The sequence below is a fragment of the Muscardinus avellanarius genome (genome assembly GCF_963383645.1).
Source record: "Muscardinus avellanarius genome assembly, chromosome: 6".
Classification (NCBI taxonomy): Eukaryota; Metazoa; Chordata; class Mammalia; order Rodentia; family Gliridae; genus Muscardinus; species Muscardinus avellanarius.
The window spans coordinates 119,079,687-119,368,044 of record NC_137791.1 but is presented as its reverse complement, the minus strand read 5'-3'; the positions used below and the strand labels follow the sequence as shown (position 1 = coordinate 119,368,044).

Below are 288,358 nucleotides of genomic sequence, written 5' to 3'. Positions count from 1 at the left end.
TAAATGAACAAATGCAAGTTATGGGACCAGTCCAACGTGGACTCCCCCTTCTCTCAACTATTCCAAAATTCTGGCCAATTATAGTGATTGATATAAAAGATTGCTTTTTCTCTATACCATTAAATCCTCTAGATACCCCACGTTTTGCTTTTACTGTGCCATCCCTAAACCAAGAGCAAATTGACCAGAGATATGAGTGGAGAGTGCTCCCCCAGGGTATGGCGAATAGCCCCACTCTTTGTCAACTATATGTGGATGCTGCCTTACAACCTGTTAGGGATAAATTCCCTCCATTGCGTTGTCTCCATTATATGGATGATATCCTATTAGCCTGTGAAAATGAAAAGGTACTGGATGAAGCGTATTGTGTGCTTGTTAAAGCCCTTGAGGAAAAGGGTTTAGTTATAGCATCTGAAAAGGTTCAAAAGGGCACCGTCACCCATTTTTTGGGAAATATTCTTTATCCCAATTTTGTCACGCCTCAAAAGGTCACCATTCGTACAGACCAGTTACACACTTTAAATGATTTTCAAAAGTTATTAGGAGATATTAATTGGATACGTCCTGCTTTAGGAATCCCAAATTTTATGCTAAAACCTTTATATGATATCCTCAAAGGAGATTCTTCCTTAACCTCTCCTAGAATGCTGACTGCTGAAGCCCGGGAAGCCTTAAGTTTGGTAGAACAAGCTTTAACTAAGGCTTCCCTTAAGCGCATTTCACCGAGGGATTCTATTTGGGCATGCATACTGGCTACTGAGCTCCAACCCACTGGGGTCTTATGGCAACAAGGACCTCTATTATGGATTCATCCTAAACTATCTCCTCAAAAGGTTATTGAGTATTATCCCTCTATGGTGGCAAAGGTTGCTGTTCTTGCCATACAGCAATGTATTCAACATTTTGGCCAAACCCCTAATAAGCTTATTGTTCCCTATAGTAAACACCAAATATTAATTTTACAAACCTCCCTGGATGATTGGGCTATATTACGATGTATGTTTAATGGAGAGATAGATAATCACTTACCTAAAGATCCTATATTACATTTTGCAACTCAACATCCTATTATCTTTCCAACCATAACCAGAACACCTATACCCTTCGCTATCAATATTTTTACTGATGGATCAAAATCTGGCCTTGGAGCTTTTATGATAGAAGGACAAAAACCCATAGTTGTTCAATATCAGCATATATCACCTCAGCTAGTTGAACTAAATATTATATTAGAAGTGTTTGAGAGATATGATTCTTCCTTTAATTTGTTATCGGACTCCTCCTATGCTGTAGAGATGATAAAGTCCCTTGAATGTGCGGGGCAAATATCAACACATACGCCCATCCACTACTTGGCATCTAAAATTCAACATTTAATTTTGATGAGGAAAAATCCCTTTTATGTACAACATATTAGGGCACATACAGGCTTACCAGGGCCTGTTGCCCAAGGTAATGATTATGTAGATAAGCTTACGAAGATGCCCATGATTTTCTCTCTCACCCCACTTCAACGGGCACAAGATTTTCATCGCCAGTTTCATGTAAATGCTAAAACTTTACAGATTAAATTTAAAATTCCTCGTTGTCAAGCCCGTGACATCATCAAGGCCTGTGGTACTTGTGCACCCTTTATCCCCTCTTCTAATGTTGGTGTTTGCCCACGTGGGTTGCTCCCCTTACATTTATGGCAAATGGATGTGACCCATATACCTGAATTTGGCTCTGTTAAGTATGTACATGTTTCTGTTGATACTGTTTCTGGAATTATATATGCTTCTACTCACACAGGGGAAAAAGCTCGTGACGTTATCGCTCATTGTCTTGAAGCTTGGGCAGCATGGAATGTGCCAAAAGAAATAAAAACTGATAATGGTCCGGCTTATACCTCACAAAAATTTCAGTCTTTCTGTAAACAGATGGGCGTAACATTAAAACATGGCCTTCCATATAATCCTCAAGGACAGGGCATTGTTGAATGCGCCCATCGCACAATAAAAGAATGTCTAATAAAACAAAAAGGGGGAATAGGTGAGAATCTGAAACCAAGGCAGCGATTATCTTTGGCACTTTTTACTTTAAATTTTTTAAATTTAGATATTAATGGCAAATCGGCCGCAGATCGCCATTTTTGTCCTTCTAGTATTCCCCATGATATGGTAAAATGGAAAGATGTCCTCACCGGAAAATGGAAGGGACCTGATCCGGTACTCACATGGGCCAGAGGCTCTGTTTGTGTTTTCCCACAGGACGGAACCGATCCGATTTGGATCCCAGAGAGACTGACTCGTCAAATAATATCGCAAGATGGCGCCTCAGGGATGGATACACCTGATCACCATGCTGATCTGGACAAAACCAGTATGGAGTGAGCAACAATGGGGCAACTGGAGCTGGAAGTTTGATAAACTCACCGAACAATTACGTGCTGAAATCATCAAGGTCAACACCACCCGAATCGACCGAACAATTACGTGCTGAAATCATCAAGGTCAACACCACCCGAATCGACCCCAAAGTGGCCCAAACGCTGGCGTCCCGGATCCAGAAGGCAGCATTCCATCTAAAAGAATGGGCCGGGTTGGGAGCATTGGGATTTTGTTTTGTTTTCCTGTGCATTCTATGTCTCTGTTGCCTGAGACGTTTATTTCTGCAGAGGGCCAAGGATCAGATGCTCCTAGCTCAGGCTTTCATGGCGGTTGAAGCAGGACAATCGCCTACTGTTTGGCTAGCCGCAATGGAAAAATCATAAAGCAGAATGTCAGCAAGGACTGCACTTGGGACCCCGGGAGGGTGCATCCCAAGGAGGATATGCTCAGCTGCATACGGGTTACCACTGTATTGCTCGCCCGTCCCTGCAAAAAAGGTGGTGGCAAATAATTGCATAAACTATAGCAGGGGTTGAGTCCTCTATCCTCTTCTGCTTAAAAACAAAAAGGGGGAACTGTGAAGAGCCCCACCCATTGCCTGCTAGCTCGAAGACCTAAAAATAGCGCCGAGCGGAAGCTCTGTGAGGCCCATTAAGCAGTAAACAACTTTCAGGAAGTCCGGTAACCGGAGCATGGGGCGCACGGGAACACAACATACCACTGTTTGTAACAAATGAGCTAATTTTGCATGGAGCGAGTGATCTGAGTGCTGATTGGCTGCTTGGGATATATAAGCGGGGAGCGGGGAGCGGAGAGGAAGAGTATGTAAGAGCCTGGGATAATAAAGAGTCCGAAGAAGATCGTCTCCGGTGTCGTGCTTGAAAGCGACAATCTATCTCATGATCCTACTTAGATCCTGACTCAAATGTAATAAAAAGTAATTAACAAGTCCTGACCCCATATTTTATTAAATCCACACATTACTGTCAAAATTTTTAGGTGGGGAATAATAGAGTGGCTTAAAAAAATGAATTCTTTGCTTTGGAGGTACATATTGAGATGTGAGCTTCACCCAGAAATAATGTCTGAGATTTGCTTTAAAGTACTTGAGGGGAGGAGGGGAGGCTAGGTGGACGGGGTAAACTAAGCAGCCCTTGGTAAGCACCAAGTTGAGTGATGAGTGATGGTTACCAGGTATCATCAAATTTTTTGGTATGTGTTTGAAAATTCCTGTGATTAAAAAGGTTTTGCTTTAGTTTCTTTTTCAAGCTCGGTTTTAGGGCAACGTCTGTATTCATCAGCATTCTTGCAGCCTTAATCTAAAGAATGACCACATTAACTTGGAGGAAAGAAGACTAATTTTCTTATAGCTTTGGGCTCAGTCCATGCAAGGCTGGGCCCTCGGGACAGCGGGAGGGAGGGAGAGCACAGGAATGCCAGAAGCAAGAGAAAGCAGAGGGAGAGGATGACCTATATATAACCCCCAAGGCTGCACCCCACCCCCAGGGACCACCTCCCCCAGCCACACCCCAACAGGCTCCTGGGTACCACCCAGGTAAATCCATCGCAATGGGTTTACCCACCTCTGAGATTACAACCCTCAGGACTCAATTACATCAGCCCCCAACACCTATTTATAAGCTCTTCAAAGGGGTCAACCTATATCCAACCATAACAACATCTGATACACTCAAGTTCCTCCTTAAAGGAGGAACTAAGAAGTCACTGATAAGGTTAAATAGCCATTATCTATTTCCTGAGACATCAATATTTTAACAGGAGGGGGAAAAAAACTAAACAAATCAAAAATGAATCCAATAGTGGTACATAGTCAGAAGCCAATGGGAGAAGAGGGGGCCAACTCCCAAGAAGGTCATGAGGCCAAGAGCTCGGAATAGAGTTCCAGTCCCAATTTTCTCTTCTTTTTCTCCTTACTCCTCTTTTTTGAAAGTAGTTTCAATTTTCCTTTTTCAAATGTGGACAAATAAGTTTAATAAACATCAGACTAATGAACACAGTTACCTTTTATAAAGGCTATTTCTAGTGCTATTTTGGTAAAGATCGTTTTAGTTGTAGTTAACTACCATGAAATAGCTGCTATCAGACTCCTTGCTTCTTACTTCACATACATAATTTCATTTGATGTTTATTTTCATCCTGTGAAGTTGTCTTCCCTTCCTTGTATGGATGAGTCACAAAGTAATGTGTGGAGGGTGGTTCAGCCATTCAGAGGGGATCTCATCAGGGTTGAGATCTGATCTCTGTGTTGTCAGTATATGTCTTGAAGGAAGCTCTTCCTGTAACTGGAGGATTTCCTTCTTTCATTGACCGTGGATAATTTTTGAAAGGTGTACTAAATCATTATGTTAAGCCATATATAAAACCAGTAATTAATATTTTACATCATTTATAAAAAATGATCCAGACTAAGCAAAATTGTGATCCGTGAGGGTCAACAAATGAAGTATCTGTCAAACTAAGGAGCTTCGCCGCCATGGACTGCTGTGGTTGGGACAGTGCTGAGGGGAAGTGCTCTGAGGTTTGGCAGGTTTGTCCACAGTAAGGGAAAAGAGGAGAAAGTGAGATGAATAGAAAGGTTGGCAGGGGAAAGTGGGCCACAGGGGTGGCAGATTTCATCTTCTGGGAAGCAGACAAGGAGGCAAAGAGAACAGAAGGTTTATTGGGGAGCAACACCTGTCAAAGAAAAGGGTGGAGCAGGCCAGGGCAGGGGCGTCAGCCCTTGATGCAGACTTGACTGTCAAACATCCTGAGGGGGTCCCAAGTAGACTGCATGTTAGAGGACATCACCCTGGTGGCCCCTGGATCTGGCCTTGCTCTGAAATTGGCTGGGGAGCCTGTCTTTAGCTCAGAGACAGCCTGAGCTCCCTCCCCTTGGAGGAGCTGACAGCAGGGAGCCTGTCAGCTGGGCCGCTCCTTGCAGCTGGGGAGGCAGTCTTTCCTTGCAGGAAGACCTGAGCAGTACCTCTTTGTGCCTGCCACCTCAAGCAAAAAATCCTGGAGTTCTCATCTAAGAGATGGAAAATTACTGACGAGTTTCAATCAGACATGAGATTTTACGGTTATATAAATATTTAATAATGCCTACTGAATCATTCATTTAACAAATACTCAAATATGTGTCATGTGGCAGGAGCAGCTTAGGTGTTTGGGATACATGAGTGGAGCTTCCAGTCTAGCAGAGGGGAAGAGACAAACAAGATGACAGAGGAAATATGCAGATTCCACAGTGTGCGGGACCTGTGTTCCTCAGTGTGCTCCATGGACCAATAGGATGGCTATCACCTAGGGATTTGCTAGAAATGCTGGTCCCACCCCAAACCTACTGAATTCTCATCCACATTAAAACAAAAACTCCAGGTGATTCTTAGGAACACTAAAACTGAGTCCTCACCCTCTATTTTAAGACAATTTTTAGACAATGTCAAGGTGGGAGAGACAGCTACAGCATTAAAAAGAGTAATTATCACAGAAAAGAGACTTAAATAAAAACCATGGAGAAAGTGAGTTAGCCAAGCATCTGCCCTGAGATGTCCCGGGCACAGGCAGAGGGAACAGCTGAAGCCAGGCTGCTGGGCAAGCTGTGCCTGGAGCGGGGACCAGGGGGATGGCCAGGGTGGCTGGGCAGGAGAGGCAAGGATGGATGTAGGGAAAGATGAGTCAGGAGGATGAAGGGGATGGGGTACCATGCAAATGTAACAGGGCCTTGAGGACAGCAATGACTGTGGCTTGTATTTAGTACAGAGCACAACTGTAAGCTTGAGCAAGTGACGTGGTCTATCTGAAAGGCTATTGTGCCAAGAAAAGACTGTAATGGAGTCCTCAGCAGAAGCACAGATTTCTCTTTGGGAAAGAGTAGAAAGGAGGTGCTATAATAATACAAACAAGAAACAATGGTAGTTCAGGTCTGGTTGGTGACAGGTAGAGGATTCCTGGGGAATTTTTTATGGAAGACACATGACTTCTAGATTAGATGTTGGATATCAAAAAATAGAGGATAACTTTCAGGTGTTTTGGCCTCCACCACGATAGAAAGAAGTGTGAACACCTCAAGGAATCCTTTTTGACAGAACTATTAGACATACAAGAGATGGTGGTTAGGCAGCTGTACAAGACTGTGGAGTGCAGGAAAAAGGATATAGTGATATAAATTTAAGAGCTATGATCAGTCATTCTACAGTTATATGAGAATGCAGCTAAATACATTGAACAACTGCAGTTTGTAGGTCTACTGACTACACCAAAAACTGGTCAGATAATGCAATCCCCATGGAGTTCTTGTGACAGGAACTTGTTCTGTACATCTCTCCTGCATCAGGATCTGAAGTTTCAGGTGGCTAAAACAGTTAATACACTTTTATATAAACACACACACACACACACACACACACACACACACACACATATATGTATATATACATATATATTTGTATGTATTTGTATGTGTATACATATATATGTAGGTATGTGTGTGTGTATGTGTGTATATATACAAATATATATATTTGAATGTATGGGTGTATGTGCGTGTATATATAAATATTTGGGCACTGAACTTACACACTTTGCCTACTAGCTATAGCTTCAAACCTTGACAGGGACTTCCCAAGCTGCCCAATGGCAGGCCTCTGCTTTAGCCTCCTGGAGTAACTGGGTTTACAGGCCTGTGATACCATGCCCAGTGTTGATGCATTTTAAGTGTTACTGTTTTTATTTCTTAAATGAATGCAAAAAAACAAAGAAAAACTCACAAATAAAAATAGGAAAGCCCCCCAAAATAAAATACTTAGGAATAAACTTAACCAAGGAGGTAAAAGACCTCTACAAAGAAAATAACAAAACATTGAAAAAAGAAATCAAAGAAGATCTTAGAAGATGGAAAGATCTTCCATGTTCATGGATAGGCAGAATAAATATCATCAAAATGAACATACTTCCAAAAGTGATCTACAGATTCAATGCAATACCCATTATATTACCAAGATCATTCCTCACAGAAATAGAAAACTTAGTCCTTAAATTCATTTGGAACAACAAAAGAACCAGAATAGCCAAAGTAGTTCTCAGCAACAAAAACCATGCAGGAGGAATCCTAATACCTGACTTTAAAATAGCTATGAAGCCATTGTGATAAAAACAGCATGATACTGGCACAAAAGCAGATATATAGACCAATGGAGCAGAATAGAAGACTCAGAAACAAGTCCTCACACTTACAGCCAATTAATTTTTGACAAAGGGGCCAAAAACATATGCTGGAAAATAAGATAGCCTGTTCAACAAATGGTGTTGGCAAAACTGGTTAACCATATGCAGAAAAATGGAAATTAATCCCACTTTCTCACCCCGCACAAGAGCCAATTCAAGATGGATCAAAGACTTGGAAATTAGACCAGAGACCTTGAGGCTCCTTGAAGAGGGCATAGGTCCAACACTGCAATACACAGGCACAGATAAAAACTTTTTCAACAAGACTCCAAAGGCACAAAAACTAAAAGGCAAATCAATACATGGGATTGCATGAAACTGAAGAGCTTCTGTACAGCAAAGGGAACTGTCAAGAACCTCAACCGAGAGCCAACAGAATGGGAGAAGATTTTTGCCACCTACTCCTCCGATAGAGGACTGATACCTAGAATACACAGATAACTCAAGAAACTCAGCACTAAGAAAGCAATCCAATCAAAAATGGGTAAGTGAATTAAATAGACACTTCACAAAAGAAGAAATTCAAATGGCCAATAAATGCATGAAAAGATGCTCAACATCACTGGCAATCAGAGAGATGGAAATCAAAACTACCCTGAGATTTCACCTAACTCCAACTAGAATGGCCATCATTCAAAACACAAACAACAACAAATGCTGGTAAGGATGTGGAGAAGTGGGAACTCCAAAACATTGTTGGTGGAATTGCAAATTAGTGCAACCACTTTGGAAAACAGTATGGAGAATCCTCAGAAGAATGCCAAACTTACCATTTGATTCAGCAATACCACTTCTGGGTATCTACCCAAAAGAACGGAAACCAAACTACCAAACTAATGCATGCATATCTATGTTCATAGCTGCACAATTCACCATTGCCAAACTATGGAACCAGCCAAGATGTCCATCAACAGATGAATGAATTACACAACTGTGGGATATGTACACTATGGAATTTTACTCAGCGATAAAGAACACCATAATTACATCATTGACAGGAAAATGGATGGAACTGGAGGACGTTATGCTAAGAGAGATTAATCAGTCGCAAAAATAAGAAATCAGATGCTTTCCCTAATAGGCGAAAGCTAAGGAGAAATGGGTAATAGGAACAACTCTAGATGAAGGAGATTCTATAGATGGGCAAGTAAGGCAACCTGAGGGGAAGGGAGGGGGAAGAGGAAAACTCTCTAAAGCACATGATGTACTTAAACAAACATATCAAATTCAATCACTAACCCAAGCATAGGAAGGAGGGAGGGGAAGGGAATGGGGGAGGAATCGGGTAATGGCTAATTGGGTGATGTGTGCATGTATATCTCCACCATCTTTTATCCCATTAAGATGTATGACTACAGTGCACCAATAAAAAATTAAAATAAATAAAAAAATAGGAAAGCCCTATTAAAGGTAAAAAGATGGTCATCTAAAATCAGCTATAAATATTTACCAGAGAATAGATAAATTCATTGATGACTCCCTTCAGAAGAAATTCTATAGAATTATCATAGATTCCCAAGCTTATTGGCTTACCACACCCTTTGAGAGAAAAAATTACGCCGTCTCCTATGTCCTTCAGCATCCTGGGCATTTCCACGGCCCCTTATTTTTATTCACTGCACCCGAGGGTACTACTCACTCCCTGATCATCCCAGCATGCCCTCTGGTGCAACTGCCAACTTTGGGAATCTATGAACTAGATGATAAAGAATACTTGGGTTTGGGTGGTATGTGCATGTAATGCCTCCACCATCTTGTACTCTATTAAGATGTATGACTATAATGCACCAATAAAAATTTAAATAAAAAATTTAAAAATGAATATATTTTAAAACTAGTACTACTTAGCACAGTACTTTTATGTAGTGTCATAGCAGTTACCAATAGCATTGCTCCGGGCACTGGATTCATCACTTTGCATATGTGATTACCTCAGTCAATCCTATGAGGTCGTATCTACTTGCCCAGTTGAGACTGAGATTCAGAGAGGTTACACATGTGCCAGGGCGGAGATAAAACTCCACACCAAAGGCAGCCATCTGCATAGTTTAGAAAGCACAAGTTAAAATGAAATCTGGAGACAGAAGTGAGCTAACCTATTTTCAAGTGTAGTGTCTCTTTTAGAAAAGATTAAATACTGTTAAGTATCCAACTTTATAGTCACTAAACACTATGTAAAATGGTTGTCAGAAAGGTCCCACTGTGGTGTGTGTGTGTGTGTGTGTGTGTTTTACTGGTATTGAACTCAGAAGCATTCTACCTCTCATCTCTGATATACAACTCTAGCCCTATTTTTTATTCTTTATTTTTGAAACAGGGCCTCAGTAAGTTGTGGAGGACCTAAGTAGATGAGGCTGGCTGAGAAACTGCAAACTGCAATCCTCCTGTCTCAGCCTCCCAAGTACAAGAATTACAAGCATGTACCACTATGAGTGGCTCTTTTTAAAAAAATAAATAAATAAATAACTTAGCCCATCATAACTCATGATTCTCATTGTAGGTTTGACTTTTCTTCCTCATTTCCAGGCAGGTTTATACTGATAGTTAAATTGAAAAAAGGGCAAGTAATTGTTAGTTATTTGTATTTTCAGATTTTATCTGTAGTAATGACTAGGTAGAATAATATAAAGCACTGTCAAAGATGTATTAAAAATGTATCTCATAATAAATTATATAATCTGTCTTTATTTTTAAACAGCCTACACCAAAAATAATTTGGGGAACATTTTTTCCCCCTTTTGATAAGACATAGCAGTTAACAGGCTGTTATCAGCTTCATCTTCTCATGGCGACAATCCCCAGTTATACAGTTAAACACAGCCCTTTTCCACATTCCCTAACAGCTCTTGTTGACACTGCTTGATCAAAACAGTACAAACATTTCCAGATTTTCTGGAGGCCTTACTTGAACTGTAAAGTAGTACATAGGAAATCACAAAGTCAGTCATAGCCTTAAATTCGTCATCCTACACTGCAAATCCCATAATGCCCAAAATGCAAGTGAAAAGTAAGGCACAGGACGTGGAGGGTAAGTTGGAGCTGTGTGCTACGCTCAGCCCCAGAGACAGAGCAACACAGGGTGACAGATAGGAAATAACTGTTTTTTAAACCATTAACAGCATATTCAACTCATTCTTATCAAATTAGCCAGAGGTTATGAAACTTCTAAAATGACCGTGCTTTTATGTACCCAAAACTGTTTTGTTGTTGATGTTTTACAAAATAAAGTCGCTTCTGAATGTAAAACGTAACAAAACCATCTGAGAGCTTGGTAGGAAGGAGTCCTGCAGACTGTGGGAAAAGCAAGCACAACTTCTGTATGCACCAGATGTATGTGCAATCCAAAAATAATTTTTCGTGAGTATAATATAAATGAAATTCATCAGATTTTTGTTGATGTTTTTGGGTATTTACCTCTACGAAAGAAACACAAGAATTTAACTCAGGATGAGCCACTAGTTCCACATTAAATTGACATTACTAGTTTTTTTAAAAAAATTACCTTTGTTTAAATTTTACTAAAATCTATGGAAGCCATAGGCATAATAAAAAAATAAAAGCATATTCTGTAGCTCAGGCCTCAGTGACAGTTCTTATTATGGGGTGGTTAAAAAAATAGAACCACAGCAGAATTATGTGCTAGGTCAAACTATTAGAAAAAAATTAATTTATATTTAAATTTACCCTTCTGTACATCAAGTGCCTATTGGCTGAAGAGAACTGTATTCAATAATTCATATTCTATAGCTTAATTCAACTAATATAAAAAGCTAAATAGAAAGATTTATAGCTGAACACTGGGTTCCTAAGGCTGGTATCACATATCATTTCCCGACAGAGTGAGAATTCATCAGCAGAGGACCTTAGAGCCAAATTGAGAGCTTGATTTAAAACACCTCTCGCTGCTGTGTAAGTAACACGTGGTGCAGTGACCAAGAGAATATTCTGTAATATTCAATTATCTTTCTAGGCAGACTACTACTGACCAATGACTTTAAAAACCAAACTCCAAACTTTTAATCTAATGCCTTATTAAGTTAGCGAGGTCATCTTAGGTCAGGATTAGAAATGTACCTTCCACTGCTCCCTGACACAGTTCAAGAATAACAAAAAACAATTTCAAGGATTACCAGCCTGTATTAGCCATTCCTTTATTTTCTTTTTCCAGTCCTGGGCACGGAACCCAGAGGCACCGTACCTTCGAGCTACACCCCCAGCCCTTTATTTTAGCGTTTTTATTTTTGAAACAGGGTCTCACTGAGTTGTGAAGGGCCTCGCTAAGTAGCTGAGGCTGCCTGCAAACCCCGATCCTCCGTCTCCACCTCCCGAACGCTGGGATTACAAGCGTGCGCCACCACGCCTGGCTGAGCCATTTCTGATAAATAGCCTTACGTACATACTTTTTACACTTGGATGTGAAAATGGGAGGGTTAGGGAAAATGACACTGAAATGGGGATAAAAGCGCATCTGAATATACAGAGGCTACAAGATCCTTTTGAAAACCGAATTCTATGACCTTAGGGTCAAAATGAAGCCAGGGGGCACAGAGCTAGAGTTTTCAAACTATCAAAGAAAGAAAGGGTTAATAATAAAAGCCGCAGCTGATTTTATGCATCAGGAGCAAAATGTTATAACATATCTATCATTCACATGTGGGTTCATGTAATTTATCTTCAATTAGAATTATTATCTATTCAGCAGCTGAAGCCCGAGAACTGCTGATACACTGCAGATGAGGAAACATTTGCTGGTCTCCCGACTCTGGCCTTTCTTAAGCTAAATGATGATCACACAATATACATCACTTGTTCTAAAAAACAATTTTGGCTTACATGTAGAGCAAGCTGCACGTCCAGCATTTACATCTGCAACACCATTCCCGTCCCTTCTTACACTCCAGGGGCTCGGTTGCACCTCTTTGGCTTTACTGATTTTCTACTTCAGTCCCAAATTCACACTTTTAAATCCAGGATTTACTCCTCTGAAATTAGTTATTGTAGCTAGCTAGCTTAATAACGTTTAAATGTCTGAACTCCAAAGACACAATACCCTTAAAAATAACTTTTATGATATTTATATAAAGTACTTTATCTTAACCCAGACTTGACTTCCAAGGTCATTAAACTTATGGCTGAAGCATTCTAACTTACATATTAAAGGGAGTGGCCTCAGTCTGAGCTCATGCTGGCCGAGAACCCAAGATACCCAAGTGTCATCAACAAACCAGAAAACCCCTTGCTCACACACAGCTCGCACTGCCAAATACTTAAGTCAACACAGACAGCATTTGCTATTGCAGTGTTTGAAATTATGTTCAAGGGGATGCTATGTATTTCACTTAACAAAATGGGAATACGTTCATCTTTACTAAGAGTTCTTCCTCTTAGAGCTTTTCATATACCATAGAGGTTTGCAAAGGCATTTCCAAAAATTATTTATCAATAGAACCTTTTCCCCATAAGCATCTTTTATATTGAAGGCTCTGAAGAGCAGATTTTGGGAAACATTGCTTTGACATGAGAGTGCACGCACAGGCTGCACCAACTCCTCAGAACATGAGATATTGTCTACTTCTTAAAGTTAACAACACTGTTAAACCAGTAAACATGGAGTTTTAGACTCAAAAAGTGAGCATATGAAGGAGGGGGGGAGAGAAAGAGCGAGACACCTACCAAAATTAGGTTAAAAAATACCCAGTAGCCAACCTTAATGGTGACTATGCATAACACCTGAGCACACTCACAGATATACAAAGGCTGTTTAAAGCAAAAACTCTAAGTAGGATAAAGTTCTCACTTGTCTGAATAGAAAAAAATGTATAAGTGCTGTATAAAACAATTTATAATGACATGCTTAGAACTCATGGCCCTAGTTTTCACCTAAGAGTCTCTTGTACTATAGTTGATGACACAATACTTTTATCACTTAAGAGTCTCTGTGCAGTACAGCTGATGCCTTCCTAGAGCTATCTTCTTCGAAGTACAGTTATGCATTGTTTAACAAGAGGGGCGCAGTCTGAGAGCTGCATCATTAGGGAAGCCATGTGTGAACATCAAAGCATGTCGCTGCACCAACCCAGATGGCTGCCATGTCACCAGGTGATATAGTCTTATGAGACCACTATCTCACATGCAGTCCATCACTGGCAGAAATGTTACGCAGCACATGCCTGCACCTCTGCACAGCTAATGCTGCTATAGAAAACTTCTCTTTACCTAAGGAGCGCATTCATTTCAGAGCAGTGCTTCTCAACCTCGGCACTACTGACATTTTGGTTTGTAGAATTATGTTATAAAAATGTATGCACTGTAGGATGTTGAACAGCACCCCTGGTCTCTCTCCATAAAATGTCAATACTATCCCACCAGTTATGACAACCAAAAATGGCCCTAGATGTTGTTAGATATAAGCAAATCATCCCTAGTTAAGAACCGCTCTCCCAACTCCATTCTGGGGATTGAACCCAAGGAAGTTCTACGGCTGAGCTACATCCCCGGACCTTTTTTTTTTTTTTTGAAACAAGGTGTCACTAAACTGCCTAGACTGGCCTCAAACTTGAAATCCTCTTGCCTTAGCCTCCTGAGTACCTGGGTTTACAGGTATGTGCTATGGCACCTAGCTTCAACTGCTCTTAAGTCTTAATCAAAGTTTATACCTTGACTCTCACCTTAGGGAATGGCCCTTTCAAAGGCATAGTGAGAAACCCAAGGTAATACACTGTCATTAGCAGCACTAGAGATCTTTCCAAATTCTGTGTGATCAGAAACACAAATAATTTGTGAAAGCTGGGCAACGATTAAAAAGAACTCTATTTCAAAGAGAATTAGAGGTAAATTTATAGTCATTTTTAGTAAGAATTATCTGAACTATTACTTTTAATTGGCTAATAGGTTAACAATTAAAAATATGATTAATGTAGACTTTAACTTGTTAAGGATCACAAGACTTAAGGCAGTCTAAGAATAAAAGATAACAATCATCAAGGTCTAACTAAGACCACAGCCTATTCCTTGTGTGAAAATTCTCTATAAAATTCTCAATTCAAAAATCTCAAATCTTTGCTGGGCGTGGTGGCGCACGCTTGTAATCCCAGTGCTTGGGAGGCTGAGACATGAGGATCGCACAGGTTCAAAGCCAGCCTCAGCTACTTAGTGAGGCTCTCAGCAACTCAGTGAGATCCTGTTTCCACATAAAGTATAGGTCTAGGAGTATAACCTGGAGGTAGAAAAACCCCTGGATTCCACCCCCAGTACCACACACACACACACACACACACACACACACACACACACACACACACTAAACTGCTTGTTTGTATTGTCACTTCATCATTTCCTGTGAATTATCAAAAAGAAATGCTTCAAATGTCATGAAGAAGTATCCTGGTGTGAATCAAGAAGTATATTATCTAGTTTAAAAGTCATTCCTCCAATATCCACATCTTCAGTTTAGTCAGCTCCAGATACATCACTTTCTTTGTTTTCTTTTCTTACTGTCTTTAAACACTTGTCAAGTCTCTTTATGAACAAGTCCACATCCTGTGCCTTCATTCCAATGGCTGCTGCAGCATTGAGGTAAGCACAAGGGTAATTATTTGTATGGGACATAAAGCCTCTGAAAGTATAGCCACTCACAGTCTGTACACACCCAGGAGGCACAACTCTGAAAGAGAGAAGATTTATCAGCTTAGTATGTCTGATGATGTGAACAGGATGTCACACACAAAAAAGACAAAGATACCTGTCTTACCAAGGAATTCATTTACTTATGAAGAGATTTAAAACCAGCCAAAAAATATAGCCTATATAAACCACTTGTGTCAGCCTTAACATGAAATCATACAAATATACTACTATTTTACATTACAAAGTCCTACCTGGAGATTAACATTTACTTATATAAATGAGCAACAAGCTCTAGGAATCTCAAATACCTTTACATCCTCCTCAAAGTAGTAAAGAGAAAATTTGTTTCTGTGCCAAATCTAGAATCTAATTTTACATCTATACACTTAGAAGTCAATTCACTGTAACTGTCACGTGTCACCTCAAATAATCAAACTAGAATTCCAACTATCTGATCAGTGCTAAGCAGTGGAGGGCGTATGCTAAGATGGTGGCCAGCAAGCCACAGTATTCAGCAATGGCACATGTAGTTTTTGAGCTTGATCTCACTGGCATACTTAGATATATGCAGATATGCAGATTTACTTTTACTTTTTCAAAAGAAGTAAAAAAAAAATCAACTTAAATACAAAAACGGTGCTAAAAGACAGGTCAAGAAAATAATTTTGGAAGTGTCAAAACTATACTGTACACAGATACAGTGCAACAAGGTAAAATTAATCTAAGATTTTTTTTCTTTTAAAAAACGTCCTTTGATGTGAAATTTCTATACTCTGGAAGTCAGAGAAAACTTCTTTAATAGATATACATGAAGAAACAAATTTATTTATTTATTTATTTATTTATTTGTTTGTTTGTTTGTTTTTGGTGGTACTGAGGGTGGAACCCAGGGGCTTTTCTACCTCTGGGCTATACTCCCAGACCTCTTTTATACTTTATTTGGAAACAGGGTCTCAGTAAGTTGCTGAGAGCCTCACTAAGTAGCCAAGAATGGCTTCAAACCTGCGCGATCCTCCTGTCTCAGCCTCCCAAGCACGCGCCACCATGCCTGGCTCCAAGAAATGAATATAGAGCACAGTGCTTCCTTTCAAGTCATTTTCTTCAGACTTCATAAAATATATAATGTAAAATGAGAATTATTTTCATGTCATGTATACATAAGAGGAAAAAATAAGATTCTGAGGCAGTACTCAGGCAAGGATTACATAACTTTTCAGGAAACAGGCATTTCCTTAGCAACATTTCCACTTGAATTTAGTAATAAACACAACTTATATGGCATCATAGAAGATCATGTAAAAAAGAAGGTAAAGACAAAAATTTGGCAGAGAGGTAATAATACTCTGTTTCTTCATTTCAATTAAAACAAACAAGATTCATATATTTTGGGAATTATTTCAAGCATAGAAAGTCCACAGATTTTCTACCTCATCTTCTTTGACTCCATAATAAATTTTCAGGTATAGCTAGCATATACTCAGGAGACTATGACAGAGGAAAGGTACTTAAATTATTACAGTTAACTTTGAAAAGCCAAATAGACCTTAAGTCATTTTAATCACACTTACCTGGCTCCAGAAACCTGTCGAGTAAAAAGCATTGAGCCAAGTTGTGTTACAGCTTTGTCATGGTGTTCATCTAGTGCTTTAAGTGTCACAGCTAATAAAGAAAAAAGTATTTTAATAATCTTCAGTTTACCACCACAAAAAAACCATACCCCCCAAAACAAAAAAAAGATGAAATTACTTTTTATGCATTGTCAAGAGGCACAATATAATTTTAATGTAGTTAATAAATTATAGCGGGGATTTATTTGCTTATCAGAAAAACATATTTTATGTAAATTAACATGTCCATAATCAGGAACAGAAATTTTATTATTGCCTTTCCAGAAAGTGAATTTCTCCAACTAAATACATGGAACAATTTCATGATGAGTATGGGTGCTTATTCAAATTCAGTAACATTCTAAGAACCTATAAATTGAGAATGTGGGATACAATTCAGTACATACATAAGACTATAAGTTGGGACTTCTGGGAAGATGGTGACTGAGAAAAGCGGGGCTTAAGAGCCCCGCTAACAACCAATCTCCATTACCAAAAAATCAGCGCCTTTCATAGCCAGAAAACACCATCACCAGAGAAACAAAAAAATCACCAGGCTCCAGAGAGAAAGCGGACTGAGAACACAGCTCAGAGCCACAGAGGAGATACACCGGCCTCACGCCCAAGGACGCGGCAGCAGCATCATACTGCCGGCGGCAGCGGCGAATTCACCGGACGGCTACAGCAAGCCGAGGTGAGCCGCTGCGGAATAGCCAGGCGGGATCTTTTGGCGCAAGAGGCATCTAAAGCTCCCAGTGGCTGAGCTCAGCACACGCTGCAGGGACTCAGAGTGGAACTCAAAACCAGAGAAGAAAAAATACGCCAGCCTCACGGGCGAGGGCGTGGCAGTGGCGCCATATTGCCACCGGCGGCAGCAGCAGTGAATTCACCAAGTCCAGTACAGCTACATCTGCGTACTCAAGAACAGTGAGTCAAATTGCGGGCCACAGAGGAGAAATCCCAGTACTGTACTCCCTGGGACTTGACCCAGCGGGGGAGGGGCGGTGGCAGAGATATCACACCATAGGAGAACGTGCAACCTGGCACCCCCCATAGTCTAAAGCAGCCTCTATTGACTCCCTGGGTCGGAGACTCTGTGATACAACCCAGTAAAGGAGTAGTGGGGTCAGAGATACTACAGACTCGAGATCCAGAGCACCTTAAGTGAAGTCATAGTGACCCAAGGGAAGAACCCAGAGAAGGCACAAACTTCCGAAATCATGGGAAAGAGGAATAACACTGGAGCAATGAATGCCCACAACCCCACAACATCAGAACCCGATAAAACAGAAAATCAGAGATTTCTAGAAGATCAAATCAGGAAAATAACTGTAGAAATAATAGAGGTGCTTCGAAAAGAATTCAGAGAGAGCCAAAAAGAGATAAAGGATGCAATTAATGAAGTAAAGGCCTCAATTCAAAGCATGAACAACCGATTAGAACACATGGAGAACAGAATCTCGCCCTTAGAAGATGATCATTTAAAAAATGAACGCATAGTTTCTAATCTAGGAAAAAATATCCGACAGCAGGAATCTGATATTGAAGAAATATGGGCCCATTTTAAGAGAGCTAACCTAAGAATAATCAGAATAGAGGAGGGAAAAGAAAGTGAAACCAAAGGGATCAACAATCTCTTCAAGGAAGTAATAGCAGAAAATTTTCCAAACCTAGAGCAAGAGGTTGATACACAGGTCCAGGAAACTTACAGAACTCCCTTTAGACAGGATCAGAGAAAAGGATCCCCATGCCACATAATTGTCAAAATGACCAATGTGGAAGCCAAGCAGAGAATCTTAAAGGCAACAAAAACAAAGGGCCAAGTGACATTCAGAGGCAAACCAATTAGAATCACGCCAGACTTCCCAAACCAAGTCATGAGAGCCAGAAGGGCTTGGAGTAACATATTCCAAACTCTGAAAGAAAACAACTTCCAGCCAAAAATTTCCTACCCAGCAAAACTTTCTATCAAATTAGATGGAGAAATAAGAAGCTTCCATGACAAACAGAAACTGAAGGAATTTATGTCTTCAAAACCAGCGCTAGAGAAAATACTCAAAGAGATTAACTACAAAGAAGAAATAGGTAACACATACCAGAACCAGAGAAACAAGATTTTCCATCCAACAGACAACTAAGATTGGTTATCTGTGGAGATTCATTATTTATGTTAGTCTTATACCTATCTCTAAATTTTATTGTTTGCCTTTATTGTTGTTAATTTTTAGGAAGTCTAGTTGGAATATTAATATACCTTCAGATATAGCATTTGGAAATATTTTATCCCATTCTATTAGTAACTTTTAACTCTGTTTACATTGTCTTTGGATATATAATATGTTTTTATTTTTTAGGGAGTTTGTATACTCTTCTGTTGCCTGTGCCATTGAAATCATATCCAAGAAATCACTGCCAATTTCAATGTTGTGAGGTTTTATGACCCAGATTTTCTTCTAAAAGTTTATAATCTTAAGATTTATATTTAGTTCTTTTATCTATTTTGAGTTAATATTTGTATATGGGATTAGGTAAGGGTCCAATTTTATTCTTTTCCATGTAATTATTATGTTTCAACAATATTTAGTTAAAAGATTATTATTTCCACCACCAAATGTTTGTGGAAACCTTGTCAAAAATAACTTGACAATATAGGAAAGAATTTAGCTCTAGGCTTTTATTTAACTCCAATGGTTTATATATCTGCCTTTAGAACAGTACTACACTGTTTCAATTATTGTAGCTTTATATGGTTTGAAATCAGAAAATATATATCTTCTAGCTTTGTTCTTTTTCAAGATCGTTTTGGGTATCTAGAGTCCATATTTCCATATTAGGATAGATTTTTTTTCTGAAAAATAAATATATAAATATATGATAGTTTCACCTAAAAAATAGAAAAATAAATAAATATTCTCTGGTAAGAAAGAAAGCAAAAAGAAATATTGAAATGTTATCTTTAAGTCATCAAAAGCTTGGTATCAGACAAATGAAACTGTTATGTGAAATTATCATTTTTAATTTTGGATAAATTGCTATAATACTAGATGTCAACCACTAAGCCAAGTATGGGAAGGAGGGATGGGGAGAGAATGGGGTGGGGATCGGGTGGGGGCTGACTGGGCGATGTGTGCATGTATGTCTACAAAAGTTTGTATCCCACTATGATGTATGAATACAGTGCACCAATAAAAAAAAAAAAAGACTATAAGTCAATTGGTGCATATGGGAATTGAAATGAACATCTGAGATTATGTGGGTAAACGATTCCACACATAGCACCATTACCATACAATTTACTAAAGACTGACTTTTCATGCTAGGCACTTTACAAACATAATCTCCATCAGTCTTTTAAATAATTTTTCATGTGCGGGATAATAATCTCTTCTTTAGAGAAAGGGAAAAGGATGTTAGAGGCTAGCACATGGCGGATCTGATATTCGAACTACCAAAGCCCTCTTCTGTACTCTAGGGAGGGACTGAGGTGGTGCTGCATCAGAGCCCACATGGCTCCCGTCACAGAAGCCTACTCCTGAAAGGGCTTCAGTTATAAATTATTCACTTTGCTTACTTTTCTCAGATATATGAGAAATATTAAACATATTACACTATATATATTTACAAAATAAAAGAGGTAATTGTAAGCTTTAAGTTAGTTACCATTTTTGGTAGCCCCTGGACTACGTGACAAAAATACAAGGTCCTTATACAAACAAATGAAATTATAATAAACACAAATTTCTCTAACATACAAAGAAAATAAGCAAAAATAACAAGTATGTAATAAAAGCTTTAATTCCTGATGTGTTTGGTGTTACTAAAGGAAGAAACTTTTATTTTATTTTGCAGTGTTGGAAATCAAACCCACAGTCTTTCACATGCTAGACAAGTGCTTTTACCACTGAGCTCCACCCTCAGCCCTGGAGAAAGTTTTAATTACTTACTTAGCATTCTTACTAGTGACCAAGGTATTCTGATTAGAAACAAGACTTCAATGACTACTTTTGCATATTCATCAAAATATTTAATATTGATTGTGATTCTTTCAATGGATAGGTTTGATCTTAAAAATACACTAAAGCATTTCTATAGGCTAATTTTTTTCAATTTAGAAATTAATACTGCAGCAAATTTAGAAATACCAGTGTAATAACAAAAATTCTTTCTATAAACAGCAACTTCCTCCTAGGGACAGATAAGAATTGTTGATTTTTTGGTTTTTTTTTTTTTTGGTTAGGCAAAATCTTACCTAACGATATGGGATTGTGAGGTGTCTGCAATAGTCTTTCATTGTAGGATTCTGACAACTTCTTTAGTTGAGTAGACAAGTATAAAAACATATCCTGCAATTACAAAAGGTCACATTTAAAACAATACTGCAACTTGTCAGATTTAATAATACAAAGTCTGGGTGGTGCGAAGTCTGTGCTGTTAAAGGACTCTCACCAGGCACCTTCAAAAACCATAGGAGTTGGGTAAAGGTAGAAAATCACCTGTGCCTGCCTCAGGGCTTTGATATGTCCATCCCAGATCCCTCAGAAGCCCAACCCCAGCGCCATTAACTCCTCCCCTGACACAGCAGTAGACTAGATTCTCTGCCTGCTCATCTGCCCTTCTACAATCATTCTACACAGTGCCAGGACGGTCTTTCAATTGCATGCACTAGATCACGTCCCTCTCCTGATGACCTTCTGCAACCATTTAAAATGGTGTTCTTCAACTTAACAGTCCCACACCATGTAACCCGGCCACCACACCCAGCCTAAGGACTGTCATCCCTGCTCACTACCCACCGGCCACAACAGCCTCCTTTCCAGCCACTGTGGCATCTGAACCCTCATACCTGTTTTCCCACATCACTAAGTAGCCCTCTTGCCACATTCTAAAGAGACCTTCTTTTGTTGCTTCTCTGGATCCCAGGGTAGCTTTGTCATATATAAAACACGTAGATGACTAATTCCATCTTCTTCTTGTGGTACTGGAGATTGAATCCAGGGGCATTCTACCTTCAAGTTACACGTCTAGCCCTTTATTAATTTTTATTTTGAAACAGGGTCTCATTATGCTACATTGCTGAGGCTGTCCTTGAACTCTGATCTTCCTGTCTCAGCCTCCCAAGTACCAGGATTATAGGCATGGGCCACCATGCTCAGCTTGACTTCATTTTTTGATTAGGTAAAAATTTAAAAAAAAATTCCTTCCAGTTTTATGAATTTTAATGAGTCTATTAATGATCACAAACATTTTTACCCTTATCAATACAGAATATATTTCATTTTTGCACCTAAAAATTTTAAGCCAATGATCATTTTTAAACTTTAGGATATTTTATAAGTTTAATTCTCAGCATGCTGGAATTATGAAACATTAGATCAGTAAGAAAACTGGTTCTTTTTATATTCTTGGTTCTTTTTATATTCAAACCGTTAACATCTACAATTATCAAACTTAATGAAGCTATCAGTAAATGATTACTGTTATATGACATAAAATCTTCTATTTCATCATTTTTAAAACTGTAGAGAAATATTTGAGGCAAATGTCATTGTGTTCAGAAATAAAAGAGTATCATTACAAACTTTGTTTTTCTTAGACATATAAAGGTTTCCTGGCTCCTCCTCAACCCAATATTCCAACACCCCTTCAGAAGACAAAACATAAAATAATTTAATGGAAATAATAAATCAACAGTTTTTAAAGTAATTAGAATAATTCATAATCCTTTAGCACAGCACCAGCATTGATAAAGGGTAGAATTCCTGGGTTTCACTTACATATTTAACTACCATAAAGTACTGAGATTACTAATTTAAACACTCTGTATTTTTTTTTATTAAAGCAGCCAGATATATTATTTACTGAAGTCTGAAGTCTTAACCTGTATCTGTCTATCTAATTCTCCCTCACTCTCAAATTCATCAGCTTCTCATTAGCAGAAACAAATCTGTAGCCAGGAAATGCCTTTTACAAACTCCTGTTTCCCTCTAACAACAAAACCACCTCTAATCTTTATTTATCCTTAAACACATATGAATGATGTTCTCTCCAATTTATATATTTCAGTAGTGAAAACCAATTTAAATTATCATCCTAGTTGGCTACCACATTAAACACCAATGTAGTCACATTTGTAGAGTAAGAGGAATGTAATGGGTACTTAATCTGTACTTAATTGAGTTAGCTATTTCTAAAAAAATAGAAAATGTTTCCTTGGTAATATCCCTAGAGGGTACTTTCAAACTTACTGATGCAAACAGGGCTTCTAAAAACCTGAATTTTCCCAATGTTCATTATCTAATATGCTAATAAATTAATTTAATCAGTCTAATCAATTGCTTGTTTATGCCACTAGAATTCAGTTTTAACTGTCACTAATATTAGGAAAGAAATATTTGGAATACAACAATAATAGTAAAGTAACTAAATCATACATATTACTAGTAAGGGAGTAATCAGATTAAAAAGAAAAATAGTTTTAAATCAAGTTCACATTGTGTGTGTGTGGGGGGGGGGGGGTACTGAGGACTGAACCCAGGGGCATTCCACCTTAGAGCCATAGCCCCAGTCCTATTTTTTTAATTTTTATTCTGAAACAGGGTCTCACTAGGTTGATGAGAGTCTCACTACTTGCTGAGGATCCTCCTGTCTCAGCCTCCCAAGTACTGGTATTACAGGCATGCATCACTACGTATGGCTCAAATTCACATTCAACGGCAAATATTTATAGCATCTCTACTCTATGTAAAGGGTTATGACAGGTAAAGCAATAAGCAAAGATTTAAATATCTTAAAGTATAATATACCTAATTCTATAATACTCCATGTATTAAGGACCCAAATGCTCTCCTATTAATATCACTACATTTAAAAATATCTTTTAGGAGGCTGTACTACTATCATATACTAATACTTAGCTAAGCAGTTTTTTCCTGATATATTAAAAGTACTACAGAACCTGCACTATTTTTTGCTACCATTAAATCTATAACTGACATTTATTATAAAATACTTCTGTAAAGGAAAAAATTTATAAGCAACTCAAGCAAATGTATATAGAAAGATCTTACTTAAAAGAAATGAAATATTATTGATTTTCTATGTCCTTTGTGCTGCATTTAACTTAATCTTAAAAGACTTTCACTAGAGACAAACTGAACTGTATACCTGAATGCTAATGTCAGCTATATTTCTAGAACAAAAACACAAAATTTTATACCAGAAAAGCATTAATGGAAAAAAAGTTGAATTATATTTGGCATTATCCTTCATATGGCTTTTTGTGACCTGATTTGTAGTCATGAACCCAACATCTAGACTTTCCATCCACAGAATCCAAAGATGTGCATAAGTACTAATATGTGTATGTGTGTGTGTATGTATGTATGTATGTATATATGTGTGTGTGTGTATATATATATATATATATATATATATATATATATATATTGTGTGTGTGTGTGTGTGTGTGCACGCGCGCGCGCGCGCGCAGTACTATAGATTGAACCCAGGGGCATTCTACCTCTGAGCTATACCACCCAGCACTATTTTTTTTATTATTCTTTAATTTGAAATAGGGTCTCACTAAATTGTGGAGGGCCTCACTAAGTACCTGAGATTAGCCACAAACCTGTGTCTCAGCCTCCCAAGCACTGGGATTATAATCACGTGCCACCATGCCCAGCTCATAAGCACTAAATTTTAAAGAAAGGGGTCTTATGTAATCATGTATTTTGAAGCATACTGCTTCATGTTACAAGATGAAATATTTCGATATGTCTCAAAAGGTGAGTAATTAACCAAAAGAGAAACATAACAAGTAGTCTAATGTCTCATGGATAACATGAACATATGAATGGATGACACTGTTGGAACATATGCACGCACACTAAGTGGGCTACACTGGTGGACCAGGACTATGGCCAGTGCCCAGGACCCAGGCACAGTCAGCAGGCCTTGCCTCAGAAGCAAAAATACTGTGCTCAAGCTACTGAGGCCCCAAATCCAGATCTAGAATCTGATGTTTCCAGGAGATTCAATCAACTATCTCTACTTTTAGGGCTACAAATCTACTGACGTTTCTAAGTTTTGCTCTGTTCCGAGACACTGAAGTTATGTGTCTGGTGTTCTTTTAGAACTTGGTTTGTCCTCCAAGCTTTGGCCACAAATTCTAGCTGCTGGAGCAGCTGCTGCCATTTCTCTTCTGCTCTTGTCCAATTCAGCAGATAGTTGCAACAATAAATGATTACCTGCCTGCTCTGTTCAGCAAAGCACTCTTCTAAAAGGAAAACTAAGCAGAGTAATGGTCTTCTCCGAAAGCAAAACACAAGTGAGTATAAACTTCTAAGACTGATCTTTCTTTTTGCATAGAAAAGCTCAAAGAAACAGTCTCTTATAGTTTAACCTCTTTTTTTAAAGGCCTCTTTCGTTAAACTCGTGGTCATTCATCTCTCTCCTCTGTGAAGCAGATGTGCAGATGGGGAAGGGGCTAAGGGCAAAGAGGCTCGATTCACACACAAAGTCCCACTCTCTCTGATCCTTTCACCTTCAGAAAGCAAGGCTTGGGAAGGAGTGGCTTCAAGCTGAGTTCTTGTCTGTGTCTACTGTGAAAAAGATAAAGCCTTTTCTGAAGCGATATAGTGAGATGAAATAACCTCTAAAAATATCGTTGTGGTGAATAAGGGCACAGAATAAAAAGAAACCCGAAGTTTTCCTTTAACACTCCTTTTTTTAGTTCGCATAACACCAATAATATAAAAAGGAGCTCTCGGTGATGGTATATAAATAGCTCTGGCTGGAGCAAAATAGCTTTGCCTCAGCTTCTCCAGAGCTGAACCAATAAACTATCACGATTAAATTTTCACAGTTCAAAAGCAAGTCCATTTAAACAAAAAAGGCTTTACTTCTGCTACAAATCCAATAAAAAAAACAATATTTATGCTACATATATGCAATTATGGTTTATGGAGGACATCCACATTTTTCAACAGAAAGAGCTGCCTACTGAATGAAGTTGTTAAAAAGCAAAGTTTTATTTACTAACATACAACGAAGGTTCTCAAAGGAGTATTTTAATACCCTGAAAATTACTCCTATACATATTCTCTAAGTAAATTCTATACAAAGAATTTTAAATAAAACCCATTAGTATACCACAGAGCCCGTGGGTTTTACACGCCTCCACTGGATGGAGTGGAAGGTCACAAGCTCAGCCTCCATCTCAGAGCTCAACACCCTGCTCCCAGTGATTGTACACTCCCTGAGCTGGACAAGTGACTGCACAGAGGGAGAACAGCATGAGAGCGCACGAAGGCTTGAGTACACGCAGACCTGCAGTTCTGCTTCTTACACGTGGCCAGTCGTTGGGCAAGTACTTAACTTCTCTGGGCAAATTTCATCTGTAAAATGGGGATAAATCCCTACTCATAAACTTGCTCTATCACATGAAATAATAAATATAATTAACCTAGCACAGTTCCTAGCATACAGCAGACATTAATAAAAATGTTAGTTCCACACCCATCTATTTTTACCATAGCCTAAGCAAGTTCTCAAGATAAAAACAAAAACTGTGGCAGAGGCTGTAGCTCAGTGATAGAGCACATGCTGAAAACGCCTGAGGACCTGGGTTCAGTCCCCAGCACCAAAAGAGACCAATAGTACCTGCAGGACTCTTACAAACACATGTTAATACACTGTGACTATGCCATTCTTGCCCTGTCCTCTGTTCCACTCTCAAACACATATCAAGATAAAAGGAAAAACAAAGTCCCGGAAGTTACAGAGGCTGGTTATCTCCTCGACTTCTCAGAGGGAGCCATCCAACCCATGAGTATCACTAGAACATAAAATGTCTCCCATACAACGTTTACTCAATGAACAAGTGCCCAGTGTAAAGCAGAGCAGCGATGCCTGCTGGATCCATTCACGAGCGGAGCGACACAGTCCTGCAGGTTATCCTCAAAGCAGAAGCACTGTCACTCATGCTAAGCAAAATGCACACAAGCATGGGCATTTGAAATTACCTATATCTAGCTAAAAATTTTAAGGTCAATTTCTAAGTGTCAAAAGACAGAAGGACTAAGAAACAACAAAGTCTTAAGAGTCCCAAAAGATGACAGAACATCCCTAACATCAACCATTCCAGTCCTGAGATAGGAAAAGTAGGGAAGAACTACCCCAGAGGTACACGAGTTATACACCAGGTAAGCACTACCTTATCTCCTTTCCACAGGTTTTCAACTTTATCCATTAGAAATGTTCTGGAAGAATACAGAATTTATAATGCAAGTTGATATTAAACTGTTTGTTTTCTGACTAATTTTCCAGAAAGATAGTTTTTTGTTTGTTTGTTTGTTTTATTTTGTTTTGTTTTGTTTGGTAGTACTGGGGGTGGAACCCAGAGGCTTTCTACCTCTGGGCTACCCAGACCCATTTTATATTTTATTTGGAAACAGGGTCTCACTAAGTTGCTGAGAGCCTCACTAAGTAGCTGAGGCTGGCTTCGAACCCGTGCGATCCTCCTGTCTCAGCCTCCCAAGCGCGGGGATTACAAGCATGCGCCACCACACCCGGCCCTGAAAGATAGTTACTTTGTATAAAACAAAAGATGACTAAGCAACATTTGACCCAGGGGTTCCAAATACCTGTTTTCAGTTCATTTAACAAACATTTGGTGAGCATGTACTATGTATCAAGCAAAGAATGCTGAACAGAGGGACACACATGGAAACTTCAAGGGGCAATACTTATCTACCAGATTACCCAGACTACTTGATGGATAATCAAGATACCCATTTCGTTTCAGACACCTAATGGTAATTTTTTAGAAGTATACACTAAAACTATCAGTTTAATGTGTTAATTAACTACATATGTGTTAAGTTTAACTACAAAATCACCAAAGACATACTAATTCATTATAGCAAATATTTTATACTATAAAATATTATTTAGTTTCAGTTGAAGAAAAGAAATACTAAATAGCATTTATACTTGGAATTATAAAAATAATGGCATGTAAAAATCTTTATAAAGCTTCTATACGTATAATTAAAAAATAGAAGTTAAAAAACAACAAATCATATTTCAATTTTCTATTTGGGCTTCTTATATAGTCCTCAAATGCCATAAACTATTATCTACACAAGTATCAAATGCTATGACATCTCATGTCTCCTGTCCAAGTTTCTTTTATTCATACAAGTGACCTGTGTTTGTCCTAATATGGTCTCAAACTTGTGCATGCATCAAACTCCTCAGGGAAAGTTGTTAAAAATGCAGTTGTCAGAGTCGTACTTCAGACCTACTGACTGAATCTACACAAAAAGAAAGCTAATTTTGTGAAGTGACCCAAACATAACTCTCCAATGACTGCACAAAAGTTTGCTCTCTAGACAGTTTAAAAGCCCTCTCAGAGTTCTAGTTATCCTGGCCATCGATGTTAGCTTATGAACGCAGCAGGCATATCAATTAATGAGTGCACAAGTCACTTTGCAGTGCAGATGTCACTTTTTCAGAGTGTTTCTCCAGAGATGAACTGGGTGCCCCAGACCTAGGTTTCATGGTGGACGCTTTCATATACTCTGATTTTCTTTTCAAACATTTCATCAACTTTGTAATTGCTTATTTACTTTTTATTTTAAGACAGGGTCTAAGTCATCTAACCTGGCCTCAAACTTGTTATCCTCCTGTGTCCATCTCCTGAGCTGCTAGGATTACTGGTGTGTGCCACCACACCCAGCTACATTTGCTTATTTAATACCCAGACTTCACCTAAACTATAATTTCGATTGTAGTATAAATTGTGTCGGTTTTGCTTGTAAATTTAGCCTTAAGGCATATGCATAAATGTTTGTTTGAACAAGTGAATAAGCAGGACCAGTATTGCAAAAGAAATATGAGATCAGATTATAAACGATCACGGCAGGCTAAGGAGTTTGGACTTTTGCCTTGTAGATAACAGAAGCCCAAAGCAGAATAACTTGAAGAAAGTTCTATTTTTAGAATACTGATCTGGCACTGGCCTACAATATATATGACAAATTAAAGTCAATATGGCAAACTTAGGTAGACTACAACTGGGAATCAGGAGAAGAGTTATAAATCGTAACCACCCAGGCATAAGGGCCTAAGCTAGGGCGTGGTGGCAGCAGAAATGGACAAGACATGAAACTCAAGCGAGATTACAAAGGACTTAAGGATACCAAAGGAATCAAAAGTATCAGTGTTAGGGAATCTAGCTTAAAAGAGAATTTATTGGTTTGTCATACAGCTCAGTCTATAAGTAGTTATGAGATCTAACATCTCAAATGACACAGTCTGCTTTCCCTCTTATGTTTCGTCGTCTCAAGAAGTCTCCTTTAAGGTGGCCAGAAAAGTGGAAGCTGACAGTCACCAGGTTCTTTCCTTCTGAGTTGCTATACACAAAGCAAGAAGCCATTTATCAAGTGTGTATCAAACCTACTGGGAGGACTTTACTTCCACATGCCCATCAATGAAGCCGGCTAGCTACATGACATGCCCTCCTCTGAAAGAGGAGGAAGGAACATTGTGATTGACAGATTCGCTAGGACTACCTGGGTCAGTGGGGGCAGTTCCCCAATGACACCAAGTCTGTACAAGCAAATCATATATATCCTCTCTAAAATATAACAACCTTTTCAGCCAGAGTAGCTAAATTTATTCATTGTTTTTCCTCCCTTTAGGTATTTGTAAACCTGAGTCTTCACACACACAAACACACACACACAAACACACACACACACACACATCTACATATCTGCACAGCAATCAAATTGGACTATTTCTCTGTATAAGAAAGAGGCAGTACAGTCTGAAGGTTAAAGACAGAAGATAAGAGACCAAACTGCCTATATTGAAATCCAATTCTACAATGTACCTCATTCATGTTACTTCTCTGACCCTCAAATTTCCTGTGGTAATAGAGATGAGAAAAATTTACCTCATAGGGATGTTGTGAGGATTAAATAAATACATGAAACTATGCACAGAATACTTGTGAGATAGTAAGTGCTCAGTATTAGGTGTCAGTGTCTCAGAGATACACACATGTACAAGCACACATAGGTACTTATGTAGACCATACAAACCTGGCACTGAAAGGCTACACTAAAACTGATTTTACATAAACAATTTCTAACCAGTGGTCAATCTTACCCTACCTGATGTATTGGGGCACTGGCTAAGTTAATCGCTCCCTCCTTGAAATACTTCCTTGGCTTGGCTTCCAGGACTCCATGCTCTTAGTTTCCTTCCTATTTAACTGGTAGCTCCTCCTCAATCTTCCTTGCTAGTCCTTCTCTCTTTCCAGACTTTGCTAATTTAGAGTGCCCCAGTGCTAAGTCCTTGTGCTTTTTAATGTCTAGACTCTTTCTCTTTATCTTTCTCTCTCTCTTTTTACGGTACTGGGGATGGAACCCAGGGGCACTGTACCTCCGAGCTCCACCCCCAGCCCTAGTTTTTAGTCTTTCTTTTTATTTTTGAAACAGGGTCTCACTGAGTTGCGAAGGGCCTCGCCAAGTAGCTGAGGATGTCTGCGAACCTCGATCCTCGTCTCCGCCTCCCAAATGCTGGGATTACAAGCGTGCGCCACCATGACTGGCATCAGACTCATTCTCTTTCAATTTCATCTAGTTTCTGGTCAACTAAATACCAAATCTTTATCTTTGTATCTTAGTATTAGTCTCATATATCCACTATTTGCTTGATATCTTCCTTTTGAGGTTAAGAGATATTCCAAATTCAATTTCACCTATAATGGAAATCCTCATCTTCCCCTAAAATTCATTGGTTTTCCCATCAAATTTAATAGCTCTTCCATCCTTCCAATTAGCCAGGTCAAAAACCTCAGCATTATTCTTTCCTCTCTCCTTCTCTTACACAACACACGCAACAGGAACTCCTTTTGACTCAACATTCAAAACAAGCCTATGATCTAACCACTTCTCAGCACTTTCACTGCCACCATCTAACTGAGGCAAAAATTATCTCAACTAACTCAAAAACCTCCAAAGATGTGCCCCTTGCTACCCCCAATTTATTCCTAAAACAACAACCAGAATGAGCCTTTAAAATACGTGAGAGCATGTTACTTGACTCAAAACCCTTCAGTGGTTCCTCATTTTGCTCAGACTATGAGGCAAAAACCTTATTATGGCTTAGAAGGCCCTACATGATCGACCCCACCCCATCGCATCCTAACCTCCATTCCCACAACTCCCTGCTCACCAGCCACGCCTCACAGTAGGCTATGCCTACACTAGGCCCTGGCCCGAGTACTCTCCACCATCACATGAACGTTCCCTCAAACTTCTTCAGGTCCATTCAAATGTCACCCTCACCACTCTGCTTACAAATCCATTCCCACCACCACCACCACATGGTTTCCAATCCCCTTTACTCTCTTTTTTCTTATTTTTGTAGTAATTTTCCCCTTCAAGCCTTATAATTTGTTAATATGTTTGTTTATTGCTGGTCTCCCCATCTGTGGTATATGCTCCACAAGGTTTACTGAGGTCTGGTTTATTGTAGTAAAATTTCAGATGTCCACTTCTATGAGTTTTGACAACTATATACAACCATCAAACCACTTCCATTACCAAGATATAAGACATGTCATCACCCTTAAGAGCCCTCCTCTCATTCCTGGCTTTTGGTAACCAATGATCTTTGTTGTTTCTGTACTTTTTGTCTTTTCCAGGACCACATATAAATGAAACCACACAAAATGTAGCCTTTTGAGTATGGCCTCTTTCTTTTATCACAATGTATTTGATAATTATTTTATTGCATATATTTGTTTATCCACTCATTATATATAATGAATATTTGGGTGTTTCCGGGTTTGTACAACTATGAACCAAATCACTACACACATTCATATATAGATTTTTTTATACAAACGTACACTTTCATTCCTCTTGAATAAATATTTAGAAATAGGATGGGTCGCATAAATTATATATATATATATATATATATATATATATATTTTTTTTTTTTTTTGGTGGTACTGGGGTTCGTGGAAACCCTTCTACCTCCGGGCTACACTCCCAGACCCATTTTATATTTTTTTATTTAGAAACAGGGTCTCCTAAGCCAGCAAGGCTGACTTCGAACCTGCGTGATCCTCCTGTCTCCACCTCCCAAGCACGGAGATTACAAGCGTGTGTCACCACGCCCGGCTGGGTCACTTATATTTTAAGTTTATGTTCAACTTCGTAAGAAATTATAACTTTGTTTTCCAAAGTTGCTGTACTATTTTGCATTCTTACCAGCTTGAGTTTAACCTGCTTGAGCTTTGTCAGCATTTATTATTTTCAGATTTATTTGAACTTAGCCATTCTAGCAAGCATGTACTGATATCTCATTGTGGTTTTAACTTGCATTTTCCTAATGACTTCTGAGTATCTTTTCCTTTACTATGTAATTCCTAAGAAATGTCCTCACAGTGAAAAGTAAACAATTACTTGATTACTTGTCTATGGACTGTATCAGTGTGAGAAGACTGGAAGAAACAGGGCACAAAAATTTTAAACTTCTATTATGTATTCATCTTAAAGCTATTAGAAGATCTATGAGATCGTGTGTGTGTGTGTGTGTGTGTGTGTGTGTGTGTGTGTGTGTGTGTGTATTTTACTTATTTATTTATTTACTTATTTATTTTACAGGTCTGGGGGTGGAATCCAGGGGCATTCGACCTCCAAGATACACCCCCTGCCCTATTTTTTATTCTTTATTTTGAAGCCGGGTCTCACTGAGTTGCAGAGGGCCTCACTAAGTAGCTGAGGCTGTCCGCGAACCGCAATCCTCTGGTCTCAGCCTCCTGAATGCTGGGATTATAAGGATGCGCCACCACACCCAGCTTGTGTGCGTGTATTTTAGACTATGTAAAGTACTAGTCTGTTTTTGTGTGTGGTAATGGGGATTGAACAACCAGGGGTGTTCTACCTCCAATCTATACCCTCAGCCCTTTTTATTTTTTGTTTTGAAACAGTCTCATTAGGTTACTCAGAGTCTCTCACTAAGTTGCTGAAGTTAGTTTTGAACCTGCAATCCTCCCCTCTCAGCCTCTCAAGTACTGGGATTAAAGGAATGCACTACCTTGCCTGGCTTGTAAAATACTATTATAAATTTATGGGAATACAATTGCTAGTAAGTGCTAGAAAGTTATATAGACACCAAAACTATATCAGGGGTCTGTGGTTTTCCCAGGTAGGAGGTGAATATAACATCTTCATCCGACCTTCCCTGACAACACTGTCTGTCCACAGTTTTGGAGTTGTCCTTAAATAAGCTGGTTTTCAGTGCTGGAGACAAAGACCAGTTGTGAAGCATTAATGTCACTTTCTGTAGCCAATATAACCAATGAGTTCATTATACCAATAATGAGAATAGGAAAAAAATCTTAGTATAAGAAGCCAGCCAACTTCTGACCTCATGCTTCCTCCTATGATTGACATCTCAAACCTAAACAAGTCTTAAGGCTTCCAAAAACTAAAAAGAAAACTCTATTTCTCTCTCAAGAGTTTCTTTTTTTTTTCCTTTTCTGAGGTACTGAGGATTGAACTCAGGGGAATTCTACCGCTGAGCTATAACCCCATCCCTATTTTTATTTTGAAGCAGGGTCTCATTAGGTTGATAAGAATCTCACTACTTGCTGAGACTGTCCTCAACCCTGTAATCCTCTTGTCTCCGCCTCCCAAGTACTAGGATTATAGGTGTGAGCCACTGCATCTAGCAAGAGCCTCTATCTTTAAGCTATAAATTAAATTAACTTTACTGAATAAGACCCCCCATACAAGTTTCTAAAATAATAAGATAATAAAAGTAAGAATCACCTGCCAAAGATATTCCTTAGAACACCTGGATAGACATGATGACTGAAAATCACCTATACTGATTCTAGATGTAGGTAAATCCCCTAAGATGTACATGCACTCCCAATGTGATAAACCAATAAGCAGAAACAGCAATGATTTGGAGCACTACTGTAGTCAACACTTTTTGTATCTGTATAACATTATGGCATTTATTAGCAATTGTCCCTTAGATTTATAATAGTGCTCTACCAAGTTTAAGACATATACATATATGTATATAGATATGTAGATATATGAAATCTTACAGATCCTCTAGTCGCCTTATGAATACACAACAAGTTTAAAAACTCTGTGCCCTATTTTACTCCAACATCTTCCTCCCGCTAATTCATGTAAATGGAAATCTTACCCTTCTCTCTATTAACAGCCTCTTATAGCCATTTGATCCAAGTGATAGCAAAGTAATAAGGATATCTAAAGAAGGAGAAGCTGAAGCTCTTCCTGAAATGAAAATGGACAAGTTACTTTAAGGATGATATGCAGAAATCTCTGGAAATTCTTACTCATTGTAGCAACCAATATACGAATGCATTTTTGCTTGTTATACATGTTTTCTTAAGAACAACTTATTTATTTACCTGGATACATCTTGCTGATTTCCTGTACGAAGGCATCATCAAAGCCAGCAATTATAGCACCACCTACTGGAACCATAAAATTTTTGTCCAAGCTTTGAACGAAAGCATCTATTCTACCAACATGAGCCCCCTACAATAAATAACATGTAATATTATATATTAGTTTCTAAGAGGACAGACAACAACTACTATTAAAAAATAAGCATAACAAAAATTGTTAGGTTTGTTAGGTGAAGCTACCTTACTTATCTTGATTTAACTATTTCACAACACATACATATATTTAAGGCATCATACATTACTTCGTAAACATAAACAATTATACCTTAATTTTAAAAATACCATTAAACCAATGCATGGAAATAAAACATAGATCAAAGATCTTTACTGTCTGTAATAGTGCCACTAAAATATATTTAAGTGTTTAGCCAAGTTGTGTGTGTGTATGTGTGTGTATGGGGGTATATATGTGGGTACGTGTGTGTGTTGCTGGTGATCAAACCCATAGCCTCAAGCATGCTAGGCAAATGCTTTATCACTAAGCTACGTCCCCAACCCCCTGAACCATGTTTTTAAATGGTGTTCTCTTAAAGTGTAATAGCATTTTATTATAGTTTACAACTGCTTTCACACATTAATCATTCAATCTTTACAACCTTGTGAAGCAGGCAAGTTTTTTCATTAGCTCAGGTGAGAATTTTACTGAAACACAGCTTTACATCTTAAAACTGGGTAAGGGGCCTGGGCAAACCTGTAATCCCAATATTTGGGAGACTGAGACAGGAGGATCACAGGCCCAAGACCAGCCTAAGCAGCACAGGGAGGCTCTCGGCAACCTAGCAAGACGCTATTTCAAAAAACAAAATTTAAAAAGAGCTGGAGGTATAGCTCAGAGGTAGCATGCCCCCAGGTTCAGTCCCTACTACCAAAACAAAAAACAAAAAAACTGGGTAAGAGAGAATGGATCCCTCCCATGCTTCTTATGTGAATCCTTTACTTCACAATAAATGCCTACACTGGGTCCTACAATTATTAAGCAGTTTAAACAGTCTCTGTGAATTCAAGAGTGGCCACTATAATCTAATGGAGTATAACCACCCAAGCTGCCCAATAGTTAGTTAGCATTTAAGTGCCTCTCGTTGATGCTTGGACAATTTAATACCTTTATGACCACTTTAAGCAACAAGCTCTGCTTCTACTACTGCTCAGAAAACAAAAAAGAAGAGCACAATTTTATTTTTAACATCAACTAATGGAAACTTTATTTGTATACTCTTGGCAATTCCAAAAGCAATGTTTCTATATAACTCAGACTCCCTAATATTATAATCTTAGATGATCTCATTCCACTGCAAATGATTTTCAAATGAAACTCTAATATCCTGGTGAAAATTGAATACTTCCCTACTGGAAATGTAAAACTAAGTTCTGGTCCCCATCCAACATAGTCTTTGACCTTCTGTTTAATGTGTTTCAATTTTCTCCTCTTAAAAATAGAGATACTATCTAAATTTCAACTAAGATCATTTTTTTCTCTATCTGTACCCACAGATTTTCAATCTGTGTTCACAATCTACATTCCCATTAATATTATAACACATTTGACCTTCATTTTCACACTTTCTCTCCATCCCCATATCTCAGGGAGAATGGAAGGCGCAGATAGCTGGCCTAATCTAAGAGCGCAGACCAGGCAACAGGTGGAGACAGCAGAGGCAGGGAAGGGGGCAGACGGCTCAGAGGTCATCAGGGGACTGCCTGGGCCTTCCCTTCCCAGTTACTCCTTAATTCCCTAATAAACTACAATCAAAGGAAAACAGAGCGAGGCAGGTATGACTCAGAGAATAAATAACTGAAAAACACGGCAAGCAGCAGCATGTAAAAATGAAGCGCACAATCAGAGATGCCGTTTTATTAACATTCAAGTACCGTCCAAGGCTTCTCGAGAGAAACAGGAACGTCAACCGGGAGCAGGGATTCTCAGAAAGGGATCAGTGCAGCAGACTTTGCTAGATCCCTTTCATCACTAAAGCACAGAATTCAAAAGGCAGCACTCTTGGTGGCAAGCAAAAAAGCAGGCCAGACCCAACCTCAGGAATGGAACAGTGACCTCATTCCCCCATTAACATCACAGGTTCTCCAGTCAGGAGAGGAAACAACACCAGGAGGACAGGATTGCTAAGGTGGAACAGGAAACCCAGGAGCCGGGTCTGAAGTACAGGGCAGCCATGAGTCAGCGTATGCAGACACGAGAACACCTATCCATGGCACACACTGTTTTAGGTTCTGGGGATGACAGCAGTTAATAAAACAAACAATGTTCACATTATAATCACTTCCAGAACCTATGGAGTGCTTACTGGGTGTCAAGCACTGTCCTAAGCACTTTACATTCAAATTGCATTGAAATCTCACAATACCTACATGAGGTAGATGCTACTATGACACCTATTTCACAGATGGCAAAATTAAGGCACAACTGAATTACAGTGATATGCCCAAGATCAGCTGGAATTCAAATCCAGGCAGTTAGAACGCCTTACTGCAGGATACCCAAGCAATCAATGACACAGTACGGGCTAGAAGCTAGATGAAAAGGCCATGTTCAAAAGATGAAATATTATTCCTATGACACTTGCTCTCTTCCAGTTACTCAGGCCAAAGGCCTGGAGCCCCTTAACTCTCATTTTCTCGTATCCTACACAGAATTCACTCTTTCACATCAGTTAGGTCTCTGGTCGAAGGTCACTCTTTGAAGCCGCTCTCCCGCAGATTAGACACTGTCAGATTAGACACTCCTCCCTCCCAAATACAGGAGCAGTTATCAAGACCTGCTTCCTAAATGAGAATGCCCCATGAGGTAAGGATTCTGATGTATTCGCAACTGCACCTCCAGCACATACCCTAAGGCCTGGACCACCAGTGGAAACCCAGTGAACAGTTGCTGGATTAACTGACGATTAGATCTGTGAATAAGTAGCAATTACATTTATTTCTCTCAGTTCCTGTGTGTTGGGGGGAGGTACTAGGGATTCAACCCAGGGGCATTTTACCTCTGAGCTACATCCCCAGCCCTTTGTTGTTGTTGTTTTGTTTTGAAAGGGGTATGCTGCTGAGGCTGGTCTTCAACCTGTGATCCTCCTGTCCTCCCAAGTACTGAGATTACAGACATGTGCCACTAGGCCGGACCCCTCAAATTCTCAGTAACTAAAGCTGCTGCTTCCCACACTTCTGGAGCTTTACAATACAGTCTAAAGAATGGATTCTATATGTATATTATTATAATTCTGCTACATTCCTCTCTATTAATCTGTCTTACTTTCACATTCTATAAGTCTCCCAAATTGGTCATTTAGTAAATATAAACAGACATATACTTCTTGAGACTGCAAGTACATACGAGAATAGTCTATCTGCTCATAATTAAGCCATTCTGAGGCACCTCCCAAAAGAAAAACTTTAACATTTTAGGTATAGCTCTTTCTTCACTGCTTGCTTAATTATTGCAATATTATTTTCTCAAGAAAAGACTTGCAGTTTTAGTGCTTTGTTTTTTAAAAGAAAATGTGGGGCTCTGGAGTCACACTGAGCTAGATGGGCTATTTTGCAGCTATGGGACTTTGAACAAGTCACTTAACCCCACTGAGTTTGTTTCTTCATGTAGAGAGTGGAAACAATAGAAAGTACACCTTAAATTGTTGGGATTAAGTTAAAAAAATCTTAAAAGCCTAGCAATATGCCTAATACATATGGTGGGTACTCAGCAAATGGTATGCATTACCAGTAAGAACTACTGAGATAAATTAAAGCTAACTTTAATTATTTAGAATGTCATGAAACAACAACCAGCACTCAAGATCCATGTATTTATTTGGTTTAAACAAATAGTGTCACAACCTTTTCTCATGAAAGCAAATTTGGGGGAAATAGAATGTCTATGCAATACTCTTTTTTTAAAAAAAAAATTGCCAATTTCAGAAGGTAATATACCTACAACAAAACAATATCTGCATTTTAAAAATTCACCCATCTTATAGTTTTAGTTTCTGGCTAAATTTTCAGTAAAATACGTCATGCATGCAAAAAGGTGTTAACAAACAGGGCATTATGATTTTCAACTCTAAGGGCACTTTTCACATGATAGTCTAGAGCTCAATTCCTTTTAGACTTAATCTCTTCAAGTATGCCAACAAATTTTCTAGTATTCAAAAATATGTTGTAAGTACCAAAACACTGAGCACTTGAACATTAAGTAAATAACATCAGAGTAAATGTTAAGAAACACTGAAATGATTATGAAGACACCACAGGTATGTGAAGAGTATAGAAAGGTAACACAGTGATTATAACCCTAAAAAAGTAACACATATATATATAAAAAGAGGAAAATGTGGATATACAAATTATTAAAGGCACTTGTTAGGGTAACACACTCAAACGACCTACTCCTTCCTCACTTTTCTAGACTTGTAGTGATGCTACTGTATCTGAATTTCAAAACAAATGAGATTACTAAAACTTGAGGAGGAGCAAAGGGGAAGGAAAAAAAATGTTTCTCAAGATTTCTAGCTACAAGTCACTCCACCTCTGGACTCAGGTTACCAAAACTAATCCACGTCCACATTGGTTAAGCCACTTGAGTTGAGTTTCTATTAGTTGTGGTCAATGACATCCTGATACAAACTCTGAGTAGAGATTAAACTAGCAATATTAACCACATTAATATTGGAGATGAAACTATTACATGCAAAACACTAAAAAAAAAATTACTAGGCTTTAGTGTATTCACCATGTTGGAGAAGGTCATGGATAATTTGTGAATAATTTATGTATACATAACAGAAGTCACATTTACCAAAACTAAATATGTGTATTAATGTAATTATGCATACAGATTATATAACCCTTATCATATACAGATAAAAAAGCATGTTTAACTATTCACTCTTTTAGTAACTGGTTTTTGAATAGCAATTATGTACTAAGCACTGTCCTTACAGGGCATAAGAGTAAACAAAACAAAATTCTAACCCTAAAGAAACTTAATTCTAATTACTATCAATAACTAGATAGTGAATCAGTTGGTGATTGAGTGCTATGGAGGAAAAATAGCATGGGGTCATCGGTTTTAAGAAGCATCATTATTTTACATATCTCTAGGTTAAAAAAAACTACTGACAATTAACATTGTAAGACATCACTGATCATAAGGCACTGCAATTTCAGAGATCTCATAATGTGGAAAACTATGCACCTTGAAATCAATGAATATGGTAAAACTGGAAAACAGATAGAAAACATTAGCTCATAAAATATTGTTATTTTAGACAGGGCATCTGAGGAAGCCTCACTGACCTCAACAAAGTTTGGGAGGAAGTCAGGCAATGCTCTAGAAGAGCAGCCCAGAAACAGGAATGCCCAAAACCTGGAGTAGCCTCGCCTGTGGCACACGAAAAGGCAGCATGGACGGCTGGAGCAGAGCTGATGAGAAGGAACTCATGGCCTGACCACACACAGCCCTGTAGGCCAAAGATCTGACTCTTTTTTGGAGTGGCGTGGGAAACAGGCATATTTTCAAAATTAGAACCTAAAACACGTGACCAGGATCTAGCTACTGCTTGTATTAAAAACAAAAAAATGGGCCGGGCATGGTGGCGCAAGCTTGTAATCCCCGCGCTTGGGAGGCAAAGACAGGAGGATCGCTCAGGCTCGAAGCCAGCTGTGCTGGCTTAAGAGACCTTGTTTCCAAATAAAAATTTTAAAAAGTATAAAAATAGGTCTGGGTGTATAGCCCAGAGGTAGAAGGGTTTCCAGGAACCCCAGTACCACCAAAAAAACAAAAACAAAAACAATGCAGGGTACCATGGCACACACCTGTCATCTCAGCTACTCAGAGGCTGAGGGAGGATCACATGCTTTAGGCCACCCTCACTAACCGGTTATCTTAAAATTAAAAATTTTAAAAAGGGCTGGTGATGTAGATCAGTGGTAAAGCCCCCTAGATTCAATCCCCAGTACCACAAAACACACACACACAAACACACACACACACACACACACACACACACACACACACCTCTGCCAACTCCATAGTTATATGCTAGAATGTTTATAAATTATTTCCAATCTAAGATAATAAGGTTAAATGCTTCCTGACATATATTTATCAATACAGTTGTTTGTTTGGGGTTTTTTGCAGGTCTGGGGGTGGAACCCAGGGGCATTCGACCTCCTAGCTAAACCCCCTGCCCTATTTTTTATTCTTTATTTTAAAACCGGGTCTAAGTTACAGAGGGCCTCACTAGGTAGCTGAGGCTGTCCGCAAACCACGATCCTCCGGTCTCAGCTTCCCGGATGCCAATACAGTTTTTTAAATACTATAATCTAATATATTAGAAAAATAAGGATCCTAGTAGAGAAATATTCTCAGAAAGTTCAGAATCTCTATTTAAATATTTCTAGGTTGATTCTTGACAACTAAAGCTGATGTCCAATTCCCACCATTCTACCAAAGAACAATGACTTTTGCTGAGAGAATACTGAATACAAGTTTCTAATGCTCACTGAAGTAGAGCGCTAGATAATTGTTTTTACTATATTAGGTGTTGAGAAAAGGTAATAATCCCATAATATGTTACAATCTACTTTCTGACATATCTTTTTAAACTCTCTTACCTGCTGAATGAGGTGCATGCACTTTGAAGACTGTACTCCGTAAGCATTGTTGACTATATGTGGAATGTCATAATTAGCACAAATCACAGCCAGTTCTTCTAATCTATAAACATGAATATTAAGCAGAAAGACATACACTGTGTCTTATAAATCACAATGTGGAAAGTTTTCCTGTTTTAATTTAAACAGTCAACCTTCCTGTACACGGGGAGGTGAGAGAATACGATGGATGAACTGACATTTCTTCTGCACTATCTTAGCATAAAATACAATAGCTTGGAAATTCATAGCAAGCACTTTCTTATAAAAATCTAAAAAAGCTTTTAAATTAAATTAAATTACCAACAAATAAGAAAAATGTATTTATAAAAATGTATGTAGACAGTAACTTTTAAATTTTTCCTACTGACAAAGAGAGGTTATTTAAAATGACCCCTCAGAAGGCTAGGCTCTTTTAAATGCTTTGGCTTGATCATCATGCTGAAAGTATCATATGCAAAATAATTAGCATATCCAAAAATCTTAAGAAATCTCAAACTAAACATCCCATAAAATAAAAATGCATTTTAAAATGGACTTTAATGTGTTAAAATATAGAACATTAAAATATTTCAGTACCAAAATAAGTGACATTTTCCAACAACTTGGATACTATATAATCTTAAATAGCTGGCTTTAAATCTTCTTACTTTTTCATTTTACACCTCTCAAATTAAGACAATTTCAGAATCTAGTTTTATGAAAAGGTAATAAATCTCAAAACATAATAAACAGAGGTTCCTTCATAAAACCAAATACTACTTATGAATAAGGTCATCTGTAATAGACTGTCTTCACATTCTCACTCTGAAACTAAAACTAATTCTTATGGTTTAATAAAATTAATTTTGAGGAGGTTTTCTTTCACAATATAAAAGAAATTGAAAGCAAAGCATTTTTATAATGAAAAGTTCTTTCCAAAAGGATGCATTTCAAATGTACATTATGGTTTTATTACCAAACTATGCATGGTACAATTTTTCTTTTTTCAGTAGACGTGCTTAAATTATAATAGAAATAAGATTATTGTATTCCTCTGTCAGAAGTTTTCAATTTATTTCCTTAAAGTCCCATGAATTAAAAACTCATCCATTTTCATGAGTTTCACAAATCAATACAGAAATTCCTTTGTTATTTAATCTGATGATGTTTTTAACAAAATCTCAGATACACACATTTTCTTTACAAGATAAAAGGTACTTTCATATGTGTGTGATCTAGTGAAAGCATTCCTATTTAATAAAGAACTTACTTAAATAACATACCATAATAATGAAGTTCCATTTTTAAAAAATCACTTGTGAGTAGTCTTAAATAATGTGAAATAATCAGTTAGGATGTATATAAAAAGTATTCAATAAAAGGCAAGGGGAAGCATAAAAATACTTCCCATGTGAATCACACTGTATTCTGACTTAGAAGCTCATTTAAGGTGTTTGTCAGAAGAAATGATATCTTTCTTTTAACATTTCTTTTAAGTAGATTTCCAGTTAACTAATAAAAACAAAATATATGTTCTATCCATTAAAGTTAATATTTTAAAGGAATTACGCTATGCTTAATATAAAAGAATCAAAATGTAGGTTTCAAATGTAATAAAATCAAAAATTCAAACATATTACTAACTGGGCATCACGATTTTACTAAACATCCCTCTTACAGAAACATTATTATACAGTACTACCAAAAAGCAGCAAATAAGAACTGTGTTGACTGATAAAAACATTTATGATTTTTTTCCTAACAGTATATGTAAAACACTTAATACTATGTCAGACATACTGTAAACATTGAAAAGCCATAGTCAAAACAAAAACAGAACTCTCCCCAAGATAAATAATTCAACTAATACAAATATCTATCTAGGGGTTTTGGACATGTGATTTATGTTTATTTTTAACTTTTTAAATTATATGTGGCTCATACTGACAATGGCATACATTCAGACTGTGTTCAGTGCCCTCTCCCCCACTTCCCCTTTCCCCCTGTGATCTAAGTTTATCACATTAAAATTTTTCCAGATATCAAAACTACTGAAGAATAGAAGACATGTTTATTTAAAATTTCAATATAAATTTTAAATAATTGGTAAGTAAATAATTAATCACTAAAGTATATGCAATATAATCTTAAGACAGAATTCACAGGTTCATGAATGTAACAAATTAAATTTTCAAAAGCACAGGGTTTTTTGTTTTTTTGTTTGTTGTTGTTTTGCGGTACTGGGAGTGTAATCCAGGGGCATTCTACCTCCAATCTATAACCCCAGCCCTATACTTTGTAATTTATTTTGAAACAGGGTTTCACTAAATTACAGAGGGGCCTCACTTAGTAGCTGAGGCTGCCCTTAAACCTGAGATCCTCCTGTCTCAGCCTCCCAAATATTGGGATTATTAGAGTGTGCCAATATGCCCAGATCAAAAGCAGTTTTCAAATTGTCTCTTAAAACCTGTCCATAATAAAAGCTAACATACACTCATCATTCTAAATAACGTAATTCTATGAAAACCAAGGTATAATCTGATGCAAAAGAGTCCAAAGTCAATTTAGTTCTTACAAATTAGCACTTCTGTTCAAAATCTTAAAATGAAAAATAGCTTCTGTCAAAAACAAAAATCGCCGGGCGTGCACGCTTGTAATCCCCGCACTGGGGAGGCAGAGACAGGAGAATTGCACAGGTTCGAAGCCAGCCGCGCATGCTGGCTTAGGAGACCCTGTTTCCAAATATAAAATGTAAAAATAGGTCTGGGAGTGTAGCCCGGAGGTAGAAGGGCTTCCAGGAACCCCAGTACCACCAAAAAAAAAAAAAAAAAAAAAAAAAATCTGTATTAATAGACTAAAGCACTATTACATTTTCAGAATAAAAAACTTGTGGCTAACCTTTAGAAAACTATTTGATTTTTTTTGTCTTTTGATTTCATTTTCTTAAATATTTATATTATCCTCAACTAGAAGACAAGTGCTATTAACACCTAGCATACATCTGAGTTAAGCTTCAAATTAAAAGAAATTCTAAGGAAAGTAAATAATACTAAAACTTTCTATTTAAAATCTGTTAATACTCGTACTTCAAAACTAACTGTAAGGTCAAAGAAAAAAAGATAGAAATAAAGACAACTGAATAAAGCATTTAGCTTAGAAAAGAAAGTTCAATTCTTTTTCTAAACAATGGGAAAAAAAAAGATGCTAGGGATGCTAGGAGATTGGGAGCGGGACAAAGAGCAAGAAAACAGGCAGGGGATGGTGGTACAAGCCTATAACCCCACCTACTCCAAAGGCCATGCTGTTCAAGGGCAGCATGGGAAACCTAGCAAGATCCTGTCTCAAAATAAAATAAAGAGGGCTGAGATGTAGCTCAGTGGTAAGAGTGCTTGCCTAACATGCTCAAGGCCCTGAATGAGATCTCTTGCACTGAAGAAAAAGTAAAAAGGGAGGAAGGCAAGAAAACATTTGCTCTGCAATCTATTCAGGTGATACAGGGATCTCCACTCCATACTAGCTGTTTTTATTTTCCCAAGCCATTATGCTATTCCCCTACCAGGTCGATCCATCGTGTTAGGACTGTCCACTCACTATTTACTACCAAATGTTATGTAAGCGTATTTGAGAACTAGTATACAGCATTTTATTTAAAAGACTGATGATCACCTAAAGGCCAGTATCCACAAACCATTTACCTATCAGGCACCCTTGGAGCAAAACAGGACGTAGTAGAGTGAACACAGAGAATGTTATCGGGCCCAAGTTCCTGGACTTTAGCCTCCACTGCTTTCAGGTCTGTGCGCAGCTCATCGCCTTCCAAAACGTTTTCTATCACCACGGGCTCAAAACCTAACCAGCAATCAGAAATCTACATGTCAGTGTGAGCTAAAATAAAGGACGATCCTGGCACTCCAGGAAGCAGGGCTATTCCACACAGAACGCTAAATATTTATTTTGATTGATGAGCCTTCCTCTGGTAAGAGAGACCCAGCTCAATATTCCCATTAGTCAAAGGCAGGACAAAATAATGTGAGGGACAACTAGCTAATTAGGACTACAAATCTCTTTAACACTTTGATATGACAAGAAAGAATAATTCTGGAAAGTAAGGGAGACAAATGTTAAATAGATATCTATACAAGTAATAACACAAGACATTGATAACAGAAAGGATCAGTAGTCCAGTTCAATTCCAACCCACAGAAAAGTCTGCACATTCTCTGGCAATATTTCAGTTTTACTTTAGAATTCATTTTATTTCAGAGATGGACATGAATAATAATGTAATCCAAGTACTGAAACAAATCACAATCACCAATGTTTTACATCTAAAGAAACTGTAATTTATTTCAGTAGGCTGAGGATCACTGGACCATCTCGTAGCTCACCAGAGCCCTCTGAAATTTAAATGTAAAAATTTCTTTAAATTTCCAATGGAAATAGAATTAACCAGCCATAATTAAAGATCCTCTCACAAATAATTACTTAACTTTTAATGGTAATTTTCTTAGGTAGGGGGTACTAGGGTTGAACCTAAGGGCATTCTACCTACAAACTACACCTCCAGCCCTATTTATCTATTTTATTTTATTTTATTTTGAAACAGGGTCTCCCTCAATTAATGAGTGTAACTGCTGAGGCTGTCCTCAAACTTGAGATCCTCCTATCTCAGCCTCCCAAGTGCTGGTATTATATGTATGCTACCCTACACCCAGCAAAGATAAATATTTAAGTATCCATAAACTTAAAAGTTGTATAAAGTTATACACTAAATTTTATGTTAAGTACACTTGATCAATTTTAAAAAAGAAATACAAAACAATTTGGGGGGTACAAGGAACTGAACCCAGAAGCACTCTACCTCCAAGCTGTACCCCCTATCCCTTCTTAATTTTTTGTTTTGAAACAGTATCTTACTAGTTTGCTTAGAGTCTTCCTACGTTTCTGGGGCTGGTCTTGAATGTGTGATCCTTCTGTCTCAGCCTCCCAAGTACTGAGATTATAGGCATGTACCACCATGCCCAGCTCAGATTTGACTTTTATTTATCTCTATACAAAATTTTTGAATTTTTTATTGAGATATATAAAACACTACATGTGCCACTTTTTTTTCTTACCTGCAGTGATCATGGATTTAAAACAGGACTTCTGGTCTATTCGTGGCCATATGATGTACTTTGCCTTTGGTCTTTTGTGTCGTAATGTTAAGAAACACAAAGTTAGACTCATTCCAGTTGCCATAGGAACTACAAAGCAACTGGACACTGTACGGACACCTACAAATAAGAAGACAAAAATTAGTTATCTCATGAAAAACATAGCATCCATGTTGAGAAATGGGATTTTCTCCTTTTTAATATACTTATATTGGTACAATGTAATTATACATCACAGTGAGGTTCAAAGTCATACAAAAATATACCCATATATTAGTGGTGCTGGAGGTGATACCTTCACATGTGGACATGGCGCTATTTGAACTGCTTCCTTCATCAAGCCTCTTTCTTCCCTTCCCCTGCTCTTTCCCCCACCCCCTACACACTTCGACTGCTCTCTAGCCTCATATAGCTGACTTCCACATATGAGAGAAAACATAATGATTCTTAACTTCCTGAGGCTGGCTGATCTTACTATATTCTCTAGTTCCATCCATTTTCCTTCAACTTAGAAAATTTTGTTCTTTATGGGTGAGTAAAATCTATTGTGTGTATAGACCATGTTTTCTTTATCTATTATTTGTCTGTTGACTGACACCTAGGTTGGTTCCATAACTTGGCTACTGTTAATTGTGCTGCTATAAGCATGTATATGCATGTTATCACTATTCTTTTTTTTTTGTAATGTGCTTTAATTGGTGCATTAGAGTCTCACATCATAATGTAAATCATGTTGACAATGACATAACACACTATAGTATTCCAATTTCAATTCCTTGTAAAGATACCAAGGAGCAGTATACCTGAGTCATTCAGTGTTCTAGTCCTAGTCTTTTGAGGAATTTCCATACTGATGTCCATATAAGTTGTGCTAATTTTCATTCCCACTAACAGTGTATAAGAGTTCCTATTTCTATTTCCCCACATCCTTACCAGCATTTATCATTGTTTGTATCCTTTTTTTTTTGGCGGTACTGGGGATGGAACCCTTCTACCTCCAGGCTACACTCCCAGACCTATTTTATATTTTATTTGGAAACATGGCCTCTTAAGCCAGCGAGGCTGGCTTCTAACCTGTGCAATGTTCCTGCCTCCGCCTCCCAAGCACAAGGATTACAAGCGTGCGCCATCATGCCCAGTTCATTGTTTGTATTCTTGATGACTGCCATCCTAACTGGAGTTAGATGAAACTTATTACAGTTTTGATTTACATTTCCCTGATAGCTAATGATATTCAATATGTTTCCATATATTTATTGGCCATTTGCATTTCTTCTTTTAAGAAGTGTCAATTCAGTTCATTTGCCAATTGTTGATTGAGGACATTTTTTTAGTGTTAAGTTTTTTAACTTTTTTGTATATTCTAGATATTAGTATATTTCTTTTGTGAAAAGGTAAGAATTGTAACCTGAATGTTTCTTTTTCTGCACTCATTCTCAGGAAGATCAATGTCAAATTTATCCTTTAGGGTATGGCTCTGATTTTCTTATTCTGTAACACTTTTTAAAAAAATTTATTATCTTTTATAATGCCTTTTATATGTGTAGCCTTTTAAAAACCAGTCCTGTTCTTTCTGGAAAGTGGCATTTATAAAAGAAATTAGGCAAAAGTGTGTTGTCTGGTCACCAAATGACTTAGATTGGTATGGTACATACCAGCCAACTTTATGATGTCCAGGACCAAAGAATTGGTAATTTTGTTCAAAAGACTAGAGCCTGCAGCTTTGGGTTGCACAGCAGAAATATCACCTGACCGTCCAATTCCATGAATGAACCTAAGGAAAAAATGGGCCAAAGACAACAAATACATCCAGTGTTCTAAGTGAGCCAATATGTAAGTATTCAAATACAATCACCAGACGCAATATTTGGCTGTAGTATATGGATTTCATAGACTATTAATAATGTGAAAATATCCTGAAGCAACTTTATCAATTATGCTGTAGCAGCCAGTCTCCAAAGATGGCCACCATCAATTCCTTTTCTACTGATGCCCACATCAAGAGATACAGTCTAATTTTTCTCCCAAAGCTAGGTGAGCCTTCGTGACTTGCCTGGCCAGGAAGGATTTAGTAGCAGTGACTGTCTAGCACCTCGAAGCTAGGGTATAAGTAGCCCTAAAGTTCCCACCAGGCCTCCTGAAGCACTTACTCTTAACGTACTTAATTTCAAAATCCAGCTGACCTGCTGGAAGGAGCCCAAGCTGTAAAGAAGACCCACACTGAGTGGGTCTTCTTGAATAAAGTGCCCACTTAAGCCTTCAGATGGCTACACTCTCAGCCAGCATCTAACCACATCTGCACCAGAGACTTGAAACAGCACTTACCCTGCTAACTGTTCTGTGAGCACACAGAACTATGAGAAATAATAACAAATGACTGTTTAAGTCATTAAGTTCTGCGGTGGTTTTTTAGGCAACAATAGTAAATTAAAATATAGGCATCACTAAATTCTTTTTCTTCCCTTTTCCCCTAATCAGAGTAGTGGATTAAGTTCCAATGGGGATGAGCTGATGTTTCAAAAATCACCCAAATCTAAAAGAAATATATGCATCCAGAAAATTAGTGTTAATCCACTCACTTTAAATTAGATAGTGTTATACACTATTTAAAGATAGTGGGGTGTGTGTGTGTGTGTGTGTGTGTGTGTGTGTGTGTGTTACTAGGGATTGAACTAAGAGGCATTCTACCACTGAGCTAGACACCCAGCCCTTTTTATTTTTTATTTTGAAACAAAGTCTTGCTAAGCAACTACACACTGGCCTGGAACCCGCAATCCTCCTACCTAGACCACCCAAGTACTGGAATTACAGGTATATGACTCCATGTCTGACACCATTAAATACTTTTTATATTTTGCGGTACTGGAGATTGAACTCAGGAGCATTCTACCTCCAAGCTACACCCCCAGCCCTATTTTTTATTCTTTATTTTGAACAATTGCAGAGAGCTTCACTAAGTAGCTGAGGCTGGCTGTTGAACCCATGATCCTCCTGACTTAGCCTCCCAAGTACTGGTATTATAAGAAGCACCACCATGTCCAGCTTAAACACTTTTTAAAATAAAAAGTCCTTTTGTAATCTGAAATAATTATGGTCATATAGATTAGAAATTCTGTATAATGAATTACAGAATAGTCGTGTTGCACTTCATTACTATCAAAACTTCATGAACAAGCCAGGCATGGTGGCACACACTTGTAATCCCAGTACTTGGGAGGCTGAGACAGGAGGATTGAGGTTGATGGACAGCGCCAGCTATTTAGTGAGGCCTTCTGCAACTTACTGAGACCTTGTTTGAAAATAAAGAATAAAAAACAGGGCAGGGGGTGTAGCTTGAGGATAGAATACCCCTGGGTTCCATTCCCAGTACTGCAAGGGGAAAAAAATCCATGAACAAAATTTTATTGTACATCTTATTGTTTCAGGTCATTGATAAATGTGAAATCTTCATCCAGTTTGTTTATTTACTCATTGTTCTAGAGACTGAACTCAGGGGCATTCTACTCTCAGCCAAACCCCCAGCTCTCTTTTTGTTTTGAAGCAGGGTTTCTCTAGTTTGCTGAGAGTCTCACAATGTTGCTGAAGCCATCCTCAAACCTACAGTCCTCCTGTCTCAGCCTTCCAAGTACTGAGATTGCATGTGTGCGCCACTATGCCTGGCTTCATCCAGTTTATACATTTATTATCCTTACTTCTAACTGCCACCATTTTGATTAAAATAAAAACATATAGTGTCTAGAAAAATTTTATCATGATTTAAAATCATGGAAGACAAGAGCTTTTAAGAGTTTATATAATATCTTACAGGATGGTTGGAAGACAGAAATAAATGATCATATTTAGAATCACTATCAATAGTTATCAGAACTGATGAAAACGCTTCCTGAAATAATAAAAAAGTGACTTAATAATTTACTACACCTTTCCCTATACCTACTGCAACAAAGAGGTACTTATAAAATGGGATTCAGCTTAGATACAGATGAACAATGTTTTAAAGTTCTAAAAATTATCCTTCAACAAAACCTGGAATGTTAGACAAGAAATACGAAAAACTATATGCAACCCTAATGTATTTTAAACTCATACAACCAAATAGGTTGTTAAACATTCTTATCAGAATATATAGCTTAAAGCCTGGAACGATGGCTCATGCTTGTAATCCCAGTACTCGGGAAGCTGAGACAAGAGAATTGCAGTTTGTGGACACCCTCAGCTACTTAGTGAAGCAGTTCCCTATTTAGTGAGACCCTGTTTCAAAATAAAGAATTAAAAAAAAAAAAAATAGGGCTTAGGGTGTAGGTTGGAGGTAGACTGCCCTTGAGTTCAATCCCAGGTATAGCGTATGGAAAAAAAAAAAAAAAAGCATACAAATCTTGAGCTGTTAACCACACAGAACCAGACAAGCTAACCATCACATATTAAAACTTCTACTTGCCGGGCATGGTGGCACACGCTTCTATTACCCACGCTTGGGAGGTGGAGACAGAAGGATCACGCCAGTTCAAAGCCAGCTGCCCTGGCTTAAGAGACCGTTTCCAAATAAAAAGTATAAAATAGGTCTGGGAATGTAGCCCGAAAGTAGAAGGGTTTCCAGGAACCCCAGTACCACCAAGAAAAAAAAAAAAAAACAACTTCTACTCAATTGTATTTGAAAAGCATCTGCTCAGATAATTTGATTCATCTCCCTGTTGAATTCAGTTTCCATGCCAATCTGAATAAGAAATGGTTTCTAAATAAGACAATTTACAATTTAATAAGATGAATACTACTTGGTGTGGTGGCAACATGCCTGTAATCCTGGTACTTGGGAGGCTAACAGGAGGACAGCAGGTTCAAAGCCATCCTCAGCAACTTAGCTGAGACCCTATTTCAAAATAAGAAATAAAAATGTCTGGGGTTGTAGCCCAGAAGCAGAATGTCCATGGGTTCAACCCCCATCTAATTAAAAAAAATACCTGTAATGACGACGAGCAACTATCGCAGATATCACTCTGCCTTCTCTTTCTCCCACACCACAATTGCCCAAGAAATTGTTGCTATCCATGATCGCAAGTTCATGTAAAAAGAGTTCAAGTGTACTTTCATCCCAGCCATCCTCTGGACACTTGCCCTTTAAAAAAAAACAAAACAAAACATAATTATATCCAAGAAATCCGCCTTTCTCTAAACGATGTAAACTCTACAACAATGTACCTAAAACCTTTTTAATGTATATTTTGCCATGCTCCTTGCTTTCTAAAATTGAAACACAAGTGCAGCACTATGAAGAAACCTCAAATTGGCAAAACATTCGTGTTGTACTTGATTACATCTGCAAATTGCTAGATGTGATGATAAAGGCACGCCCTGAGGTTTACTTGAAATTTTTCAATATCTAAATTAACTTAAGCCGACTGTGGTGGCGAAGGCTTGTGATCCCAGTACTTGGGAGGCTGAGACAGGAGGATCACGCAAGTTCAAAGCCAGCCTCAGCTACTTAAGTGAGGCTCTCAGCAACTTAAGACTCTGTTTGCACATAAAATATAAAATAGGTCTGGGAGTGTCGCCCAGAGGTAGAAAGCTACTGGGTTCCATCCCCAGTATCACAAAAAAAATAATAATAATTAACTTAGAGTAAATAAAAACCAATGCACTGTTTTCTCAACGCAGCTTCTTCACACCAGGGTGTTATTACTTGAGGTTGTCAAAACTTTAATGAAATTAAAATTCAGCAATACTAACTGGCAAGAACGAGCCCCGAGAAATTCCGCGGAAACACCGGGGCTCGAGTTAGCGGACTATGCCTTATAAACATCACGTGTTCCCTGAATCCCAGTGAGCCCAAAAGGCGGACTTTGCCCTTTTCCAAACAAACAAACCAAAAGAAGTAAACTAATCGGGGCTTGGGCTCGCTTCGTTAGGAAAACGGAGACACGGGGACTTAAGCCCACCACGCACACCCCAGGCACCGCGCGCGGCGGGCGACAGATCGGGCCGCGTCCACCCTCGAGCGTCGGCCGCGCGGGAGCCTCAGGAACCGGGGCGCGGCTGCGGGAGGGGACCGACAGCTCGGTACCTTCTCCAGAAGCAGCCGAATGAGGTGCTCGTGCGAGCGGCGGGCCTCGCTGCCCTGTCGCACGTAAGCCGGCGACACCAACCGCTCGCCCGCCGCGAAGCTCTCGCGGTTCATGACAGCTCCTGCAGCCCGCCCGGACACGCGACGAAACCACAATGCAACTCGCCGCCTGGACGGTACGGAAGGGCCCCGGGACAAAAACAAACGCAAACCACCAGGTTCCGCCTCCGCACATGCGCAAAGCACTCCCGCTGAGACGCCGGGGAGAACGCAGAGGATTTGAGCATGCGCGCGGGAGTCCGCGCCTTCGACCTGCTTCAAGGGGCGGGGCAGTAGTGAAGTTAGCTCCGCCTCGCTGCTGCTGATTGGCCTGGTTAAACCCCAGCGTTCCAGAGACCTAGGAAGACTAGGACTTCAGGAAAGGACTTTGCATCTGTATAGCAGGACTGAGGAGGCCTAAGGGGGTGATGGGAGGAGGGAAGAGGGAAATTCCCTAATGTACATGATGTACATTCAGAAACATCAAAGTCAATCATAAGCTCAACATGAGGAGGGAGAGGGAGGAAATGGGGTGGGAAGTGGGGAAGGGCTAAATGAGTGATATGTAGGCATATATGCCTCTACCATCTTGTACTCCATTAAGATGAATGACTACAATGCACCAATAAATTTTTTAAAAAAGGACTGAGAAGACTCCAGTGCAATATTATAGGCTTATTAAGAAAGAAAATGCCCCGAGTTGGTTGTGTTCCGATCCTGTTGTTTGATTGTGATTTGTGCAGAATTTGTGCTTCAGCCCTAAGCAGACTGTCAGAATTCAGAACCTACCATCCTTACCTTCATATATTTCAACGTTTACTACTGTCTCACAACCTCATATAAAATAGCAGTGCCCCACTCCTTTGCACTACAGGATTTTTAGACATAAACTTTTTCAGATACCACCTGACATGACAGATGCTTGTTTATACACCCACTCATGAATATAAAGTGTAAATGTAAACCTTTTTTGTTTGTTTTGCTGCAGTAAACCCCCCCCCAAGCATCTAAAACAATGATTGGGATATAGCAGGAGCCAAAAATTAAAAAATACATTGAATTAATTACTTTGGTTTTTGGACAACCTAGCGATAAGTACTGAAGACAGAAAAATAAAAAGTCAGGACTCCTGCCTTCAATTTGCTTGCAGTCTTCTCCCTAGTTCCTGGCACTGCCCTCACCCAGTGCTATGCTAGAACCCATTTGCATGGTTTCACACTTGATTACAAGACCTGATTTTTGTTGTTGTTGTTGTTGTTGTTGTTGTTGTTTTGTTTTCTGGTACTGGGGATAGAACCCAGGGGCTTTCTACCTCTGGGCTATATCCCCAAACTTATTTTTTTATATATTTTATTTGGAAACAGGGTCTCACCTAAGTTGTTGAGAGCCTCACTAAGTAGCTGAGGCTGGCTTTAAACTTGCACAATCCTCCTGTCTCAGTCTCCTAAGCACTGGGATTACAAGCATGTGCACCACACCTGGCTTAAAACTGATGCTTTTTGCAGTGGTCAGTAATTTCATGAGCTTGTTTTAAAATTTAGCTGCTTTTTAAATTATATAGGTTTACATTTAATGACATTAAAATCACAAGTAATAAATACTCAAAACTCATTACTTCCTAGTTATTTTACTATCATCTATCCTCTTTAGGTTATTTCATTTATCATAACTACTATGGTCGAAATAGAATGGCATATTTCTGCATATCTCTTTCTAATTCAGCTCTTTTTTAATAACATTATCCCGGTAGCTTGAAATTAGCCATGGTAAGCCAACCATGGTGGCGCATGCTTGTAATCCCAGTACTTGGGAGGCTGAGATAGGAGGATCACAGGTTTGAAGCCAGCCTCAGCAACTTAGACTCTCAGCAACTTAGAAAACCCTGCTTTCAAATACAAAATAAAATAGGACTGAAAATGTTGCTCAGAGATAGAATGTCCCTGGGTTCAATCCCCAGCACCACAAAAAAAATTTTTTTTAAAGGAAGAAAAAAGAAAATTAACCATGGTGACAATATTTACCCCATGGAAATCTGCAAACACTACAAATCACAATGCACAACATAAGGAGTACTTTTAGTTCTAGAGGATTATATTAATTATATTGTATGGTTAGTCCCTGTTATGGTTTGAATATAAAACTTCCCCCAGAAAAGTTCATGTGTTGGCTGTGCAGCAAGGTTTAGGAGTGAAATAATTGAATCATTGGGGTCTGATCTCATCAGTGGATGAGTCGATTTAATGGATTATTAATTTGAATAGATTTACTGGGTGGTAACTATAGGCAGATGAGGTGTGGCTGCAGAAGGCAGTTCATGGGGATGTGGCCTTGTTTCTGGTCCCTTCCTCTCTTTCTGCTTTCTGGCTATCATAAGCTGAGCAACTTTCCTCCTCTATATCCTGACACCATGGTTTTTCTGTCTTGGAGCCATCGACCATGGACTGGACCTTTGAAACTGTAAGCCAAAATATACCTTTTCTCCCTAAGTTTATATTGTCCAGTATTGTGGTCACCATCATGTAAAGCAAAGTAATAAAGCTCCTGACATTAAATAGAAACAGTGAGGAAATCTGGTTGTACTGTTTGTTTGTTTGTTTGTTTGTTTGTTTGTTGTTGTTTTTATGGTACCAAGAATTGAACCCAACAGTGTTCTACCTCTGAGCTACACCACCAGCCCTAATTTATTTTTTGCTTTAAAACAAGGTCTCGCTAAGTTGCTGAGGGCCTTCCTAAGTTGCTGAGTCTAGTCTTCAGCCTTCCATCCTCCTGTTTCAGCCTCCCAGGTACTGGTGTACAGGTGTGCACTGCCATGCTCAGCCTGGTTGTACCCTTGACTCAGATCATCTCTGGAACTCCCCAAATAGTTTCTTGGAACCATCAGATGGCTTCAAATGGGAATTGCATTTTTCTATTAAACTATTCATCATGGTATGGGCAAAGTGGCTACTCTCTAAAATCAACATTAGTTGAGAAACTTAAAAAAGACAGTCAGGGTTATTTTTATGGAATGAGTTACCTATCAACAACAACCCTGGAAACCTATAAAAATAGGATATGGCCCGGAACCAAAGGCTCAATATCCTTTTCAGCTCTTTAAAATTTATTTCTGTTTTTTAAATATATTCCCATTGGTGTATTGCAGTCTCACATCAGAATGTAGTTCAGAATGATAGGGACACCATGTCAAACTGATTTTTAAACATGCATTTTAGTTACTATGCGTCTATTTTCAGCATGATCTGCAGCACTTCCTTGGCAAAGAGCTGTATCCCTTAGAGTCTTTAAAAGTTACTTTATGTTTCCAACCTTAGGCAAAATTACTTTTATATCAAGTGAGCAAGAAAAACCCTTTGTGTGAACACTGTAGGACATTGCCCTTTAACTCATTTATAGAAGAATCTGTGATATTTACCAGAAACTACACTGTCTGTACCACCCACAATCTTCTGGAGAATTTAAAAGAATGAATGGTGTCCTTAAAAATAGGTTAGCAATGCTTTGAGAAAGCCTTGAGCTTCCTTGATGATAGGTACTCCCACTTCCACTAGCCTTCGCAGCCATGTGGTCCATTCTCATAGAGATACAGACGTTATTCCCCTATGAATTGTTAACTGGAAGGCCTATACATCCAAATTTCACCTCTGATAACAGACTCTGTTCTACTGTACATTGACATGTCAAAATATTACAAGGGATTTATGTACTTTACCCCGTCATGTCACCAAGATCACTATGCTGTGGTTCCCACATCTTCCTACACAGTCTCTTTGTCATCTTCAACAAGAACATTTCATCTATAGTAAGAGCTAGGAAGGAGCCTTATCTGGTATTATTAAAAACAAATACAACAGTGAACATCCAGGAAGTCAGTCAGGGCTCACATTTTGCAACTAAGGAAGCAATTCAGAATTCTATATGACTGAAAAGTTAATCCAGCAAGGTTCAAACTGAGAATTCTGAGAGGTCCTTCAGAAACAGCCAATCTTCTGAAGTTGTCAGCTGATCCAAGACCTTCAGAACAAGCTAATGACCTCAAATAGCAGACAGCTTTCCCCCAAGACATTACACCAAGACCCTTGTCTGATCTTGTTGTTTTAATCTACTTGTTTATAATCATTCTTCTTCTCATTTTATACAGGTCCCTAGCTTTTGTCCTGCCATAATGGCCTCTTTTCCTTTTATCCTCATATAATTGTTAGGTCAGAACATGTTTATTCTAATGCCATTCTTGTTATCCCAAACAATAACCACTTCTCTCAATCTCACTGACTGCTGGATGTGCCATCCATCACCAGACCCCCATGATAAAAATCTCTGAGCAATTCCAATCTCATTAAACAAGACCTCAGGGAATTGCAACCAATGGTGTTTCCGCTTGCAATTACATGGACAAATGATCTTAAATGAATCAACCTGTAACTTTGCTAGTGCCCCTCTCTCCTTGAAAAAGAACCAATTATTATAGCATCGATCGGGCCCTGGGTATTTCTAAATTTAAATTCAATGACCTAAATAGGATGATGATCCAAAGACTTGCCACCTGGAAGAGACTAATTGTAATCCAAATATGTATCCCAGCAAATGGAAAGCTTTGTTTTCCACCTTGGGTCATAAGCAACTCTTTTTTTTTCTGTATCTGGAGATGTCTCTAGTATATACAACTTTTAGCCTGGACACCTAATCCTTTCAGCCTCAGACTAACTCCTCATGCACTTTAGGAATCTCGATCATGCATAAACTTCCAAACCAAGAACTACTGATTCTTTGTTTATGCAGGTAAGAATGATACAAAGAGAAAAGACACTTATAATTAACTCAAGCAAGAGTTGTCCGTGATGCCTACCCACACTAGGTGGAGTATAGATCGGCTGTGGTCTGTTCTCTTAAGCAGTGATGGACAATCACATTTCTCTTTGTTTCTTCTTGGGCAGTAACAGTGACATCTGTGCCATCACTACAATGTCTTCCTGTGGCAACATCAATGAAGAAGTCAAGGTATAAACGGTGGTATGTAACTTTCAGGAGAAAGCCAATTATCTATCTTAAGTTGATCCTCGTGGCCTGTGAGATTTGTTCCCTGGGCCTCGATTTGGCACTTGGGTTCCTGGTTCTAAAGCATCTTTAAAAACTATTACTTGTTCTTGTCTTGTCGTGATTGTAAAGATGTTGGTCCTTTGTATTCCGTCTGGATTCTTAAATTCTAATAGAGCCCAGGGCCTCATGGATACTAAGCAAGCACTCCACAACTCAGTTATACCCCATCCCTTAGAGTCTGTGTAGCCATTCTCTCATCAGATTATGGCTATGATGATTAAAAACAACATAAATGTCAAAGAGATGCCAAAATAAAATGGACTATGGAAGCAACTGAATAATCCCTAGGAGATGAGGATTTGGTTCCCAGCCTTCTCTATATTGGTCAACCTCTTACAAGTAAGAGAATGGCCAAAAAATGGAACTGCATATTCAAGACTAGAAATTGGGGAAGCAGAGCTGGGCGTGGTGGCACACGCTTGTAATCCCAGCATTTGGGAGGCTGAGACAGGAGGATCGCGGTTCATGGCCAGCCTCAGCAACTTAGTGAGGCTATTTGCAACTCAGTGAGACCCTGTTTCAAAATAAAGAATAAAAATAGGACTGGGGGTGTAGCTCGAAGATAGAAAATTTTAAAAAAAGGAATTTGGGGAAGTAGAAATTTTCTTAGTCTATTCAGAGCTGTTATAATAATATGCAATGAAACGAGTGGCTTATAAACAAAAGAAATTTATCTCTCATCATTCTGGAGGCCAGCAAGGCCACGATCAAGGTACTGGCAGGCTCAGATTCAGTGTCTAAGGCCTGCTTTCTGGTTCCCAGGTAGATGGCCCTCTTCTCTCTTTGTCCTAAGATGGTGGAAAGGGTGATAGATCTCTAGGGGTCTTTTCACAAAAGAACTAATCTCATTCATCTGGTCCCAGAACCTGGGCATCTCCTAAAGGCCTCATCCCTGATACCATGAGCTCATCATGATACCATGAGGGGTAAGATTTTAATCATTATTAATGTTATTTTGGTGGGGAAAGGACACAAACATTGAGTTAATAGCAGAAAACAGAGGGTTAGCACAACCAATAGGGTACTCTGTGAAAAGACTAAGAGAGAGATAGGAAGGGCAGTCTGGTCCCAGAAAACAGGGAAGTCACAACATGGAAATATAAAGGAATGTGGATTTAGCAGAAAAAGAGCAGAGTAGGAGAAAGCACCATATTTTCAGTAGGAATTTTGAGGCAAAGCACTGGGTACTTCAGAGGAAATCCCATCCTTCACTCCCAATTAAATACTTAGCAGAGTATATTTTTGTTAATTCACTTGTGGGGTTAAATTTATTTGGAGGGTGCCTTCAGGCACAAAATACTGCTTTAAGAATGGGTGTAGAGTGGGGGGAGTCTCAAAAGCATCTGTCTCCCCATTGATTTATAGATGCCAGATAACACTGAGCCTCTGTGATCTACCCCAAGGAGGTTCATCCTACCTCCCAGCAACCCTATGAAATAAGTACTATTATCTTTATTCCCATTTTACAAAACTGAAGAAGCCACTCCTCCTGGAAGTAAGCTTCAACATTAGCCAAGAGGAATAATTGCAGTTTGGACCAAGCTGTCTGGCTGTGGGGACTGTGTTCTTATCCATCTCAATACTGTCAGAGCCCAGAGCCATTTCACAGTCCAGCCTTTAGGCAGGGAACTCTGCACCCTCGGGGTTCTATCCACTGGAGTGTGCGGACGGAATAATAAGAATATAGCCAGAAGGGAGAGAAGGTAGGTTGCCAAGAGCTGTATGACAAAGTCATAAAGCCCATTAGCCTCCCGTGGCCAGGGAAGCCCCTCTGGCAAATTGGTGCCCAGATTCTGTGATGCTGAGCCCCAACATCACCTCAAAAACAGGCAGCATCAGCTACACCTCCGCTTCCCTGCAGCTCACATCCATCTTGTCACATCTCACCCCCACTCTTTCCTGCCACCTCTCCTACCACCTGGTTCCAGCTGGGACCACAGCAGTGGCCTCTCTGCCTCATAATCCTCTCGTCCAGTCCCCTCAGTCATAATCCTCTCGTCCCCGTCTAGTCCTCACTTTGGCACGAGCATTACCCCTAGGGGTGCATCACACTTTACCTGGCAGGAATTCTTCAACCATCTCCCATCACACCAAACATACAAACCCAGTTCTCTATCCTGACCTATTATGTCTGGACCCATTGACTGAGGACTATCCTTCCTTGGCCCAGTAGATTCTACCCCACTGGCTTCCTTTCAGACCCTAAGATACACCCAGCTTTCTTTTCCCACCTTAGAATTTTCCACCATCTGTGCCTCTTGCCCTCTCTGTTCTTCACTTACTCATTCTGCACGACTGCTTTCTACGTTCACTCTAGGACACATGTCACCTCCTCTGAGAAACCTTCCCTGACCACCTTAAGTAAGAACCTGGCTTTGAGGCATTGATTGCTCAAAGACAAAAGTTCTACCTGTTCATTCACCCACTATTCTGAGTACTTATCACAGTGACTGATAAGGATTCCCAAATATTCCTGAATAAATAAATGGCATAAATGGGTCCCAAAGGTTGCTTATCACTTGGTGGTTGCTGAATGAACTGAGGTGTAGGGAGAAGAGAGTGAGCAGGGACCAGGGACAAACAGGGATATTTCAGGTAGGCGTGATGGTGCACACTTGTTATCCCAGTACTTGAGAAGCTAACACAGGATGATCAGGAGGATCAGTTTCACAACCAGCTTCAGCAACATTCAGTGAGCCCCTCTGCAAGTTAGTGAGATCATGTTCCAAAATAAAAAAATAAAATGGGGCTGGGGGTGTAGCTCAGAGGTAGAATACCCCTAAATCCAATCCCTAGAACTACCAAAAAAATTTTTTTGAGATGTTTTCCGATGGCAAATGCAAATAGACAAATAATGACCATACTGCTTTATCATTCCGTTCACACGTGTTTTAAAATGTTTGGGGTAGGGGAACTGACAGCTCTCCTAAGAGGCTTGACAGGATCCGGCTGCTGTCAAACTCATTAACGAGGCCTCTTAAGCAATTTAAAGCAAAACAGCTTCCACACCAAAGCCAAGCTTCAAAGAGCAGTAGGAAAGCAGAGACAGGGAGTACCAGAATTATCAGCTAGGTTGCTGGGAGAAATCTCCTGTGATTAGAAAAAGAGAAAGGAATGCAGTAATTACACTTTGCGCAGACTAAGAGAATTCAAGAAGCAGGGTGGGTCCTGCCTTCATCTTTATTTCTGATGGAGAGAGATGAAATAAAAGTAGACATGGATGGAGCAGAGGCCATTTAAGACCTTCCCTGGGATGAATAAAGCGATTCTCTCCAGAGGGAAGAGAGGTAGGTAGAGAAACTTCCTCTTAGCACTAAAACTGCAGAGGTGGTTAAAATTACCTGTACTGGCAGGAGGAAGAGAGAAGCCACAGGAGATCCGTCAGGAGCATGTGAACAGGCCTGGAGCCTGGAGCTTGCTGACACTTGAAACAGAGTGAGGAAGACTTTCAGCTCCTGGGACTCCGGCAAATGTAGGTGATGAGACAGAGATGAAGAGCACAGGTGGGTGGTTCCAGGACTGCTGGGGAGTGGGACTCTGCCATGAGGCAGATGGAGTTCAGAGCCTGGCTCCCTTTCTTTTCATGAAAGTTTGTACAAATTACCCAATCCCGCCAGACTCCAGATCACTCTTCTTGAAGGGGGAACAGTGTGGATAATGAGGGGAGAGAATGACCAAGATCACAGGTGCCACAACTCTTTGTGGCCTGGTTAGGGAGTACGCAGCTTGATATTGCATGTGTGGAGAGTATAGACTGGCTTCCACAACCTTCTCACCAGGAGCCAGAAAACAACAAACTACATTCTCCAAGCTCTCTTCCCATTAGCATTCTAGAAGCAAATTAAATTTGGCCAATTAGATTGTACAGTCAGCCTTCCAGGTAGGTTCCTCATCTGTAGAGGAGGTCCACGGTTGGTTTACCAACTGTGAGCCGGATATATTCAGAAAAGTAATTGTTTCTGTGCTGAATATGCACAGACTTTTTTTCTTGTCATCATTCCCTAAACAATACAATAGCTGTTTACCTAGAATGTATAATGTATTAGGCATTATAAGTTATTAATCATTATAAGAGATGATGTAAAGTATATAGAGGATGTATATAGATTATATGCAAATACTCCATTATATAAAAGGGACTTGAGCATGTAGGGATGTCGGTAGCTGCAAAAATCCTGGGACCAATCTCCTGTAAATACCAAGGAACAATGTCCTCACCTGAGATTTGAGAGGTGGGTCCAGTGAAGGGTGGTTTCCTCCATCCCTCAACCTCTTGTCACTGATGCTTTTTGACCTTCAGTGTCCAGTCTGCAGCCTGCTGAGTGTCCAGAGGCAGGGCACAGTGACAGGGTGGCTTCCCAATACAAAGAACACTGTTTCAGCAGTGGATTCTTGAAATCAGTGGCCCTGGGTAGCCTCCACAGTGTTAGCTCCTCTGACAGTTGGTTCTCCAGTATTCTAGAAGTCATTTCTAAAAATTCAGTCTAGAGCCCATACCCTAAGATCTTCTGGTGATTTTTTAAAAAATACTTCATCACCTTCATTCATGTTCAAAGTTAAAACTGCAAGAGTCATTTCTGTTTCCTGCACTCAATCCCAACTCTTCCACCAAGTGTTTTCATTGGCTTTCCTTCACAGTCTTACCTGTGGAGCGTATTTTTTTTATAAGTGAAAAAATAATTTTTCTCTTTATAAAATGCATCTTTTGCTGCACCTGATTATGTTACTATTTTTCTTGAGTTACTGACACCGTCAGAAAAACCTACCAACCACTCCATCCATAGGTAACTAAGCCTGAGATATCACCATCCCCTGGGACCAATGGCCCAAACTACAACTTTAATGCTGGCAGGGGAATAGCAGAGTCAACAGAGCAGATGCCATTATCTCAAGCCAATAAAATGAAGCCCATTATTGATGTGCTTACAGAATATTAAAGATGGAGAGTTCAGGAAAAAGAATTTATCCAGCATCATCTAAGAGACACAGAGCACTAATGACTTAAGGTAAGTCTCCTGTTGGCTTGGCAGAGTCAGCCTTTTAATTGAGAGTGACTCACTGTCCCTCATCGGTGACTACATTTCTTAAAAATAGCAGCTCCCTGTGTGATGGGTTCAGATCCAGGAAGTAAACTCTGAAACCTTCTCACCTTAACTCAGTTTACTCGCACTGGCGTAGGTGTCTCTTCTCTATTTCTCCAGACACCAATAATGAGCATCCTAACATCTTCTGATGCTGGTTACAATGACTCAGTTCAACAGAGAGTGATGGTCTCTAAGAGAATCGAGAATAACTTGTGAACCTATAGCTCTAAGTCCTAAATTTGAAGTTGAGATTACAAATTCATTAACCCTAAGATCTTCCACCCTCAAAGCCTGACATGCACAGTTCCAATTAGTGGGCATACACACATGTCTCTTGATCAGTTCTTAATTATGGGCATATAGCTTATTTATGAGCATTTATTTTTATTTATTTCGGAGACTAGTTGAAAAGGCCAGCCTCTTGACTTCAAGAGATGGGAGTTCATATTCTGTCTCTGGGCTTCTTGGCTTTGTGATTTCAGACAAGTAACTTGTCTGAAGCTTTCTGTGCCTCGGGCTTCTGTCTTATAAAAAGGAGTCATTAAGAATACCTAGGATATAGGCCAGGTATGGTGGCACATGCTTGTAATCCCAGCATTTGGGAGACTGAGACAGGAGGATCGCGGTTCGAGGACAGCCTCAGCTACTTAGTGAGGCCCTTTGCAACTCAGTGAGACCCTGTTTAAAATAAATAATAAAAAATAGGGTTGGGGGTATAACTCCAAGGTAGAATGTCCCTGGGTTCCACCCTCAGTACTGCAAAAAAAAAAAAAAAGCCAGATATGATGGTACGTACCTATAATCTCAGTACTTGGGAAGCAGAGACAGGAGGATCACAGGTTCACAGCTAGCCTCAGGAGCTTAACAAAATCCTGTTTCAAAATAAAAAATAAAAAGGGCTGGGTGTGTAGCTCAAAGGTAGAAAACTCCTGGGTTCCATCCCCAGTGCAAGAAAAACCAAAAACCTTTATGATGTTGAGATTTCTTCCTCCTATTCTGATTCTCTGCAGTGCTTTTAGCATAAATGGGTGTTGAATTTTGTCAAATGCTTTCTCAGCATCTATTGAAATGATTGTGTGATTTTTCTCTTTGGTTCAGCTTATGTGATGAATTACATGGATTGATTTTCATATGTTGAACGAGTCTTGCATCCCTGAGATGAACCCTACTTGGTCATGGTGTAAGATTTTCTTGATATGGCTTTGAATGGGTGTTGCTAGCATTTTGTTTAGCAGTTTTACATCTAACCTCATCAACAATACAGGCCTGTAGTTTTCTTTCCTTGAGCTATCTTTATTTGGTTTCAGTGTAATGTGATGTTGGCTTCATAGAATGTATTTGGGAAAGACCCAGTTTTTTCTAATTCACAAAATGGACTGAAAAGTATTGGGATTAGCTCTTCTATGACGGTTTTATAAAATTCACTTGGGAATTTATCTGGTCCTGGGCTTTTATTTGATAGTAGACTAGATGAGAGGGAAAAACTAAAGATGAGCAATTAAAGTGACCTAAATGAGAGGGATGGCAGGGGGGAAGAGGGAAATTCCCTAATGTATATGATGTACATTCACAAATATATCAAAGTTAATCACTAAGCCAAACATGAGAAGGAGGGAAGGGGGAGGGAATTGGGAAAGGGCTAAATGAGTGATGTATGCATGTATGCCTCTACCATCTTGTACCCCATTAAGATATAAGACTACAATGTACCAATAAAAAATAAAAAATAAACAAAACCCAAAACAAGAATACCTAGTCATTAAGAATACTTTGGCCAGGCATGGTGGCACACGCTTGTAATCCCAGCTCTTGGGAGGCTGAGACAGGAGGATCGCACAGGTTTGAAGCCAGCCTCAGCTACTTAGTGAGGCTCTCAGAAACTTAGTGAGACCCTGTTTCCAAATAAAGTATAAAATAGGTCTGGGAGTATAGCCCGGAGGTAGAAAAGCCCCTGGGTTCCACCCTCAGTACCACCAAAAAAAAAAAAAAAGAATACTTTGTATGGAACTCAAAATACATAAAGTCACCAGTATAAATAAATAATATCAATTGATACATACTGTGTGTTACAAGAATGAAAAAAATGAGCAAAGCCCTTTAGAAGTATCTGCTATAGCACAGGGGGAAGCAAGCTGTTCTTAAGTAAGGATAATAGCCTGAATGGCTTGGTTCATGTGACTAAAGACCTCATTCAACTTAAATATCAAGCTTAAGAAGGAGCTAGTACTTGAAAGTAGACTAGGGCTCCTTCCAAAGATAAGCAGAAAGAAAGTTCCAGGAAGGAGGAAGTGAAAGAACAACCTTGTGAGATAAAAACAAGCCTGGGAGGCTTTTCTGGAATAGGCCTTACAGGCCAACTTGAACTTGAATAGTCTTGTTTCAAGAACAACCTCAAGGGCTTCCCTTTCCCAGCATCCACACTCAGGCCGATCTGTTCCAACCCCGGACTCGGTCATGCCACTGGCTGTGACCAATAGGATGGAACGTAGCAAATTTGATTCAGGGAGAATTGTACAAACAGCTGGCACTTTGGAGCTGATCCCAGTGTTGTATCTGGAACCTTTCTGCCACCAAGGTAAGAGGCCTGCTCTAACTAGTTGGGTGATAGAAACCTGTGATTCGGTCACCTGCAGCGTCCCAGTCTAGAGCTTGCCCTGCCAGAGGCACAACAATCCAGCTCCCCACAGCTAGTTCTGAGTGCACAGGTGAGCCCTGTTGCAATGACCAAAATTGCCCCTCGGAGCCCAGTCCAGAACTGTAACCAAAATAAATGGTGATTGTTGGAAGCCACCACATGTTATAGTGGTTTGTTAAAGAATCAAAAGCCTGCTGATAATGGGGAGCCGTTGAACGGTAGGCACAGGTGAGCCACACGAACAAGTCTGAGATGCTATCCAGATGGATGTGTATTTAGGAAATTCAAGATGCATCATGAGTTAACCAAAACAGTTATTAGCATGAATTTCTTTCAAAATAAATAAATTGGCAACTGATTATTGAAAGCCATAGGTATTAATTCACAATGCCATAGAGTCTTGCCACTCAAGATGTTGTCCACAGACATCATCCACCAGATCATCTGGAGCTTATTATAAATATGGAAGTTGGGCTCCATTTTACCTGGGTCTAAGGAGCCTCAGAAGAATTTCAACAACATCCCCAGGTATTTTGTTGACACTATTATAGCTTGAACAGCATCACCCCATCCTAAAACTGCAAGCTGAGTCCACATCAGTCGCTCACCTCACCCCCCGATCTGATCAGATTTCCTTATTTCTTTAGATGCTTTACTATGCCTTCCTTTCCACTTGCTTCCTAGCTGGGCTTTATAAACAAACAAAAAGCCACCTTTGTCCTATTATCAAAAAAGTGTGTGCATGCGTGTGTGTGTGTGTGTGTGTGTGTGTGTGTGTGTGTCTTAGGAAGTAGGATCCAACAAATAAAAATGTTTGGCCTATGCAGGTTTTGAACCAATTAAGAAAGAAGGATAGATAGAGGTCAAGATAGCATCTTTATCACTAATGAAGTCTAACAGACATTGCCAATGGCTTCCTCTGCAGCATCCACAATGAGCCACACAAAGCTGTTTCTTCCCTTCCTACTGGCAGGTAGCTGCCTTCCCCAAAGAGAGAGAAGACAAAAGGCCCAGCTGAGGTGAGGGATAGGAGCAAGAGAGGGACTTGGGGGAACAGGAAGAGTTGCTGCTCTCAGAGCGGAGACGCCATGATAGAAAAAGGCCTGGGCGTGGAGGTCATGGGGGTGGGCGTTCTATAAAATGTGGCCGTCATGGTTGTTTATATTTCTTAAGAGCCAACTTGTTTAGAAATGCTTTGTAATGTTGTCTAATGAATGGTGTCATCTTCACTTAAAATGGAAAAAAATATATATCGTGGGCACAATGGTGTATGCCTGTAGTCTCAGTACTTGGGAGGCTGAAACAGGGGGATCACAGGTTTGTAGCCAGCAACTTAGTGAGGACCTCCAGAACTTAGTGAGACCCTGTTTAATAATAAAATGGGGTTGGGGGTAGAAGTAGAATGTCCCTGCATTCAATCGCCAGTTCCACTATATATATATATATATATATATATATATATATATATATATATACATACATACATACATACATACTAATTTCTCTCTCTTATATATATACTCCATATGATGTATTTGCCATGTGATGCCTTGTCCTGCTTCCAACTGTGCAATGAATATGAATCCCCATCAGCAAGAAGAAAGTCCCAAGACCTCCAAAATAATAAGCTAAAACAAACCTCTTTCCTTTTTAAAGTATCCAGTCTCCGTTATTCTGTTACAACAACAGAAACTGGACTAAGCCCAAAACAGAGAACATGCTTGAAAGGCTTTTATTCATTTTTAATTTTTTGGCAGGTTTAGGGATTGAACCCAAGCCATCATGCATGCCAGGCAAGCACTCTGCCAAGAAGCTCTCGCCCCAGCCCTTGAAAGTTTATGAACAAAAATAGTAACAACAATAACAACAACAAAAACAAAAAATGCTTGCCAGACATAACATCTTCCTTGGACTCTTCTGTGAGTAAAAATAATAAATTTCCACTATGTTTCAGCCAGTGTACAAATATTTCTCCTGTGGCACACAATGGATATTGCTGAAAACCACACACTCAGCAAAATTATACATTTAAAAAGAATGCTTTTAGGAATTTTAGGATTATAGTTAGACCACTAAAAATTTATGCAACTTTATAACTTGAGCACTAACAAAAACTGTAATTGGTATCTTGAGAGATAACTTGGACAGTCCAGGCGGGAAGCTCAGCATAGTTGGAAGTTGCCTCAAGGCTATTAAAACACTATTAAAAATGATTGTGTGAAATTGTAGATGCAGAATAGTCACTGCTAGGTCCAGGGATGGGGGTGGTAGGGAACGGGCATGGCTAATGGACCAGTTCTGCTGCTTAGTTATGGTGGTTATACACATGGGATAAAACTACACACACACACACACACACACACACACACACACACACACACACTGCATGTAAAACATAAATAAGCTCTGTGGATTTTCCAATGACCCTTGTTGATTTCTTGACTTGGATTTTGTACTATACTTGTGCCAGAGGTTACTATCAAAGAAACTGGTTGCTGGATATATAAGACCCCTTTATACATTTTTTTTTTTGCAATTTCTGCACACTGATAATGATTTCAAAATCATGAGTTAAAAAAAACATAGTTGAGCAGAAGTGTCTGCAGTGGTAGAAACAATACAGATGGAAATGGATCTCTGAACTAGGGGAACTGCATCTCAGCAGCCAGAGGAGGAAGTCAGGCCTACCCCGAGCAGGCCAGGCGTCCACCTGTCCAGGAAGGATGCTCCAGGAGATGCCCTTATTTCTATTTTCTCAGTGGAAAGCAGAAAGGGTTCTGTCCTATGCACTAGCCAAACAGACGCTTTTCCCTTTCTGTTAAAGGTCATAAACATTTCTATTCCCACTAATCAAACTCCTCATCTTTCAAAGTATATCAACATTATGAATTTGGTTTGTTTTCTTTGTCATTCAAGAAGGGATTACTTAATTACAAATTGGTTACAAGTCGGCTTGTTTATTCCACATATAAGTCATCACATATTTTAGGGACACAGGTTTCTCTGGGAAGAAAACCTGTGGGTCCTGTGAATGTGCGTCCCCTTTGTGGAAATGTTTAGGTGTTTTTCTGGGAAAGGACTTCTGCAGGTTGTGGATGTCCCTGTGGGTAAATGAAGACACAAGTTTATCAAAGTAGGTGTTGTCTGCAAAAGCCCTCAATTGAGAAGTCTTAGCCATCATTGTACAGGAATCACAAGGGGGAATTTGTTTAAAAGGAAGATTACGGGGTGTAGGGTGTGGCTTCAAGATATAACTCTTGCCTAACACACGGGAGACCAAGGCTCAACCCCAGCACCCCCATCCACCAACAGACACACACACAGAGCAAATTATCTGATCTACTTCACAGTTTCTGAACCCCTGGGTCTGGGATGAGGACAAGGTATAGCAATCTATGATATAATATGTGCCCAGGCCGAAGCTGCCCTTCTGAAAACCACTCCTTGAAAAGCACACACTTCAATCCTCAATGAGAAGAAGGCTGGCTACTCGCCTTTAAGTATTTCGCTGATTTCCTGCTGAAATCGTGCAATTTGGCTGAATGAACAGTGAGCTGTGGAAGAGAGGAGAAGAGCGATGCTTCAGAGACATGCTGAGCAATCTGAAAAGCAAGTTAAAGCACCGTGACATTGCTCCCAAGCGCTGGGGACTGACAGCAGCTGCCGCGTGTGCTGGTACCAGTGCCACCTTTGAATACAAAGAACGGTGGGTATTTTGACTTATTTCAGCAGGGATAAAATGTAAGGAGGAAAAATATTCCCCTGACGAGCTTCCTCCTCTGAAGCATCAGAGTAGAATCATAATGCCATCCACTCACCTATCAGATTTCCAATCACCAGCTTATCACAAAAGAAATCACTGACATCATCTGCCCGTAGGCAAATAGCACACTTCTTGAAATTCCCTGAATGTTGAAGAGTGTACTTTTGAAAAATGCATTCCAAGTTCTTTACAGCTTAGACACACTTCCTCCTTGGGATGTTAGGAGAAGCCCAGTTGAAGAATTGGTAAACACAGGGCAAAAAGCTGGTTGGCAGATGATAAAGACATCAAAGAAAATTCTATGTCCATGTGACACAGCGCTGCATTTAGATTTTTTTTTTTTTTGAGATTGAGCTCAGGGGCAGTCTACCTCTGAGCTAGACCCCAATCCTATTTTATTTTTTATTTTGAAATAGTGTCTCATTAAATTGCTGAGGGTTTCTCTAAGTTGCTGAGACCAGCCTCAAACCTCCGATCCTCCTGTCTCAGTCCCCCAAGTACTAGAATCACAGGCATGCCATTTTGCCTGGATACGTTTGAGTTTTTTATTTTCTTCTTTTTTTTAATCAACACATCAAAGGCCTTTTGTATTTAGGGACATGAAAATATCAAATAATGTTGAAGTCAGGGCAAATATGTCTATCTTCTCAAATATATTGCCCTTGGAGAAAGAATATATTAGATATTAAACCAAGAAATACTGAGACAGTACTTGAGATGGAGCCAAAGGTTTGAAGCCAGCCTCAGCAACCTAGCAGGGCCCTCAGCAACCTCAGAGAGACCTGTATTGAAACAAAAAATAAAGGGTTGGAAGTGTAGCTTGGAGGTAGAACCATGCCTGGTTTTAATTTCTAGTACAGAAGAAGAAAAAGAAGGAGACGATAAACTGTACTTGATTTCAGACAAAAAGCTGAGAAGCAACTGTATTTGAATTATAACATGTGGCCTAGGTTTTGACAAACACTGTCCTAAATATTCATTGAAGAACATCTTTCTTCTTATACTCTTGCAGACACTGAGGACTCCCTGGCCAATTTTTAGAATTTGGATTTGGAGTTTTCTTGGATTCTCAAGGACCATAGGTCATTGTTTTTGTTTATTCAATATCTACTATACCATCTGACATGTAAAAGATACTCAGTGGGTCTTTTTTTTTTTTTTTGGTACTGAAGATTGAACATAGGGGCATTCTATCACTGAACTAGCCCTTTTTATTTTCTATTTTGAAACAGGGTCTCACTAAGTTTCTGAGAGTCTTAATAAATTACTGAGGCTGGCTTTGAACCTGCGACCCTCCTCTCCTGGCTTCCTAAGTGCTAGAATTACAGGTGTGCACCCAGCCGAAGGGTCTCCTCCAGAATGCGTGAACCAAGGAGAATAACGAATGAGGAAAGGAGGGAAACAAAGGGATGTTTCCAGGTCCTTTCCTTCTTTTTGGTTTGAAATTTCAAGTACCTAATAATTTGTTACGATCCAGAGAGTTAACCAAGCAAGATGAGCAGGTGTGGAACTTTTATAGACCACAGAAAACAGCAGAGGGTAAGAGTCAACAGCATTGCCCCAAAAGCTAGAAATCTTTAACAGAAAGATCAAGTACCAAAGTAGGCACTGGATCCAAGAGAACTCAAGTTTACTTAAATAACAACACCGGGAACTACTGCACCAGGCTCTCTATTTGAATTATTCCATTTAAACCAGTAATCACGGTCCTGTGAATGCAACAATCCTGTGAAAGGGAATTATCATGTGAGGGACTGTGCTCATCCTGGCATCCCCAGCCACTACCAAGTATCAGATGCCCAAATAATACTGTTTCAAGAAATAAAGGAATGACTGGGTGAATCTTCACCTTTTCAGGTGAAGAAACCAAGGGTCAGAGAGAAAGGAAGCACGTTTGAATTGCTGCTTTACAGTTTCAAATGTGTGAACAGGTACCACCTACTCGGGGTTATCATCTGTGCCCTGCCTGTTAGTCTGCATTCAGTGCTTTCTCCAGGCTGTGCCAGCTGTGAATCTTAGCAACCAGCCGGTGGCGGCTCCATTGAATACTAATATTAAATGCTCACCGGGCTGGGGCGCCTTCCAAATTGAGCTAGTAAGACTGCTTTCATGCATTTTGAAATAGTCATTTATAATTAAGGTGATATAATCATGCAACCTGGAATTCCATCCCAATGGCTTGCTTGCTTATTTATTTATTTATTTATTTATTGTGTTGCTGGGGATTAAACACAGAGGCATTCCACCTCTGAGATACACACCTCCAGCCATATTTATTTATTTTTCCCAGTTTGGAAACCAGGTCTCCCTAGGCTGCTGAGAGCCTTGCGATAATGCCGAGGCTGGTTTTGAACCAGCAATTTTCCTGTCCCAGCCTCCCAAGTCTTGCATTTACAGACGTGTATCACCACACCTGTCTCCCAATGGCTTTTACACATGTATTTCACAGGAATATTTACTGCGGTTGAGTTGTAGCCTTCCCTTTAAAAATATATGCACAGGCTAGAACCTGTGAATGTGACTTTATTTGGAAAAAGAATCTTTGCATGTATAATTGAGTATCTCAAGATGAGATTCTTCAGGATTCACCAGATAAGTACCAAATTCAAGTCCAAGTGTTGCTCTGAGAGCAGAAGAGAAGTTCCTGAGAAGAGGGGACCAGAGACTGGAGTGCCGCAGCCACAGGCCAAAAGATGCCTGAAGCCACCAGACACCAGAAGAGGTTAGAAAGGGTTCTGGAGCTCACAGCTTGCCAAGGCTTCTCCTATGGACTTCTGGGTTCCAAAACCGTGAAACAATGCAGGTTTTTCTTTGTTTTGGCAGTACTGGGGGTTGAACCTAGGGGCTTTCTACCTCTTAACTACACCCCCAGCCCTATTTTTATTTTTTTTATTTGGAAATAGACCTTCACTAACTTGCAGAGGGCCTCACTAAGTTGCTGAGGCTGGTCGTACCTGTGATCCTCCTGTCTCAGCCTCCCCAGGCACTGGGATTACAAGTATGTACCACCATTCCTGGCTTCAGTTTTGTTTTTTAAGGTTAGCCATGATATTTGTTATAGCAGCTGGAGGAAACAGATACACAGTCGAGATAAGTCAAACTGAGTCAAAGCAAGGAAGATTATTTAATAAAATCATGAAATTTCAGTCAAGTACTCAACCAAGATGTTCAACCTACTAAACTAGAGATCTTCTATGCATATATCCTTTGAACATGAATGTTCATGTCATTTGAGAGATTGATACCGAAGACTTGTATTTTGATTTCCCCAAGAATTACAAACCTCATCTTTTTCCTAAGAAAGAGATGCCACCCCTATACATCATTCAAGAACAATGAGGCATTCAATTATCCGGGACAGTTTTTCTCTTTTTTTAATTAATTAATTTATTTTTTATTGGTGCATTATATTCATCTATCATATTGGAGTAAAAAACTTGTGTGTACAGACATGCACACATCACTGATTTAACCCCTACCCAATTCCCACCCCATTCCCTCCCCTTCCCTCCCTCCCTTGCTTGGCTTAGTGGTTGACTTCGATATATTTAAGTACATTGGGTGTTTTAGAGATTTTCCTCTTCCCCCCTCCTTTCTCCTCCTTTAGGTTGTCTTGTTTCCTCCTCCATAGGATTTTCTTTTTCATCTAGAGTTTCTCTCACATATTAGGGAAGCATCTGATTTCTTATTTTTTGTGACTGACTAATCTCACTTAGCATAATGTCCTCCAGTTTTTCTTAAAGTGCAATATTAAAGCAAAGCAGAGATTACATAGAAATAAATGCCCATTGCAGTCATCCCTGAATAAGCCCTCTTATTTATTATGACCTTGCTTAGGCACTCTTTCAAATCCAATGGGCAAACACTGTGCATCTCACAGGTGCCGAGCATTCTGTTAGGTGCTGAGCAAAAATGAAATAGATGTAGTTCTTGGTTTGGTAGAGACCATCGTAGACGACTGAGAGAGACCAGCAGGAATGAGAAGTGGTGCCTGTGCTGGGGGTGCAAGCACAGATGTGGTGAAAACACAAGTAGGAGCGCCCATCGCGTGGGGCACAGGCAGACGGGATGAGGGGCAGAACTTGAAAGCTCAGTTAGCAGGATTAGGGCTCCGACACACTGCAGGGTGAACAGCTGGTGAGAATGCAGAGGGCAGGGAACTGGCCAGAGGATAAGCATGTCTGAATTGGATTGGAGAACAATGTTGAGGAAATCTGGAGAAGCAAATAGGCTATGCCAGCAAAGGGCCTTGGTCAAAGGTTGAAGTTCATCCTTAAAACAACAAAGGAGCCAGGCACGCTGGTACATGCCTGTAATCCCAGCATTTAGGAGGCTGAGACCGGACTGCAGACTCAAGGCCAGCCTCAGGAACTTAGACCCTTAGCAACTTAGTGAAATCCTGCTTCAGCAGCAGCAGCATTATCATCATAATGACAATAATAAATAGGACTGGGGCTAGAACTCAGAGGTAGAGTGCCCCTGGTTTCAATCCCCAGTACCACGAAACAAACAAATAAAACAACAGAGGGAGCTATTAAAGGACATTATATCAGTTACCAGGTGACAGAACCTGGTTGTTCTTTGGGAAGGTGAATCTGCTAGTGTGTGACCCTGGAGCAGAATGGGGCAGGAAGGGCAGGGGCATAGCTCAGTGGTAGAGCACTTGCCCGGCATGTGCAAAGCCTGGGTCCTATCTTCTATAATTGCAAAAGGAGGCAGGCCAGAGCAGTCAGGTGTGAACCATCGCAGTAGAGCACAGGGGAATTGACAGGTGTGAGGCTGTTGCAGCCATTCATGTAAACCGTAGGAAATGAGACATCAACAACAGGGTGGAGACCAGGAGAAAGTCTGGAGAGGGTATTATGGGGATCATTCTTTAGACTGGATACCAGTAGCCGGGGCAAGAAAAGCAGGACTCAAGAATTACTCTCACCAGTTTGTGGACTCCTGAAAGATTAAGTATGGTCTTTTTATTTCAGTCCAGCCTCCTGAACAAAATAAGTCCTCAATTTATTAGCAGTTCAATCAAACTTCCCAGGTTTCTATTAGAAACTGAGGTTCCAGGTACTTTCCACAGTGCTCACGGAATACCCTTCACTTTCAAGTCCATAAAGCTGCTATGAGAGATAATTTACGGCTCTCAGAAGGGCCTCCTGTTTTTGTTCGTCTGCCCATTTAGTGGCTCCTTACTGGATTAATGGCCTGGTGCATGAATCACTATGACGATCCTGCAGAATTGAGTGCTGACCAGAGGGTTAAGCTTTCTACCACCTCCGATGCTGCCCTGAGCCCCAGGCAAAGGTCAGCCACGGTTGAGGTCCCCCATCCCACCTACCCGCCCCAGGTCTCTTTCAGGCATCTACCACATGCATATTTATACCATTGTGCAGAAGGGCCGCCACTAGAGTCTCTCTTGCTGCAACCGCCAAAGAAATTCCTGCAGCTCTACTGAATGAAGGCTTTTTAAATCACTTTTTGACTGAGAGAACTCAACAAATGAAGCAGCGTGCCGTGGAGTGGATATAACTGAAGAACAGACTCACCTCGCGGAACCAAGGTGCCTTGATAGATAGCCCTGTATGCCAGGAGGAGAGGGACGCAGGGGACCCAGGCGTAGGAGCCATGGTGGAGCAGCGGGGACTGTGAGAGCAGAGTCGGCCACGAGGGAGTGATGACTCGGGCCTAAAGAGACAGAAAATAACTCACAGAGAAGACTTGGATTGGGTCTGATGACAGGATCTAGCAGGCATTCTGGAGAATGGACTGTTGTATTTGTAGGTATATAATTCATCCTGTGGGTCATACATGGCATGATAGTTAGCATCCCTGAACCTTGTCCGCCACGAGCCAGGAGGGCTGAAATGCCATCCTCCCTACCGGCAGCCAACACACACACTTTCAAATACTCCCTGGAAGACTGTACTTCCCTGGGTGTGAACCACTGATGGACAGAAGAGGGGAATTGAGAGCCCAGGGTGTCAAGGGAAGAACTTGAGGCTCATTTGGGACACTGATGGAACATCACGATGGAGGCACAGGCACTAGCAAATGGGTTTCCAACAGCTAAAACTAAGGCTTATTGCTAAGTGCTACTCACAACACATTCAAGATGCTGAAAGACCATGTTAAATATTAATGCCAGGCCCAATTAAGAAGTCAAAGGCATCCAGGCATGAAGGTGCAGGCTTGTAATCCCAATGCTTGAGAGGCTAAGACAGGGTCTGTGACCAGTGCACTGTAACTCAGCAAGACCCTGTTTCAAATTTTTAAAAAAGGGCTGGGAGTATAGCTCAGTGGTAGAATGCCTCTGGGTTTAATCCTCAGTATGTCTGCCTGCCTGCCTGCCTACTTGTCTGTATCTGTCTGTCTATATCTGTCTGTCTGTTTCTCTCTCTTTCATACACACACACACACACACACACACACACACACACACACACACACCCAATCAAAAATGTGGCTTGGGACATGGGCTTTAAGCTTGGGCCTATATTAGAATTTTGGCTTTACCCATCACTTTCAATTTTCTTGAGCAATTTACTACCATTTTTCTCATCCAGCCTTATCTTCAGAATGAAGACCATACTTCCTCTAAGAACTGGTAGAATGTACGTAAAGTGCCAACTTTATAGTGGTACTCAAAGTGTTGTTAAGAGACTCTGTATTAATATTAATGGAGGATCTTATGCAGGAATGGAACCATAAGAAAAATGGGCAGGAGGGCTATTTGTTGAGCATTCAAGGGACCCACAAAAATCTAGGATAATCTCAGTTGATCTGCGTTGTTTAGTACCTACTATGTGTTAATGCTATTAACTTGTTTAACTCAACATCTACTTGAAGGCAGTTTTCAAACACTTTGCAGTTGGTAAATGAGATCAGAGAAGTTAAATAAGTTGTTTAGTGTAGATAAAATTATCCAATCCCTTCTTCACATTACTCACAAACAGTAATTTTAAATGAATCATACATGCAAACATAAAAGGTAAAACTATTGAAAATAAGATGAGGATACCACCTTTAGGACCCTGAGCTAAATCAAGGACTTAGAACAAACCAAAGCACTAACTTTTAGAAAGTCAATGCAACAAAATTGAGAACTTCTACTCATCCAATAATACTTTCTAAAAAATGGATTTTGTATTAGGACACAAAAAGCATTAACTGTAAAAGACCTAATAAACTTGACTTCATCAATATTCTACACTTTGAAAGACATAATTAAGAAAATAAAAAGGCAAGTCACGGTCTAGAAAAATATAATTCCCAACACATATATCTAACACAGTACTTATATCCAAAATATGTCAAGACCTCCTAAATGTCAATAATAAAATGACAAGAAAGTCAGTCAAAAATGTGAACAAAAAAACCTGAACAGACACTTCACGAAAGAAGACATACATTTTAAATGGTTCATCTTCTAAGTCTTCAGAAAAATGCAAATTAAAACAACATTGCAATGTCCTTTCCACACGCACTGAAAGAGCTAAAATTAAAAGGCTGTTAGCCGGGCGTGGTGGCGCACGCTTGTAATCCCCGCGCTTGGGAGGCTGAGACAGGAGGATCGCACAGGTTCGAAGCCAGCCTCAGCTACTTAGTGAGGCTCTCAGCAACTTAGTGAGACCCTGTTTCCAAATAAAATAGAAAATAGGTCTGGGAGTATAGCCCGGAGGTAGAAAGCCTCTGGGTTCCACTCTCAGTACCACCAAAATAAATAAATAAATAAATAAAAGGCTGTTAACAAAGACACGAGTGAGAATGTGGGGCAAATGGAACGTCGCACGTTGCTTTCATACTTTCATACGTCGCTGAGTTCAAATGAGGCCCGAGTGTAAAATACAACACTTTGGAAAACCTTGTGGTAAATTCATGGAATAGAATACCACTCGGCCATTTAAAAGATGATCTAGCGACACATGCAAAAAAATGGACATGAATCTCACTTCACAGTGTTGAGGTCAAGAAACCAAAGTCTAAAGAATTTATGCTGCCGGGCGTGGTGGCGCACCCTTGTAATCCCCGCGCTTGGAAGGTGGAGACGGGAGGATCGCGCAGGTTCGGAGCCAGGCTTGCTGGCTTAAGAGACCCTGTTTCCAAATAAAAATATATAAAATAGGTCTGGGAGTGTAGCCTGGAGTTAGAAGAGCTTCCAGTACCACCAAAAAAATTTTATGCTGTATTATTTCATTTATACGAAGTCTAAAAACAAATACATGGCAATAGGAATCAGAACACGTGTCTCATCTCAGGGAAGAAAGAAGGGGAAGCGGGGAGCTTCCTGGGGTGACCGCAATGTTCTGTGTTGTATTCGTGTCTGGGTAAGGTGGGTATATAGAATTGTAAAAACCTGGTGAGGAACACACTCAGAATCTTTGGATTTACCATATGCGAATTTAGTCCACTAGTAGAGATAAAGTGGGGTAGGTTTTGAAAACCCTCACAGGGTTCTGATTTCTTCTCTGGTCTCATCTAGTGGTCATGAGACGCAGACGCAGTAAAGAAAGTTCTACCTTAAATCTGGAGAATGACTAGTAAATACTCGAGGCCGCTTTGCCTGGCCCTTTCAAGAATTAGGGAGTGTGAGCCAAGCACACATTTGTAAATCCTGTTACTTGGGAGGCTGAGACTGGAGGATCACATGTTCGCAGCCAGCCTCAGCAACTTAGCACGTTCCCGCACAACTTAGTAAAATATTGTTTCAAAATAAAAAATAAAGATAGGGCTGGGGGTGTAGCTTAGAGGTAGAATGCCCCTGGGTTCAATTCCTAGGATCACACACAAAAAAATAAACAAAGCCATCCAAACTTCCCCTTTAAAGGCCTGAGGCAGAGCCGGGTGTGGTGGTGCACACCTGTAAACCCAATTTTGGGGAGGCTAAGACAGGAAGATCACTGCTCAAGGTCAGCCTAGTACCACGAAAAGGAAAAGAAAAAGAAAAAAAAAATAACTATAAAGTATTATTTAAGTAACAAATGGCATTCCACACAACTAAGGATGATGGACACCTGCACACAATATGTGTTGGCATTTACTGTGGCATCACAAGGGCCACATGATTTCACCGATCATGGGAATAAGTACACATTTTTGGAGAAGCATCAACATCTCTTTTTAAAGTCAAGTTCTTTAAGAAGTCTCTGCCAAAGTCGACCATTCAACCCGTGGGGCTGCAGAAGGGAGCTTTATCCATCACTCTAGGACACGTGGCTTTTCACTGAGATCAAACAGTGCTTGTACTTTTGCTCATTTTCTCCATTTTTTTTCATATGTGTATAGAAAAAGTGAGGCTGGGCATGGTGGTGCACATCTGCATTTGGGGGCTGAGACAGGAGGATTGCAGGTTCAAGAACAGCTTCAGCAACCACACCAAGACTCTCAGCAACCAAGTGGGGCCATGTTACCCTCCCCCCAAAAAAGCAGCTGGCTAGGGCTGTAGCTTGGAGGTTGAATGCCCCTGGGTTCAATTCCTAGGATCACACACAAAAAAATAAACAAATAAAAAGAAAGGATGGAAGGAAGGAAGGTAGGTATTGAACATCAGGGGTGTTCTACCTCCAGCCCTTTCTGTTTTTCATTTTGAAAGTCTTGCTAGGTTGCTAAGGTTCTCACTAAATTGGTGAGGCTGGTCTCTAACCTGGTATCCTTCTGTCTTAGGCTCCCATGTGCTGGGATTACGGGCATGCACCACTAATCCCTGGCTAGAAGCAGCAAATCCTCCTGCAGGTTTAAAGAGGTTTTGTTTGTTTGTTTGTTTGTTTGTTTGTTTTTTGGTGGTACTGAGGTTCCTGGAAGCCCTTCTACCTCCGGGCTACACTCCCAGTACCTATTTTTATACTTTTTATATTTGGAAACAGGGTTTCTTAAACCAGCGTGGCTGGCTTTGAACCTGCACAATCCTCCTGTTTCTGCCTCCCAAGCACGGGAATTACAAGGGTGCACCACCATGCCCGGCTCTCCTGAAGGTTTAATATATGGAATTATTATGACTATTATTCTATAACTAATTAAAAATTCAACATTGAAGAAAGTAATTTTTTGTGGGACTGGGGATGGAACCCAGGGGCATTTTACCTCTTAGCTATACCCCCCACCCCCCCTTTTTTTTATTCTTTGTTTTGAAACAGGGTCTCACTGAGTTGCAAAGAGCCTCACTAAGTAGCTGAGGCTGTCTGTAAACCACAATCCTCCAGTCTCAGCCTCCCAAATGCTGGGATTACAGGCGTGCTCCACCATGCCCAGCTCATACTGGATTTTTATAAGTGGGCCTACCTGATATGGAGTATCTTGTGATGGACTTAATATAAATTTTGAGATGTGTCCATGCTGGTATCTATATTAACACTGTCTTTCTTTTTATTGCTGAGTGGTTTCCATGGTATGGAGGTACTATTCTGTGTTTATTTGTTCGATAGTTATGGTTATTTGGACCAGTTGGGGCTGTAATGACTCATGAGGCCATGAACATTCATGTGCTTGTTTTTGCTCAAACATATGTTTTCATTTCCCTTGGGTAAATACTTGGGAGTAGAATTTCTGGATTAGAAGGTACTGAATCTATAAGGTAATGCCATACTGTTGGCCAGGTCGTGTACCATTTTGCATGCCCATCAGCAACATATGAGAGTTCCATTTATACCATATCCTTTCCAGAACTGAGTAGTGTCAGTTTTTATGACTTTATTTATTCTACTGTGTAGTGGTATCTCATTGTAACTTTTAATTGACATTTATGATGACTTATAAGGTTGGGCATCTCTTTATGAATTAATGAAAAATTGCAATCAAATATTCACCAAATGAAGTGCCAAAATGCAGCCCTTGGAAACAAGATTTGTAAACAGAGACACTTGAAATTTATCCTTTTATAGGCACAGGAGGTACTGAACAAATTAAACAATGAACCCTGAAACAGTATACATTATTAATGCTACAATTCTATAATTGCATTCTAGAATATCTCAACTTATTCATCTCAGGATGAATCATTTGCTGAAGTACCTATTTTTAATTGGATAAATTTATGTTCTGTGCTAGAATGAAATGAAATCTGGGAGGCCTATAATTATGTGAGATCGTAAATAGAGACAACTTATTTGATGAGGTTTTGCTTATGACATACTTGTGGAAGAAAGGTATTCTGAATGAAGGCAAAAAAAAGACAGGGCCTGTGAAAATGTTTGGGTTGAAATAATTACATATTTCCACATGCAAAAGCTTAAAATTATGAATATCCTTGCACTAGTTTCCTACGGCTATCATAACAAAGTATCACAGATTGGATGGCTTTAACCACAGGAATGTATTTCTCACAGTTGTGGATGCTAAAAGTTCAAAGTCAGGGTATCAGCAGTTCTGGTTCCCTCCGAAGCCACTCCTTGGTGTTGATGGCCAAGTTCTCCTTGTGTACTCACATGGACTTCTTCCATGTGAGGGCATCCAAACTTCCCCTTTAAAGGCCTGAGGCAGAGCCGGGTGTGGTGGTGCACACCTGTAAACCCAATTTTTGGGAGGCTAAGACAGGAAGATCACTGCTCAAGGTCAGCCTCAGCAACTCAGGCGACCCTCAGCAACATAGCAAGATTCTGTTTCCAAATACAAAATTAAAAGGGCTGGGGTGTAGCACAGGGGTAGAATGCCCTTGGGTTCAAGTCCTAGTACCAGAAAAAAAAAATCATCAGTCAGAACCAACTAGAGGCTCTGCTAGTGGCTAATGGCTTCTTCTTAACTTAAATTCTTTGTGTGTGTGTGTGTGTGTGTGTGTGTGTGTGAGAGAGAGACGGGTCCAGCCCGTCAGTGGTGGGGCTAGACAGGAAAATGAGTGCCGACAGCTGGAACAGAAACACACCAGTCGGGAGTCGAGTCAAGCAGGATCTCGTTTATTTTTCTCAGGCAACCCAATTTAAAGCAAAAAACCGCAAGGGGGATTTCCAACAGGAAACTATTCTAACCTGTCAAGCTAAAGTTCACTCTTGCATGTGTAAAGTACATAACTTGCAGCCAATCATTATCCAATGCACGAGGGGTTCATGAGCACGGAAGCATTATTTGAGCCAATAAGACTCAGCATTACCAACTGCTAGCGGGAGCAAGGAGAGTAGTTGTGCCCTCCATATCCACTCGGCGCTACATGTTGCAGATTCATTCATTGGAAGTTCAGGCGGTTGTGCAGACCTGCCCTCGACGCTACATGTAGCTGATTCATCAGAAGTTCTGTCAGGTGGTTGTGCAGATGTCAATGTGCTTGGCACTACATGTAGCTAATTTATCGGAAGTTCTGTCAGGCAGTTTGAGCAGACCCCAACGTGTGTGTGTGTGTGTGTGTGTGTGTGTGTGTGTGTGTGTGCATGCGCACACACACGTGCACAGTGCTGGGGATTGAACTCAGGGGCATCCTATCTCTGAACCACACCCCTGCCTGTTTTTTTATTCTTTTTTTTATGTATGTGTGTGGGCGGGGTCTGGGTATGGACACCAGGGGCATCGACCTCTGAACTATACGCCTGTCTGATTTTTTATTCTTTATTTTGAAGCAGGGTCTCATTAAGTTGCGGAGGGCCTCACTAAATAGTTGAGACTGGCCGTGAACCCGGATCCTCCTGTCTCAGCCTCCCAAGTGCTGGGATTACCAGCGTGCACCACCACGCCCAGCTTAAACTCTTCTTTAAAGGCCCTATCTCCACATAGTCACATTGTGAATCGCTGAGGGTCAGGGCTTCAACAACATGGGAAGTGGAGATGAGACAGTTCAGCTCGTACCAATCCTCCTCTTCGCAGAGCACTTCATGGAATCCCCTCAGCTTCCACAGAATGCAGGGAGATGAAGTGGAGCAGGCAGTAAAAACGCTCAGCCCGCTGGAGCGTCCTCCTGCTGCCGGTGGTCACGTGTGCGTCTCCTCCACCTGCCAGGCTCCGAAGTCCACGAACTCAGACCAATAACAGCCACCTGTCCTCTCACAGTGGCATTAAAAAAAATAGCCTTTTTCCAGTTTCTAAAAGTAATACATGCTTGTTGCAGGGGAATAAAACCAAATACCAGTGAAGTACATTAAAAAAAATTAATATCATTTCCAAAAAAACACCACTCAGTGACAGCCATTGTTACCACACTGGATATATATCCATCAGAATGTTTTTCTTTTTTATTTATTTATTTTTTTATTTAAACAATTTTTATTGAACATAAATAGTATACATTTACACTATATTTGATGCCCTCCCCCCCGCCCCCGTTTTCCTTTCCCCCCTCCCACCAATGGCTGTCCAGGTTAACCATGACTTATTCATAATTTTACACATGTTCAGGTGTAGACCCTCATTAATCAAGACCGACCTTCCTCCTCTCCTATCTTACCATCCAAACTTAGCTAGTATTTCCCCTTCAATAACTGGAGTCCCACTGGTATTCTTTGTGTTTCCTAGTTTGGGCATATTAGACGAAACATATGTATCTTCTTCTTTTGTGCTTGGCTGATCTCACTTAACATAATGTTCTCCAGGGCTTTCCATCTCCTTGCAAATGACATAATTTTGTTCTTCTTTATGGCTGAATAGAATTCCATTGTGTGTATTTCCCACAGTTTTGCTATCCATTCATCTGTTGATGGTGATCTGGGTTGGTTCCATATTTTGGCTATTACATATTGTGCTGCTATGAACATAGGTATGCATATGTTGCTGTATTTCTCTGAATTCAACTCCTTTGGAAAGATACCCAGGAGTGGTATAGCTGGATCATATGGTGGATCTATTCCCACCTTTCTTAGGAATCTCCACACAGATCTCCATAGTGGTTGAACTAGTTTGCATTCCCACCAACAGTGTAAAAGAGTTCCTCTTTCCCCACATCCTCGCCAGCATTTGTTGTTGTTTGATTTCTTTATGCTTGCCATTCTGACTGGGGTTAGATGGAATCTCAGTGTAGTTTTGATTTGCATCTCCCTGATGGCCAATGATGAAGAACATCTTTTCATGTATCTATTAGCCCTTTGTATCTCTTCTTTTGTGAAGTGTCTATTTAGTTCATTTGCCCATTTCTTGATTGGGTTGTTTGTTTTGCCAGTGTAGAGTCTTTTGAGCTCTTTGTATACTCTGGATATTAGCCCCCTATCAGAATGGTGGCTGGTAAAGATCCTTTCCCATTCCATCAGAATGTTTTTCTATGCAAATACTTTTAATATAAACAATATAAATCATTATACACACTATTGTTCAGTCTTTTAAATTGTATATATTTAATAACAACAACATGTTGTTTTTTATATTCATAACGAGGTGATTGGTCAAATAAATTAATATATCCATCCCCTAATATATTTAGCTCTTTTTCTTATCTAATATTTTATGAAAAATTTTCCCTTTCTGCCTGAGCCAGCCAGCAAAAGTATGGGTTCCGAAGAGAGGCATGAGGATGAAGAATTCAACTCTTAAGAATTTGATTCCAAGAGTTTTTTAATTCTAATGTGGGGGGGGGGGGCGCCAGCCTACTATCTCTACTAGCCGACTCCTGCTCCTGGGTCAGTATTCTCTATTGGGCCGACCCCCACTCCTGGGTCAATATTTCTACTGGTCAACTATGGGTTTATTTCTCTAGAGGTATTTGTACAGTTATAGGTCAATCAATATCCTCGTGCTATCACCACTGTAATACAATAGAGACCAATCCAAAGCACACACATTACAGGTAGGTTAATCAATACCCTCGTGCCATCACCACCTGATCTTCTCCCAGACCTTTTACTTTGAACTTTCCATGACCCCAAACCTTGTTGACTCTGGGCGAAGGACAGTCATCTGAGTCAGAAATATTCTTTTATGGGAAAACCTTAATGGCTTCCCACACCTTTCAAAGAATAGATTGTCTTAGTATGTTTTGTGTTGCTATAATAAATTGCTTGAGTCTGGGTAATTTCTAAAGCAAAGAGGTTTGTTTCTTTACAGTCCTGGAGGACTAGGAGCATGGCTCCAGCATTTTCTTGGCTCTGATGATAGTCTTGTGGTGAATGGCATAATGCAGTAGAAACACATGGAAGAAGAGGAATTCGGAGAAGGTTCCAGGCTCACTTGGAACAACCTATTCTTTCAGAAATTAATCCAGCACCATGAGACAACATTACTCCATTCATGACTTAACCTACTTCTATGAGGAAACAGCTCTTAAGATTCTACCACCTTAACACTGCCTGAGACTACATGAACCTTTGAGGACAACCCACGTCCAAAACACAACATAGATCTATTAGGACGTATTAAGATTCAGGCTGGCCATCTTCACACCTCCCATAAGGCCCAGTTTTACTTAGATTCATTGGCATTTGGTTGAGAGTTCACCATCAAAAACATACAAAGACCACTCAGTTCTACGCAGAGTCCAGGTATTAGCCCATCGTTTCTAACCCTCTACCTATAGGTGGGATGCATAGATTGCCAAACAGCACCGAGGCCCAGGTCAGGGAAGCTCTCTCAGCGAATTGGGAAGAGACTCAGGGATGGTCTTTCCAAGACCATCTGATTGATTTCCAAGAAAATCTGATTGATTTTTCTTTAAGCTGAAATTGTGAACCTGGGTCACCCCAAGTCAGCATGTTCTTCTCTCACTTAGGATACTGAAGGGCGTCTCTCTTCCCTGAGTTCTCAGATAAGTAGAAGCAACTCAGCACAGCCTCCAACAAACAAGAATTGTTGATAAAGAATTTGCAAATATTACACATTCTACTCTGTTGCTTTAAGTGAATGGCTTATCTTCTGGGAATTGGGCCCAGAGTTGAGTAAACATACATACATACATACATACATACATACACATATACATATATATGTTTGCCCTAGTCTGTTCATTCTTTCTATCTTCAAGGAAAGGAACATGTAAGTAAAAGTGTCATGAGCCCAGCAATCTAAAGTCCTTCTAAACACAAGTTAGGTATTGTTTAAAAAAAAAAAAAGAGCTAGGTACAATAGATATTTTAGGTTGTTTCAAACTTTCCTATATAACACTTTAATGAATATCATATATGATATTTATAAATGATATATAAATATTATATTTTGCCTTAATATATTTCATTATAATATATCCTCAGAGGTGGAATTTATGGGTAAAAGGGTGTGTAAATTTAAAGTAATGGCAACCAAGCCAGATATGGTAGCAGCACATGCCTATTATCCCACTCTTTGGGAGGCTGAGATAGAAGGATTGCCAGTACTAGGCCAGCCTGAGCAATTTGGCAAAACCATCAGCAACTTATCAAGACCCTGTTTCAAAACAGAAAATTTTAAAAGGCCAAGGGAAGAGCTTAGAGGTAGAATGATCCTGGCTTCAATCTCCAGTACCAAAAATGAATAAATAAATATTGGTAACTATTTGTAATCCCCCTTCCAGAAATATTGCATCAATTTCTATAATTTCAATTATCTTGATTATATAACATTCCTAGGAGTACAATTGAGGGGTCATTTGGTAAGCATAAGTGTAACTTCTAGAGTAACTTTCAGACCATTTTCCAGAGCAGCTGAACAGTTTATAGCCCATCAACATTGCATTAAGTTTCCAATTTCTTTGCATACTGATCATGGAACCCAGGGGCATTCAACCTCCAAGCTACAACCCCTGCCCTATTTTTTATTTGGAAACAGGGTCTCACTAAGTTGCGGAAGGTCTCACTAAGTAGCTAAGGCTGTACGCAAACCACAATCCTCCGGTCTCAGCCTCCCGAATGCTGGGATTACAAACCTGCGCCACCACACCCGGTTTATTATTCATCTTTTAAAATATAACTGTGCTAGATGGTGTGGTGTGACATGTGATTTTGATTGATCTTTCTCTGATGCCTAATGATGTTAAATATTTTTCTTGCACTTATTGGTTATTCTAATATCTACTTTCAAGGAATTTCTATTAAAATCCTTTGCCCACTTTATGGGCTAGTCATCCTTTTATTGTTATGTTATAAAAGTTCTTAGTGTGCTTTGGATACTAGTCCCCTATTAGATTTGTAAATTGAAAACAGTTTTTCAATCTCCAGGTTTTTGTTTTGTCTTTACCTTTTTTTTTTTTTTTTTTTGCAGTATTGGAGATGGAACCGAAGGGCATTTTACCTATGAGCTACACCCCTAGCCCTATTTTTAATTCTTTATTTTGAAATAGGGTCTCAGTGAGTTTCAGAGGGCCTTACTAAGTTGCTGAGGCTGTCCATGAACCGTGATCCTCCTGTCTCAGCCTCCCAAATGTTGGGATTACAAGGGTGCACCACCATGCCCAGAGTCTTTACCTTTTTGATGGTGTGCTTTGAGGTTTTAAGCTTTAGTTTGGATGGGGACTCCTTAATCCACTTTTTTTTAGTAACTATACTTCAGGTGTCATAGCTAAGAAACTATTTCCTAATTCAAAGCCACAGATTTACACCTGTGTTTTTTTCTGAGAGTCTTACAGTTTAATCCTTGTATTTAGGCCTTCCATCCATTGTGAGTTACTTTTTTATATGGTTTGAAGGAGGGGGTTCAAATTCACTTATTTGTGTGTGAACATCTAGTTGTCCAGCATTATTTATTGAAAGACTAATTTTTCCCACACTAAATAGTTTTTAGCATCTATGTCAAAAGGTGCTAAAGTAATTAACTATAAAGCTTGGCATGGTGGAACACACTTGTAATCTTAGTACTTGGGAGGCTGAGACAGGAGGATCACAGGTTTTCAGACAGCCTCAGCTACTTATTGAGGTCCTCCGCAACTTAGCAAGACCCTGTTTTAAAACAAAGAATAAAAAATAGGGCTGGGGGTAGAGCTCACAGGTAGAATGCCCCTGGGTTCCATTCCCAGTACCACAAAAAAAAGTAACTAACTCTAAATTGGTTTATTTCTAAGTTATCAATTCAATTCTCTTATACTAACCTAAATTCAATTCTCATGCCAGCGTTCCATATCTTTTGTGTGTGTGGTACAGGGGATTAAACCCAGACGCATTGAACTCAGTACTATCCCCAGTGGTACTGAGGACTGAACCTTCAAGCTCCACCCCAGCCTGATTTAATTTTTTATTTTGGTCTCATTAGGTTGATGGGAATCTCACTATTTGCTGAGGCTACCCTCCAACTTGTGATCCTTCTGCCTCAGCCTCCCAAATATTGGGATCACAAGCATATACTACCATACCCAGCAACCATGTCTTAATTGCTATAGTTTTGTAGTCATTTTTTAAGTTAAAAAGGATAAGTCTTTTAAATTTTTTGAAAAGGAGCAGTTGTTCTGGGTTCCTTGAATTTCCTTATTAATTTTCTTAGCAGTAATTTGAAGAGTCTTCTAGACTAGTAGTAGCCCTTTATCTATGAACACATTATTATTTCCCTTGTATGATGCTATTGCCTTCTATTCCATTGTCTTAAGCTTGCTTAGCTTCATCCTGTTACTCTCTCACTGTTTGGCTGCAGCAGCTCAGCATAAACCTGTTAGTCATTCAGTCCCCGCAGCGCCGACGTGAAACTCTATGTGAGTTATGGTGTTTGTTAGCCTCTTCTTATGTAAATGTGTGAAAGATTTGCAAATGGCCAGAACTTCTTTTTGACACTTATTTCAAGAAAAGATGGATTCTATGTACCTTTTCCTTCAATTTCGGTGGGCTCTGTGACTCCTTTCTTCTTTCTCTCCATCCTTCCTTCTTTTCTTTTTCTTCTTTTCTTTTCTTCTCATGTATGTGTTACTGTGGATTCAACTCAAAAGCATTCTACCTCTGAGCCACTCCCAGCCCTTTTTTTTTTTTAAATGTTTTCTTTTGAAACAGGGTCTCCCAGTCTCCATGCGTGACAGGTGACAGTAGACACAGGGTATTGCAAGCCAAGTCAGTTCACCTGAGCTTCTGTGTCCAGAGGTTTATTGGGGTCCATCAGAAAGGCACAACTGACTGAAGGATCGCCCATATCACTGAACTCGTGACACCACATGACCCACAACCCTTGCCCCAAGTCACATGGTGGGTCTTTGAGCCACTGCCGTAAGATGACTGGCCATGGCCAGCCGCCACCCTACCCAAAGACATTTCTATCAGGTGAGGTGTGACATGGAAGCTAAGGGCAAAGGCCAACCTTTTGGAGGCAAGACAAGCTTCTCTGCCACATAGCATATGTCAAAACACACACTGGCTTCTAGAGCTTGGACGCAGAAATGATACATGCTCCTGTGAACCTCACTATCATGTGCCATGAAGATGACGGAATCAAAATACTTAAAGTGATATACGTGGCTTCCTCACATTTCACTGTCTACAGCAAGTTATAAGGTCAAGTCTAACTTCAAAGGGAGGTGGCGAGGTACATAGCTATTAAGATAAAGGTGACTAGAAAGTCAGTCTATTGCATAAGTATTACATATGTTTTATGTCATTCAGTTCTCTCAAAAAATCCTCTTCATGATCCCTATTTTTTTATATAAAGAAATGGAAGTCGGGCGTGGTGGCGCATGCTTGTAATCCCATGACTTGGGAGGCTGAGACAGGAGGATTGCACAGGTTCGAAGCCAGCCTCAGCTACTTAGTGAGGCTCTCAGCAACTTAGTGAGAACCTGTTTCCAAATAGAGTCGAAAATATGTCTGGGAATGTAGCCCAAAGGTAGAAAGCTCCTGGGTTCCACCCCCAGCACCACAAAAATAAATGAATGAATAAATAAATAAATAAATAAATAAATAAATACAGAGCCACAGAAAGATTAAGTCACACAGCTTCTAAGGGTGGGGCCAAGATGCCGGAGTTCAAGCCCAGGGATACTAACATAAGCTCTTTAGGATTGCTCCAAATTTCTTCTTTCTGAGTGCAGACAATATTGGTGAGTGCATCTGTGGAGACCAAGACTAAGCTACGATGTGCTGGGAGTATGGTGGTAACCCAGGCTGATTATCATTTCTTAAATTTAACATACCTTATACATACATAGCTTATGAAGCTGGTTTTCCTACTTTCTTCTTGGACAAAGAATTTGTAATGGAAAGTGTGGGCTGGATTAAGGAGGCTTGCTCCCAAACACAATCCCCACCACCACCGCTCTCTTACCCCCGTTACCCCCAATGAGGATCAACCCTCAGCCCCCACTTCTTGAGGCTTTGGAAGAGCAAAAAGATGAGGGAAAAAGGAAGGCAGGGGATGAAGTGAACGTTACCAAAAGGAGCAACCGGACAACTCATTTGTCTCTTCTCTTTCCCTTAAAAATAGCTAAGGAGAAGTACAGCCTGGGCACCACCCGATCTGATGCCAGCTATAAATTATTTATCCACCTGTAAATCTACTCTCCAACTCTGTATTTCTGTGTGTATTTTTGCATCTGTATTTTCTGCTCTTTTTATTGAAACTATTGAAAAGGATACTTTTTTTTTCTACTGTGTTTACAAGAAAGACAAAATGCTGGCAGGCATCCTGTTACTAGTACGGGCTGGCCTGTCTGGGAATGAAGCCACTATAGAGGAATCATGCAAGACAGGAGACAGCAAACCAATCCTGTGACAACATCTGAGCTCCTGGATCCAGCCATGCCTGAGGTCAGTAGGATCTAGACTTCCTGGTTGTGTGAGTCATGGTTAAGAAGTTAATCTGAGTTTTTGTTTGTTTGTTTGTTTTTGTTTTTGTGGGTCTGGGGATGGAACCCAGGGGTATTTGACCTCCGAGCTACATCCCCTGCCCTATTCTTTATTCTTTATTTTGAAACCGGGTCTCACTGAGTTGCAAAGGGCATTACTAAGTAGCTGAGGCTGTCCGCGAACTGAGATCCTCCAATCTCAGTCTCCCGAATGCTGGGATTACAAGCGTGCACCACCACGCCTGGCTTTAATCTGAGTTTCTGATATTGAGATCCAAGTGTCTTATACACTCACATATTCTTCTCCTTTTTAAAGTTGCAATCCCAAAGAATCCATCAGACGCCCTATACAGGAAAGGGAGAAGGTGTGTATTAAGAAATTATTATCTTCCTGAGGAAGACAAATGAAGTTGATGAGGGATGGTACCAACTTTGTAGATACCAATTCCTAAAATTTTCACATCTTCTATCTACACCTGGAGACTGCACTTTTTAGAAAAGCATGAATAGCAACAGGAGTTGGCCACCAGCATGCACAGAAAGGCACCAGCCCACCAAGTCTCTTATCTCTCACCAGCAAGATTTAGTACTAGAAAACTGCAGTGAAGTCTCATATTCCTAAAATTCATTACAGCCATAAAACACACCACCATATTTTCATGAGCTATTAAAAACAAACAGTTAAAAATAAAGCCCATTTGGAACCCAGTATCCTTCACATGATCATATTTTTTCATATATTTGCAAAGCAACACAATTTGGTGAAAGGCAATACATCTTCCTATAACTGATTCTGATTTCCACATTCTCTTTTGCATCCAGAAATAATAAATGATGATGTCTCTGGCCATACAATTTATAAAGTGGATAGACTTCTATCACAACACGAAATGCATTCTCTCTTTTTTCCCCTCACTTTTCCCATCTGGTCTTTCCTTTAACCAATTCTGGATGAAATCTTCACGAACACCCAGGGTGATGGGAGTAAGAATAGAATAAAGGAAGGGTGTTAGCATCTATTTGTTACCTCTTAGGTATTATTATGGCATCGTTAAGTATCCTTTGGAAAAGCTCATGAATTAACTAGCTTAACCAGGCCCCGCTCCCAAACAAAATCCCCATCATTAACAGGAGAATGGACAAATAAACATTGGGATATTCATATCTTGGAATATGACTCGATATCAAAGGACAAACTATTAAAACTCATGACAGCATGGACAAATCAGACATAATTTTTGAACAAAAGGTCCCATAAATATAAGAATATATACTGCTTGATTCCTTTAAACAAAGTTTAAAACAGTAACAATAACAACAACGCACTCAGCCATGGCGATAGAAGTCAGCAGTTATCTCTAGGGAGAGGGAGGGATATGGATTGGGAAGGGACATAAGGGACTCTACTGGGGCGATGGAAATGTACTATCTCTTGATCTAAGTTGTGGTTATTTGGGTTCATATATGTAAACAAAAACAAAACATCAAGCTGCACACTTAAAAATATGAGCGCTTTACTGCATATAAGTCACACCTCAAGGCCAAAAAAAATCTTGTATGACATGTCCAGGAAACCAACTTTGACTCAGTGCTTATATACAGAAGGTAGAACCTTCAGTACCTCACAAAATAACATTCATTAAAAATCAGCGATAATATTAATTTAACCATTAAGTAGGGATTATCAACTCCATGCCACAAAAGCAAAATATGAGTCAGAGAGAGTAAGTGCCTATCCAAAACCAGGCTCGGTGGTGCATGCTTGTAATCCCAGAATTCGGGAGGCTGAGACCGGAGGATCATGGTTCATGGCCAGCCTCAGCTGCTTAGTGAGGTCCTTTGCAACTCAGTGAGACCCTGTTTCAAAATAATGAATAAAAAGGAAAGCTGGGGGTGTAGCTCGGAGGTAGAACGCCCCTGGGTTCCATCTCCAGTACCGAAAACAAAAAAAAGTCACAAGCAGCCACACTGGGATCTGTTTGAACCTCAATACAAGTTGAACCCTAAAGCCCAATCATTGGCATGACCCAGCAATGCTTTCCTACAGTGTGATCTAAAGAAATTGCCTAAATAGAACAGAAAGGGCTGGGTGTACAAAGGTAGTCATTGCAGATCTTATAAGAGTAAAAAACTGGAAACAACCTAATTATTCAACATCATATAATGAAGCAAATTCTAATATATGTATTAAATAGATTATGCCATCATTAACAATTGTGCTCTAGAAGATATGATAGAGTGCTTGGGGGTAGGGAAGCTAAGTTGAAACTGCATGTATTTTAAGAATACAACCAGGAAAGCCAGGTGTGGCAGTGCATACCTGTAATTCCAGAGACTCCTGAGGCTGAGGAAGGATGATTGCTAGTTTGAGTCTAGCCTGGGAAACTAGTAAAACCCTGTCTCAAAAATTAAAATGGTGTACCATCATTACAAGTGGTGGTACACACTTGTAACCCCAGCATTTTGGAGGCTGATACAGGAAAATTGTGGTTCATAAACAGTCTCAGCTACTTAGTGAGACCCTTTGCAACTCAGTGAGACCCTGTTTCAAAAAATAAAGAATAAAAAATAGGGCTTGGGGTGTAGCTCAGGGGTAGAATGACCCTGGGTTCCATACCCAGTGCCACAAAAGGAAAGTAAGAAGAAGAAAAATAAAAAGGGCTGGGGATGTAGCTTAGTGGGTGAGCACCTTTAGGTTCAATACCAATACCACAGGGGGAAAAACAACTCATTCATAAAAATGTCTGTCTCAAGAATGCGATTTAGCAAGTGGAAGGAAGGATCGGGGTAGGAAAGGAAGGTGGGAGAGGACAGGAACTTTCATTTTTCTCTTTATAGACTCTGTATTTGGTTTCTTTTACAATGAATATATACAAATATATGATAATATATGGTACATTTTTCAACTAACTCATTAAAACACCTGGAAGAAAAATTTTAAAATGTTGACAACTTAAAATGTTGCCTTTGGATAATAGCACTGGAGAGTTTACAAGTTTTCTTTTTTAAGAGATAGGGGTCTTGCTCTTGACAGAGGTGACCCCAGGCTGATCTGAAACTCCTGGGCGCCTCTGATCCTCCACCTCGGCCTGCCAAGTAGCTTGGACTACACATGCGCACCACCACACCTGGCTTAGGGGATTTTTATATGTCTTTTTTCCCCCAACTTTTCTATACTTTCTAAGATTCCTATGATGGACATATGTTTCTTTGCATCTGAATCTAAAAGTAAACTCATTTCAAGGAGAGGATGCGTTCAAAAGGACTCCGTAATCCATAAAACACTCAAATTTTGGAACAATGCTATCAAACCCTAAGACGCACTCAGTGCTGTCGAGGCGATTCTGCAGTGGTGTAGGGAGGAGCCTCTGTCCACCTGCCTGAGCACTTGGCTTTACCTTCCAGAAAGTAGGAGGAAGACCAGGTAGAGCACTGCCGCCCACTCAGGGCAGTGGCATGCTTATGAGTGTTCCTGGCAGCGAGTCAGGTGTTAGGCCGGAGAAACATTCCTTGGGGCTGTGCTTCTGTACCTGGCTACACTTGACAACCCCTGGAGACTTGTTGTAAAGCCCCACCCCAGAGGTAAAAAGTCAGTTGCTTCACATGAAGATCGGGCTTCCGGGTTAATGTGAATAAGCCGGAGAGTGGGGGCCTCACTGAGGGTGATGCTGAGAAAAAATTGTCCAGGTCGGCTGCAGGCATGAGTCCCAGAAATTCTCTGGGAAACTTGAACTCTAATCAAGAAATGCATTGTTCATTACATTGTTTTCCTCCACCCAATCTAAGTTGTTTTGTTGGTGGTGGTGGTGGTGTTTGCGGTACTGGTAATGGAACCCAAGGGCGTTCTACCTTTGAGCCACACCCCCAGCTCTATTTTTTATTCTTTATTTTGAAACAGGGTCTCACTGAGTTGCAAAGGGCCTCGCTAAGTAGCTAAGGCTGACCACAAACCGTGATCCTCCTTTCTCAGCCTCCCAAATGCTGGGATTACAAGCATGTGCCACCATGCCTGGCTAAATTGTTGGGTTGTATTTTTTTAAAGTAAGTATTTTAATTGTCAATTATATATTTGCAGTTTACAAATTATGCTTATCAGATAATGTCTTCTGACGATTTCACTCAATTAAAATAATGTATGCAAACTGCGAACAGGTGTAACAGCCTTGACACGTCTGGACAGTACCCAAAGCAGAAGGGACAGGAACCATTAGGATCATGGACCACATAATGATGTTGGGGTCAAAGGGACTGTGTGCATGATGACAGTCACAGAAGAGTATAATGGAGCTGGAAAATTCCTACTACATGGTGACACTATGGTCCTCATGTCCTGTATGACTCATGGCTTACTTGTTTGTGGTTGATGCCAGTAGAAGCAATTCCATGGCGCTGTCTGTCCAATAAAAACACAGGACATACAATTACATACAGTATATGATTCTTGATAATGATAATCAACAACTATGTTGCTGGTTTTGTATTTACTATCCTACACATTTTACCCTTATTTTTGACTGTACTCCTACTTATTAAAAGAGTCAGGCCGGGTTTCGTAGCATATACTTGTAATCCCAGTATTTGGGAGGCTGAGACAGGAGGATCACAAGTTCGAAGCCAGCCTCAACAACTTAGTTTGGCTCTCCACAGCTTAGTGAGAACTTGTTTCAAAATAAAAAGAATAAAATAGGGCTAGGGTGTAGTTTGGAGGTACAACGCCCCTGGGTTCCATCTCCAGTAACCAACCCCCAACTGCCCCACACACACAGTCAAACAGTCAGGAGTGGTGGGGCATATTTATATTCCCAGTAATGGGGAGGCTGAGAAAAGGAGAGTCACAGTTTCAAGGCCAGTGTGTGGTAACTTAGCGAGGCCTTGTTTCAAAATAAAAAACAAACAAAACAGGACTGGATATATACCTATATGGTTGAACATCCCTGGCTTCAATCCCCAATTATGTGCACACACATGAACACGTACACACACACACACACACACACACACACACACACACAGATAGCATGCTGTGTTCTGCCAGCAAAGCCTTACACATCTCAAGTTTACTCCGGCTCTTGATCCCTTGATTACATCACTTTCTCTTGTGGTTGATTTAGTCTGGCCTTGTTTGGTCATTGTGGCCTAGGAGCCATAAGCTATAGCATATGCATACCTTATAGCCTAGGTGAGCACCCGGCTCTACCATCTAGGTCACACAGTGATGAATTCCTGAAATTCCCTCACAGAACATTTCTTGGAAAATGTCCCCATCCTTAACTGACATTTTCCTTTGGAGGGAATTGTGGGGAAGAGTTCAGAGTTTCCCAAAAATCAAATCACCACAAATTTGAACCCAAATGTTCTTAAGTTCGACCACAATATGTTAGTATCAAGAAGTGAGTCAACAGCTGGGCGTGGTGGCGCACGCTTGTAATCCCCATGCTTGGGAGGCTGAGACAGGAGGATCGCACAGGTTCGAAGCCAGCCTCAGCTACTTAGTGAGGCTCTCAGCAACTTAGTGAGACCCTTTTTCCAAATAAATTATAAAATAGGGCTGGGGGTATAGCCTTGGAGGTAGAAAGCCTCTTGGCTCTACTCCCCAGTACCACACTAAAATAAAATAAAATAAAATAAAATAAAATAGAAGTGAGTCACCTCTGGGCATAGTGGCACATGACTGTATCCCTAGTACTTGGGAGGCTGAGACAGGAGGATTGCAGGTTCAAGGCCAGCCTTAGCAGCTTAGATCATGTTGCCAAATAAAAATAAGGTTCAGAGTGTAGTTTGGAGGTAGGATGGCCCTAAGTATAATCTCTAGCACCACAAGAAGAGGAGAAGGAGGAGGAGGAGGAGGAGGGGGAGGAGAAAGAGGAGGGAAAAGAGGAGGAGAAGGAGGAAAAGAAAGAGGAGGGAAAAGAGGAGGAGGAGAAGGAGGAACAGGAAGCGGAGCAAAAGGAGGAGGAGGAAGAGGAGGAAGAGGAGGAGGAGGAGAGGAGGAGGAAAAGGAAGAGGAGCAAAAGGAGGAGGAAGAGGAGGAGATGTTATTAATATCTTTAAGTCCCCAATGCCATGACAGCAAAAAATCAATGTAGCCTTGCCTGCCTTTTTTTTCTGCTGCAAGCCAGAGCTTCAAAAGCACTGGGGATGGTCTCTGTGCTACCTGTTGGGGCCTGGACACATAAGCAAGCATATACTAGATGAAACAACGAATGACCGTCTCCTACAAGATAACATTAACCCACTTTCCCGCAGGTAGCTCAGACTCCACAGGGAAGCTAAGGCAACTGAGATCCCAGAACTTGAAGGAGACAGAGCTGAAAGCGAGGGAACTCAGAGCTACTGACTTTGTGTGCCTATCCACTTTACGGCCCCACCAATGGCAGCTCTTAAAGACCCAGCAGTAAGGTCAGCACCTTAGAGATAATTTACGTGGCAACTCCTCTCTAGATATTATACACAGATATTATAATTTATGGCAACTCCTCTCTAGGTATTATACACAGATATTATCATAGGAGGGATATTGAATAGGAGTTGGCATCAGTGATTTGCTATCATAGTATTTTATTGAAGACAATTTATTTTTACCAAGAATTACTTCCAACCTCCTTAGTCTGACTAATGACAACCCTCTGAGTGATTTTTTTTAAAAAAAAATATTTTCCTTCCTGGAAAACTCATATAATAGAGTATGTGACAGATCACCATAGTTATACGTTTAGATCCACAATTACTAGACACAAATAAAAGATAGCTGGGGAGAAGATATCATGCATGCTTTTAATCAGAGAGGAAAAAAGACTTCTCTAATCAATGTCTCCCAAAACCATTATCCAAAGTCCTAAACTGAAGTTCAGATAATTGAAAAATGAAAACGATCCATCTACTTATGACAGGGAGATTGCAGTTTTACAAAAAAAAAAAAAGTTGAATGCACAGGTGGATGAAAAGGATGGGCATAACCATTTGGTAATTGGCTAAATAACAGCCATAGACAAATAGAAGAAATAAGTAAATTGAGAGCAGAAGACAGACTTGTCTTTCTTATTGCCAAGAGAACATAATGCATTTATTCAGGACTTTGATACTTAAATCACTAGTTTTATAGAATTGACAGTGGTTAGAGCATTGCAGTAATGTCTGTCCACCCACCCATCCATCCATCCATCCATCCATCCATCCATCCACCCATCTCGGTGTCTATTAGGTTTAATGGCATAAAACTGCCCATTATACGGTCATTTTTGACTTACAAAAAGGTATCTTCATGAAATCCAATACAAAATATTCAATTAATACTGATTAAACAGGTCACCATGCTCTATGTACCATGACAGTAAAATCTGAATAAAAAATATAACTCTCAGTGGGAAAAAATACACACCAACAACTGTTTATAAGAGGTAGGAATGTACAAAATGATATGGGATTGTAGTGACATATATCATAAAAAATTTATAGCAATTTATCAATAGGGATGTAATTGATGGGATTTTGTGTAATTATTAATTTAATTAATTTGCATTGTTTTTATAATTAAATATTTGGAAATGTACCATAAAGTTTGCAAAATTGATGGCTATTAATAAATATGTGTAAGATAGAGGATTTTTTTATACTAGAATGTTCTACCCCTGACCTACATCCCTGGCCACTTAAAATTATTTTGAGACAGGGTGTTCCTAAGTTACCCAGCCTGGCCTTGAACTTTCTATCTTCTTGCCTCATCCTCCCAAATAGCCAAAATTACAGGCATGCATCACATTACCTGGAAAGACAGAGGATTTTAAAGTTAAAATTAGTGAATCAACATAGGTAAAATTAAGTGAGAGCCAGACGCGCTGGTGTACACTTATAATCACAGGACTTGGGAGGCTGAGTCAGGAGGATCACAGGTTCGCAGCCAGCCTCAGTTACTTAATGAGGCCCTCCACAACTTAGTGAGACCCTGTTTCAAAATAAAGAATAAAAAATAGGGCTGGGGTGTATAGCTTGAAGGTAAGACGTCCCTAGGTTCAATCCCCAGTACCGTAAAAAAAAAAAGTGTGAGACTAAATATATAAACAGACAATGGCTAGACCGTATAAAAAAATAAAGCACTGGCCACCCACTGCAGCCAGCCTGTTATCTCTAGCAAACAGCCTAGGAAGCTAAACAATAACCCTTAGAGCAAAAGAGCCAGGACCGATGAATCCCTAACAGTTCCCTAGTCTTTGTCCTTGCTTCCAACTCAGCACCAACCAGCGAAAGCAAATTATACCCCCTCAACCCATCTCATTGGCTGCTGGGCTGCTAGTTGGCTGCCTCCCCTGGATCAAGGCTTCCCTTCCTCCACTGGGAAGCCTTTCCACCTCTTTGCCCACCTGCAGGTCCCCAATAGCACAAGTGACGATGGCTGCTTCCCGTGCTGAGGCAGCTGTGAGTGAATGACCTTTGTCTGTTCTCCACTGGTTGGTCTTTGTTTATTTCCACAGGAAAAAAAAAGAGAAATGGAGTCAGGAAGGATGAGCACAGAGAAGGCAAAACACTTTTATGAGAAATGAGGAGCATAGCAACTTCTTAAACCCCACCAGGGATTAGCTGGGTTCTGAGCCCCAGGAAGATGAAGATGAAGTTAATTCCTTTCTCTCTCTCTCTCTCTCTCTCTCTCTCTCTCTCTCTCTCTCTCTCTCTCTCTCTCTCTCTCTCTCTGTTGTATTTATCCATACCCTCTTCCAGTCCACTTTGCTCTCCGTCCCTTAAACTAAAAAAGAAAATCTGGAGCATCACATACCTCTGATTTGGTGAACTCAAGAGTTCACCAATCAGAATCAGGAAGTGGCAGGAGCCAGATTCCATCACCAGACTATCAACTCCATGAAGGCAGAGATCATGTCTGTTCAGCCCCGCACCCTGGGTGCAGTGGAGCTATTGAACACATGAGGCCTTCAACTCATCAGCAGCACATGATACCTGCAAGAATGTAACCCAGTGACTGGATCTTATTAAAAACCTGTCTTGTTTCCCTGAAGTTTTGAACCAGGATACAGTCAAGAGAAAACCAGTGGTCCAACACACCAAATCCAGACCAAATGGACCAGCCACGTAGGAGTCAAAGACTGGGTCACTGCTCTCTAATCTGTCCTGTGGTGTTCTGTGCTGAGTTAGATACAGCTGCCTTTCTAACTTCCATCTTTCTTTTGTGCTCACTGGATAGTAAACATGAATTGCTATTAATAATAATTTTCCACTGCACGTCCAGAGCAATCCATCCAGAGAAAATTGGAACTTCTTCTTTACTGAGGTCCAGTCTCATCAATTTGATGCTCATTTTATAGAAAGGCCATTGAGCAAAATTAATGTACCCAAACAAATAGAGTTTGTCCTTGTAACTGATTCAGAGTATGACAGGAAACAAAAGGGCTGCCTTAATGGCCTCCTCTGGGAAATTTATTTTCAGAACATTGAGTTATTTTCTTCTACTCTACTAGATTACATTAAATTTTTTTAAAAAAGAGAGAAAAATAAAACTTAGTTGTCTGTTTTCATAGAATAATTTTTTTGAGATACAGCTTTATTTAAAAACACTTGTCATTGTCCAAGTCGAATTATGCTATAACGTAGGGGTTATTTCACTTTTTCGCTACTTTCTGTTGTTTTTATTTTCTTCACACAACCCCCACCATGGGTTAGTCCCACTTTTTTTTTTTTTTTTGGTGGTATTGGGGTTCCTGGAAACCCTTCTCCCTCTGGGATACACTCTCAGACATATTTTATATTTTTCTTTGGAAACAGGGTCTCTCAAGCCAGCAAGGCTGGCTTCGAACCTGCACAATCCTCCTGTCTCTGCCTCCCAAGTGCAGGGATTACAAGTATGTGCCACCATGCCCGGCTAGTCCCACTTCTTAACATGAAAAAAAAAAAAATTGAGAATCACCATATGCCAGAATTGAAGCTCAAGTCTTAGACATACTACCATATTTTACCATATGATAATACTTTGAACTATTGCTATGGTTTAAATATGCCCTTCAAAAGTTCATGTGTTGGAAATTTTGTACCTAAATTCTCATGCTAATGATTTTTGAAAGTGGAGGCCATTGAAAGGTAATTCAGATTTGAATAGGTTGTGAGAATAGGGATTCCTATTTCTAAGAAGAGGAAGAGAGACCCAAGTTAGTGAGTTAGTGGGCTTGTCCTGTCTTACCGCATGATGACCTCCACCAGGCCATAATGCAGCAAGAAGGCCCTCACCACATGCCAGGCAGGACCTTGCTCTTGGACTTTCTAGTCTCCAGAACCATGAGCTAAATGAACCTCTATTCTTTATAAATTACCCAGTCTATGATACTGTTTCAGCAACAGAAAACAGACTAAGACAGTCTTTCCCCTGTGGAGAAAATATGTTCTATCCATGTGATCTGTCTGCCTTCTGCCCTTCCCTATCATGGGTCTCAAAATAGCCAGCTTGTGGCTAAGCCATGAAGGGCCAGCCATGCAAAGCTCCATCCAAACAGGAAACGTAGTAGAGAAAGAAGCCAATCAGAGTACCCTGGTCAGAAATTAGATACAGAAAATGTAAAGAGAGGACCAGTTGGGTGGCAGGAAGAGACGCTGAAAACGCAGAGAGAAGGTTTGAGCAAGCCCCTATCACAATGAAGCTGAATCCCCAAAATAGCTCAGGATGGCAGGCTCAGAGGTGAGTCATTGGTGGGCACTAACAGGAAAAGAAGAAGAAATGAGATAGAGCTGGGCAGGCGGGGGCAGGGAATTGGTGACCTTGTGCTGCTGGGGAGCAAGGAGAGAGCCTAGTTCCTGGTGAGGTTTCCTTGGTGCCAGTTCTTGCCATGAGAGCGTTCTATTATTCTGATCATCATTTATTATTATTATCATCATGGGCATAATTATAAACAAGAACTTAGAGGAACCTGAGTGTGCTTCTCTTTTTTTAATACAAAAAAGCTAACACACACACACACACACACACACACACACACACACTCACTCATTCTAAAAATAAACCTTACTACATTTATAGGCCCTAGCCCTTCCAGCACAAAGAGGAATAGGCAAGTGGACAGGGGTCCAAACTTCCAGGAAGAAGTTGTGTGTTGTGATCCAGTTCTATTACTAGTCGTGGTATACCATGGATAAAGTATTTATCATCTCTAATCCCACTACTTGAGTCATAAAAATGGAGCTGGACAAGACGCAATCATTGGGTAAATATTTACTGAGTGCCTACTATGTGACAAGCTAAGTGCTGGCTGATGGGGCGTAACAGTGAACTGAGCACAATTTGGGGGTCTTATGTTCTGGTTGGCAATACAGAGAGGTAAATAGGTTATTATGCTATTGTGTAATGGAAATTTATTTTGGAGGCAAAGACTCATTTAGAACCAAAGAGAAATAAATGCCTAATCTGGTTAGATAAGGAGACCCTCACAGAAGTCTTCCTGGAGGACTCTAGGACCTGGATGAGACTGGCTCACCTTATTGAGTGGTGGCATCCCCCGAGTGGATAAGGGAAGAGAAGAGTGCTCTATGTGATGGTTTGTGTTATGTGTCAACTTGGTTAGGTGACAGTGACCCATTATTTAACCAAATTCTAACCCATGTGATGCTGTGAAGATATCTGTAGATGTAGTTACCATCTACAATCATTTAACTTTAAATAAAGAAACTTGCTCTCAACAATGTGGATGGGTCTCATCCAACCAGCTGAAAGGCCAAAAGAGCAAAAAATGTGGTTTCTCAGGGAGAGAAATTCTGCCTCAAGACTGCAGCACCAACTCCTGCAAATTTTGGACTTGCTAGCTCCCATAATCACACGAGTCAGTTTCTTAAAATGAATCTCATATATCTTATTGGTTCTGTTTCTTTGGAGAACCTTGACTGATACCGTATGGGTGCAGGCATACAGCAAGTCTTGAAATAAAGAGAAAGCCAAAGGACTGGTTTAAACTAGTGAGGAGGGCAGTGCCCAGAGTCCACAGAGTCTTGTAAGCTTTAAATAAGTGTAAGGAAGTTCAGACTTTCTGAAGGTTTGAAATTTGAATCTACTGAAATAAAGCAACAATAGTCAGGTTAACAAAAGAAAAGGCATACAAGTGTATTAATGTGTCCATGTGCATGGGAGCCACACAAGATATGAAACCCAAACAAAAGACTCATGTGGTTGAGATATAAATGCCCTCTTTATGCCGGGTGTGGTGGCACACGCTTGTAATCCTAGCTTTTGGGAGGCTGAGACAGGAGGATCATGGTTCACAGACAGCCTCTGCTACTTAGCAAGGCCCTTTGCAACTCAGTGAGACTGTTTCAAATATAAAACAGACTAAAATAGGGCTAGGGCATGTAGCTCCGAGGTACAATGCCCCTGGGTTCCATCCCCAGTACCACAAAATTAGATAGATAGATAGATAGATAGATAGATAGATAGATAGATAGATACCCCCTTCACAGGGCAGAAGAAAGAGGAAGATAGTGGGAACTTTCATAGAGGGAATAAATGGTTTTTAGAAGTGATGGCTCGGGCAATAGTGTTAGTGTATAAAGAAAAAGAATTGGAGGATTCAAGAGATTCATCAATCAAAGAATGGAGGAATGGAGGTGGATAGATTAAGTCATTGGGAGAGTTCTGCACACGTTGACAATTACTTAATAGCTTATGGTGCCATTTGAAAGTTTCTTAACAAGCAAGAATGATTGTGAATGTACTGCTGATATCCTTGTGCACCTAATTCATTGCCCAACCATACCAACTCAGATCACAAGTTAAAAATAGCAGTGGCATATGAGGTGTTTTTTTTTTATTATATGCCAGAGTCCAAAAGTCTAATGTAGGGGCCAGAAACCACTGTGCTGCCACTCTTGTGTGTTTCCTCAGAGCCAAGAATAACAATTTCCACTTGCCAGATCTCCTTTGGACAAATTAAATTTCCCTCGATCCTGAGGCCAGCTCAACGAGAAAGCCCAGCAGAAAGGGAAACCTCCAGAAGGGAGTTGTCCAAGGCCATTTTAGCATAGCTGGGCATCTTTGTGGGTGGCCCGGACAGGACTGGAGGTGTGTCTGTCTAAGTTTGTAAGTTCCTTCCTCTTCTTAGCCTTCTTCCAGGTGAGCCTGTCACCTGTCTAGTGAGGAAGGGACTGTGCTGATGAAGAACAGAGCACATTCAAGGTATCCTGAAGAAGTAATGGAATGGGTTTGGCACATGGCTTGTTTCCCAGACAGATTTTTGGGGCAGGTTTTCAACAAAGAGCCTTTCTTGTCAGAAATGTGGACTCATAGTCTTTTCATTCATTCAGGGTAAGCTTGGTCACATACAGGAAGCGGTTTTCCTTGTCTCTCATGATTGTGACCACTTCTTAGGTTTTCTCTGTGGTTTCTTTTTACATGATAGTCACAGGTTCGAGCGAGGAAAGCTGTGTTGTTAGAGGCATTGAGGCTTTGTGGGGGATCGTCTAAGTTATCATGATGGGGTTTTATAAAAGGCTGAATAGCCACCTCCAAAAAATTCACATCTATTAGGAAGATGATCTTATTTAAAAACAGGGTCTTTTCAGATGTAATTAGTTATAATGACTGGATTGTAAGAAGAGAAGAGGACACACAGAGAGAAGGCTTTGACAAGAGGAGAGACTGAGCTGATGTGTCCAGCAGCCAAGACACACCATGGAGCCATCAGAAGCTTGAAGGAAGCAAGGACAATTGCTCTCCAGAGCTTCCGGGGGGAGTGTGGCCCTGTCAAAGCTGCCCAAACGTCTAGGCTCCGAGGCTGTAAGAAAATACATTCCTTTTGTTTTAAGCCACCCAGTTTATGGTTATTTGTTAGAGCAACCTCAGAAAATGAACCCCAGATTCCAGAGCTGAGCCTTGGGCCTTTCGGCAAGGCCCGATCTATTCACCAGATTTTTTGTTTTTTCTCTGTCTGGAGGGTAAGAATCTTGGGCTGTTTTCCATTTCTTTCAGCCCATTGCCACCGCTAAACCTCTTCTCACCCAAGACCGGCAATAGTGGTACATGGTTTTCCCAGCTCCCCATCCTCCTGCTGACAATATGATGGTCCTCTCTTATTTAACTGCTTAAGATATAAAAACCTAACTATTAAAGACAAACAGGCAATCACACAAACAAGAATCCTGGGGAAATATCAACGTGTATAAAACTTATTCCTATACTCTAGTTTCTGGATTTATCTAGCGCTTGGGTATTTTGGTCTTATATAATTAAAACAAAACAAGCCGGGCATGGTGGCACATGCTTGTAATCCCAGCATTTGGGAGGCTGAGACCGGAGGATCGCAGTTCGCGGACTGCCTCAGCTACTTAGTGAGGCCCTCAGAAACTCAGTGAGACCCTGTTTCAAAATAAAGAAGAAAAAAATGGGCAGGGGATGTAGCTCCAAGGTCAAATGCCACTGGGTTCCATCCCCAGACCTGCAAAAAAAAAAAGAAAAGAAAAGAAAAAAGAAAATTAAAACAAAACAAAATGGTACACACCCATGGTCCCAGCACTAGGAAGGCTGAGGTAGCCCAGGAGTTCAAGACCATCCTGAGCAACATAATCAGACAGACAGACAGACAGAAAGATGAGGGAGGAAAGGAAAGAAGGAAGGAGAGAGAGAATTGAATTATCTACCTCTATATTTATAAAATTTTTAAACTTTTAACAAAAATAATGCAAATGCACAAACTGGGAGTACAAATGCATCATAATAATTGTGTGTATTTAGTTAATTAATATTTATTCATTTTTGTAGGGATGGCGTCTCATTCCAGTGTCCAGGCTGGTCTTGAATTCCTAGGCTCAAGAGATCCTCCTTACCTCAGCCTCCCAAGTAGCCGGTACCGCAGATGTGCCCCTCCAAGCCCAGTCTAAGTTCCTAAGTTTTAACCACTATCACAGGCTTGCACTGAATGAACCCATTCCCATGCCAGACCAGGATTTGAATCCCTGACAAAGTCCCTGATACACAGTAGATAACCAATACCCATCAATGAAAATCCTCCTTTTCAGCCTTGTGGTATTCTTTCACACGCTAGCATCATTCGCCAAAGGGCAGGCAGATGCTCTGTGTAGTGAGCAATGTGGAGAAAAGCCACACAACTTTTAAAATATTTTTCAAGAAAGGCGGCACCTGTAAGCAACTATGAAAATTAAAATGATTTGAAGTGAGGGTATTTACCCCTGTCCTATGGGGCTTGAGACCAAGAAATTTGGGTTTGAATTTCAACTCTTCTACTTCCTAGATATAGAAACATGGCTGAGTTATTTGGCTTCTCTGAATCTCACAGTCCTCACCTGTGAGATGAAGGTGATAAAACCTTTCAAGGCTGGTGTCTAGATGGAAGCGACAGGAGTGAAGTGTGGTGTGTTACGCAGTAGGTGCTGTGTATTGTGCTACGCAGTAGGTGCTCTCTATTGTATTACGCAGTAGATGTTGTGTATTGTGTTATGCAGTAGGTGCTGTGTATTGAGTACACTGAACACTTGCTTTGCTTCTCGGGCTCTGGGTTTTGGTTTATGCCAGGTAAGGGGTGTCTATGTGATCAGCCCTAAAACATCTCTAGGCATGAGTCTCTAATGAGCTTCCTTGGTAGACCACATTTTACAAGTGTTGCCCCAGCTCGTAGTTTAAGGAAACAGTTGTCCTATGTGAGTCTGAGGTAGGATAGGAGAAATAAAAGAATAGGTAGAAAAGAGACAAAGAGTGAAGGAAAAGGATATTGTAGCTTTAAATCTAAAATTCCATGATGGTTCTTATTTTTACTCCACAAGATCTGTTTTCTTTAGACAAACATTCCTAAAAGGTCATCACTTTTAATCCTAAAAGTCTATTTCCCCACAGGACCAAAAGTTTCTAAAAGGTTGAAAAACAAAGGATCCATAAGCTTTGGAGCACTATACATCTGGTTAATTACGTAGCTATGTCTTGCTGACCAGCGGAGTGTATTTTGAGACTGATAACGAATGTCTAGAGGAAATGTCTTTAAAGAACAATGACACTTGGTCAAGCCCAGACGCCATCCATCAATCAGCTGCTAGAAACCCAAGGACACTATGGAAAACCAGACTTCATCCCTGCTCTGCTCCTAACTACCCCTTCGTGGGAGTCTCCTATAGAAGAGTTCTCAAACCCCAAATGCGTCTCTCACTCTGGAGGTGGCCCACACTCTCTTGAACAAGTATTTCTTACTTTCCTAAATAAACCTTTATATCTCTGACGGGCACATGCTGAAATTCTTTTCTGTCATGGAAGCCAAGGACCCTGAAAATCCTGAGTTGCAGAATCAACCCCTCTCCCATGGCAACTCCACGGGGAGAAGTCTATTAGAAGTAAGCTCCAGGTTTCCTCAAGACTTGACCTTGGCGCCTTTTCCCTTTGCTGAGAATGCTGTGTGTGTGTCACAGATGTGAACATGGCTGTGTGCTGAGCACCATGAGTCTCCTGGTAACTCATCAAACCTGGGGGTTGGTCTGAGTGACTTCTAACACAGATGGTTTCATTGATATTTTAAAAGCAAATATCAATATTAACAAAGAAATTGTGAAGGTTGATGGTTTTCACTTAAAACTTATTTATAGAACTTCTTTAAATATAATTTTATTCATTGATTCATTTACTTATTAAACATTTGGCAAGCACATACTTCTTTCCGAATCCTAAGGAATCTCTGAAGTGCAGCAAGCAACCGAAGTGAAGGGTTCCATGAAAGACTGAGCCCTTTCCTTGAGGAGTCTGCAAAAACTCTGGGTGGTTAGTGCCAGAAATGAATGGACACCACAGTACAAGCATACTTTGTACTTTGCAGGTCTGTCCTGGGTCTTCCAATGGCTCTTTGTCCTGGGTCTTCCAATGGCTCCTGGGCTGTAATTAAAATAAACCTGAGTTCCCAACAAAGATTGAATCTGAAATATAGGCACTTGACAGTTTGAATTACAAAAAGGTACCATGAAATAGCAGCAGTATTTTTTTTCTTTTCTTTTTAGAGGAGTGTTCATTTAGGGGTGGTAGTGACATGACCTGGTGCGTTTAGGCCTATGTTGAAATGCTCAGAATCCATATATACTGTAGAATGAGACTGGGGGTGTACTGATAAGTTTCACATGAAAGAGAATGGGCTTCTAAGGGAGTACTCCATGGGAAGAAAGTAATGAAAGTAGTAGTGAGAATTACTAAAACCTTTGCGTGTAAAACTGAGATGCTGACACAGGGATATATATTTATTCTTATCTAATTTTATTTTGGGTGCTGATGATTGAACTCAAGGCTTCACACATGCTAGGCAAGTTGCTCTACCTCTGAACTACATCCCAGCCCAACACAAGGGCATATTTTCACATGTTCATGTGAACTGAAAAAGTATACTTTGGTTGATTACTTTGAAAATGAAGGCTGGCATTACTGATTAATTTATAAGTTAGGGTTTTTTTGATACATTTAATGAAATAAATTTGCAGTTTCAAGATTATTACAAAAATATACTTAAAGCTCATGGGAAAATAAAAGCATTTTAGCAAAGATGATTGTGTCAAAAAGGTCAATAGAAATGTTAATATTTATATTTTTAAACGTCAAGTTAAAAATAATGTGCCTTGAGATAAAAGAGTTATGGTATAATTAATAGTTATTTGAAGTCCTATTGTTTTGATAAGCCTTTAAAAATCCTTCTTGGTAGCTGGGCGTGGTGGCTCACGCTTGTAATCCCCATGCTTGGGAGGCTGAGACAGGAGCATCGCTGAGGCTGGCTTAAGAGACCCTGTTTCCAAATAAAATATAAAATAGGTCTTGGAGTGTAGCCCAGAGGTAGAAGGCCCCTGGGTTCTATCCCCAGTACCACCAAAAAAAAAAAATCCTTTTTGGTATATATTGCAGAAATCAAGAAAGTGAATAACTCAAAGAGGAATGAGGTATCTGATGATAGGTCATAAAATAATTTGGATGGTAAAGCATACATGTCAGAAAGAGGCAAAATATGTATTTGAGTGATTTTGCCTTTACAAAATATTTCCCATATCCATCTATTTATTTGGACAGTTTTTTTCAGTGTCTAAGCCTATAAAAAGTAAAACTACAAATAAAATTGAGGCTGAGTCCTGTCGCATCTAGATAAAAGTAATATTTCTCTTTCAACTCAGGAATCGAGAAAAATATAGTACTATTCATTTCACTAAAAGATTCATTAGCAATAAAATATGTAATTGGAGATTATATCAGACCCTCTTATGTATAAAAATTATAACCTTTGGAAAAAATATGAAAACATTGAGTTGAAGACACTGGAAAGCAACCAAAATAGGCAGGCAGAAATTGAAGGGATGGCTACTCTTCAAAGGACAGAAATAGAATGAGTGAGATTTATGTTCAAACACTTTGCCTAAGGGTACTTCCTAGTATTCCTGTACAAGGCAGCAGAACTCAGTAAAAAAGATACAGTCCTAATGGTTTAAGGAATTACAAGATAGAGTCTGGGGCTCTTGGAGTGGTAGGGGAGAGGAAGAGGGCCCCAAATCTGCCCATATACTCTGCCCAAACCTTTGCTTAACTTCTGAACCTCGGTGCATGCAGGAGGTGTCAAGGAGTCCAGCAAAAAGCAGCAGTTAGATTATTGAAAGAAATTATCAGAAATATTAGGTGGAATTTGATTCCAGTCAAGTCAACTATCTGCTATAACAAATCGATAACAAAATTTGGAGGCTCTAAGTCATCCATAATATCCACTATACAATAAAAAGTTAACAGCTATGTAAAGGAACAAGAAAGTTCGATCCATAGTCAAGAGAAAAAAGTGAGTAGAAAACTGACTTCAATATGACCCACATGTAAGAATTAGTAAAGACATTAAAAAGGCATTTTATATATGTACATACATATATATATATAAAATAAAAGAACTTATCATATATAAGAGAACTTAAGATATATGGTACTAATAAATCATCACCATATATAAAATAAAAAAGGATAGTATATATACTATATATTTATATGTAAAAACTATCTATAGTGTATATACTATATATTTTATATATTTATGTGTATGTAAATATATACTATATATTTATATATAGTATATATACTATAGTATATAGTATAAATATATACTATAGTATATATATAAATATTCACTATATATATAAAAACTTAAAACATTAGTCATAACAGATGAGCAGATGGAAAATCTCAGGAGAGAAATATAAACTTAAACTAAATGAAAATTTTCAAACTACAAAGTACAAGGTGAGTTTAACAGCTGATTAGAAAAAATCAAAAGAGTCAGTGAATTTAAAACAGATTTAAGAGAAATTATCTAATCTGAATATCAGAGATAAAACTGTTGAAAAAAGAAGTAAGTGGAGCCACACTGTTCTTTGGTACAAAAGTTAGGAGTCTAACATACACGTAATAAGAATCTCAGACGGGAAGAACATGGGTTAGACATTTTTTAAAGAAATAACTGAGGTTCCCCTAATTTTTATGGAAAACATAAATCTACAGATTCAAGAACCAGTGAAATCCAATCAATATTCAAACCAAAATGTCATCGTCAAAGTACTGAAAATCAAAGATAAAGAGAAACTCTTAAAAGGCAGCTAGAGAAAATTACTTGGTACAGTTTGGTTGGGTAGGTGAACAGATATGACTCAGAAACAGGGAAGACCACAGAACAATGGTGAAATTACTTTTTTTTTTTTTTTTTAATTTGCAGGTCTAGGAATGGAACCCAGGGGCATTCGACCTTGAGCTGCACCCCCTGCCCTATTTTTTATTCTTTATTTTGAAACCGGGTCTCACTGAGTTGCAGAGGGCCTCACTAGGTAGCTGAAGCTCTCCGTGGACTGCGATCCTCCAGTCTCAGCCTCCCGAATGCTGGGATTACAAGCGTGCGCAACCACACCTGGCTTAGAATGACATTTTTAGAGTTGAACTTAAATGTAAGGAGAGTAACATCAAGCTAATATTCTATGTCTAAAGAAACTAGTTATGAAAATGATGATAAAATAAAGATAATTTCAAGTAAATAAGAATTTACAATTTATCTCCAGCAGATCTGCATTATAAAAATTTTTTAAAGTTCTTCATAGAGAAGGGAAATACTAGATAGAAACTAAGATCTAGGGGAAGAAATGAACAGTAGAAATACGAAACGTGTGGGTAAGTGTGGCAAATAAATGGAAGTACATTTTTGTAAGGTTCTTATATTTTGTGTGAAATTGTACAATATAATGTCTCAATAATTGAGATGATCTAAAGATACATATTGTAACTCTAGCATAACCACTAAAAATGATATAAGGTGATACAGCAGAAAACCAGTGAAATTAAGATCAACTAATCAGAAACACTGGATTAAAACTAAAGAAAGCAGAAAAGAAGAAACAAATAGGTGGAGAAAGGATCGAATAGAACACAGCTTAGATCTAAATCCAGCAGCATCAGGCCGGTCGTGGTGGTCACGCTTGTAATCCCCGCGCTTGGGAGGCGGAGTCGCGCAGGTTCGAAGCCAGCTGCGCCAGCGTAAGAGACCCTGTTTCAAAAATATCAAAAATAGGTCTGGGAGTGTAGCCCGGAGGTAGAAGGGCTTCCAGGAACCCCAGTACCACAATAAATAAATAAATAAATAAATAAATAAATAAATAAATAAATAAAATCCAACTGCATCACTATTACTTGTAAAAGGACTAAAAATTCTATTTAAAAATAGAGATTGTCAGGCTGAATTAAAAAATCAAAACCCAACTACAAAGTATGTACAAGGGACACACACTTTCAGTATAAAAATACAAATAGATCAGTAGGTTATATTAATATCACATAAAATAGACTTCAAGACAAGAGAACTAATAGAGATAAGGAAAATAATTTATGATAATATCAAAAGGTCAAATAAGTATGAAGAAAAAAAATTTAAAGACATAAAAATTACTATGTATAAGCCGGGCGTGGTGGCGCACGCTTGTAATCCCTGCCGTTGGGAGGCTGAGACAGGAGGATCGCGCAGGTTCGAAGCCAGCCCCAGCTACTTGGTGAGACCCTGTTTCCAAAAAATATATAAAATAGGTCTGGGAGTATAGCCTGGAGGTAGGAAGCCCCTGGGTTCCACTCCCAGTATCACCCCCCCAAAAAAATTTATATATATATATATATATATATATATACACACACACACACACACACATACATACATACACTATGTATCTACCTAGTTACACAACCTCAAAATATGTAGAGCAACAACTCACCAAATTAAAAGAAAAGACAATCTACAGTAACAGAGACTGTAATAACCTCAGTAAGTAAGAGAACTAAACACACATGTTCATAAGGATACAGGTGACCTGAACAACATTATCAATACTTAAGTTGATATGCATGGAATCAATGTATAGTTATAAAACCACTCAACTGCAGAATATATATTTTTAAGTGCATATAGAGTATTCATCTAGGCATATACCATGTTAAGCTATGAAATAAGTCTCAGTGCATTTCACAAGACTGAAGTGTTGTAGGATCTTCTTTGTCTACAACAGATTTAAGTTATAAATAGCAATATATAGAAAAGCCCTTAAATACTTGGAGATTAACTCACCTGAAAGAAGTGTGTCAAAGAAGAAATTGTAAGAGAAATTATAAGAAATTAAAATTTTAAGCTCAATGAAAATAAAAGCACAAAAATAGTAGAATGCAACCAAAGCAATTCTTAGAGGGCAACTCGTAGCTTTATAAATACTATATAATACTATATAATATAAAATACTACATATATAATATATATATACACTATATAAATACTACTATATAAAGAGTAGAAAGGCCCTTAAGCCATAATAATCTTCCCAATCAATCGTCTTCTCTAAGCAACTAGAAAGCAAAAAAGGGAATTAAAACGCAAGTGAGGGACGAAAAGCATTAATCAATAAACTCGAAACACGAAAAACTAATGGAACCAAAAGATAGATGAAAAAAAAAGTTTAAATACTGATAAACTTCTAGAGAGATTGATCAGAGAATACAAAACTACAAAGAGTGGTAGAAACAAATATTAGCCATTACACTAAGTCCAGAGAATGTAGAGACTGGTAAACTCAGGGGAGAGAAGTCTACGAAGGTGGGCTGCGGGGTCCTTGGATGTAACCACCCTTGACCCTCCAGCCAGAGCCCCGGCGGGCAGGTGACTGCCGCGCCTGGCCACGCCTCCGCCCGCCCCGCCCCGGCCCTTCTGCGCAGGCGCGAGGCCGACCCCGCCAAGCCGGAGGGGCGTGGCCTGCCTGGGCGGGGCGGGGCCTGGGCGGGGCAGGAGCTGGTGAGGTGGCGTTGGAGAGCCCCGCCGCCTGGGTTTCCGCGATGCGGAGGCCGGCCCCGGGCACCTGGCCGCGCTGATCGGGGCACCTGGCCGCGCGGATCAGAGCTGGAGGCGCGGAGGGAGCCCATGGCGGAGTCCTGCGAGCCGGGCAGGCGGGCGTCCGCGGGCGGCGGGAGCCCGGAGGAGGAGGAGGACGAGGAGCGGGAGCCGCTGCTGCCGCGGGTGGCCTGGGCCCAGCAGCGCCGGGGCGCGCCGGGGGGCGCCGTGCGGCTGCAGGCGGCGGAGGACCCGGGCGCGGCCGCCCCGGGGCTGGCGGACGACGAGGAGCCGCTGCTCTCGGCCCGGGACGCGGACGCCCCCGGCAGCCCGCCCGCCGCCCGGGACCGGAGCTCAGGTGCGCCCGCCGTCCGCATCCCCCGCGGGCTCTCGGGTCCGCTCGGCCCGGGCTGGACGCCCCCCGAGGGCCACCCTGCCCGGCCGGGCACCCTGCCCGGGCCGCGCCTCTCCCAGTTGCAGTCAGCTGCTTCCCGGGGGACCAGGGGTTGTCCTGAGACCCGGACGCTGGTCAGTAGCTGAGATGTCATTCGATTCTTTAGGCTCCTTCACAGCGAGTCCAAACTGGCCTCAGGCACTGAAGGAAAACTTAACGCAGCGAGGTGACGTAAGTTGTTTGCTCAAGTTTGGACTGGAGTTCTGAGTTAAGAACTCGGAACTCTCCCGAAAGCCGCCCGAGTTGGGAGTGTGCAAGGTGGAAGCCCGCAGAGCGATGGGCTGCAAGGGTATCCGCTCGCCACCGGTTCACGTTTCAAAACGTTTTTTCTCTTTTTTTCTACTAAATGTTGTTATTGTGACGCCAGCCGAAGGGTTGAGGCGGTTCAGTTTCCTGCTCCTGCTGCTGCCTCTCTCGCCAGGTTTTTATTTCTTGAGTCGCTTTAATCAGTATGCGTTTGAAACATAAGCGTGCGCACCCCACCTTTTCACTAGTAAGTGAACTTGATTGCCTTTAAAAAAAAAAGGGTTTGTTGAAAGGACGTTGGAAGTTAGTCGAGTTCAGGCATGCTGTTTTAGGCCTGGGTAGTTGTGGATGAAGTGAATTTTTTTGGTGTGTGCAGAAAAGATAGGCCAATGTGGTGTAAATGTAGTAGACTAAGAGTTCCAGCTGGGGACTGGCTTGTGTGTGAAATACTGATGTTAACACCTGCTTGCTGGTGTCAGGATGGATTCAAAGAGATGCTGTGCACGCTATGCCTCAGAATCACTTCCTGTGACACTCTAAAGCCACCGAAATTGTAGTTTCTATTAGTACTGCTTACTTTGTCTCGATTGTTAGTTTTTTTGTCTGTTCTGCTACTAATATGCTAATGTTCTTTTAAGAAAGTTTAAAGAATGTTGGATAGAGCAAGTCACTCAAGTTCTAGTTGAACTTCTATTCAGATGTTAGTAAATATTCTAAAATAAACCAGGCCCGAAGGAAACAGTTTGCCCTATTGTGCAGGTTTACTAAATGTGTCTGTTATGAATGTCTGCTACCACTATAACGTTAGCTAGTGGATGCATTTTCAGTACAATACTTAATAGAGCAAACAAATGTGCAGTTGGAACCAGATCGCAAATAGACTTTTATTTATCTAGCTACCTTGGCAGTTTGGATATACACTACCTAGAATCTAGTCTGCAAAGTAGCTGGGAAGCTGGGCGTGGTGACGCACGCTTGTAATCCCCACCCTTGGGAGGCTGGGACAGGAGGATCGCGCAGGTTGAAGTCAGCCTCAGCTACTTAGTGAGGCTTTCAGCAACTTAGTGAGACCCTGTTTCCAAATAAAATATAAAAAAAGGTCTGGGAGTATAGCCCAGAGGTAGAAAGCATCTGGGTTCCACCCCCAGTGCCACAAAAAAAAAAAAAAAAAAAAGTAGCTGGGATCCATATGGTTAATTTGCCTTCATCTACCCCAAAGTTACCTTGTGTAACCAGATAAGTAAAACCTAAAGTCTTGAAAGTATATTCATCATGTGAAAGTGAGGTTCTTTTGGTAAATGATGCTTAGGCTAGAAAAACTGAAGTGACCATAAAGTATAGTGGTTAGAACACAAATGGATTATTAACGAGAAAACCTACCATAATGATATCTTATTTCTATCACAGCTTACAGTGTTAAGATCTTATTCACTCTTTGGACATTACATGAATTCTCACAACAGCACAACAAGTTAGTTTACTTGACTCTCTGCCTTGTTCTGAAAATTAGAAATGAATAAAACTATAAAGACTGGTAAGTCGTGGATCTTCAGAGGTTAGTGGTTTGCCTACTAACATCAGATATCTGGGAAGCAGTACTCCAGGCATGAGCCTAGTACTTTTTTTTTAATGTACTCTTTGTGTCTTATTTTTCTATTTTGCTGTAGATTCCTAAGTGTTGCGCGGGGATTACAAGCGTGGGCCACCAAGCCCGGCCATTCTTTTGTTTTTGAAACAACGTTTTGCTAGGTTGCTGCAAGTCTGGATAAGTTGCTATGGCTGGTCTCCAGCCTGAGGTCCTTGTCTCAGCCTCCCAAGTACTGGGATTACAGGTGGGTACTACTACACCTGGCTTAATTTGACTTAAAAATTTGTCTCTCTCTCTCTGTGTGTGTGTGTGTGTGTGTGTGTGTGTGTGTGGTACTGGAGATTGAACTCAGGGGTATTCTACCTCCAAGCTACATTCCCAGTCCTATTTTTTTTTTTTTTTTGAAACACGGCCTTGCTTGGTTGTTGAGAGTCTCACTACGTGCTGACGCTATCCTGGAACTTGTGATCCTCCTATCTAAGTCTCCCAAGTACTGAGATTACCACACCCAGCTTAAAATTTTAAGTTTAGTATTTTAATGAGTCCATTAAGTTCCTTTGGCCTTTACCATCTAGTTTCCATGAAACCACCTTTAATTCCAAAACAGTTTTGCCTTTGGATTTATATTAACATCGTTTATTATACTTGACCTTTGTTTATATAAACAGGAACTTTATGTACTTTAGTTAGTTGGACAATGTCATAAGTCTGTTATCTTTATTTTAACAAGGCATTTGACAAAGTCTAGACATAGTATAAACTGTAGTGTTGTTGGGCCAGTGTTAAACTAGAAGTAGTGACATTTCTTGTCTTAATGTTTTAATCGGTAAAATGGATAGTAATAAAAATCATAGAAATTAATACCTATGTAGAAAATGGTATGTACTGGGCATAGTTCTGTATATCTGATGTACATTAATTAATAACTAACCCTGTGAAGTGATTACTGTTTTCTATTCACATTTAATAAAGCACAGAGAGGTGAAATGATTTCTCCAAGATCCAATTAGTATAAATCATTTTTAAAATTTTATTGGTGCATTATATTTATACATCTTAATGCGGAAAAAAACTTGTATAGACATAAATGCACACTCACCCGGCCAGCCCCCACCAAGTCCCTACCCCACTCCCTCCCCATCCCTCCCTCTCATGCTTGGCTTAGTGGTTGACTACGATATAAATAAGTACATCCTGTGCTTGGAAGAGTTTCCTATTTCCCCGCTCCCATCCCCACAGTTATGTTGCCTTATTTGCTCCTCTATAGGATTTCCTTTTTAACCTGGAGTTACTCCTATGACCCATTTCACCTTAGCTTTCACATATTAGGGAAAGCATCCAATTTCTAACTTTTTGCGACTGACTGATCTCGCTTAGCAAAATGTCCTCCAGTTCAATCCATTTCTCTGTAGATGTTGCAATTGTGTGTGTGTGTGTGTGTGTGTGTGTGTGTGTGTGTGTTTAATGGCTGAGTAAAATTCCATTTTGTACATCATTTTGTACATTCCATTTTGATTTGCATCTCTCTGATTGCCAATGATGTTGAACATTTTTTCATGCATTTATTGGCCATTTGAATTTTCTTCTTTCATGAAGTGTCTATTTAGTTCACTTGTCCATTTTTTTTATCAGATTATTTGTTTTTTTAGTGTTGAATTTCTTGAGTTTTCTGTATATTCTAGATATTAGTCCTCTATCAGAGGAGTAGGTGGCAAAAATCTTCTCCCATTCTGTTGGCTCTTGATTGAGGTTCTTGACAGTTTCCTTTGCTGTACAGAAGCTCTTCAGTTTCATGCAATCCCACGTATTGATTTGCCTTTTAGTTTGTTGTGCCTTTGGGGTGTTGTTGAGAAACTGTTTATCTGTGCCTTTGTATTGCAGTGTTGGACCTATGCCCTCTTCAAGGAGCCTCAAGGTCTCTGGTCTAATTTCCAAGTCTTTGATCCATCTTGAATTGACTCTTATGCAGGGTGAGAGAGTGGGATTAATTTCCAGTTTTCTGCATATGGTTAACCAGTTTTGCCAACACCATTTGTTGAACAGACTATCTTTCTTCCAGTGTATGTTTTTGGCCCCTTTGTCAAAAATCAATTGGCTGTACGTGTATGGACTTGTTTCTGGGTCGTCTATTCTGCTCATTGGTCTATGTATCTGTTTTTGTGCCAGTACCATGCTGTTTTTATTTTTTTTTTTATTTTTTTATTTTTTTGTGGTACTGGTGTTCCTGGAAGCCCTTCTACCTCCAGGCTACACTCCCAGACCTATTCTATATTTTTATTTGGAAACAGGGTCTCTTAAGCCAGAGAGGCTGGCTTCGAACCTGTGCGATCCTCCTGTCTCCGCCTCCCAAGCACTGGGATTATAAACGTGCACCACCACTGCCAGCACCATGCTGTTTTTATTACAATGGCTTTGTAGTATAGTTTAAAGTCAGGTATTATGATTCCTCCTGCGTGGTTTTTGTTGCTGAGAACTACTTTGGCTATTCTAGGCTTTTTGTTGTTCCAAATAAATTTGAGGACTGATTTTTCTATGTCTGTGAGGAATGACCTTGGTAATTCAATGGGCATTGCGTTTAATCTGTAGATCACTTTTGGAAGGATGGCCATTTTAATATTTATTCTACCTATCCATGAACATGGAAGATCTTTACATTTGTAAGATCTTCTTCGATTTCTTTTTTCAATGGTTTATAATTTTCTTTGTAATAATTTTCTTTGTAGAGGTCTTTTACCTCCTTGGTTAAGTTTATTCCTAAGTATTTTATTTTTATGTGGGAAATCCTGAGTGGAAGTGTGTTCTGAATTTCCTTTTCAGTGGATTTATGGTTGGTGTACAGAAAAGCTTCTGATTTTTTGAGATTGATTTTGTATCCAGACACACTTTGCTGAATTTGTTGATCAGTTCTATAAGCTTTTTGGTTGAGTTTGTTGGGTTTTCTAAATATAGTATCATATCATCTGCAAATAGTAGAAGTTTGATTTCTTTATCTATTTGTACTCCTTTGATTTCCTTTTTTTTTTTTTTTTTTCCTTATTGCTCTGGGTGTAGAGTCTTTAGTACTATATTGAAGAGAAGTGGTGATAATGGACAACCTTGTCTTGTTCCTGGTTTTCAGGGGGAATTCTCAAAGTTTTCCCCCATTTAATATGATGTTGGCTGTGGGCTTATTGTAGATTGCCTTTATGATGTTGCGATATGTTTCTTCTATTCTAATTCTCTGCAGTGCTTTTGTTATAAACGGATGTTGGATTTTATCAAATGCTTTTTCAGCATCTATTGAAATGATCATGTGATTTTTGTCTTTGGTTCTGTTTGTGTGATTAATTACATGGATTGATTTTTGTATGTTGAACCAGCCTTGCATCCCTGGGATGAACCCTACCTGGTCATGATGTATGATTTTCTTTATGTGGTTTTGAATGCGTGTTGCTAGTATTTTGTTTAGCAGTTTTGCATCCAAAGTCATCAAAGATATAGGCCTGTAGTTCTTTTTCCTTGAACTGTCTTTATTTGGTTTTGGTATTAATGTGATGTTGGATTCACAGAACATATTTGGGAGAGTCCTGTTTTTTTATGTTTTTTTTTTTTTTTTTACAAAATAGATTGAGGAGTATTGCTATTAGCTCTTCTATAAAGGTGTTATAGAATTCACTTGGGAATCCATCTTGTCCTGGGCTTTTCTTTGATGGTAGGCTCTTTATTGCTGTTTTAATCTCTTTTATTGCTATTGGTTGGTTTAAATTTTCTATATCTTCTTGACTCAGTTTAGGAAGGTTGTATTTATCTAGAAAGTTGTCAATTTCCTCCAGATTTTTCATTTAGTTGGAGTATAGTTTTTCAAAGTAGTTTCTGATAATCCTCTGGATTTCTACACTGTCAGTAGTAATATCTCCTTTTTCATCTCTTCTCTTCATAATTTGGGTTGATTCTCTCTCTCTCTTTTTTTTTTGTTAGATTGGCTAGTGGTTTATCTATCTTATTAATTTTTTTGAGAAACCAGCTTTTGGTTTTGTTGATTTTTTGTATTTTTTTAATTCTCTACGTTAATTTCTGCTCTGATTTTAATAATTTCCTGTCTTCTACGGCTTTGGGGTTAGATTATTTCTGTTTTTCAAGGGCTTTGAGGTGTGTCATTATCTTATTTATTTGGTGATTTTCTGTTTTTCTTATGTGAGCACTCAGTGCTATAAATTTTCCTCTCAAATACTGCCTTCAAAGTGTCCCGGAGATTTTGATATGTTGTATCTTTATTTTTGTTTGTTTCTATAAATTTCTTGCTTTTACCTCTTACATCTTTTATGACCCATTCTTCATTCAGTAGTGTGGTGTTCAGTCTTTACATGTTTATGTGGTTTCTGTAGGTCTTCTTATAGTTGATTTCTAATTTCATTCCATTATGGTCTGAAAAGAGACAAGGAAGTATGTCACATTTTTTGAATTTGCTAGTGCTCACTTTGTGACCCAGGATGTGATCTATTTTGGAGAAGGTTCTATGAGCAGCTGAGAAAAATGTGAACTCTGCTGTAGTTGGATGAAATATGCTATGTGTGTCCAACAAGTCCATTTGATTAATAGTGTTCTTTAGTTCTGAGGCATCTTTACTGATCTTTTGTCTACAAGATTGGTCTAATGATGTGAGAGGGGTGTTGAAGTCTCCCAGTATTACTGTATTGGGATTTATGTGTGACTTAATCTCACAGGGAGTTTGTTTTATGAAAGTAGCTGCACCTATATTTGGGACATAAATGTTGATTACTATTATTTCCTTTTGCTGGATTGTTCCTTTTACCAGTAAAAAGTGACCTTCTTTGTCTCTTCTAATAAGCTTGGGCTTGAAGTCTAACTTGTCTAATATCATAGTTGCTACTCCTGCTTGTCTTTGAGTTCCGTTGGCATGGATTACTTTGCTTCAGTCCTTTGCCTTAAGTTTGTTACTATCTTTACTTGTAAGGTGTGTTTCTTGCAAGCAGCAGATAGATGGGTTCTGTTTTTTAATCCATTTTGCCACTTTATGTCTTTTTATTGGGAAGTTGAGGCCATTTACATTCAGTATGATTATTGAGAGTTGATTTTTAATTTTTAACATGTAAATATTTTATTTCAGTTTGAAATACTGTTTGTTCTTTTTTGCTTAGTTGTCTACTGGATGGAAATTCTTGTTTCTCTGGTTCTGGTGTGTATTACTAATTTCTTCTTTGCAGTTAATCTCTTTGAGTATTTTCTCTAGTGCTGGTTTTGAAGACATAAATTCCTTTTCATGTAAGCTTTTATTTCCCCATCTAATTTGAAAGATAGTTTTTCTGGGTAGGAAATTTTTGGCTGGAAGTTGTTTTCTTTCAGAGTTTGGAATATGTTACTCCAGGTCCTTCTGGCTTTCATGACTTGGTTTGGGAAGTCTGGAGTAATTCTAATTGGTTTGCCTCTAAATGTCATTTGACCTTTTGTTTTTGTTGACTTTAAGATTCTCTCTTTGGCTTCTACATTGGTCATTTTGGCTATTATGTTTCGTGGGAAACCTTTTCTCTGATCTTGTCTAAAGGGAGTGCTATAAGTTTTCTGAACCTGTGTATCAACCTCTTGCTCTATGTTTGGAAAATTTTCTGCTATTACTCCTTTGAAGAGATTTTTGATCCCTTTGGTCTCACCTTCTTTTCCCTCCTCTATGCCAATTATTTTTAGGTTAGCTCTCTTAAAATGGGCCCATATTTCTTTAATGTCCAATTCCTGTTGTCTAATTGTTTTTTCTAAGTTATAAACTATGCATTCCTTTTTGGAGTGATCATCTTCTAGGATCGAAATTCTATTCTACATGTGGTCTAATCAATTTTTCATAGTTTGAATTGATGCTTTTACTTCAATGATTACCTCCTTTATTTCTTTCAGAATCTCTCTAAATTATTTTCTAAAATCCTGTATTATTTCTACAATTATATTCCTGATTTGATCTTCTGGAGATCTCTGCATTTCTGTGTTATCAGGTTCTGTTATTGTGGGGTTGTGAGAGCTCATTGCTCTGTTGTTCCTCCTTCCCATGATTTCAGAAGTTTGTACCTGTTGTTTTTGGTGGATTTTTCTCAGTCTCTAGGTGTCAGCTGGTATATTCAAGGACAAGTTGTATTGTATTCAACAGTGAAGGTTGAGTAAGGAGAGAAGTGAAGGAGTAAATGGAAGAATAGGGTAAGGTCTCAGGGTTGAATATTATGAGTATATGAGTTTGGTAAGGTAGTATATACTAGAGATTAGAGATAGTACAAATGTAGTAGTATTTTAGTAACCAATGTAGAGTTTCTGGTATAGTGATATGAAGTGGATTTAATAGAAGACAAAGGAGCGAAAAAAGAAGAGAAAAGATAGAAAAGGAATAGAGAGGAGAGAGTAGGTATGTACAAGGGAAGAAGCTTGGGAGAGGATTTGGGAAAAGTGTTAAAACAAAAACAAAAAACCCCAACCCCCAAAAAAAACAGGTATACACTGTCATACCCAAAAAACAAACAAAAGAACCCAAACAATCCCAATAACAAATTAATGCAATTCTACAAATATGGCTATTCAGCAGTCTCTCTCTCTGTAGATACAGAGTGCCTCCGGTACCTTTCCCTCTGTGTGTCTGGTTCTCTGAGTCTTCTCATTCTATGCAGATGGTCAATATCAATGAGGCTGGATTTAATTTTGAGTGAAGGGCACGCTCCACACTTTCCACCGATTTGGAGTTTAGGTCTCTCCCTACCTCTGTTGGTAGTGTATGACTCTAAGACCAAATTCACTGTAGGAGTCTCTGTTCTCCACAGCCAGGGCTTGGCTAGTCTGACTTCTTCCTGTTCACCACAATTGGGATGTATGTGGTATTCCTAGAGATCCTACTCATTGGTTTAGTGTTAAGCCTAAGACTCCCCCCACACTTTCCACTGATCGGAGCCTGAGTCTTTCTGAGCTTCTGATATAATCAACAGCAGATCCCACTCCCACCTTCTCTGGGTTCTTCTCTGTATCACCATGACTTCACTTATTGTGCTCTGGATCTCTGGAGAGTGTGGTAATCGCAGCCACCACCACTCCTTTCCTGCATTGTATTGCAAAGTCTCAGACCCAGGGAGTTAGTGCTGCCACTGCGCAAGACCCTGAGGGTGCCGGGTGGGACATTTTCTCTTGGGAACTGTGACTAGGGTGTGGTAATATCTGCCACCACTACTCCTTCATTGGGTAGATCTCATACCCAGGGAGTTTATCAAAGCTACATGGGTCCCTGGGGGTACGACACTGGGATTTCTCCTGTAGGGGCTGCTATTTCACTTATGATTGTGGTGAGCACTGGGCTGGAGCTTTCACCGCTGCTGCTGGCAATATGGCGTCGACGCCACGCCCTCAGCTGTGAGGCTGGCGTATTTTTTTTCTTTATTGAGCTACGCTCTGAATCCCTGGAGGGCATGATGGCCTGGCTGCTGGGAATTCTAGCTGGTCTTTGCCCTGAAAGAACTGCTGAATTAAAACGGACTGGACTAGAACTGGTCACTTCAGCTCCTTATTTTTGTCCCCGGAATCTGGTTCTATGACGCACGATGGCATCGGTGCGGCAGCCACCATTGCCACACACACGGAACACAGGTTTCTTTTCTGCTCTCTGGTTGTTCTTCTAATCTTCTCTTTCTCTGTCCCTTTTATTTATAGCTTTTAGTTCTCTATTGATAGCATTTTCTGGCTCTGTAAGGCATTATTTTAGAATCTATGGAGATGAAGTGTCAGCAGTATTTGTAGAAGCTGCTTTACTCAGTCACCATCTTCCCTGTCTACCATTTAGTATAAATCTTGAGCATGAATCTTGCAAATTCTACTAGAAGACTATTAGAATTCACAAACAGCCACAAAGTAAAAGAAAATACTTATACATCATTTAATGATTCATGATCGCTTATAGATGTATGGAGACAATAAGATCATTTAAAAGTGAGGAAGGCACACCTGTAATCCCAGCACTGGGGAGGCTGAGACAGGAGTATGTCAGGTTCCAGGCCAGCACATGGTAACTTAGACCCTGTTTCAAAATAATAAGGGCTGAGGTGTAGTTCATTGATAGAATACCCTAGTACCACAAAAAAAAAAAAATAGTAAAAGCGAAGAAGTGAGGTGATAACAGGAAATAAGGGGTAGTAAACTAAATAAGATAGAGACTGGAATAAGGACATATTGCACATTTCAAATGGTTGATGTAGATAGCCTGCAAATTTTACTTTTAAGAATTTTGAACAGCTAACATGAAAATAACCAATTACAGTATCCATAGAATTAAAACTCGTTCTTTGAACCAAACAGAACTGACAAGGATAACTTATCAGGTGTTTTCATGAAAAAGAGACTATGCTGAATGATATCTTTATAATAAAAGTAATTGAGTTCATAGGGCTACTTCTTATAACTTTCCTGAAGCTCATTTTGGAAGTCTTATAATAGTTGATGTTAACAGTACTGCTTGACCCAGGGTTCAACTAAAAGCCTAAAAACCTGGTTTAATGTAGAGGGAGGCTGAGTAGAGTAGATGTTCCATGTGTTTTGACACTACCATAACTGAAATTTTGAAAATGCGTAGCAATGTGTTGGAAATTATTTGATTGGTGCTTAAAATACAGCTGTTCTTTGCTTTCCATTTATTATGGGATACATCATTCACCAGATAACATGAGTGCCTACTGGGTGACCGTAGAAACAAGGCCCTGAGGAAATAATAGTGACCTCTATCAAGTGATGGATGCCTTTGATTGCCTGCCCTATCCCCACATATTTCTATAGCCTAACAGAGGGTGTATCAATTAAGATAAATACTTCTAGCAGACTATATAAGTGCTGATGGGTAAAGCTGAGGATTCCATGGAAGCATGAATCTGTAACCTAGATGTAGGGGCCAGGGAAAATTTAGCAGAGAAACTAGCATCCATTTTGAGACCTGAAGTATGACTAGCACTGGAACTCCAGGAACAGAGTTCAGTTCATCAAACTTGTCAGTACTTTTTCTGGAAAATATTCTGGTTAGAAAGACATGGGAAATATAGGTAAGGTATGGTTGTAACCCTAAAGGGATTATGAGTTCATTTTTTTTCTTTCTGTCTTTCTTTTTTCTTTTTCTTTTTTGTGGTACTGGGGATGGAACCCAGGGGCATTCTACCTCCGAGCTACACCCTCAGCCCTATTTTTTATTCTTTATTTTGAAACAGGGTCTCACTGAGTTTTAAAGAGCCTTACTAAGTAGCTGAGGCTGTCCACAAACTGCGATCTTCCTGTCTCAGCCTCCCAAATGCTGGGATTACAAGTGTGCACTATCACGCCTGGAACAAGCTCATTTTTAATTATTACTTAAGTGAAAACTTGCCAGGTTACCATGCTTGCTTATATTCAAAGGCTGTGAATAGGTTCTCTTAATTCATTTCTAATTTATTCTTTGTAAAGGCCCAGTAATAACCCATAAGTGTGACCAAGGGAATAATTTGTTAATTTTTAAAACATGGTTTATTGAGGGCTTCTAATGTGCAGGAATTGTTCAAGGCACATAGGCAAAGATCTCTGTTTGCCTAGAACTTAGATAATTTTTATAGCATTATGACATGAAGGATGAAAAAGAATTAGCCATGGGAAGGAAGCATGGCATATTCATGGGAACAGCTATAGCAAAGATCCAGAGGGTAGGCTGGACATTTTGTGAAAAGTGTGGAGCCTGAACAAGACTGGGACTTGACTGCCACCATTTCTTCTTAGAGGTGACAGAAAGAGATTTATATGATGGTAAAATTAACAGTCTTAGAAAATAACTTTTAGTAATTTCTGATGTAGACACAAATCAAAACATCATAGTTGATCCCTTAAAAGTATGACTGTAATTTTAATTGAATAGAGAAAGAAAATAAAGAGGGTTGGGTGTGATGATGAACTCCTATAATCCCATTTACCCTGAAATCTCATCTTCTAAAACTGAGGCAGGAGGATCACAAGTTCAAGGCCCACCTTGACAAATTTAGTAAGACCTTGTCTCAAAATAAAATAGAAAAAAGGTAGCCAGGCGTGGTGGCGCACGCTTGTAATCCCCACGCTTGGGAGGCGGAGACAGGAGGATCGCTCAGGTTCGAAGCCAGCCGCGCTGGCGTAAGAGACCCCGTTTCAAAAATATGAAAAAAAAATAGGTCTGGGAGTGTAACCCGGAGGTAGAAGGGCTTCCAGGAACCCCAGTACCACCAAAAAAAAAAAAAAAATAGGAAAAGAGCTGGAAATATATCTGAGTTGTAGAGCCCCTTGATCCCTAGTACTACAAAAACAATAACTAATAATAATACATTGAAAATCAAAGAGAGCTGGGGATATGTGGAACTTACTGTTAGAATATGTGTGTAGCATGGGCAAGGCCCTAGATTCATTCCCCAGCACTGAGAAAAAAAAAGAAAAAATATAGTTAAACACATCCTCAGCTATTAAAAATCAAACTAAATCATAGCATCAAACCAGATGACTCATAATACATCTTTCATGAAACAGTATAATATCTAAGGGTGACTTCAAAGTTAAACTCATTACCAACATATGTTTAAGTAACTAGAATGCAAAGAAGTATATAATGTGATTGTCACTAATAACGAAAACTATTAACTAAAAACCAATTGCTTTGATTTTCTGACAATAATAAGATAGTAGGACCAGTTATTTTTTAGGTGCCTTCTTAGATTCTGATGATAAATAAAGATCATCTTCAAATTATGTACATTTTCCTGTGGGGAGGATATTATAAGAAGGTGAGAACATCCTGGCTAATTTTACAGAAATGGTTTTTATCTGATTTTGGTTAAAACAATTATTACATATTCAGAAAATGATTTGTAGTCTTCTTGACACCAACAGAAAGGAGGTTTTATAATGAACTTGAAAGCATGACTCATGGGTGAGTTACACATGGCTTTATTCAAATAAATATTAGTGTACACTAACTACTACTAATCTGTCTTTAGTCACTGACATGACTAAAGTATTTGGGTCATATATTCTTTCACATATTCCCAAAAGCCTCTTTGTAGTATGTTTCTCAGCACCAACTTTTAAAAATTAGTAAGAGTTTTTTTTTTCTGTCTGAATTAAAGTTGTTTCAAATTTTCATAAAATGCACATACTGCATTGAAATACCTCCCATATTAAAATGTGAAAATCTTTTGGGTTGTATACCACCGTAAATGATTAAACTGGGCATGTGGCACACACTTGTAATCCCAGTATTTAGAAGGCTGAGACAGGAGGATCACGGTTCTCAGACAGCCTCGGCTACTTAGTGAGGCCCTTTGCAACTCAGTGAGACCTTGTTTAAAAATAAAGATTAAACAAGCTGGCGTGGTGGCCTTGTAATCCCAGTACCCGGGAGGCTGAGACAAGAGGATTGTGCAGGTTCAAAGCCTCAGCTACTTAGTGAGACTCTCAGCAAGTTAGTGAGACCCTGTTTTCAAATAAAATATAAAATAGATCTGGGAATGTAGCCTGGAGGTAGAAAGCCCCTGGGCTCCACCCCCAGTACCACAAAAAAATAAAGAAAGAAAGAATAAAAAATAGGGCTAGGGCTGTAACCTGGAGGTAGAATGCCCCTAAGTTCCATCCCCAGTATCACACACAAAAAAGACTAATTACCTGTTCACTCAACAAGTGTTTATTGAGTGCTTTTTATGTTCCAAGAGTTGTGTAAGTTTTGGGGATATGGCAGTAAAAGCCTTGTCTGCTTAGAGCTCACAAAATAAATAAATTACGCAGGAGATTAGGTGTAAACACAAAATAGAAAAATAAAGTGGAGATTGGCAGCAATAGGGTAAGGGTCTTTGAAGTCTTTGAGTAAGATGGGAAACCCTTGGGTTGCTTGGTCCAAAGGAATGATAAGGATGACTAGCTTCTTTGTTGATTGTAGAGAGGCATGGGTGAAAGAGGGAGACCATTTAGGAGGCTGTTGTAACAATTTAGGTAAGAGTTGACAGTGACCTGAATCACATGGAAGGAATAGAGTTGGAATAAGCTCTGGATGCTTATTTTAGGGAGAGTCAACAGGATCTGCTGATAGATTGGCTGTGAAGGGTGAGAATGTAAGATCCTGAGTAAGTCTATGGCATTTGGCATACACAGCTAGAACAGAGGAGAATAGAGATGAAGCCTTCTGGAGGGTGGTTAAGATGAGGAACTGAGTTTTGGCTAGTCCAGTTTGAGGTGTCTATTAATATCCCAGTAAAGATGTTGAGCGTGGTAGTTGGAAATTCAGGATGCAAATCTGGGCTTGAGATATAAATCTGAGTCATTGGTGTTGATTAAGACAAGAAGAGTACAGATGACCTGAGGCATTTCCCAGTTAAGCAACGGGTCTGTAGATACGGAGCTGCTGATGTTTTTTTTCTGATTGTTTCTCTTAGTGAAGTAGAAAGCTAGATCATCTACTAAGAGAAAGGGTAGGAGAGGAGGTGCTGAGAATTTGAGGAGAGAAATGAGTTGCTGTGCATTTCTGTGGTCAGGTTCAGCTCTCCCTGCACACAGAATGAACAGGCAATTGGATTAACCAGGACTGAGATTTTTTTCAAGTGACCATGATGAAGGGAGGGAGGAAAGGGGATTCTATAAAGGCCATACTTAATCTGGTCAAAGATGGGAAAAAGACTTGAGGGGAGTGAAGGTCAAGGACAGGAGCGAGGAGATCCGTGCTTTATAGGTTCTTGTGGGATGGAAGAAGTTCATGCCAGAGGCAATGAACTGGCAAGCTGGGGGGTGCTCAAAAGTGAATGTCTGGAGAGGTTGCAGTTACTGGTAATGACAGGATCTGAGGCAAGACTATGGAGTTAGAACTGCAGTGTGACAGAAAATGAAATTATTGAAGAAGAGTTCAAAAAGATGAGAGGTATTCTTGTACTTTTTTTTCTAACAAAATATGAGCTTTTTTCTGTGTCACTAATTATTTGAAACTTAGAAGTGGGATTGGGGTCAGGGGTCAGGGAAGAGACTCTCAAAGCAGTACATACAATACTTGATTCTATTTTTCTTCTACTTTATTGATCTAAAGCTGATTACCTAATGCATATTTAGGTCTTTATTTTTGTGAGCATTCTTTTTTTTTTTTTTTTGGTTGTACTGGGGTTCCTGGAAGCCCTTCTACCTCCGGGCTACACTCCCAGACCTATTTTTACATTTTTATTTGGAAACAGGGTCTCCTAAGCCAGCACGCGCGGCTGGCTTCGAACCTGCGCGATCCTAATGTCTCTGCCTCCCAAGCGCGGGGATTACAAGCACCACCCCCGGCTTTTGTGAGCATTGTAATAGCTGATCTTTTTTTTTTTTTCTTAATGCAGGAACTACTGGTACTTCGGAGATGAATATATTCTTGGATGATCCAGAATTTGCTGATATTATATTGAGAGCAGAACAAGCAATAGAATTTGGAGTTTTTCCAGAAAGAATCACTCAAGGGTCAAGTGGAAGTTACTTTGTGAAGGATCCTAAAAGGGTGAGAATTTTAAAGACCTACTATAGAGTAAAGAAATTTTGTAAACCATGAATTTAAATATGAAGTCATCATGAGTTTCTGAAGACATTTTCCTATGAAATCTGAATTAATCCTCTTTTCAGGTATCAGGTTTCTGTTTTTTACCAAAGCACTCTACTATATAAAAATAGTGCTAATAATTTTAAATCATAGCTTGAGTTCTAACATTTTTATTTAGTACCAAGCACTTATTGAAAGCTCTCATTTACCTGGAGATTCATCAAGCATATATCCATAAATCCTTGTCTTATAGTATCCCATTTTCATATTTGCCAAACAGAGAGAAAACTTAAACTTTCCAAACCTAATGTCATTTCCAAATGCTTGACTTTTTTTTTCAAGGATATAGTTTGCCCTAGGAACATTTTTCCTAGCATTTTATCAAGGGAAGGAGGAAAGGTAAGTTGAAATCTGAAGGCACTGGAATGCAATGCAATGGACCAAAATACGATTCTAGTGCAGAAAAAAGAAATCGATATGATATGTTCTTCTACTTAGTCTAGAACTTTTCAAAAATTGTTACCTTTTCTTAAAGGCCTTCTGAATGATGCAAAACCAACAGTTCATTTGTGAGGGGGAAGAAAGTTTATACGTTCACTCATTCAATTTCTTTGGCAAAGTTAAGAGGTCTATATATGATATAAATGATATATGACATGAATATGTTTTTGCAGTACTGGGAATTGAACCCAGGGGCCTTCTACCCCCAAGCTACACTTGCCAGTACGTTTTATTTTTTGTTTCGAAACAGGGTCTTGCTGGGTTTCTGAGAGTCTTGCTACTTGCTGAGGCTGTCCTCCAACCTGCGATCCCCTAGCTTAGCCTCCCAAGTACTGGGATTACAGGCGTGTGTCACTATGCCTGGCTCAAAGTTCAATTTAAAGGTGATTTTAAGACAGTGTTTTGCTTTTATTTTTATTTCTTTATTTTGCTGAGCATGGTGGCACATACCTGTAGTTTCAGTGCACCACAATGGGAGACTGAGACAGGAGAAATTAATTAATTAATTAATTAATAAAAATTGAAAAAAAAATAGCCGGGTATGGTGGCTCACACTTGTAATCCCCGTGCTTGGGAGGCAGAGACAGGAGGATCACACAGGTTCAAAGCCACTTGCTGGCTTAAAAGACCCTGTTTCCAAATAAAAATATAAAATAGGTCTGGGAGTGTAGCCTGGAGGTAGAAGGGTTTCCAGGAACCCCAGTACCACCAAGAAGAAGAAGAAGGAGAAGGAGAAGGAAGAAAGAAGAAAAAAGAAAAAAAGGGCCAGGCGAGGTGGAGCTTGCTTGTAATCCCAGTACTTGGGAGTCTGAGACAGGAGGATCTGGGTTCGTGGCCAGCCTTAGCTACTTAGTGAGGCCCTCCAGAACTTAGTGAGACCCTGTTTCAAAGTAAAGAATAAAAAATAGGGTTGGGGGTGTTGCTTGAGGTAGAATGCCCCTGGGTTCTATCCATAGTACTGCAAAAAAAAAAAAAAAAAAAAAAAAAAGGAAAATAAAAGAAAAAAGAGCTGAAATGTAGCTTGGAGGGGGAATGTCCCTGAGTTCAATCCCTAGTACCAAAATAAAGTCTTTTCTTATGAGATTTAGATTATTTGTAGATACATGAGCACAAGTGTATGGTTCCTGTGATCCCAGCTACTCAAAAGAATGAATGTCAATTTTTGATTAAAACCTAACATCTTAATACTTGAGGGTTATATCTAAATCTTGGGCAGGGAGCAGTAGAAAATGATTTATGAGTTTAATAAGATTTTTTCTCCTACTATAGAAAATTATCGGTGTGTTTAAACCCAAATCAGAAGAGCCGTATGGTCACCTGAATCCAAAATGGACCAAGTACTTCCACAAGGTCTGCTGCCCTTGCTGCTTTGGCCGAGGCTGCCTGATTCCTAACCAGGGATACCTTTCTGAAGCTGGTGCCTACCTGGTGGATGAAAAGCTTCATCTGGGCATTGTCCCGAAAACAAAGGTAAAGGAGAATCTGTTTCCAATCATCAAACACTTCTACTTTTATCACACAATTTCCTGTGACTGCTTTAGTAATAACTCCTGATGACAGAGCCTAAAGTTGAGTCCCTTTTTTGATAATCCAAGAGTTAAAGCAACTACCAATTGCCTCCAGTACAGATCCACAAAGTAGTCAAAGGAATGTCTCTTGTTTCTGTGAGGTCACACAATGCTAACAAAAAGACGAGGAAGGACTAGCATTTAAAACACAGACAATAATGAGGGATCCTGAGATCCCCCTGGAGGTAGAGATAACCAGTGTATTCACAGCACGATATTCTGAATAATATAGAATATGTTCTTTTCTTTTGGGCCTCATATATTTTTACTTGATGTCTTCCTCAAAATATTTATTTCTAATTCTACATTTCAAAACTCTTATTTATTTTTCTATTGGAAGGCTGGCATTTGTACCTCTTTTGGAAAAAAAAAATACGTGCCACTTAACAGGGCTTTGCAAACTCACCTGGCCTTTCTATTTAGATTCTCTGGAGCATTTACTATGGAGTTAGACTTTGCTCATTTACAGAACTAGAGTGAGTTTGACTGAATATGTGAATAGAAATACCATAATGCCAGTTCTAACCATTTTTATAAACTCTATGCTTCTAGGTGGTTTGGCTTGTGAGTGAGACATTTCACTACAGTGCAATTGACCGCGCAAAATCACGAGGCAAAAAGTATGCCTTAGAGAAGGTGCCAAAAGTAGGTAGAAAGTTTCATCGGATCGGACTCCCTCCTAAGGTAAGTTATCTGATAAGCTTTACTTAGGATGCAATCGGGCAGCTACCTGAGCTCCGCAGGCTCGGCATCTTCCTGGAAGCTGTGAATATAAGAGTAAAGAAAACACTTTTTTATCTTTGAGGAGCTTATAGTAAACAAGCAATTTCAGTGCAATCTGATAAAGCTGATAATAAGATGATAAATTCAGGGAGCTCTGAGAGTATAGAAGAGGAATGCCTAGGGCTGGGGTTATAGCCCAGTGGTAGAGCACTTGCCAGACATGCAGGAGCGCGCGCATGCGCGCGCGCGCACACACACACACACACACACACACACACACACACACACACACGAAGAGGGGTGCCTGAGTTTGGAGGAATGTTTTCAAAGAGATGTTTTTTCCAAGCTGGGCTCGATGCACACTCCTGTAATCCCAGCTACTTAGTAGTCCAGGGCTGGAAGATTGAAAGTGTGAGTCCAGCCTGGGCAATTTAGCAAGACCCTGTCTCAAAATAAAAATATCTGAGCATGTAATTCAGTGGTCAAGAACTTGCCTAGCATGCACAAGGCTCTGGGTTCAATCTCCAGTACTGAAAAAAATTATATCAAAGGCTGTGTAAAGTAATGGCTAAGAGTACAGATGTACCTAGGTTCTGATCCCATCCCTTGCATTAGTTACCTCTAAGACCTTGGGCAAGGTCCTTATTCCCTAAGCCCAGTTTCTTCAAAATGGAAATGGCAAAAACTCCCTCTTAGATTGTTGTGAGGATAAAGCTCAGAATTTCACGTCAAGTACCTTGCACATAGTAAAGATTCAGTTAATGCTAGCATGTTTACTTGTTGCATTAAAAAAAAATTAGCTGGTCATGGTGGCCCACATTTATAATCCCAGCATTTGGGAGGCTGAGACAGGAGGATCACAGCTTGTGGACAGCCTCAGCTACTTAGTGAGGCCTTTGCCACTCAGTGAGACCCTGTTTCAAAATAAAGAACAAAAAATAGGGTTAGGGGTGTAGCTCAGAGGTATAATGAATGCCCTGTGTTCCATCCCCAGTACCGAAAAAAAAAAAAAATCACCTATCACTCTTAAGTAAATCTTAAAATAATTGACAGCTAGCTAAGCAAGAGTAGAGAGGCTTATGGGAAAGTCATTCTAAAATAGCTCTAGTATTTTTTAATATATTTGATCTATTATTTTGTTTTGTTTTTACTATACATATATTTAGATAAAATAATTTGAGTAGAAATTGAGTTAACCTTTTCTTTTTTTAATTGTACTCCAAGCATGCAGGAAGTTTTGAAAATTTTTATAAGGCCTTTTTCTCCTTAGATGTTCTAAAATAAGTGTGAATAAAGAAGGCCTTTATTTTCATATTTATTACTAGTAGTACTTAATTATTAGTGCTTTAAAGAAAATCTTTAGGAAATTGTTAAAAAAAATTTTTTTGTGGTAATAGAGGTGGAACCCAGAGGCTTTCTACGTCCGGGCTATACTCCCAGACCTATTTTATATTTTATTTGGAAACAGGGTCTCACTAAGTTGCTGAGAGCCTCACTGAGTAACTAAGGCTGGCTTCGAACCTGCGCGATCCTCCTGTCTCAGCCTCTCAAATGCAGGGATTACACGCATGCGCCACCACACCCGGCTAATTGTTAAATATTTTATGTCCAAACAAGAACATGTAGTTTTAGGATAAGACATAAATTTTCTTTGTGGAGATTTATTTGCCTATGTGAAGGAGAATAGGGTTCTTATTATACATATGACATCTGCTGTGGAAATTTATATTTTCTTCTTTAATACATTGTTTAGTGTTAACTAGTAACTTCAGAAATAAAAATGTCTTTTTAAATAGATATATCTTGAAGGAAAGGATGAGTTTTTTTAAAAAATCACTGTAGAGGTTGTTACTAATTGATTCGTTTTTTAAATTTTTGATAAGATCTTGAATCTGTATAGCCAAAGAATTCATTCTATTTTATTTTATTTTGATGTTGTAAAATGAATCCTGAAATATTTCTCAGCGAGTTAAAATTACGCTATTATGAAATAAGGATAGGTGGACAGTTTGGCTCCAATAGTTAAATTCATTGCAGTGAATATTTTTAGAAAGCAGCGTTTCTATGAAGAGTGTCACCTTGAGGGCACATGTTTATTTTCTTTTTTAATTATCTTAAAATAGCCGCTATACTCCTTGAAAGTATAAGGTTGAACATTTTTTATTTGCTGTGTATTCTTCATGTGATTACTTAAATGTAGTGTATAAAAATAGTTTTTTGATAAATGTGGCTTATCGAAATTAGTGTTAACTCCTTTATTTTTCTTATTGTGTTTATGTAACATTTAGCGACAGTAGTGCTGAGAATTTAAAAATTAATCCCTTTGTTCTTGTACTTTCTTTTCTAACTGTAGTTCTTAAAATTATAGATTGGTTCCTTTCAGTTATTTGTTGATGGTTACAAGGAGGCTGAATATTGGCTTAGGAAATTTGAAGCTGATCCTTTGCCTGAGAATATTAGAAAACAATTTCAGTCCCAGTTTGAAAGATTAGTTATTTTGGATTACATCATCAGAAATACAGGTACTGAAGTTCTCTCATCTGTTCTCTACAATCTCCTTAGCCTTCAAACTAACTCTTGTTATCCAAATCAGAGCCATAAGTTTTGATGCAGAAGTTTCAAAGCCACCTCCTCTACCTCTCTTGGAAAACAGATTTCGTACTGACTCCCGGTAGAACTAATCCTGTACCGGGAGCTCTGACTCAGCAGACCACTGCCCAGGCCATAGGCCTCCCTTATCACCTAGGGAGGAATTTCCTAGAAGCAGGAAAAAGCCAGATATTAGGGATGTTGTCTGCATTGAAAAAATTAAGACTTGGTTGGGTAGATTATTTTAGATACTTAGTTTGGCATCTTTTAACTGTTAGTGTAGTTCATAAGACATTACACTTTAAATTTGTTCTCTGTTGTAGGGGAGCAGTCAATCTAAATCCACATTTAGGTATAGACATTCCAAAGCAATTGTTCCCAATTGTGGTTCCGTGGATTCTCAGGGCCAGCCTTCCCTGGGAACCTGTTAGACGCGCATCTTCTCAGACACTGCCCCAGTCTGACTGAGGCAGGGTCTTTACAACGGGCGGCCAAGATGCTGCTTTCACCTCCCAGGTGACAATGCTGCCTTCTAAAGCTTGAGGACCACTATTTCTAGTGTTTTCTCATTCATGTTACTATTACGGTGAAAAATGTTGCGTGTGTTTGAGGGGAGAAATAATTCCCCCAACGAAACCACACAAAGATAAACAGCGCAGGTTCTTGTTCTGAGCTAATGGTTAAATACACATTAGCCCGGACTCTTGCTGAAGATTTAAAGAAGTTTATTAAAAAGATAGAAATACAGAAGACAGGTAAAGCCCCATGCCATTAGAAATGGCGCAGGGGGATGATTCGAGCGAATTCACCAAAAGTCCCTGCATGCTGAGTGGAACAAGTCTGTGGCAGGTCCTTTGATATGGAGATATGCTGCCCTAGCCCAGGTATCCTCTCCTTCTCCATCCCAGCCGGATCCACCCCCTCCAAGGCAGGGGGGGCAGCCCTGTCTTGGACACAGACCTCCACACCTTTTGTTATACTCCCAAGATGTGTTAAATTGCTTATCCAGGATCTGGGATTTCCTTCCATCCATGAGGAACTCTGCCTCTCTTCAGAAATGTAAAAAGGCCCTAGGCTCCTTCTATTCTTTGGCTAATTATCCATGGGGAAATCCTCCTGCCTTCTCCCAACAGCCCCTGACATTCTTCACTACAAATGATATATTTTAAAAATTGGAAATCTTTCCCAATACTGGTACATTAATACATTTTGAAATCTTTTCCCAATACTGGTACAGTTACCTTCTGAAAAAAAAAAGCATCATCTAATTTTTCAGACTGACCTTCTTAATTATCATAGCCTTTGATTAATATTAAAATTAGTATGTGGTCCACAGTAAGCTAGTGCTGATATTAGGTGAGCCTGCTTGGAAATTGGCCTGCCAATAGGGTTAGATTTCTTCCTCAGGTAAAGAGAAGTTTATCTTGATCTAATAATTGTACCTACCTTACAGGTGGTTCTGGGGATTAAATGAATCAATACACATTAAGCATTTACAAAGATATCTGGCACAGAGAAAAATGTTTAACAAATGTTAGCCAACACTTAGGGAATTTTTTAGTTTATATTAAATTGGAACTTTTAATAAGGAAAACTAATGCTCAAAAGGTGAAAGTTTCAAAAATCAGAAAGTCACTAGATTTTTCCCTTGATATTAATCTGTAATGTCCATAAAAATCAATTAACAGATTTTTTTGTTTCTTTTGAAAGACAGAGGAAATGATAATTGGTTAGTCAGATATGAAAAACAGAAATGTGAAAAGAAAATTAATGATGAGGTAAGGACATTTTAAATAAATACATATGTGTGTGCATATATATATATATATATATATATATATAATTTATAAAAAAAGAGTTGTTGAAATTAAATTCTTTACCATCTCCTTTCTTTGCTTAGATCCCTATTTTTTGTTTGTGTTTTTGTTTATTTGTGGTACCAAGAACTGTACACAGGATACCTCTATCCCGCAGCTATACCCTCAGCCTTCTTTTTTTCTTGCCTTTTTAAAAATTTTTTCGGTATACTTTGGATGGAACACGGGAATTCTATCTCTAAGCTACACCCCCAATCCTATTTTTTTATTCTCTATTTTGAAAAAGGGTCTCACTGAGTTGCAAAGGACTTCACTAAGTAGCTGAGACTGTCCTTGAATGGTGATCCTCCTGTCTCAACCTCCCAAATTCTGGGATCACAAGCATGTGCCACCACACCTGGCTATTTTTTTTTTTTTAATTTTTTAACAGAATCTTACAAACTTGTTGAGGATGGCCTCAAACTTTCAAGCCTCCTGTCTCAGCCTCCTAAGATCTAGGATTGTAGTGCATGCCACTTTACCTGTCTAGGTCCCTGTTTCTAATCCCTGTTCTCTGTTCTCATCCTTTTTATTTGTCATCTTTTTACATTGCATTTCTAGATTCTATTTTAATTTTTTTTTCTGAGCAGCTTTATTTTTTTGTTTTGCATTAAAATTGGATAATGATGCCAGCCCCCTACATTTTTAGAGCTTGAGAAATTTTTTAAAGTACCAGATTTACTTTGCTTTTATGTAATAAAGGCTTCTGGTTTGTTTGTTTGTTTGTTTGTTTGTTTGTTTGTTTGTTTTGTGGTACTGGGGGTTGAGCCCAGAGATGTTCTACTTCCAGCTCTGTTTTATTTTTTATTTTGAAACAGGGTCTCACTAAGTTGCAGAAGGACTCGCTAAATTGCTGAGGCTATTTGCAAACTTATAATCCTTTTTTTCTGTCTCAGCCACATAAGAACTGGGAGTACAGGCATGTGCCACGGAGCCTGGATAAGGCTTCTGGTATTTCTTTTGACATTTTCGTATTTTACTAATTCCTTTGGAGTTTTTTGATTCAATATTAGGTAATCCAGTATTGCATAATGAAATGTGTTAACATGTGTATTTTGCCTATGAATCACATCTACTAAGCTCAAGAAAAAAGTACTTTTACTACATATACATAAGAAGATGTTTTAACTTACATAATAGCTTAGATATGCTCTTCAAGCTATCAGAATTTCAAATTTGTTGCTATCAACTTTGAGTAACCAAGTTCAAATTTTTGATATTTACATAAGACATGCTTTAGAGAGTTTTAAATTTAAAACAATCTATACATTTGAGAATGTTTAAGTAATTAATAAAGGTAATTTCTAAGCCAGACGTGGTGGCGCACACTTGTAATCCCAGCATTTGGGAGACTGAGATAGGAGGATCGAGGTTCGCAGACAGCCTCAGCTACTTAGGCCCTCCTTAACTTAGTGAGACCCTGTTGCAGAATAATAAAAAAAAATAGGGCAGGTTGAATGTCCCTAGGTTCCATCCCCAGACCCGCAATAAAATAAAATAAAATTATAAAAATAAAGGTAATTTCTCCTGTACTTATAATCCCCATATTCTTAAATCGTCACTTAAAACTGTTGTATCACTTTGAAATGTTTGTGCTTTTGAGTATTTATCCAGGAAAGTTTAAAATCCATATGCATGGTATTTAGCAATAAGAAAGAACAAGCTGATGCACATAGTAATGGGGATGATTTTAAAACTAGGCTGAGCAAAAAAAAATTAGAAAAGGGAACATAGCGTATGGTTTCACTTACATGAAAGTCTAGAAATGCAAATTAGTCCCTAGCGACAGGAAGCAGACCAGTCATTGCCTAGGAATAGGGTGAGGAATGAATGCAAAGGGACACAGGAAACATTTGGGTAAAGGCTTCACATTCCTCAAAAGTTATCAAATGTACACTTTAATATACTCTATTGGATGCAGATCATTCATCAAGAAAGCTGAAAATAGAAAAGAATGATAGACATTAAAAATGGCAGTTATAGGAAAAATAGATTTAACACACACACACAATATGCATGTTTATACTATCTCCTAAATTTATTTTATTGGTGTACCTTAATCAATGGATTTGCTGTAAACTTTGTTCTTTGTTCTGAGTATTTTGTGCATTTTCATTGAGGTGAGATATTTGGTATAAACTAAAACAGAAACCTGGCATATATCAACAGGGTCTTCACAGTAATCCCCTCAATTTAAAATTTGCCTTTTTCTCTTTTTACTGTTTTAGCTAGCACCCAGTAACGGCAGTCATCTGTCTTTAAATGGGATGAAATACTCTTGTCTTTCTTCTGCGGTCTTCATTTCTGCTGCAGAGGAATGCAGACGTTACGAAGGATAGACATCCTTTATTCAGGAGTGTCTTGAGGTTACATCTACTAGAACTTATTATATTTAGTGATAATCTGTGGAGGTTTAGTTAGAAACATTTTATTTGACCTGATTATTCATATGAGACTCTTAAAGAAAGACTAGATTTTAAGAAGGTAATACCTTAAAGTTGTCCTTAAAAAAAATCAGTAATGTTTGCAAATATCAAGCATTTGAGGAATGCATGTAGCAACTATCCAGACTGTCAGTGTATGTGTGTGTGTGTGTGTGTGTGTGTGTGTGTTATTGGGGATTAAGCCCAGAGGCATTCTACTTCCAACCCTTTTTTGTTTGTTTGTTTTGAAACAGGGTCTTGCTAGTTTGCTGAGGGCTTTCATCAAATCTGTGATCATCCTGTGTCAATCTCCCAGGTACTGGGATTACAGATGTGTGCCACCACACACATCTTAGATTATTACTTTATTTATTTATTTATCTTCTTTTTTTTTTTCTGCAGTACTGGGGATGGAACCCAGGGGCATTCTATTTCCAAGCTCCACTCCCAGCCCTAGTTTTTATTTTTTATTTTGAAATAGCGTCTCACTGAGTTGCAGAGGGCCTCACTAAGTAGTTGAGGCTCTCCACCAACCATGATCCTCCCATCTCAGCCTCCCAAATGCTGGGATTACAAGCGTGAGCCACCACACCCAGCTAGAATATTACTTTATAAATTCTTAGTATTTTCAAACTTTCTTCTGCAAAGATGAAAGAAATAAAACCATTACTGAGTAAACATGTGATGTCAAATTTTAAAAATAGTAATTATAAAATTCTTACTGGTTTTTCAAACAGTTTCTTCCCTTGGCTGGGTGAGTTTATATTCTTTCTGTCAGGTTAATTTTGATTTTTATGAGCTCTGAAGAAAGGATATGTCCTCAGTAATTATTGCAAATTTGTCCTTTAGAAATATTTATATATGATCTTTTATCAACACATAACTTTTCTCTTCAGGAATCAAACTGGATTGATGATAAAGAATTGCTGATTAAAATAGCTGCAATTGATAATGGCTTAGCATTTCCTTTTAAACATCCTGACGAGTGGAGAACATGTGAGTATTTAGAACCTTCTGCAGATTCTAGAATTTTTCCCCCAAAATAAGACAGGAATACAATTCACAGAAATCAATAACGTAGAGAAACACTGAATTAAGTATAATCCTTATTAGGGCTCCTTTGTAGTCAAGGAACACCAAGATGTGCATTGTATGGGTCTTGCCCTGAAGAGTTTGCTCATATTGGGGAGATTGTGTTTGGTTTTAACTTTTAAGCTTGTGTTAGTCTACCAAACTCATGAACGATGGGCTTGCTAACTCTCTTTTCTTGTACTGAGGATCTAACCCAGGGCTTTGTGCATGCTGGGCACGTGCTGTAAAGCTGAACTACACCCCCAGCTCTAATTTTCTAATTTTCAATATATATTATTATGGGAAGTGTCTATTTTAATATTTTTGTAGAACCGTATTTTAATGTTTTTAATTTTGCTCGTTGGGATATTCCTATGCCTCATTTCTGTTAGCATTTACTTGATATTATATTATTATTATTATTATTATTATTAATATTATTATTATTTTGCGGTACTGGCGATGGAACACAGGGGCATTCTACCTCTGAGGTACATCCCCAGCCCTATTTTTTTATTCTTTATTTTGAAAGAGGGTCTCACTAGTTACAAAGGACCTCACTAAGTAGCTGAGGCTGTCCGCAAACTGCAATCCTCGGGTCTCAGCCCCGCCACACCCAGTGCTGGGATTACAAGAGTGCGCCACCACCACGCCGGGCTGTAACTTGATATTATTCTGTTCTTTTATTTCTAACCTCCATTATGTTGCTTTACATCTGTTACTTATAAACAACACTTGGCTGAACTTTTTAACCTAGTTTGAGTCTTTTAAAAGGTGCACTTAAGCCAGGCGTGGTGGCGCACTTGTAATCCCCGTGCTTGGGAGGCCGAGACATGAGGATTGCACAGGTTCGAAGCCAGCCTCAGCTACTTAGTGAGGCTCTCAGCAACTTAGTGAGACCCTCTTTCCAAAGAAAATATAAAAAATAGGTCAGGGAGTATAGCCCGAAGGTAGAAAGCCCCTGGGTTCCACCCCCAGTACCATAAATAAAATAAATAAATAAATAAATAAATAAATAAATAAATAAATATTTTTTAAAAGAAGGAAAGAAAGGTGCACTTAACTTTGTAGTTTAAAGTCTCCATAAACTACTCATCTGTTTCAACACTTTCTGCCATCTCTCACTCTCTCTTTTTCTCTCTCCACTTCTGGGATATACTCCCAGACCTATTTTTTATACTTTATTTGGAAACAGGGTCTCACTAAGTTGCTGAGAGCCTCACTAAGTAGCTGAGGCTGGCTTCGAACCTGTGCGATCCTCCTGTCTCAGCCTTCCAAGCACTGGGGTTACAAGCGTGCGCCACCGCACTCAGCTCTTAATTTGTTTTCTTTTGTTGAACTGAATTGTCTTGGTTCCATTTTATTTTCCTCCCTAATCACTTAGAACCAATATACAAATGTATTTTTAAAGTGGTTAGTTTAGGAAGGAAGCAAAGCAAATGTTATGTGTATATGTGAATTATCACTATAAATCTCACTATCATGCACAGTTATACCAACAAAGTTTTCTTTTAAATATTGAGTTTAAGGTGTATGTAAGACATCTGGAAAATTGTACCGAACATCTAGTTGGGGATTAAGAGTGTAGAGCTTGACGAGGAATTGCTATTGAGGATGCAGTTTTGAAGCCGTTATCTTGATGGTGGAAACCATGATGGTGTTTGCTGTCACCACAGGAAATCATGGTCAACAAACACTGTTGCCGAATACAGTGCTAGGAGCATAAGTACTTCATTCACTTTTCATGAATACTTAGTAGGTGAAGAAGAACAGGGACCAAGTATAGACTCTGGAGGAACAGTAACATTGGAAAAGGGGAGGGAAAACCTGTGACAGACAGGCCGACTGACAAAGAGATTTTCAAAACAGAAAGTAAAGTTTGAGAGAGCAGTGCCTCCAAAGCCACAGAGCAAGCGTTTCAAAAAGAGTATGATAAAAAGCAGAGCTCCTTGCCACAGAGATGAATTATGTGATGGCTGCAGGCTCTGGGAGCCCCTGTGAGGGCTGCGGGTGGGATGATGCCAGGAGAATTTGACCGAAAGGGATTAGAAGCGGAGACGGGCAAAGAATAGGGGCTTTCCCTTTCTGGAATTGTTCAGGAAAATGGTAAAGAAAGAAATAATAGAGCTTCAATGAGATGTGGGCCAGAGGAAAGGCTTTTCTTTTTTAATGCCATGTTCTTCCCACAATGTACAAAGAGGTGAATAGGAGAGAAGTGAGAAGGAATGGCTCTAGTTAGATTTCATCCATCCTCAAAGCTTTTGGAGTGGTGGGATCCACCATACTAGGGATTTGGGATTATACATATGTACCCTTTTTACAAGATGCCAAAGTCATACAGGTCTTCCAGGTCCTTATACTGTGTAAAATAATTTTCTCCTCACGGGAAGAACAGTTATCCCAGAGTTAGGGATTCTTTTTCTTTCTTTTTTTGTGGCGCTAGGGATTGAACCCAGGTCTCTCATGCTAGACAAGTGGCCTCACATACCACTGAGCTATAGCCCCATCCCGAGTCATGGGTCTTTTTTCCCTTAGAGCTACCTATTTACTTTCTAATGATTCAAAGCTTTAGAACATCTTCCTTACACAAGAGTCTCAATTCTTTATGATTTGTAGCTGGAGATCTCACCTGTATTCAATCTGGGACCGTGAATAAATTGAACGTACTCACCAATTTCTAAAGTCTAGCACTAGATAGAATCCGATATGTTTTTTGAGATAGGGCTGTTTGAGATAGACTCATTAAATTCTAGTTCTTAAGCCTATAAAACTTAGAAACATAACTTGTTCAGGTAAGTGCTTACTGTGCTTTACCACATGACTTGGCTCTCTACACTTGGAATATGATTACCCTGGTGTCTTCTCTCTCTAGTCTTTTTCTGGGTGGAGAACATAGAAATTATAGGAAAGACTTAAGAATACATGTGAGGCTGAATAAACCCATTTCCTGCCGCAGATTAAAAGAACGTTTTTTTCTGTTAGACCCTTTTCACTGGGCATGGCTTCCTCAAGCAAAAGTTCCTTTTTCTGAAGAAACAAGAAACTCGATTCTTCCATATATTTCTGACATGAACTTTGTACAAGATTTATGTGAAGATCTTTATGAACTGTTTAAGGTAAGTAAGTGTTTAACTTTGGGGATAGTCTTTGGGCTTTTTTTTCTTTTGAAGGAGGAAAAAGGGCTGCACATCTGGGTCTGGAAACCAGGGGCTCACATAAACTAAGACACAGGGTCATGCTAGGTTGCCCAGGCTGACCTTGAACTTGCAATCCTCCTGCCTCGGCCTCCCAAATAGCTGGGATTACAGGTTTGCCCGGTGACACCACCTTTTTAATTTATATTTTACTTAAGACAACCTGCAGCACTGTCCTTATGGTTTTCAGTTTTATTGTTGATAAAGCTAGTGCTGAGAAAAGTCCATTGTTGCAACTTAGAATGCAAACACATGCCCTTCTGACACAACATTATTTTTATTTACTTCTGATATTTTGCTCTCATGTACAGACCAAGTGCATGCATAGTTTTTGGAGAAGGAGAAATAAAACAAGCATCTAATCAGTATACAGTTTTTTAAATTTTAAGTTTTAATACAGAAAATGAAATCAATCTTAAAAAGAGATTTTCTTTTTGGGTGGCTCACACCTATAATCCCAGCAACTCAGGAGGCTGAAGCAGGAGGATTACAAGTTGGAGGCAGGTTTAGACAACTTAGTAAGATCCTGTTTCAAAATAAAAAAAGGCTGGTGATGTAGCTCAGTGGTAGAGTGCCTGCCCCTGGGTTCACCAGTAACAAAATGAAATAAATTTTCTTTTCTTTTTCTATGTTTTGTTTTGTTTTTGATACTGAGGATTGAGCCAAGGGTCCTTCTACCTCTGAGCTACATCCCCAGTTTTACCCTTTATTTTAAAATAGGGTTTTACTAAGTTGCTGGGGGTCTCGCTAAATTGCTGAGACTGGGCTTGAACCTATGATTTTCCTGGTTCAGCCTCCCAAGTGCTGGAATTACAGGCATGCACAATCGGGCCTGACTAAAATCAATTTTTCTTAATATAACTAATTTGAAGTTTGCTACTTCTTGTATTGCTGCTTCCAATAGAAGCTGACATAACAGAAGAATTAGGAGTTTTACTTTATAGGAACATAAATTTGTAAAGTTACACTTAAGATGAGAATTATTTCACATGAGACTACATCAAAACTGAGAAGTTGCTTTTTTCAGAAGTCAAAGTTTTACCAAATTATTCTATAATTATATGATTGGTGACCTGCTTATTTATTTTAAAAATTCTGAACTCATTGGCTCAAAACTCATCTCAAATCCTTTCTGTAACAAGTCAAGGTATAAACAAAGTTTTCCTTTTTATTCTGGGGGTGTACAAAAAATGCATCAGATAAAAATACTCTTTTCTTGTTATCTAATTAATTAAGAAATCTTTCTAATGGTCTCGTTTGCTATGTGGAAGAGTTCATTTGTTTCCTAGTTCTGTATTTGCTTGAAAGATTTCGATTTTGGAGAGATCATAATAATGTTCTCTTTTTCTTTTCTGTAATAGACTGACAAAGGATTTGACAAAGCTGCTTTTGAAAGTCAAATGTCTGTGATGAGGGGTCAGGTAGGTCACTTTTTGATGATTACAAAAAATATTTTCTGAGACAGTATTAACTTTTATCTCCAGTGTGACCCAGAGATAGAATTATTACTACCAGCTGTTAGACTGCACAAAAACATCTTTGATGATTAGAAATAAAGTTGGCTTACATAGTATCTCTTCTTTATTGTTTTAGAAATGAGGTATTTTTGACTAGTTGTCCATGCCACCCCTCTTGTTCATCCCCATTTCCCTGAGTATTTCTGCCTTTTACTTCCTCAGATTCACTTGCCCGCACCTTTCAGTGCCAAGTTTCTAGTAGGCTATTTCCCTTGTTTGGCTTTCCTAGAACCATCAGTAAATAGGCACACCATCAGGGCTGAGCACTGGCTGTCAGAGAAATACATAATTTTAAGTCATACCTCTTAATTTTCTCCTCCTTGCTTCTCTGATTAGCAGTAGAAGTTATTGAGTCTATTGATGTGGACCTGCAGGCCGGGCTGACTTGGGTGATGCCTCTTTCTTTGACTCTTTTACAAACGAAAAACTCACAATGAAAATATACTATATTATAAACATTGGCTTTTAGTGACATCCAAATTAGTGTTCTCCTCCTAAAGCATACATTGAGCTTAAGGTAGCCATTTGCTACTACAATACTTCTGACAAAGAAAACAAGTCTGATTTTTTGACTGATTATTATATTACTTTAATTAGTAAATATAATTAAATATTTATTACTTCATCAGCTATTTACTGAGAGAACTTGTAGGCTAGAACGTAGAGAGTGCCCTAAGAACTAGAATATAGGTTCTACATGGAAGGGGTTAGAGCACTTAGAGGCTTAACATTAAAGAAGTGTTTTGGTAAGACAGAGGCCGGGAGTCTAGAGCACTTGCCTAATATGTGTCAGGCCCTGGGCTCAGTCTCCAGCACTGGAGAGAAGGAAAGAAGAAAGGAAAAGTGAAAGCGATAGCGAACGCGAAAGTGAAAGGAAAGGAAAGGAAAGGAAAGGAAAGGAAAGGAAAGGAAAGGAAAGGAAAGGAAAAAATGGTAAGACAAATCTTTGGAGAGGAGACCTTATCCTGGATTTCTTCTGTGTGCTCCCTGGAATTATGTATGAAAGTTTGGGTGTGATTTTGGACATGGTGAGGGGAGGGGAAAGGATTTATATCTTGGCAAAGGGATCCCTAATCCAGAAGAGGTTAAGAACACTGCAGAAGGCTAGGTTGGACAAAGGGTTCAGATTTGCTTAGCAAATGAGGAAACTAAAGCCCGAGCGTATAACTAGGAGGCCCTGGTGGCAAATCAGGCATGAATAAAGGGACCAGGTGACCAGTGACACTGTTGCAGACTGTCAACCATCCCAAAATTATATTTAAGCTAAATTTACAGGCACAGAGAATTATGTCCCAATCTAACCGTTTTGCTTGAAACAAAATGACTTGCTGTATCAATATGCTTCATCTTCTGGGGTTTTCCTCTCCCTAAAGGCTTGCGCCTCTTCTGTGCTTCCAAGACCGCAGTGGATTCCTGAAACTGTTTGTAGTATTGAACCATATATATATATATGTATATATGTATATATATATATATACATACATACACACTATATATATACATACTATATATATATATACACACATAGTGTGTATATATATATATATATACACACTATATATATATACCATGTATATATACTGTGTTTTCCCCATATATACTCCACACACCTATGATAACTTTAGCTTATAATAAAACAGGACAGTTGTAACTATATTACAGAAAATTATTTAAGATTTATGAGCTATTTCTTCCCGAATTTTCAGACTGAAGTTGACCACAGGTAACTGATGTTATGATTAAGATACTACTGTATCTTTATCTTTAAAAAAAAAATTTTTTTTTGGTACTGGGGATTGAACCCAGGGGTATTCTACCCCCAAACTACATTTGTAGTGCTTTCTATTTTTTATTTTAAGATGGGGTCTCTCTAAGTTGCTGAGTTTAGTCTTGAACGTGTGATCCTCCTGTGTTAGCCTCCCAAGTACTGGTATTATAGGCGTGCACCACCACACTCAGCTATTAGAAACATTATTTAAATAAATAGGTAAACAAATACTATAAATAATTTTTGTAAGCTTTACTTACAGATTGAATTCCACATAAGGAATTTAAATTAAAATGACTGCCTGAGGAGGTGTGGGACATGCGGTTCTGAGGCCAGTGCAATCTGTTTTCAGCTTATTTATTCATATCTGTCTCATTCAAAAGGAATTAAGTTATAACAATGCATGTAATAAAATATAAAGTGATGATATCTTGGTTATGTTTTAATTTTTTATTTTTATTCGATTTTAAGCTTTCTGATAGTCAAAAAAGGAAAAGACCCTGACCATGTACTAAGTGTTTGTGTAGTTCTTGGATTTTAGCTGGACTTTTGTTAATTTGTTTGCTAACCTTAAGAAGCAGGTAGTAGTCTTTATTCTAAAATAAATCAGCACTGTGAAACAAAAGCATAACAATAGACAAGAAAATACCTATATTGTTTGTATATTCCAAACAACAGAATCATTATCTCAGCCAGTTTTTTGAGTCGAAATACTTGTGGTGTTTCTATTATTTAAAAATACTCCTGTAGCCCATCTCCCCGAGTTGTGTTATTTGTGCTGAATGCAGCCAAGCCTTTTGTCCTAATTTGGAGTCTGCTCTGTTTTAACACATAATTAGTGACGTGCTCGAGTTCCTCACGGGAAGCTGTGGACTGGAACTAGTGTGAAGGCGTTTCAGAGAACTCAGTACTGGTGATGTCTATGAAAGTTAAACCACCTTTTGAATTTCCACTAAATAGCAGGCGTCAGAATCAGGTTCAATAAAGTTAATTTTATTTGGAACAATGGACCTCAAATGTATTTACTTGTAATAGATATGAGGTATATTTTCTACATGATCTGAAAAGAAGGCAGAAGTAATCAATCTGTTTTTTGAAAACAGTTACCTTGTACTCAGTGATTGATAAGATCGATGCTCAATTGTAGATGCTCAATTGTAGGTTAAGGGATCGTTGATATCAAAGTAAATGAAGATAACATGTGGGTTATCTTCCCTTTACTGGAAATTTTTGCTATCATGTGTCCTCACAACAACTGTACATCGTTATCTGCATTTTTTTTCTTGAATGGAACCCAGAGATTTTATACCTCTGAGTTATACCCCCATCCCTTTTCATGTTTTATTTTGAAACAGGGTCTAACTAAATGGCCGAGGCTGGCCTCCAACCTTCACTCCTCCTGTTTCAGCCTTCCAAGTACAAGATTACAGGCATGTGCACCACACCCAGCTAGTTATCTGCATTTTATGTGGAAGAAACTTGACTGAAAGGGCTTAAGTAACATGTTGAATCTTTGAAATAAGAGGGTCTGTCTTAGCTAGGCAAATATGTGACATTTAGGCATTGCTTGTGTCTGGGGCCCTTTCTACCTCTTCTCTGGATTTATTGAAAATTCTAAATGGTATCGTTACCTCTTTTTTTCCCCACATTAAAATGAGAACAGAACTAGGTGGAAGAGCATTTACCTGGCATGTGTGAGGACCTGGGTTCGGTTGCCTACCCTGCCTTAAGAGAGCAAAAAGGAGACCTTAAAACAAATCTGATCATGTCTTTTTTATTTAAAGAAAAAAACTCCCTTGACTTATGCAGCACAAACAACAAGGCCCCGGGCGGCCTCAGGTTAAAGCTCTGCCTTTTCTCTTGCCCACTCCCCTGAGCTTAGCATCACTCAGCTGCTCCTCCCATCTTGCAGAGGTGATTGTATACCACCACCAGAGAGCTGTCCTCCCTTCCAGGGAGGAGTTCTGATCTCCACAGCACTCCCTGGGAATACACTGGTGTCATGGTTTACTTAGAAATGTGTTTGTTTAAGCCAGGCGTGGTGGCGCATGCTTGTCATCCCAGCATTTGGGAGGCTGAGACAGGAGGATCGCAGGTTTTCATCCAGCCTCAGCTACTTAGGCCCTTTGCAACTCAGTGAGACACTGTTTCAAAATAAAGAATAAAAAAATAGGGCTGGGGGTGTAGCTCAGAGGTAGAATGCCCTTGGGTTCCATCCCCAGTACTGCGAAAGAAAGAAAGAAAGAAAGAAAGAAAGAAAGAAAGAAAGAAAGAAAGAAAGAAAGAAAAGAAAGAAAGGGAGGGAAAGGAAGAAAGAAGGAAGGAAGGAAGGAAGGATGGATGGATGGATGGATGGATGGATGGATAAAGAAAGAAATTTGTTATTTAAATCAGCCTGTTGAGCCGGGCGTGGTGGCTCACGCTTGTAATCCCTGCGCTTGGGAGACTGGGAGAGGAGGATCACATACAGGTTGGAAGCCAGCCTCAGCTACTTAGTGAGGTTCTCAGCAACTTAGTGAGATCCCGTTTCCAAATAAAATATAAAATGGGTCTGGGAGTATAGCCCAGAGGTAGAAAGCCTCTGGGTTCCACCCCCGGTACCACCAATAAATAAATATATAAATAAATAATAAACGAATAAATAAATAAATAAATTATCAGCCTATTGAGTACAGGACTGCTTTTTAAAAAAGCATAAAATTGACACTGGGGTAGATATTGGTACTTTTATGTATGCAGTACAGTAATTCTGCCAACTGAAATTTGAGGGCCAGTGAACTAATCTAAAGGAAAGCAGTCGATTTGCAGGAGTCCACAAGTTTGTGCCATCTGCCTTTGCCATGTCTGCGACGTCCCTCTCAAGCTACCAGGTGTGGTGTTGGTGGAGAATTTTAGTGTTTCTACTTATCTACAGTATTTGCTCCATTCTGTTTTTAAGAAATAATCCTGTCTATAATAATAGATTTCTGTATTCCTTGGAGGGATCAGATTTTTTTTTTCCTTGTAGTACTGGGGGTGGAACCCAGGGGCATTCTACCTCCAAGCCACACACCCCCCAGTCCTATTTTTTTTTTTTTAATTCTTCATTTTGAAGTAGAGTCTCAGCCTCCCAAGAACTGGGATTACAAGGGTGCACCATCACGCCCGGCTGAGGGATCAGATTTTAAAGTCAGGGCACCGTCTCCTGCTGCTAGAGTGCTGGTCACTCTGCGTTGCAGGTATTCATGTGGCCATTTGTTTCTAGAATGTGAGTTTTTTCAGGGCCCAAATAGATTTTCCCTCATATTTACTCCCCTCTCCTACCCAATACAGTGAGTTTTTGGTATTTATTTGGTATGTAAATATAAGATTATCAAGTGTGTTCTGAACTCCCAAAGAACTATTAATAGTCATGTTAGTTTTAGGATTGAATAATTTTTACTAAAGTGTAACTGTATGAAAATTGATAAACTTGTAGAGTGACTTTCATTTTCTCCTACCTCTCTGTTTTCCAGATTTTCTGCAACAATCATGTATTTTTTGAGTCAAGAAAATAGTAGATATTATTTAAAATTGTATATTTAGGCTAACATTTTAGGAGTAGAATTTTTAAACTAACCAGAACATTTCAATTCTGTAGCTATGCTGCTCCACATTTTATTTTCACAGTACAAGAAGTGATTGTAGACTTAAATTTTATTTTTTCTTATTATCCAAATACGGCCAAAGTAGAAAAATTTTAAAAGATGAACTTAAAAGGCATCCTAAAACATAAATATAATCTGTAACTACTGTCATTAGTAAAGATCTATTTCCCTGATCTGTTACATACTCCAGATCTTCTAGGATCTAAATCATCTAGTTTACACTATTGAAAGTATTATGAAGCATATTTATTAATATGGCTTTATGTTAAAGCGTTCATGCTTATCATTATTAGCCTTTTAAGAATCAGTGAAGTGCATAGGACTTGTATATATGAGATTTTCAAATACCTGAAGGAGATACTTGTATACCTAAAGTACAAAATAAAGAGAAATTCTCCTAATATGCAAGGAAAAAGGAAAATGAGTTATTAAAATTGTATTTCACATGACATTGAGAGGAATCATTTTGAGTGAACTATGAATTGAGTTTATAACCTTATCTGTATGCTCAAAAGTAGAACTTCTAAGAGTATCTGTAAATATGAGATATAATATTTTCACTTTTTTTTTTTTTGCATTACTGGGGATGGAAATCAGGGGTATTCTACCTCTGGGATACGCCCCCAGCCCTATTTATTCTTTATTTTGAACAAGGTCTCACTGAGTTGCCAAGGGCCTCACGAAATAACTGAGGCTGTCCATGAACCGCAATCCTCTTGTCTCAGCCTCCCAAATGTTGGGATTACAAGCGTGCGCCACCACACCCAGCTCTAGTTTTCTTTTTTTCTTTTTTTTTTTTTTTTTTTTTTTTTGGTGTGTGTATGTGTGGTACTGGGGTTTGAACCCGGGCATTCTATCTCCAGTCTACACCCCCAGCACTGTTTTATTTTTTATTTTGAAACAGGATCTCCATAAGTTCCTGACACTGGCTTCGACCCTGTGATCCTGCTGTCTCCGCCTCCCAAGTATTGGGATTATAGGCATGCATCACCATGTGGGCTTTGTTTTTACTTTTCAAGAGTTAAACTCATAAATAAAATTTTGCTTAAAATTGGTACCTTCCCAAATTATGTAACCTGCTCTGGGCCTCATGCCTTCTCACCTTCTAACAAATGGTGCAGTTGACTTATGTTTATTGGCAGGAAGTTTGCTTGTTTTTTAAACTATCGTATCCCAAGCAGTTAGAACAGATCCTGGCACTTAATACATATGTGATACATTTATTTGTTGAATGAGTGGTTAGAGCAGATACTTAAAGAGTAAGTATTTTGTCAAATGGTATGTGTAGAACCCTTCACTTTATTTAGTCTCTTGATTTTATTGTTCCTGGACATCTGTGCATTCTAGAATATTTTAAAGTTACCAATTGATAAAAGTTATTCTAGTTCTATGCATTTGTGTGTATAACATATACATCTCCATAATACATATTTGTAGCAATTACTCATCGCGATCACTGTAGTATATAAGTGGCTGAAATAAATATTTTATTGAGTAAATGGTTTTGATAATGTTCATGAAGTGAGTCTTTTATGTGATACAGGGGGTGGAACCCAGGGACATTCTACCTCCAAGCTACACCCCAGCTCTATTTTTTATTCTTTATTTTGAAACAGGGTTTCACTAAGTTGCGGAGGGCCTCACTAAAAGTATCTGAGGCTGGCCACAAACCTGCAATCCTTCTGTCTGAGCCTCCCAAGTACCAGGATTCCAAGCATGCACCACCACGCTCAGCTTTTTTATCATCTTTAACTGAATGAAAATCTCTTTTTTCCACAGATCTTAAATCTCACTCAGGCATTGAGAGACGGGAAGAGTCCTGTCCAGCTGGTGCAGATGCCCTGTGTGATTGTGGAACGCAGTCATGGTGGAAACCAGGGGCGGATTGTCCACCTAAGCAACTCCTTCACCCAGACCGTCCACTGCAGGAAGCCATTTTTCTCTTCTTGGTAGCAGATGTGAGAGAAAGAACTGCTTGGCATTGTTTTGTTGTTAAAACATTACAGTAATGTGAATCTGCTGTTAAGAGCTCCGTTTGCCAAAACTTCAAATAATTTAAGTCTTTAAGAAGGATATATTTTGAATGTAATCAAAAGTTTACAGTCAAATATTAAATTTCTATATCAGGGAAAAAGTGATGTATCTCCTATATTGTATTTTTGTAGAAAATTTGTATTGTATGTTGTTGTTGGATTAAAAGGTAATTTCATGGCATATACATGCTAGAATGACTATAAATAGCCTAAAATTTCAAGTAAAAAATAATATATTTTTGACTTTGAATACAATAACATTTTATATACTTTTTAAACATTGAGAAGAATGGTCATATTAACTTGTCTTACATTTATTACATTACAAAAAGACTTTGAGAGTGACTAAGTCTGAAGCCATTCCTGTGAACTTTGAGTAGTTGATAGAAAAACAGGTAAGAATAAAGCAATGTTGCCTTAATTGTAAAAGCTGCTATTTTAGAACTTGAATAAGTGCCCCTAGAGTGGTCATTTTGAGGACCTATAATTCTTAGTTTGGTTAAAGTGACAGATGACCATTTTCTTTTTTGTACTTTCTTTCTTTCTTTCTTTTTTCTTTTTTGATGCATTATTTTGTCTTAGGAAAAACAGATAAAGCCACTCTTCTTTTTATTCTTTTAAATAGAAACACTTGCCATGCGTGGTGGCGCACGCTTATAATCCCCGCGCTTGGGAGGCTGAGACAGGAGGATTGCGCAGGTTCAAAGCCAGCCTCAGTTACTTAGTGAGGCTCTCAGCAACTTAGTGAGACCCTGTTTCCAAATAAAATATAAAATGGGTCTGGGAATATAGCCCAGAGGTAGAAAGCCTCTGGGTTCCACCCCCAGTACCACCAAATAAATAAATAAATAAATAAATAAATAAATAAATAAATAAATAGAAATGCTCAACTGAGATTTGAGGGCAATAATATAAAATTAACTAGATCCTCCAGTATTTTGAAATTTACAATAACCTTAAAAATTCCCTTTCATTTCTTATAGGTGATTGAGTCATTGATCAGTTAGTACTTCAGAGTACTGGTCTTGTTTATTTTGTACTAAAGTTAGTATAAACCATAGTCTAAAGTATATATTGGATTACATTTTGGGGTCCTAGGTAATAAGGGCTTAAAAGTAATAGCAATACTCGAAATTATATATGTTATATAACTAGAGTCAGTTTTAGATTATCAGCTCATATTAAAGGGAAACACGACAGAGATAACGCTATAATTATATTTGATTTTAGGATTTGATGTTGTACTTTATTTTCAATATCACTATGTCTCACGTTCTTGGAATTTGGACCACAAAGTCACAAAGTAATTTAAATTGAAATGAGCCTTATAGAAAGATGTGATTCCAGAGAAGAAAAGTTTTAGTGTCTTCTTCAGACTTAAAACCAGTAGCATCAGCACCTGGACTGAACTGGGCAGTTGGTGGTTGTGGCCTTTTGTTTTTTAAGTTTACTCGGCCGTGGTGTTTTTAACGAGTTATTTTTGTGCAAAAGCATATCCATGTGGTGAGACTGGGATGTAGCACAGGCCTGCAGGCTCGCGTCCTCACCTCTCCCCCTGGTCTTCACGGATGTGACGAATCCACATACTGCTCCCCTCACGGCGTCCCTGGAACCCGTGTCCTCCTACCTCCTGCCCCGCTCCACCTGCTCAGTTCTGAAACAATGGGAAATTGACTGGAAAAATCAAAACCCAAACTACTACTTTTAGGTTAATGTTAATAATTACAGTGTGCCTTTTGAAGATGTGTTCTAAAAGAAATGACAAGTTGATGTGATGTGTCAGACTTTCATAAAAGTTTTTTTCAGTACTTGGAGACTTGCTATAATATTTTTTATAATGCAAAGCTTAATAAGTTGCTACTGTTTTATATTCTAAAAGTAAAATAGTATGAAATTTTTTTAAGTGTCTGACCATGCCAGAAAAGTAGAGTTAAGGTATTGAAGATAAGATTACAAATGGGGATACATTGGCCATGTTTTGTAAACTTTCATGAACTTCTTATTTAAGTGTTATTTTTTTCAGTGAGTATATTTATATTGTCAAAAATGGTCAACTAAAGGTAATAAAATTCATTGCCTTGAGGCTAGATTTCTCCTGTCTATGTGTACATTGAATATTTACAATGTTTGTGAACACATTTGTGTTTATAAATGATGGAAAACCATTTGTCCTACTTTGGATATTAGTGGTATAGTTCAGTGCTACAACTCAAAGGAAATATTTAACTGGAACCCTTAGAGCTAGAGATGTTTTAATTTTACTTTATTATGTATAAGCTGCCTTTTTACCCCTCAAAATTTGTCAACAATTGCTGGCTTTTTGCAAAGGAATTTTTTTGAAGACTTGAAAATAATTGTGTTTACAATTTTTGGTGCTTTGTATTGAACCCAAGGCCTCTTGCATACATAGCTTACTGTAACGCTAAGCTCTAAATTATCCCCCAGTTTTTTAAAATTTAAAATACTGCACTAAATTAAATGTAAAACATTGTTTAAAAAACAGTAGTGATATGTTCTTTGATCAGGTTACATCTTGTTTTTGTTTTTGTGATTCTGGGAAGCCAGGATACATCCTTCTACCTGCAAGGTACATCCCCTAGACTAATTTCATTTTTTATTTGTAAACAAAGTCTCACTAAGTTCCCGAGAGCCTCCATAGGCCACTGAGGGTGGCTTTGAACCTGCGATCCTCTTGTCTCAGCCTCCCAAGTATAGGGATTACTGGTGCGCGCCACTAGGCCAGGCTAGGCTACACCTTAAATCCTCATACAGCTTTATAGGTTTTGTGATCTGTGTGTTCTCACCAAGTTGCCGGGGCAACCACATACAGACCTGTGGCAGAGATTCTCCTCCTGTTTTACCTTTTTGAGCCTCTCCTGCAGTTTGAAGCCCTGTGATTGAGTTCTAGCCTATGAGATGTAGGGACAAGCGATTGCCTTCCAATAAAATTCCCTGCTATCATTAACCGTTCTCTTGTCTTCCTGTTTGATTTTAAGCAAAGATTTCTCCAGGTGGGAATAGCCAGGGCACAAAAGTTAATCCTGGAGGAAAGTGACCAGGGGATCCTCCTGCCCGCACTGGACTGTGACTCAAGCAGAAAGAAGTGCCTGCGATTACTCACTGACATTCTGAATCTTACTGTAGCAGAGTCTATCCCATCCTGAAGGTTACAGTGTAATAGAAAAGCACACATCACTTTAAAATCAAATGTCAAGAACCAGTTATAGGAGCAGGATGATAGCAGCAGTGAGTGTCTTTAATTTCCCCAAATCCCCATAGAGCAACTCGGACAGCAAAACCGGGAATACAGCAAAATACTTGTGACACAAGTTCACCAAGACTAGGTGGCAGATGATCTCTGTAACCCTGGACTTTGACTAGTTTGGGTTAAGACCACCAAGAGCAGCTGGGCGTGGTGGCACACGTTTGTAACCCCAGCATTTGGGAGTCTGAGACAGGAGGATTGCAGTTCGCGGACAGCCTCACCTACTTAGTGAGGCCCTTTGCAACTCAGTGAGATCCTGATTCAAAAAGTAAAGAATAAAAAATAGAGCTGGTGGTGTAGCTCAGAGGTAGACTGCCCCTGGGTTCCATCACCAATACCACACACACACACACACACACACACACACACACACACACACCACAAAAAACAGCCATGAGGTCACATGGGAGCACTATCTTTGGAGTAGCAAGCAAAGAAGGAAAGAGGGGTGTGTGACCACACACACACACACACACACACACACACACACACACACCACAAAAAACAACAGCCATGAGGTCACATGGGAGCACTATCTTTGGAGTAGCAAGCAAAGAAGGAAAGAGGAGTGTGTGATGGTCCACAGAGCAAAGCAACCTAGAATGTACCACCATGTACTCAGCCTCAAAAAGAAGATCCCCTGAAGGGGCAGGAATCTCAGTGGCAGCTCCAAACCCCACAGTCAGAGTGTAGAGAGGGCTGGCCTGCATTCTCTCAGTAGTGAGGGACCTGCAGAAAGCCATGGGTGTGAGGGAAATTAGTCCTCCAGGTTCTCAGAACTGGACACTGAAGACTGTACGGAGTAGCGCCTGTGGGAACAGACCACACAGTGACAGGGGCAGGCTTCTGTGGTGAAGGAGAGAAACTGATAGAACAGGGCACTGGATACAACAGTCCAGAAAGCACTGAAGAGGTGGTGACACACAAGGAAGCTGGAAAACTGTCCTGGAGAAGAGGATAAGTAACTGTATGACATACCCAGACATACCCACAAAAAATAAAGATATTCCACAACCATGTCAATGAAGCAGAGAAAAACAGTAATGGAATAGTTCATTTTTTAATGAGGTCTTGCTTTGTTTCCCAGACTTATGTCAGACTCATGGATTCAAGTGAGCCTCCTGCCCCAGCCTCTCAAGTAGCTGAGACTACAGGCACATGCCCCCACCTCTGGTTCAATCTAATATTTTAAAATATGCTAAGGGAAGCCGGGTGTGGTGGCACACACTTGTAATCCCAGCATTTGGGAGGCTGAGACAGGAGGATTGCCGTTTGAGGACAGCCTCAGCTACTTAGGCCCTCTGCAACTCAGTGAGCCCCTGTTTCAAAATAAAGAATACAAAATAGGGCTGGGGGTATAGCTCAGAGGTAGAATGCCCCTGGGTTCCATCCCTAGTACTGCAAAAAATAAATAAATAAAAATATCCTAAGGGAATATAAGAAATGATAGAAACCAAGAAAGACCAACATAACCTCAAAATCTAAATGAGATGGGCAAGCAACAGAAGGAAGTAAGATGAGCTGACAGAGCTCAGAGGAAATAGTAAAGCTAAAAACATGTTTTAGAAATAAACTCGAAGGAATGCAAGAGCAGACAGACAAGAGTCTGGCAGAAAATCATACTGAGGGTTGAAAAATACAAAGCTTTCTGTATTCATTTTCTATTGCTGCTATAATAAATTGTTGCAAACGTTGTGGCTTAGAACAACAAAAAATGTATTATTTTACGGTTCCACAGCTTAGAAAGGCTTGACACGGGCCCCAGTGGGCTAAACTTAAGGTGTGTGTAGGGCTGCGTCCTCATCTGGAGGCTGTGGGGAGAGGCCGTTGCTTCCCTGTAAGCCTCTGGCATTCCCACTTTCTGTCTCTTCCACTTTCTTAGAGGAACCCTGTGATTATATTGGGACCAACAGATAATCTAGGATAATGTCTTTTTTTTTTTTTTTTAAGTGCTGGAGATTGGACCCAGGGCTTCCTGCATGCTAAGTACATATCCTATTACTGAGCCACACCTCCTAGCTCTTCCTGTTTTTAAAAAAATTGCGGATATACTATCTTTGGATGTGAACACCTTTGGGGGCCATTATTCCTCTATACCACATTCCCAGTAATGCAAGAAGGATGCCTGTTCTCGCTGATTAGTTAAAGCCTCTCCATTTTTGTGCTAGAGAGCCCAGCCCAGGCAGAAAGGCAAGGAAAATAATTAAACACTGTAAGAAATCAGAAAAGAAGATCTAAAACTCATTGTTTACACATGATGTAATTATGCATGTAGAAAATCAAAAAATATCATAGATGACTATTAGGATTAAGTATTTTTGCAACATTAAAAAAGAAAAATGTAAAAAATATTTTCAGACGCATCAAAACACCTAAGATTCCTAGGTGTAAAACCAAAAGAAGATATGCAAGACTGCTACACCAAATTGTGAAAGGGCTTTGAAAAAATCAAATTTAAATAAGTGGAAGGCTATGTCATACTTGTGTCTGGATAATGTTAAATTGTCAAATCTCAGGTTTGTAAATTCAACACAATCAAAATTGTACCTGAAATTTTTGTTATAATTGACAAGTTAATTCTAAAGTGCATATGAAAATGGGCCAGGATAACTGGAAGATAACAAAGTTGCAGTACTTAATTCTACGTACTATTGAAATTTATAAATTATACTAATCGGCATAATATTGGTGTAAAGATAGCCATACAGATCAGTATTCTCAATAGAGAATCCAGAAATAAATCCTACATGTATGGTAAATGATTTTCAACAAATGATAGCATAATAACTAGAAAAACAGGTGTGTATTCACACACATGTGTGCATGTACACACACACACACACACACACAAGTGAACCTTCACAAACAGAAAGAAAGCTTATACATACAACTTAAAGTATTATAAGAGCTTCATAAGAGCTGAGTTTAGCCTCAAATCTGCAATTCTGTCTCAGCATCCCAAATACTGGGATTACAACTAAGCGTTCTAGAAGAAAGCAGAAAATCTTAGTGACCTTGGGTTTGTAAAGATGTTTTAGATCACAGATGGCACAAACTGTGAAAACACTTGGCAAGCTGGACTCCATCAAAATTTTACATATGTGTGTGTGTGTGTGTGTGTGTGTGTGTGTGTGTGTGTGTGTGTAAAATGTATATATATATATATAGTTTTGTGGTACTGGGACTTGAACCTAGGGGTGCTCTGCCATTAAGCTGCATCTCCAGCCCTTTTTGTTTATTTTTTTTGTTTTGATATAGGATCTTAAGTTGCCAAGGCTGGGCTTAAAACTTGCTCAAGTTATTATTTTGCCTCAGCCTCCTGAGTCACAGGGATTACCAGATATACCACCACACCCAGCCATAAGAAACCTTTAAGAAAATAAAATTTTTAGTCACAAACAAAATATTTGTAAAACATATCTGTTAGCTTTCCATTAGTATAATACAGTATCTGAGATAATCAACTTAGAAGAAGCAGGGTTTATTTTGAAGTTCTATTCCATGTCACTTGACCCCATTGCTTTGGGACTATGGCCGAGCAATACATCATGGCCGGAGCTCGCAGCAGGACAGGACCACTCACCTCGAGGCCAGGGAGCAACAGACAGGGCAGGGGTGGGAGTGGAGGCTACAATCCCCTGCCCTGTGGAATGATTTTTTTTTAAAGGCTTTACTCTCACCTTGGGAGTTAGGGCTTCAACATGTGAATGGGCGAGTTTGAAACAATTGAGTCCCCTTCACCATCCAAAGTAGAAGGGATTGAGCACTTACCCATCAGCCACTACCCCAGCCACCTTCGTGGTCACACTCCTAATGGAAGGTTGAGATAATACAATCAGGTTCTTGAAATTGAGTAAGTCTGAAAGGCTTTCATCTTAATAAGTGTAGGAATTTTTTAATCTGGATTTGTAATAGGTATTTGACTACTGAGATAAATGTCTTGCTTATTACTAGATTCCTGGTTCTGTTCTACATAGCTGTGAACCACAACAGCTTGTTTCTCAGTTATGGAGATAAATACGAGTTTGTTATGGCCATTTGTGTGTGTGTGTGTGTGTGTGTGTGTGTGTGTGTGTGTGTGTGTACTGGGGTTCCTGAAAGTCCTTCTATCTCCAGGCTACACTCCCAGACCTATTTTTATACTTTTCTTAATTTGAAAACAGGGTCTCTTAAGCCAGCGTGGCTGGCTTCGAACCTGAGTGATCCTCCTGTCTCCGCCTCCCAAGCACGGGGATTACAAGCGTGCACCACCACGCCTGGCTTGCTATGGCCAATTTTATTTCCCAAACTCCAGCTCTTGAATAGATAGTAATTTGTACAATAGAATGACTCAGTGATTTCAGCAAACTTTGGGTATTGATTGTGTGGCAAAAGCTAGGTTGTAATCCCAGTGCTTGGGAGGCTAAGACAGGAGGATTGCGCAGTTTTGAAGCCAGCCTCAGCTACTCACTGAGGCTCTCAGCAGCTTAGTGAGACCGTTTCCAAATAAAATATAAAATAGGTCTGGGAGTGTAGCCAGGAGGTAGAAATCCTCTGGGTTCCAACCCCAGTACCACAAAGAGAGAGAGAGAGGAGAGAGGAGAGAGGAGAGAGGAGAGGACAGAGAAGAGAGAAAAGGGACAGAGAAAAGAGGAGAGAGAAGAGAGAGAATGAGCTTGTGTGGAAAATCCTCAAAATTTTCCAAGAATATAAAAATCTGTAAAATACTGTTTCAGTTCTTGTTTTTCAGTTATGGACATAAATATGAGTTTCCTATGGCCATTTTTTATTTCCCAAACTCCAGCTCTTGAATGGGTAGCAATTTGTACTTGGATTTATTCTTCAAATTCTTGGATTTATTTTCAAATTCTGTTCACTGGATGGGGGTGCTGAAAAATGATAATACATCCAAAGTCAAATACTTTCTAAGGAATAGAAATTAGGATACTAAGGAATCGTGTCCTAGTCTTTGCTGTGTTTTATGTGATCTACACCTACGCATTTCTACCTTTGCCTCCTAGATTATAAATACAATGTAGGGAAGCTAAGGATTTGTAGATACAGTGCTTGTTGACTGTTGGCTATGGTTTGAATTTTGCTTGTCCTCCAAAGGTTCCTGTGCTGGAAGCTCCATCCACACCACAGTGATGTTGAGGAATGGTGGAGCCTTTAAGAGGCCGAGCCTAGTGGAGGAATAAATGGCTTCAGGGGTGGGTTAGGTCTCCTGGGACTGGATTAGCTCTCAAAGAATGGGTTATTATAATGGGAATCCAGCTGTGCAGGTCCACTCTCTTGCTTCCCCTCTGCCATGTGGACTGTGCTGGTATTGGAAAATGGCTATGGTATTAATTTCAAAATGTAAAAAGTAGTCAGGGCCTGGGGGCTGTGCAGGCACACAGGCAAGGAGGGGAGGCAGTTGTTATAATTCAGAGTTCCCCTCACCAGAAGTATTACCAAGCATAAAAAAGAATGGTAGCCCAGGGCCTTCATATTTTTAAAGACAAGTTTACATAATAAGTAACTTATAACAGAGATAACAAAGGCTAGAACTCCCCAAGGACGAGGAAGGATGGTATAGATCATGTGACCTCTGACTTTATTAACCAAGTAACACACCTTGGTTGTAACAAACAAAGGCTTGCACCAGAGATAAAGGGTGATATTAACCAAGTAACACACCTTGGTTGTAACAAACAAAGGCTTGCACCAGAGATAATGGGCGAGCCCACACCTACATCAGGTCAGGATCAAAAAGACTATTGGTTAAGCAGGATGGGAGATAATGAATCCTTATAAAAAACTGTTCTATGTTCAAAAACTTCAATGTCTTATTTTCAAGGCACTGCACTGTGTCCCTCTAATGTAGTGGTTTTTTGTTTTTTGGTTTTTTGTGTTTTTTGTGGTTTTTTTTTTTTTTTTTGGTGGTATTGGGGATGGAACCCAGGGGCCCTCTATCTCTTGGCTACACTCCCAGACCTATTTTATATTTTATTTGAAAACAGAGTCTCTTAAGCCAGCTGAAGCTGGCTTCGAACCTGCGTGATCCTCCTGTCTCAGCCTCCCAAGCGTGGAGATTACAAACGTGTGCCACCATGCCTGGCTTAATGTAGTGTTTTAATATTCTGTCCCTTCTTTCTACCTTTGTAATAATAGAATTTTCTTAAACTTGTAGTAGTATAGCTCTGGTTATTTTTTCTAAACTAGCTAAGAACAAGAACCCATGTCGCTATCTCAAACTGTTACGTAGATGTGCCGATATTGGGAAATGTCTTTGGTACTAATTTCAGAAACGTCTTTGGTACTAATTTCAGAAACAACTTGGTACTAATTTCAATATGTATTGACTTCAAATGCTTTGGCATTAATTTTAAAATATAGAAAGTAGTCAGAGCTTGGGTGTTGCACAGGCACTCAAGCAGAGAAGGAACCTTGCAGAATAGAGGTAGCCCAGGGCCTTTGCATTCTAAAGACAAGTTTTACATAATAAATAACTTCTAGGACAAGTTAAAATTCCCCAAAGATGTGTGGGAGGATGCCACAGCCTTCAAGAGATCCCTGACTTCAATAATCAATTAACACATTTTGGGGCATAACAAAAAGGCTTGGGTCTGTCCTGGAAACAGAGTGGGCCTTCAGGAAGAAATCATCACTGCCCCAGATCAACACCTATGTTGGGTCAGAAAGACATTTTGTTATGGTCAAGAAACTGCTTCGATGGCAGGTGTGTTCCAGGGGCCCTGTTGGGCTCCTGAAACTGTTCCAGTGAGGTATAGCCATGGCTTCTTGTTCTGAGCTATGAATAGAAAACACTAGCTTGAACTCTTGCTGGAAGCTTAAATGAGTTTATTATTATAAAGACGGAAAGGTAAGACAGATTTAATAAAGCCCTATACCAGAGGTAGTATGGGGGTGACTTGAAGTCACCTAAGGTTTTTATGGACCCAGGACATTTTATACCCAGTCTTCTGACCAGACTAGATCCACCCTTTCTCCAGGACAGGTCTTTTGATGTGGGGATTTCGTCTTGTAGACCTGCCCTGTCTCCAGCAAAAACCCCAAGTCTTTTGTTACACCCCAAGATGTGTTAGTTGCTTATCAGATTCCAGGATCTCTTGGAGGCTCATAGCATCCTCCCACAGCCCTGGGAAGTTCATTTATCTTTAAAATGTAAAAGACCCTGGCCTTCCTCATGAGCCATCCTCTCCCTTCCTTGAGGAAATTTGCTTCTCTTTGAAATGAAGACCCTGGGTTTCCTCTATTCTTTTGCTAATCCCCCTTGGCCCCTGGAATTCTGCAGCCCTTTCCCTGAAGTTCCTGTCTTGATACATTTTGAAACCATTTCCCAATACTGGTACATTAATGCATTTTGAAGCCCTTATCCAATACTGGTACAGATTGGTTAAGCAAACATGTGAGGTTTTTTTTTTTTTTTATAAAAACAGTTCTGTATCCCCAAACTTCAGTAACTTATTTATAAGTTACTCTGCTACATCCTTCATGTAATGCTTTAATTTCTGTCCTATCTTTCTGCCTTTGTTATAATAAAATTGCTTAAGCTTACAGCAGAAGAATTTTTGTTTTTTCTTTTCTACAAATAACTAAAAACAAGAACCTGCGGCTACATCTCACACCGATACAGTTTTTCTCGCCCACTGTTACACGTTCTTCACCAGAAACAGGTACTGGTGCCATATTCTTAAGTTTCCCAGTAGATGGGAGGCTGAGACAGAAGGATCACAGGTTCCAGGCCAGCCTCAGCGACCTAGCAAGATTCTCAACAACTTCATGAGACTCTGTTTAAAAAAATAAATAAAATAAAATTGGGCTGGGGTGTATAGGTTTGGAGGTAGAACACCCCTAGGTTCAGTCACCTATACCTCATATACACACAAAGTCTCTTTTAAATTTGGGACTTAGAACAGGGACCCTAGTTTTGAAATTCTGGTTCTGCTTCTTCCTTGCAGATCTTGGAATCGCTCAAATCAGTTTCCTCCACATGTAAAATGTATGAGCTCCTGGTCACTTCAGAGGTGTGTACCAAGGATAAAGTGAGGAACGTTTTGTGCGAACGCTTTCGGTTGTATTTTCAGCAGAGCAGTTGTCTGTGTGGGTTAACCACTTTTGGATATGGGGTTTTAGGTGATGAAACAAACAAGGCACACATGTGTTAATTGGTTAGCATTATTGCATAAGAGGAATATGTACACAGGCAGATTCTAGATCTGATGTTATCTTTCTTGTAGCATAGTGACAAATTTGGAATCATGACGCTTTCTTCTCTGACACATGTAAACCTGGGTTTGGAGGGAAAGGCACCCGCAGTCACTGGGAACAGATTCATCCAAACCTGACTCCCTGAGAAACTCAGCGACATTTCAAAGGCATTTGTTCAGGATCCGGCACCTGAGTCTAGCCCGTGAAATGCTAATCTGGCAGTGCACTGGTGCTTCTGAGAGTTTGTGGGGTTTTTTTTAGATCTATAAATCATGATTTCAAAAAGAAGCAGCTAATCTCGGTAAGCAAAGAGAGGTGTTTATTTTTCCTTTGACTCCAGAAACTCTGTCTGTACCAAAAGCTCTAGTTACACAATTCCCACCCGGCAGTCAAGGCTTCTGAAAGTCTGGAGAGCTGCAGAAGCAGCAGAAAAAAATCAGGCAGCCTCACCCGCCTCAAAGATGAGAAAGTCATGTAAACATCCAGTGCCCAATGGGCCCGTGGTCCAGGGAACTGGTCTAACCACATGCCTGTGCCTGAATGCCATCTGGTGAACAAAGCTCCCTTTCATCTCATGGTGGCTAAGGAGCATTCCAGAAAGCCATTTTACCCTTCTAGGACTCTTTGTAAATTATAGGACTTAAAGGTAATCAGGAACTGCATTTTAAATCAAAGCTCTGGTTTAAGCCAAAGTGGCCACTGCCACAGCTTAGCTTCTGAGCAACTTAATATCTAGCTGAGGCTTGCTCCCCACTCTCGGTCAAAAGGTGGGAATGCCATCATGCCCCGAACCTCTAGCCAAAGTACCCTTCATATGCCTTTGGGGCAGGTATTATAACACCTTTATTTTAAAATTTAAAAGTCAGCCAGGCATGGTGGCACACACCTGTAATCTCAGTCCTTGGGCAGTCAAGACAGAAGAATTGCAGGTTCTTGGCCAGCCTCGGCAATTTAAGAAGACTCTCAGCAACCTAGTGAGACCCTGCTTCAAAAATGAAAAATTGCCGGGCGTGGTGGCGCACGCTTGTAATCCCCGCACTTGGGAGGCAGAGACAGGAGGATCACAAAGGTTCAATGCCAGCCTCGCTGGCTTAGGAGACCCTGTTTACAAATTTAAAAAAATATAAAAAATAAGTCTGGGGATGTAGCCCGGAGGTAGAAGGGTTTCCAGGAACCCCAGTACCGCAAAAAACAACAACAACAACAACAACAACAACAACAACAAAAAACCCCAAAACAAAGAAAACCTGAAAAATTTAAAAAGGGTGGGGGTGGGGGTGGGAGAATGGGTATGGTGGTCCATGCCTGTAATCTCAGTACTTGGGAGGTTAAGACAAGAGTGTCAAAGGTTTAAGGCCAGCCTTAGCAATTTAGCGAAGCCCTTAGCAACCTAGCAAGACCCTGTTTCAAAAAAATAAAAATAAAAAGGGCTAAGAGTGTAGATTGGGAGTAGAATATCCCTGGGTTCAATCCCCAGTGCCACACAAAGAAAGAAAGAGAAAACATATATCTTTTCTCTTTCGGTGCTTGGCTGATCTCACTTAACATAATGTTCTCCAGGTCTTTCCGTCTTCTTGTGAATGACATGATTTTGTTCTTCTTTATTGCTGAGTAGAATTCCATTGAGTTTAGTTCACATAATTTTCAATCCATTCATCTATTAATTGAGACCTAGGTTGGTTCCATATTTTGGCTATTACGATTGTGCTGCTATGAACGTGGGTATGCATATGTTACTGTAGTTCTCTGATTTCAACCACTTTGGAAAGATACCCAGGAGTGGGGTAGCCAGACCATATGGTGGATGCATAACCAGTTTTCTAAGGAAGATCAGCCAAGCACAGAAAGAGAAGGGACATATGTTTTCTTTAATATGCCCCAACTAGGAAGTATTAGGGAAACAAGAGAGACTCCAGATAATGGAGAGGAAATCGCAGCAAAGCTAGAATAGAAGGGTAGGAAAGGAAGAAGGCTGAGGTTGATTAATGGAGGAGCTACATTCAAATATGTGTATAAGTATGAATGTAGCTTGGTTAACCTGAACATTCATTGTTGAGGGGGGAAGAGAGACGGGGCGGGGCACCAAGCACTGTGTGAATGTATGTCATTTTCAATATGATCCACATAAAAATAAAATAATTTGTTGTGGAAACTAGCAAGAAAGAAGAAAGAAAGAAAGAAAGAAAGAAAGAAAGAAAGAAAGAAAGAAAGAAAGAAGAAAGAAAGAAAGAAAGAGAAAGAAAGAAAGTTAGTTGAGGGCATAGCTCATGTACACAGTGGTAGAGTGCCTCTGGTTCATTCCCCAGTACTAGGTGTATTGCAGGTGTACACATTCTCGTGTGCTTTTACTCGTTTACTGGACGCTGCCACCACATCCACTGCTTCCTTTGCCAGCTGCTGTGTTAAACTCTTCATCATGCTGCACTGGGCAAGCCCTTGTTCATTTTCTCCTCCAAATCCACTCTCCACCCTCCCTCCAAGTTGGTCTGGGATGCTGACTGTGAAGGACTCTGCAATGGTTTGAGGTGTAGCTGCGGGTTCTTGTTCTTAGCTTCCTTAGAAAAGAATAGCCAGAACTCTACTGCTGTAAGCTTGCGCAATTTTTATTATTACAAAGGCGGAAAGAAGGTACAGAACAAAGCACTGCAGTAGAGAAATAAATGCAGTGGAGTGACTTGAAAATAAGACACTGAGCAAGGCGTGATGGCGCATGTTTTTAATACCATCATTCAGGAGGCTGAGACCAGAAGATCTCGGTTCGCAGACAGCCTCAGTTACTTAGTGAGGCCCTCCACAACTTAGTGAGACCCTGTTTCAAAATAAAGACTAAAAATAGGGCAGGGGATGTAGCTCGGAGGTTGAATGCCTATGGATTCTGTGCCAGTATTGGGAAATGACTTCAAAACATATTTGAAAATAGCTCTGGTATTAGAAAGATGGAGCTTGGATGCAGGCAGGCACTCAGAGAAGCAACCCTGCAGAGTTCCCGGCAAAAGGAGAGCAATAAAGATAACCCTACTGTAACAGGTTCCATCCCCAGACCTGCAAAAAAAAAAAAAAAAAAAAAGAAGAAAAGAAAGAAAAAGAAAAAGAAAAAGAAGACATGAAGTTTTGCATATAGAACAGTTTTTATAAATAATTTTATTTCCCATCTTTTTTTTTTTTTTTTTTTTTTTTTGGTGGTACTGGGGATGGAACCCTTCTCCAGGCTACACTCCCAGACCTATTTTATATTTTTATTTGGAAACAGGGTCTCTTAAGCCAGCGAGGCTGGCTTCAAACCTACGCCATCCTCTTGTCTCCGCCTCCCAAGTGCGAGGATTACAAGCCTGTGCCACCATGCCTGGCTATTTCTCATCTTTGCTTAACCAATAGTCTTCCTAACCCAACTAGATCTGCCCCTTCCCCCCGGGCAAGCCTTTTGATGTGGATTCACTATCATACATCCTGTCTGACCAAAAGTCTTCTTCCTGTAGGTATAAGCTCAAATCTTTAGGACCCTAAAATGTGTTACTTGATTATCGAAGTCAGGGATCTCATGGTATCTGCCCTTTTTGAAGGCTTGTGCCACCCTCCCACATCCTTGGGGAATTTTAGCCTGTCTGCTAGAAGTTATTTACTATGTAAACTTGTCTTTAAAATAAGAATGTCCTAGGCTGGGCATGGTGGTGCATGCTTGTAATCCCTGCGCTTGGGAGGCAGAGACAGGAGGATCATGCAGGTTTGAAGCCAGCTGCGCGTGCTGGCGTAGGAGACCCAGTTTCCAAATAAAAATGTAAAAATTGGTCTGGGAGTGTAGCCCGGAGGTAGAAGGGCTTCCAGGAACCCCAGTACCACCCCCCCCAAAAAAAAGAAGGTCCTAGGCTACCACTCTTTCGTGTTCTTGCTAATCACTTTTGGTGCCAGGAACTCTGCAGGTTCCTTCCCTGCCTGAGCGCCTGCGCAGCACCTAAGCTCTGACTTTCTATACTCAAACTATTTTCAAATACATTTTGAAGCCATTTCCCAGTACCGGCACATACTCCGTCAACAGCTCCTCTCACTCCCAGTGCCTCTCTGCAAACAGGAGACACAGCAGATGAGTGACTGGATGGCTGGAGGAGATCGAGGTTGGAGTCCACCCCCTTGGCATCTGGTAAATGATAGGTTGGGTCCCTCCCTTCCCCCACAAGACCCCACAGCGGGGACAGGAGATGGAACCCCAGAAGCCAGAAGTGAAGATGTCGCCAGACTCCAGATCTCATGAGAGGACCCGCCGCTAGCCCCACCCCAAGGCCCCTGCTATAAATATTCGTACTTCCTCTCTGACAGCGTGACTCTGCCAACCGACCGTGATTCTGCCTACCGTGACTCTGCTGACTGCTTCGCTCTGCTGCGCGGTCATCGTTCTCTTCCCTACTCGCCCAAAGGTGCCATCATTAATTAAAGAGGCCTTTAATAACTTGGCTGGTGTTTTCCTCCTTCACAACCCCCAACTCATTTTTTTTCTTTCTTTTTTTTTTTCTCTCTTTCTTTGGAAACAGGGTCTCTTAAGCCAGTGAGGCTGGCTTCGAACCTGTACGATCCTCCTGTCTCCGCCTCCCAGGCACGGGGATTACAAGCGTGTGCCACATGCCTGGCCCCCCAACTCAATTTCAATGTTACAGTAAGGACATTTTCACAGTATCAATTGTTCCAATCCACAAGCACAAGTTATCTTTCCTTTTTTTTTTCTATAACTTCTTTTGCCCCCTCCCCATAGCTTCTGTGCTGAGAGCTTGTCATGGTTGTTGGAGGCCATCTGCTAAAGGCACAGCTCATGTAGGTAGCTCTCCTATGGCTGCATTTCCATAGAATTATTATCTTTGGCTTCTAGGAGCTGCTGTCTCTCTGAGCCCTATAGACCTGGGATGGAAAAAGCACCCTTCCACGAATGGCCCCAACGTCATACTTGTGGCTCTGATGCCTTTCATAACTTTACCCACAACCTGGACCTTCCAAAAAATGAGTCTGAATATCCCACTTGAGTGTGTCATCTGTTTTCTGCCAGGATCCTGAATGTCACACGTGTGCTTTTGGGCAATTCCGTCTGCAACCTCCTCATAGTGCATCTGGGAAAAGCTCAGAGCCATAGACTGCTGGCCTAAAAGCTCCATCATTTGTGTAACGAGAGCAAAACTCAGAGGAAGATCTTGTATTTGGAGTCCTGGGCAGAGTCTTAGTTCCCCAGCTAGAAGTGCTCCAGTTCACAAAGGGAAGCAGTAGTGATGCAGGAAAGGAGTTTATTTTCAGTGTGGCCACCAAACAGGGATGATACCTACCCTAGAAAACTGTCTTCCTGGCTGGGACAGCTCAAATACTGTATAGAGAAGAGCCCAAAGCATCACCCATAGGTCTGCAAGGACACAGCAATCCTGGGCCAGGCAGGGATCCTGGGGATGCAGGCAGGTGTGTGTAGCAGGTGCTCTCTGGGCTCCTGCTGGTGCCAGGGCTGGAGGGGGGGGCAGTTTTCACTCCCAGCAAGAGATGAAGTTGGGAAGAAATATGAAGAAAACAGCTTAGAAGGATAAAATAAAATCAATCAGGGAAATTGTTATGGGGCCCTGTTTGGCTCCGAAACTGTAACAATGAGATGTAGCCACGGGTTCTTATTCTGAGCTATGTGTAGAAAACAATAGCCAGAACTCTTCTGTGTAAGCTTAAGCAATTTTATTATTAAAAGATGGGAAGATAGAAACATACCTTAGATTAAAGCACTACGCCATGAAGGGTAATATAGTGGGGTGACTTGAAAAGAAGTCACCAAAGTCTTTTGGATACCGAACAGTTTTATGCCAAGTCTTCTGACCCAACTAGATCTACTCCTTTTCTGGGGCAGGACTTTTGATGTGGGGATTCCTTCATGTAGGCCTGCCCTGTCTTCAGTACAGACCCCAAGCCTTTTTAAAAACATTTATTGGTGCACTGAATTCATACATCTTAATGGGATATAAAGCTTGTATAGATATACATGCACACATCATGCTGTTAAAACCTATGCCTTTCCCATCCCATTCCCTCCTCTTTCCTCCCTCCCATGCTTGGCTTAGTGGTTGACATCCATATGTTTTTTTTTTTTTTAATGTACATCATGTGCTTTAGAGAGTTTACTTCTTCCCCCCTCCCATCCCCTCAGTTAGGTTACCTTGTTTGCTCCTCTATAGGATCTCCTTTTTCACCTGGAGTTCCTCCTATGACCCCTTTCACCTTAGCTTTCACATAGTAGTAAAAGCATCCATTTTCTTACTTTTTGCAACTGACTAATCTTGCTTAGCAAAATGTCCTCAAGATCCATCCATTTCCCTGAAAATGATGTAATTGGTTTTTTTATGGCTGAGTAAAATTCCATTGTGTACATATCCCATGGTTTCATAATCCATTCATCTGTTGATGGACATCTTGGCTGGTTCCATAGTTTGGCTACGGTGAATTGTGCAGCTATGAACATAGATATACACATAGTTTGGTAGTTTGCTTTGCTTTCTTTTGGATAGATACCCAGAAGTGTTATTGCTGGGTCAAATGGTAAATTAGTTCCCATTATTCTGAGGATCCTCCATACTGTTTTCCAAAGTGGTTGCACTAATTTGCAATGCCACCAACAATGTTTTAGAGTTCCCACTTTTCCACATCCTCACCAGCATTTGTTGTTTGTGTTCTGAATGATTGCCGTTCTAGTTGGAATTAGGTGAAATCTCAAGGTAGTTTTGATTTGCATCTCTCTGATTGCCAATGATGTTGAACATTTTTTCATGCATTTATTGGCCATTTGAATTTCTTTTTTCATGAAGTGTTTATTTAGTTCACTTGCCTATTTTTTGATTGGATTTTTTTTTTTTAGTGTTGAGTTTCTTAAGCTCTTTGTATATTATAGATATTAGTTCTTTATCTGAGACATAGGTGGCAAAGATCTTCTCCCATTCTGTTGGCTCTCAGTTGAGGATCCTGACAGTTTCCTTTGCTGAACAGAAGCTCTTCAGTTTCTTGCAGTCCCACATACTGATAGGCCTTGTAGTTTGTTGTGCCTTTGGGGTCTTGTTGAGAAAGTGCTTATCTGTGCCTATGTGTTGCAGTGTTGTACCTATGCCCTCTTCAAGGAGTCTCAAGGTCTCTGGTCTAATTTCCAAGTCTTTCATCCATATTGAATTGACTCTTGTGCAGGGTGAGAAAGTGTGATTGATTTCCATTTTTCTGCATATGGTTAACCAGTTTTGCCAACACCATTTGTTGAACAGACTATCTTTCTTCCAGTGTATGTTTTTGGCCCCTTTGTCAAATATCAAATGGCTGAAAGTGTGTGGATTTGTTTCTGAGTCTTCTATTTTGCTCCATTGGTCTATGTATCTGTTTTTGTGCCAATATCATGATGGTTTTTTTTTTTTATTACAGTGGCTTTGTAGTATAGTTAAAAGTCAGGTATTGTGATTCCTCCTGTACGGTTTTTGTTGCTGAGAACTACTTTAGCTATTCTGGACTTTTTGTTGTTCCAAATGAATTTATGGACTGATTTTTCTGTCTGTAAGAAATGATTTTGGTAACTTAATGGGTATTGCATTGAACATGTAGATCACTTTTGGGAGTATGGCCATTTTGATAATATTTATTCTGCCTATCTATGCACAGGGAAGATCTTTTCATCTTCTAAGAGCTTCTTCAATTTCTTTTTTCAATGTTTTATAATTTTCTTTGTAGAGATCTTTTACCTCCTTGGTTGAGTTTATTCCTAAGTATTTTATTTTTTTGTGGGAAATCCTGAGTGGAAGTGTTTTCCTGATTTCTTTTTCAGTGGATTTATGGTTGGTGTACAGAAAAGCTTCTGATTTTTTGAGATTGATTTTGTATCCAGACATACTTTGCTGAATTTGTTGATCAGTTCTATAAGTCTTTTAGTTGAGTTTGTTGGGTCTTCGAGGTATAGTATCATGTCATCTGAAGTAGTGAAAGTTTGATTTCTTCTTTTCCTATTTGTACTCCTTTGATTTCCTTTTCTTGTCTTATTGTTCTGGCAAGAGTCTCAAGTACTATATTGAAGAGACAGGAGGATCATGCAGGTTCAAAGCCAGCCGCACTGGCTTAAGAGACCCTGTTTCCGAATAAAAAAGTATAAAATTAGTTCTGGGAGTGTAGCCTGGAGGTAGAAGGGTTTCCAGGAACCCCAGTACCACCAAAAAGTAAATAAATTAATTAATTAATTAATTAATTAATTAAAGAGAAGTGGTGATAATGGACATCCTTGTCTTTTTCCTGTTTTTAGGGGGAATTCTCGAAGTTTTTCCTCATTTAATATGATGGTGGTTGTTGGCTTCTTGTAGATTGCCTTTATGATGTTGAGGTATGGTCCTTCTATTCCCGTTCTCTGCAGTGCTTTTATCATAAATGAATGTTGGACTTTATCAAAGGCTTTTTCAGCATCTAATAAAATGAGCACATGATTTTTGTCTTTGGATCTGTTTATATGATGTATTACATGGATTGATTTTTGTATGTTGAACCAGCCTTGCATCCCTGGAATGAAGCCTACCTGGTCATGGTGTATACTTTTCTTTTTGTCGTTTTGAATGCATGTTGCTAGTATTTTGTTTAGCAGTTTTGGATCCAAGTTCATCCAAGATATAGGTCTATAGTTTTTCTTCCTTGAACTGTCTTTATTTGGTTTTGGTATTAATGTGATATTGGTTTCATAAAATGTATTTGGGAGAGTCCCATTTCTCTCTATTTCGTGAAATAGATTGAGGAGTATCAGGATCAGGCCTTCTATAAAATTCTATAAAATTCACCTCTGAAGCCATTTGGTCCTGGGCTTTTCTTTGATGGTAATGTCTTTATTGCTGTTTCAATCTCTTTGATTGCTAATGGTTGGTTTAAGTTTTCTATGTCTTCTTGACTTAGTTTAGGAATATTGTATTTATCTAGAAAGTTGTCAAAGCCTTTTGTTACACCCAAAAATGTGTTAATTTATTCTCAGAGTCTGGGATCTCTTGAAGGCTCCTGGCATCCCTCCACATTCTTGAGGAAGTTTTCTTGTCTTATAAATGTAAAAAATGGCTGTGTGTGGTCTCGCAGGTTTGTAATCCCCTCGCTTGGGAGGCAGAGACAGGAGGATCGCGCAGGTTCGAAGCCAGCCACGTGCGCTGGCTTAGGAGACCCTGTTTCCAAATAAAAATGTAAAAATAGGTCTGGGAGTGTAGCCCGGAGGTAGAAGGGCTTCCAGGAACCCCAGTACCACTATCCCCCCCCCCAAAAAAAAAGAAAAGAAAAAAAGAAATGTAAAAGATGCTGGGCGTCCTCTATTTTCTTGCTAGTCAAGCTTGGTGCCTGGAGCTCTGCAGGGTCCTTTCCCTGTCTGAATGCCCACCCTGTCTCCAAGCTCTGGCTTTCTAATACCAAAGTTATTTTTGAAGCCATTTTCAATATCAGCACATTAACACATTTTGAAGCCCTTTCCCAATACCGGCACAGAAATGACTGGGTACTGGGGGATGGCGTGCTAGGCACGTGTTTTACCACTGAGCTCCAGCCTCAGCCCTTCTTATTCTGAGATGGAATCCCAGTGAGTTGCCTGTCTCACCTCCTCAGTCGCTAGGATTACAGGCATGCTTCACTGTGCCCAACTTAAATGCCCTGATTTTAAGAAGTTTCTGGGATAATCTCTCTGACTTAAGTCTATTGCCCCTCTGTACACTGAATTATATTGAGTGGTCTGTGCAGTTTCTAACCCTGGTAGGCTCAGGGGCCCTCTCCATAAAAGACTGTGCAAACTCTTTGACTCCTAAATAAAATTCATAGCTAATATAATCTACCTCAACACCTAATTTCAAGTAAAATAAGCATATTAAAATATAAGCATAGTTACTTATAATAAATACATATTTTGGCTGGGCATGGTGGCACATGCTTGTAATCTCAGCATTTGGAAGGCTGAGACAGGAGGATCGCAGTTCATAGACAGCCTGAGTTACTTAGTGAGGCTCTTTGCAACTTAGTGAGAACCTGTTTCAAAGTAAAGAATAAAAAATAGGTTTCACCTTACCCTAACTAGAATGGCAACCATTCAAAACACAAACAACAACAAATGCTGGTGAGGATATGGAGAAGTGGGAACTCCAAAACATTGTTGGTAGGATTGCTAATTAGTGCAACCATTTTGGAAAACAGTATGGAAGATCCTCAGAAGAATGGAAACAAATTTACCATTCGATCCAGCAATACCACTTCTGGGTAGCTACCCAAAAGAAAGGAAAACAAACTACCAAACTAATGCATGTGTATCTATGTTCATAGCTGCACAATTCACCATAGCCAAACTGTGGAACCAGCCAAGATGTCCACTAAAAGATGAATGGATTACAAAACTGTGGGATATGTACACAATGGAATTTTACTCAGCCATAAAAAAACCAATTACATCATTTTCAGGGAAATGGATGGATCTTGAGGACATTTTGCTAAGCAAGATTAGTCAGTTGCAAAAAGTAAGGAATCGGATGCTTTTACTACTATGTGAAAACTAAGGTGAAAGGGGTCATAGGAGGAACTCCAGGTGAAAAAGGAGATCCTATAGAGGAGCAAATAAGACAACCTAACTGTGGGGATGGGAGGGGGGAGAGAGAAATTCTTTAAAGCACACGATGTACTTATTTATATCATAGTCAACCACTAAGCCAAGCATGAGAGAGAGGGATGGGGAAGGAGTGGGGTGAGGACTGGGTGGTGGCTGGCTGGGTGATGTGTGCATTTATGTCTACACAAGTTTTCATTATAATATACAAATACAATGTACCAATAAAAAATTTAAACAAACAAACAAAACAATAGGGCTGAGGGTGTAGAACAGGGATAGAATGCCTCTGGGTTCCATCCCCAGTACCACAATAAATAAATAAATAAAATACATATTTTGTATGTTAATACTCAGGCATGATCATATGGTTAAATTATGATTAAATTATCAGATGCATTTCTTATAAGGAGTATATTTGAATTTAAGATAAATGTGGCAAAATTAAAAATTTCCTTATATATGATATTTTGAAATCAGAGATAAAATTTAAAAATCAGATAGAATCACTGAGGTGGATTACATGTTCACTCAAAATGTTTCATTCTTAGCCATGTGTGGTGGCGCATGCTTGTAATCCCAGTACTTCGGAGACTGAGACAGGAGAATTGCAGGTTTGAGGACAGCCTCAGCAAGTAGTGAGACTTTCATCAACCTACAAATAAAATTGGTCTGGGATGTAGCTCAGAGGTAGAATGCCTCTGGGTTCAATTCTCAATACCACCAAAAAAAAAAATGTTTTTTATCACTCTTACTGAGCATCATGGTACATGCCAGTAATCCCAATATTTGGGAGGGTAAGACAGGAGGATGCAGGTTTGAGGCCAGTCTGGGCAACTTAGTGAGATCTGCCTCAAAATAAATAAAATAAGGCTGTGGGTGTATGCCAGAGTTAGAATGCCCCTGGGTTTAATCCTTAGTCTATCTCTGTCTCTGTCTCTGTCTCTGTCTCTGTCTCTCTCTCTCTCTCTCTCTCTCTCTCTCTCTCTCTCTTGGGTTGAGGGTGTAATTCAGTGGAGAGCTGGCTCGAGGCCCTGGGTTCAATCCCCAGCAATGAAAAGCAATTCACTTGCTTTGGCCACTGGGTAAAAGCAGACAAGACTGAAATAAGTCTTGAAATGTGCTGTGCAGTGGGACTTGCTTTCTCCTTCTTCTACCATATCTTGAGAAGAGCGTCTCCCGAGACCTGCTGCCACTTTAGCCCCGCCCCTGTGATACACAGAGCTGACCTGAGCCCAGAACCAGCAAGGACCCCAGCCCAGCTGACCAGGCTTGAAACAGAATGCCCGTGGAGCCCAGGCCAGACCTGCCGACCCCCCAGCTAAGCCTGCAGGCCCTGGGGAAGATCGCGCCCTGCTCTGTTTCGGAGTGACTTGTTCCATGGACATTCCTGCTAGACACAGGATCCTGATGGCAGCAGCCACCGCTGCAGACTGCAGGCTGGTCATCCTGGGCATCCAGATGCCACACACCATGCTGCGCTTGATCATGTGATTTTTTTCAGGTAAAATATTTCCGCTTGGTATATAAGATAGTTGCATGTCTGCCATACTCAGCAGGATTAAAACTGTACAAAAATACCTTGTGTGAATTGAAGTTGGAGTCTAGTATGGAGGAATTATAAACAGGTTATTCATCTAAGTAACTGTTCAGACTCCACCACTGTGTGGGACACTGAATGGGACTGTTCTAAGCATTTCTGGTCATATAACACTCAGCCCTGCCCTTCAAGTGCTAGAATAGTCCCTGAACCATGGCGACAGCCCGCAACATTGCCACGCCTTTCCAGAATGCCTCCCAGGAGGAGGCTCAGCCCTTTTGAGAATCATTAGATGGGATGACTCAGGGCTCCTCTCCAGCTCAAATATTCTTGGATTTAAATAAAATCTGATTCTTCTTATTATTTAATCAGCAAGTATGCATTAAATATCTATGATGTGCCAGTATTGCTGATAAAATACACAAGTACCACTTTCAAAGGACTTAGCATAGGGGTGCAGAAGTCAGCAACTAGGCAGTTATGATGCTGAGTGGGAGGGAGGACCAGGGTGCACGTTCCAGATGCCCTAGCAGCATGGGGGGCAGCATTTGATATGATCTGGGCTCAGAGAAACTTCAGAGGAGGCAAGTCTAAGCTGGCCTAGGGCACGAACGGGTGTTAACCGAGCACACGGGCCGAGGTGGAACAGAAGAGAAGGAGCAGGCAGCAAACCACCCCTCCCTCTGTGTGGGGTGAGGTCTGTCTGCAGAGAATACAAGTGACTTGCCAGGGTTTATTCTCATGTAAGGAAATTGAGTTAGAGACCTGCGTTCCTCTTAACTCCTGTCTCCAGGTTACCTCATGTTCCAAGGCGACTGCTGAAGCTTCTGTCATCACTTCTGCATTCCAAACCTCCTGTCAGTTCCTTTTTGGAGGGTTCTCTGGAGTCCCATTGACAGGACTTCTATGTCAATCTGAGATTGTGAGCGGCCAGCTCACAGCCTATGACTTTGCTAATGGAGGGATTTGAGCCCTCAGCCCCAAACTAGGCAATGTGAGGTGCTACCCGTGCCCCACCCAGAGCTCCCTGTGCCACGGGTCAGGCTGAGGCTAGAGTCCACAACTTCAGCTAAAACCATAGCCTGCCTCACAGCCACCTGCCAGCTCAAGCTTCCTAAGTTCTCTGCAGACTTCCCTTTGAGAAAACTACTTGCTCATGAAGCTCCACACTGGGCTGTGTGTCCCAGGACTCAGCAGGACATTATTTTTCAGCCAGAACCCACCACCATAGGTTCTTCTGTGTTGAGCAGTCCAAGAAAGGAACTTCTCTTCCATATAATGACCTTCATGTATTTAGACACAACTCTAAAATAATAACCTAATAACTACTGCTTATATCTCCATGGGCTCTTGACCCAGTGATCCTGGGCATTTTCTCATGTAATTCAACCCCCTTCGCTGTGATATTATTGTTACAGTTATAGATGAGACAGAAGATAAAATAATGATTCCTCCAAGTGTTGCCAAACCCAGGTTGAGACTCTAATCCCAGGGAAAAACCAATGCTCAAGCGACAAGTGTTTGGAGAAAGGCTTTATCCAGCGGCCAAAGAGTGGAGAAGTAGGAGCTTTGCACATAAATCAGCACAAATCCATGGGGCCAAGGGCTCACAGATGCAGGATAAGAATGATGAGGGAGAAGAGATGCTAATAAAGCAGAGGAATCTCTGCCAGGCACCGTGGTACACACCTGTAATCCCAGCATTTGGGAGCCTGAGACAGGAGGATCATAGTTCAAGACCAGCCTCAGTAATTTAGCAAGACTCTCAGCAACCTAACAAGACCCTGTTTCAAAATCAAAAATAATATTAAAAAAGGCTGGGAGTATAACTTAGGGGTAGAATGCCTCTGGGTTCGATCCCCAGTACAAAAGAAAAAATAAAGGAGGAATATTCATGTCTTTTTTGGAAGGAGGCAGAGATCATCCAGGATCTCAGGTGTCCCCTGTTGCTTGCTGCTCTTTTTGTGGTCTTGTGTTTCTGGTCTGGACAGCTGGTGGGTGTGTTAAGCCTTGAAGAGGGCAGAGACTAGGCAAGTCTGGGTCAGGCTGACCCTATGTTATAGTTTGAACAAAACACTTCTCAAATGATCAAGGTGTCTGTGTACAGAGCTGAGCAGACTCTGACCCAAAGGTGAAGGCAGCAACGGAGACAGACACAGTTAAGACAGAGATGCCAAGCCTCTGCATCCCGTTCCCGTCAGGGGTGAAGGTCAGTGTTTTCTGCGAGGGTGGCCTTCAGGTCTCTGAAGAGAAGCCTAGGCGACTCTTGTCTTCATAATGCACAGACCTGATCTACAGCAAAGCGGGTGGGAAATGGTAGTGTATTGCCCAGCTGTGCGATCTCCAAAATCAGTGATTTTAAAGTCAAACGGGAGCAAGTGAAGTTAGAAGGTTTATTTAGGTTCCAAGCTCCCTTGGAGACCTTGGGGGCAGCAGAGCTGGGGTGGTGAACTTCACTCCTGAGCTCTTGGGCGGGAGGAAACAGCCTCAAACAAGGGGTCTATTTCTAAAAAGTCACAAACGAGGTGCCTTAAAACCACAGAAGTTAGCCAGGCGTGGTGGTGCACGCTTGTATTGCAGTACTTGGGAGTCTGAGACAGGAGGATTGCAGGTTTGTAGCCAGCCTCAGCTACTCAGTGAGGCCCTCCGCAACTTAATGAGACCCTGTTTCAAAATAAGGAATAAAAAATAGGAGCTGGGCGCCGTGGTGCATGGTTGTTATCCCAGCATATAGGAGGCTGAGACAGAAGGATCGTGGTTCAAGGACAGCCTCAGCTACTTAGTGAGGCCTTTTGCAACTCAGTGAGACCCTGTTTCAAAAATAAAGAATAAAAAATAGGGCTGGGGTGTGGCTCGGAGATAGAATGCTCCTGGTTCCATCCCCAGTACCCCTCTCCCGATAAAAAGAGATTTGAGGAAGACTACCCAGAGTCCCTCTGGGTCTCAGGACTCCCAGCTACATCTCTAGTCAATGCTTTTAGGGGCTGGGTGAGCTTTATTCTCTCTTGGAAATCAAGGCTGAGAGCAGGTGGCAGGGCAGAAGGGAGTCAGGCTTCTGATCCAACACAGAGCCCCCAGGGGAGGGAGGGAAAGGTCTTTTCAGGCTTGCTGGTCTCTCCTGACAGCCTTCCCCTTGAAAAGAAAGGGCTCAGTGTGCTTTTTTTTTTTTTTTTCATATTGGGGATGGAACCCAGGGGCATTCTACCTCTGAGCTATACCTCCAGACCTAATTTGTGTGTGTGTGTGTGTGTGTGTGTGTGTGTGTGTGTGTGTGTGTTACTGAGGGTGGATCCCAGGGGCTTTTTTACCTCCAGGCTATACTCCCAGACCTATTTTATACTTTATTTGGAAACAGGGTCTCACTAAGTTGGCTGAGAGCCTCACTCAGTAGCCGAGGCTGGCTTCGAACCTGTGTGATCCTCCTGTCTCAGTCTCCTGAGCTCTGGGATTACAAGCGTGTGCCACCACGCCCGGCCTTATTCTTTATTTTTGAAACAGGGTCTCACTGAGTTGCAAGGGGACTCACTAAGTAGCTGAGGCTGTCTGCAAACCGCGATCCTCCTGTCTCAGCCTCCTGAATGCTGGGATTACAAGCATGCGGCACCATGCAGGGCTCTCAGTGTGCCTTCTTAGGGATAGCAAGGCAAAGGCAGCTGGGGAGAACAGGTTCTAGCGCAAGGCCAAGGAGGGTAGAAGGCAGGACAGCAGGCAGAGCCCAGGGACCGTGGCAGAGAGTGGCGGTCAGGGGTAGTTGGTCTTGACGAGGAAAAGCCTCCAAGCCATGCTGCAGATAGATACCGCCATCCAGGATTATCACTGCAGCCCCAGAGCATTCATTAGTCAGCATTCTTGGCTGAGTGACAAGATCAGCCCCATCTCAGCCTGGCTTAAGGAGACAAAGGAATGTATGAGTCACATAACTGAAAACTTTCAGGCATGGCTGGATCTAGGCGTTCGCTCACCAAGTATCCTCACAGATTTCCATCTCTGAGTTCTGAACACAGGTGCTCCTCAATCGGTGGGAAACACCGCCACTGGTCAGTGGATCCCCCCAGGGATCCCCCCAGTGTTGGGTCACCCAGTTGGAATGGTAGTTTGTGTCCTGGGTTCTGCTTCTGCCCATCCTGATTCATAGTCACTTTGCAATGTTTAGTCACATGACTCATTTGAGCTCAAAGGATGGGATGAGAGGGTCATGGCGTGGCCGTTCCAGCCCAGACCTCGGAAACTCAGCCTACTCTTGCCAGCTCTCCTCTGTGGCTGCCATCCTCCTGAGAATACTATACCAGAGCCCACCTGCTGGCTTCAGGAGGAAGATGGGAGGCACCCAGCACAGAGCAGAGCCACTGCTGCCAAGGTGAACCTGGATCAGCCAGTCTCGGGACGCATGGTCTCGGGCCCAGTCAAGTTAGGGTTGCTGAGGAAATCTAATCAGTGCAGGGTTCGTCACAGCCATTCCAGGGGAAGCTCACTGGCTCTCACTCAGACCCAGCCAGTTCAAAGAGTTCTTGGTACCTCTCAAACTACACAGCTAAAATTAGGATAGATTGGCTTCCCCGGGGAACTGGGGTCTGGTGCCAGAAGACAGAGGTGGCCAGGTACCCACTACAGAATGCTCCTTTGGCTTCAATTAATCCCCCTCAGGGAATTAGGAAGTTAGAAGTTTTCAGAGGATGTTTATCCTATTAGTAGAGTCAGGGATGAACTTCCTTCACCAGCTTGTCCAGTCCAGGGCTGGAGGCGTTGCTGGGTCTAAGCAGTCTTAGCAGCATCGGGGTCCTGCTCTTTGTGATGGAACCTGGGTCAGGGTCATTCCTGCTGCTCAGACCTGAAGAGACTTACTTTCAGTTCTGCTTCTAGTTTACTTTCAGAATCCTGCTGAGAGGTAGCCTGGTGTGGTGGACTTGCCTGTAATCCCAGTACTTTGGGAGACTGATACACTTAGCAACTTTGTAAGACCCTGATTCAAAATAAAGAGAGAGAGAGAGAGAGAGAGAGAGAGAGAGAGAGAGAGAGAGAGAGAGAGAGAGAGAGAGAGAGAGAGAAGAGCTGGGAGTGTAGCTTGGAGGGAGAATGCTCCTAGATTCAATTTCTAGCACCAAAAAATTAAAAATTAAAAACAGAAATAAAAGAATCCTTCTGAGTCTACATATCTTTGCTCCAGTACATTCTAGTATGAACTAAAGACACTATTAGACAATAAAAGAAAACATAACTCATTGCTCATATTCATGACTCTCTGAACAAATAGCATAGTATATATTTACCATAGATAATCATGAGCTCATAAGGACCTCGATAATGGATGGATGGCGCACGTGACAGTGGTCCCATAAAGCTGTATCCCCTCCCAGTGCTGTAGCTTTAGCTTGTGTAAGTACACCCTGTGATGAACAACAAATCACTGACAGACACACTTCATAGAACATATCTCTGTCCTTAAGCAGTAGAGCTGTGCACCTAAATATGAGGTGAGATTTTTTCTTCTTAACGTTCTACCTAAGAAAAGAGAGAACAGCTTTATTTATTGAAACCTTTACTATCTCATTATGAGATACTCCCTCAATGCCTTTATTTGGATCAAACTTTGTTGTGCCTTTTGTTTGTTTATGTAGGGGATTGAACGTAGGGGATTGAACACTATGTAGGGGATTGAATACAGGACTTGGATATGCTAGGCGGATGCTCCGCCACTGAGCCTGCAGGTCCATACTAGGTTCGTCGGTTTGCTTGCTTGCAGAGGTGAGCTAATAGAATCAGCATTATTATTGTTGTTGTTGCTGTTATTGTTATTTGGTGATGAAAACTGAATCCAAGGGCATGCATTTGGGCATGTACTGATTACTGCTACTGTAAGTCTCAAAATTAGGCAGATAGATTCCTCCCAATTTATTCTCTTCCAAAATTATTGTAGCTATTCCTTTGCCTTTCCACATAGTTTTCAGAATAATACTGGGTGGAATTTTGTTAGAAATCTCACTAAATCTGTATGTACTAAACTTGGGAAGAACTGACACCTTTTTTGCTTTGGGTATTCCAAATAATGAGCACGGTATGTCTTTGCATTTATTTCAGTCTTCTTTGATTTTTTTCTTTATTTTTTCAAAAAAGGCCTACGGCACCAAGTATTCACCCATCCAGGCCCGACCCAGCTTAGCTTCTGAGATTAGACGGGATCAGGTGTGATCAGGGTGGTATGGCCGTAGTGATTTTTAAAATAATCATTCTGTAGTCTTCTGCTCATGTGCCCTGTATATGTTATGTTAGATTTACACATATTTTATTGATTTGAGCTATTGCAGATGATAATCTATATTTTTGATGTTCATGTGATCATTATTAGTATATAGAAATACAATTCGATTTTGTATGTTTATTTCATATCCTGCAACCTTGCCAAACTCACTCTGGACTGGAAGTTGTAAAAATTGTGCATCTGCTGGTATTTTTTATGTAGACAGTCATATCGTTGGCAAATGGGGACAGTCTTATTCCCTTCAATTTCCTAATTGGATGTGAGCGCATACAAATATATGTATTCCTATAAATATTATCTAAGGGTCAGGAGCTCACACGGTGACTTTGTAAAAACAGAAGCCTCCATCAAGTCCAAATGCTACAGCTGTTTTAGCTATTATTTCAGCTTTTTGCTATTTTTTTTTTTTTTTTTTTGCTATTTTTGGACCTACAAAATGACCTCATGTTTTTTCCAAAAGATTCAGCTCATCTCCTGGCTATCTTCCTACGAAAGAAGAGTGCTTACAGGGCTGGTGACAGGTAGACATAGGTGAGCTCTTGCTTCTGGTCCAACAATCACCCCACCACTACAGATTGCTTAGGCTGTCCAGGAATCCCGGGACTGCGTTTCAGGGCGTGGCCTCCATTTCTGGGCGTGGCCTCCGCGCCTCGGTCCCATAGCTCCTCCCAGACGAGCGGGGGCGCTGTGGGTTCTTGTGGGTCGCGGGGCGCTCTTTCTCCGCCTCGTTGGTTCACACTGAGGCTTTCGGGACGGCGGCGGGAAGATGGCGGCGCCCAGGGACCAGTTTTGCTCGGCGGAGGCCGAGCTAAATGAGGGGAGCCAGTGCAGTTCTGGAATAGAGATGGTGCCTCCTTCGGATACTGCAGCTTCTGCCCCGCTTTGCCCTCACGGTGGGTCGGCGTCTGGGCTCGGCCTGGCTGTCACGCGCCAGGGGCGTGGGTTGCCTTGGCAACGCTGAGGCTTTTTAAGGACTTTCTCAGCCTCTCTGCCCACCCGGTGTGATGGTTGAAAACGCCCCTTCTTCAGGGCCACGTCATTTTCAGCGCATCTGAGAAACCCTCAGAGAAGTCTCTATTGTTGTGGATTTGTCTCTGGGGTTGTCACTTCTCTTTTAAGGGGAAGAAAGGGACAGCAGCTAGGCAAAAGGGATGCTTGGTGTTGAGTGAAGCCTGCTGGCAAGTACTTGGAGAGTTCGTTTGTCGAAAGTTGGGGAGAATGGTAGGATGTTTGAAAACCTGATCCAGTTTTTCTCCCAACTCCCACAGAGAGGGTGTGTCTATCTCCGAAAGCTCAGGCTTTTTTTTTTTTTTTTTTTGTACTGGGATTTAACCAGGGGCATTCTACCTCTGAGAGACACCCACAGCCGCCCTATTTTATCTTTATTTTTTATTTTTGGTGTTACTGGGATTCCTGGAAACCCTTCTATCTCCGGGTTACACACACACACACACACACACACACACACACACACACACACACATATATAAATTTTATTTGGAAACAGGGTCTCACGCATGTAATCCCAGTACCTGGGAGGCTGAGACAGGAGGATCCGGGTTCGCGACCAGCTTCAGCTACTTAGTGAGGCCCTCCGCAACTTAGACCCTGTTTCAAAATAAAGAATAAAAAATTGGGCTGAAGGTGTAGCTCGGAGGCAGGATGCCCCTGGGTTCCATTTGCAGCAACACACACGCACGCACGCACGCACGCACGCACACAGACTCGGGGATCTCACTTAAGTTGCAGAAGTCCTCACTAAGTTGCTGAGGTTGGCCCATCATCCTGTCCCAGCCCCCACAAAATGAGATTTCAAGCTTGCGCTACCACCTCGGCCAGAGCTCGGTTTTTTGCCGATTGTCCCGCTGGAGATGGCAAAATTCTCCATTCTGTGAACTCCCTTTTTGTTTTGTGTTTGTGACATCCACGATGTAGACTTTATTTATATTGACAAAAGCATTTTCTTTCTTGAAGAGACTAGTTTTTGAGAATGATTTCGACTAGGTAGTCAGTGCCTGAATGTTGTGACTGAGAAATAAAAAAGTTTGTTAGAGATTTAATTATGATAAGTTGTGCAAAAACCACAAGTTTGTTTTATTAATTTTTATCTTTCGTGTTACTAGAGATTGAATCCAGACACATTCTACCCCAGACTGATTTTATTTTTTTATTTGAAACAGGTTCTTTCTAAGTTGCCATGGTTGGCCTTGAACCTGTGTTCTTCCCATCTCAGCTTCCCAAGTACTGGGATTACAGGCATGCACCGTCACACCTGGCACAAGTTTTCTTAAAGGCAGTGAAACATAAGAATTTGTTGAAGACGACTGTGTTTAATATTTTTTTTTTTCCATTTCTAAAACTAGGACCCACTCTTCTGTTTGTAAAAGTGAGCCAGGGGAAGGAAGAAACACGGAGATTTTATGCCTGCTCAGCCTGTAGAGACAGAAAAGACTGTAATTTTTTTCAGTGGGAAGATGAAAAGGTATGACCACTTTTGGGATATGTTTATATTGGGATGTTTATTTGCTGTACTGGGGATTGAACTCAGGGGCATTCTACCTCCTAGGTACATCCAGCCCTATTCTTTTTTTTTTTTTTTTTTTGGTGGTCTTGGGGATGGAACCCTTCTACCTCCAGGCTACACTCCCAGACCTATTTTATATTTTTTTATTTGGAAACAGGGTCTCTTAAGCCAGCAAAGCTGGCTTCGAACCTACATGATCCTCCTGTCTCCACCTCCCAAGCATGGGGATTAAAAGCATGTGGCACCACGCCCAGCCAGCCCTATTCTTTTATTATTTATTTTGAAACTCAAAATAATTCTTTTATTGAAACTCAAAATAAATAATAAAAGAATCTCAATAATAAAAGAAACTCAAGATAAATAATAAAATAATCTTAGAATCTCACTAAGCTGTCAAGGGCCTCACTAAGTATCTGAGGCTGGCCATGAACCTGTGATCTTCCTGTCTCGACCTCCCAAGGACTGGGATTACAAACATGTGCCACCATGCCTGGCTCAGGGATAATGTTTAAATTTCATATATATGTTGGTTTTATCAAGAATGTCTTAACCAACGAAAACATGTAATTTGAACATTATATGATAATTTTTTCCCTTTTTATTTTGTTTTTGCAGTACTGGGCCTCACACATGCTAGCCAGGTGCTCTAGCACTGAGTTGTATCCTAGCTCTTTTTATTTGTACTTATTTATTTTATTTTGGGGCAGGCTCTCGCTGAGTTGTCTAGGCTGGCCCTGAACTTGCAAATCTTTTGCTTCAGGCTCTCAAGTAGCTGGGAATATAGGTGTCTGTCATCACACCTTGCTGAGGTACATTTTCTGAGATGAAGATACTACATTTTTATGTTCTGGAGGCTGCAGTTAATATTTAATTCTGTATTTACTCTGGTCCCTTGGTGTCTTACTGTCTCAAAGACTTAGTTCCCCTTAAAGAGGTTCTGAGGTGTTAGTATTGGGCTTCTGTAACAAGAATACTATAGACCGGATGGCTTAAATAACGAACACTTGCCGGGCGTGGTGGCACACGCTTGTAATCCCTGCGCTTGGGAGGCAGAAACAGGAGGATCGCACAGGTTCGAAGCCAGCCGCGCGCGATGGCTTAGGAGACCCTGTTTCTAAATAAAAATGTAAAAATAGGTCTGGGAGTGTAGCCCGGAGGTAGAAGGGCTTCCAGGAACCCCAGTACCACCAAAAAAAAAAAAAAAAAAAAAAAAACGAACACTTTATTTCTCAAGGATCTACAGGCTTAGAAGTCCAAGATGAAGGCTTTAGCAGATCTGGTGTTGGTGAGGGCCCACTTTCTAACTTTCATATGGTTGTTTTCTTACTGTCCCCATTTTTGGAAAATGAGAGAATGCGAGGGGGAGAAAAAAAGGGGGGAGAGAGAGAGAAAGATTATGCGCGCAGGCTGACACAAGCAAGCACTCACACGCACATGTGCATGCTCTCTTCTTTTAAGGATACTATCCTATTTATAAGGGCTCCACGCATGATCTCATTACTTCCTTTTCAAAAGCCATTCTCTAAATGGAGGTCAAGTATCTTAGACTCTGGAATCTTTGTATAGACTTTATTTGTTGGGCATCCCTAACCAAAAATTCAAAATTATGAACCAGGTGTGGTGGCGCACGCTTGTAATCCCAGCATTCGGGAGGCTGAGACAGGAGGATGGTGCAGGTTCGAAATCAGCCTCAGCTACTTAGTGATGCCCTTTGCAACTCAGTAAGACCCTGTTTCAAAATGAAGAATAAAAAATAGGGCTGGCTGTGTTGCTTGGAGGTAGAATGCCCAAATTCCATCCCCAGTACCGCAAAAAAAAAAAAAAAAAAAAAAAATTGTATAGCTACTATATGACCAGTGAAGGTACTTGAAGATACAGTTATGGGCTTGGTATCCTCTTAAACTCAGTTCCAGTGAAAGTTTCTGAAAGCTTTGACTTGAGAATTTCAGCGTTTTTAGGTTTATTAGAAAATAGTCTCTTTACCACTGTTAAGATCAGTAGATCTGATAAGATCACCATGTGGGAATTAATCTCTCAGTGCTTTAACGTGTTGGACGTTCTTTCAAACAGTATGTTAAGTGGGCTTTATGCTTTCTTTTAGTTGTCAGAAGCTAGACTTGCTGCCCGAGAAGCTCATAACCAAAGATGTCGGCCTCCTTTATCCCGAATGCAGTGTGTGGAAAGGTACTGATGTAGCCTCAGTTTTCTTTGTGATTTTAGCTGTAATGTTTATTTGTTGTTGTTGTTTTTTCTGGTCCTTCTTATTACTTATTTTTATTGTGGTTTTTATATATATATATATATATATATATATATATATATATATATGTAGTGTATACCATTTTAATCATTTAGTATTATCATTTGGTGACATTATATTCACAGTGTTGTGTTGTGAAACCATAACCACTACCTTATTTCCCAAATATTTTTATCACCTCAAACTGAAACTGTTACTATTAAGCAATGACCTCCCATTCTGGGGTTGACTTTTGATGTCTGTGAATAATGCTACAGTGAACTCTGTATACAAATCCCTGTTTGAGTCTGTGTTCTCTATTCTTTTGGGTAGGTATTTAGGAGAGCATTGCTTAGTCATATGGTAATTTATGATTAATCTTTTGAGGAGCTGACAAACTTCCATAACAGCTGTATTCTTTTAATATTCCTTCCAGAAAAGTGTAAGAGTTCTTCATATCCTTTCCAGCACTTTGTTTATAGTCATCTCAGTAGTTTTGAAGTGGTATTTTTTTTTTAATTTTTTTTTTTCTGAACTGGGGATTGAACCCGGGGGTGCCCTGACACTGACCTATCTCTCAGCCCTTTGTTTGTTGTTTATTTGTTTGTTTTTGTGGTACTGGGGATTGTACCCTGGGATGCCCTAACACTAAACTACATCTTAGTCCTTTTTATTTATTTATTTTTGTAGCCCTGAGGATTGAACCCGTGGCATTCTACCTCTGAGCTACACACCCCTAGCCCTATTTTTATTTTTTAGTTTGAAATAGGTTCCCACTAAGATGCAGAGGGCCTTACTAAGTTGCTGAGGCTGCCTGCGAACCTGAGATCCTTCTGTCTCAGTCTCCCGAGTTATTGGGATTACAATGTCCAGTGCACCTTTTTATTTTTTATTGAGTCAAGGTCTTGCTAAGTTGTGCAGACTATCCTCAAACTTGTGATGCCCCCGCCTCAGCCTCCCGAATAGCTGGAATTAGTGTGATTTTGATTTTTACTTCCCCACCTATTAATGATACTGATCATCTTTTCATGTATGTATATATGTATATATATTTTTTGAGGACCATGTATTCAAGTCCTTTGTCCATTATAAATTGTGTTCTCCGACTTTGTTGTTGAGTTATAGGAGTTGCCTTTGTACATTATGGATACTACATCCTTGTCAGATGTGTAGTTTGCAGATATTTTCTCCCATTCTGGAAGTTGTCTTTTTACTCTCTTAATGATGTCCTTCGATGCATTAAATATTTTTAATTTTGATGATGTCCGGTTTGTCAGTCTTCTTTTGTTACTTGCACTACTTGCACTTACAGTATCACGGCCAAGAATCTATCACCTAGGACTATGTGTGTAGCTCAGTGGTAGAGCATTTGCCTAGTGTGTGCCAGGCTCTAGGTTTAATCCTCAGCACTGGAAAAACCAAAAAAGAATCCATTGTCAGATCAAATACCATGAAGTTTCTTTCTTGAAATACTAAACCAAAATAATTTTTTAAAGTTGTGGACATTTTCTTTTTAACTTACAGTTGACTCACATTTTGATTCTGATTTAAAGAGAGTAGATAATTAGCTTAAAGAAAATTTTTTACAAAAATGTGGAACATGTGTTCATTACAATTTTGCTGTACAGAATCATGGAGTCATAGAGTTTGGCATAGAACTATTTTTTTGGATGTGATCCAGAAGAATGCAATAACTAGAAGCATCTTGCTTTTCCTGCTTCTTGTATAACATGCCCCCAGGTCATGGAGTATGTCATCTATGGGGTCACCTGGAACTTGATGCCTACACTCACCTTCTGATCATGGCATTTTCTGTTATTGGTGGGGCCAATATACCATGATTAGAGCAAAAAATAAACATTTTATTGGGTAGTTTGGAGTTGAGTTACAGATTTAATTTCTTCGTAAGCTGTGATAATTCATTACTCTCCTGGATCGTAGGCATGATGCTCTGTGTGCTGGAGGAAGCTTTTTAGGAAACCCCTGGTCTGGGTTGCTGACGGCAGATAGATTTCACCTTGATGGTAGTTCTTTCTGCTAATTGAGCTGCTTTATTCAGAACTGTGAGGTCTTATTCCGGCAAACTGCAAGATAATACTGAGATTTGTTTAAATTATCTTTTCTGAGCTTCCTAGATTTTAAAGCTCTCTGACAAATGGAGCTTTTCTTAAGATAACTTGATTGCCTCATAACTACAGCACTTAATCAGAGATCCTTACTGTATGGGAATTCAGTCAACAACACAGAATGTTGAGAAGGGAACTGGTGTAAACTGAGCACTGCTGTGAGGCTGGCACTGTGCTAGATGGTGTACACAAGGTGATGTGAGGTCCTGCCAGGGTGGTTTGCTGAGATGAGAAAACGGAAGTTTGCAGAACTTTAGCTTCTTCAAGATGACGGAGCCGTGGCTCACAGGTATGCCTCCTCAACTGTAAAGCATCGTAAGTGATGTGTGGCGATTTCATGTCAGGAGACAAAGGATAAGGAGCGACGGAGAGCCGTATCATGACGTGATCATCCTAAGAGAAAATGAAATATAAAGGTTCAGGAAGTAGAAAAACATCACTGCGGTCATTTTGCAGCATTTTCTGCTGGCTTTTCCTTGTGCCGGGGTCTGTTTGTTTTACATGGTTGTAGCCATAATGTGTACATAGTTTTGTACTCTGCCCGTATTGCCTACTTTTATCTGATAAGTTTTTCATGTTACTGCACAAGGATATTGGTGATTCAATTAAACTCCCTGTGTTCTTATTTCCCTGCATAATAAAATTTCAGCCTGGAGCTAAACCACTGTTCTTATCTTTGTACTGCCAGCATATGTTCTTTTGATAAGGACCCCCCCCCCGCGGTGCTGGGGATTGAACCCAGGGTCTGCCTCATACAGGCAAGGAAAGTGTTCTGCCACTGAGTTATGTCCCCAGCCCTGATAATAAAATAATTTTTGAAATGCATATTTCACATTAATTAAATAATAATTGCAGGGAAATGGGTGGAATGAGAGAATTTTATGCTAAGTGAAATCAGCCAGAGTCAGAAAGTCAAGGATCATATATTTTCTCTCACATGTGGAAGCTACAGAAAAAATAGGAAAAAACGTAAAGGACTTTGATGCTGTGAGAAAGCCAGGCGAGGAGGTACACAACTGTAATCCCAGTACTTAGGAGGCTGAGACAAGGAGGATCTCAGGTTCGAGGCCAGCCTCAGCTACTTAGTGAGGCCCTCTGCAACTTAGTGAGACTTTGTTTCAAAATGAAGAATAAAAAGTAGAGCTAAGTGTATAGCTAGAAGGTAGAATGCCCCTGGGCTCAATCTTTAGTACCCCACATAAATGAATAAATTAATTACTAAAATAAAAATAGGGTAGTTCAGAGGAAAATGCTCCTAGGGTCAATCCCTAATACAAAAATAAAACAGAAACAATGTGGAGAGAGACCTGTAGGATAATGGGAGAGGATTGGGGGAGGGAATTAGAGAAAGGAATAAAAGGATTGCGGAAAGAGACAGTTCAAGTACTATGGTAACATATGAAAGTTTTACTACCAAGCTCACTAACAGATAAGACGGGGAAAAGTGGGGAGCAGGGTGGTCTATCGAAGGCAGTACGCCAAGAGTTGAGTGCATTTGTGTTTGTATCACATTGGGCCTTGCTGAGATATTTAATTGCAATATACCAATCATTATCAAAGTAGTAAATGCTGGCTAAGATAAAAAGTATTAAAGGATATTGAGCCAGGCGTGGTGGCGCATGCTTGCAAGCCCAGCATTTGGGAGGCTGAGACAAGAGGATTGCAGTTCGTGAACAGCTTCAGCTACTCAGTGAGGCCCTGTGCAACTCATTGAGACCCTATTTCAAGAATAAAAAATAGGGTTGCGGGTGTAGCTCAGAGGTGGAATGCCCTTGGGTTTAATCCCTAGTACCACACACACAATTTTCAAAAGATTATTTATTGGGGACCATTATTTAATCTGTCTAGTGATGATTCCTGAGAGCATGTTTTAATAAAATTATTTTCATCAGCTTAAACTTTTTAGGACCCATAACCTTGGGTTTCATTGCTAGAAGCCTGCATCCAAGCATTTGTTCCTTCAGCAGTACTATTGAGGTCCCACAAAAGGACTTAAGGTTGATTATAGTGTATGAAGACTGTGTTAAACGTGAACGGTACTCATAGAAAAGACTGTGTGCTCTGGAAAGTGAGAAGCATTAGTGCTACAGTTTAAAGATTTTGAAAGTTTAAACTACAGTTTAAAGACATGGTACTCAAACGGGGTTTAAACAATGGCAGAAAGAAGCCGAAGCCTCTTGAAATGTGTTCATTGACGTCACTGCATCACTTTCTAATGGCTGTTTCTGTGCTTCATTGTATGCTTTACATGGAGTGAAAGTTTGAAATCCACCATTCTTCTAAAAATGTTTAGTGCTTTAAGATAAGTCCTACTGGAATTTGGGGTTTTTAAAGTCAAAGGCTTAATAAGTGACTTACTGTCCTAGAGTTTCTTCCTTTTGAGACTAGCAGTTGATTCTTGTGTGTGAAAAGACCTAAGGATGAGGTATTATTATTTGAGATTTAATTATTTTATAATGTGGATAATTTCATTTTATACAACTCACTTAAAAGTTAGCTTATTAAAGAGCTACGATAGTCAAAAGTATTAAACTGCATTTCAACTTTATTCCTATTCTGTACAGTAGAGTTCATCTCTTATTGGGTGGTAACAAGAGCTTTGCATTGACCATTTAGAAAGGGCTGGTGGTAGCTAGCAATAAGTTGGCCTTGATTACCTTTCTTATCAAAGGACTTGGAGTTTTGCAAAAATTTCTAGTTTGCAGAATAAAATTTGCCATGTAATTTTCTAATCTCACCCTTTAAGTTATGCTTTAATTATTATTATTATTATTATTATTATTATTATTATTATTAGTGGTGGTGGTAGTAGTAGTCCTGGGGATCTAACCCAGGGCCCCTCATATACTAAGCCCTGTACTATTGAGCTACAGCTACAGCTCTTTTATCTAGAAAACGGGGTCTTACTAAGTTGCCCCAGCAGCCCTAGAATTTGTGATCCTCCTGCCTCAGTTTCTTAAGCGGTTGGGATTATAGCATGTACGTCGCTTCTCCCGGCTCCATACTTTTTATTTAATAGGTGCTTAGTTGACAGATTTACACTTTGTGCTTGAGATTTGCTCTTCCTCATCATTTTTAGCTGCCTGTTGTGCTTTAAATATGTTAATATTCTATTTTGTAGTATGTTTGCACTCTTATTGTGACCTATGAAGTTTCAGCAAAGATAAATTTGAATGTTAAAACCAGTGTTAATTTATGTGCACCCAGATAATTCTGTTTAGTTGATATTTCATTTGGATATTTTTTTTCCAGATCTCATTTAAACTTAGATTTTCAAGGTCTGCTATTAGAGAAATGCCATAAACATAATTTGTGTACTCCAGGAAAGGCAAATGGAACATCAAATGGAGATCAATAAAAATGACATTTCAAAATGCTAGCCTGCAATTTGTGAACCATGCTGAGCCATTCGCAGAATGGATTTCATCTCCCCCCGGGCAAGTGCCGTAAACAGGAATGAGATGGAGCTGGAGCGCTGAGTAATCCTTAGCGCTTCACATGCTCGTTTTTTTTTTTTTTTTTTTTTTTTTTACCAGACTTAAAGCCTTGTGTCAGAATGGTAAATTTAAGGCAGTATAGTTGAATAATTGTGTTGTGATTTTTGAAGTGAGAAATATGCACAAGATCCCTGTTTATCTTTTGTCAAGAAAAGGTTAATAAACTAGCAATAAAGCTTTCTGAAGGGCAATTTAGGAGTGCTTGAAGGAGGTAATCAACAAGGCCCAAACATTCATCATGTAAGGGTGGGTTCATTTTGCAAGTTTTTTTTTTCTCCTTTTAAAAATAATTAACGTAGATCCTTGTGGTGGGTGTCCCGTTGCCTTGAGCTTTCTTTCCTTCTCCGTAGTGGTTTTGAGGCTTTTGCCTTTAGCTAGCTAGGCCTTTTAGCCATAATTGAATATCCAAATCTGATACAACGTCATCTACTTCCGCTGCATGTGGGATCCTTCCTTCTTTTCTGAGGTTCTATGGAGCCCAGGGTCGTTGCGGTCACTCCTTCCGCGTTGAGTGTTTACTTCCCTAATGTCACATAGCAGACCTGCTGCTGTGTGTTGGAGTCTCACTGCCTGGGTTTTAATGTGTTTCAACACTGACGGGGCGGCGGCGACGGTGAACTCTCCACTGGTGGCCGCGGCACACAGAGCTGACTGGGCTGGGACCAGGTTTGCATGTGGGCAGTCTAGCTACACCACCACCTTTGTGTGGCTGACAGCAGTTATTATCAGACCCCGGTGCCATACATGCTAAAGTGAAAACGTAATGCGTCGCAGAAGAGATGAAATAGGGCAGCTGGGTTTTGCTTTGTGATCCAGTCTTTGGGCTTTCTGTTAGTGGTGGGGTTTGGCCCATACTCATCATGGATGTAACATACACGCTTGGTTTTAGTTGCACTCTATTATTTTATACTTCCTATCCACTTTTTGTTCTTTCTAATTTTATGGTCTATTTTTTAATGTGGGATTCTTCTATATTTTTGTTCTAGTGTTACCTTTCTAAATAAATTTCTATACTATGTTTTACTTTTTTTGTCTTTGCTGTTCTGAAAAAAATGAGAACTGATGGGCTTAGTGTATTTCTCCCTCCTGTCTTCCCTTCTCTGTAATCACTGTTTAATTCTAGCCATTTACTTCTTTCAGGGTTAACCATTATGCCTTTGGATGTTACTTATTGCCCTTTTACTCGAGTTTTCAGTTACACCGCTGGGTCCATGGCTCTAGACCATGAGAAAATCACTACCTCTACTGGCTTCTGCCTTCTCTTCCACTTTCCATACACCTTTTTTTCGAATTTATCTTGCTAGGTTGCTAAGCGCCTTACTAAATTGCTGAGGCTGTCCTCAAACCTTTGATCCTCCCACTCAGCCTCTCAAACACTGGGATCAACAGGTGTACACCTGACCTTCTGTATTTCATTTCCATTTTTGTACGGTAACCATAATACCCATATTTGTCTCAGTTTCGATTTTGTGCTAAATGGAGCCACTGCTCATCGATAGCTCTTGACTGTAATTTCCTTCATTCATCATGTATTTGGCTAAAATTCAGAGCAGTTTTTATTGTTTTAACAAACAACTTTCATTAATCAAAAAGTTTTAAATAAAAATCTGTATGTGACTACTGTATGATTCCATTTATGTGAAATAACCCGGATAGACAAATGCAGAGACTGAAGTGGACCGTGGTGGCCAGAGGCTGGGCAGCGGCGTGGGCCACTGCCGACAGGGCTTGGCAGGGTGCTGTACACTCTGGGAAGGGACTGGAACTGCTCGACTGCACACTTCTCCAAGCTGAATTGTATGGCATATGAATTGTATCTCATTATAGAGTCTGTGGGGCAGGAGAAGCAAATAATTCTATGAGATTTTACAAGGAATAAGCAAGACCCTGTTTCTGCCCCTGTCTTTTCCTTCCCGGAAGCAACTGCAGTCAGCTCTTTTCGCTAATTCTTTTAGAATTCTACCTTCCTATCTTTACTTCTTTTTGGATAACATCAGGAGGTAGATAATGTCTAATTCTCTTTTTGTGATACTACACTTGATCATGCTAGGCATGATGTTACGTGCCTATAATCCCAGTACTTAGGGGGCTGAGATATAGGAGGTCTCAGGTTCAAGGCCAGTCTCAGCAACTTAGCAAAACTCTATTTCAAAATAAAATATTAAAAAAAATAGGGCTGGAGGCATGGCCTGCAGGTAGAATGCCCCTGGGTTCAATCCATAGTACCCCCTCCAAAAAAAGATTGATCATGTGTTCAGGTATTAGCCAGCCTATATCATCCATTATGAAGTTCTCTTATCAGCCTCTCGTCTGTGATTTTAGATATAATTGATGATCATTGTCTAGAATTAGAAAATAACTAGAATTATGAATTGTTACTGTCTAGAATTACAAAATCTGATCATTGTTTATGCCTTTATGAGCTGTAATTCTATAAAGAAGAACTTTGTTTCATCAACTGTTGGCTTGCCTTGTTACAGTTTATATGGGAAAGGATGACATAAATATTTGGTTCTTTCCCTCCTTCCTTTCCTCCCTCCCTCCCTTTATTCCAGGAGATTGAACTCAGGTACTCATGAGTGCTAAGTATGAGCTCTACCACTGAACTACTTCCCATTCACCTTTCTAAGCTTTTAACGTGTTATTAGAATAACTGTTTGATATCCCAGCAATGTCCAAAGTTGACTAATTGGGGTCATTATTCTGTTATTTTTAATACTAATTTTAAAACATGTACTTTAAATATTTGGTGTTTTTTTAGTTTGTTGCAATTATTATTCTTTTCAATATATCACTGTTTGAATTTGATTTAACTTTTATAGTATGATGGGGGTTATATGTAGGGTAGCTATATAATTTTAATCCAAACCTGGGTATATTTGAGAGTTAAAGGGGCACTAACCAGATGGAACTCTAGGACAGCAGATGAAAGCTGAGTTTGTTTTGGAAAAACAAGGATTTCTGGTCACTAGTGATTTATGGATTGCTATTGTACTGGGGTACAATAAATTGCACATATTTAAAATGTACAATTATGCCGGGTGTGGTGGTGCACGCTTGTATCCCAGTACTTGGGAGGCTGAGACAGGAGAATTGCAGTTCGCAGACAGCCTCAGCTACTTAGTGAGGCCCTCTGCTACTTAATGAGACCCTGTCTCAAAATAAAGAATAAAAAATAGGGCTGGAGGTGTAGCTCAGAGGTAGAACGCCCTTGGGTTCCATCCCCAGCACCCCCCACACACACACACACACTGCACAGTTAGCTGGGTGTGTGACATAGTCCTGTAGTCCCAGTACTTGGAGGCTGAGGATCGCAGGTTTAAGGACAGCCTCAGCAATGTAATGAGACCCAACAACCTAACAATACTGTATTTCAAAACAAAAAAAAAGCTTGGAGGACCTCTGGGTCCGACCCCTGGTACCATTTTGATTAATATTGAAAGTCATTTGCCCTTTACGCTTCAAAGTTTCTTTCTGCCCATTCTCCAATATCCCTCACTCCCAGGGTCCCTGTCAGTAGCTGATTGGCTTTTTATCATGATAGATTAGCTTGTATTTTCTAGAAGTTTATACACAGCAAATCATGTAGTATATACTGTTGGTTTTTTTTTTAGGGCAGTATTCATTTACTTAGTATCACTTTTCGTTTGGTATTGTTTTTTAACTTATTCATGTTGATGTGTTTGTCAATGGTCCTTTCTTTTTAAATATTCATCTATAAGACTCTATTTTATGATATATATTTTAATGCTGTTTAGATAGTATTCCTTCCTTATTTTTTTTTTGGTGGTACTGAGGATGGAACCCAGGGGCTTTTCTACCTCTGGGCTATACTCCCAGACCTATTTTATACTTTATTTGGAAACAGGGTCTCACTAAGTTGCTGAGAGCCTCACTAAGTAGCTGAGGCTGGCTTCGAACCTGTGCGATCCTCCTGTCTCAGCCTCCCAAGTGCTGGGATTATAAGTGTGCGCCACCACGCCTGGCTAGATAGTGTTCTTTTCCATTTCAGTTTCTATCTTTTCACTTGTGTGGTACTGGGGTCTGAACCTAGGGACATTTTACCTCTGAGCCCTGTTTTTGTTGCTGAAGGTCTCACTAAGTTGCAGAGGGCTGCTGAGTTGCTGAGACTGTCCTCAAATCTGAAATCCTCCTTTCTCTTCCTCCCAATCATTAGGATTACACTGTGTGCCACCACTCCTGGCACAAGGATTTTTTTTTTAAGACTATTAGTATGGTACTCCATTGATTAAATTCATTCATGAAAGTAGTGTTACATTTTTAGGATCAACTATACTTGGTCATGGCATATTACTTTGTTATATATTGCTGGTTTTGATTTGCAGAAGTTTTGTTAACATGTTTTGTGCTTGTTTCCATGAGGCCTGTTGACCTGTAGCTAGGGCCCCTCCCTCCCTCCCTCCCTCCCGGCTTTGGCCCTGGGGTCCTGCTGACCTGGGGATGAGCTGGGGCCTTTGCCCTCCTCTTAGGGTTTCAGAAGTATTTGTGTGGACTTGGTGTTGCTCCTCTGGCTTCTTGCTTGCGTTGTATTCAGTGAGAAACCTGATGTCATTCTTAGCTTTGTTCCTCTGCACATAATGTATCTTTTTTCTTCCCCTCTAGTTTCTTTAAAATTTTTATCACCAATTTTGAATAATTTTATTTTGTGCCTTATGGTTTTTCCTTCATGTTTTTTGTGTTGTGGTTCTCTGAACTTGGATCTTTTGATGTAATTTTGAAAATTTTTACCCATAATGTTTTAAAAATTTTCCCATTCTTCTCCCCACTTGGGGGATTATATTTATACATATTGAGGCCTCTTGAGGATACACTTTGGGTAATCTCTGACACTGTCCTCAAGTTCATAAATTGTTTTTTTCTGTAGCCCCTTGAAACTGCTGTTTATTCCCATTCAGGATATTTTTTAACCTCAAACAATTTTTTGAAAAATCTCTGTAGGTTTGCTATGGGTCCTTTATATTTTCCACAGGGTTTATTGTCTATTTATGGTGTTGGGCTGAACTCAGGACCTCATGCTTGTGAAGCACCTGTTCTGCCCGCCTTCCCTGTCCACACTTCCCCAGGATCCTGCTTTCCTCTCCCTTCTTGAACTAGTGGAGTAAACCGATAGCAAGTGCCTTACTGTCTCTGCTTACTATTTATGTCATTTTCATTTCTAGGTTGGTTGGGTCTTTTTTTTTTTCTTCATAATCATGGTCACATCTTCCAGTTGCCTTGAATGCCTGGTAATATTCGCTTGGATACTAACAATGTGAATTGTACCTTGTTGCATACTGGATTTTTTATATTTGTTTATGTATTTCTAAGCTTTGTTCCTGGGACACTGTTAAGACACTTTGCAGTAGTCGTTTGTTATATTTGAGCAGGATCTGGTAAGCTGTGGTCCGTGGGCTGACTCTGCCAGGCCTGCTCATTTGTGTTTGGTTTGTTGTCGCTTTTTTGCTGTAAAAACAAAATAGTTGTGACAGAGACTGTACGTCCTGCCAGGCTCAAACTCTGTATTGTCCGATCCTTCACAGAGCCTGCGTCTCACCTGCTTTCCTAAGCTTGTCTTTCAGCTTTTCAGGCAGGACAGAGCAGCCTTGTTCCAGGGCTGTTTTTCTCATTTCTCAGAGGCAGGAGGAGGAGTCTCCTGAGAACTTTACCCAGTGTGTGTGGCCTGTGAAGCATTGCACTCTGGTTTATTGGTAGACAAGCTCTTCTGGGCCCCACATGTGTATTCTGGTGACGTCCACCTGCTCCTCTCCAGTGGCTCTTTCCTGGGTCATCTCTTCCCATGCTTCCCTTGCAGCTGATCTGTACTTAAATGCTTGTGGGAGTCATCAACGAATCTTGGGGTGTGCTCTCTTCCCCCTCCTCTTTCATGAAAGCGCCCAGCTTTCTGCTGTGTACTCGGTGTACATCCTCTAGTCCCCTGCCTGGGAGGTGTTGCTTCCTCAGTCTCCTCCATTCTCCACTGTGCCTTCTCAGTGTACCAGGCCCTATTGGGCCTCCCCACTCCTCTGCCACATCCCCACAGGCAGCGAGCTGGGCAGTGCCCACTCTCCTTGTCCTGCCCTCAGGGATCACCATTCTGAGTGACCAATTGTCCAAGATCTCAAAACCACTGTTATATATTTTGTCTGTTTCAAATTTTTTTTTTGAGGGCCACAATTGTAAATCTGGCCCCAGTTACTCTGTCAAGGCTGTATGTGGAAATCTTTAATATTTCATTTAGTGGTGGAGGGTAATTATAGTAAGTCTAATGTTTGTGTTATAAAAGAGGGTCTATTGATTCTTGAATTCTCATGTCTTAGGGACCCTTTCCTCTACTGACATTCTGATTGTGAATTACTAAGAAGTTTCTTATAATATCCCTCTACTTTTTCTTTCTAGTCATGGATAAAGCTGTCAGAAGAACAGTTATCCTAGAAATAGAAACACTTGAGTTACTGGCACCCTGGCTGCAGCCATTCAGAAGATCTATTTGTCACTGCCGTGGGTGCTGCCAAGTGAAACTGTGCTTGGATAGAAAAAGTTTTAATACTCTCTCAATTCCTTGTTAAGATTACAGTTTTTATAATGCAGTTACCAAATTTAGTTCTTTTAAGAAAGTTGGAAGGTGGGGGTACTTGGGAGGCTGAGACAGGAGGATCACAGGTTCATGGCCAGCCGCAGCTACTTAGTGAGGCCCTCAGCAACTTAGTGAGACCCTGTTTAAAAATAAAGAACAGCTGGTCGTGGTGGCACACGCTTGTAATCCTGCGCTTGGGAGGCTGAGACAGGAGGATCGTGCAGGTTCAAAGCCAGCCTCAGCTGGCTTAAGAGACCCTGTCTCCAAATAAAATATAAAATAGGTCTGGGAGTGTAGCCCAGAGGTAGAGGGCCCCTGGGTTCCATCATCAGTACCACCAAAAATAAATAAATAAATAAATAAGTAAATAAATAAAAATAAAGAACAAAAAATAGGACTAGGGGTGTAGCTCGAAGGTAGAATGACCCCGGGTTCAATCTCCAGTACTGTCAAAAAAAAAAAAAAAAAGATTGTTAGAGTCTTGCCAAACTATAAGAATTCTTTAGAGCACTATTTAACATACCTGCATTTAGAAAGTTCTGATCCTTCATAGTCTTCAATAATCTTGTTTTCCTTCATGTCCTTACTCTGATTTCATAGCTGGTATCGCATATACAAAATCAGCAGTTTTTAAGACCAACCAATCATGATTGCTTTCTCTCTTCAGTAGTCTCTAATAAATGAAATAATGATTTGAAGTCAGATACTAGGATGACTTGAAAGAAAACTAATGGGATAGCCTGTGCAGGCTTCTTAAGCCCTTGCGTATCGTCGTGCTTTTTGGAAGTTGCTTCTTTCAGTCCATGTCAGAACTGCTAAGAGTGGAGGAGCTCGGTAGGAACATCTTTTCTTTTAAGAGGTAATTTTTCTTGCTAAGTGTGCCATAAGAACTTGATGAACGATCTTAATTTCTCATTTTAAAATGACTGTCAACTGAGCCAGACTGTTTAACACTTCAAAGTTAGAACGCATGGATTTGTCAATAAATTTAAACATGATAGTAGTTGCCATTACTACTAAGTTGTTTGAGTAATATATTATATTCACATTTTAAATGGATATTGATCTTCATTCAGTGGCTAAATTGGAGCATCTCAATTCTTATGAAATTGCTGATTCTTTTCCACTTTGTAGGTATGCAGCCGGTCATAAATTCTAGCCAACATTCCACATATTTTTCTTACCTTTGCTTCTTTATGCGATACTCTTTAGAAAGTAAAAATACATTTTGGATACTGAAAATAGCAAAAATACATTGTCTTTACAACGACAAACTTAGAACTTACTACTCTGTGTCTTATCGTGTCTTGAAGGTACTTGAAGTTTATTGAGTTGCCTTTGACTCAGAGAAAGTTCTGTCAAAGATGTCAGCAGTTGCTGTTACCAGATGACTGGGGGGAACATCGCGAGCATCAGGTGGTGGGTGATGTTTCTGTCACCCAGTTAAGAAGGCCCAGTCAGCTCCTTTATCCATTGGAAAACAAGAAGACAAATGCCCAGTATCTGTTTGCCGATCGGAGCTGCCAGTTCCTGATAGACCTCCTTTCTACCCTGGGATTCAGAAGAGTACTATGTGTAGGAACACCAAGGTATGGTCTGTGATTTTTTTTTTTTAATTGTACTATCACCACTATTTAAACTATAGGAAAATTTTATCAACACTTTTTCAGTGTTCCTGAGTTAAGGAGTTTGTAACCTATATTCCATTTTAGAGAAATTTTTGTAGTATTTTTTCTTATATGTGACAGGAGATGCTTTCTGATTTGAGACTCAGATTGTTTATAATAGACTTATCTGCTTCAGATAAGTGCTCCCCTTTTAAAAATATTTGCAGAATTGACACCTTGGTTTTATCTGCCGAATTATCTTCAGTGTTTCACCGAAATATCATCAAGAACTTGATGGATTTTGTTGTTTGTATACTTATTGTGTATGGCATTTGTAATTGTTTTTATTGCGTTTGCTTTCGCTAATTGTTTTAGGTTGCATGAACTGATCAGATTGACGGCGCCAGGTGACAAGAAGTCTAATATGAGAAGCCTTTTACTGGATATTGATTTTCGGTAAGTTTATAAAATATAATATTTATTTTCCCACATGGTCTCCTATTTCTTGTTATATTGTTCTCTTAGTTGTTTATAATCAGTCACAACTCTTTAGTTAGCAGTTAGAAGCAGTAATTGTTACATGACTTCTTAGTCATGTAAACTCAACACATGATCTTCCCTATTTCAGTAGGGAGGAAGTCAATTTCTCTTGTTGCTGGCATGCTTCCTAGATATTTCTCTGTGAATAGTTCTAGGTACTTGGGACCTCGAGATGAATTCCTATTGAATTAAGTTTTTTCTCATGTGCTTATGTTCAAAAAGAGGTGGAACGGCCTCATGTGTAGATTTCTAGGATTTGTTTCACCATCAAATTCTTGAACTGTGATTAGACATTTTAGAAATGTTTTACCAGTTGATGTCCATACTATCTTACTGGATGGAACTTGAAGTGAAGGGAATGGACAAGTTCCAAGGCAGAAGATTATTAGCAACAGATGAGCTTTGTGGGATAATAATTAAGAGGCACCGATGTGTTGGGTCATCAGTGGTGAGGCAGAGTGAGGAGCACGCTTGAGTCTCCCCGCTGGTGGTTATTTCAGAGATACAGACCTTTGATTTATAACACAAATGGCTCGTGCGTGCAGCTGCTCGCTCTAGTTCTATAGAATTGACATAGTCTTCCTAGTGTCTGTAATTGTTTCAATTCCAGGAGTTCATGGTGATTTTCTAAGACACTGTGTTCTGAGTATCTTTCACACTCAGGAATAAGAACGTGTTCTTTATTTAGATCCCGGAGAGCCTGTTCGGCCGACATTTCAGTATTTGTTGGAGAGAATCAATAAAATCAAATATGCCTTTTTCTTTTCTAAAAGCAAAGCGGCAGATTTTAAAGTGTAAAATGTCACATTAAACTTAAGTATAGCTTTTATGATTTATTTTTCCTTAGTTTTTTATATTTTAATGCTTTTATTGGTGCATTAGAGTCTCACGTCATAATGTAAATCACGTGACCATGAGATACATGCACACAGCACTCCTCCCACGCCCCTCTTCCTCATTCCGAGTCCTGAGGTCGACATGGGTATTTTCACCTAGTACACATAGCCGATGGTAGGGATTCCTTCAGTGAACCTCACTCTTCCCCTCCCCTTTCCGGAGACCACCTCCCTGGCTCCACTGAGGTTTCCCCTTTACCATCTGCAGCCTTCTCATCTCCCAGTTACTCTTGAGCTTGCATATATTCGAGAAAACATGTGACCCTTCACTTTCTGTGACTAATTTCACTTAACATAATGTTCTTCAGGTTCTTCTGTTTTCTTGCAATAGATTTTCAAGTCAATTTTCTTTTCATTTGTCCTCTTTTCTTTTTCTTTAACTGTGTTGGCAATTGAACCCAGGGCTTCCCACTTGCTATGCAAGCACCCTGCTACTGAGCTACTTTTCTAGCACCTAAGTCAACACTATGTTGTCTAGTATAAGCAGCCATGTTTCTCTGAAAGTACCTGCACATTCTCATTCCTTATTTTCTAAATACTTTTATTGGTGCTCTATAATTATACATCATTGTATAATACCTCTCTACTCCTCTTCCTATCTGCTTTTCTACTGGTCTCCTTCCTCAATGATCTAAAGTCTTTTTTTGTTTTTTATTTTCTCTAGCTTCCATAGATAAAACATTCAATCCTTGACTTTCTGAGACTGCCCGATCTCACTTAGCATATCTCTTTTTCCATCCATTTCCCTGCAAATGACATGGCTGAGTAAACTTCCATTGTGTACATGTACCACAGTTTTGTTACCCATCCATCTATCGGTGGATGCGTGCGTAGGTTGGTTCCATAATTTGGCTTATTGTAAATTGTGCTGCTATGGACACAAAATTGCATGCATCACTGTAGTACTGTCACTTTAATTCTTCTGGAAAGTTACTGAGGAGTAGTATAGCTAAGTCACAGGGTGGTTCCCACCTTAGTCTTTTGAGGACTCTCCATAATGTTTGTACTAGTCGCAGTCCCACCGACAGTGTATGAGTTCCTGTTTCCCCACAATCTCGCCCACATCTATTTTTATTTTATTATGATTATTATTTTTTGTGGTACTGGGGATTGAACCCAGGGGCATTCTACCTCTGAATTATATCCCCAGCCCTAATTTTTATTCTTTATTTTGAAAAAGGGTCTAAGTCGCAGAGGGCCTCACTAAGTAGCTGAAGCTGGCTGTGAATCTGAGCTCCTTCTATCTCAGCCTCCGAAATACTGCAATTACAAGTGTGGGCCACCATGTCTGGCTCACCCACATTTTTTATTGTTTGTATTTTGATTGCCATTCTAACTGGAACTGGATGGAATCTCAGTGTAGTTTGTTTGTTTGTTTGTTTGTTTGTTTGTTTTGGTATTAGGGGCATTCTGCTCCCAAGCTTTTTTTAATTTTCTGTTTTGGAACAGGGTCTTGCTGGGTTTCTTTACATTTCACTGTATTGTTGAAGCTGTCCTCAAACTTGCAATCCTACTGTCTCAGCCTCCCAAGTATTGGGATTATAGGTGTGCACCCCTACACCTGGTTTTAGTGTAGTTTTTATTTGCTTTTCCCTGATTGTTGATGATGTTGACTATTTTTTCATGTATTCTTAGGCCATTTGTATTTCTTCTTTTGAGAAGTGTCTATTCAGTTCATTGTCCCATTTTTTGATCGGGTTCTTTTTACATTGTTACGTATTTTAAGTTTTTTATGTATTCCAGATATTAGACCTCTATCAGAGGAATAGCTGGCAAAATTTTTCTCTAATTCTGTAGGCTTTCTTCATACTCTTGATGGTTACCTTTGCTGTGCAAAGCTTTTCATCCAATATATTGATTCTCAGTTTTATTCATTAATAGAGCTAGCCTAGTAACTACTCGTCCCTTATTAATAGGACTAGAACAGTTAACTAAAATCTGCCCAACATGCGTGATCCTTGGTAAATGGTAATAAGATTTCTCCTAAAGAGACCCTAAGTTCTTTTAATTGAGTTATAATTCCCATCGTAGTCATCATTTTGAAACGTGTATTTCAGTGGGTATGGTGGAGTCACTGTGCTGTGCAGCCATCATCACTGACCGCCGCCAGAACATTCCATCTCACTGAGAACAAATTCTTTGTTCATTTACCTTAACAACTGCTTTTTGTTTCCATGGATTTGCCTATTCTAAGCATTTCATGTAAAAGGAATCACTCAGTAGCAACTTTTGTGTCTGGCTTCTTTCAGCTAGCATAGTGTTTTTAAGGCTCTTTGAACCCTCAGCCTCCAAAACTGTGGGCTAAATAACCCGTTTCTCTAAGTACTTAAACTACCTCAGGTATTTCACTGTGGTAACGTGAAGCTGACTAATGCATCTATTTATCAGTTGATGAGCATTTGGCCTTCTCTTTTTTTGGCTTTTAGGAATAATGGTGCTATGATCATTTGTATATATGTTTCATGATATTTGTGTAAAATAGATATATGATTTTAGATCTCTTAGGTATTGTATTAATTAGCTAGGACCACCATAACAAAATACCACAGTTTGGGTAGCATCAATAGGACCTTGCTGCTCTCCCACGGTCTGGATGCCAGGCACCCACAATGAGGTGTCGGCCGTTTGGGGTCTCCTCGGGCACGCTCCTTGCTTGTCTCCCCACTGTCTCCTCATGTGGTCCTTTGTGCACACGTCCACGGTATCTTTGCACGTTCACATTTCCTGTTATGAAGACACAGGTAGATTGGACTAGGGCTCGCCCTAAAGGCCTCATCTCTAACCCAAGCACCTCTCAGAAGGCCCCATTTCCACACAGTCACATTCAGAAGTACTGGTGATGAGGGCTTCAGCGTGAAGATTTGAGAGGATGCAGTCGAGCCCATAATGTGCATACCTAGAAGTGAAATCGCTGTAGCTCTACGTTTGACTTCTTGAGGCTGCCAGCTGTTTTCCAAGGTGGCCAGACCACATTACTTTCCTTCCAGGAGGGTGTGAGGTTCCAGTTGTTCTGTATCCTTGCCAAAACTTTTGTTGTCTGCCTTTCTGATGGCTTTGTTTAGCTCTTTGCTGATGCCTAATGATGTTGAGCATCTTTTTATGTGCTTTTGCAATTTTTGTCTATGCTTATGGACCTTTATGGAGAAATGTTTATTCAATTCTTTACCCATTTTTAAATTGGTTGTCTTTTTATTTCTGAATTCAGAGATTTAATAATATATCTGGATACTAGACCTTTTTCAGATACATGATTGCAAATATTTCCTCCCATTCTGTGAGTCGTCTTTTCACTTTTGGTAAAGTTCAGTATTTCTCCTTTTTCTTGGGTTGCTTATATTTAGGTGTCATACCTAAGACACTCTTGCCTGATCCAAGGCCATAAGTATTTTCAGGTATGTTTTCTCCTGTTTTGATGATTTTTGCTCTTATACTTAGGCCTTTGACTTGTTTTGAGCTAACTTGTATATGTGGCTTGAGATAGGGGCCCTTCATCCTTCTGCATGTGGATATCCAGCTGCTCCATCATCATTTGTTCAGAGGCCTATTGTTTTTCAATTGAACTGTCTGGGACCCTCTTGAAAACGAAGTGACCATAAATGTACGGATGTCTGGACTCAGTTCTGTTCCAGTTGCTGTCTGTCTCTTCTTATGCCAGCCCCACATAGTCTTGGTTACTTTTGCTTTCTTTGTATTAACTTTGAAATCGGAGACTATGTGTATTCCAACTTTGTACTTTTTCAAGATTGTTTCTTATTCTAGGTTTCTTGCCTTCAGTATGAATTTTTAGATGAGCTTGTCAATTTCTACAAAAAACACTGGAAATTTTAGGGATTTCTTTGAATATTTAGACTGGTACGGAGAGTATTGCCATCTTTTTTTAATTTTTAATTTTTTTTGTGTGTGTGTATGGTGCTGGAGTTTGAACCCAGGGGCATCCTACCTCCAAGCTACACCCCCAGCCCGATTATTTTTTAATTCTTTATTTTGAAACAGGGTCTTATTAAGTTGTAGGCCTCACTAAGTAACTGAGGCTGTCCATGAACCCAGATTCTCCTGTCTCAGCCTCCCAAGTACTGGGATTACAAGTGTGTGCCACCACGCCGGCTGAGTATTGCCATCTTAATATTGTCTTCCAGTCCATGAACACGAGATATTTTCCCATTTATTTAGGTCATCTTTAGTTTAGGGGGATCTTGGGATGTATTCTTTGTGGGTCGCCTGTATTTACAGTACGTTGGAGTGTGTGGTTGGTTCAGTTTTCTCACGAAGTCCACAATTAATCCAGGGGAAAAAAAAAATTCTGGTATGTTCTAAAGTGATAGTGAACAGTTACTTTGGGCCCTTTGACTGGTTTCTTGTTGCCCTGTGAACATTCTGTTAAAGGCTATAGAACTGCCTCAACTCAGTCTTCTCTGTAAATGAACTATAAATATCCTTTTCGGGGGTATAAGATATGAAGTTAGCATTTGCTAAGATGAATTTCTATATGCTCTAATTTTAGCATGAAAGATGTGAAACTCTATTTGGGAAACTATTATCCAAATAAAGTTATATCAAAAAATGAGTTTCTTGGTTTCATTTTATGAACTAATTTTATTCAGCTCTTGATTACATTTCCTGTGGGTAGAGCGTGTTTCACACTTGGTAACTGACTCTCATTTAAAGAGAATGAATGGCCAAATTAAGTGAACGTCCTTCCGAGCAGTTTTCAAGTGCGTGCTCTTCTGATTGGTTTTGTTTGCCTTATTCAATGGAGAGAATAATTCTTTGTGGCCAATTTCATTTTAAGAGGGCAGTGTTGAGTGATTTTTTTTATTACTTAAAATATGAATAATTATGCTCCCTCATTTGTATTTGATAGGATTTTAGAACTGAAGTCTTGGTTTCTCTCTCTGGACCTGCACATTGCTGCCCAGAAAATTTTGGACAGGTGTGCTCATCTGAATTTCAGGCATATCAAATTTCTTTTTTAATTTTCAAAAATGACTCTGTCTTCAGAAGAAAAAAAATGTGGAGATTAAATTAAGACGGGATTGTATTTTTCTTTGCTCTTACTCATGAGGCTGTACAAGAGATACGGACATCCTCAAATGGTAGTTGACCCACAGCTGAGCTAGTGATAGGCACTTTAAAAAATTAGTTATTTAAGATTTAAGTAGAAAGATATATTTGTTTACTAATGGTGATTGACATTGCTTCACAACTCTTCTTACATCTAAACAAAATGAGAAGAAATGAATTTAAGTTATATTTTGTTGAGCATAGACACCAGTCTCTAATATTGGGGGCATTAAGAAAGAAATCCCTATGGTGATGTTTATTGAAACGGTATCACCTAACATTTCAGTGTACGCTCCTCGTGGCGGCTGGATCACTCCGCGTGTGCTGTGTTAGCCCATTTGTTCTGTGAAGTCCTGTGAGAGAGGAGCTTTCGTTTTTTTCTCATTTCGTAAATGAAGATGCTGAGACCAACACAGTGCATAAGTAAATGACCCAGAGTAAGAAACAAGACCAAACTGATTATAGAGCGCGCGCGTCATAGGAAGAAGAGGGTAAGCGAGGGCTATTCCTTCTAGGAAATGTCCACCATGCATGACCAAACAGTTATAGACAGTAAGGGGCTCACTGAAAGTAACAGTACAAACCGGGCGCGGTGGCGCACGCTTGTCATCCCAGCACTCGGGAGGCTGAGGCCGCGGGATCGCGGTTCATGGACAGCCTCAGCTACTTAGTGAGGCCCTCTGCAACTCAGTGAGACCCGGCTTCAAAATAAAGAATAAAAAATAGGGCAGGGGGTGTAGCTTGGAGGTCGAATGCCCCTGGGTTCCATCCCCAGACCCACACATACACACACACACACACACACACACACACACACACACACATAATAGAAAGAAAGAAAGAAAAAAAAAAGAAGAAAGTAACAGTACAAGCAAAATAGTGGTACTATCATGATTTGGTTCAAGAAATCTGATAAATAGGAATGTATTCCTGATATTTTTCAGTCTTTTCACTAGGCTTTGAATTACCAAGAAGGATAATGTGGATCATATGTGGATTATTTATAATAAAATAGACAAAGTTGGAAATTCTTGAGATGACAAATCTTTATGTATTGTGTAAAAAACTCAGAAATCAGCAAGAAAGACATTAAGGCCTACCTAAATAAACGAGAAAAGTAGATGGTACAGATATAACTAAGGAATATAGAAAACTCGGTCTTGTAAGTAATCAAGTAAAGGCAGATTTAAACCATAATGTGGTGTGAGTTTTGTTTAATACATTAGCAGAAATTTATAAAACGTAAATACCCAAAGTTGTTGTTCTCATTTACTGCTGATGACATTTCAGAGTAGTATGTTAGAAAAGTAGAGTAGTTCGGTCAATAAATATCTTTCTTCTCTGGAGCTAATTCAGTAAATGTGAAATGCCCACACTTCTTTTTCTCTTATATTGAAAAGTATATTTTATTCAACTAGTCTGCATTAGACAAGAAAAACTTTTCACTAAATACTTTTTTTTTATTAACCACAGAAGAAAATAATTAACAGTCATTGAGTAAAAATGTTGATTTAATATTTTCCTTAAAATTATTAATCATGAGAAATATATTCAGGTTGCCAACCCACTGCAAGCCTAAATTGCATAATCTCTCCACAACACATTTCTTTATTTATAGTCTCATGATGGTCCATAGGAACATGCGTGCTTTAAATATAAGTACTCTATAGTTTTGCCACTGGTTTATTAAGTGTGAGAAAATTATTCTAGTTCATTTTTCACTGTTAAAGATTCTCAGAAGCCGGGTGTGGTGGCGCACGCTTGCAATCCCCGCACTTGGGAGGTGGAGACAGGAGGATGGCGCAGGTGCGAAGCCAGCCACGCTGGTTCAAGAGACCCTGTTTCCAAATAAAAAAAAGTATAAAATAGGTCTGGGAGTGTAGCCCGGAGGTAGAAGGGCTTCCAGGAACCCCAGTACCACCAAAAACAAACAAACAAAAAAAGATTCTCTGAAAAATTTGCAAAGTGTTCCTTATTTTAAAAACTAAAGAATAATGAAATTTACTTTCTTAAAGTGATTTTTATTAAAGATGATTTAATATATATTTATTTAGTGTTTGGCTGTGGCTGGGCAAGTAACTGTAGTAATATGTTATTTTACAGGTATTCACAGTTTTATATGGAAGATAGCTTTTGCCATTATAACATGTTTAACCATCATTTCTTTGATGGAAAGGTAAGGATGGTGACCGTTATTTCTTTCTTCTTGTATTGTCGAATAACAAATTCAAGAGTTACTTTCATTGCAGTTTCTTTGTCATTTATTGATATTCATTTTTTATAAATTTCACCGTGTGTTTATTTGGCTTCTAGACATAAGTCTTTATGCCTTTTTTCTGTTTTTTGGATGAAGATTCACATTCTTAGCAAAGCCCACAGGGCTCTCTGTGTCTGTTACCTCTCCTGCCTCTCTGCTCTCTTGTTCCTGGGGCACAGCTTGCCTCTCCAGTTGGGCCAGTGCCTTTCCACCATGGGGCCTTTGCACATGCTGTTCTCCCTGGCTTCTTTGCCTTGATGCATTTCACCTTTCAGAGCTCTGTTCCAAGTTACTTCTTCTATCCTCCCTGGCCCCACCATGAAGATCAAGTTCTCCTTTGAAGATTTACCGCTTTGCAATTAAGTGATTATATGGGGGTAGGAGGTGTAAGGGAGATCTGTATCTTCCAGTCCCTGTTACTCTGAACCTAAAACTGGGACAGTAGCTTGAAAAAAAAAAGTTCTTTCAATGTAAAGTTTATACTGGCACTGAAAAGAGACAGCTTAGCAGAGCTGATACTTCTGTTCCTACTTTAAACTCTTTGGAAGTACTATTAGAAAATAAAATAACCAAGTAATCACACCTGACAGGAGCGCTCCATAAATGTCTGGCAATTATCAAGAAGACAGTTTGAAACGTACTCACAGACATATGCATTGTGCTTCTAGCTACTAGCTGGTGATAGAATGAAAGCCAGGCAAGACTTCACAAGTAAGCACGTAGGAGATGAAAACAAAAACTCAGTTATTGTTTGGCATTGAAGAATGAGTCTCTGATTTAGTAAATATAGCATGCCTTCCATTTGAATCCATTCAGCATCGGGACACATATTTCTGAGCCAGGTAGCCATTAAAACCAAGTAGGAAATAAATAGCAGTTAGGATGAGATGTTTTCGTCGCTTCCCGAAGGGTTTATGTGGTTGTGAATCACTTGGCTTCGAAAACTGATCAGATGAGCGAGAGGAGAGTGAGCGTTGGCAGTCACTTACCGTGGATGATGGGGGACTTCTCAGCCAGGACAGTGGCCGCGGGATGGAGAGGGAGCAGGCAGGTTCTGCAGGCATTGCTGTGTGCGGTGGGAGAAGCCAAAGCTGACTTGGGGTGTGCTGAATTTCTGCTCTCTTCAGAGTAGAGCGGGGGGCTTTGGGAGTGAAATCTGGACTGTGGAGTGTGTGGGGCTGGTAGGATGTTGGTGTGGGGCGTAGCCATTTTGAACCTGGGGCCGTGAGGTCAGGGCTGTGATGTAGTCATGAGGAGTCATGTGCAGTAGTGGCATCAGGTTTTTTATTGTTGTTTATATCATACTTTGCTTTTTATTTTGAAAAATATAAAATAAAGGTAAAATTACATTTAAATAATTTTTCTTTACTTTTTAAAGTGTCATGTAAGTAGCCAGAGAAGACATTGGTCCATCTCGGGCTTTCCTTACTCTGTATTTTATTTATTTATTTATTTATTTATTTATTTATTCATTCATTTATTTATTGTGGTACTGGGGATGGAACCCAGGGGCATACTACCTCCGAGCGACACCCCCAGCCCTATTTTAATTCTTTTTTTAACTTTGAAACAGGGTCTCACTGTGTTGCAAAGGGCCTCACTAAGTAGCTGAGGCGGGCTTCCAACCTGCACGATCCTCCTGTTTCAGCCTCTCAAATGCTAGAATTACAAGTGTGTGCCACCACACTCTGTTCTTACTCTGTATCTTAGCAGCAGCCACTCAGCAGCCTTGCAGTGTCAAACTTGATCTACAGGAGACTGTGGGGCTGATTTTACTGTCCATCAGCCCTTCTGAGCCTATGCCCAGAGCCAAGTGTCTCCCTGGTGATTTGCCGTCTCCTTTTCATTCTCCAAGCCTCTGCGTGTCCGCTCACGTCTGCGAGGTGCCAGGCTGCTCCGGAGAGTGGAGGACTCTGTCTCTGCGCCTCAGCACTCCCCAGTCCACGGGGTCGCAGAGCAGGAGTTCCCCACAGAGCTTTTTCATAGCGACTCAGCTGGTCTTCAAGCCAGTAAAAAAATGTTACTTGCCTTCATGGTAAAGGGGTTCTATTATATGCAACTGGGATGCCAAGCACTCCGCTGGGCTTTCTCCTCCACCATCTGAAGTCCCCCTCCCACCCCAGCTACTCCCTCGCGTCTGCACGTGAGAGACAACATCGGACCCTTCACTCTCTGTGACTGGCTAATCTCACTTAACATAATGTTCTCGAGTTTTATCCATTTTCCTGCAAGTAACATACTTTTGTTATTCTTTATTGCTGAATAGAATTTCATTGTGTGTACATCCCACAATTTTGCAATCCATTCATCTGTTGATGAACACCTCGGTTGATTCCATAATTTGGCTATTTTCAATTGTGCGCTATAAACAAGGATATGTATGTGTCACCATAACTGTGTGCCTGCGTGTCCCTGTCACTCTGAACTACATTACGATGTGAGACACAGTACACCAAAAAAGTATATATTAAAAAAAAAGATGCTAAGCACGCTCAGTGGTAGTTGAGGTAAAGGGAACAGTCCGCTGCTGTCAACATGGCGGCATAAGCAAGTGTGTGCTTCCCATGGGGTCAGCACCAGGACCCTCAGCTCAGCACTGCAGTGCAAAGTTACTCTTCAGTGTTTTCTAAATTAAGTTAGGGGTTTAGGCATTGTTAGCCTATATATTAGGGATTTAAAAGATCTTAAAATTATATAATCTTTCGACACGCCATCCTCGGCTTCAGGGGCTGCGGGGACACTTGATGAAGATGCTCCCGAGGCAGAGCACTGGGAGGCTGTGGCCGTCCAAACTCTCTTCAGTTGGGCCTTCTAAGCTGATTTAGTGGTAGGAATATATATTTTATTATAAAGTCCATATAGGCTTATTAAAGTTTAAAATGCCATTGAACTTTAAAACCTCGTGTCTTTTGTATACTGTGTTGATTTCCTTTCTAGATAAGTACTTGAAAAGTGCTCTCCAGTCAGTGGACTGGAGATACTAGGATGGGTGTAGTCTCATGAACTTCACCCAAAGCAAAACATGATAAATAGCTCAGTTTCTGTAAATGTTACATTTAGAAAAAAATCCTTGTGCCAGCCTTTTGGGAAAATGTGTGACCAGCACAGTGTCATCGAATGGATATTCATATGCTTTGCGTGTGAACTTTTATTTACTTACTGTGCATGTTCAAGCATGTCTGTTATTTACCTGATACTCAAAGACACGTGTGTGTTTAACTGGTAATTTGTGGCTGTTATTCAACAGAACTCATGGCGTTGGACAAGTCAGATAGAGAAAACATGTGTTTTATTTTTCTTTGTGTCCCTAGGGTTTTTAGCCTTGTCCCTGCTCCTGTTTGTTGAATAGAATTGAGCATTTTAGATAGTTTTCATGGGCAATGCATTTCTCTTTTAGGTTACTAAATTTAGTTTTTTAATTTAACTATTTGAAATGTGTAGTTGTCTGATAGTGCTGGTGCTTGAATTTGCAATTTTAAAAACCTCCTTATCAAAGAACCCCGAGATAAAATCTGACCGGTGCTGACTGCGAGAGGCTTGGAGAAGTCGCGGAGCTCTCTACGGGGCCAGGAGGACTCGGGGAGGGTCCCAGGACTACAAGTGCGACCAAGTCTAACGCATGCTCCTCCAGAGAGGGTGAAGGGCCTCTCTCTAGTCCTAATTTAAAGACAAAGTTTTATTTGTTCCAGGATGCCCTTGAAGTATGCAGAGCATTTTTACAGGAAGATAAAGGTGAAGGGGTCATTCTGGTGACAGATCCTCCATTTGGTGGCTTGGTTGAACCTCTGGCTGTTACATTCAAGAAATTAACTGCTATGTGGAAAGAAGGTCAAAGCCAAGGTGTGTAATTGCAAAATAAACATGTATCTGTGTGTCTACTTCCTCTCAGATGTTAGCCAAGCTCAGTGAATCAGAGAACCGATGAAATATACATGTCTTTGGCTCTTCTCTTTTTTAAAACAGGCTTATCTGGTGATGGGGCAAACTTCATTATCATGGTACACCTGGTACCCTAATCCTATGTTTTTACAGTTGCTTATAGGTAAAATGTTTGTTTTTGGTGGACATGGCAGGACATTTTCAAGAACAGCAGTGAGGTGTTGTCATTCATTTAATAGATACTTACTGAGTGGCTGCTATGTGCCAGGTATTATTTAGGTCCTTAGGATACATCAGTGGGTGAAGCATACAATACCACTGCCCCTGGACCTTACACTTCCTGTTCCTGGACCTTACATTTCCTGTTCCTGAAGTCATGCCCAGAACCCTGGGAGTGGGCCCAGCCTCAGGCTCCATGCTCTGAACGTTGGCACATTTATGTGAAGGCCGGACAGACATCCAGCCGGCCAGAAGTGCTGATTAGTGATACGTGGATCCTAGCCCTGGAGGCAGGTTAGTGGCTGGGGATAATTATTCAGTTTAACATGGCTCAGAACTTCAAAGTACTTTATATAACTACCTCGGTAGTTGGTACATTCATTTTTTAAGGTTTAACTTCTAGTTTGTGAATTAATAAATTGTGGGAGAGTGAGGATTTGTGAAATCAAGCATTTCCATTAACTGTGCTACACAAGTAATGTGCTTTGGAGACAGAATACAGAGGAAACTGAAAGCATGCTTCTTTTGTTAAGTATTTCAACATTTACTGTTTTTAAGACCACTAATCAGAGTGGATAAAAGTCAGTGTTTGGTTCTAGATATTAAAGAATATTTCCATTGGTCTTTGGGAGAGGTCAGATTGTAAATGACCTTGTGGGTAAACATTCTTTTTTTGTATGAGAGAGAAATGTTTTGAATAGTTGAAATTTCTGCCAATACCAGAAGTTTAGTTAAAGCTGTCTGTTTTGCTTTTTTTTTGACATTGATGTCATGTTTTCTTTTTCTTTTTTTTTTTTTTGTGATCTACTAGATGAGAGTCACAAAGAACTGCCCATTTTCTGGATTTTCCCGTATTTTTTTGAGTCTCGAATTTGTCAGTTTTTTCCGAGTTTTCGCATGCTGGATTACCAGGTATAGTAAACACTTTTTCCTGGCATAGTTGGAGAATGGCTATTCTGTTGAAATAAATGTTCTGATAACACTATCCATTGGCTTTAGTAAATTAAAATACTTTGAGCTGTATCAAACACCAAAATTATACCATATGTAGGTTAGTCTTATGGTTGATAATGTCTGTAATCCCTGGGGTACTTGTTAAAAACATAGATTTTCAAGTACCAAAAGAAATCTACTAGAGCAAAATCAGAAGATAAAGCCCCAAGATGAAAGCTCCCTGAAGCGTCCCGAGTGATTCTGAAGTGCTGCTGGATTTTGTACCATCTAGTCTAATCTTTCATCATCACCAGGTGTCACAGCTTCAGGGACCATTGTTAGGAACCTGGGTTTTCTCTATTCAGAATTTAGAGGAGAGTAAGTAGCCCTTTCTGATTGGTGGGATGCTGTGTGTACTTTGCTGTGCCAGCCAGAGGGTGCCAAGAGTTCGAAAGTGGGGTGCGTGCAGCTGTGGGGTGTCAGGGGGCAGCGACGGCTCTGTGACTGTGTGCGCTGACCTAGGGCAGGAGTTACTGGTGGCAGCCATTCTGCTTCATGGCCCTACCATGGTATCTCATTTGCTTTACCTGAGAATACTTTTTCACCTTAGAGGCATTGCTGTTATGTAAAGTATTTTGAAGTTCTGAAAGAAAATAGTGTTTCCACAAATGAGAAGAGACCCTACCTGTGATTCCATCCCAGACTGCAAATATTGTAATTTCCAAGTAATTGCTTTCATTTAATTTTAAAGCACATTTTATGTATTTGTAATTTTGAATTCTTTCTTTTTGATGTCTAAGTATACATTTTTAGAGGTAGCGACATAATCTTTATGTTTTTTTTTTTTTTTTTTTTTTTGCGGTACTTGGGTTGGAACCTAGGGGCATACTATCGCCGAGTAGCACCCCCAGCCCTATTTTTTATTCTTTATTTTGAAACAGGATCTCACTGAGTTGCAAAGGCCTCACTAAGTAGCTAAGGCTGTCCAGGTACCATGATCCTCCTGTTTCATTGTCCCAAATGCTGGGATTACAAGTGTGGGCCACCATGCCTGGCTAATCTTTACGTTTTAAATAACTAAATTAGCTGGGCGTGGTGGTGCACGCTTATAATCCCTGAGTTTGGGAGGCTGAGACAGGAGGATCACACAGGTTCAAAGCCAGCCTCAGCCATTTAGTGAGGCTCTCAGCAACTTAGTGAGATCTCATTTCCAAATAAAATATAAAATAGGTCTGGGGGTATAACCTGGAGGTAGAGAAAGCCCCTGGGTTCCATCCCAGTACCACTAAATAAATAAATAAAGAATAAAAAATAGGGCTGGGGTGTAGTTTGGAGGTAGAATGCCCCTGGGTTTCATCCCCAGTACCACACACACACACACACAAAAAAAAAAAACTAAATTATTTTATGAAGAGGCCATGTTATTATTTCCTTCTTTTGGGGCTATGGGTTGCCTTTAAACACCTCAAAGGTGCTAAGGGTATACTGCCATAAACATCTTTTATGCATATAATTTTTTCCAGATTTTATATAACTTTCTTAAAATAGATTTCCAAAGCTGAGATTGCCTTCTCAAATTTAAAGGCCATTTTTATGGCTATTGAGCCATTCATATTAATGGGCTCCAATCCAAAAGTGTATGGCATAAACCATTTTAGCTTTGTCTTTTTGAGCTCTGCTTCAGGCGAAAAAATTACATCATAATTGCTCTCAAAGCTGTTTACTTTCCTTTTTAGAGCATCCAGTTTTCTGTTTCTTGTCTGAATGATGCTTCTAGAATTGACATTTGTGAAGCTGCGATAGCTGATAAATCATAAAGATGTTAACTAAGTAAACTGCTTCCCTTATACAGCACCTGCTGCCCTTGGCAGTGAGTAATCATCGAGGGCAGTGCTCGCCACATAGTAGGTGTCCCAGATATGTCAGACGGGTAACCAAATGGAAAAGAGAATCAACTCTGGGGTTGGTTTTAACCTGGTTCAGCTACTTCCTTCTCCAGAGCTCTTCTTACCTGTTAAATGAGTATAATCATAATGAGACATCTGTCTCATGAGATCATGCATGCAATGGCTTGGCCCAGTCTCCGCACGTGGCCGGTGTAGAGCAAAGGCTGTTGCTGTCACTGCGGTCATAACACATTGCCCGGGCTGGCAAAGGCGCTCACTCTGTCCTCCCTCCCTTTGTATAACATCTGAGAAATTAAAACTTAAACATGGGCCTTGGTGGTGCACACCTGTACTGTACCCAGTACTTGGGAGGCTGAGCTAGGAGGATCATAGGTGTAAGGCCGGCCTTAGCAATCTAGCGAGATCATGTTTATAAACAAAAACAAAACAAAAAAGAGCTGGGAGTGTAGTTCAGACATAGAATGCTGCTGGGTTCAATCCTCAACACCACAAGAAAACAAAACAGAAAACATACATGGCCAGGCATTGTAGTGCACACTTGTAATCCCAGCATTTGGGAGGCTGAGACCTGAAGATCACAGTTCGCTGCCAGCCTCAGCTACCTGGTGAGGCCCTTTGCAACTCAGTGAGACCCTGTTTCAAAATAAAGAATAAAATCTAGGTTGGGGGTGTGGCTTGGAGTCAGAATGCCCCTGGGTTCAATCCTCAGCACCGCAAAAAATAAAAAATAAAAATCTGACGGTTATATCCACATTTAGAGGAGTGTTTTCAGTACGGGCAAGAGCTTGCGATGGTGGGCAAAAGAATAATACAGTTGATGGGAGAAGTTAAGGTAGTTGCTCTTGTGTATTGCTTGCAGGCTGTGTTGCTAGAGAAGAACTTTTGAAAATAATGGAGTTCTAGCTTTGAGGACTGTTTACAAGGCTCAAGCTCATCAGAAATAATTACATAATTCAGTCTCTGGATTCAAAACAGGTTCTGGCGAACCAGACACCTTTATCCCAGTTACTCGAAAGTTTAGCAAGAGGATCACAAGTATGATGCCAGCCTGAGCAACCTAGCTTGACTGTTTTAAAATAAGAATTAAGAAAGTCTAGGCATGTAGCTAAGTGGTAGAGCAGTTGCCTAGCCCGGCCATTGTGTGTGTGTGTGTTCCTCCCTTTCTCTCTTTCTCCTGATCATGTGTGCCTGACAGGGTTTTTTGTTTTTTGTTTTTTTTTCCAGTACTGGGGATTAAATCCAGGGGCATTCTACCTTCAAGTTACTCCCCCAGTCCTATTTTTTATTCTTTATTTTTATTTATTTATTTATTATTGTGTGTGTGTGTGTGTGTGTGTGTGTGTGTGTGTGTGTGTTACTGGGGATGGGGATGGAACCCAGGTGCATTCTACCTCCAAGCTACTCCCCCAGTCCTATTTTTATTCTTCATTTTAAAACAGGGTCTCACTGAGTTGCAAAGGGCCTCACTAAGTAGCTGAGGCTGGCCATGAACTGTGATCCTGTCTCAGCCTCCCAAATTCTGGGATTACAAGCATGAGCCACGATGCCTGGCTTTCCTGACAGGGCTTTGAAAAACATCTTCAGTAAAAAGAAGACCAACCTTTGAAAAGTAAGAATAACATCTGTAATACCTAAGGTTTTCATAATTCTACTAAAGCTAAGAATATTTCTGCCCATTATATGCTTATGTTGGAGAAATCAATTTTGCTGTATCTCCTGGTCTATTTCTTAACCTTATTTGCTCTGCCTCCCCTTTTATAGTTTTTATGTTTCTTTTTTATTTTTTGAAAATATCTCTGGATGTATTATTGTTGTTATTAATTTCTGAGCCTTTTGCTTTCTTCCTTTTCTTTGTTACTTTAACTTCATTTCCTGGTACTTTTTCTTTAATATTAGCCTGTATCAAATGAAAAATTTGAAAGCCTCTTCTCCTTCATAGATCTGTTCTCTTAGACCTTGATTATACCTTTTTCTGACATCACCGAAGGTGATTATGAGTCCCCAAGCCACAGTGCAGTAAAAAAAACTAAAAACAATCACTAAACTCTCTCTCTCTCTCTCTCTCTCTCTCTCTCTCTCTCTCTCTCTCTCTCTCTGTCTCTCTCTCTCTGGAAATACTTTTCAGTAAGAGGAAGGCAGAAATGCTACATGTCTTCATAAAATATAAATTATATAGGCTCTTCAGTGATAAAGCCCTTGATAAGCACAGAATAAAATAGTTATCAAAGGCCTAAAAAGCCAGGAATTTTATTAAGGGCAGATTAGGAAGGAGGAAGGTAGCCATGAGAAGAAATGCTGATTGAAAGTCAGAGGGTGTTTGATCCCAGCACTGCCACTCAGAGGATATCTAATTGTGGCGAAGTCACTTGATCTTCCCAGGTCTCAGTTTCCTTAATATAAAATTAAAATGACTGAGCTGCGCACCATAACACATGCCTGTAATCCCAGTTACTTAGGAGCTAAGGCAGGAGAATTGCAAATTCAAGGCCAGCCTCAGCAACTTTTTTAGAGCCTGTGTCTCAAAATAAAAAATTAAAAGATCTGGGAAGCTGGGAATGGTGGCACATGCCTGTAATTCTAGTACTTGAGAGGCTGAAACAGGATAATCACCGGTTCAAGGCCAGCCTCAGTAATTTAGCAAGACTCTCAGCAACTTTAGTGAAGCCCTGTTTCAAAATAAGAAATAAAGAGCAGGGGGTTGGGAGTGTAGCTCTGAAATATAATGTCCTTGAGTTCAATCCCAGTACCAAAATGGGAGTGGGGGCTGAGAAGCTGGTCGTTGTGATGAATGCCTATAATCCTAGAATTTGAGAGGCGGAGGCAGGAGAACTACAAATTCCAGGCCAGTCTGGACTATTTAGCAAGACCCTATCTTAAAAAAAAAAAAAAAAAAAAAAAGGCGACTGAGAAAAGCGGGGCTTAAGAGCCCCGCTAACAACAAATCTCCATAACCACAAAATCAGCGCCTTTCAAAGCCAGAAAACAACATCACCAGAGAAACAAAAAAAAATCACCAGGCTCCAGAGAGAAAGCGGACTGAGAACAGAGCCACAGAGGAGATCCTCACGCCCAAGGACGCGGCTTCACGCCCGAGGACGTGGCAGCAGCGCCATACTGCCGGCGGCACCGGCGAGTTCACGGGACGGCCACAGCAAGCCCAGGGGAGCCGCTGCGGAATAGCCAGGCAGGATTTCTCGGCGCAGAGGGCATCTAAAGCTCCCAGTGGCTGAGCTCAGCACACGCTGCAGGGATTCAGAGTGGAAATCAAAACCAAGAAAAAAAAACGCTAGCCCCACAGCCGAGGGCGTAGCAGCGGCGCCATATTGCCAACCGGCGGCAGCAGCACCGAATTCACCGAATTCAGTACAGCTACATCTGCATACTCAAGAACAGTGAGTCAAATTGCGGGCCACAGCGGAGAAATCCCAGTACTGTACTCACTGGGACTTGACCCAGTGGGAGAGGGGCGGTGGCAGTGATATCACACCATAGGAGAACGTGCAACCTGGCACCCCCCACAGTCTAAAGCAGCCTCTATCGACTCTCTGGGTCGGAGACTCTGTGATATAACCCAGTAAAGGAGTAGTGGGGTCTGAGATACTACTGACTCGAGATCCAGAGCACCTTAAGTGAAGTCATAGTGACCCAAGGGAAGAACCCAGAGAAGGCACAAACTTCCTAAATCATGGGAAAGAGGAATAATACTGGAGCAATGAATGCTCACAACCCCACAACATCAGAACCCGATAAAACAGAAAATCAGAGATTTCTAGAAGATCAAATCAGGAAAATAACTGTAGAAATAATAGAGGTGCTTCGAAAAGAACTCAGAGAGAGCCAAAAAGAGATAAAGGATGCAATTAATGAAGTAAAGGCCTCAATTCAAAGCACAAACAACCGATTAGAACACATGGAGAACAGAATCTCGCTCTTAGAAGATGAGCAATCCAAAAATGAACGCATTGTTTCTAATCTAGAAAAAAATATCCGACAGCAGGAATCTGATATTGAAGAAATATGGGCCCATTTTAAGAGAGCTAACCTAAGAATAATTGGAATAGAGGAGGGAAAAGAAAGTGAAACCAAAGGGATCAACAATCTCTTCAAGGAAGTAATAGCAGAAAATTTTCCAAACATAGAGCAAGAGGTCGATATGCAGGTCCAGGAAACGTATAGAACTCCCTTTAGACAGGATTGGAGAAGAGGATCCCCACACCACTTAATTGTCAAAATGACCAATGTCGAAGCCAAGCAGAGAATCTTAAAGGCAACAAAAGCAAAGGGCCAAGTGATATTCAGAGGCAAATCAATTAGAATCACTCCAGACTTCCCAAACCAAGTTATGAGAGCCAGAAGGGCTTGGAGTAACATATTCCCAATTTTGAAAGAAAACAACTTCCAGCCAAAAATTTCCTACCCAGCAAAACTTTCTATCAAATTAGATGGAGAAATAAGAAGCTTCCATGACAAACAGAAGCTGAAGGAATTTATGTCTTCAAAACCAGCACTAGAGAAAATACTCAAAGAGATTAACTACAAAGAAGAAATAGGTAACACACATCAGAACTAGAGAAACAAGATTTTCCATCCAACAGACAACTAAGATTGGTTATCTGTGGAGATTCATTATTTATGTTAGTCTTTTACCTATCTCTAAAGGGTATTGTTTGCCTTTATTGTTGTTAATTTTTAGGATTTCTAGTTGGAATATTAATATACCTTCAGATATAGCATTTGGAAATATTTTATCCCATTCTATTAGTAACTGTTAACTCTGTTTACATTGTCTTTGGATATACAATATGTTTTTTATTTTTTAGGGAGTTTGTATACTCTTCCGTTGCCTGTGCCATTGAAATCATAACCAAGAAATCACTGCCAATTTCAATGTTGTGAGGTTTTATGACCCAGATTTTCTCCTAAAAGTTTATAGTCTTAAGATTTATATTTAGGTCTTTTATCTATTTTGAGTTAATACTTGTATATGGGATTAGGTAAGGGTCCAACTTTATTCTTTTCCATGTAATTATTATTTTTCAACAATATTTAGTTAAAAGACTATTATTCCCACCACCAAATGTTCGTGGAAACCTTGTCAAAAATAACTTGACAATATAGGGAAGAATTTAGCTCTAGGCTTTTATTTAACTCCAATGGTTTATATATCTGCCTTTAGAATAGTACTACACTGTTTCAATTATTGTAGCTTTATATGGTTTGAAATCAGAAAATATACATCTTCTAGCTTTGTTCTTTTTCAAGATCGTTGTGGGTACCTAGAGTCCATATTCCATATTAGGATAGATTTTTTTTCTGAAAAATAAATATATAAATATATGATAGTTTCACCTAAAAAATAGAAAAAATAGATTCTCTGGTAAGAAAGAAAGCAAAAAGAAATATTGAAATGTTATCTTTAAGTCATCAAAAGCTTGGTATCAGACAAATGAAACTGTTATGTGAGATTATCATTTTTAATTTTTGATAAATTGCTATAATACTAGATGTCAATCACTAAGCCAAGCATGGGAGGGAGGGATAGGGAGAGAATGGGGTGGGGATCGGGTGGGGGGCTGACTGGGCAATGTGTGCATGTATGTCTACAAAATATGTATCCCACTATGATGTATGAATACAGTGCACCAATTAAAAAAAATAAAGTTAAAAAAAATTAAAAAAAAAGTCTTCTGGGGATATAGTTCTGTGGTAGAGTTCTGTTGGGTTTAATCCCCAATACCAAAAGGGGGTGGGTTGAGAATGTAGCTTAGTGGTAGAGTACTCCTGGGCTCAATCCCCAGTACTGCAGAGGAAAAAAAAAAGTTGAACCAGAAAAGAGTTAGCAGATTTTACTTTCAGTGCTAAGCCTCAGAATTTGGTAGTTACTATCTAGGGAATTTTTGCGAATAGCAGGCCCAAGTGGCAGAGTCACATGATTGTCTAGTGGTGTCTGCCACAGTCCCAGGGCCAGGAAGTAGTGGTATTCATGTCCTATAGATACCACATCTGAATTGGTGGTCTCAGATCTCTTCCACTTTGAACATTCTCCTCTCTCTTGTTTCCCCTTACATGGGACACTTATCTGGAGTGCTGAAAGTAGAACTCTGCTTTTGTCAAAACTATCTTTTTGTAAAGTCACACTGTGTAGGAAACTTCCAAGATTCGTTTCATGGATGGAAAAGAAACTATCATTACAAGAATTTCTGGGAAATTATTGCACATTAAGACACGTGCAATAATTCTTGAAATTCACTGTATAGTAAACATTTGGTAGATTTGGAGTAAAATCAAGATAAGGGATTTCTAGGAATTTTAAACACGAGGTTACCTAGGACATGGGGGATATGTCTCAGACTTACTGCTGTGGTCCAACCTGGCTGAAGGAGCAGAAGAGTGTATTGGGTACTGTGGGAATGCTAGTACTATGTCTTATGTAGTCTTTGTGCCCTGGCATGGTGTCTGGAATATAGTAGGTACAAAGCAAATGTTTGTTAATTTGAATGTCATGGTTTTCCATATACTGGTTGCAGTCTTAGGTTACAAAAGGCATTTGCGTATAGATGGAATTAAAAGTTAGGAATTGCAGAGATTTTGTGCTTTCCCTCATTTCTATACAGTACTTCATCACATTAATCAGTTCCATGGGAGAAATTTTCTATTTGAAAATGCCTCTCATCATCATTGTGAGTGAAATGTCAGGGATAATGATGGGAAAATGGTGTATCAGCTCTACCACTAGCGATGTGCAATTTGCAAAATTGTGTTTGCTTTACAGCACTTCCACAGGAGGTTTATTTGTGTGGATGAAGCTATGAAATATGGATGTATGTTAGAGGTACATTAATTTACCCTAGCAGCATGCATTTTACATACCATATGTTTATAGTTAATTAGCACAACAAACCCGCATTTAAAAATAATAATAATCTCAATTAGGTTATGCAAAATCAAGCAATCAGCCACCTTCCTGACACATACATTCTCTGCCTCCTTGGGTAACCATAAAGAAATTGTTCTTTTTTTCCCTTCTCTTCCATCTGCTATCTATTATGTGGCAGAGAATGTTGCATGTACTAGAAAACCTTTCTACAATGTTATTTTCCAACATTAGAAAATCTTCATAAGATTCTCTTGGAAACAAATTGTTTTTTTGTGACAGTCATAAATTTATGTTTAAAATTCCTCTTGAATTTAATAAAGTGCCATGTATTTAAGTACACAAAGGGGTGCATTCGGAACAAATTCTGAATTTAAATAATTTTAAAAGAAAACAATTTATGGTACTTCTTAAAGGTGATTTTTAAGTAAAATTTATTTTTGTGTCTGAGCCCCTAATAGGTAACATATAGTCACAGAATTTTGAAAGTTGGAAAAAAACAGGTAACCTGGGCTGACTTCCCAATGCCATAATCCTCTCTGCTGAATTCATGACGAGCAGTCATCTAGCTTCACTTGAATGCTCTCAGTGAGCACAGTCCTATAGCCTTACAAGGCAACTCAATTTATTTAATAGCTCTAATCGTTAGAAAATTTTCTCATATTGAGATAAAATATGCTCCCCATTAACTTCTAACCACTGGTCCTAGTTCTGTTCTCTGAGGCAATAAAGGATAAGTCTAATTTCTATTCCATGTGACACCCCTTTGGTTATAAAATAGCTGTCAGTTCCTCCCAGTCTTCTCTTTTCTGAATAAACACCCCCAATTTGTTAAGCTGCATGTCCCATTCATTCCCATTATTTTCCATAGAAGTGAGCTGGTTTTCTCAGTGTCTTTCTTAGAATGTAATGGCTGAATGTACCTCATGCTTCCTTCTTGGGACAGGATGCCTCTGTGCAGGCCACCTGTGAGGCTGCCTGCTCTGCAAATTGTGCTGATGTGGGCTCCTTGTGCTGGCAGGCAGCCAGAAACCCCTGGGGCTGGTCATGGCCTCCTTGGATCTCCTGATCCCGGACTTAGTCTGCCCTGCTGCTGAAGCTTATTAATGAGCCTTACTAAATGTGTTTACCTGTAGATTTGATAGGCACTGCTTCAACTAGACAGGCCCACGGAGCTGAGGAATCTTTTTCCATTGTCATCAATTCTTTGCATTTTTGTGATTTGCTTATTAAGTAGCTAGTTTGTAGGCTAGTTCTATTGTAAGATCTTTTTTTTTTTTTTCCCCAGAACTGAGGATGGAACCCAAGGGCTTTCTACATCTGAGCTATGCCCCCAAACCTATTTTTTTTTTCAGTCTTTATTTTGAAACAGGGTCTCACTCACTAAGTTACAGAGGGCCTCACTAAGTAGCTGAGAATAGCCATGAACTTGTGATCCTCCTATCTCAGCCTCCCAAGTACTGGGATTACAAGTGTGTGCCACCATGCCCGGTGCAGTTTTAAGTTGTTGAGTGCATTCTTGTTCAGAATCAAAATAGTTTATTACATCTATTTAAAAGTTAGGACACACCTCTGAAAGCTCATAAAAATCTCATGCCATTCTTGTGGCTACTCTAAAGTGGGGGTTCTGAAACTTGAGTGTGCCCTGAGGGTTTGTTAAAACACAGGCCATTGGGCCCCACCCCTGAAGAGTCTGGTTGATTATGTCTCAGGTGGGGTGAACATTTGCATTTCTAGCAGGATCTCAGGTGATACGATATTGCTGATCCATTTTGAGAAGCGCTGAGCTAAGGAGAGATGAATCGCCAAATGGATTTGTAGAGTATGTGTGGATGACAGATTGCAGGAGGAGATGGCATCAAGAAGCCAACAGAAAGCTTGCTCGCTGGCTTTACCTTCACGATAATCTGCTGAAAATGCCAGCTGAGTTAGGGATCTTGAGGAGAGAAGTGAGTGTTTGAAATAGTCTTGTGGGAAGAACAGCCACGCACCCCTCTCTCAGCTCCATCTTTCTACCTGATGGCAGGACCTGGACCGAGTGTTTGACGTAGGTAACTTTGTTTAACCTCCACAGTAACTTTACAATCAGAAGATGTTAGCCAGGCGTGGCGGTGCTCCTTGTCACCCCAGGACTTGGGAGGTTGAAACAGAGGGTTGTAGGTTCAAGGCCAGCATTAGAAACTTAGTGAGACCCTGTTTCAAAAGAAAAGATAAAATAGGGCTGGGAGTGTAAGTCAGAGGTAGAGCACCTTGGGTTCAATCCCCGGTGCCACCAAAAAAAAAAAAAAAAAAAAAAAAGAAAGAAAGAAAGAAAGAGAGAGAGAGAAAAAATAGGTAAGCTTGCCTAAGGTCACATAACAAGTAAGCGGATGAGCCGCCCTAATCCTGTGCTCCACCTGAGTGTGATAGGACACGTCGTGAGCAGGGGCCAAACAGGCTGCCCTGAGCCTGGCCACTGAATGCTGTATCTAGGAACCTCACATACAAAAATGGAGTTCTCAATGAAGCTAGCCCACATCCCCAAAGGCAGTTTTCTTTTTTCAAGCCAAAAGCTAGTTTTGTGTTTTTTTTTTTTTTGTTTTTGTTTTGGTACTGGGAATGGAGACCAGGGGCATGCTATCTCCAAGTTACACCCCCAGCCATATATTTTGTTCTTTTTTAATTTTTTTATTTTTTTGGTGGTACTGGGGTTCCTGGAAACCCTTCTACTTCCGGGCTACACTCCCAGATCTACTTTTTTTTTTTATATTTTTATTTGGAAACAGGGTCTCCTAAGCCAGCGCGGCTGGCTTTGAACCTGCACGATCCTCCTGTTTCCGCCTCCCAAGCGCGGGGATTACAAGTGTGTGCCACCATGCCCGGCTTGTTTTTTATTTTGAAACAGGGTCTCACTGAGATGCAGAGGGCCTCACTAAGTAGCGATCCTCCTGTCTCGGCCTCCCAAATGCTGGGATTACAAACGTGTGCTACCACGCCTGACTGGCTAAATTCTTAATTGCATAATAGAAGCTGGGCTTGGTGGTGCATGCCTGTAATCCCTGCGCTTGGGAGGCTGAGACAGGAGGATCGCACAGGTTCGAAGCCAGCCTCAGCTACTTAGTGAGGCTATCAGCAACTTTGTGAGACCCTGTTTCCAAATAAAATATTAAAAAAGGGCTGGGAGTATAGCCCAGAGGTGGAAAGCCCCTGAGTTCCATCCCCAGTACCACCAAAAAAAAAAAAAAAAAAAAGGAATTAATTGCGTAATAGACTTTTTTTTATAAAGTCTGTTGTGTTGGATGAAAGACTAATTGTTCCCATCATTCTAGACAACACAAAATTGTCATGACAAATTTTACCTTTATTATTATGAAATCTCACTGCTATAGAGGCCTCTATGGGGCTGTTAATAAGTCAGTTCTTGGTTTTAAGGATTTCTGATAAAATATTGGTTTAACCTGTACCTCGGCATCAACTTGTTTATTGGTTAAAAAAATTTAGTGAATGTTGACTCATTTGGGTAAATTTCTCTTTTATTTTTTTTAACTTTCTAGGTAGATTATGATAACCATGCACTTTATAAACATGGGAAAAAAGGTCGAAAACAGTCTCCTGTGCGTATCTTTACCAACATTCCACTCAACAAAATAATCCTTCCTACCGAAGAAGGGTACAGGTAAGATCACAGTAGGACTTTGACATTCATAAGTCACGAAAAATACAGTTACATATAACTAAAAGAGTAAGGTGCTTTTGATATTAAGTCATTTAGTTCTTCTCTTCTTTAAATTTGGTCTGTAATTTCATATTGAATTGAATTCTGATTACCTCCAATTTTGGGAACGAGTATCTTGTCAACTTTTATCTACTCTGAATCTTAATAAACGTAAGAAACTGTTTTCTTCCTCTTTTTAGATTTTGCCCTCTGTGTCAAAGATATGTTTCTCCTGAGAACCAACACTGTGAGCACTGTGATTCTTGCACTTCTAAGGTAGAGCCTTTTCATCTGAAGGATTTTAAGCATCATACTTCAGCTTACTCGTTTTCTACCTTTTTAATGTTATTTTATTATTAGTTTGTATTAATGTGTATTATAAATTATGCTTTAATACAATAGTACTTTATTTCTAATTATAGAGTAAAACGGGCTTTACAAGTACCGATTATTTGCCTTACCATCATTACTAGTTATTTGAATTCATTTTCTTATGGTACTGTATGACTGCTAAAATTAGGAGCATTGCAAATAAGGCACTAAATGAGTGCTAAATTTATGTATCTGTTGAGAGCAGAATTAGGATGTTTTGAATAAGGCATGGAACTATTAGATAGCATCACTGTCCTGATGAAGTAATAACTAATAACATGCATGGTACACGTTTTGTATCTCAGCTCCTTTCCCACCAGCTTTACATAGTTAACTCATCCTTACAACAGCCTTATGCGGTAGGTAGTTACAGACGAGGGAGGATTACAAAGGATATACCTCCAAATTATGTATGTAAGGATGTATGTATGGTACTAGGAGTTGAACCCATGGGCATTCTGCCTTCGAGCTATAAACCTAGTCCTTTTCAATTTTTGTTTTGAAACAGGGTCTTGCTAGGTTGCTGAGAGCCTCACTACACTGTTGAGTCTATCCTTGAAGTCACAATCCTAATTCTCCTGTCTCAACCTCCTAAGTACTGGGTTTACAGGCATGTGCCACCATGCCTGGCAGTTATTATTATTATTATTATTATTTGGGGGGTACTGGGGATGGAACCCAGGGGCATTCTACCTCCGAGCTACACCCATAGCCCTAATTTTTATTCTTTATTTTGAAATGGGGTCTCACTGAGTTACAAAAGGCCTCACTAAGTATTAGCTGAGGCTGTCTGTGAACCAAGATCCTCCTGTCTCAGCCTCTCAAATGCTGGGTAATAAGCATGCACCACCATGCCCAGGAATTGTTTTTTTTTTTTTTTTGGGGTGTGTGTGTGTGTGTGTGTGTGTGTGTGTGTTAGTTACTGGGTATGGAACTCAGGGTTCTTCTACCTCTGGGCTATACTTCCAGACCTATTTTATATTTTTATTTGGAAACAGGGTCTCACTGAGGTACTGAGAGCCTCACTAAGTAGCTGAGGAGGCTTTGAACCGGCACGATACTCCTGTCTCAGCTTCCCAAGCTCTGGGATTACAAGCGTGCGCCACCATGCCCGGCAGGAGTTGTTATTTTTAAGAGACTTTACTTTTAAAGATAATTTCAGGCTCATAGCAAAGTTGAGCAGAAGGTACAGAGATTTCCCCTGTATTTCCCACCTGCCTGCTATACTTAGTCCCCTCTACCAACATTCCCCACTGGAGTTTCCATCTGTTTCAGTTGAACCTACATGGGCATATTAACGGCAGGTCTGTGGTTACATTAAGGTACACTATTGGTGCGTGCATTCTTTGGGCTTAGATGGGGGGATAATGACTCGCGACCATGGTCACAGTATCAGACAGTGGTTTCACTCTGTTCCCTCAACACCTTCTGTGCTCTTCCTGTTCATCCCCCCAACTCTGCCATCCACGGGTCTTTTCATTGTTTCTATAGTTTTGCCTTTTTCAGAATGTCCTATGTGTGGAACCATACCCTGTATAGGATTCCTTTGCAGATTAGCTTCTTTACTTAGTATTAGGCATTTAAGATTCTTTTATGCCTTTTCATGTTTTCATACCTTGTTTTTGTTAAAGATCATTCCATGGCCCGGATGTTTTGCAGTGTCTTTTAACCATTCCTATTACTGAAGGACATCTTGTTTGCTTCCAAGTTTTGGCAGTTATGAATAAATTTTTTCTTTATTTTTTAGCAAGGTAGGGTAACTCTTAAAATGATTTGTTTATTTTACCTAAATCCAATCAGAAGAATATGTGGAACTTTCTTATTGTCCATAGAAAAGGCCTTATTTATATAAGCATTAGAAAATATATTTTTCATAATGATAAAATTTTATTACTGATTATACTTGTTTTTAACTATGGTAATACATTTGATTATATATTTTCAAAAATGTTTTATATTATGTTCAGATTTTATAAAGTTTAATATTAAGGAAGACAACATTTTATTATTTACAGATGCACACATAGGTGGTAAAAATAAACAAGAGCAGGGGAGAATAGGTATTATTTACTGGGAAAGATGAATGCTATGGTAGAACATGGGCAAGTTTCTAGGGGTGGTGATATTCTGTTTTTTGACTTGATAGGTTTTGTGAGTTTTGCTTTATAATACTAAATTAGACATATGTGCTTTATGCACTTTTCTAAATATGTTTTATTTCAGTTTTAATATTACTCAAATAGTAACTTATAATCTATCTTTTTAAATTACATAAAGCTCTCAAATATGAATTTCATTAAGGATTATATAGTATAGACATAAAATTATGAATCATTAATTCTCTTGAAATTTTCATTATGAATCCTTTGTAGAGATTAGGTTGCTTGAACTGGAGTGGATTTTCAAGATCATTTAGATAAATCTCCTAATTTCACAGTTAAGGAAATTGAGGCCCATCAAAGAGGCATTTGAGTAAGTGAAGAAATGCATAAATTACAATCAGAGTATTTAATTGTGAAGCCCAGGAAAGGGAGAAATAAGGAATGAATAATTTATACAGATTTTAATAAGACATTTTAATTTTTAATTGTGGAACTTGATTTTTAATAACAAATTAAATATAAATTAAAAATTGTGTTTGTAGGATGGTAGGAAATGGAACCATTGCTTTCTCTGCAAGAAGTGTGTAAAGCCTTGTAAGTATTGAGACTTAGTGTGGGATCCTATGAAGACATTTTTGAGTTTTCCCTTTATGTAAATAGAATTTTTGTTTAATTATATTTATAAAAGAAAAAATAATTAATGTCGAGACCTGCATGAACTTACTTGCTTTTTAATTTCTACACTTACCAGCCTGTATGCTCTGTCTTTCATGGGGAGAATGACCGCCAAAGTGTTTGAGTGCGGCCTTTGGCTCGACTTGTCTTCTTTGAGAGCCCTACCTCTTAGCCAGTCACGATGGGGGCTGTTGGCTGATGATTTCAGTGAGGGGCTGAATGTGTTGATTTGTAACAGAATGAAGTTGGCTGGTTACCTGAGATTCTAGTTTCTTCACTTTGGGCTCTTTAGCCAAATTAAACTACCAGTGCAAACCCACAGTATTTGAAGTAACATGTATTCTACCTCAGTAGTTAGTCAGATGAAAACTTATATTGAATGAACTGCTTCTAAAGCATAGTTTTTCTTTTACAGCCTGGGTCCATTGTAGTGTTTGCAATCGCTGTGCTCTCCCAGGTCATTCCTGTGAGGGCCCTGAAGACGGCTGCTTTATTTGTGGTGAATTAGGTCACAAACGCAGCAGCTGTCCTAACATCGGCGCCGCGAAGAGACCTGACAAGTTAGTGGACGTTTTTTATTTCCTAGAAAAAAATTTGTGTGTTTTTTAGAGAACAGCCTATTAAAAGTATGGGGCATTCAGAGGGGTCAGAAGTGCTCGCTTAATGCCCCTTTCACTGTATGGAGTAGTTGCATAGATGGGGAGGGGAGATACCAAGACGAGTCAAAGAGGTTGCTTCAGGGCGCTTGCAACTTTACAGGTTAGACTTGAAAATAATCCAGCTATGACGTAGAAATGCCTGGCTTTCTGTTGCCTGTGCTCTTGTGAAGTGACAATTTGGGGATGAGAGTTTAGGCTTTACTGAAGGACATGATATTGAGTCAGGCTTAGAGACCGACCAGACATAGAAAGGATGGAGAAGGCACTGCAGAAGGCATTTCATGTAATTCCATGCAGACAGGTTGTGAGCCGAAGTTCTCTCTCTCAATTTTATCAGCCTTTTTTGTTTTTTTTGCGGGTCTGGGGATGGAACCCCGGGGGCATTTGACCTCCGAGCTACACCCCCTGCCCAATTTTTTATTCTTTATTTTGAAACAGGGTCTCACTGAGTTGTGAAGGGCCTCACTAAGTAGCTGAGGCTGTCCACGAACCGTGATCCTCTGGTCTCAGCCTCCCGAATGCTGGGATTACAAGCGTGCGCCACCACGCCCGGCTTATATTAGCTTTTAAGGAAGTATTTAGATATGTTTAATATTAAATGTTTAAAATATTTGTTGCTACTATTTTATATGATTATTTTACTGTTCTCATCAATTTTTGATATTGATTATAACTAAGCAAAATTATTACCAATGACAATAGCATATTTAGAAAAACTACTACTCTTTCGACTGGGATAATTTGAGCAATTATACTCTGATAATTAAGAGCGATGATAGGGATTAAGTCTTGTTTTATTTACTTACTTATCTAGTACTGGCGATTGAGCCCGGGGCATTCTAGTTTCAAGCTACACCTACGAGCCTTTTTCTTTTTTATTTTCAAACAGGTCTCAATAAGTTGCTGATAGCTTGCTAAGTTGTTAAGGCTCGCCTCTAACCTGTGATCCTCTGTCTCAGCCTCCCATGTACTGGAATTACAGGCATGTGCGTCTTGCCCACCAAGTCTTATTTTATTGATTAAAAACTTCTTTATTTAACATCACATAGTTACAGGTTATCAGATAGCCAAATTTAACATTATATAAAAATTGAGAGTAGGATAAAATTTTGAGCTATTGTATGACTAGTGATGAAAAAATTTTTTAGTATTAGAAGGATCTGAAGTAACATTTTGACCTTTTCTATTTGTCTATTCTTTTGGTTTATTGTTAATTCTTTTCTATTTGTTTATTTTAATGTTTGTTGGCCAGTTGAAATTATTATTTTTTGTAGAACTGGCGATAGAATCAAGGGATGATCTACCACTGAGCTCCATCTCCATCTCTCTCTGTTTTGTTTGTTTTTGGTTTTTTGTTTTTAATTTCAGAACAGGGTCTGGCTGATGCCCAGGTTGGTCTCCAGCTTGGGCTCCTCCGGCCTCAGCCTTCTGAGTAGCTGGGATTAGAGATGTGTACCACCGTACTAGGCGGGAAACTTTTTTTCAGACACTTGAATTCTGCCTACTATTTAAACTACCTCTTTCAAAATTGACTCTAATTATTTCCACTAAGTAATCGAAGGTAGAAATAGAATCTTAAAAAGTTAATTAAATGAGTCTTTTTAATAAAATGTTTTTTCTTAGACACCTTTAAGCATAGAATACAGCTTAGTAAACTTATTGGTCTAGTATTGTTGCATCAGTTAAAGTGTAATCTTGGTTGGAAATACCCTTTAATTCCGTGACTTACGGCATGAAACTGAATTTGCATTTTGGTTATAAATTGTAGGCTCTTCATTGCTTCTTAAATAGCTAATCTGTTTGGTAGTAACATACTGTTTATACTGGGGGAGATAATCTAGTGTCTTTTAGTATTAGATTTTATCAATTTTAATTCCAAGAGCAAATCCCTTGGGATGTGGTATACCTGATAATTCTTAAATAGTATTTCTTCTCTCAGAGAAGACTTCCTGAACAGTTATTGCCTTCAAAAACATGTTTATAATGAAACTGGCAAAGCAAAATTATGTTGTCTTTATAATAGCAAAAATAATTTTAATAGCCTTTTTTGGCATACATGGCATAAAAGGTCTTTCAATCTTATGCTTTATATAGCTATCTTATATTTTGTTTTCCCTTAGTGGTAAATTTTCCTTAGGTGTGAATCAGAATGGTGTTGGCACCCTCTTGTGGTTAGAATTCATTTTATCAGTTACATAAATCCTATAATTTAGAGGACAAATACTAGGTAAGTTTAACTTTAAGGCAAAATAAAACAATTAATTGGCTTATACTCAGTCACAATTCAGATCCTTTATCTCTGGAAAATTTGTTTATTTACATTATAAATTACTATTTCTAAACATTTTCCTTTTGCTTTTATTATATCCCCTGAAAAGATCGGGTTCATTTTTAGTCTTGCTTATGAGTGGATGAGCCAAAGGAAACTTTACATTTTGTGTATAGGCACACTTTGCTATTAGAAATTTGACTTCATTAACGCTGGGCGTGGTGGCACACACTTGTAATCCCAGCATTTGTGAGGCTGAGACCAGAGGATTGCGGTTCTCAGACAACCTCAGCTACTTAGGCCTCCGCAACTTAGTGAGACCCTGTTTCAAAAATAAAGAATAATACTTCCGGGAAGATGGCGACCGAGAAAAGCGGGGCTTAAGAGTCCCACTAACAACCAATCTCCATTACCACAAAAAGAGCGCCTTTCATAGCCAGAAAACACCATCACCAGAAAAACAAAAAAACCCACCAGGCTCCAGAGAGAAAGCGGACTGAGAACAGAGCTCAGGGCCACAGAGGAGACACACGCGCCCAAGGACGCGGCAGCAGCGCCATACTGCCGGCGGCAGCGGCGAACTCAACGGACGGCTACAGCAAGCCAGGTGAGCCGCTGCGGAACAGCCAGGTGGGATCTTTCGGCGCAGACAGCATTTAAAGCTCCCAGTGGCTGAGCTCAGCACACGCTGCAGGGATTCAGAGTGGAAATCAAAACCAGAGAAGAAAAAATACGCCAGCCTCATGGCCGAGGGCGTGGCAGAGGCGCCATATTGCCACCGGCAGCGGCAGCAGCAGTGAAATCACCGAGTCCAGTACAGCTACATCTGCGTACTCAAGAACAGTGAGTCAAATTGCGGGCCACAGAGGAGAAATCGCAGTATTGGGCCTCCTGGGACTTGACCCAGTGAGGGAGTGTTGGTGGCAGAGATATCACACCATAGGAGAACGTGCAACCTGGCACCCCCCATAGTTTAAAGCAGCCTCTATCGACTCCCTGGGTCGGAGACTCTGTGATACAACCCAGTAAAGGAGTAGTGGGGTCTGAGATAATACAGACTCGAGATCCAGAGCACCTTAAGTGAAGCCATAGTGACCCAAGGGAAGAACCCAGAGAAGGCACAAACCTCCGAAATCATGGGAAAGAGGAATAACACTGGAGTAATGAATGTGCACAACCCCACAACATCAGAACCTGATAAAACAGAAAATCAGAGATTTCTAGAAGATCAAATCAGGAAAATAACTGTAGAAATAATAGAGGTGCTTCGAAAAGAACTCAGAGAGAGCCAAAAAGAGATAAAGGATGCAATTAATGAAGTAAAGGCCTCAATTCAAAGCACAAACAACCGATTAGACCACATGGAGAACAGAATCTCGCTCTTAGAAGATGAGCAATCCAAAAATGAATGCATAGTTTCTAATCTAGAAAAAAATATCCAACAGCAGGAATCTGACATTGAAGAAATATGGGCCCATCTTAAGAGAGCTAACCTAAGAATAATTGGAATAGAGGAGGGAAAAGAAAGTGATACCAAAGGGATCAACAATCTCTTCAAGGAAGTAATAGCAGAAAATTTTCCAAATATAGAGCAAGAGGTTGATACACAGATCCAGGAAACTTATAGAACTCCCTTTAGACAGGATCGGAGAAGAGGATCCCCACGCCATATAATTGTCAAAATGACCAATGTGGAAGCCAAGCAGAGAATCTTAAAGGCAACAAAAACAAAGGGCCAAGTGACATTCAGAGGCAAACCAATTAGAATCACTCCAGACTTCCCAAACCAAGTCATGAGAGCCAGAAGGGCTTGGAGTAACATATTCCAAACTCTGAAAGAAAACAACTTCCAGCCAAAAATTTCCTACCCAGCAAAACTTTCTATCAAATTAGATGGAGTAATAAGAAGCTTCCATGACAAACAGAAACTGAAGGAATTTATGTCTTCAAAACCAGCGCTAGAGAAAATACTCAAAGAGATTAACTACAAAGAAGAAATAGGTAACACTCACCCGAACCAGAGAAACAAGAGTTTCCATCCAACAGACAACTAAGATTGGTTATCTGTGGAGATTCATTATTTATGTTAGTCTTTTACCTATCTCTAAGTTGTATTGTTTGCCTTTATTGTTGTTAATTTTTAGGATTTCTAGTTGGAATATTAATATACCTTCAGATATAGCATTTGGAAATATTTTATCCAATTCTATTAGTAACTTTTAACTCTGTTTACATTGTCTTTGGATATACAATATTTTCTTTTATTTTTTAGGGAGTTTGTATATTCTTCTGTTGCCTGTGCCATTGAAATCATATCCAAGAAATCACTGCCAATTTCAATGTTGTGAGGTTTTATGACCCAGATTTTCTCCTAAAAGTTTATAGTCTTAAGATTTATATTTAGGTCTTTTATCTATTTTGAGTTAATACTTGTATATGGGATTAGGTAAAGGTCCAATTTTATTCTTTTCCATGTAATTATTATTTTTCAACAATATTTAGTTAAAAGATTATTATTTCCACCACCAATTGTTCGTGGAAACCTTGTCAAAAATAACTTGACAATATAGGGAAGAATTTAGCTCTAGGCTTGTATTTAACTCCAATGGTCTATATATCTGCCTTTAGAACAGTACTACACTGTTTCAATTATTGTAGCTTTATATGGTTTGAAATCAGAAAATATATATCTGCTAGCTTTGTTCTTTTTCAAGATTGTTTTGGGTATCTAGAATTCATATTCCATATTAGGATAGATTTTTTTCTGAAAAATAAATATATAAATATATGATAGTTTCACCTAAAAAAACAGAAAAAAATATGCTCTAGTAAGAAAGAAAGCAAAAAGAAATATTGAAATGCTATCTTTAAATCATCAAATGCTTGGTATCAGACAAATGAAACTGTTATGTGAGATTATCATTTTTAATTTTGGATAAATTGCTATAATACTAGATGTCAACCACTAAGCCAAGCATGGGAAGGAGGGATGGGGAGAGAATGGGGTGGGGATGGGGTGGGAGCTGACTGGGCGATGTGTGCATGTATGTCTACAAAAGTTTGTATCCCACTATGATGTATGAATACAGTGCACCAATAAAATAAAATTAAAAAAAAAATAATAAAGAATAAAAAATAGGGCTGGGGGTATAGCTCAGGTAGAATGCTTCTGGGTTCTATCCCCAGTTCTGCAAAGAAAAAAGAAAAAAGGACGAAAAGAAATGTGACTTCATTAAATTTGCTAAATCATTACCTATCAGGAAATATCCTACTTTAAAAAGCATGACTGGGAGAAAGAAGAGATTTATGTAGCAAGGACAAACTATTATAAAGATGCCTGTTTTTGTTGAACTGGTGTGGTATATAATCCATAGTACAGAATCTAAATATAGAAAAATGTGAAGTCATCGAGCAAAATTCTGTAGAGTGGCCATATGGAACCACTACTGCTAGGTAATATCTATTGAGTGACTACCGTATAGTTAGCATTCTCCCCGAATAACTTAGAGAACATGATATGAAGCGGACTAATGTTACTTCCTCCCTGGATGTCACAAATCAGAACCTCGATTTCTTTACCTAAAAGAAGCTGGGGGAAAGGGCGGCACCTGCCTGGCTGGGTCTCCCAGCTCCTTGAAGTCAAAGACTAAATGCCCGTTCATTTTGTATTCCCAGCACCTGATGTATACTGTGCTGAGTGAAGGAAAAATTAGGCCAAGTTTGACCCCTGAGTGGATTATACACTGTTGGTGACCTTCTTTTCCCAGGTTTTCTCTTGGGAAGGCCGAAAGGCAAAGCTTTGTGGCTTCTGAGTGGTGACTCTTAGCGATGGCTATTCCTGGGCAGCCAGCAGAGTTCCCGGTGTGCCAGTGCTGTCAGCCTGTTCCTTGGTTCTTGATGGGACAAATGGCATGCGGCTGCTAGCTGGGGGACAACGAGGGAGTGGGCCAGTGACCTTTCCCAGCATCAGACTGCCTGTGACTTAGTCCAGGGCACACCAGAAACAAAGGCTCTGTTTTGTCTGGTGTAGGGTAGTTTTTAGAGGGCATGTTCCAGCCCGTTCGTTTTGAAGCAAGTCTTCAAGAAGATAGAGACCACAAAAGGTGGACATCTCCTGTGGCATTTGTCAGGACCTTTAGAGCTGCAGAGGAAAGGAAAATTAGCTGCGGGGCTTATAAAATGAGTCCTTGCAAGTGTCAGTGTTTTCCATTTTGCTGTTTGGTTTTTCTACCTCTGATACTGCCACGTCGTTGTCCTACTAGATGTAAATCGGGGATTTGGAGATTGAGGTGCCGAGTGAGCACCGTGGCTGCACCAAAGAACAAAAGCCCAAAGCTGGCAAACTCCGTGGGGTGGCCGTTCACCTCTGTGGTGTGTTTCTCCCAAATAGCTTCTTCTAAATCTGTGGTAACAATCTTTTAAAGAAATGTCTTTTCTCAAGCAGTTTGCTTGGTCAGGCCTCCCTGTTTCCTTGTTGTCATGGTTAGGATTTTGAAGATTTATGATAACTATACAGTAAATTCTTTTCTTTCTATTTTGTCATTGGGTTAGCTAGTTAATTAAAGTTCAGCATAATTACATAATTCACTGTGCTCATTCTGTAAAATAATTTAGCACCTTGTTTTTCAGAGCTGTCAGAAAGCAGAAGCAAAGGAAAAGTAATAAGAGGAAAATGCAGACCACTAAAGGACAATCCATGAATCACACATCTGTTACTAGGAAAGAAGAGGAGGGAAGGAGCTCATCAATATCTTTGTTCTTAAATGTCCAGTGACTTGAGAATAAGAAAGATTTATAGTCCAACCTTTGATGCCATTTTCTGCAAGTGCCACACCGGACTTAAATTCCGTTGCTTTCAAAGCTATGCACCTTTCCAGGCCTAATAATAGGCAGGTGGCATTTGCTGGTGGCTGGTTCCCTCTCCACCCCTCTGGAGACCTGGGGAGTTATTCCATCCTCAGCTACTGTCCTGGCTCTCTCTGCATGCCTTTTCCCCACTGAAATCTCTCCCAAGCTTATTATTTTAGCCTCTTTTAAGTGAAAAAAATGGACATTCAGCATTCTTTTGCAGATGATGTCTGAAGAAAATGAACATAAAAGTATGTCCATTTAGATATGAGAATATTTTGTTAAATACTAAACCCCTCTTGCAAAGAAGAATACAGTGTAAAATTATGATTAGAGTGAATCTGAAGATGATGGAAAGCATTTTTACAAAGACATTCTAAAGTATAAAGATTGTAATTACAGCTATATTATTATTAAATATTTATTTTTCCAGTACCTTTTGCAGTTGTCCTGTGGTGGTACAGAATCACTGAAATGTTGGATGAATGAGACATTTACACCTAATGATGGCTTGCTCTGTCACTTTGCTGTTTTTAACATGTGCTGTCAGTTTCTCTTTGTGTAAAAGTAGTTGGTAGCGGAAGGCAAGAAAGTGATTAAACCCCATTCCTGTTCTGATGAGTACGTCCGGGCTGAATGGTCTCAGCAAGTCACTCACTCTAGAAAAGCCCCGTTTCTTCATGATTATACTGGGAAGCATAACAGCTATACCTCGGGTTCGTTTTGTGATGAAGTTAAATAGAGTGCAAGTGCCCGACTCTCAGTTCTCCAGCTGAGAGTTAATTGTGAGTTAACAGGTGGAGATCACTACTGGAGCCTGAGGGTGAGCATCCATTGATCCACTAGCATAGCGCTGAAGGGAGCATGGAGAACAAACACATCATCTCCCCATTTCTCTGCCAGGTATCTGACATGAAAGTAATTCAGAACGCCTCAGTATTAAGGATGTCTCCTTAGTACTGAAGCGTTCTGAAGTACTTACATTACTAATTACTTACATTACTAATTACTAAGGAGACATCCTTAATACTGAAGCATTCTGAATTACTTACATTTGCTTCATGACATTACTCTTGTTCCCAACAATTGCTTTAGAGCCAATTTGGAGGCGTATTTCCTTGGGGTGATCTCAAGCCCTATGAGTACTATACCCCATCTGGTATTTTAATTTCAGGTAAGCCGGGATAGTTTGATGCATAACTCGAAATACTCAAGCATGTCTCAGATCAGTCAGGTAGTGGCAGATATATAATGTGACCTCAAAATACGAGTTAAGCTCTGGGACGTAATAAGCATCAGAAAATTCTTCTCTTGTCCCCTTTGGTTTTTGTTGTTTGTTTTTTCCTTTCTGCAGTGCCGGGGATGAACTCGGGACCTTGTGCCTGCTGGGCAAGTACTCTACCACTGAGCTGCACCTCCTCATCCATCTTGTCCCTTTTGGTGTATGATTGCTGTGACAGTTGGAGAAAGTGGCAGGTCTCGAGGTGATCGGATGAGATGTGAATTTGTAAAATCATTGTGAGTTCCCCTTGGTGATTCAAGTGGATGGCAATATTGCCTGACTTTCATGGTGTTTACCACATTCTGGCGAAATCTATTGAATTCTTCTCTGAAACTCAGATGCCTAAGGGACCTGACTGCTGAACAGTTCATTCTGTCCCATTGGCTACTGGTTATTTTCATCTCCATATTTCTTAATTTTAAGATAACATCAATTGTAAAATACACTGTTGAACTCAGGTGCAGTGTCTTACGCCTATAGTCCTTCTAGCTACTTGGGAGGCTGAAGGAAGAGGATCACTTGAGCCCAGGAGTTCAGGGCCAGCCTGAGCAGCATAGCAAGATACCATCTCAAACAGACAAACAAAATCTCATTTCAAATAGGAAAACAGAAAACTCCATTGATTTTATTATAGCTAGGGGGAGGACAGGGGAGAAATACTGCTCCATCAGTCATATATATTAATTTCTAGGTTTATGATTTCAGAAATAGTAAAATGCAGAAAAAGTACATCTTAGAATTTAAGAAATAGATTCTTGATTATAGTCAGGAATAATGTACCTGACTATACAGAAAATTCTTAGAAAATTAAACATAGGAGATTTGGTGATTCTCTTCTTATATTCAGTTAATACTGATTTTTGATTTTTTTTTTTTTTTTTTTTTTTTTTTTGGTGGTACTGGGTTGGAACCCAGAGGCTTTCTACCTCCGGGCTATACTCCAAGACCTATTTTATATTTTACTTGGAAATGGGCTCTCACTAAGTTGCTGAGAGCCTCACTAAGTAGCTGAGGCTGGCTTTGAACCTGCGCGATCCTCCTGTCTCAGCCTCCCAAGCGTGGGGATTACAACCGTGCGCCACCACGCCCGGCTAATTCTGATTTTAAGGACCTAATCTCTTACTCTTTTCTCAGAAAATAAACGAGTGAATAAGGATGCAAAATGTATCTGTAGTAAACTGGATGGTTCAGTTGTTTTCAATAGAAATGTGAATATCTGAACATTACAATACCTACTCAAAACAGCAGCAGAAGAAAGAAAATCTCTGAAATGTAAAAGATAAAACTTAAAAAAAAATTTTTTTTTTTTTTTGGACTGGGGATTGAACCCAGGAACATTTTACCTCTGAGCTATACCCCCAACCTTTATATTATATTTTAAAAACATTTTATTGGTGTATTGTAGTCATTCATCTTAATGGAGTACAAAATGGTAGAGGCATACATGCACACATCATTGATTAAACCCTTTCCAATTCCCACCCATTCCCCCCTCCCTTCCACTTTCTCATGTTGGGCTTAGTGATTCACTCTGATATGTTTCTGAATGTACATAATGCACATTAGGGAATTTCCTTCTTCCCCCTTCCATCCCCCTCAGTTAGGCCACCTTATTTGCTCATCTGTGGTTTCTTTTTCCTCTTCTAGAGTCTCTCCTCTGACCCTTTTTCTCCCTAGGTTCCACGTTTTAGAGAGAGCATCTGATTTTTTTACTTTTTGTGTTTGACTAATCTCACTTAGCATAATGTTCTCCAGTTCCCTGTAAATGACATAATTTTGTTCTTTATGGCTGAGTAAAATTCCATTGTGTATGTATCCCATAGTTTTGTAATCCATTCATTTGTTGATGGACATCTTGGCTGAGTCCATAGTTTGGCAATTGTGAATTGTGTGCCTATGAACATAGATATACAGGCATTACTTTGGTAATTTTGTTTCTTTTCTTTTGGGTAGATACTCAGAAGTGGTATTTCTGGATAATATGGTAGGTTCATTCCCATTTTTCTGAGGATCCTCCATACTCTTTTCCAAAGTGGTTGCACTAATTTGCAATCCCACCAACAGTGCATTAGAGTTCCCACTAGCAACATGCTTTCAAAACCACATCAAGAAAATCATACACCATGACCAAGTAGGGTTTATCCCAGGGATACAAGGCTGATTCAACATACATAAAACAATTCACATAATTCATCACATAAACAGAAAGAAAGACAAGAATCACATGATTTCAAGCGATGCTGAAAAAGCATTCGACAAAGTCTAACACTCACTTATGCTGAAAGCACTACTGCAGAGAACTGGAATAGAAGGAATATATCTCAACATCATAAATGCAATATACAGTTGGCCCACAGCCAACACATTTTTAAATGGGGAAAAACTGCGAGAATTCCCCGGAAACAGGAACAAGATAAGGATGTTCATTTTCACCCCCATTTTTTTTTTAATATAGTACTTGAGACTGTAGCCAAAGCAATAAGACAAGAAAAGGAAATCAAAAGAGTACAAATAGAAAAGAAGAACTAGAACTATCACTATTTGCAGATGACACGATACCATTCATAGAAGACCCAACAAATTCAACCAAAAAGCTTATAGAACTGATCAATAAATTCAGAAGTGTCTGAATACAAAATCAATCTTAAAAAAGCAGAAGCTTTCCTATATGCCTACCACAAATCCATTGACAAAGAAATTCAGAAAATACTCCCACTCAGGATATCCCACAGAAAAATAAAATACTAGGAATAAACCTCAACAAGGAGGTAAAAGACCTCTACAAAGGAAATTATAAAACACTGAAAAAAGAAATTGAAGAAGACTTTAGGAGATGGAAACATCTTCCATGTTCATGGATAGGCAGAATAAATGTCACCAACATGGCCATTCTTCCAAAAGGGATCTACAGATTCGACGCAGTACTCGTTAAATTTCTAAGGTTATTCTTCACAGAAATAGAAAAATCAGTCCTTAAATTCATCTGGAAAAACAACAAAACCAGAATAGCCAAAGTAGTTCTCAGCAACAAGAACCATATAGGAGTCATCACAATACCTGACTTCAAACTATATGACAAAGCCATAATAATAAACAAAAAACCATGGTACTGCCGCAAAAATAGACACATAGACCAGTGGGCAAGAATAGAAGAATCAAGGGACTTCCGGGAAGATGGCGACCGAGAAAAGCGGGGCTTAAGAACCCCGCTAACAACCAATCTCCATTACCACAAAATCAGCGCCTTTCAAAGCCAGAAAACACCATCACCAGAGAAACAAAAAAATCACCAGGCTCCAGAGGGAAAGCGGACTGAGAACAGAGCTCAGAGCCACAGAGGAGATACACTGGCCTCACACCTGAGGACGCGGCAGCAGCGCCATACTGCCGGCGGCAGCGGCGACTTCACCGGACGGCTACAGCAAGCCGAGGTGAGCCGCTGTGGAACAGCCAGGCGGGATTTCTCGCCGCAGGTAAAATCTAAAGCTCCCAGTGGCTGAGCTCAGCACACGCTGCAGGGATTCAGAGTGGAAATCAAAACCAAGAAGAAATACGCCAGCCTCACAGCCGAGGGTGTAGCAGCGGCGCCATATTGCCACTGGCGGCATCAGCAGAGAATTCACCGAATCCAGTACAGCTACATCTGCGTACTCAAGAACAGTGAGTCAAATTGCAGGCCACAGAGGAGAAATCCCAGTACTGTACTCCCTGGGACTTGATCCAGTGGGGGAGTGGCGGTGGCAGAGATATCACACCATAGGAGAACGTGCAACCTGGCACCCCCCACAGTCTAAAGCAGCCTCTATCGACTCTCTGGGTCGGAGACTGTGTGATACAACCCAGTAAAGGAGTAGTGGGGTCTGAAATACTACTGACTCGAGATCCAGAACACCTTAAGTGAAGTCATAGTGACCCAAGGGAAGAACCCAGAGAAGGCACAAACTTCTGAAATCATGGGAAAGAGGAATAACACTGGAGCAATGAATGCCCACAACCCCACAACATCAGAACCCGATAAAACAGAAAATCAGAGATTTCTAGAAGATCAAATCAGGAAAATAACTGTAGAAATAATAGAGGTGCTTCGAAAAGAACTCAGAGAGAGCCAAAAAGAGATAAAGGATGCAATTAATGAAGTAAAGGCCTCAATTCAAAGCACAAACAACCGATTAGACCACATGGAGAACAGAATCTCGCTCTTAGAAGATGATCATTCCAAAAATGAACGCATAGTTTCTAATCTAGGAAAAAATATCCGACAGCAGGAATCTGATATTGAAGAAATATGGGCCCATTTTAAGAGAGCTAACCTAAATATAATTGGAATAGAGGAGGGAAAAGAAAGTGAAACCAAAGGGATCAACAATCTCTTCAAGGAAGTAATAGCAGAAAATTTTCCAAACATAGAGCAAGAGGTTGATACACAGGTCCAGGAAACTTATAGAACTCCCTTTAGACAGGATCGGAGAAGAGGATCCGCACGCCACATAATTGTCAAAATGACCAATGTGGAAGCCAAGCAGAGAATCTTAAAGGCAACAAAAACAAAGGGCCAAGTGACATTCAGAGGCAAACCAATTATAATCACTCCAGACTTCCCAAACCAAGTCATGAGAGCCAGAAGGGCTTGGAGTAACATATTCCCAATTTTGAAAGAAAACAACTTCCAGCCAAAAATTTTCTACCCAGCAAAACTTTCTATCAAATTAGATGGAGAAATAAGAAGCTTTCATGACAAACAGAAACTGAAGGAATTTATGTCTTCAAAACCAGCACTAGAGAAAATACTCAAAGAGATTAACTACAAAGAAGAAATAGGTAACACACACCAGAACCAGAGAAACAAGAGTTTCCATCCAACAGTCAACTAAGATTGGTTATCTGTGGAGATTCATTACTTATGTTAGTCTTTTACCTATCTCTAAATGGTATTGTTTGCCTTTATTTTTGTTAATTTTTAGGATTTCTAGTTGGAATATTAATATGCCTTCAGATATAGCATTTGGAAATATTTTATCCCATTCTATTAGTAACTGTTAACTCTGTTTACATTGTCTTTGGATATATAATTTTTTTTTATTTTTTAGGGTTTGTATACTCTTCTGTTGCCTGTGCCATTGAAATCATATCCAAGAAATCACTGCCAATTTCAGTGTTGTGAGCTTTTATGACCCAGATTTTCTCCTAAAAGTTTATAGTCTTAAGATTTATATTTAGGTCTTTTATCTATTTTGAGTTAATATTTGTATATGGGATTAGGTAAGGGTCCAACTTTATTCTTTTCCATGTAATTATTATGTTTCAACAATATTTAGTTAAAAGATTATTATTTCTACCACCAAATGTTCGTGGAAACCTTGTCAAAAATAACTTGACAATATAGGAAAGAATTTAGCTCTAGGCTTTTATTTAACTCCAATGGTTTATATATCTGCCTTTAGAATAGTACTACACTGTTTCAATTATTGTAGCTTTATATGGTTTGAAATCAGAAAATATATATCTTCTAGCTTTGTTCTTTTTCAAGATCGTTTTGGGTATCTAGAGTCCATTTTCCATATTAGGCTAGATTTTTTTTCCTGAAAAATAAATATATAAATATATGATAGTTTCACCTAAAAAAATAGAAAAAAAATATTCTCTGGTAAGAAAGAAAGTAAAAAGAAATATTGAAATGTTATCTTTAAGTCATCAAAAGCTTGGTATCAGACAAATGAAACTGTTATGTGAGATTATCATTTTTAATTTTGGATAAATTGCTATAATACTAGATGTCAACCACTAAGCCAAGCATGGGAGGGAGGGATGGGGAGAGAATGGGGTGGGAATCGGGTGGGGGCTGACTGGGCGATGTGTGCATGTATGTCTACAAAAGTTTGTATCCCACTATGATGTATGAATGCAGTGCACCAATAAAAAAAAAAAATACCAAAACAAACAAATGAAATAAAATAGGACTAGAGTGCGGCTCAGAGGTAGAATGTCCCTGGGTTCAATCCCTAGCACCGAGACAAGACAAAGCAAAAAAAAAAAAAAAAAAAAAAAAAAAAAAAAAAAAATAGAAGAATCAGAACCAAAGCTGCACATTTATGGCCAATTTTTTTTTGCTCCTTTTTTTGGGGGGGGAGGTGGTACTGGGTTCCTGGAAACCCTTCTATCTCCAGGCTACACTCCAGACTACAGACTTATTTTCTTACTTGTTTTATTTGGAAACAGGGTCTCTTAAGCCAGCATGGCTGGCTTTGAACTTGTGTGATCCTCCCGTCTCCGCCTCCCAAGCGGGGATTACAAGAGTGCACCATCACACCCGCCCTTTTTTTTTTTAAACCAAGGTCTTGCTAAGACGTTGAGGGTTTCACTAAGTTGCTGAGGCTGGCCTTGAACCTGGGATCCTCCTGCCTCAGCCTCCCAAGTCCTTGGATTACAGGTGCATACCACCATACCTGGTCTTTTTAAACTCTTAAATGATATTTTAAATAAATAATTTCAGGTAAATTTCACTCTGTTTTGTTTATATTGTAGAACTTAGTGAAATACAGAGACATATTTTAGGTTTTGTGATTTTTTTCTTAATGAGTCTGATATTTAGACTCACTTCTCCAGGGTGCCCCATTCTTTTAAGTACTATACTGTTCTACCTGCCTGGAACCTGTCCTTCCTTCCTGTGGCCATCTGTTGAAGTCTATGGCTCAGGTTCCACTACCTCCTGGGGAGCCTTGTGTGAGTCACTGAAACTAACCAGTACCTTCTCTCAACATTCTGCACCATATATGAGGCACTTTTCACGTATTTCTGTTATTATATTTAAATTTTATTTCCTTGGAAGACTTGAAGTTTTCAGTGCTTGTACCCATTTTATCTATTCCTATTAAGTCTCTTAGGCCTTGCGGGCGCTCAATAAAGTTCTGATGAAAGGGTGAAATTTGTAGTGGCTTTGAGATGGTAGGCATGCCTAAGATATGGAGAGGATGTTTTTGTTTCTTCAAATGACTGAAAAAAAGGAAAACAGACTTAAACTGTTTGGGGAGGGATTCACAGTCAGTAGTACACTGAGGTTCTAAACATGGGCATATGCAGGGAGGAAGATTGGAGGGGCTTGGGGACCTTATCTAGAAATCTTTAACAATAATTCAAGCTGGGTGTGGTGGCGCACTCTTGTAACCCCAGTATTCGGGAGCCTAAGACTGGAAGATCGAGGTTCGGAGATAGCCTCAGCTACTTAGTGAGGCCCTCCGTAACTTAGTGAGACCCTGTTTCAAAATAAAGAATAAAAAATAGGCCGGGTGTGGTGGCGCATGCTTGTAATCCCCGTGCTTGGGAGGCTGAGATAGGAGGATCGCACAGGTTCGAAGCCAGCCTCAGGTGCTTAGTGAGGCTCTCAGCAACTTAGTGAGACCCTGTTTCCAAGTAAAGTATAAAATAGGTCTGGGAGTATAGCCCGGAGGTAGAAAGTCTCTGGGTTCCACCCCCAGTACCACCAAAAATAAATAAATAAATAAATAAATAAATAAATAAATAAATAAATAAAAAAATAGGAGTGGGGTTGTAGCTCAGAGGTCGAATGTCACTGGGTTCTATCTCCCAGACCTGGGGAGGGGGGGGGGGAATCAGCTTTTGGAATAACTAAGAAATACCTTTTGTTTTCGAAAGATCACAAAACCTAAAAACATCAGATTGGCTCCTTCATAGCAGTCTATAGTATGCTGAGCATCTGGGAGAAGTTTGGCTAATTTAGAAATATAAAACCACATCTAAAAAGGGTCCTGTGGCTGGGCATGGTGGTGCACACTTGTAATCCCTGTGTTTGGGAGGCTGAGACAGGAGGATAGCACAGGTCCGAAGCTAGCCTTGCTGGCTTAAGAGACCCTGTTTCCAAATAAAAATATAAAAAATAGGTCTGTGAGTGTAGCCCGGACTAGAGGGGTTTCCAGGAACCCCAGTACCACCAAAAAAATAAAAAAAGGAAAAAAAAATACAAAGGGTCCTGAGGCTGTCATCTTCACAACATCTCTGTTGAGAAGTGCATCTCTGGCCAATAGAAATTAAAGTGTGTGTGTGTGTATGTGCATGTGTGTGTGTGCGTGCGTGCGTGTGTGTGTGTGTGTGTGTGTGTGTTTCATTTTATACATCTTTCAAGTGTTTAAATCCTACCTTGTATTAGAATGATGTTCTGTACTTGTTATCTACAGATTAGAAGCTCGTTGAGGGCAGGGCTCTGGACATCACTGGGTTTGTTCCCTGGGACTCCTCAGGGAACTTCCTCAGCCATGTTGATAACAGAGATTCCTGGCTGCATCATGTGCGACCTCAGTTAGTGAAGCAGGTGGCCAGGATAGCATAGATATTTTTGGTAGTAATAGGTGCTCATCAGTACCAACTCAGTGAGTGGAAATGCCATTTCAGACCGTTTTATGCTTCAGAACCCTTCAGGTAAGAAGCCAGAACATTCAGAGTTCCCTAGGTAAGGGAAGCTTCCACTAAATGCAGAGGAAATCCAATTTCACCTATTTGATGTCATTTTAATTGGAACATTGGACATGTGTTTAATTACTTGAACGTCGGCTGAGAAGGCCATTGCAATAAAGTGAAGATCGGATCTCTACTGTTTGGTTTGGGGTGTGTTAGTATAAATATTAACTCAGCAAGATTGAGGAAAATAGCTCCAAGAGTGAGCGAGAAGATCTCAGAGTTCTGAGAGGTGAGCTCCATCCCGTTAACGGACAGTCCCAAGATTCTCACAGTTCCCGTTGCTTGACACACTGCCGGCGGCAGAGCGATAGCAGTGGGTGAGCTCAGAAAGGAAGCCTGAGAGGATGGCGAGCTTCTTCACCTGCTTGGGGAAGGCAGAAATGGGAGCAAACCAAGGAAGCTGCTCCGAACCTTTTGTGTGCTAAGGAGAACAAATGGAGGCAAGAATTGCTGCCTGTTAACTTTTCAGTTGACATATAAGGCAGATCCATCAAAGAAAATTAAAAGTATCCCTAATTCTACAACCCAGTGATAGCCACAGTTATACCTTCCCTATTCTCCCAGAGATAGATTATTGTGTAAGTAAACACACACAGGCTAAAATTTCCCCCCCAAGAAATGGAATTAGAAATACATATTGTCTTGGAACCCCTACATTTTCATAATATGTTATGAACATCAGTTTATGTCTATAAAAGTGGTATTCTTCAGCTGGGTGTGGTGGCCCATTCCTGGAATCCTAGGACTTGGAAGGCTGAGACAGGAGAATCATGTGTGAGGCCAGCCTCAGCAACTTAGTGAGACCTTGTTTCAAAATAAAAAAGCCGGGCGTGGTGGCGCACGCTTGTAATCCTCGCACTTGGGAGGCTGAGACAGGAGGATTGCACAGGTTCGAAGCCAGCCTCAGCTACTTAGTGAGACCCTGTTTCCAAATAAAATATAAAATGGGTCTGGGAGTATAGCCCGGAAGTAGAAAGCCTCTGGGTTCCACCCCCAGTACCACCAAAACAAAACAAAATAAATAAAAAGGGCTGGGGATGCAGCTCAGAGGTAGAATATCTTTGAGTTCAATCTCCACTACCATAAAACAAAAAATGGTATTCTTCAGGCTGGCTTTACCATATCTAAATAAAACAAATCACCTTTAGTTGCACATGTAATTTTGTATTTTCTCACTATTGTGAATAAAGTTTACCATGAACATGTTTAGAACCAAATCTTTTTTAATTTTCTTAGAATAAATACATAATCTATTTTGTATTAGTAATTAACATGTTAATATGCTCATGTAATGTGCTATTAATGTGTAAAATGCTACATATTAATACATGTATATTTCCTATATTTGTGAATATTGATTTTGTAGCTTTTATTGGAACTTCTTTCTTCAACCTGGGAGTCATAGGAGGTCATCTCTGAATTTCTTTCCCACAACTGTAGTGGTTATAGGAGACAAAAATACCATGGATCATTAGCGTTTAGGCTCACTCTGCCAAGACAGGACATCTCCCATCTTATAAAATGGGCTGTATACTTAAAACTCCCCTTGGACTAACAGTTACTGGTTGTTATATTGGACACTGTGATTGTTCAGTAGCAGCATTCCAACCTCCCTCATTGTTAGCCTGTTTGGGATTTGGGGAAGGGACGGGAGGGATCATGACACCCTCTCCAGCTTACTTTCTCAGTAAAGAAGCACATAGCTCTACTTCTGTTTGTAGTCTTCCAGTAGTCACATGGGGAGCCAGCCTTGCCATGATATAATCCTGCGGGATGCAGCCCACCCTGAAGTTGACCCTATTACTAGATTTTTAATTTATGTAAGGCAATATATTCTAGTTATTACTTGTGACATGATTTTTGCTGTGTGTGTGTGTTGTGTGTGTTGCTGGGGATTGAACCCAGGGCCTCGTACATGCTAGGCAAGTGCTATACCACTCAGCTATATCCCCAGCTCTGCTTTTTTCAGTTTAAGTCAGGTATTTGGTCCCCAATGCGTGTAACTATGTTAGAGCATAGAGATTCTAATATCAACTATCATATTTATTTCTCTTTCCAGCAAATTCACAACTTGCTTATTTTGTATGTATGTTGCACCTGTTTTACGACCTCAGAATAGCAGCCCTCCACGCGGCCTGGATCAGTCACACCCCGCTCAGCTCAGTCTGTCTCTGTGAATAGGGATCTCTGATCTTTGCTCAGGCTCTGGCTTCCCCTTTACCCCGCCTTTCCAGCTGCCTGTTGGTCATGATGGATAGATTTTCATGCTCACTTGCACCTCGACACAGTCCTCAGTGGGTCCTCCTTTACTCTGGCCGACTTTCCTCCCGTATGACTTCCTGTTCCTCCCAATCCCCCATTCAACAACAACCAGTTCTCCATTCCCTGAGTGTGCACCCAAGTACGCCAGCTGAGTTGCAACTGTTCCTTTTCATTGCCCCAATCTAATCAATAATCGCTTCTCCTACTTGAGGAATATATTTTGGAACCCTCTCCCTCCCCTACCTTACCTAGTCTTCCTGCCATCTTGACACCTCAAATCCTCTCTGACCCATCACCCTCTTCATAATAGTTAAGGTCCTAGATAATCAGTGAGGCAGTGTGATGCTCACATGCTCCCCTCCCTCCTGATTCCCATTGGCAGTTCCCTGGTCCTGCAAAATCCAATCCTACACTATGGTAGTGTGAAAAGGCGCCAGAGGCCTGGGCTAGCCAGAAGAAAGAGCCTAGTAGCTACAAAGTTACTTCTTCAAAGGTAGTTCTTGTTGCTGCTTCTCCTCCTCTTCCTCCTCCTCTTCTTCCTCCTCTTCATTCTCCTCTCCTCCTCCTTCTTGAACCAGAAGAGTTGAGTGTAGGCTTTTAATTCCAACACTTGGGAGGCTGAGACAGGAGGATCACACAGGTTCAAAGCCAGCCTCAGCTACTTAGTGAGACCCTGTTTCAAAATAAAGAATAAAAAATTGGGCTGGGGCTGTATCTTGGAGGTAGAAAGAACGCCCCTGGGTTCAATCCCCAGCACACACTAAAATAAATAAATAAATAAATAAATGCAAACAAACACTAGGAGGAGGGTATACAGAGCATGGAATTAGAATGCTTCCTTGGCCACCTTTAAAAAGCACAGCTGAGCCAGGCGTGGTGGCACACGCTTGTAATCCCAGCATTTGGGAAGCTGAGACCTGATGATCATGGTTTGCGGACAACCTCAGCTACTTAGTGAGGTCCTCTGCAACTTAGTGAGACCCTGTCTCAAAATAAAGAAATAAGAAATAGATCGGAGGTCAAATACCTGTGGGTTCCATCTCCAGACCTGCAAAAACCAAAACCAAAAACGCACAGCTGCCACCCAGCGTGGTGGCACATGCTTTTAATCCCAGCACTTGGGAGGCTGAGACAGGAGGATCACACAGGTTTGAAGCCAGCCTCAGCTACTTAGTGAGGCTCTCAGCAACTTAGTGAGACCCTGTTTCCAAATAAAATGTAAAATAGGCCTGGGAGTGTAGCCCAGAGGTAGAAAGCCGCTGGGTTCCATCCCCAGTACCACAAACAAAACAAAACAAACTCTACCTGAGCCCTGGGCCTCCTTTCCTTTTAATTCTGTGCCACAGAGGCAAAAATAAGCCAGTTTGAAAAAGCACTGTTTTCTTCTGATGGGGAAGCAAAGAAACAAAATGGGTAAAGCCAAATCTCTTTATGAGACTGGAAAAGAAAAGGCCTGGGACACCATGTTGATAGCTCTTGTCCTATGGCCTCTTTGGACCCTGTCTCCCACTCCACATCAATACACGTGAGGATTTGCACAGAAGACTCTGCTATTTCCTGCCCACATCTGGGCCTCACATCTGTGTTGCTTCCTGTGCCACAATGCCTTCTGGGAGATTCATACTCTTCTTAAGGGGTAATGTGCAAGTAGTTCTACTCTCTTGTGTCCTTTGTGTGTTAATACCTCTATTAAATTTTCATGTGTTGTATGGGGGGTTCATATTCAATACAAGTTTCAGGAAAACAGATATTTGGGTCTGTACGTGCCTAGAGAGTGGACTCCCCCACCAGAACAATATCACCGTATCAAATCATTAAACAATACCTGAAAATGCATCTTATGAATAACAAAGGGAAGTCCGTTTTCACTGTGGACAGGTTGACTGAAGACGTGGAGGGACGTGCGAAGGTGTTTGCAGTAAAGGCAAGGGTAGCGGAGCTCGTGTCTGAGAGGGAGCAGTGTAGGCATCAAGGTAAGAGATAAACAAGAACAGTGCTGGGCACAAAGCAGCTCCTTGAACATTTGTTCCTGAATTTATCTACTCTGTCAGCTCCTTCTCAGGAACCAGATCCAGAGAGGGCAGGAAAATGGGAATTATTGCAAGGTAAAGGCCCTGCCACCTCTTTCTCTCTACAAGAGGTGAAAGGTGGATGGCTCTCTACCAAGGATGTCTAGTTCAAGAATTCCAGAGTGATACCATCACATTCTCTTAGGCGGGCCAAAGCTGTGAGAACCGTTGAATGCATTAACACATTTAAATGTGTTCTTTTTAAAGGAGTGTTGGATAGATTCTGATTTACACAGTATCAGCCAGGCAGGGAGCCCTCTGAGCAGAGTACATGTCCCATGCAATCATGTGGTACACACTTTTTCACAGAGTAAATGCTTAGCCACAGGATAAATCTTATGGGAGCCTACAGTCCTTGTTTATTTTGTTGGGACTGCTTCTACCAATAAGCTGTGAGGTGCATATTTAAGTGGGTCAAGAAATCCAGTATTATTTCCATATGTGAGTGTGGTTTTAAGCAGTCCCACTCCCCTTTGCCCACTGGAATCACTTAATGAGTTTTAATAAATACTGGGGTCCATCCAGTCTTAATTCTCTTTTAATTGGTCTGGGATGTTGCCGGGACAAATGGAGCTTTTTAAAATTCTATTGAGCAACTAGGACTGATAACTACCAAAAGGCTGTCAAAGATCTCCAGCTAATACGGTTTAAAGTTTACAGTGTCTGTAGCCTCATTGCAAGACCTCTGATGGCCCTTTTCCCCACAGCAATGAACTTCCAGGAAAACGCGAGAGACCTGCAAGCATACCTACACATCGCATGCATCTCAGCTAAAGACTGCAGACGTCCCAGCGTGGCGCAGCCTATAGTCCCAGTATTTGGGAGGCTGAGGCAGGAGGATCGCAAGTTCGAAGTCAGTGCCAGCACCTTAGCGAGACCCTCAGGAATTAAGTGAGATCATGTTTCAAGTAAAAAAAAATAAGTCGGGCGTGGTGGCGCAGGCTTGTAATCCCAGTATTCGGGAGGCTGAGACTGGAGAACAGGGTTCATGGACAAGCCTCAGCTACTTAGCGAGGCCCTTCGCAACTCAGACACTTTTTCAAAATTAAAAGGACTAAAAAATGAGGCTGGGGGTGTAGCTCAGACGTGCAATGTCCCTGTTCCACCCCCAGTACCGCAATAAAATAAAAAGGGCTAGGAGTGTAGCTCGGTGGTAGAATGCCCCTGGACTCCATCCTTAGTACTAAAAAAGAAGAAAAAAGACTCTGGGCCAGTTCCAGGGACACGCCCTCGCCCGCATAGGGACCCGGCGCCCACACTCGCCCCGCCCAGGTCCCGCCCAGCCCCTGCACCAGCCTATCACTGGGCCCCGCCAGTCGCCCCGCCCAGGCCCCTCCCCGCTCCAGCCTATCGCTGGACCCCGCCAAGCCCCGCCCATCCCCAGCCCATCCCGCGCCACCTCCTTCCTCTCGCGAGGAGACCCCGCCGGAAGTGTCTCGCGCGCGCGGCGGGGCGGCGCGGAGGGTCCTGCGCGCGGCCGGCCCGGGGAGCGGGAGGGGGCATCTGGGCCTGGTCCGCGGCGCAGGGTCCCCTCGCCGCGATCGCCGCGGATTGGGGCAGCTGGCCGAGGCTGGTGGCCTGGGGCTCTGCGGGCATCCCACCGGGGCGTGGTTCCAGGGCCGCCCCCATGTTGCGCTTTCCGACCTGTTTCCCATCCTTCCGGGTGGTGGGAGAGAAGCAGCTGCCGCAAGAGATCATTTTCCTGGTCTGGTCACCTAAGCGGGATCTCATTGCCTTAGCCAACACCGCGGGCGAGGTAAGTGAGCCGGCGGTCGGCCTGCAGTGGGCCGAGAGCCCAGCCCAGCCCTGTCCCCGTGGGCCTCTGCGCCAGCCTCGGTTTCCCTCACTGCAGGCCTGGGGGGCCACCTGTGTACCCCGCCCTGCCCTGGACGGCTGTAAGCATTAAGTGAAAGTGTAAAAGACTATCTGCCAAAGGTGATATATATGCCCGTTTTCTGTATCTTATGGCCAAAAGAAGTTTTCACAGAGCTTAACACGACTACACAGCCCTGAATCCTCAAGTCGCTTCCGTTCATTTATTTGTCTCTTGAAAAGCCCATGATGTGCCAGCCTCTCAGGCACTAAACAGTAAATCTACGGACACTGCCCTAATTCTGCTTTTAGGTTAGTAGCTGAATAAGGATGAATTGTTGTCAAGCCCCACAGCAGATGTGCTTGCATGTAGCTCCCACAGGGGAGGCTGAAGAGTTTATGGCCTGTAGTCCAGGTTTTATTCCTGGGCTGGATAACCACCATCCACCCAAAATAGCTGACAGAATGTGTGTGGCTCTTGTCAGTTGGCATTACTATTTAGCACCACATACTGCTTCATCAACCATAAGCCGATGGTACCCAACTTTCTACTGAGAGGTAGTACTAGGCAGCCATTTTGAAAGGAAACCTTCACCTGCGCATCTTTCCTCTTTTGGGCATTTGGCAAGTTTACTCGATAGTGATCAGATAAAGTTGTGTTGTGTGCAATCATGTTCAGGGACTGGGTGATAAGGAAATCTTAGCAGTCCAAAGACCCAGTAGGAAGGACGTTGATGGCCAGCTCCTTAGGGCTCTCCATAGGTCTTCTTGTCTTCCTCTTTTGGAACCCTGTCATGGCTCTAGAGAGCAATACAGGTAGTAGTCATGATAGGATGAGAGAAGGTAGAGGGGCAGGGCATAGTTAGGCATAATAGTAGACGCTGTTGCTTCTGTTTCTCTAAGAAGAAGCAGGGCATTGTCTAAGAGCGAATATGGAGAAGAAAGTAATTGAGAGGAGAGAAAGAAGAGGAGTGAAAAAGTTAACAAGGTTGGTAATAGGACTGCCGGTCAATATTAAGAGCCACGTGTGGTTAGTGGTCTAGTAATTTGAGAAACCAGTGGGTGTGGTTGTATGTATTTCTTCATTCTCTTTGGCTGTGAGGGTGCAGGCATGGTTAGGTTGTACCAGGATTATTGTTTTGTAAGTATGAGAAAGCAAAGGAGTTAATGTTATATATGCAAGGGGAGCAATTTTAGTGACGAGCCGGAGGTTCTAGCCTGATCAAGGAGGCAGGTGAGGTGGGAGAATCAACAGATTGAATGCCCTGGAGAGGTTGAGGAACTGGAGTGGGGTTTTAGTAGAGATCAACTGGCAGGATAGAGACAGTGGAGGGAAAGTGGGAATGAAAATTTGAAACAGATTTCGGCGGCATTATATTGTCAGTGGTGGCCAGGCTGAGGGTGTGTATGACTTTAAAAGTAGCTGAAGTGAGGTAGAAGATGTGGTCATAGAAGAAGTCATTGGGAAGTGTCTCCAAGAATGGTAGTGAGTACTATTGGAAAGCACAAGTGAGCCAGGAGTCTTCAAGGAATGAGGGGGATAGGGTGGGGGCCTGTGGACTGAGAGAACTGTATTAAGAGTGATAGTGGTATGGGGTGCATACGTTAGAGAAGTCATCAAGAAGTGGCATCCAAATCGCGAGGATACCTTCACCGGTAGTATTTCAGAGGACAGAATGGCCAACACCTGTAAACGTTACAGGGAAGCAGTGTCTTCAAGTGAGAGGCACATTTCAGAGAAAAAGAAAAAAAGAGGGGATCGTGATGGCACATACTCATGAATGCCAACGGGTACAAAGGGTTTCAGAAGTAGCCGGGCGTGGTGGCACACGCTTGTAATCCCCGCGCTTGGGAGGCTGAGACAGGAGGATCGCACAGGTTTGAAGCCAGCTTCAGCTACTTAGTAAGGCTCTCAGCAACTTAGTGAGACACTGTTTCCAAATAAAATTTTAAAAAAAAGGTCTGGGAGTATACCCCGGAGGTAGAAAGCCTCTGGGTTCCACCCCCCAGTACCACCACCAAAGGGTTTCAGAAGTAAGGTGGTTGAGGGTTTGATGGTTCCAGAAAAGTCTAGGGGCTGAGCAATTCCTTTGGAGTCCTAGATTTGTTGTGTGACTGTTGCTACCAGGAGTGGAGGGCGCTCTGAGCTGTGAAGGAAAATGGAGCCGTGGTCAGAGGACAAGGAGATTGGGAGGGGTCTTTTCAGAAGTTCACATTCTCCTGAGTCTTTTCTTCCTTATTTTCAATAGTTGTATAGAGGACAGAGTAATGGGAGGCTTGGGTTTGAAGCTGAAGGGGTCCTGGGGCATCATTTTGGCCCTCCAAGATGGACATTTACTAGTGTGGAAATGCAAATGTAGAATGGATAAGTGACTTGTCTAAATCCATACCTAGAAAGTGACACAAATGAAATTAGATGTCAACTTGCCTGATCCTAAGTTTAATTGTTGTTGTGTGTGTGTGTGTGTGTGTGTGTGTGTGTGTTACTGGGGATCGAACCCAGGGGCATTCTACCTCTGAGCTACACCCCTATCCCGAATTTTTATTCTTTATTTTGAAACAGGGTCTCACTAAGTAGCTGAGGCTGGCCCCGTACCTGCAATCCTCCTGTCTCAGCCTCCCAAGTACTGGGATTACAAGTGTGCAAAGTTTAATTTTTTGACTATAGCACAGCTATGTTTTTTGTGCTGTGTTTTTTATTTCTTTTGTTCTTGTCATCTCCTTTGATGGTCTTCTTATTCCTTTCTAAAAGGTTAGTATCCTGTGGACACAAATGATAGGCAAATGTATATGGCACAGGGTTAAACTGGGCTTTTTCATTTCACCCATTGCTTGCAAATACCTTACATACATTCAAACACTCTCCCCCTGTTCTCCCGGTAAATATTTTACCGAGAGATGAACATTTTTAAAAATTTTGCAGCCAGGCGTGGTGGCGCACACTTGTAATCCCAGCATTCGGGAGGCTGAGACCGGAGGATCGCGGTTCGTGGGCAGCCTCAGCTACTTAGTGAGGCCCTCTGCAACTCAGTGAGAAGACCTGGTTTCAAAATAAAGAATTAAAAAAAAAAATAGGGCAGGGAGTGTATCTCGGGGGTCAAATGCCCCTGGGTTCCATCCCCAAACCGGCAAAAAAAAAAAAAAAAAAAAAAAAATTACATTGTGGAATCCAGATTTGGTTTTGAAAATGCATTTTTAATTTTCTTCCATCATGTGTGTTTCATCTTAGGTTTTACTTCATCGACTTGCAAGTTTTCAACGAGTTTGGAGTTTTCCACCAAATGAAAATACAGGAAAGGAAGTGACCTGTCTGGCTTGGAGACCCGATGGCAAACGTAATAACAATATTACATAATGTGTATTTTTTTACTTTCATGGAGAGTATTCTACAAAGAATGCCTGTTTTCAGAAAGAATTAATTTTAGTATACATTTTTAGAATGATTTAATATCTTCTCATAGAACTCAGACGAATTTTACCATCTTATTTCTTGGCAACAGTAATACTGACGTGAAAGCTAATGGAGTAAACAATACTTTGGGCTTGTTCTCACACCATTTGGCTCTAGCACCGCCTCTCTACGGCTATTCAATACCATACTGGCCTTTTTCTTCCTAAAATACATTTCAGCACTATTGTGTTTCATAAATGCTCTGTGCGTTTGCTGCACCCGAGGGACCATCACCTTTCTCTCCATTTCCGTGTGATCTTTTCCTCCCGCTGCCTTTTATGTTGGAGCTTGGTTTACCTCTAATAACCGAACCCTTCTTCCACGTGTCACTTTACAAAGACAGCCCTTATTTGAGCTTTTGTACACATACAGTCAATACAGTCAAATGCCGTAAACCCTACAGCCTCAAGTTCTTCTCTGCTAGTGGTATTTTAACCAAAAGAGTGAACCTTTTTTTGTAAACGGGTGATATTATAGATGAATATTAAGTGAAAATTCTCTGAAAGCCTATCGCTTAGAGATAATAACATTTCTATTTTGGTGAACAACCTTTCCAGCATTTTTTGATAAAATACATATATGTAGAGGTCTGCGTGTACAGTTTATCAGTCATTTGTTGTATGCTAGTTATGTTTTTTTTTTTTTCTCTTTTGGTTCTATGTACCACATTAATGTTAACGATTCATAGTAATCCATTATATATACTGTAATTTACTTAATCAACCCCATTTGGTGGATATTCAGATCATTTCTAGGTTTGGGCTTTTATAAGCAGTGCCGTAGAAACTTTCTGAACACTGGGAAGAACGTCCGGTGATTAGCTCCTTCAGTTAATACCCAGCAGTAGGATTTCCAGAAATGCTTTCAAAATTCTATGCTTATTCTGTACTTGTTTTGTTCAGAGTATGTATACAGTATGTATAGCGTCAAGGGACTTTCAGTACAATTTTTTGTTTGCTTTTTGTGATGCTAAGGATCAAACTCGGAGCCTTGCCCATGGGAGACAAGTTGCTCTATTACTGTGCTACATTCCTAGGTCTAACATAAGGAAAATAATAAATTATAAGTAAATAATAAATAATAATTAAATCGTATTATTTATCCAAAAACATGGGATTTCAAAGTTACATTATGAAACCCACTGTGTGTTTAAAGGTATATAAGTAGAATCTAATTCGTCGTTTTAAAAGTCTGTCTTAATGTTTTTGACAGTAAGCTTTTTGTTGAATAATGATTATTTCCAGATTAATTTGAATTGTTTTTTAAAAAGGAGGCTGGCATTGCCCCGCATTTTGCCAAGTTCTGTGTGGTGGTATGCAGCGACACTCACTGCTCTTTATGTATAAAGTCTTAAATATGTTAGGAAGATATATAGGGAAACTACCCCAGAGTCATAGGAAGAGGGCTCAGCGGTATTCCATGGACTTGTTTCCCATGCTAGGATAGAAGCATAAAAGAGGAATAAAAAGACTTCCAAGAACACAGCAGATGCAGCCACTTCCTGTCTTTCAGACCTGTTTATGGGTCTGATAGGTGGCGATAATTCTTTACATGTTGTGATCTGTTCTATATTTTCTGTTGACAACAGGGTTCCAGTCTGGAGACTCTGATATGTTAGACATTAAGTACAATATGTGAGAAAGTCGTAGATCACTCATGAATAATAAAAAAAATAAGCTTAGGCAATAATGTGATTGTATGCAAAGATCTGTTTAGTTTTTAAAATAATAAAGGAGCAATGTACTTAAACGTATTGAAGTCAGCCACTAAGCCAAGCATGGGAAGGAGGGAGGGGGAGGGGATGGGGTGGGAATTGGGTAGGGGCTAAATGGGCGATGTGTACATGTATGTTCACACAAGTTTTTTACCCCAAGATGATGTATGAATACAATGCACCAAAAATTTTTTAAAGTATAAAAAAAATAATAAAGGAAGAATTTTTAGATGAAGTGATTCTGTAAGATGTGTTTAAAATAGTAAAACTGGGCAATAGATGAAATACCCATTCATTTTTCTCAAATGTTACACTAGTTTATTTTGATTGTTTTCTCATTTTAGTTTTGGCTTTTGCTCTTGCTGACACCAAGAAAATTATTTTATGCGACGTAGAAAAACCTGAAAGCTTGCACTCTTTTTCTGTGGAGGCTCCAGTTTCTTGTATGCATTGGATGGAAGTGACTGTAGAAAGCAGGTAATGAGAAAAGAAGTGGTTCCCAAGTACTCAGCATATGCATATTACGTTGAAATTTTGGTTTCAAGTTTATCAAGATGAAACGTTTTAATACTGTTAGGTTTTGGTTTTTTCTTCTAGAATTTTTCGTACTGGTGCAACACTGCCTGAATGGTGAAGATTATTCTTTTTAGTCACTAGTAGCTTATATCAGTGATTTATAGTTTCAAGTAATATTAAAGTACTGGTGAGGAAATTGAGGGTCTGCTTTCCTATTCACCAAATACTTTTGTCTGGAGCTTTGTCCTTTGTGGCTTAGTCAATTTTCTTAGTATATGAAAAGTGCTAAATTGAGCATTCTGATCTGATACTAAATGACTTCTGTGTCCGTGGTCCTCATATTTTCTTTGTTTCATGAAAGCAGTTTTAGTTTTTGTAGTCAAGTAATACACCTGGCTCATGAGAAAGATGAACTGAGGATTCAGTGAGTTTGACTAATTTTTTTAATTTTTTTTTGTCTGGGGATGGTACTTATCTTTCCTTTAGCTTTTTCTTTCTAACTCAGTTTTACTAAGTTAATATCAAATGAGTTTGTAAATCCTGAATGTTAATAATACAAATGGGTATGTGAGAGCCGGGCATGGTGGCACACGCTTGTAACACCAGCGCATGGGAGGCTGAGACAGGAGGATCACACAGGTTCAAAGCCATCCTTGGCTACTTAGTGAGGCTCTCAGCAACCTAGTGAGACCCTGTTTCCAAATAAAATATAAAGTAGGGCTGGGAGTATAGCCCGGAGGTAGAAAGCCCCTGGGTTTCACTCTCAGTACCACAAAAAATAAGTAAACAAACAGGTATGTGAATTTCTGGAAGGCGAGAGGAACAGAACATGCCTTATTAACCTGCTCAGAGCTCCCAACAGGCCTCCTACTAAGAATTGAGAAATACCACGCGGACATTTTGGGTCTCCTCGGCACAGCCAACGTGTGTGAAAGTGGGAAAAGAACTTTCCACATCTCCACTGTTTCGCTTGCTCACTCATTTATTTCCATCCTTATAAATAGAGGTAGAATTGAGAAAGAAATGGAAATAAATAAGATTTCGTCAAAAGGTATAGCTAGGTTGTCGAATTCTCGGGGATGTGTAAGCCATGGAACCAGTATTAATTGGAGAGTTTTAAAAATTACTTTTAGATCCGGGCGTGGTGGCGCACGCTTGTAATCTCCGCGCTTGGGAGGCTGAGACAGGAAGATCGCACGGGTTCGAAGCCAGCCTCAGCTGCTTAGTGAGGTTCTCAGCAACTTAGTGAGACCCTGTTTCCAAATAAAATATAAAAAAAGGTCTGGGAGTATAGCCTGGAGGTAGAAAGCCTCTGGGTTCCACCCCCAGTACCACCAAAAATAAATAAATAAATAAATAAATAAATAAATAAATAAATAAATAAATAAATAAAAAAATTACTTTTAGTACTTGTATCTTTACTTGTGGTTTCTTAATTGAGAGTTAAAAATAAATTCTTGGTCAGTATCTGGATACTGAATAGATATGCATATACTTCATGTGCTGAGGAATTACATACTCATTCCTTTAATTGTAAAGTGTATAGGCTGATTTGTTTTGCAAAAATAACAAAAGAAATCCCTAGTTTTATAGTTCTCATTTGTGACTGTTAGATTTGAGTATTTTTACAATGGCTAATGTTTGTGACATTTATTTTGTGATGTTATAAAACTAGAAGGTTTTGTTTCTAAAAGTACTGAGTTCTGGGTTTTTGTTGTTGTTGTTGTTGTTTGTTTGTTTTTGTGGGTCTGGGGATGGAACCCAGGGCCATTCGACCACCGAGCTATACTCCCTGCCCTATTTTTTATTCTTTATTTGGAAACGGTCTTGCTAAGTTACGGAGGGCCTCACTAAGTAGCTGAGGCAGTCCGTGAACCGCGATCCTCCAGTTTTAGCCTTCCAAATGCTGGGATTACAAGTGTGCACCACCAAGCCCGGCTCTGGGTTAATTTTAAAGCATCATATTAAACAAATGTGATACGTGAATCTCAGTAAACAAAGCCATGTTGTCATCTTTTTGTTGTTGTTGTTGTTGTTCTGGGGATTAACCCAGAGGCGTTCATCTCTGAGCTATACCCCCCACTAGTCCTTTTTCTTTTTTTTTCATTTTTTTGTGGCACTGGCTCTGGAACCCAGGGGCATTCTGCCTCTGAGCTATACCCCCATCCTTCACTTACTTCTTTTCCATTTTGAAATCGTCTCATTAGGTTCCTGAGAGTCTTGCTGTGCTCCTGAGGCTATCCTTAAACCTTTCATCCTTCTGTCTCAGCCTCACAAGTACTGGGATTATAGACATGCAACCCTGCCCCTGGCTAGTCTTTATTTCTTTCTTTCTTTTTTTTTTTTTTTTTTTTTTTTGGTGGTACTGGGGTTCCTGGAAGCCCTGCTACCTCTGGGCTACACTCCCAGACCTATTTTTACATTTTTATTTGGAAACAGGGTCTCTTAAGCCAGTGCGCGCAGCTGGCTTCGAACCTGCGCGATCCTCCTGTCTCTGCCTCCCAAGCGCGGGGATTACAAGCGTGCGCCACCACGCCCGGCGGCTAGTCTTTATTTCTGCAGCAAGCTCTTGTCAAGTTGCCCAGACCCATGCTGAGTTGCCGAGCCTCGAACCTGTGATTCTCCTGTCTGGGTCTCATTAGTACTAGAAGATAGGCCTGTGTGTGTCTCCACACCCGGCTGCCTTGTCTTCTTACATGTGGATTTTTGCAAAGCGTACAGACTTCAGGTATGATAAAGTTTAAAGTAAAAGGTGTTTGTGTTTTGAAATAAAATCGCATAATACTAAAGTATAATATGTTTATTTTCTGGGTGATTTGGGCCATTTTTCCTCTTTCTCAAAAATCCCCACAAATATTTTTAAAGTTGCCCCTTTTATTTGATACTTGAACCTTTTGAAAGAAACAGAAAAGGTGCTCTTGCTTATGTACTTACGCAGTAGATCCCTACACTGAAACAAAAAAGTCATATCAAGAGAGTGACATTAAAATAACCAGATTTGCAAAAACCCAGGCAAATCTAGCCGGGAATGGTGGCTCACGCTTGTAATCCCCGCACTTGGGAGGCGGAGACAGGAGGATCGCGCTGGTTCGAAGAGAGAGCCTGTTTCCAAATAAAATATAAAATAGGTCTGGGCGTGTAGCCCCGAGGTAGAAGGGTTCCATCTCAGTACCACCAAAAAAATTAAAAATAAATAAAAAAAAATAAAAAACCCAAGCAAATCAAAGCTTGGGCAGTGAGCGCCATCTTATTTTGTAATCATTTATTAGCAGTCTGAGTTCTTTGCTAAAGGATACCGGTTAACTTCCTTTCCGTTGCACTTCTGTGACACACGCATGCGTATTTCACTCAGGCAGCACCTTAGAAACATGAGTCTATAACTGTAGTTACGTGTTGAACTTCTCAGCTGAATGCATTCGCTGTTTTTTTTGTGGGAAGTCATCTATTCTGATCTTTTAATGTGCAATGAAAGTTACATGTAGAAACCTAGAAAACTTGGGGTTCAGTACATAGAAGTTTCTTCTACAAAAGAATAGGTCTGTTGTAATTGCCATAGATAATTACAGTGTATTAACATATTATAAACACTATCTGCAAGGACTTTTAATCACAATAATTTCACATCAGAAAGGTATATATTCTTGTTCACTAAAATTATTAAGGCAGTTTGGAAACAAGAGAGATCCTCTTTCTGTTTTCTTAAGTTCCTCAGTGTTTGGCTACAGATAAACAAGCCACAATAAAAATATCAAAAATAAGGGTGTTAGCCGGGCATGTTGGCGCACGCTTGTAATCCCCGCGCTTGGGAGGCTGAGACAGGAGGATCGCGCAGGTTCGAAGCCAGCCTCAGCTACTTAGTGAGGCTCTCGGCAACTTAGTGAGACCCTGTTTCCAAAATAAAAAAAAAAAAAAGGTCTGGGAGTATACCCCGGAGGTAGAAAGCCTCTGGGTTCCACCCCCAGTACCACCAAATAAGAAATAAAATCAGTCTGGGGATGTAGCTCGGAGGTGGAATGCCTCTGGGTTCAATTCTCAGCACCACCAAATAAGCAGGTAGAGAAATGGAGAACTATGGGTATAACTCAGATAAAACCCTCCTGGGTTCAGTCCCAGTACACAAAACAAAGTTAATCTCCCATTTTAGGAGTCTTTTTTTAAGTGGACATATTTACTGCAAAGTAAAATCTTCACTGTACAATGCTGTGTCCCCTCCTTTCAGTGTCCTGACATCCTTCTATAATGCTGAAGACGAATCAAATCTTCTCTTACCTAAGCTTCCCACGTTGCCAAAAAAGTACGTATCAGACTTTCATTCTTTGGAATTAATCTTGTGTATTCTCTTTCCTCTACTTTTAACACTTTATTTTTTATCCTTATCTATTTCCCTAGTTATAGCAGCACCTCAAAAATATTTAGGTAAGATTTATTTTTTTTTTGTTTCAAGTGAAATGATCTTATATTAGAAAAATAAAATTGAAAGGTGACCCAATTTATTTTTGTATTTTAGTGAAGAAAATTCTGATGAAATTATTAAGCTCTTGGGCGATGTCAGGTAAGTCTTGCAGATGTCTTCACTAAGTTGCTATTCAGTCATATTTGAAGCAGTTCCTGCAAGTCTCAAAGCAAGTCTTTTAATTGTCCTCTTATTTCACATTGTCATTAATACCTCTGGACAGTATAACTGGTCTTTTGTTTTGTCGACTTTAATAATGTTATAATGTATCTTTGTTTATTTTAATAAGAAGGAAAAGGATAGAAGTACTAGAGTTTGTTACATTTGTTTACATTATCCGGGCTTCGTAGGCCTATTTAGTATGCTTTGCTTTATGTCTAATAAAACTGATAACACTTTGTATTAGCTAGAAGGACTGCTGTGTTACTGATTGTACATAATAATATTACTGTAAACTGATTTTTGTTAGGCTACAGGAAATTTTTCTTTCTTTCTTTCTTTCTTTCTTTCTTTCTTTCTTTCTTTCTTTCTTTCTTTATATTGAGGGTCTGGGAATGGAACCCAGGGACATTCGACCTCCGAGCTACAGCCCTGCCCTATTTTTTATTCTTCATTTTGAAACCAGGTCTCACTGAGTTGCAGAGGGTCTCGCTAAGTAGCTGAGGCTGTCCTTGAACCACTATCCTCTGGTCTCAGCCTCCCGAGTGCTGGGATTACAAACATGCACCACCGTGCCTGGCTTGCAGGAAATTTGTATTGTTCTTTGAAAAAAAGGAATCGAACTAGGCTTGGTGGCTCATGTCTATAATCCCAGTACTTGGGAGGCTGAGACGGGAGGATCACAGATTGGAGGCTAGCCTGAGCAATTTAGTGAGGCCCACCACAACCTAGGGAGACCCTGTTTCAAAATAAAGACTAAAAATAGAACTGTGGGTATAGCCCAGAGGTAGAATGCCCCTGGATTTAAACCCCCAGTTTCACACACACACAAAAAAAAAAGGACAGAAAAGAAAAACAGGAATAGGACTGATGTATTGAGTATTGAATATTGGTAGTTTTGATGTTTCAATTCCCTCTTGAAGGAAGGGAATTGAAGCATTGCTATTATTTGAGAGCAGTAACCCTTTGTATCTTGGTTTAAGAACTTAATCATCTCTGTTGTTAGCTGGTCCTCAGCTTGTTGCATTATTTTTAACTAGGCTTAATATCCTTGTCCTTGGTGGCAACTCTGGATTTATTGAACTTTACGCTTATGGAATGTTCAAAATTGCTCGAGTCACAGGGGTAAGATCTTCTTCAAAGTTTTCTTTATTGTTTTTCTTAGAATATAGTAGCCAGTTTACTTACGGAATGAGAATAAAGCAGTAAGGGGTCCGTTTTAGTTCAGTCATAAATATTTAGACATTAATTATCTAGGATAGAATATAATGATAACTAAAAGTGAGTTCATAAACTATTGGCTAAACGAATCAAGTTATTTTCTTTAACAGAAAGATTAGTACGATCTACTTGATTATTATCCATTTCGGCTAGCCTTTTGTTAACTTCCTGTGGGCAGGAGTTACGGTTTGTGATTGGGATGTAACGAAAGTCACCAGAAGCAACCTCAAGCCTGGTGTGGAGTCACCCAGTATTGCTTACAACCTCTCCATCTCCTCCGGGCTCTTCTTCTTACTCTTACCGTTCCCTAAGGAGGTAGACTATAGCCCGGGTTCTGTGGGCTGGGGGACTAGGGCGGGCCGTGCAGGCAGACACCCAACCTCACCTGCCGCTTAGGAAGGGCAGGAACCAGGTGCGTGTGTCTGCTGTATGAAGTCCTCTGTCAGCTTTTTGCTTGCAGTCTTCTAAGCAGGTAGAGCCTAGCCGTCATACAAAATCCAGTTGGCGGGGCCTGCGATTGCTTTGCAGATCGCCGGTACCTGTCTTGCACTGTGCTTATCAAGTGATTTGAAGTCGTTGTCGGTGGTCACTGAGGTCACTACCAGTGGTGCCGCAGAAGTCTCGTACTTTCAGGTGAGCACTGGCACTTGATCGTAGTAGAAAGGAAGTATAGATTGTTTTCAGGGGCTGGGCGGGATGATTGGTGCTGGGAATTGGACCCAGGGCTTTGTACACGCTAAGATGCTCTCTTCTTTTCAGCTAGATGCCTAGCCCCTAGAGGCTTTTATTACTCATATCTCGCTATATTCAAGTGGTCATTAAAACCAAATTTTAGCTGGGTGTGGTGGTGCACACCTGTAATCCCAGTACTTGGGAGGCTGAGACAAGAAGATGGCTGGTGTGAGGCCAGCCTCAGCAACTTAGGAAGGCTCTCTGCAACTTAGTGGGGCTCTGTTCCCCAAAAAAATAAAATAAAATAGGACTGAGAGTATACCTTCGAAGTACCCACCTCGGTTCATCTCCAGCACCACACACACAAAAAAAAACCTCACAGATTCTAAATATTTACATATTGAATGTTATTATAGTGACTGTGATATTGTTTTTCTCATACTCCAATATAGATTTCATAAAAACAGTATTTCAGCGGTCTATTAATGACCGTAGTAATTGGTTACTATACCAGTTTAACTAAGCACGTGTTTCTTAGGACTCTGAAACCTGATTGATAAAGGCTGCAACTTACTGATTTAATATGTGCCATAGACTGAGTGCTTCAAACACAGCAACTAATGGGTAGGGCTGTTCTTATTCCTTGTTTCATAGGCAAGGGCACAGGCACCCAGAGAAACCACAGAACTTGCCAGTGTCACAGAATTGGAAAGTGATGCTGGGCAGAGTTGCCCCAGGGTCTGTACTCTTAACCAGCACATCATCTTTTTGTGTAAAATGGTCACTCTATAGCAGGGAAACCCCCTTTTGATTGTGCATTGTTCATATTCTACACTAAGGAAACTTCGATGGGGCTCCTGTAGAATATCCAGGTGGTAGCCTTGCTTTGCCAAGAAATCTCCCCAGAGGTCCCATTATACTTATCATGGCAACCTAAGCTGAGTACATGTGAACCCCCAGAAGTAGGCAAGATGGGCGGCGCGGCGTGTGTGACGCCTCCTGCCGCCAGTCCCTCCCCTGACTCCCCATGCGCTGCCTCTTTTGTCTCTGTTCTTGAGGCAGAGAAACTATGATCGCCAGGATTGTATTTGGATTACAGTAAAATGATTCACTTTTTCTTTGAAGATTGTAATACATTTTTTTTTTCTTTTTGGTGGTACTGGGGTTCCTGGAAACCCTTCTACCTCCAGGCTACGCTCCCAGTCCTATTTTATACTTTTTATTAGGAAACAGGGTCTCTTAAGCCAGCGCGGCTGGCTTCTAACCTGTGAGATCCTCCTGCCTCCACCTCCCAAGCGCGGGGATTACAAGCATGCGTCACCACGCCTGCCAGTAATACACTTTTTAATGACAGCTTTATTGAGATATAACTCAACAATTGATAGCTATATTTTCCTTGTTTTTGTCAATAGCTTGTAATTCCTGTACTTTCATTAAAGCTTTGTCTATATTTGTGATCATTTTCTAATCTCATAATACTGTTAAAAAACAGGTTGTTATTTTTCTGGCTACATAGATGGATTGAACACCTAAACTGTTCTATCCAGAGGGAACAGAATTCTGACACAGTCTTTCTGATAAATACTTAGATCTAGGCTCCCTAAAATTGACAGTATCAAGTTGTCTTTAAAAGAAGCAAATGTATTTGATTGTGACTCATTTTATTTATTTTTTTAATTTTACAGCTGGAAACCAATCTATTATACTCTTATTTACCAGAAGTAACTCGGATGGCCAGAAAGTTTACTCACATTTCAGCTCTTTTACAAGTATGTGTTTATGCCTTGCTTTATGTGAGCGTTTACTATCAGCTTCTAAAGTCTCATAAATAAAAAAACTTAAATATTTATTCAGTAAAGTTATCTTCAGTAGGTGTGTGTTGTTTGCTAATTTTATAATAATCATCAATGCAAAAAAAGAAAATTTAGTTGGGAATCTGCTTCTGCCCAACCCTATTTACCACCTATGAAAGAAAATTTTAAAAATAAATCTTTGAAATACCCCCATAAGTAAAATGCGACTTATATTTTTGCAGATACTATATGTGGAAAAACAACCCTCATAGAAGTTCACTTTTGTTTATAATAAACCCATCTCAGTCTAGCTATCAGTTCTCTAGGTCAGGAGTTTGGGCTGGGCTTCACCAGAAGGTTCTGGTGATCTGGGCTTGTATGTAGCTCATCTCAGCGAGGCTGGTCTAGCACAGGCTGACTCTAGGCTAGACTGGCTTGGTCTCTGCTCTGTCTTCCTTATCTTCCTCTGGTGGCCACAGTAAGGAGTGTAAGTGGTGCTGGGTGTGCTGGTGCACACCTGTAATCCCAGTGCGTGGGAGGTTAAGATAAGAGGATCACAGGTTTGAGGACAGCCCCAGCAATTTAGCATGACCCTAACCAACTTAGTGAGACCCTGTTTCAAAACAAAAAGCCAGGCTTGGTGGTGCATGCCTGTAATCCCAGTACTTGAGAGGCTGAGACGGGAAGATCACAGAGTCCAGACCAACTCCAGCAACTTAGAGAGACTCATAGCCACCTAGCATGGCCCTGTTTCAGAACCCAGACCCAAAATAAAAAGGGATGGGGGTGTAGCTTGGAGGTAGAATGTTCCTAGGTTCAGTCCCTAGTAACACACACACACACACACACACACACACACACACACACACACACACAGTTAAAAAGAGATGGGGGAGGGGCTCTAGTTTGAAGGTTTCAATCTCTAGTGAGAAGAAAATCCTTATGTATGAGATTTTTCTACTTTTACAATGAATAAATTATCTTGAAATAGATTATTTTTTAAAAGAAGAAAATCAAGAGCTTTTGAATCAAAGGTATTGATAAATACAATGAAAATATCAATGATACGAGTGCAAGTGGAAGTTACAGAGTCTTTGAAGGCGGACTCGACAGTGTTGTTTCTGCAGTGTTCCGTTAGCGTGAGGTGTAGGCCAGCTCACATGCAGGGGCTGGAGAAATGGACTTTGCATCTGGATGGAGGAGCCACAAAGAATAGTGCACAACCACAGTCAGCAGTTTACTTGATGTCAAAGGTTTCTAGAGAGCAGTATCTTTTTAAGGGTACTGCTGATAAGTTAAATAGCTAAACAAACCAGCATTTGGACAGCATATGTAAAAATATCTTCTATAAAAAGCTTGAGGATATTTGTTGTACCAGATATAAGCTGAAGGATGATTATTGTAATGTTCTAAGAATCATGCACTGTTTTATAGTTAAGCAGGTACCCAAAGTAGCCTTTTTGGTCTTCCCTTTTTCTTGGAATTTAACTGAGTTAAAAGAATGACTGCAAGTAAATTCTGGATTTCTTTATGATCTTTCACATAAGAAACACATATTATTACTTAACATATTTACTTAAATATTCTTTACGATTTTAACATTTTTTTCCTTTTGCTAATAGTATATAAATTTGTCACTAACATGCATGTGTGAAGCATGGGAAGAAATATTGATGCAGATGGATTCACGTCTCACTAAGTTTGTGCAGGTAATATGACTACAGTTTTCTCTGGAGAGAGTTAAAAAGTACATGTTATCTGTATTTTTTATCAGTCTGATTTGTAAAAAGTTAAGCTTATTCTTTTCATGTGGCTTGGTTTAACCTTATACTGTTTTGTCAGAAATTTGCAAAAATGATTCTTATTTTCCTGTCACTATAATGAAGTACTGAAGTTGGATGATATATGAAGAAGAGGTTTATTTAGCTTCCAGTTTGAGAGACTGAAAGTTCAAGATTGTGTAGTCCTGTTTGTTCTTTCTTTGGTCAGTAGAACTTCATAGCAGATAAAGTCATGGAGGACCATGTGTAAGCGAGATCACATGGGGAGACAGAGCCATAGAGTAGGGAGGGATCATTCTTGCTCTTTTGTAACAACTTCTGTTCTCAGGAGCTGTCTTGGTCAAAATTCTACTGCTAAGTCCCAAAAAACTGACCACACAACTTAGACGAAGGAAAATTGATTTGCTCACAGTTTTTGGAGATTTCGGGGTTTATTTCATGTGAGGTCAGGATCTGTGGATCTCAGGACATGGTGTCAGGAAGCAGAGAGAGGGAGAGACCAAAGGCTCTGCTCTTACATTAAGGCCAGAGGCAAGAGAATCCCCTTAGCAAGCAAGAGGATTCAAAGACTAAAGCAGTTAGTTCATAAGGCCATACCCCAGGGACTCACCTTCAGCCAAGCCCCACTGGCTGCAGTTTACTAAGACCCAGTAAATCTATCACAGTGGACTTACCGCTGATGAGATTACAGCTCGCAAGTCCATTGCATCAGCTCTGAAGATTAATGCATGGACTTTCCAGGGGACATTCTGAATGTAACCATAACAGGAACTAACAGCTTCTCGTGAGAACTACCTTAATTTCTTTCCAGGGTACCACCCCAGTGGCCTAACCACCTCCCGCTACACCCTACCCCTTAAAGGTTCCACCACCTTAAGACTCGGTTGGACCAAGCCTCCAACCCTGGGGACAGTTCACATCCAAATCAGAACAGTCTTCCCATTCATACAGCTTAGGGAGGACAGGATTGTAAAGTGGAGCACGTGGGGCTTGGCGACCAGGTCAGGTGTTGAGATGGCTGACCAGCTGTCTTTACTCACTGATATTCAGGTGGTTGATTTACGTAGGGGTTTGAGGGAAGGTTGAAACAAAGAAAGGGAGTTGTGTTCTATAATTTTGAATAAATATCCTTGTGATTTATAAAATATATATCACACTTTTTAAAAATTTCATATAGGAGAAGAACACAACTACATCAGTGCAAGATGAATTCATGCATTTGCTGTTGTGGGGGAAAGCAAGGTAATACACTCAGGTTAGGTGCTCTTGCTTCTACTTTCATTTCAAGATAATTTTATTCGTTGTAAAAATTAAAAAGGAGAAAACTCTCATACATAGACCCCTGCTGTATATATCTTTCCAGGCTTTTCTTTGTGCATTTTTGTGTAGTTCTTGTTTTTTTTTTTTTTTGTGTGTGTGTGTGTGTATATACTTCTATAGTTATTAAATGTATAAAAGTTTTATGTTTTTATGTAGCCAAACTAATCTTTACCTTGTTGGTGCCTTAGAAAGACTTCTTTCATCTTAAGAGTATTCAAAACTTGACTGTATTTTCTTCTAGATTTTTTTGTGTGTGTTTCCTTTTAGAGTGTGACTTAATTGGCTCTGTGCTGTGGCAGGCCAACTCTTTTGTCTGGTGTGATTTATTGAGTATTACACCGCTCTCTTAACTGATTTGAAGTGCCAGTCAGCATACAGTGAATCTTCATGTGCATTTCAACCTATTTGGGCATTTTGTGTGTTCCTTTGTGATTATGACAAGGTTCTCAGTGATTGTTTACTTGTTTGAAAATCTAGTTTGTAGCTGGGCGTGGTGGCGCACGCTTGTGATCCCCGCACTTGGGAGGCGGAGACAGAAGGATCGCGCAGGTTCGAAGCTTAAGAGACCCTGTTTCCAAAAATAAAAAATAGGTCTGGGAGTGTTGCCTGGAGGTAGAAGGGCTTCCAGAAACCCCAGTACCACCAAAATAAAAAAGAAAAAAAAAAAAGAAAAAAAAAGAATCTAGTTTGTATATTGAAACCTAAGTTTTAAGTGATACATTCAGATTTTGAATGAAGAATGACTAAAAACACTTTCATTTTCATTGTAGCGCCGAACTTCAGACCCTCCTTATGAACCAGTTAACAGTGAAGGTACTGTTAAAGTATCTGTGTACAAATGGCAATGAATGCATTTTACATTTTTCATTTTTGGAATGGCATATAGTATCCTAGTTGTATGCTAAATGTATTTTCTTCTTTTAATTAGGGCTTAAAAAAGCTTGGCCAGTCTATAGAGTCATCATATTCCAGTATACAAAAGCTAGTTATCAGCCACTTACAGAGGTATGGAGACGACATGGAGCTTCTTGGTCTCACATCCATGTGCACATGGTGTTGGTCTTCCCTCTGCCACTTTCTCTTCGTTCGCTATTTTCTTTTTGAGCCTTTTTCTATTTAAAATTATTGCATTGATATTTCAAGGGCATCTTGTCACACCCAAGATTTAAAGAGTCAATAATGATGATTCTGCTTTATGAAATAATATTCCACTATCCTTTCACCAGTTTAAACCTCTGTCTGGGCTTCTTTTTTTCTCACTAAACCATGAGGTATACTTTAATATGAGCCATATACCTTTTTATGAACAATGAGATTGAGTATCTTAGTATATAATTTTATAGCCTCCAATGCATATTTTGTGTTTTCATTTAACATATTGGCATTTCTGATTATGATCATTTTCACAAGAAGAGACAGTAGTTCAGAATTGGTTAGATGGCCGGCCCGGAGTTACTGTCAGAGCTGAGACTTGCTCTTAGGTCTTCTAGGTCTCCTGCTTTTCTGTCTACAGCCACTTCAATGAAGCAGTTTACAAGTGGATGCTGAGTTAAATCTGGATAAAGCCTTTTATGCCGAGTCCCTCGCCCCAGGCTCCTCGGAGCCCTGCAGGACTTTCTGCTCTGGTCTCCTCCAGCCCACACTTTTCCCTTGAATGTATTTTCCTTGATGGATCTAACTCCCTTCAGAACTTCAGTGCCATCCCTTTGCTTGGAGAGCCAAGACCTGTGCATGGCATTTAGCACACCTTCCTCTCTGCCTTACCTATACTAGTGGCCTTTTAGTTTTCCAGACTTGACATTTTGTCTCTCCCCAGAGGTTTTTTTTTGTTTTGTTTTTTGTTTTTTTTTACAAACTTCTTGTTTTCTAGACCACTCCCACCCTGCTCTTCTGTTCTTGAACTCAATTCACTCCTTTAAAAAAAAAAAAAAATTATTTATTTATTTACTGTGACACTGGGAGTTAGACCTAGGGCATTCTATCTCTGAGCTACACTCCCAGCCCTATTTCTTATTCTTTATTTTGAAACAGGATCTCATTGAGTTGCAAAAGGCCTCATTAAGTAGCTGAGGCTGTTCGTGAACTGAGATCCTCCTATCTCAGCCTCCCAAGTACTGGGATTACAAGTGTGCGCCACCACACCTGGCTCTGAACAACTCCTGAGGAGCCTTCTCTGATCCCCCAAGTGCCAGGACTAAATGTGAAGCATAATTTGATCGTCTTACAGTCATGTATGTTCATTTCAGTAGTCATGATGACCAGATGCTTCTGCTATAGTTTTTAGAACACTTGTAAGAAATAATTGTTTCTTCTAGACAGGAAATTAAAGCTACCTTCAGTTCTTATTTCTGAAGGCTTAGAAATGTTCAGGATAGTCGCTACCTACCTCTTTGATGATAGTAGTGATACTTCTTTCTGCTGTTTTGCTAGTGGCTCAGAGTCTTTATTATACCATTTGAGTGAATTGAAAGGAATGGCTTCCTGGAAGCAAAAATATGAACCTCTTGGACTAGATGCTACAGGAATCGAAGGTAGCAATTTATTTTGTCAGTAGAGTGCATTAGACAGCTTGCTTGTTGAGAAGTGATGCTTATTTATTTATTTATTTCCCTTAGATGCCATTACTGCTGTGGGCTCTTTCATACTCAAGGCAAATGAACTTCTTCAGTAAGTAAGCTAGGATCATGTTTTAATTATCCATGTATTTACTGTTTATCTTACCTTATGGAATGCAAGATCCATGAGTACAGAAATTTTTATCAGTTTTGTTTACTGCTATATCCTCAGTGTCTAGAACTCATTAAAACATGGTTAAGTGATCAGTAATGTCTCTTGGGGAATGACGGTATTGGACAATTAAGAAACTTCCTCAGAAAACAGATCATACATGATGTGAGAAGCATGAGAAAAAAACACAAGGGACACTGAGGACCAATCCATAAAGCCTAATGTCTGACCAAGTGGAGTTCTTAAACAAAAAACTAGTTAAAAAGAGTGAGCTATTAAAATAATAGCTGGAATTCAGTTTAAAATGGCTCTTTCTTATTACCAGCACAATGAATGGAAAAACCCACATCTAAAACTGCTTTTGTGAGCTAGGCGGGGGAGGGCATCATGCGCACCTGTAATCTTAGTATTTGGGAGACAGAGACAGCAAAATCGTAGATTGGTGGTTACCCTCAGCAACCTACTCAGGCCCTCTGCAACTTAGTGAGACCCTGTTTCGAAATAAAAAATAAAATAGGGCTGGGAGTGTAGCTCAGAGGTAGAATACCCCTGGGTTCAATTTCCAGGGCCACAAAATACACACATACATACATACAATATTAGGGATAAAGACTAAAATTTTGAGAGGAAAGGAAAAAACCTTCAGAGCAATAAGAATCAGAAAGCACAAGACCCTATCCACAAGCATTAAAAAGTCCAGAATCCAACAAAGCAGTGCTTTCAAAGTTATTTGAGAAAATGATTTCCCCTTTGGACCTTTGTAACACTTTTTTTTTTTTTTTTGTGGTACTGGGGAGATGGAACCCAGGGGCATTTTACCTTCAAGCTACGCTCCCAGCCCTTTTTATTTTATTCTTTATTTTGAAACAGGGTGTCACTGAGTTGCAAAGGGCCTCACTAAGTAGCAAGGCTGTCCGTGAACTTGGATCCTCCTGTCTCCGCCTCCCAAATGCTGGGGTTACAAGCGTGCACCACCACGCCCGGCTCCCGCTTTGGAGCCTTAATACCATCAAAAGTCACCATTTAAGTGTGGGAGCAGGGTCCAAGTATGTTGGCACACGATCATAATTCCAGTACTTGGGAAGCTTCAGCAACTCAGCAAGCTCTTCAGCAGGTTAAGGAGACCCTGCTTTAGAATATAAAAGAAGTAAAAAGAGCCGGGCATGGTGGCGCACGCTTGTAATCCCCACACTTGAGAGGCTGAGATAGGAGGATCGCACATGTTTGAAGCCAGCCTCCGGTTTAAGAGACCCTGTTTCCAAATAAAATATAAAAAAAAAAATAGGTCTGGGAGTGTAGCCTGGAGGTAGAAGGCCCCTGAGTTCCATCTCCAATACCATAAAAAAAAAAAAAAGTAGTAAAAAGGGCTGGGAGTGTAGCTCAGCCAGGAATTCATTTCCTAGTGGGTTTAAAAAAAGTGCTGGGCGTGGTGGTACACGCTTGTAATCCCCGCACTTGGGAGGCGGAGACAGGAGGATTGCACTGGTTTGAAGCCAGCCTCGCTGGCTTAAGAGACCCTGTTTCCAAATAAAAATATAAAAATAGGTCTGGGAGTGTAGCCCGGAGGTAGAAGGGTTTCCAGGAACCCCAGTACCACCACAAAAAAAAAAAAAGTATGGGGGTAGGAGAAGTGGCACATTACGTGTACCCTCCATATCTGCTTTCTGAGTACATTACTGAAGGTTGCTTTTCAGAAAAATGATTAACTGAGGAAAGAAACGGACAGTTTTGGAAGACCTGATCTAACCTGTGAAAGCAACAGGGAAGGAGCCCGTGTGGCTGCTGCAGAGGAGAGGCGCGCTGTGGCCAGCGGAGCAGGGGTGCGGGCTGCAGGACGCACCTGACACAGAGGGATCTGAGTGGTGCAGCGCCACCCCTCAGGGCAAGAGCAGGAAGATGGGGTAAAGACAGCAGATACAAGAACACAAGGGAAACAGAACAGGAACATCACATAGAGAATAACCTCTGAAAGTCGATACATGGAAGAAATGCAATATAGTATGGTTTAAGAAGATGGAAGGAGCCTATAAAAGAACTAAACAGAAAGACTCACAAGAGCCAAATGGCTCCCTCTGGAAAGAGGACCAGTGGGAATTTTGGCATTAGCTTGGCTGCCTAGGGAGGGGCAGGGGATGATACTGTTCTGTGTTCATTGGTGCACAAGAGGGTTGGTTGCATTGTATTGTTGGGTAACAAGATGTTGCAGAATTTTATTTCAAATGATTTCTTTTATATAGAAAGGTGAATGTACTGACCTACCTTCCTAGTGGTATTATGAAACACTACTTGGAAAGGATTTTGAAATGTAAGAAGGAAAAGTGCAGGTATTTTATTAGAATAGTTAGATTGCGATTAAAGAGGGTTTTTTTTTTTAAATAACCTTTGTATTCAGAAACAGATAAAAATTAAGACTTTGATATATAACATTTAATTTGGGGACACATTTGTGTGAAGCCGAGGGAAATGCAATTTTTAAGATCTCTTATTGTCAGGATAAAAAAAAATTAGCTGAGATGAGGGCACAAGCTTGTGATTCCAGTATTTGGGAGGCTGAGACGGGAGGAATAAAAATTTAAGGCAAGCCCGACAACTTAGTAAGACCTGTCTCAAAACAAAAAAGATCTGGGAGTGTAGCTTGGAGGTACAATGCCCCTAAATTCAGTCTCTAGTATCTGTGCCTCCCCCCCCCACCACCAAGAAAAAGAATTAAAAATCAGCTTCAGAAAACAATGTCCACTGATGTCAGAGGCAGTGACACACAACGCATTTATAATGATTCTCTTCTTGGAGTTGATGGTTTTTCCTACTGACCAGTGGTTTTTTTGTTTTGGTTTTGTTTAACTGAGAATAATGCTGAAGACTGTCTATTCCTGATTTCTTCTACTTGCAAAGTTAGAAAAGGATTTCACAGTGTACTGAATACCGGGAAGGACTATTACACGGTTTACAGCAAGGCAGTTACAGCCAGTTAGAATCTGAGCTCTTTGCTGTGTTTTGGAAACGAATCAAGATTTGATTTTTTTTTTTTGACATTTTATTTTTAGGGATGCGTTTGATTTGTAAAATTTGCTGTTCCAAAGACTTAAATGTCATCCAGATAGGCTAAAATAGAACAGTAAGGATTATTATATTCCATGACGAATTGGATGATGATATGTGAAACCACATAATAATCTTATTTCTGACTTCTTATATTTTTATCTTTTTAGGGTTATAGATAGTAGCATGAAAAACTTCAAAGCATTTTTTCGGTGGCTCTATGTGGGTAAGTTATATTCTTGTCATTTTAACATCCTTTTAAAAATTATGGGAGTGCCATTTAGACTGCTTCCATGACTCTAGTAAAGTTTCAAATGCCTACTAGAGAGAACAGTATAATGAAGCCCTTTGTGAACTCCACCCACCTCCCCACAGACATAGTAAAGCTAATTTGTAACACATTTTGTCTCTGTCACTCCCAATGAGTTCATGCTTTTTTAACCTTCTCCTGCCTGGTATGGTTAGGATAACATTTTCAAATCCCTGCTTTGTATTAGGCACTGTTAAAAGCTCTTGAGTAGATCCTGTTAGGTACTTTAGTCTTCTGTCTCTAGATTTGTGCTGCCCAGATGGTAGCCTCTGTGGCCTTAAAATGAGTTGGGATTATCTAAAATTCATATTCAGAGTCAGCCTGGCTACACTTGAGATTCTGGATGACCCCAGGTGACCAGTGGCAGCACAGGACTGGAGCAGCTCTGCTGGCCTTCCACTGGGCAGCGGTGCCGCAAGAGAGCGTGCGGACCACTGTGCAGGGCTGTGCATCACCACAGCCCTTTGCGTTTGGATGGGCAGTTATACTTAAACAGTACTATTGACTTGGTATCAAATGTTTTGCTACTCACTCGGCAGTATTTGTGTATTTTATTTAATTTGTACTGCTTTTTTGTGTGATCTTTGTGTGTTGGGATGGCACACTGGGGCTTAAACCCAGGGGAATTCTACCTTCAAGCTACACCCCCATGTCTGTTTTATTTTTATTTAAAAACGGGGTCTCTCCAGGTTGATGAGAATTTCATTACTTGCTGAGACTGCCCTCAAACCTGGGATCCTCCTGGCTCAGCCTCCAAGTACTAGGATTATAGGTGTGCCACCAGGCTCAACTCTGATCTCTAAATATGCTTGGAATATTCCAGCATGTGTGTTCCTCCGGGGTATGCAAATTAGTGTAAATGCAGTTCATCTTGCATTTGTTAAAATTCTAAAGAATGAAGGAAGTGGTGAATTACTTGTGTATGTAGCAAAAAGTCAAGGGAAATAAACACATTTCCTTGATATTGTAAGGCTTTGGAGGAGAGAGTTGCTCGCAGATTTAAAGACAGTATCATCAGGTTAGAAAAAAAATGCTTGGTGCACACAGTGTTACCACAAGACAGCAGAGTAAGGTTTGTCCAGTGGCAACAGATTGAGTGGAAGGAGAAAGGGAAAAGTAATGGTTTAGAATGCTTAGACCAGTTATGACCCTGCGTGTACAAGTAAATTTAACTTTACCCATTAGTTTTTAACAGAAAAGTAATCTTATCTTAGTGAAAAAGTTTGTTCCAAGTGGGAGATTTAACCAAGTAAAACACATTTTTATATTTGAAATATATCTTATTGAAATTATGTCTCGAGTTTTCCTTTAAAGATAGTTTTTAACTTTATATTTCCAGCAATGTTGAGAATGACAGAAGACCATGTGCTTCCGGAGCTGAATAAGGTATGTATGGGTGTAGTCGCCCTGAATATCCACGCGCTCCCTGAATAGGGTAGTGTATGGTATAGTCGCCCTGCCCATCCACGCGCTCCCTGAATAGGGTAGTGTATGGTATAGTCGCCCTGCCCATCCACACGCTCCCTGAATAGGGTAGTGTATGGTATAGTCGCCCTGCCCATCCACAAGCTCCCTGTCGTTGCCTTCAACTGACTGTGGATTGAAATATTCTGAAAAATATCTACATCTGTCCTTTTTTTTTAAATCATATTTCCCTTAACAATTTAGTAGAACACTATTTACAAAGCATTTATATTCTATCGTTAAAAATAATCCACATATGGTTTTAGCACATGGGAGAATGTACGTCTGTTGTGTGCGTTTACACCATTTATGAGAGAGCTTGAGCACCTGTACATTTTTGGTAGCCGTGGGGTCCTGGACACCGGCCCTCTTGTAAGTGGAGGGACAACTGTTTTCTGTTGTATTGAAGTTGCCCTGGTGGAGCTGGGCACTGCTGGTCAGCTTGGTACTCTTAAACACGTAGTAGTTAATAGGATGTTTGACTGTAAGCATTAGACTAGATGAATTCATTAAGCTTTTTTTCCCCCCCTGGAGCTGGGATGAAACCCAGGGGTATGCTACCTCCAAGCTACAGCCCCAGCCCCAGATTTCATTCTTTATTTGGAAACAGGGTCTCACTAAGTTGCGGAGGGCCTCACAAGTGCTGAGGCTGGCTGCGAACCTATGACCCTCCTGTCTCAGCCTCCCAAGTACTGGTGTTACAAATGTGCACCACCACAACTAGGTCAGACATTTATTATTTCTTTGTGGTGAAAACTTCGAGAATCCTCTTACAGCTCTTTGAAATCTACACTGCAGTATTATCTACAGTCACCCTGTAGTTCAAAAGCTTGCTGAAGCTCCTCTGGCTCTGCAGTTTAGAGTAAAGAATATTGCATACTATTATTTATAAATATATACTATGCTTTATATCAGTAAATATATAATAAACTTATGTAATGATGAAAATAACTATCACAATACAGGTTTTCTTTGATCTTGATGTGTGTTCTTTTTCTTTTTTGTTGATAGATGACTCAAAAAGATATCACATTTGTTGCTGAGTTTCTTACTGAACATTTCAATGAGGTAGGAACTTGATATTTCTGTAATGCTGCTGTTTTGAAAATAATTTCAGTAAACTTGGGCAGTGGAAAGAAGTAATCAAACTTAGTCTTTAGCAATTTAGTTTTTTAAATTATTGAATTAATTAATGGTACTACGTATTAAACACAAAGTGTGTAATGTGAACTTCAGTTTGTGTATGTGTCTTACAGTTCATAAAGAAAAGAGTAATTGCTTTAAACAGTGCCTTATAGAATAAAGTTTTTGCCTTAAGTTTAGGATTTATTCTTTTTCTTTTGAGCTTAAGAGTTAAATTGCTTTTTCTTTCTAGGCTCCAGACCTTTATAATCGAAAAGGAAAATACTTTAATGTTGAAAAAGTTGGTCAGGTATGGACTTTGGATTAAGCTGAGTTTGATTTAAGAACTGATTTAAAAACTTATCAGTGTTAATCTACATTATCTGAATCTGAATCTATACCACATCATGTAGCAGTTCTGTTCTGTCGGTGAAATAACCAAGGAGGAGTAGTAGTTATTAAGCTATTTGGTCAAAGAATACTTTTACATTCTTAACAATTTCTGAGAACCCCAAAGAGCTTTTGTTTGGGTTGTTATTTGTTAATGGTAGCTATTATTAGATATTAAAGTTAAACAATAAAAATTATCATTCATTAAAATGGATAGCTCTACTTACCATTATATATCAATATAAATATTTTAATGCAATAGCTGTTTATAAATAATTCAGTGAAGAATGGCGTGCTATATTTTTGCAAGTCTCTGAAGTCCAGCTTAATGGAAGACAGCTAGATTGTCATTTGCTTCTGCAGTCACTTTTAATGAGTTGATTTGGTTAATGCATAAGGGAAAATCTGGCCTCACGATATGTCTCTGGAAAGAGAGAAAAGTATTGTAATGGATATTTCAGGTAGTTGCGGATATCTTTTGTTACTATCCTAAATCTTGACAAGTGATAGTGGCTTGGAGATGAGTTTCATTGTAAAATCTAAAATTGCATCAATGAACTTTTCATACTCTGTTACTTAAAATCTATTCATCTCTCCTGCACTTTGAAGGCATCTTTTATCTATGCGTGGTTTTATAACATCGTGCCTGGGTCTTTTGAAAAGGTGGTTCACTGAGTTATGCAGCTCTCTCAAGTGCTGACACTTGTCATCATCTAGCATCCAGAAATCATATTTCATTTACATCACCACCAGAAAAGTCTTTAATTAATGTGAGGCTAAGTACACAGTGGCAGATGAAGGTTCTAAAATTTGATTTTTTTTTTTTTTTTCTGTACAGGGAATTGAACCCAGGGACATTCTACATCCAAGCTACACCCCAATACTATTTTTTATTCATTATTTTGAAACAGGTCTCGCTGAGTTGTGGACGTCCTCACTCAGTAGCTGAGGCTGGCTACAAACCAGTGATCCTCCAATCTCAGCCTCCCAAGTACTAAGATTACAAGTGTGTGCCACCACACCTGGCTTAAAATTTTATTTATTTTTTTAATGCTTGAAATTGAAGCCAGAGCCTCATGCTTGCTAAACATGTGCTCTTCTACTGAGCTACATCCCCATTCTCCAAAATTTTCACTGTACTTGAAAGTGTTGATTTTTCATTGGCAACAAATACTGTCAGTTGTTTATCTCAGAGTGACGGTTTCACTTCATTTATTTTCAAGAAAATGACTACCAAATACTCATGTATGAATTTTCCTTTGTTTTCCAGTCATTTCTTCTAAGTAAAAATGAAATTTTATTTTTTAAGAAAATGTTATAATCTCAGTACTTAGGAGGCTGAGACAGGAGAACCACAGGTTTGAGGCAAGGCCCTCTGCAACTTAGTGAGACTCTGTTTCAAAGTAAAGAATAAAAAAAAAAAAAAATAGGGCTGGGGGCATAGCTAACAAGTAGAATGCCCGTTGATTCAATCCTCAATACTAAAAACAAACAAACAAACAAAAAACACACACACAAAAACCTGACTTAACTCACAATAATTTCATAATTGCTTTTCCTCAAGATAACTTTCATTGGTATGCATTAAAAAAAATACCTTATGTGTAACTCCCAGTTTTGTCCCATACAGTATTACAGATTTATATCTAAGCATTGATTTGATAACACTAATAATTTAATTTAATATAAGTTTCTTCAAAGATAAATGAAACTCTAACCAGACTATTTAACCAAATTAAATAAAAAACATAATGGCTGCTAGTATGATTTGTGTCCACTACTTCTACTCTCGTAAAGGCACCAGCTGGCAGTTTTCCCACCATCCGAGGGTGAGCCACCTCTTGACATTACTGAAAACCCAGTACTGACCTCATGGACCTCTCAAAGCATCTTGGGGATTCCCATGGGTCTATGGCCACACTTTGAGAATAGCTACCAGAGAGAATATTGACAGCTGGTACTTGTAAAACTGCCGACAGTTGGTACTTGTAATACTAGTTACATATGTATAACTTACATATGTAAGATTAACATACGATCATGAAAATGAGACTCAGAATTTAAACCCAATTTGCGATGTCTACATCTACTGCATTCTGATCTTTTCATGGTTTGTAGTTTGTTTAGTTGTTTGGCATTTAGCTGATTTTGGTCACCTCTCTTAGGAAAATAATAGTGCACTATTTATTATTAGTGGATTGACAGTAAAACAAATTAACTTACCGAGTAGAAAAATGTAAGTATAAACAGTTTTTGGAGTCCATAATTCTCTGCTTTACTAAATTAAGTTTTAACCCTGGGTTTCTAGTACTTGAAAGATGAAGACGATGATCTTGTGTCACCCCCTAACACGGAAGGAAACCAGTGGTATGACTTTCTCCAGAACAGCAGCCACCTTAAAGGTACTTCATGAACCAAGCAGCCTTGGGCTATGCTTTTGTTGATTGGAAACCAGGTCCTCAGGAGGTCAGCTAGTGGTGTGGCTGAACAGTTACCTAGGTTCTTCAGATTGTTTACAGTTCCGCAGTGGATAGAACATACTCTGAAGTTAGCCGCAGACACTGTAGTGAGAGGTTTTCCCCTCCCAATACTCAGTGTCCCACAATTCAGATCAGATCTGACTCTTCACTACCCTGAGTTAGTGTCAAGCTCCATGGGGCTGAGGATCCCACCAGACTTTCCTCGCTGCAAGGAGTCAGAAATGCCAAGTCCCTTGACAACTCACAGCTCTGTCTCACTTGGCTACAGGGGTTCCCCCAGCCTTCCTCCCTTCAGGTTAGATAATTGCTCGGGTGGCTCAAAAACTCAGACTACTGAGGTTTCCTGGTTTGAGTGTTATAGAATACACCTCAGAGCAGCTGAGTCAAGGGACATGCACAGGAGTAGGCATGGAGGAGAGGCCAGAGCTCCCATCCACCCAGCACTCCATGCGTTCACTGTGAGGAAGCAGTCTAAACTCCATTGTTTGGGGGTTTTATGGAGGCTTCATCACAAAGACACAGTGGATTAAATCATTGGCCATTGGTGGTTGAACTCAACCTCCAGCGCATTTCCCTTCCTTGGAGCTTGGGGATAGAGCTGAAAGTTCAAGCTTCCGATCAAGGCTTGGTCTTGGCAACCAGCCCCCATTCGAGGGAGATAGGAGCCTGCCAGAGTCTCCTCATCAACACAAAAGCCTCCCTGGGAAGTCTAAGGGTTTTAGGAGCTCTGTTCCAGGAACTGAGGACAAAGGCCACGCCTCTCCCTATGGTACCACAGCACTTGTCACCACTGGGAGCTTAAAATGATAACATGATTAAAATTCACTTTACCCGCCCGTTGGGGCCATGAGCTGCCGAGTGCCGGGAGGCTTATAGGGACCATGGACGACGGTGGCCGTCAGAGTCAGGTGGGCTCGACTCATAGATCCAGAAACAGTCGGCCGCAGGGCAGCTCCTAGACGTGCTAAGCTGCGTTAGGTTTTCATCTGAAGACTGAAGAATATGATGCCTGCTTCATACAGCTGTCGGAAGCAGCAGAAATGATAGACGTGAAAAGACCCTCGTAGAGTAGGGATCAGTAAGTGCTGAACTGTAAGTCGTTCTACCGATAAGTTAGCCTTCTGAAGAGTAAACGGACATTTACCTAGAGCTGATTTCTTGTCTCTCGTTTCAGTTTTAGTACCATATTCTTTCAGAATTATACCAGACGGCCGTTGTCATTACATTGTGGCGAAGGATAGAGGATCATAAAATTTCTTCCAGACGTAGCTTGTGGCTTTTCTAGCTTATCCTGTTGTTCTAAGAGTTAACAGAAACATACTGTTGGATTCTGATGGGAACAAGCTAATGCTAAGTGTAGTTGTTTCTAGTGGCTGGTGGGGGGCTGATGGGGGGCAGCAAGTGGTCAGTTTTTGTTGTTTTTGTTTGTTTGTTTTTTGTTTTTATACTAGGGATTGAACCCAGAGGCATTCTTCTTTCGAATTACACCATTCCTCCATTATTTTTTACTTTTTGTTTTGAAACAGGGTCTTACTGAGTTTCTGATAGCCTCACTAAGTTGCTAAGGTTAGCCTCCAACCTGTGTTCTTCCTTTCTCAGCCTCCCAAGTATTGGGATTATAGGTGGGCGCCACTATGTCTGACCCATGGTCATTTTCAAATGAGGCGTATAAAAGTCCAGTGAGAGCCGGGCACAGTTGCACATGCTGTAATCCCAGTCTGTGGGAGGCTGAGATGAGAGATTCACAGGTTTGAGACCAAACTCGGCTAGCTAGTGAGGTTCTCCACAATTTAAAGAGACCCTTTTTCAAGAATAGGATCGGGCTAGAGGTGTAGCTCGGAGGTAGAATGCCCCTGAGCTCAATCCCAGCACCACAAAAAGAAGTACGATGAGAATTCCACCATGAGATGAAGTGGACAGATTCTAACAGTAGACTATTTTTTCCTAATCATTGGTTTGCTATGTACCTATTTTTGGTTTTGCTTCTCTTTTGTTTGAAACCAGAAAGTCCTTTGCTGTTTCCTTATTATCCTCGAAAATCCTTGCATTTTGTGAAAAGGCGGATGGAGAACATTATTGATCAATGTCTACAAAAGCCAGCAGTAAGTTTGAAAGTTGGAAAAGGGCTGTCTTTATGTAGAATTAAGAATACCTGCGCTGTTTGACTCATCTGTGTGAATGGCCAGAATTATGAGGATGAACTCTATGGAAAGGCTGATATAGGGCTGTCTTTTTCTATCAAAAATGTCAGTTTCAAGCCAGGCGTGGTGGCACACACTTGTAATCCCAGTACTTGGGAGGCTGAGACAGGAGGATCGCGGTTTCTGGTCAGCCTCAGCTATTTAGTGAGGCCTTCTGCAACTTAGTGAGACCTTGTTTTAAAATAAAGAATAAAAAATGGGGCTGGGGGTGTAGCTTGGAGGTAGAATGCCCCTGGGTTCCATCCCTAATGGAAAATGGCAGTTTCGTGGGATTCACTCTTAATCATCTTGTTAACTTATTACATAAATTTGAAAAAATAGATTATTTAAAATGCTGGCATCTCTAGTATACTCATTATAAACATTCTGAGTTATAGAGCTAATGAGACTCTTTTTTTAACCAAAGGATATAAATGAATGGTAAATGTTAGGAGAGTGGAGGAAGGTGATCCTCCACCTGCCACGTGCTTAGCTCCAAGGGCCTCTGCACCTCAGAATAGTCCTTTTTCCTTCCGTTGTAATTGTCACTGAGGCTTCTTCCCTGCAAGGTTTGACGGTGTGTGTGGTTTTTTAATACACTTGAAAAGTGACATTCATAGTTTATATATAATATCTCTGTATATGGAAGTGTTCTAATTATGTTCTTATTTTTTATTATTATTATCTTTTTCCAGTGCTGGGGATGAAACCCAGAGCTTCATGCATGCTAAACAAGTGCTTTATCACTAAGCTATAGCCTCAACCTCTCTAATTTTTTAATCTTACCTTATTTAGGATGTAATTGGAAAATCGATGAATCAAGCAATCTGTATTCCATTGTATAGAGATGCTAGAAGGTAATCCTATTTGCCTTTGGGTGGGAAAATTTAGTAGTCAATTTAAATTTTTCTCACTCTTTTTCTTTTGTTTTAGTGAGGACTGTACACGTAGATTGTTCAAATTTCCTTTTCTGTAAGTATATGTTTCTCCCCTATCTCGTGTGAATAATATATTTTCTATGCTTAGATAGCTAAATACCATATTATGACATGAATTTTTTTCCCTTAGGTGGAATAATAAAACTTCAAATCTACATTATCTTCTTTTTACTATTTTAGAAGATTCACTTTATAAAATGTGCATCTTAAGGAGACATACTGATATTTCACAGTGAGTATTATTTTGAAGTTTGAATCAGAGACAAGATTCTTATTATTTTTAATAATGAAAAATACAGCTTCCCTTCCAACATGCCAGGTCTAAGTCAAGCCAGCTCTTGTCTTTAGGTTCATCATTTGTCCGCAGTCATAGTTTTCACATCATTAAGGGGATAACAGCTGAGTTAGGAAGCTATATGAATCCTCGTTAAAGATTATTTAAGTTTACATTGGTATGTAGGGTTTTTTTTATGGTTAGGAAAAATATGACCGCAGAATTAGGATTATGTCACCAGGCGTGGTGGCGCACGCTTGTGATCCCCACACTTGGGAGGCAGAGACAGGAGGATCGTGCAGGTTTGAAGCCAGCCGTGCTGGCTTAAGAGACCCTGTTTCCAAATATATATAATAGGTATGGGAGTGTAGCCCAGAGAAGGGTTCCATCCCTAGTACCACCAAAAAAAAAAAAAAAAGATTATGTCTATGAACTTTTAGACATTTTTAACTGTATTAGTGGGTACTTTATGGAAAGGATTTTTACCTCTAGTAAAGCGTGCTGTTCATCAAACAAGAGGCGCCGCCCACAGAGATTTGAGAATCCAGGGCAGAAGTGTTCTGGAAGGTAAATCATGTTCAGTTGCTATTTGTATCTTAAATAGATTTAAATCTCAATTTGAAGGATGTGTTTTTAGACCAAGATGTAGCCAAAGAAAAACATTTCGAATGTCCTTAGTTAAGGTATTTAGCTACTTTGGTGACTGTTAAGATTTCCAACCAAGTCAGTTTGTCTATTTAGGTGTTTAAATTTGGGACCAGTATTCTAGAGAGAGAGCAGTCCTTGCTGTGGGATTTGTTGGGTAGGTAAATGTACTAACACTGCCATTCATGTTCTTTAAGAATTTGGATTATTGGCGCTCCAGGTTGTCCCACGCTCTCTCTTTTCTCCCCCTTTTTCTTCAAGATCTGTAAGCAATGGATTAATTGGTATTACATTTGGAAGCTTCACATATGCCACGACTGAAAAAGTCAGAAGAAGGTAAATCTTGAATCTTATGTGGATGACATGTACGAGTGCTCGTGTGTGTGTGTGTGTGTGTGTGTTTAAAGTGGTAACAGTAGGAGAGTGTGGTCAAACTCAGTTGCAGAGAAGGGCTCTGTCACTTCCAACAGAGAAGCCAGAGTTCTTTACATAATTTATACATAGAGGATGATTTGTCTTCTAATTGGATAGAACTCTACTGCCCTGCAGAAATTTTTGTGGCATGTTTTCATAGGAAAAATGAATTCTTCTGAGCTCCCAATCTGCTAAGAAATTAAATGTGGTTCCACAGGGCAGATGAGCCACAGGGCTCAAATTCTTATTGCCACAAAAAAAAAAAAAAAAGGAAAGTGCTATTCTCACCAACCTGGTATTTTGTTAGTCTACAAAAGGGTGATAATACTGAAGCCGTCCCTGAGGCTTCGCAGGGAAAGAACCGGCGCCGATCACAGGCTGGGCCTTTTCTCGCTCTTTTTATCTTACGTGTAACCTTTTTTTTTATAGTAAAGACTTTGGAGTTGCTTTTTAGTCTCTTCATGTGTCAAATCCTAGTTTTTATCTTCATTCTGGTTAATTCCGTTTACTCAAGGAATATATAAGGTATCGCTCATGAATTTTTTCAGGCTGAGGCTTAGTCAGTAATGTCAGGAGTTTTGAGGCCAGTTGTATTTTTGAAGATTAGTACAAAATGTAATTGTGAATTTAGTACAAACTAATACTATGTTTTAACTGTTGTAGAAAATGTCCCTTAATTAATTTAGCTTTTTTTCCTGGTTGGTGCCAGTACAGTGTTATATAGGCAGTGGTTTCGCAGCAATCCTAATATAACAAAATTGATTTTACTTCTAGCACCTACAGTTGTTTAGATGCACAATTCTATGATGACGAAACGGTGACAGTGGTTCTTAAAGACACCATGGGTCGTGAAGGAAGAGACAGGCTCTTGGTCCAGTTGCCATTGTCTTCAGTGTATAACAGTGAAGATTCTGCAGAATATCAGTTCACTGGGACCTACTCTGCAAGGTAACAAACTCGTTAATAAGACCGTCTGCCTGTTATAGCAGCTAGCTTGCTTTTTGTTTTTTTTACCATACATGAAAGATTTCAGTTTATTGGGTATACTGGGTAATGTTTTCTAGTTACTAGGGATAACCATGGAGCCAGCTGAGGAGAAATACTCCTACTTTTTACTTTTAAAGTGCTGACTTAAAAAAAAAATAAAAAATTTTAAAATGCTGACTTTAATAGCTCTCCTGCCCTTGGCTTTAATAGTAAATCCAGAAGTATTTGCAGAAACAACATGGGGAATTATTTGGGGGTGGAAAATGATATTTCTTTTTAGTTATATTTTCAAGAGTAGCATTAACCCTAGTTTGTAATAGAATTGTTTTGTATTTGCCTTTAGTATTTTTCAGATTAGGACCTCAGTACCATGTAGAGAACACATGATCAATTCTAAGAGAAGGATTTAGTTGACTAAGATTTTTAGGTAACTAAATCCCTTTTCTCATTTAAAAATGTGTTTTCCTTGAAAGGGAATCAGAACTACACTAAGATGATACCTGCCTATTGGGGATTACAATATTTTTACAGGACTCGATAATCACAGCTCGTTCATGGCGTCACTGCTAGGATTCCATTGGGAATGGGGAATGGGTAGAGATAGAACTCATAGTTGCCCCTGATGCCACCCGGTGGTGCAGGGACAAGAGCCCCTTTTGACTCAGGTTGGTTTTCCCCTCCAGGCTGGATGAACAATGTAGTGTCATTCCCACACGGACCATGCATTTTGAGAAGCACTGGAGGTTACTGGAAAGCATGAAAGCTCAGTATGTTGCTGGGAATGGTTTTCGCAAAGTGTCCTGTGTGGTGAGTATTTGCAGACTGTTCACTAAGGAAGAGCACCAGCAGGAAGTGCCATTGCTTCTGGGGAGCGGAGCCTTCAACAAGTACATGATAGCACTTAACGCATGAGGCCATTTCAGTGAAACATCTTGTGATTTATACTCCATTGATTTTGAGTTTGTTATGATCTTAGCTATTTAAGTCTCTTATTCAGAAAAATTTTAGTAAGTAATTAAGAATAATTCCAGATTTTCATAATCTCATGAGATTTTCCCTATTATATGTAGAGACAGCTTTTTTTGTAAAACCATCCTTTGATTTAAGCTTTTGATTTTTGATTTTCTATCTATAGTGTGTTTGTTAAACCATTAATTAAAAAGTATATTTATTTGGTCTTTTCTTCCGTAGTTGAGTTCAAATCTCCGCCACGTGCGAGTATTTGAAATGGACATCGATGATGAATGGGAGCTGGATGAGTCTTCGGATGAAGAGGAGGAAGCGGGTGGGAAGCCCGTGAAGATCAAGGAGGAAGTGCTGTCCGAGTCTGAGCCGGAGACCCAGCAGGCTGCCGCCCCGGCCCTGAACCCGGAGATAGTCATTAAGGAGGAGAAACTCGACCCTGAGCTAGACACCTGACCTGGCTCACCATTCTGCTCTCGGGCAGACAGGACACGAGAAGGACTAAGGTGGCTTGGACCATTTTCAGATTTCTTTGTGTAACAAAGGAATAAACAGTAAATTTAATTTTTTTTCATATTCTGTTGCATCTTCTCTTAGTGGCCTGGTCACGATCATAGACTTAACATTTTGCTGATTTCTTTTTAATACCGTGTGGAGAGCTAATGTTTAAGGAAAACACAAATTGAATGTGAGGACAAACGTCAGTCTTGTTTTAATTTTTTTGGTACTGGGGATTGAACTCGGGGCATTCTACCTGTGAGCTATACCTCCAGCCTCCATTTTTTTATTTCTTATTTTGAACGGTCTCACTAAGTTGCTGAGGGTCTTGGCTAAATTGCTGAGATTCAGATTGAACCTGTGATCCTCCTGTCTCAGCCTCCCAAATACTGGGATTACAGGCACGTTCCACCACACCTGGCTAAAAAGGCCAGTCTTCTCTGTCCAAAAAATGTCCAAAATGATTCCTATTTGAAGAAATTAAATTTAAATAATTGTTCATCACCAGAAGTTTTGATGCATTTGTTACTTTCAAAACTTAAACACCATGTATTCCTATTTGTTCATCTTCCCCACCTCATTCATTTTAGGTCTCTCGAATACATATTAGGTTACAAAATGAATTATGCAGATTTACTCTAAGGCTAAGCCCATGTGGATCCTGCCTTTTATGATTTAAATAGCAAAAACACCGCCTGATGCCTACACAGTTATTTTTCTCATTGTATTCCTTTATCTGCGCTCTGAAATTCTGTATCAGCAGTGTCTGGATGTCTTTTTCCCTGTGTAGACTTGGTCAAGGGCAAATGGTAGCTTTGATCGACTGTGTGAGCTTGAGAACAGGAATCAGCTAAACATAACCTCCTGTCGGTGCAAATGAGCTACGGGCTCAGTCCTCCAGTAGGACAGTGTTCTCATGTGACTGTCTAAGAGTCTTCATTTTACAAATGAATTCTATTATCAGTTCTCTCATACCTA

At 40.1% G+C, this 288,358-nt stretch overlaps 4 protein-coding genes across 5 annotated transcripts; 3 read left to right on the top strand and 1 right to left on the bottom strand.

Annotated features, from left to right (window-relative positions):
• Positions 1 to 15,044: 15,044 nt before the first annotated feature.
• On the bottom strand, positions 15,045 to 52,331 carry SEPSECS (Sep (O-phosphoserine) tRNA:Sec (selenocysteine) tRNA synthase; the record flags this gene model as incomplete). The annotated part of the gene is made up of 11 exons (XM_080697968.1): positions 15,045 to 15,258; positions 16,790 to 16,880; positions 21,078 to 21,171; positions 34,079 to 34,170; positions 34,308 to 34,437; positions 40,983 to 41,085; positions 44,699 to 44,852; positions 46,121 to 46,279; positions 47,815 to 47,933; positions 51,118 to 51,272; positions 52,218 to 52,331. The coding sequence occupies 11 exons, from the start codon at positions 52,329 to 52,331 to the stop codon at positions 15,045 to 15,047; spliced, it is 1,425 nt and encodes a 474-aa protein (XP_080554094.1).
• A 59,464-nt stretch (positions 52,332 to 111,795) lies between these two features.
• PI4K2B (phosphatidylinositol 4-kinase type 2 beta) lies at positions 111,796 to 150,313 on the top strand (the record flags this gene model as incomplete). Of its 2 annotated transcripts, none has more annotated exons than XM_080697395.1 (10): positions 111,796 to 112,063; positions 127,331 to 127,485; positions 129,295 to 129,495; positions 130,146 to 130,277; positions 132,685 to 132,838; positions 134,616 to 134,683; positions 138,081 to 138,180; positions 141,238 to 141,371; positions 142,811 to 142,870; positions 150,140 to 150,313. In XM_080697395.1, 10 exons carry the CDS (start codon positions 111,796 to 111,798, stop codon positions 150,311 to 150,313), a joined length of 1,446 nt encoding a protein of 481 aa, XP_080553521.1. The 2 variants fall into 2 exon arrangements, with proteins under 2 accessions (XP_080553521.1, XP_080553520.1); XM_080697394.1 differs by having other exon boundaries at positions 111,796 to 112,132.
• Positions 150,314 to 180,989: 30,676 nt separating this feature from the next.
• Positions 180,990 to 235,827, top strand: ZCCHC4 (zinc finger CCHC-type containing 4; the record flags this gene model as incomplete). Its single annotated transcript, XM_080697967.1, is given in 14 exon segments — positions 180,990 to 181,116; positions 182,587 to 182,705; positions 184,849 to 184,931; positions 198,497 to 198,772; positions 199,166 to 199,246; positions 207,391 to 207,463; positions 211,234 to 211,384; positions 212,454 to 212,554; positions 224,890 to 225,011; positions 225,251 to 225,326; positions 228,067 to 228,118; positions 228,615 to 228,759; positions 235,757 to 235,802; positions 235,804 to 235,827. Coding segments are annotated over 14 exon segments (1,476 nt in total).
• A 15,857-nt stretch (positions 235,828 to 251,684) lies between these two features.
• ANAPC4 (anaphase promoting complex subunit 4) lies at positions 251,685 to 287,338 on the top strand (the record flags this gene model as incomplete). The annotated part of the gene is made up of 28 exons (XM_080697265.1): positions 251,685 to 251,813; positions 255,099 to 255,204; positions 257,379 to 257,511; positions 261,770 to 261,844; positions 261,940 to 261,966; positions 262,058 to 262,102; positions 263,203 to 263,287; positions 263,912 to 264,016; positions 265,741 to 265,824; positions 267,471 to 267,557; positions 268,807 to 268,871; positions 269,720 to 269,762; positions 269,878 to 269,954; positions 271,380 to 271,480; positions 271,565 to 271,616; positions 274,886 to 274,941; positions 276,365 to 276,411; positions 277,501 to 277,557; positions 277,865 to 277,921; positions 280,310 to 280,403; positions 282,486 to 282,583; positions 283,457 to 283,518; positions 283,595 to 283,633; positions 283,730 to 283,831; positions 284,780 to 284,854; positions 285,707 to 285,880; positions 286,603 to 286,726; positions 287,111 to 287,338. 28 exons carry the CDS (start codon positions 251,685 to 251,687, stop codon positions 287,336 to 287,338), a joined length of 2,427 nt encoding a protein of 808 aa, XP_080553391.1.
• Positions 287,339 to 288,358: the final 1,020 nt, after the last annotated feature.